At 34.9% G+C, this 282,510-nt stretch overlaps 1 long non-coding RNA gene across 1 annotated transcript; it reads right to left on the minus strand.

The window, feature by feature from the left end:
• Positions 1–49,709: 49,709 nt before the first annotated feature.
• On the minus strand, positions 49,710–240,997 carry LOC123384597. Its single transcript, XR_006595932.1, has 3 exons — positions 239,978–240,997; positions 91,616–91,721; positions 49,710–50,612 (listed from the first exon to the last, which is right to left on the minus strand). It is a non-coding gene; the product is annotated as an uncharacterized LOC123384597 (long non-coding RNA).
• Positions 240,998–282,510: the final 41,513 nt, after the last annotated feature.

Consider the following 282,510-nt stretch of genomic DNA (forward strand, 5'->3'; position numbering starts at 1 on the left):
CCCATTCAGTAGGTTATCTTTTAGTTTTATTTACTGCTTCCTTTGAGGTAAAGATGCTTTTTTATTTTGGGGTGCCTTAGTGTCTTGGTCAGTTGAGTGTCTGATTCTTGATTTTGGCTCACGTCATAATCCCAGGGTTCTGGAATCAAGCCCTGCCTCAGGCTCTGCACTGAGCCTGGAGCCTGCTAGGATTCTCTCTCCTGCTCTGTCCCTTTCCCCAGTTTGCACTCCTTCTCTCTCTAAAATAAAAAAAAATAATAATAATAATTAAAAAAACAAGCTTTTTATTTTGATGTAGTCCTGATAGTTTATATGTGCTTTTGTTTCCCTTGCCTCAGGAAATATCTAGAAAAATGTTGTTAGGACTAATATCAGAGAAAATGCTGCCTGGGCTCTCTTCTAGAATTTGTATGGTTTCAGATCTCACATTTAGGTCTTTCATGAATTGAATTCGTTTTTTGTATAAAAAATACTTTTGTAAGTACTTTTGTAAGAAAGTGGTCCAGTTTTATTCTTTTGTGTGTAGCTATCGAGCTTTCTCAAAAGTACTTCTTGAAGAGACTTTTTCCCATTGCATATTTTTGTCTTCTTTGTTGAAGATTAATTGACCATATAATCATGGGTGTATTTCTAGGCTTTCTATTCTCTTCCATAGATGTGTGTGTGTGTGTGTGTGTGTGTGTGTGTGTGTGTGTACCATACTGTGTTGATTAAAACAGCTTTGTAGCATAGCTTGAAATCTAAAATTGTCATATATCCAGGTTTGTTTTTTTTTAAAGATTACTTTGGTTATTTGGGGTCTTTTGTGGTTGCATACAGTGTTAGGGTGTTTCGTTCTAGTACTGTGAAAAATTCTGTTGGCATTTTGATAGGCATTTCATTAAATCTGTAGATTTCTTTGTATAGTATAGACATTTTAACAATATTTGTTCTTCCTTTTTCTTTTTTTTTTATTTTAGAGAGAGTGTGAATGGGGCAAAGGGCAGAGGGTGGGGGAGGGGAGAGAGAGAGAGAGAGAGAGAGAGAGAGAGAGAGAGAGAGAGAATCTTAAACAGACTTCATGCTCAGCACCTAGCCTCACACAGGGCTCAATCTCACCACTGTGAGATTATGACCTGAGCTGAAATCAAGAGTCAGATGTTCAACCAACTGAGCCACCCAGGCACCCCAATATTTGTTCTTCCAATCAATAAGCATGGAATATCTTTCCATTACTTTGTGTCATCTTCAGTTTGTTTCATCAGTGCTTTATACTTTTCAAAGTACAGGTCTTTCATCTCCTTGATTAAGTTTATTTCTAGGTATTTTATTATTCTGGGGGCAATTGTATATTTTTTTCTTAATTTCTCCTTCTGATGCTTCATTATAAGCGTATAGAAATGCAATTGATTTCCATATATTGCTTTTGTATACCATGAGCTTACTAAATTCATTTATCAATTCTAGTAGCTCTTTTTGGTGGACTCTTTCAGGTTTTCTAGATAGAGTATAACGTCATCTGCAAAGAGTGGAAGTTTTACTTCTTTCTTACCAATTTGGATGCCTTTTATTTATTTTGCTGGTTAGGACTTCCAATACTATGTTCAATAAAAGTGGTGAGAATAGACATCCTTGTCTGGTTCCTGACCTTAGGGGAAAAGCTCTCAGTTTTTCACCACTGAGTATGATGTTAGCTGTAGATTTTTCACATATAGCCTTTATTATGTTGAGATATGTTCCATCTAAACCTACTTTGTTGAGGGTTTTTATCATGAATGGATGTTGTACTTTGTCAAATGCTATCCTGCATCTATTGAAATGATTATGTAGTTTTTAACCTTTCTCTTTTTGATGTTATGTGTCACATTGATTGGTTTACAAATATTGAATCACTCTTGCATCCTATGAATAAATCCCATTTGATCCTAGTAAATTACTTTAACGTATTGTTGGATTTGGTCTGCTAATATTTCGTTGAGGATTTTTACATCTGTGTTCACCAGAGATATTGGCCTGTAGTTCTCTCCTTTCTGTGGTTTCTTTATCTGGTTTTGGTATCATGGTAATGCTAACAACATAGAATGAATTTGAAAGTGTTCCTCTTCTTCTAGGAATAGTTTAAGAAGAATAAGTATTAACTTTTCTTTAAATGTTTGGTCGAGCTTACCTGTGAAGACTTCTAATCCTGGACTTTTGTTTGTTGGGAGATGTTTTGTTTTGTTTTGTTATTATTGGGAGTTTTTGATTACTGATTCAATTTCAATGCTGGTATGTTCAAATTATTTATTTCTTCCTGTTTCAGTTTTGTTAGGTTGTATATTTCTAGGAATTTATCCATTTCTTCTAAATTGTCTAAGTTATTGGCATACAACTTTCGTAATATTCTCTTACAAACCTTTATATTTCTGTGGTGTAGGTTGTTATTTCTCCTCTTTCATTTCTGAATTGGTTTGTCTTCTCTCTCTTATTTTTTTGATGAGTGGCTAAAGGTTTATCAATCTTGTTGATCTTTTTAAGGAATCAGCTCCCTGCTTCATTGATCTGTTTTATTGTTGTTGTTGTTGTTTTTAAATGTTTATTTTTGAGAGAGAGAAAAATAGAGCACCATCAGGGGAGGGGCAGAGAGAGACGAAGACACAGAACCTGAAGCAGACTCCAGGCTCCAAGCTGTCAGCACAGAGCCCGGCGCAGGGCTCAAACCCATGAACTGAGACATCATGACCTGAGCCAAAGTCAGATGTTCAACCGACTGAGTCACCCACGCGCTCCTGTTTTATTGCATTTTAAGTTTCTATATCGTTAATTTCTGCTCTAATTTTATTATTTCCTTCATTCTACTGGTTTGGGGTTTTGTATGCTCTTCTTTTTCTAACTCATTAGATGTAAAGTTAGGTTGTTTGAGATTTTTCTTGCTTCTTGATGTAAGCCTGTATTGCAATAAGCTTCACTACAAAAACAGTTTTCACTGCATCCTCCAAACTGTGGACTGTTGTGGGGCACCTGGGTGGCTCAGTCGGTGGAGTCAGTCGGTTGAGCGTCTGACTTTGGCTCGGTCATGATTTCATGGTCTGTGAGTTCAAAGCCCCACATCAGGCTCTGTGCTGACATCTCAGAGCCTGAAGCCTGCTTCAGATTCTGTGTTTCCCTCTCTCTCTCTTCCCCTCCCCCACTCATGCTCTGTCTCACTCTCTCTGTCAAAAATGAACATTAAAAAATTTAAAAAAAAATGTGGACTGTTGTTTTCATTTTCATTTTTCTCCATGTATTTTTTTATTTTTTTGACTGACCCATTCATTGTTTAATAGCATGTTATTTAACCTCCATGTATTTGTGTTCTTTCCAGGTTTTTGTCTTCTGCTTATTACAGTTTCATAGCATTTTGGTCAAAAAAGATACATGGTATAATTTCAATATTTTTTAATTTTTAAGACTTCTTTTGTGGTCTAATATGTGATTTATTCTGGACAATGTCCCATGTGCACTTGAAAAGAACGTGTATTTTGCTGTTTTTAAATTAAATGTTCTGAATATATGTTAGATCCATCTGGTCCAATGTGTCATTCAAAGCCACTGTTTCCTGTTCATTTTCTGTCTCAATGATCTGCCCATTGATGTAAGTAGGTATTAAAGACCCTTACTATTATTGTATCACTATAGATTACCTCCTTTATGTTTATTAACTGATTTATATATTTAGGTGCTTTCATGTTGGGTGCATAAATATTTGTGATTGTTATATCTTCTTCTTGGATTGTTCCCATTATGATTATATGGTGTCCTTTGTTACAGTCTTTGTTTTAAAGTCTATTTTGTCCAATGTAAGTATTGCTACCATAGCTTTCTTTCACTTCTATTTTGCATGATAAATGCTTTTCCATCCCTTCACTTTCACCTGCATGTGTCTTTAGGTCCAAAGTGAGTCTCTAGCAGGCAGCATACAGATGGTTCTTTTTTTTTTATGCATTCTGTCACCCTTTTGATTTTAGTGTTAGATTATTCACATTCAAAGTAATTATTGATAGGTATGTATTTATTGCCATTTTGTTATTTGTTTTATAGCTGTCTTTGTAGTTCTTCTCTGTTCCTTTCTTCCCTTGCTCTCTTCTCACATGATTAATTGGCTTTCTTGAGTAAGATACTTATTACTCTTTATTTTTTTCATATCTATTACTGTTTTTGATTATCATTTTATTTGTAAATAACTTCTGCATATACTGGAGAGTCTATAGTCGATGGTCATCTAGTTTAATTTCATTCTTTACTCTTCTCCCCCTACATTTTAGGTATATGGTGTCATACTTTAAATCTTTTTTTTATTTTGTGAGTCTCTTGAGTGATTTTTACAGATATACTTATTTTTACTGCTTCCTACTTTTCCTACTCTTACTTATGGGCTTTCCTTTCCACTCAAAGAGTCCCTTTCAATATCTCTTGTAGGGCTAGTTATCATGAATTCCTTTAACTTTTGTTTGGGAAACTCTCCTTCTATTCTGAGGGATAGCCTTTCTGGACAGAGTACTCTTGGCTGCAGATTCCTTTTTTGTTCTTTCAGCACTTTGATGGCATCACACCACTCCCTTCTGGCCCACAAAGTTTCTTCTGGAAAATCACCTGACAGACTTATGGGATTTCCCTTGTTTGTAACTGTTTTCTTTTCTCTCGTTGTTTCAAAAATTCTCTCTTTTATCACTATTTTTTTGACATTTTAGTTATTATTGTCTTGGTGTGAAAATCCTTGGGTTGGGTTTTGGGGTTTGTGTGTGTGTGTGTGTGTGTGTGTGTGTGTGTGTGTTTGCGTGTGTGTGTGTGTGTGTGTGTGTGTGTGTGTTTGAGAAATCACTGTTCCTCTTAGATTTCCTTCTCCAGTTTAGGGAATTTTTCAGCTATTACTTTTTCAAATAAATTTTATGTCCTTTTTTCTCTTTCTTCTCCCCCTGGAATCCCTATACGCAAATGTTATTATATTTGATGGTGTTGTTAAGTTCCCTAAGTCTATTCACATTTTGCATATTTCATTTTCCTTTCACCTGTTTAGCTTGATTACTCTCCAATACTCTGTACTTCAGTTTGCCGATTTGTCCTTATGCATCTTCTAATCTGCTATTTATTACATCTAGCATATTTTTATTTTATTTTTCAGTGTTTTTTTTTTAATTTCATGTATTGAGTTCTTCACCTCTGATTGGTTCTTTTTTATCTTATTGTCAAGGGTCTCACTGATGTCCCCCACTCTCTTCTCAAGTCCAGTGAGTATCTTCTTGATAATTATTTTAAATACTCTATTAGGCATATTACTTGTCTCCATTTCACTCAGGTCTCTTACTGTAATTTCATTCATCCTGTTCATTAATTTGGGACATATTCCTCTGTCTCTTCATTTTGTCTAACCTCTGTGTCTGTTTCTGTGTGTTAGGAAAGTCAACTACATCTCATGTTTCTGAAAGTAGTGGTCTTATGAAGAAGAGGACCTGTAGTAGCCTGCAGTGCAGTGTCCCATGTTCACCAGAACCAGGTACTTCAGGGATGTCTCCGGTGTATGTTGCCTGCACCCTGCTGTTGTGGCTGAGCCACTTTTTCCTTCATTCTAGTCATCTGCAGTGGCTCTCTTTGCCTGTTGTGGGCAAGATTTGGTCCCTGTGATGTTATTGGGCCAGTCTGGGGCCACACTAGCCTTGAGTTGAGTCAGACCAGGAGTTTGCCAGATGCAGTAAGACTAAACTGTTGGGTACTTTCCCTGTGTTGTCCCCTGAGAAGCTTTTATTGGTGAGCAGAGCCCCTATCCCAACCACCTATCTGCCCTGAGCCCTCTGCTGGGGCTACTGTCTGACTAGTGTGTGTGGTCACCTTTCCCTTTCCTTGAAGCAGGAGTCACTGGAGTAGTAGTGGTCCCTGTCATGGCTGCCTGCACAGTGCCAGGCTTACGGCACTGCTTTAGATCGGCTCTAGGCAAGAGGATATCAGAAAGGGCAAATCCACAACATGCATAGGTGCAGGACTCACAGTGTTATCAAGGTTTGCATGCCAGTCCTTTGCAAAAAGGGACCTGTCACTGCAGAGACTGAGGGAGTCAGCTTATTGGGGGCAGATAATCAAAGTGCATGCTGGAAGGCACAGTCTTAGCAGGGTTTGAGCTGTCTACTGGGTGAAGGGAGCTGCAGTGCACAGACTAAGGCAGGCCTGGTTGGAAGGGGAAGATTCACCCATGTGTCAGGCGATGGAGGAAGATAATCACAGTGTTAGCAAATTAGGCAGAGTGTGCAAGTTAGGAGTGTGCAAGTTAGCACTGTGCTGGCTCCCACAGGTGGTGTGCACTTATGCCAGGGGTAAAGAAAGGAAATGGTTCCTCTCAGCTTCTTTGTTCCTACAGAGTCTCCAAATGATCTCTGTCCCTGCAGGACAGCCTCTCAGATTAGTAAACAAATTTCCACTCTGTATGTCCCAGGCATTTTTCAAACTGCTGTGTTTATGCTCTATGTCCATGAGCTGGTTTTCGTGCTGTCTCTTTAAAAGCAGGGACTCAGATGCCTCTCACCCTCCTGGCTCTCCTAGAGCTGAGCCCACTAATTCCAGGTTTTAAGTCCTGCTGTTCATAGGAACTCATGAAATTTACCCCTCTGGCTTTCAAAGCCAAATGTTATGGGCATTTGTCTTCCCTGTGCAGTCTCTATGGTGTGATAGTCTGTTTCTCTCCCCTCTCAGAGCCTGCAAGTCCATTTAACTCCCTACTGCTTCTCTGTCTGTCCCACCCTCTTTGATGTGGCTGCTTCTCTACATTTAGTTGTGAAGTATGTTCTGCCAGTCTTTAGGCCATTTTCTGGGTTATTTACACTGATGTGATGAGTGTTACCTAGCTGTATCTGTAAAATGAGGTGAGCTTAGGGTCCTTGTACTCCATCATCTTCCCAGATCTGTTGTTTTAAATCATTTTTAAGTAAAACTAGGCTCCAGGCCCCCAAAGCTATAGCTGACCTGAGAGCACATTCATTGTGTTCTCCCATTGGATCTCTCTCATTGGCTGTTTTCCCATCTCTTACCCTTCCTCACTCTTACATCGGTATTTTCTGTACCTCTCAAATAAAATACTTTAACTGGCATTCTTGTTTTAAGGTTTATTTCTAGAGGATCTATTTCTTCTTGATTTCTTTTGCTGAATGCTATTAGAATATTTGCCTTTGATTTTACAAGGATAAATGGATATGGTAAATTCACTTAACACATCAGAAATACAGCCTGAGGGGTTTGGATAGAAAAAAATGGATGACTGGATATACTATGCAATTTGTCTTGGAGCTCTATGTGGGGTGTGTATGTATGAAGTCACTTGTTGCCAGTCAGCTTAGCCGATGTCCTCATTAACCAGGTTGGCCCATCCAGATGTAATAGTAGTGCAGTTGAACTCTTCCTGATGTTACTTCTCATCAAGCTACAGACAAGATCTTGCAGACTTTCTCTCATTGTTCTAAATTGGTAATGATGACAGCAGTGAAAGGGCATGCTCCCAACATATCTCAAATCTCACATCTATCACCTGCCTTTGTTGCCTCTGCATTCGGTGATGATAATGAAGCTTATTTGAGATCCTTTGTAAACATTATGTCTTTCTTCTAAAAGAATGTTATGATTAAGGCCAGAGAGCCTTCCTGTAATCTTCTCCTGTGTGTGTTTTGCATAGTATAAATTCTTCACAATTTCTGAAATGTGAGCATTGACCTTACTTAGTTTTGTGTAACTATATGTAAGGCTTTAAATTTCTTTCACTTATTCTTACTTGGTAAGAATTTCACTGGGAATCTTCAATGGGAATAAGGAAAGTTATATAATTTGAAAAGCAAAAATGAGAGAGTCCAGAAAAAATAAAAGAAGAAATAAATACATAAAGTGAAAATTCGGAAAATCCTATTACATATGAAAAACACGTTGATTGAACCAAATTAATTGTATATCAACATAAAGGGCTGAGGGTAAATCACAGAAATCATTGAATGGAATGGCTAGTAATTTGGGCTTTGCCTATTGGAGATGAGGAGCTTCAGAAATTTTGGAGGAGAATACTCACATGAAAAGAGCAGTGCTTCCACATAACTCGCTAGCAGATAAGGCTATTTGGAAATTTGAATTCATATAGGAAATAAATACTGAGATTTAAAAAATAGCCTACTGAAAGAAAAAAAAAACTGTTTCCCCTGGGGCACCTGGGTGGCTGGGTCGGTTGAGCATCCAACTTCGGCTTAGGTCAGGATCTCACAGTTTGGGAGTTGAGCCCCAAGTCGGACTCTGTGCTGACAGCTCAGAGCCTGGAACCTGTTTCAGATTCTGTGTCTCCCTCTCTGCCCCTTCCCCACGCATGCTCTGTCTCTGTCTCTCAAAATGAATAAATGTTAAAATTTTTTTATAAAAAAAACTGTTTCCCTTAATCGAATTCATGACAATAGAAGTGAACATCAAGGAAATTTAAAAAAAAAACAAACAAAACCCACACTTAAGGGATAAAATTTAGGTGAATGGAATGTCCTCTTTAACAGATTATCAACCAGAATGATTGGGGATACGGTGGAAATTGGCAGCAAGCTTCCTTTGGTGGCATGTCAGAGAGAGTGATACAGGAATTTCTACGGCCCTATGAGAAATAAAACAGGAAGAAATAAATTGGCCAACTGATGGCTGGAAAGGTATCTGGAACTCATTGAGATAAATGCAAACATCTTTGCAAACGTATTCAGCCATCATTTCAAATCTGAGCCAGCACTTGTGGTGTTTAAGAACACCTAATCCTCTAGTTGCAGCTTACTAGCTGGTCACATAAAAATTATTTAACTTTTATGAGCCTCACTTTCCTTATCTTTTAATAGGAGTGACAGAACCTATAGTGTAGGTTTATCATGAAGATTAAAATACAAAAATGCACTTAAAGCACTTGGAAAAGTACATTACAGCCAGCAAGATCTCAATTCATGATAATACTGATTAAGTTGACATTGAGGATGAACACAATGAAGATGATGGTGATACTGATAATGATGATAAGATTATTTTTTATTTCCTCTTTAGTTAGATAAAATGTTCTATGCAAAATAGGTAAAAAGCCAAATAGTGCTATTTGAGTCAGAGATAGTACTTTCACTGACCCTTCATGATAATTTCCTTATGAAATTATCTAAGCACATAATAGAATGAAAAAGCCTTTCAATATCAATTTGACAGCTACATTTCTTATTCTCAAATGATGAAGGAGTTTTTCCAACTAATACAACACATAACATATACAATCACATAATCATGCTCCAGTAGAGCAAGGTTACAAGCACTACATATGCCACAAACTTGTTTAGTAGTGTTGATTATAATTCTTGTAGATATATATATATATATATATATATATATATATACACACACTCAATTATGATTAATTTTTTAAAACTGCTTTATTGCATTTAGAATAGCCTTACATGTATTTAAAATATATTTTTTTAAATAACTTCTCTGTATTGGTAATAGCTATTCCTGCATCTTACCTTGAATGAGATCATTGACTTTGCTGTCACATTAGAATTTACATCAAAGATTTTCATAGTAGCAATGGTTTTCAGTTCTTTTTAATTAGCAAGTTTATGAGGATGTAATGGCCCATTATTCTCTACTGATTTGTTTCAAATTCATTCTGACTTTAAAAAGCAGAACTTTTTAAAGTTTATGAACATTATAGATAGGAACTCCAAGCAGAATATTAATGAGAACTGATAATTAACAAACCAAATAGTTCTCCTTTAAGCTTAAAAATATATTTGGTTAGTGTTATTGTCTTCAAAGTACATACCAGAATAATGTACTTCATTCATCTCAACTTGCAGAACAGAGTTTTATTTCAGAAAATCATTTTCCTTATCAGATACTCTTTCCAAAAGTTTCTATCCATTGCTTTCTGGAATCAAAATAATAGCTATTTAGAATTTGTGCATATTCGTGGAAAGGGCATTCTTTTTTAATGCAGTTGTCGATATTTTGCTTTATTGTGCTTTGGTTTGTTGTGCATTGTGGATATTGAAGGTTTGTGACAATCCCACATTGAACAAGTCTGTTGGTGCCATTTTTCCAACAGTATCTATTCACATCATCTCTGTGTGTCACATTTTGGTAATTCTTGCAATACTTCAAGATTTCCTTATTATTATAGTTGTTATGGTGATCCTTGATCAATGATCTTTGATGTTACTCTTATAATTATTTGGGGGTTCCATAAACCATGCCCATGTAAAAGGGCAAACCCAATTGATAAAATCCTATGTGTTCTGACTGCTCCACCAGCCTGCTGTAATATAGCTGGTGGCTTGAAGTTAAAGCCAGTGCTCATTAACCATTCTGAAAATTCTAGGGCTCTCAAGAATTATGCTAAATGTATTCTGCCTGTGCTCTATAAATGGAACAATGAAGCCTGGATGACAGCACACATGTTTACAACATGGTTTACTAAATATTGTAAGCCCACTGTTGTGACTTGCTGCTCGAGGAGAGAAAAAAAAAGACTGCTTTCAAAATATTGCTGCTCATTGACAATTCACCTGGTCACACAAGAGTCCTAATGAAAACATATAATGAGATTAATTTTGTTTTCATGCCTGCGAACCCAAAACCCATTCTGCAGTCCATGGACCAAGCAGTAACTTTGACTTTCAAGTCTAATTATTGAAGAAATATATCTCGTAAGGCTAGAGCTGCCATAGATAGTGACTCCTCAGATAAATCTGCACAAAGTAAATTGAAAACTTTCTGGAAAGTATTTATCATTCTGGATGTCATTATGAGCATTTGTAATTTAATTTGGGAAGAGGTCAAATATCAACATTTACAGAAGTTTGAAAGAAGTTGAGTCAAACCCTCACGGATGACTTTGAGTGCTTCAAGACTTCTGTGGAGGAAGTAACTACAGATGTACTAGAAAAAGTAAGAGAACTAGAATTAGAAGTGGAGCCTGAAGATGTGACTGAATTGCTGCAATCTCATGATAAAATTTAACAGGTGAAGAGTTGCTTCTTATGGATGAGCAAAGAAAGTGGTTTCTTGAGATGGAATCTATTTCTGGGGAAGATGCTGTGAGATTGTTGAAATGAAAACAAAGAATTTAGAATTTACATAAACTTAGTTGACAGAATGGCAGCAGGGCTTGAGAAGATTCACTCCGATTCTGAAAGAAATTCTACTGTGAATGAAATGCTATTAAACAGCATTGCATGCTACAGAGAAATTATTTGTGAAAGAAGAGTCCAGTGATGAAACTTCATTTTTGTCTTATATTCAAAAATTGCCACAGCCACTCAAAGTTCAGCAACCACCACCCTGATCAGTCATCAGCCATTAACATGAGGACAAGACCCTCTACCAGCAAAAATATTAGAACTTGCTGAAAGCTCAGATGATGCTTAGCATTTTCTAGCAACAAAGTATTTTTAATTAAGGTATGTACATTGTTTTTGAGACAGAATGCTACTGCACACTTTATAGACTACAGTACAATGCAAACATAACTTTATATACACTGGGAAACCACAAAATTCATTGACTCGCTTTATTGTGGTGCTCTGCAACTGAACCCACAATCTCTCCAAGGAACACCTGTATAACTGTAAATATCCTGTGATATTTGTGAATATTTTCCAAAATGAGGTCAAGTGATCTTCTTCTCTAATGCATTTTCTTTAATGAATATTTCACTTTATAGCAACATCTCATTTTATTCCCAATAACATAAATTTATTACATATACTGTATTCTTTAATGGTAATGACTAAATCTAAGTTATATAATAAGATTACCATCACCATATGTCTAGGAAGATTAGCAACGTAATGTATTGAGTAACTGCTATTACCATGCACCTCATTTCTCTAAATGCATCATATAATGTATTTAGTATATTACTTGAATTGGTTTGGATGTAGCATAATGCTTTTCATTTATTTTCCGTTGCTTCTGCTCTTTTGAGCCATATACTATTTTAAATGAGTAACTTGAAGTTATTTCATTGAATAATCTTCCATATAAAGAATATGTAGCAAACCATGGTTATGGCCTCAAAGTCATATTGAACGCAGCAATTGAAACTTTAACCTAAAGAAAATCATCTTCTAGTAATTGCATCTAATTTTAAAGTACCATTTCAACAGCTTTTATCTATAAATTTCTGTACAACTACTTCTCATTAAAATACCCAAAGGATGAAATTTTGAATAAAGGCAACAAACTAATTGAGCTATACTTCAGGTTAATCTTTTTTTTTTTTTCTGAGAAATTCTTAATAAGACTTACATTTATACCTATTCATACTGTCCACAATAATAACTGCTATCATTGTTAAGGATGTGTAAACAGAAAAGTATTACGCCTGGCTTCTAGTTTATATTCTATAAATTAGAAAGCGTTCTCTAAATATAAATTGTCTCCAAATTAACTTTCTGCTTACAAAACTATTCTAGGGATGTCAAACTCCATTACTAACGTTAGGAATGCTGCTCTAAATTAGCCTGAAAAGAACAAGTGGAAAATAAACATATAAAATTACAGATCCAGGGGCGCCTGGGTGGCGTAGTCGGTTAAGCGTCCGACTTCAGCCAGGTCACGATCTCGCGGTCCCTTAGTTCGAGCCCCGCGTCGGGCTCTGGGCTGATGGCTCAGAGCCTGGAGCCTGTTTCCGATTCTGTGTCTCCCTCTCTCTCTGCCCCTCCCCCTTTCATGCTCTGTCTCTCTCTGTCCCAAAAATAAATAAATGTTGAAAAAAAATTTTTAAATTACAGAGCCAGAGAATTACAACAAAAATACACAATTTAAAAATTCATAAAAGTTTTTAAAATCTCAATAATTTTGTACCAATTTGTTGTTAATATAAAACATGTTACTACCAACAGAGAAAAGGTTTTTTTTTCCAAAAGGAAAGAAATATAATCAAAATGATGTATTTGTCTACTTTAATATGACCATTAAAGTACTGTTATTCAAATTAGTGTTAAATTAATTTAAAATAATTATTGATAACCTACTACGTGTAAACCCAATATCGTTTTAAAGTGGAAAAAATATAATAAAACATTTTGACATGGAGTACCTAACATATAATTCAGGAAAATAAACACATTGAAAATATTTATCGCACAGGAATGTCAAACAAGCCAAATAAATATTCAACTCTACTGTATAAGTGAACCTAGAATTTATCAATCAGAGACTTAGTAAAATTTTGAAAAAAAAAATACGGGCAAAAGCAGCAGGCAGAAGACGGGGAAGTTGGGGAGTAGCTTAGAAATATTTCAATGTGCAAAAATAATAGGTTCTGAGAGTAACAAGACTGAAGCAGGTTAAAAATAGCAAAAAATCATATTTCTTATTCTACTTGACAACTTTTCAGAATTGCCTCCACTTGATTCAAATCTATCCTCATTTCTGGTAGATGTGTGAAAGGCATTTTATTCCTATCAATGATTAAAAATAGATGAGCTAAACAAAACAAAACAAGAATATGAACCAAACACACTGTTGTAAGATCACACATATAGATATATGTTGTGTACCTATCAAAGATTCGTGCATATTAGAATAGTAGAAGCATAATTCCTACTATTGAGGAAGGTTTTCTTTCTTAATTAACTTGCTTCATTCAAATGGAGTTTTATGTTTATTAAATGTAGATACAAGTTCCTTAAATGTTCCCCTCATTTTTACCATGGTAAACTTATTCAAAATTAATGATAGAATAAATTATTCATGATCATACCGTTTCTATAAATGAACCTGACAAATGCCAAAAGAGATGTATCAAAAAAAGCATCTAAGCAAAGAATGTTATCAAATCGCATGATTCCAGAAGCTATGTTTTCCAGATCTGCCTTTAATAAAGGTGACAAGTAAAGCTACTGTCCATCCTGCTTCAGAAAATAAAACCCTCAGAATAATTTTTTAGGACAGTTTTGGTTGTTGGTATCAAGTTAAAATTGAGCCTATATTTTAGCAGTAGTAGATTATTTTATCCATAAGGGAATAACAATTTCAAGCCCATATATCATGCCTTAAAAAATACTGACTTGTGTTTCTCTTTAGATTACTATGATGTGAAACAGTTCAATGAGCTCTTTATTTCCCATAAGATCCTGTTCTCAACAGACACAAACTGTTCTTTTATAGGGCTTTGTTCAGGGGAAGGGAAAAACTCATTCAGCAGATAGTTTTAACTTTTAAAAAATTAAGCACTAAAACTCAAGGTGACTATGCACAGAAAACTGTCCCATGATTCATATCTTCCTAGACTGAAAATATTATTTTGCATTTATATTAGCATGCTTATTGCTTGCACCAAAATACTGAAATCTAATGGAATGTAAACTAGTACTAATTTTTCCTAGCGAGGAGAGTCAAGTTTATGTACAGAAAAATGGCACATCTCCAGATAAATGCAAAGGTAATTTCCTGCTCTTCTGTATCATCCCTGCTTTTTCATTTTGGCACTAGATGATTTAACTGCTGGATTTAATATGGAACATTCCCTATTATTTTCAGAAAAATAACTGTCACACAAGGTAAACCATTAAGGTGACCTAACCTGTATAAAAAGTTACAACAGACCTTCTCAAATCATATCAGCTTATGAGCTTATGTCCCTCCCTTTAGCTCTCCAAAGAAAGATAGAAACTGAGAGGTATTTTTAGGGCTTCTTTGTTGTCATGAGTTAACAGCAATAACAACAACAAAGAACTGTACAAGAAGTATAAATATAATGCTAGTGAAGTAGGAAATGTGTTACTTCTATCACCATAATAGTAGTAAATGTTCTGTCATGCCTGGCTTAAGTATTTAAATTAATTCAATCTTTATTCTTTAATTTTTTTATTAAGTTTATTTATTTTCTTGACAGAGATAGTGAGTGAGGGAAGGGCAGAGAGAAAGAGGGAGACAGAGAATCCCAAGCAGGCTCCATGCTGTCAGTACAGAGTCTGATGCAGGGCTCGAACTCACAAACTGTGAGATCAAGACTGAGCTGGATGCTTAACCAGCTCAGTCACCCAGGTGCCCCACTATTTTAATCTTAATTACTCTATGAGAAAGTACTGTAGTTGTCTATTTATTCAAGACTACTCATATTATGATTTGTGCTAGTAATTAAATCATTAATTTTAAAAATGGATCAGTAAGGGTGCCTGTGTGGCTCAGTCAGTTAGGCATCCAGCTTCAGCTCAGGTCATGATCTCACGGTTCATGAGTTCAAGCCCCACGTCAGGCTCTGTGCTGACAGCTCAGAGCCTGGAGCCTGCTTCAGATTCTGTGTCTCTCTCTCTGCCCCTCTCCCACTCATGCTCTGTATCTCTCTCTCTTAAAAATAAACATTAAAAATGGATCAATAAAAGTATTAGAAAAGCAATATACTTATATCTTAATATTTTGAACTTTGTGAGAAGTTACTATTATTTTCCTCAATATATATATATGAGCTCACCAGAGGATACCTAATACTGGCTAGATGGAAATTGTTTTTAACAGTTTATATGGGTATCTTTTTCCCAAAAAATAAGAACCATTTTGTGACATTAGTAAGAAATGTTTGGTCCTTATCTCCTGTAGATATAGTGTTCCTAAAACTCTTGTAGTTTTCTGGGTCATAGAGATGATGGGGGCATCAGTTGTTCTGAGGTTGTGGCTCTTGGGTGGAGAACCTCAGAATGGGGGCTGGTCATCAGAAAAACCAACCCTGATTGAAATCCTAGAAATTTCAGCCCCACCCTATTCCCAACCCCTAAGGAGGGGAGAGGAGTTGGAGAATGAGTTAACTGATCATGCCCATGTGGTGAAACTCCATAAAACAGGATTCTAAGAGCTGGGTTGATGAATGCATCAACATGCCAGATGCCTGGCAAACCCCAACTCTATGGAGACAGAAGCTCCAGTGTGCAGGACCTATGCACCTATTCATCTGACTGTTCATTTGTATCCTTTATAATATCCTTTATAATAAACATCAAACATAATTAAAATGTGTGACTGAGTTCTATGAGCCCTTCTAACAAATTACTGAGCTTGAGGAGGGGATTATGGAAACCCCCAATTCATAGAAGTTCAGTTAGAAGTACAAAAGGCCCAGGAATTATGACTGAAGGGGGTGGGTGATGTAGAACTGTGCCCTTTACTGTGGATTTTGAGTTGACTCCATACTAGAATCAGAACTTAATTTAATTGTTGAACACTCAGTTGGTGTCCAGAGAATCAAAGAACTAGTTGGTAATGTTAGAAAATACCATAGACCCTACAAAAAGAGAGACTAAATAGTGAATGGAGAACAAGACTATGCTAGACTTAGTGGTGTTCTGGTGACGATGGTGGGGCAGGTATTGTTGGAACTGTTAATAGATGAAAAAGTTATTACAAAGAGGATCTTTTGTCAGAAATGGGGGGGGTACTTTGAACCATAGTTAGATTATCTCACTGGCATAATCTAGTTGTGGCAAGCCTCCAGGCAGGGAAATGCAATACTATCAGAACAGTGTTGAGGAACCAGAATTGAGGTGGCCTTAACTCCCTAAAACTAAACTTCTAACAACCGATGTCCAGGAGAGGGGGAGAATTTGTCCTCAGCTCCAAATAGGAGACTCCTCAGAGGTACCTGTGCTTTGGTAGTGGCCCGCCACCAAAAATGCTTGTTGGATGTCAAGACGTGTCCCAGGTTTGCTGTGACCATTCAGAAACAACCCAGTGGTGCTAGATAGTAAACAGGTTTTTGGGAATTATTCAATAAAGTCCACTGATTCCCAGAAGTTTGTTTTGCTTTATTTACAGGATATGTTTGCTTCAGTTGTGAGACACAGTGATTGTACATTTATGAATCAGGATAGATAAGTTTTGTCAAAATAACAACACTAATTACCACAAACACAAAGAAAATAATCTCAGTGGCTATAAACAAAAGAAGCAAAAGTTTGTCTCTTGCACATGGTATCTATCTTTATAGGCTATTTGGCCACCCTGTTCCAGCTTGTCATCCTCACTCTGAGACATGGGGAGAAGGAAAAGATTACTCTGGTAGTTTTTCTTATCAGCAATTAAATGCACCAACCCCAAAGTGAAACATGTTACTTTCACTCACAGCCAATTGGCCAGAATTAGTCACATGCACCAATCATCAGAAAGAAACAAGACATGAAATTTGCCATGTGTCCAGGAGGGAAGATAAGTGAATATCAAATAACACAAATGACATTGAGATGACATTTCCTACCTTCTGCCTTTTCCTGTTCTAATCATTCCATTGAGCAATCATATCCCCCTCCCAAATATAAGTATAAACCCCTCATGACCTTGTTAAAATACAATGATTTATCAGTATCTGCTAGATAAAACGTGAGACTAAATGTCCTTCAAATACTGGTCCTATAGCTCCCATCTAAAATCTGGTTCATTTGTAAAACATTATCCTTATAGCTGTACTAGATTAGTTATAATTCTTGCAATACTCAATACAACTTTATATACAATTCTCACCTAGAATTCTGTCTTTCATCATCTGCTTGTCAACGGCCTATATTCCTGTAAGATCCAGGGTAGGCAACCTCATTTGACACATTTCCTGAATTACTGAGTCTGCAATATTCCACGTAATTCCATCAAGGCACTAAACACCTTGTACTGTAATAATTGTCCATAAACCTATCTTCCTTACCAGACTATATTGTATATGACATTTGTTATGTTTTTGTATCTAACACACAATTACCTGATACAGAAAACACTCCATAGATGCTTACTGTATTAGTGATGGAATGATCAATTAATATAGCATTTAAATCTTTTGACACCCACCTCTTTCTTTATAAGCTACTTAAAAGTAAGCACTATGTTTTACTTCTTTTTATGTTTAGCATCTGAAATAAGTTTATAAAATTAGATTCTCCAAAGTTGTTTTCAAATGGGTGAATAAATAAAATTACTGAAGAAGAAATTCTTAGTTACTAAAATTATTTTTAAGTTAGTACAAAAATAATTATTCAAATGTAACCAATATACTGTGTGGAGATTTCTTAAGCCATCTCTGGCCAGAGACATTATTGAAAAAGAAACAGCAGGGGTACCAGGCTATCTCAGTCAGTACAGCATCCAACTCTTGATCTCTGGGTTGTGACTTCGAGCCCCATGTTGGGTGTAGAAATCACTTAGATAAACTTTAAAAAAACTTAAAAAAAATAAAAATAAGAAATAAAAAGATAAAGCAGATCGACTAACAGGAATCCTCTTAAAAAGTTAAATCCTGATGTGAGAATGATCTTAACAATTGACCTCCTGCTAAGCACTGTCAGTAACTTGATCAGTCTTTCCTAAATATGCCCCATTTTCTGTTGATTATCTTTAAAAAAAGATGACTGGCAAAGGAATAATCCATTAAAGTACTGAATGCCAGAGGCAAGTCTCGATCATGTTACGGTTTGGGTTATGTGGGAAAGGTTGGAAATCTCTATATATAGAAAAAATGGATTCCTGATGAGGAGATATGGAGCCAAGGAATACATACATTCTTCTTAGTTGTTTGTTTCCCAGAACTTTGCAGATCATCACATAATTTCAACTGGCTCATAAACACTGCTCAGACATCACTTATTTATTCAGTCCAGATCATGAGAGTGCATAAATGGATAAAGAAATAGGTCTCATAATAAAATATTTAGGCCCCTTAAGACTTCAAATCTCAGATAATACTCTCAGAATTTAATATGATTTAAACATATTACAAATAAATCTGTGGCATATTTTGGTCACTGCAGTGCATTTTAGGATTCTAATAAATGAGCAAACCTCCAAAGATTAAGAAAAACATGCATGAAAATGGAAAGATGAATGATGACAGAATTCTGCATTATATCTAAATTTCACAAGTCACTGTAATTCTTGACATTTCATGGTTTCCAACATTTGTATCAAATAATGTTTTAGACTTTCGTGCTCTCTATTTAAAATCCCATTTCTTTACAGTGTATTTTCTATTGTTGTTGCCACTGAAAAATGACACAGACTTCTTGCTTTTTTGTTTAAGGAAATAACAACTGTTTGAGACTGAAGACATTTGTTCCAAATTTCAGCTAGTAAGATCTAAAGCCTTCAAAAACTGTGTTTGTAATGGAAATTCCTATGAAACTTTTACATGACACAAGGACGTTGAAGGTTTAAAATAATATTTTATAAGTCTCTTTTTCCTTCATTGATAACCAGACTTTAGAAGCAAAAACTGTTTGAAAACTAAGGATTTATTTTTCTTTGAGTCTGCAGACAATCAAGATTCATCGACAGAGATTCTGGCTCAAACACTAAACCCACTTCAAATGTAAGTTATGGCAAAGAATCCTCCATCTAATACACAGGGCTTTAAAGTAGTTCTGGCGATCGTAAAGGGGTATGGTCTAATGATACTTTCACTGTCGTTTTCTTCTTCCATAAAGATTTCATATATTCCCAGAATATTCCTATTTCTAAGATACCTTACCTAACCTAATTTTAGGCTAAATGCTGTCCTGTACTAATATGAAGCTTTAATAACAAGTGACAACCCAAGCAGGTACTGAATTACAAATTGAAATAGAATAAATCCAGTATAAAGTACATACTTAATGAGGTGCCATAACCGAATGAAACATCAACCAAATGCACTTATAATTGATTATTCATAAAAAGTTTACTGAAATAAATTTCAAACTAAAATCATAGTAATAATATAAATTTACTCATAAGCAAAATAAAATCTTCTGAGTCAAAGACTCAGATTAACAGGACACCTGGGTGGCTGGCTCAGTCAGTTAAGCGTCTGACTTTGGCTCAGGTCACCATCCCTCGGTTTGTGAGGTCGAGCCCCATGTCGGGCTCTGTGCTGACAACTCAGAGCTTTGAGCCTGCTTCGGATTCAGTGTCTCCCTCTCCCTCTGCCTCTCCCCCACTTGTGCGCCCTCTGTTTCTCTCTCTCTCTCTCAAAAATAAATTAAAAATGTAAAAAAATGTTTTAAAAAGAGACTTAGATTAACTGTGGCAAAATCAATGCACTTTGTGATTTAATGTGTATATATATTGCTTCAGATGTTGAGAAATGATAGAAAGAAAAGAAAAAATGTAATAAATAAGGGATTCTGCAAGAAAATATAAACTGGAGTGCAGAGCCAAAATATAAATGAGAGGATCTTTAACTTTAGATATAAAAATGATTATATATATATATATATACACATATATAATATATATACTTCATATGTATTTATATGTCATATACATTACATAATATATAGAAATTATACATATATAATAGAAATTATATGATGTATAAATGCTACAGTCACGAAGTTTTATAACAGTAAACTAGTTTCTTTTTTCCATATCTAGTAGTTAAGTGAGAAAATTAGTGAGATTATGAAACCAGATGCAAAGCAATTTAAGTTCAAAAGCAGGGAATACTATTACATGTTTTGTTGATGTTATGTTATCACTAATAATATAAAGTTCTAACTATTGAAATCCAGTGAGGTAAATTATATAGTAAACCAGTTCTTCTAGAGCACATAGTGAAAAAAAAGTACCTCTGAAAATGAGACATTGCCAATACGCTCCCATAGAGTTGCACACAGATACTCATTCATTCATGTGTGCATTCATTAACCCACACGTTTATTTTTAACTAAACGATTCTTTGTTCAGAAAACACAAATTAAAGTATTTCTTAGTGCAAGAATTATTCCTTGGTAAAATTTTAAATGATTTTAATAATGGTCTAAACTTTTTAGGTCAGGGAAAGGAAAATTTAATACACTACAGCAGTTGACAAACCAAACTGTTATGCTTAGTTTTCTAAACAAAAAAAAAAAATGTCTCCCCTGTACTCTAGATACCTTAGTCAGGAATGCAAATGAAATCTTAGGAATGCAAATGGATACACACAGGTGTCACTGGAGGTTAAGTCTTTCCAAAGCTACATTTACTTCCATGGCATCATAGACTATAATTTTATTTTAACAGTTCCAAACAACTGAATTAGGCATGGGGAAAAATTTAATAAAATTACATCTGATAATAACAATGGAATGGATTTCTTTTCACAACACGCTTTTTACTAAATAGCAAAAAACTCAGAAAGGTTATAATGAAATTAATTTTACTATAATGAAATTAATTTTAATCAATAACTTCTCTTTTACATTCATTTTCTCTATGCATACTAAAATTCTAAAATTCCCTACATTTTAAAATATTCATGGGTCATCTGGGTGTCTCAGTTAGTGAAGCGCCTGACTCTTGATTTGGGCTCAGTCATGAACCCAGGACCCTGGGTTTGAACTCTGCGTTGGGCTCCTTGCTGAGCTTAAGATTTTTCTCTCTCTCCCCTGCCTCTCTCTCTTTCTTTAAAATAAAAACAAAACAAATAAAATAAAATATCCATTAAAATATGATTAAATGCATTGATGTGTCATCCAAATTTTATGCACATTTCTTAAATTTTTTCTTTATCATTATGTGTGCATGTATTCTCCTAGTGCCTGTTAAAATCGCTTGTTAAGAGTTGGTTCTCCATAACTTAGTTGAAGACAGTATTTTACCTTTAATTCCTCAAAAATTATTCACAAAATTACCACATCTTATTATTTAATATTGGCAACTATGGGAGATAGTTTTTTCTGAAGAAGCTCTTGTGTGATAAGGTTTTGCAACAACCTCTTCTAAATAATGCACAAGTACAAGTAAATAATTCAGAAATAAATCACAGATAAAAGTAAATAATAGATAATTTGGGTACGTATTGGAGCACCTGGGTAGCCCCGTTGGTTGAGTGTCTGATTCTTGATTTCAGCTCAGGTCACGATCGCAGGGTCATGGGATTGAGCCCTGAGTCGGGCTCCACACTGAGCATGGAGCCTGCTTGGGATTCTCTCTCTCTCTCTCTCTCTCTCTCTCTCTCTCAAAAATAAATAAACTTAAAAAAAAATAATTTGGGTGTTTGAAATATTGTCACAATTTTAACTATAATCACAAAAATTTAGATTTCAAAGGGGCAAAGGAAACTAGGACATGATAGATATGTTAATTATTTGGTTATGGTTTGGTACTTATATACATATACTGAAGTATATTAAATTTTGCATTTTATGCACAGTTTGTCAAATGTACTTTAATAAAGTTATAAAAGTTATATATATTCATTATATATATATAATGAAGTTATAAAAGTCAATGACCTTAAGTCAATACACTTAAAATGTGTGACTATTACTTCATTTAAATTATGACCCAATAAATTTAAAAAGGTTGAAAAAAATCAGAGCTCTAGGCTTTTGTTCTTATTTATTTTTAGCCATCATCTTTTCAGGCTTACATCATAGTAATAATATATATTCAAATATATGTCTTCAAATTTGAAGAGTGATACTTACATGCAGATATTATGTGTAATTATGGATTCATATTTAATTATAGAACATGCGAGATCTCTATGGTTACAGAAAAAGTTGTAATAACGTCAGTGACACCATGGTCTTTGTGGCATGTCATGACTAAAGCCAACCTAAAGATTACTGTTGTCATTACTCGTTTGTAAACACCTATATTTTCACTCTTTCTAGATAAAATTTTATACCTTAAGCAGCAATTTAATTTTTCTAAAGACTTTCCTTTAAAATGAAATGTTTAAGGGCGCCTGGGTGGCTCAGTCGGTTGAGTGTCCGGCTTCGGCTCAGGTCATGATCTCATGGTTTGTGAGTTGGAGCCCTGCATCGGGCTGTGTGCTGATGGCTTGGAGCCTGGAGCCTGTTTTGGATTCTGTGTCTCCCTCTCTCTCTGCTCCTCCCCACTCGTGCTCTGTCTCTCTCTCTGTCTCTCTGTCTCTCTCAAAAATAAACATTAAAAAAAAATTTTTAAAAATTTGGGGCGCCTTGGTGGCGCAGTTGGTTAAGCGTCCGACTTCAGCCAGGTCACGATCTCGCGGTCCGTGAGTTCGAGCCCCGCGTCAGGCTCTGGGCTGATGGCTTGGAGCCTGGAGCCTGTTTCCGATTCTGTGTCTCCCTCTCTCTCTGCCCCTCCCCTGTTCATGCTCTGTCTCTCTCTGTCCCAAAAATAAATAAACGTTGAAAAAAAAATTTTTTTTAAATTGAATGTTTACACGCAATGTATTCCTTAATTTGGTAACAACAACTACTTTCTTTTTTTTTTCTTTAAAAGTTTTTTTCTTCTTTAAATATATACATATGAGTATATATTATATATGTATATATATAATATATATACATATATAATATATATACATATATGTATATATATAATATACATATATTATATATATACATATATGTATATTCTCCTTTAAAATACACACACACACATATATATATATGTATATATATATATAATATAGCATTTACTACAGAACACACACACACACACACATATATACAGAGAGTAAATTCTTTTAATCTGGAAGTACTGTCTTAAATGTAGGTAAAAAAGTGTTTATTTTCCTTTCCACTTTTATATTTTCTAATTTTGGAAACAATACTTTGTATAAGGCCATGGAATTTCAATACTCAAAATTAAATACATGTATACATTTTATATTCAACAAATGTATTGTTGAACATGTGCACAATGCAGTGGCAAATCCTAATAAATGTTAGCTTTAACTAGTAGCTTTCACACTAATACATTAGCTCTTAGAAAAGAAAACAATAGTAACATGAGGAAAAAATGGAGATTATTCATTTTGCATTAAATGCTTAGGCATATGGTGATAGCCTACGGACCCTATGTCTTTAGCAATGGAATGTCTTCAATTTCTAAGGGTTGAAATATTAGGGAGATGACCTGAATCATGCTGAGAATTGTTTGCCTCATTATGATAGTGAAATTATCCATTGGTCTTTATTGCATAGAGTAAGGTGTGGCATGACTATTCAATAAATTGGTTTAGAAAACATAATGAACACTGCAGGAGCACTGCTTTCCCAAGGAAACTGATGGTCATGGAGGAACTGCATTTAATCTTATGCACAATTTAGCACAGCAGCCAACCACTAAGTACCCTGGGGTAGGGCCTTCATGTTTCACAATTTATTTAGAGTCTGAAAAATTAGCCATGGTAGTCAATTGCCTTAAAATATATAGGCATGCATTTCTACATATTGCTGTTTTTGTCATGGATAATAAAAGCCATCTTTAACTATAAGGAATTGTGCTTTTATGTAATCTCTGTCTCATTCAGAGAAAATATATATAAAGTCAAAGTAAGCAGTTAAAATTATGAGTGTTTTATCATCTAAATTCTGTTATACCCTAGAAAAGGAATGTTGTTAAAGTTGATGATGTGTTCATTTTAACATATTTTAGTCATCCAGATTTTCATTCACTGTTATGTTGATTTTCATAATCCTAAAACTGGCATCAAATAAATTAAGTAAAATTCATATGTGAAAACTGTATTCATTTGCTTTTGAGAAAACATCTGAAGGGCAGATTCCTTTAAACTCTCTTTATCAAATGATGTGTTTAATTAGTTGGGGGTGAAATTCAGACAGGAAACATAAGATCAAAGGCTTTTCCATAAAAATAGTAGATGTAATTTTACTATTAAATTGCCTTCAGAAATAATATGCTGGATAACAAAATTGGAAAATGGAGGACAAACAAAAAACCTCTCTGAAGGAAATTTTACAATCACATTTCAAAAAGAAATATAATGTTGTGAAGAAAATTTTAACATAATTAAATCATCATCATCATCATCATCATCATCATCATCATCATCACAATTTCATGTTCCTGTTGTCTCTTACATCTGTTTTCATCTTGAAAACCAATGTAAAAAATACATCACTGAAATAAATGCCTCATTTCTTAGACTTTGCAGTATAAAACTTTAAGTTTTATAAAGGTATGCTAGAAAGTGAGTGTTTCTTCACTATGACCCTCCAAACCTTTCTCAGAAGTATATTATTGACATTAAACTTCTCTGAATCTCTCAAATTTGAAAGTGTAATAGTCATGCTTGAATAATCCCTTACTAAGCACTTCAGCTGAACATTAAACTTATCTTCTATTCTACAGACTCTCCCCCAGGTGATCTCATCCACTCATATGGCTTAAAAACATGTATATACTGATGGCTCCAAGATGTAGAATACCAGCCCCAACTGACTTTATTCCATAATTCTAGGCTAAAATAACCGACTGACAACATAATGTACCCACCAAGATACCTTGTTTAAATATTAGATATGTGCAATGTTAAAGATTTACAAAAGCATGTAAAATAAAAATAGCTAGAAAGTTAAAAATAAGTATTTTAAAACTTTAAAACATATCTTCTATAAACATTAAAATATATCAAGTAATTAAAAAATCAAGTTGCAATACAAAACATACTCAGTGATCCCATTATTGCAAATAGGGTAACACACACTCCCATATAGAAATATGAAATACCATTTAAAGGCCTCCCAGATGCATAACAAATGGATAAGGATACTAACCTATGGGATGGAGAATGACATTAGGGATTCTGGCATCTCAGCTTTTAAGAAAATTTTTCAAAATTTATAAAGTACATATGCAATTAAATTATTTTTAGAAGGATTATTTGGTGTCTGGGTGGCTCAGTTGGTTGAGCATCTGACTCTTGACATTGGTTCAGATCATGATCTCAGGGATCAAGCCCCCTGCATTGGGCTCTGCATTGAGCAATGAACCTGCTTAAGATTCTTTCTCCCTCTGTCCCCTCCCTTTTTCACACTCTCCCTGTAAAATAATTTTTGTTTAATTAAAAAAATATTTTAGAGGGAAACAGTACAGATTATCAGATATCCTATCATTGAAGTGCCAAGTATATGACCAATAATGTATGATAGTAACAACGTTCAGATACTGATAACTCACTTGTTCCTTTTCCTGGGAACACCACTAGATTACATTTCAATTATATGTGGTCAATTGGCTAAGCAATAAAAAAGTTCAGTGATTCTTTTCAAGGAGATAATAAACTCAGAATTAAGTTAAAAAATTCATACTGAAAAAGAAAGTACGGGAAGATGGCGGTGGAGTAGGAGGACCCTAGGCTCACTCCTCCCATGAATACAACTACATAACTATCAAATCATCCTAAATATCCCAGAAATTGATATGAATACTGGCAGAACTAACTCTACAATTAAAAGTTAGAAAAGAGGGTCCATCAAAAAAGTAGGGAGGGCAGACCTGCAGTTTGGAAAAGAAACTGATCATGGCTGCTGCCATGGGGAGAGAGTCACAGAGAAGGGCAAGAGTCAGATTATCAAATGGGGGAGCACCTGGGGAAAACAAACTCCCCATTGCAATTGGTTTGAAAAAGGAGACAGGGTCCAAATTTTAATAACTTCTGTCAACAGCAGGTCTTAAAGCCTGGAGCTTTAAAGGTCAACGGGGTTGGCTGCAATACAGCCTACAGGGCATTGAGCTGCTCTTAGAGAGAAGGTAGAATAACAACCTGCAGACACAAGCTTGGAAACAGGAATCTGAAGAGTACCCAGGGCACACAGTGGGAGGTTATTTCCTGTTCTCAAGTGCATCCCAGAGAGACAGTGTTCAAAGAGAGACCCCTGGGGAACATTAGAACTGGCAGGTGCCATTTCCCTCCCCAACCCCACAGGGCCACCTGTGGGAACCAGCACTGTACCCACACTCACAACCTAACTTGCTTAAACCAAGCCCTGCCACCCAGGTGCTTCCAGGGGAACCAACCCTCCCAGTCACATTAGCCTCAATCCCAGCATAGTGGTCTCCCTGCCCCAGAAAACCACTCCAAATCCCCAATGACACATCTCTCATCCTGGGAGTCTTACAGAACCAAGGTTCCAGTGGCAGTGGTGACAAGTCTCATTTCACAAACAGACCAGAACACACCTAGTTAAAACATGCTACATTCAGGCCAAGGACCAAAAACTTCAAACAACAGGTAAAGACAGCCTCTGTAGACAACTGGCCTAAGGGATAAAGCAGACAGGACAAAACAGCAGAGCACATGCAGCACACATTGGAGACACTCCTGGAAGTGCCAGGCCCTGGGGAATAGGGGACACCATACAGCAGGGCACTACAAGACCTCTTCCTCATAAGGCCATTACCCTCAAGAACAGAAGACATAGCTGACATTCCTAATACACAGAAAACAGGTACAGAGACTTAGACAACATGAGAAGACTGACTAATTTATCCCAACTGAAATAATAGGACAAGGTCAAAGCCAGAGCTCTAAGTGGAACAGAAATAAGTAATATGCCTGATGGAGAATTTAAATTATGATCATAAAAATATTCACTGGACTCGAGAAAAGAGTGGAAGATGTGAATGAGATTCTTAACACAGAGATAAGGAATAACTAGCAGAGATAAAGGTACAGTAATCAAAATGAGAAACATACTTGATGAAATGAACAGCAAGAAGAAAGAAACAAAGGAAAAAATTAGTGACTTAGAAGACAGAGAAATGGAAAGTAACCAAGCTGAACAAAAGAGACACAAAAAGAATTCTGCAAAATGAGAATAGACTTAGGGAATTCAGTGACTCCATCAAATGTAATAACATTCATATTACAGGAAAAGAAAGGAAAGAGGACAGAAAATTTATTTAAAGAAATAATAGCTGACAACTTCCCTAATCTTGGGAAAAGGGACAGACATCCAGATCTAGAAGGCACAGAGAAGTCCCCTCAAAATCAACAGAAGCAGGCCCACACCAATTCATACTGTAATTAAATTGGAAAAATATAGTAATAAAGAATACATTTTAAAAACAGGAAGACAAAAGAAGACACTAACGTAAAAAATAAAACCCATAAGTCTGTCAGGACATTTTCAGAAGAAACTTTCCAATCCAGAAAGGAGTGGCATGGTTTATTCAAAGTGGCAAATGGGAAAAATCTGTAGTTAAGATTATTCTATCCAGCAAGGCTATCATATAGAAAAGAAAAAGAGATAAAGAGTTTCCCAGAAAACAAAAACTAAAGGAGTTCATAACCACTAAACCAGCCCTGTAAAAATATTAAAGGGGACACTTTGAGTGGAAAAAAGACACCAAAAGTGACAGTATAAAGGTAGGAAGCATAATATCAATAAAAATGAATATTTCTGCAAAAAAAATCATTCAAGGAACTCACAAAATAAAAGAATGTAAAATATGACACCATATACCTAAAATGTGAGGAGGAAAGGAGGAAAGAATGTGTTCAAACTTAAAAGACCATAAACTTAATATAGATTGCTAATGTAGAAGTTATATACAAGCCTAATCGTAACTATATATATCAAAAACCAAGAAGTATGCAAAGAATAAAGAGAAAGAAATCCAAATATATCACAAAAGAAAATCATAAGCCATGAAAGATGAGATAGAATAAGAGAAAATCTCGGGGAAAAAAACCCCACAAAACAAATAATAAAGTGATAATAAATACATATCTATCAATAATTACGTTGAACGTAAATAAGCTAAACGCTCCAATCAAAAGACACAGGTGACAGAATGGGAAAGGAAAGGAAAGGAAAGGAAAGGAAAGGAAAGGAAAGGAAAGGAAAGGAAAGGAAAGGAAACAACAAGACCCATCTGTATGCTGCCTATAAAAGACTCATTTTAGACGTAAAGATACCTGTGATTTAAAAGTAAAGGGATACAGAAACATCTGTCATGCGATGGTTGTCAAAAGAAAGAGTAGTAATACTTACATCTGACAAAATAGACTTTCAAATAAAGACTGTAACAAGACACAGAGGACACTATATAATAATAAAAGGGACAATCCTACAAGAAAATATGACAACTATAAATATTTATGTACCCAATATGAAAGCACCCAAATACATACATTAGCTAATAATAAACATAAAGAAATAATAATAGGGAACTTACATCAATGTATAGATAATATAAACAGAAAATAAACAAGAAAACAATGGCTTTCAATGACACACTGGACCAGATGTATTTAACAGACATATTCAGAACATTCCATCCTAAAACAGCAGAATACACATTCTTTTCAAGTTCACATGGGACATTCTCCAGAGGAGAGAGCACATATTATCCCACAAAAGAAGCTTCAACAAACTGAAGAACACTGAAGTTATACCATGAATCTTTTCTGATCATAACACTATGAAATGAAAAGTCAACTAGAAGAAAAAAAATCTACAAAGAGCACAACACATGGATATTAAAAAATGCTACTAAACAATGAATGGTTCAACCAGAAAATAAAAGAAGAAATAAAAAAATCATGGAAACAAATGGAAATGAAAACACAACAGTCCAAATCCTTTGGGATGCAGCAAAAGCAGTTCTAAGAGGGAAGGTCATAGCAATACATGCTTACCTTAAGAAGCAAGAAGAATCTCAAACAAACAACCTAACCTTACATCTAAATGAGCTAGGAAAAGAAGAACAAAACCTAAAACTAGCATAAGAAAGGAAATAATAAAGATTAGAGCAGGACAAAATGATCTAGAAACTTAAAAAAAATGGAAGAGATCAATAAAACCAGGAGCTGGTTCTATGAAAAAAATCAATAAAGTTCATACACCTCCATCGAGCCAGACATAAAAAGAAAAAAAGAGAAAGGTCTCAAATAAATAAAATCACAACAGAGACAGGAGAAATAACAACCAATACCACAGAAATACAAATAATCATGAAAGAATATGAAAAACTAGATGCCAACAAATAAGACAGCCTAGAAGAAATGCATAAATTCCAGGAAGCATATAAACTACCAAAACTGAAACAGGAATAGAAAGTATGAACAGTCTGATAAGTAGCGAAGAAATTGAATCAGTAATTTAAAAACTCTCAACAAACAAAAACCCATGACCAGATGGCTTCCCAGGTAAATTCTACCAAACATTTATTAAAGATGAGTTAATTTCTATTCACAAACTATTCTAAAAAAATAGAAAAAGAGGGAAAACTTCCAAATTCATGCTATCAGGCCAGCATTACCTTGGTAGGAAAATCAGATGATGTCACCACAATAAAAGAGAATTACAGGCTAATTTCCCTAGTGAACACAGATGCAAAAATCCTTAACAAAATACTAACAAACTGAATCCAACAATACATTAAAAAAATCAATCACCAGGATCAAGTGGGATTTAATCTTGAGTTGGAGGTGTGGTTTAATATTTGTAAATCAATGTGATATCTCACATCAAGAAGAGAAAGGATAAGAAGCATATGATCATTTCAACAGATGCAGAAAAAGCATTTGACCAAGTACACATTTTTATAAGATGCTGTATGTAAAACCCACAGTTAGCATCATCCTAAACTAAGAGTTTTTCCCCTAAGATCAGGAAGACAAAGATATTCACTCTCACCACTTTTATTCAACATAGTACTGGAAGTCCTAGTCACAGCACTTAGACAACAAAATTAAAAGACATCCAAATTGGTAAGGAAGAAGTAAAACTTTCACTATATAAAGACGATGTGATATTCTATATAGAAAACCTGAAAGACTCCATCAAAAAACTGCTAGAACTGATACACTAATTTAGTAAAATCAGACAACACAAAATCCATGTACAGAAATCTGTTGCATTTCTATACACCAATAATGAAACAGAAGAGAAATAAAGAAAACAATCCCATTTACAATTGCACCAAAAATAATAAGATACCTAGGAATAAACTAAACCAAAGAGGTGAAAGACCTGTATTCTGAAAACTATAAATCATTGATGAAAGAAACGGTAGATGACACAAAGAAATGGAAAGACATTCCATGCCTGTTGACTAAAAGAACAAATATTGTTAAAATGTATATACCACCCAAGAAATCTACACATTTAATGTAATCCCTATAAAAATACCAATACTAAACCACTACCAATATCATTTTTCACAAAACTAGAACAAACAATTCTAAAATTTTTATGAACCACAAAAGACCCAGAATAGCCAAAACAATCTCGAAAAAGAATAGCAAATCCTCTAGGCAGAACAATTCTGGACTTCAAGTTATATCACAAAGCTATAGTAATCAAAATAGTATTGTACTGGCACAAAAACAGACACATAGATCAATGGAACAGAACATACAACCCATAAATAAACCCACAACTATATAGAAAGAATGTCCAATGGAAAAAAGATAGTCTCTTCAATAATTGGTTTTGGAAAACTGAACAACATGCTAAAGAAAGAAACTGGACCACTTTCTTACAGCATACACAAAAATAAATTCAAAATTTATTAAGGACCTAAATGTGACACCTCAATCCATAAAAATTCTAGAGGAGAACAGTAACTTCTTTGACATCGGCCATATCAACTTTTTTCTAGAAAGTCTCCTGAGGCAAGGTAAACAAAAGCAAATATAAACTATTGGGTCTTCATCAAGATAAAAATCTTCTGCACAGTGAAAGAAAAAAAAAAAAAACTAAAAGACATCCTACAGAATGGGAGAAGATATTTGCAAATGACTTATCTGAAAAAGAGTTAGTATCCAAAACATATAAAGAACTTATACAACTTGACACCCAAAAACCCAAACAATGCAATTAAAAAATGTGCAGAAAATAGGACAAACATTTTCCAAAGATGACATCCAGATGGCCAATAGACACATGAAAAGATCTTCATCATCACTTACTATCAGGGAAATGAAAATAAAAACTACAACAAGGGGGCCTGGTTGGCTCAGCTGATTAAGCTTCCAACTCTTTATTTCTGCTCAGGTCACGATCTTCAAGGTCCATGAGATTGAGCCTGGTGTTGGGCTCTGTGCTCACAGTATTGAGCCCACTTGGGATTCTCTCACTCCCTCTCTCTCTGCCTCTCCCCTGCGCGCGCGCACACACACACTCTCTCTCTCTCTCTCTCTCTCTCTCTCTCTCTCTCTCTCTCTCAAAATAAATAAATAAACTTAAAAAGAAACCTACAATAAGATATAACCTCACCCCTGTCAGTATGGCTTATACTGACAACACAGGAAACAAAACAGGTGTTGGTGGGGATGTGGAGAAAAGGGAATACTTCTGCACTGTTGTTAGAAATACAAACTAGTGCAGCCACTCTGGAAAACAGTATGGAGGTTCCTGAAAAAGTTAAAAGTAGAACTACCCTATGATCCAGCAATCACACTACTGGGTATTTACCTAAAGAATACAACAATACTAATTCAAAGGGATACATGTACTCCTATTATTTATTGTAGCATTATTTACAATAGCCAAATTATGGAAGCAGCCCAAGTGTCCATAGATAGATGAATGGATAAAGAAGATGTGGTATGTGTGCGTGTGTGTATTATATATATTATATATAATAATATATTATATATATTATATTATATATTATATATTATATATTATATATTATATATAATATATATATATAATATATATAATGTATATATGTGTGTATATAATGTGTGTATGTATATGTATATAATATTTCATTGTATACATATACAATGAAATATTATTATAATATTTCATTGTATACATATACAATGAAATATTATTTAGCCATAAAAAAGAATGAAATCTTTCTATCTGCAACAACATGGAGAGAGCTAGAAATGTTTCATAAAATCCATACTTAGGAAAATAACAGCATAAATAAAATTTTAGACCTGTTGATATTTTTAGGAGGCAATTCAATAGTGGCATATGAACCTTGGAGATAATATCCAGGCAGGAAAAGTACATTTGAGTTTTATGAATGTATGATAATTAAAGTACCTGTTTATGGATTTCATGAATTAAGGAAAGAATACAGATTGAAAAATCCAAAGACCTAGAGTCATTCATGTGGATTTCCTCACTTTCAAGTTTGGAAGGAAATGATTAGTGAGCAGCAGATACTGAGAACAAAGATGTAGGTGGTAACTTGAATAGTTTATGTCAAGAAAAAAGAAAAATGGAGAACTGGCAATAAGGGTCAAGAAAGGATAAGCAACTTTCTCAAGCTGACAAAGTTAATGAACTGAGATTTAATGGAGCTAGGATTGAAAGCCAGGAGAGCTGTCTTTAGGGACCTTACTTTGAAAAACATGCCCACTTAAGTGAGTTATTTTCTTACCCACCACTTCCCCGAACTGCCCAAACTGTCAGTGAAATGATCAGTAATGAACTGTGTTGTCTGGTACTGATGGTTTCTTTGGGAAAATTCTAAAATATTTCCAATGATCTTTTGCCATTAACGATTAAAAATCCAAATAGGTAAATTTGATATTTATACCAACTAAAATGGCTTTTCTTTCCTGAATGAAATTTGCTAGACAATAAAACTTTGAAATGAAAACATAAATGTAAAATTAACTTTTTCATTGAATCAACAAGTAGAGAGTACATATTCTATGCCTACCAAGTATTGGATCATTAATTCATTTCACAGCTTATATAATTCATTTTTGCCCATAATTTGATGCATATTTTCCTCACAAACACAATGACCCTCATAATATTGGTAGTAATACTTTTTGGGTAATTCCTAATTTCCAGGTATTTTATAAGTACTTTACATTCATTTTATCACTTTACCTTTGGGTCTATGATGTTCATAGAGGGTTGTGAGCATTGAATAGGATAATACATGTACAGATCTTAGTTCAGATATTGAATACCAATGTAACTATGTAAAATAAGTATCAACATTAATCCCATTGTAATAAGAGTTAGCTGAAGCCTAAATACATTGACTAGCATGCTCAAAACCAAATGAAACTAGGATAAAACCTGGGGCTGTTTGGGCACCACGTGGCATACACATATACTGTCTGATAGATGCTGTTCATACCAGTATTTTTCACAGCCTCCTTTCAGATATCTATGCACTTTTTTTTTCAGGAGTTGCACCATATTCTGAAAGAAGAAAAGTACATTTTAAAATGTTGATTTCAGGGGTGCCTGGGTGACTCAGTAGGTTAAGCAACCAACTCTTGATTTCAGCTCAGGTTATGATCTTACTGTTCATGGGATCGAGTCCCATGTCAGGCTCCTTGATGACAGAATGGAAACCTGCTTGGGATTCTCCCTCTCTCTCAGCCCTCTCTCCCTCACTCATGCTGTCTCAAAAATGAATTAAAAACATTTTAAAAAATATATCACTTATCATTCTCAGAATTCCTGTTGATGATAGGAATTACCTGTGTCTTCAGGCACTGCAAGGTGTTATATCTTTAGGGAAATATTATTATTGTGCAACTCATTAAAAAATACCTTAAGTCTACACTTAATAAATTAGAAGACGCGTTCTCTTATACCAAAGCTTCTAAGTGAATATTTGAGGTGAGAACCACAGAAGGGACATATCTGCCTCACCTAGTCCAGGAGGGCAAATCTTTTGCCAAAGCTCCTTCTCAGTATGCCTATGAATTCAGTGATGCTTCTTTGGAACTTACTCTTACCCATTCCCTTCTCCCTGCAGGGAGACCTAGAAATATGCTGGCCACATACAGGCCATTACTTAATGGAAAGAGGTTTTCTTCTGGAATTAATGAGATGTTGGGCCCAGCAAAGAAAATTTATATCGCAGTTTCACTCCCCTTTAAAGAGGAGGGAGAATTGAGTAGATTAAGGTGAAAAATGGATCCCTGAGACTAAAAATTTGGAGAGAGAAAACACATAAAGAACAAATTATTTCTTACAAGAAACTCTTGAATGGAAAATTGTCCTAACAAATGGGTATTCAGTCTCCACTTTATCATTGCCTAAGATCAACACACAGGACACAGGCTATTTAAAAACATGGGTTTGTTCAAAGTACAATCGTGTGTTGTCAAGTATTTTTTAATGCAAGATAAAAGGTGCAACAGTGAGCAGCATGCTAATTTCAGTAGGAAAAAAAATCTTTGTCTTATCAAGGTCAAATAAAATTTAAAATACATTATGGCAAGTGATAATTTACAAATGACAGCATCAGCTATAATACATGTCATAAGAGTTGATGGCAAGGGATTGTTGGTGATGTTATTTGATTAAATAGCTGGGGCTTAATTTCTTTCTAAAAAAATGCAGAACAATATGGTTCTCATCAGCCACGGAGCATGATGTTCTGGGACATTTTGTGTGATTTATGCAATTTATACTAGGCAGAGCTCTTACAGCATCAAGCCCCAAGCCACCAGAGTGTAAAACTAAATTATTATTTCAATGGGGATAAAAGAGAACACTTTAAAACATTCACTAATGCCATAGTCCAAATGCTTTTCATGGCTTGCCATAGTCTACTTATTCCAATTCAGAATGTTATTAAATTAACATTTAATTATTATGACATTGTGACTACTTGTACCAGATAACTAAACACTGTGAGCTAATTCATAATGTGCAAAGCACACAGGCCATTTTCTCAAAATAGACATTGTTATGCTTTCATTGTCAAGAGAAGGAACTGCAAGTCACAAATAACAACATTGCTCTCGACGGTATAATACAATCTTTAATTTTCATCATTTTTATTTGGAAAATAGCATAACTGAATTATTACACACTGTCATGCTACGCTAAGATAGAAAAAAGAATAGGAGCAAACATTTTTAAATTGATTTTGGTGGCTAGATTTAGAGAAACAATCCACTGTAGGGCTATTCTCAACTGTGTATTTGTTCATCACAGAAAATCCAGTAAAGAAAAATAATATATGGCTATACATATTTGGATAACAAATCACTGAGCCATATGTGGTGATTCCTCAAGTATTTTTTCACTGGCAATACCGTGGTTACTGAAATAATGTATGTATAATAATAATTTCACAGTCAGGTGCTAATAACGAAAACAGTCTTCTGCTATATGAAAATAATGTGACACAAGAAGCTAGTAAGAGTAACCAAAATCTGTATTAGTTTCCTATTGCTATAGTAACAAGTAACCATAAGTTCTGTTGCTTAAAACCAGGCAAATTTATTAGTGTACAGTTCTGGAGGTCTGAGGTCCAAAAGAGGCCATACGGGGCTAAAATCAAGGTATCTGAAGAGAAATGTTCCTTTCCTACTAGGAATTTGTTCCTTGCCTTTCCTAGATTCTAGAGGCTGTACACATTCCTTGGGTTGTGGTACTCTTTCAGCAATGGAATTACTCTGATTCTAAAAATATTACATATTATGTGATATACAATTAATAAAAGATTGACTTTCCATAAGGTAACTGTTATAGAAATATTTTTTTCTACTTGCATTTTAATTCTAAATGTTAAGCAATATATAGTGTTATCTAAACAAAAGATGTCAGAGATATACAAAATTTTTCTCCTCCGAGAACTAGGCAATGTACCCTTATGAGACTATGGCCTATATTGATTATCTTAGCGGGTTTAGGAAAATAATTTCCAATATGAAAAACATCTGTTAAGTGATAGTGCCAATATCATGTGATCTAAGATACTTACCTCTCTAATACTATCGTAAGATTTTAAATTAATAATATTGACATTTAAATACAATTGGGCCAATTATTCCAAGGCTCTTTTGTAAATGGTTCAATGTATTTTTGTATTCATTTACCTACTGGCTTCAAAAAAACCAAATTGGATATACTGGTAGCAAACAGCAATTAATCTATAAGTTATTTATGACATTCAGTATAATTACTGCTATACTCAAATGTACTGGAATTAAATAATAGGAAAAATAGACCACAATGTTTAAAACATTCACAAATGAACTTTAGCTAAGTAATTGTTTTTCTGTTTGTATTGCAGAAACTTTCCCACCCACCTTTCAATTTTAACTCAGCTATCATTTCCTCCCATACTTCTTCCTACATCCTCTCTCCACTTCTTAAGCGATGAAATTGCTGCTACTTCCTATATCCACTGATGCACCTTTATGAATTTCTATTAAATACCTTTTTTTAAAAAGATACTATACACACATATGCACACACACACATATTTTAGATCAGCATATCACGAGCTCCTTGAACGTAGGAATTTTAACTTGCTCATTTTTGTTTCACCAGTACATCCTCTGAGGGTTGGGACATACATGGTCTTGTTTGCTGAGAGATTGTTAGAATCAATAATAAGTAATGAAAGTAAAATTAGTCATTCAATGACATTTTGAATTATCCCATAAACTCTAGTGGTCTAAATGGTGGCCACCAAAAAGATATGTCCGTGTCTAAATCCCTAGCATCTGTGATCCTGCAAACCTTTATTTGGAAAAGGAGTATTTGCAGATATAATTAAGGATCTTTAAATGAGATATCCTGTATACTTAATAGGCCTAAATATAATGACAAATGTTCCTATGAGAGACAGAAGAGGAATGAAACACCCAGAGAAAAAGGTGATGTGATGAGGAGGCAGAGATTGGAGTGATGTGGCTATAAGCCATGGAACCCAAGAAATGAAAATAGCCACCTAAAGCTGGAAAACTAAAGGAAGGATTCTCCACTGGAGGTTGCATGGTGAATCTGACCTTGGTGACACTGATTTTGGAATTCTGGCCTCAAGAAGAATGGGAAAATAAATTTCTGTTGATTTAGGACACTAAATTAGTGGTAATGTGTTATGGCAACTCTGGGAAACTTATGCAAGTACTATAAGAAAATGTGTAAGAAATAGAAACTAACTTCCCTACCTTCAATAGCCCTATTTATTTAATACAGACACACACACACTCTTCAGAAGAAACTTACCTTATCAATGGTTGAAAATGAATATATATAGTTTATGTTGAATAAGTTGAGGCAATTTCAAAATTTGAAATTTCAAAATTCAAAATACTGAATTATTTAACTTAGAATGTACATGGGACTGTCACAGTAATAAGTACAGCTTATTTCATGTATTTTATCAATATATCTATTTATTTAAAGTGATTTTATTTGATTGTCAGTATGACTATTTCACAAACTGGTTAAAGTATACAGAAAATATTTTGGAAAAGTCTGGCTAAGTTGTGATTGATCAAGAATGACTACTTAAATGTGGAACTGGATCATTTCCATGCGTTCTGGCTGTTGGCAGAATTTTGAGTACACATTATTAAAGAGAGGTAGTTGCCACATTGGTCCAATGTCCCACAACAGAAGTCAGAAACTCATTTGTCAGGTAATCATTTGCATCAATCATTAAGGCATGGAGACAGCTAGGAGTCTGGATATCTGGCAATGGCAGCTCTGGTTTTTAAGAGCAGTGGTGGAAAAATTTGGAGACTACAAACTGCAGTACCTATGTCAGATGGTTTAGGCAAATGGGACCTCCCAGGGCTTTTCGTTGTGTATTGTGAGCATAGCTCTTTGAAGTGATGTCCAAGTCTTTGGCTTTCCTTTTAATAATTTCTTTTTCTCCTTAAATCTGATAAACTGAGTTTTCTTTTCTACGCATTCAAATTACAAATTAGAAGAGAATGAGAAGTTTAGGAATTGAGGAAAGCTGTGTGTGTGTGTGTGTGTGTGTGTGTGTGTGTGTGTGTGTGTGTGTGGAGGAGGGGAGTCTAGATTGGACAGAGTATATTACAAATAAGTGATGATTTGGCATTTTTATATAAATATATTTGAAAATATAAACAAAATGTCTCCTTGTTTTCTCATATACCCTATATCCAATTGGATTACTTAATCACATTATTTCTTTTTAATATGCCCGTATCCCTCCTTCCTTCTTCTCTTCGCTGTTGCAATAGTCTCTCCATTGATTTCTTTGCATTCAATCTCATCTGAACTCTTTATGTGAAAAATAAATAAACCTTCTAAATAACCACTTATGTATGTTCTTTACATTATTGAATAAATTTCTCTAGCCCAAATGAATTAATTAATGAAAAGATGAATGCATATGTCATATTGCCATTGCAGTGGATCTTATAGGGCTCAATACATTCTGGTAGCAAAATACAGGAATAATTTGGATAGACATAAAAAATAAGATTTTGCTTTCTATCAATCATGAGGTTCATTAAAAGATGTGATATACCATCTCACTTTATTAAATTGGATGAATATCATGTTTTACTTTTATGTTCTATACAGTGGAAAATAAATTTTTTCTACTAACCAAAACTGTCTTTGTTGTGTTTTAGTGTAAACCATTTATCCTTAAAAATTTTGTAATACTTAATTATCTTTGCATTTATAGCTATTTTGTAGTAAAATGTACATACAAAACATTCGTATTTTTATCTACTAAAGGAATTATTATTTTTGTTTTAATGCATTAGAATGCCAAAGCAATAAAATGTACTCTTGACATTACTAATGCAAATAGTATGCCTTTAAAATGAATCTAAATGATAAACAGAATTACAGAATGCTTGAAAACATAACTATTCTTAGATGATAAAAAAGCTTTTCTGTTTCAACCATAATGAGATTCCTGTTTTAGTGTAATATGTAAAGCAGGCATATACAAAAGCTTTGCAAGAACTTGCCAAAATAAAAACTTCAATTCCTGAACAGCATTTCAAAAACCTCTACATTGTAGCATTATCTTACTACATTTATATTCACCTCTGTGAACAAATTAAAGAACAAATCCTTTTTAATAGAAGTATATCACTGGGATACATAAGATATTTCATCTTTGGGAACTTAGTCAACGACTATAGTCACTGATGTTTAAATGACGATATTTACCGATAAAACGTTTTGATACATATTAAGAGCAGAAAAGCATCTAATGCAATGAGGATACCTAGTTTGCAGAAGCAACGATGCCACCACCAGACAGGAGGCATGGAGCACTTCCCTTTACACATACGACCGTCCATGAAGAAGGTGTGGCAGAAACACGTCTAACTTTCCTTCTGCTTATAAACTTGATTATGCAATGGGACTTAAAAATTGTGTGGGACTGAGCCCTGGGTGGCTCAGTCAGTTAAATGTCTGACTTCAGCTGACAGCTCAGAGCCTGGAGCCTGCTTCTCTCTCTCTCTGCCCCTCCCCTGCTCATGCTCTGTCTCTGTCTCTCTCTCTCTCCCGCAAAAATAAATAAACATTAAAAGAAAAAAAAAGAGAGCACAAAACTTTATCTCACGGTAACTTCGCTGTAGTACTAATTCTTTCCATATCTATACATTTAACCCCTTAACAAAAGATGCAATTATATTAAACCTATGTCTCCAGAGAAGATGAGTTCAGAGAAAATGAGATTAAGAATATATAAAACAACAGGGCGCCTCCGTGGCTCAGTCAGTTAAGTGTCTGACTTAGGCTCAGGTCATGATCTCACAGTTTGTGAGTTCGAGCCCCATGTCAGGCTCTGTGCTGACAGCTCAGATCCTGGAACCTGCTTCAGACTCTGTGTCTCCCTCTCTCTCTCTGCCCCTCACCTGTTTGCTCTCTTGCTCTTTCTCTCTCTCGCTCTCTCTCAAAAATAAATAAAATGTTAAAAAAAATTTAAAGAATATACAAAGCAGGGTACTTAGTTCAGGAGTAAATAAAATGAGCTAGGAGAAAGTGTTTGGTTACTCTTCATTAATTTCTTCAACATAGTTTAGAGCTGCTTCTGTGTGCCAGGAATACTACTGAAAACAGTTATAATGGCTGAGATATTTCCTCATCTTCAGTCACTCTCTGATTGCCAGTGTATACTCTACTGGACTACCATTATAAATATTTCCTAAGTATTTTGAAATCTAACGTGTGTTTAACTCAGCATTACATTAAATTTTAAAAGTCATGAGCTCGTGAGTTTGATGTACTCGACCTAATTTATAATACTTGTGAAGACAAAAGTGTTACTATTGGAGTAAAACAAAAATTCCAACCAAAAAAATCAGCTGATTGGAATGATAAATGAATAACAGATAGTACGTTGGGTACATTACAGTTTTAAAAGTCTGTTCATTTTTCTAGAAAATCCACATTAAAATAAATGCCAAATTTGAATGCCACTATAGCAAAATTAAAAAGAAAAACATATACATTATTGAAATAGTCCTGTACACAAAAACGAATGCAATTTTTCTTGGAAACGTTCCTTATTTCTGCTCCTATAACTGTGACAAATGTCTTAATTTTGTTGGTTAGTTATCAGATTAATAAATTATAACTATGGGCACCTGGGTGGCTCAGTCGTTTAAATGTCCAAGTGACTCCTGGTTTCAGCTCAGGTCATGATCCCCTGGTTCATGAGTTAGAGCCCCGTCAGCTGTGCACTGACAGTGTGGGGCCTGCTTGGGATTCTGTCTCTCTACATCTCTCTCTCTCTGCCCCTCCCCTGCTTGCACTGTCTCTCAAAATACCTTAAAAAAAAACTTCAAACATAAAATAAAATAAATTATAACTATAAATACAAAATCAATATACATTTACCACAATGTCAAAATAATTCATTTCTTAAACTTGTTTCTACTTTCTATTTTTTCTGATTTATGTTATTATGTGTCATTAGCCCTTCTGTAAATACCCCAGTTTGAAACAGTAACTGGTGGTGCATAATATATACCTAATACTTAAAGTGAAATGATGTTTCACAAAATATATGTTCTAAAAGGAAAAAATAAAGCATTTTGTATATGTACTTCAACTGAATGAAAATTCTACCTGCACATATGAAAATTAAAGAAAATCAGAAAAAATGTGTTTATTTTATTATTTTGAAGTCATTGACTTCTGATCACAAGTTCACACAACTGCCATGTGTCTATAAAGTTTCAGTTAAATCAATTAGTTAAATGAATGCATATGCTAAGAGTGAGGGGGAAGTCATACATAACCCCAAATTATTCACTGAAAAAGTATCTTTGCTCTACTCTCACAAATATAGATGAACTTGAGAAGTTCTTTAAATCTTTGTTTATAACTGATATGACCCTGTAGAATATGTGAACTTTTGATTTTTGCAAGACATCACTTGTTTATCAAGTTAAAACTTATTAGAAATGTTTCATCATCCTTGCAGGACAAGTTACTCACAGTCCAAGTTACTCAAGTCCAATTTTTCTCCTAAATTCCTAAATTTTCATTACAATAAAAGTGATATATGTAGGTCTCTGTGTACATATATGTATACACACATATATATATATTCATATGCAAACATTGAGACCATATATGAAGTGATAGCCACATCAAAAATTTAATTGTAGGGGCGCCTGAGTGGCTCAGTCGGTTAAGCGTCCAACTTCAGCTCAGGTCACGATCTCGCGGTCCGTGAGTTTGAGCCCCGCGTCAGGCTCTGGGCTGATGGCTCAGAGCCTGGAGCCTGTTTCAGATTCTGTGTCTCCCCCTCTCTCTGCCCCTCCCCCACTCATGCTCTGTCTGTCCCTGTCTCAAAAATAAATAAAAACATTTAAAAAAAATTTAGTTGTAACTTTATAAAATGTTTTGCTTATATATGACCAGTTTAAGAAGAGTCCAGACTAATCAGAAGTTTATAGCTTGCAGAGGATTGCACTGTCTTGAATGTAAGTCAAAGGAATCCCCAAGAAAATAATAATAATAATAATAATAATAATAATAATAATAATATTTCCTCAGTTTGAAATGAAAGGATATGCCTGTAAGATGTGACTCTGACTCAATATGGGGCCAAATATCAATCTTCATAGCCATCTTCCCCCACAAGAAATGTATGTTTGCCAGAGTATGTAATATCTGTTTTCTACTTGCCCCAAAAGTCATACAAAAAGGCTGGTTTCTCACAGAGGCATGTGTGCCATATAAGGAGGGGAGATTCTTCAGTAAGTCATTTTGGGCAGCTGTAATACTCTTTCTGCCAGGACTGTCCCTGGCTGTGCCTCCCATTCTATTTCCCATGGACTAGAAAATCTCAAAAACTGACAGCTCAAAATTAAAATACCCCTCAATTTTACCCTTAATTCTTTATGTAGGCCTAATTATATTGATGAGAGTCCATGAAATCTATTTCAGAACTGATTTCATCTCCTAAATTTAGGGGACATATATCACAGAAAAAATATATATACATTCAAAAGAAGAAGAGGACACTCAAGTCTTTACTTACTGGGAAAGAAAAAAAAAAACAAGACACAGAAAAATTATATAATCAATTATTCAATATTCCCAAGAAAGACACATATGGAAACCATATTTATAAAAGAAATGTAGAAATCAGTAACTGGAAAAAATCTGAGATCAATTTTTTTGAGTTTTAAACATAATCACTGAATTTCAGAAATATCGAGTCATGGAACAAATAATCTGAATATCAAAAAATATGAAACAATTAGGGGAAAATGTCAAGAATATCACTGAATTGAGAAAAAAATACAAAACTCTATAACCCTGAAAGTATTAGAGACATTTAGGATTAATCTAGGATGCAAAATATACATATATGCTGCAAAAATTAGAGAAGTAAAAAAATTGTGAAATAAAAATATCAACTAAAGATGTAACAACAGCTTCCTGAAATGAGATACAAATGAAACAAAACAAAACAAAAAAACACTATACAGAGAGTAACATAATGTTACTTAATGTCAAGAATCATGAAAACTTTGTTTTTGCATTAGGATAAAAAACATTTATATGTTTTTAAATGTTAAAATCTGATTATTTGTCTTTAATTACTTGAGTCAAAATAGATTATTATAAACTGTCTTATAAAGAAAACATAGGTGCAATGTCATTGCCATATCACTCAAAATATCAGAATTAGATATATAAATAAAAATTATAAATTTCGGCAATCAAGTGAACAATGGTCTTCCTTGACAGTTACTGACAGTTACTCTAATGAGAACAGATTCAAGTTCAGAATGTAAATTATGATATTCTGTCACACTGAGAAGATTTCAGAAACATACAAGGAAGCATTAGAAAAAGTCTACAAAACTCCTACTGTGCCTAACTGGTTTTAAAGCATGGTCAACCTTTTCAAATTAATGAAAGTTATGTTTTATTCTAACATCATTCTTTCCTTGTTGTTTCTAGTTATGTATTATAGCTTGTTTCTTTTTATAATGCTAGGTACCTAAAGAGAAACACATTTCCTAAATCAAGAAGAGAAATTCTAATTTTTCTTTTGAGAAATGTTATCAACTGCAGTAAACAATTGTGCTAACAATGTGTGCTAACAATGTACACAAATATAAGACAACAGTGATGCTACAAAATAAAAAAAAATATGTATATTGCTTCTGTGTAGGTAAATTAAACAAGATTTCAACAATGTGGACATTCCCAGCAATATACAATCTGGTAGCTCACAATGTCACTTTGTTCCCTTCGTGCAGAATGACTTAGGGAGTTTCATTTGTCTTTCTGCAACTATAAATCGTAAGGTGAGCTGTGAAAACATTTACTACTAAAGAAGTATATAACAATTAGCCCTTACACTTCAAAGTCAAAGAGAAATGAAACATACTGTTTTTAACACTTGAATGAAAGGAATGTTTTTCTGCCATACATCCATTTCTAAATCACCATTCTATTCCCTTTGCTGGCGGGGGGGGGGGGGGGGGGGAGATAAAGCGATTGAAAACAGGATGATGTAAACAAGCCATCAGAATTTTCTCATATATCATCTCCTGAATTGGCAAGTTCTGTGTGGAATTAGTTTATATGTATATATAATAAAGTGACTTTCTGAATTGTTGACATATTGATACATATGATCTTCTTTTATATATGTGTGTGTGTGTGTGTGTATTTTTGCTTTTCTTAGTTGGTAGTCAGGTCATTAAAAACACTTTAAATTTATGTTAAATTTTTCTGATATCTGAATATATTGTTTTATTATAAAATGGATTCAATTAAGATCTTTCATGTATGCCCTTGACGCTATCCCTCTGCATATGAAGATGAAGATCATTCTCTATTTGTTCCATTAATATGTAAGATTTCTATAATGTGGCTTCATAAGGGCCTAGGAACTACTGTAACTCTTCATAGAGCCCCTAATTCCACACATGTAGAATAAACCCTGTTTTGTAGCCCTATCTCATATCTCTTCCATGGGACTCTCACCATACATAAAGACAGTCTCTAAGAGGTCTAGACCAAATGTGGTCAGCCTCTAATTGAGGAAAACCAGTTATCTCATGATCCTCAAGTTCACTGAATTGTCCATATACCTATGTCCCAAAAGACATCAAGTGTTATATTGTCCTGTGGTCCCTCCCAAAACTCCCTTCCCCTTCGCCCACCCATACTCATCAGTTCTTATGCTCACCATATGAGCCTTTATACTGCTCTATGTCAGCCAATGCCCTATAGAAACTCATGAATACCAAGGCACTCATAAATCTCAATCTATATAAATATCCTCTTCACTTCAAAAACTAAGAATCAAAATTTCCCTCAAGTGTCACTTCCATTCTATCACAGTCTTTACACTTCTAATCCCCACATCTTAGTCGGAATTACATATTAAAAACCATGAAAGACCAAATATATCAACATATCAACAATTCATAAATATCACTTCCTTCTCTGATTTTACGGACCTGGTTCTTAACAGTTTGGGGTAGTACATGACATACCTGGAAACAGTTCCTTACAAATACTACCATGTCAGTTATTGATTATGAAACCTAACCAGATTATTATAGTGTGAGATGCAGATAAACTTACTATGGTCAGTTATTAAGAGTAATAAATGAACATTTATTAAGAGGAACTCACCTTTAAATGTTAAAAAAAAAATTAAAAAAAAAGGGGGGCGCCTGGGTGGCTCAGTCGGTTAAGCATCTGACTTCGGCTCAGGTCATGATCTCGCAGTCCATGAGTTCGAGCCCTGCGTCGGGCTCTGTGCTGACAGCTCAGAGCCTGAAGCCTGTTTCAGATTCTGTGTCTCCCTCTCTCTCTGACCCTCCCCCATTCATGCTGTCTCTCCCTTTCTCAAAAATAAACAAACGTTAAAAAAATTTAAAAAAAAAGAGGACCTCACCTTTGTTTAGATCACTAATTTATCACACAGTGTAAGCAAAGATTTTTACTTGTCTCTCAAATGCCTATATATTTGAAAATACCAGACAGGTACAAATAAATAGCATTTCCAATCATGTTTATATTAATTCATTGTTAAGATTAATGTGCTTAAGGGGCGCCTGGGTGGCTCAGTCAGTTGAGTGTCCACCTCCAGCTCAGGTCATGATCTCGGGGTTTGTGAGTTCTAGCCCTGCGTCGGGCTCTGTGCTGACAGCTCAGAGTCTGGAGCCTGCTTTGGATTCTGTGTCTCCCTGTCTCTCTCCCCCTCCTATGCTCATGCTCTGTCTCTCAATAATAAATAAACATTAAAAAAAATTTTTTTAAAGATTAATGTGCTTAATTTTAAATCTTCTAATTTGTTTTTTTTTCCCATTACCTTATACTGCATTTTTTCTTTTTTCTTTTTTTTTTGGGGGGGGGGGTTGGTGGCCAGCATAAGATATTATGTTTAGAGGAAGATGACAAAATGTACAAGTAAGGGACGATATTTTATAATACAATCATTTCTTTTCTAAACTGTGAGGTTAAATTGAGATGTCTTATTATCCATGATCATGCAACAAATAGCATTTACTAAAGATTTATAGAGCACTACAATTTTCTCCCTTACATTTTGTTTACAAAAATAAGCCTGTCCTATTATACAGGACCCTATAAGATTTTTTAAATATTCAAGGTAGAACAAATTAATGTGACATTTCCATGAATCAATTCTGGCCACCTGAAGGTCCCAAATGAAATTGCCCATGACAACAATAAAGTATGAGGTGGTGGGGCAGACAGAAGACACCAACAATAGCAGCCCCACCATTTTCTATTATCTTGTGTCATTATATCCATGAGGGTCTATCCCTTGGGGAAGACTAAATACTGTGCAGGGTGTTTCATGGGTCAGTTTATAATCTCTAGTGGGTTCTCTGTGTTTAACAAACCGTTTCCTCATGTTTATTTACCTCAACACTAAGCTCCTTACTCTTTATGGTATCTTTCTAACCATAATGTTTGGACCCATTCACTTCTATTTTGGTTAACCCAACTTTTTAATTACGTAACATTTGGCTTGTTACTGATTGATACTGACCTGTTTATTCTGACATTTCTCTAAATTTCCAGTCAGTAGCAGACAATGGAGCACACACAACTGATGAAAGCATATTTGGATGTTGAATGCTTTCATATGTCACTCTTACATTCTTATAGTGCATCTGAATAGGGAGGAGGCAATGTATTTCTTCTGGAAGAGGGAAGATCATTTGTAAATATATGTATTCCAGAAGAAAGCGTTATCTGTGTTTGAATATATGTTTGGGTATAAACTGAAAGTGATTTGAGGCTGTCAAAAATACTTAACCTGCCAATATATTTCTTACTTAGACACTTAGTTGTTCTTTAGCATTATAGAAATAATACAATATGTTTCAGAATCCTGAAACATTTATGCATCTTATGTTGCATAATTATGCATCCTATGTTGTATAATTGAAATGCAGTATATAAGGTAGACCATGGGAGATGGTCCATCCAGGTCAGGTAAACAGAGGCCACATTAGAAGATAAAACATCCAGAATTTATTTCCCAGTGTGTGAGAACTTGAATTTAATTCTGTACCAGAAATTCTAAATTAGGATCACTGTAGTTAAATCACTCTAGAAACAAGATTGAGCATAAATTAGAGCATTAATATAATGATTTAGTTTATAGTATAGCTTTAGTATCTGTGCTGCCGGAGCAAGCACTAGTTTATAGTATAGCTTTGCATATAGAAATCAAACTGATGTAAACAACAGCCTTTTAATATAGACAGGGTATGCAAATATTTATATGTTATTGACCACCAACACTAATACTTGCCTACTTTTTTTGATGATATAGATTTTAAGAACAGATCTTTTGGCTTCCAGTCTGGAATTGTGTTCATGTTCAATTCTGACTTTTTAGTAACAATTTAGATAACATTTGTAAAGTATGCAAGATGTGGCACTGTCCCAAGAAATTGAAATTTATTAAAAAAAATAATCCTAAATCTATAAAATAGCAATATTACTTCAAATATACAGATAAGTGAATAGGATATAGAAACATTAAGTAACATGGTCATACCTACCTCTAATAAATGGTGGACTAGAACACTAACCCAAGATTTATATCTACATGGCCCAAATTTTTAACAGTTATTTAACATTGCCTCTCCCTTGATTATACTTATATTCTCTTTTATGTTTATTATTGACAGAAAATTACCTGACTAAGAAAAAAATCTCAAGTCTCTTCTACTAGTACTTTTGTAAATACACAATACAATTGAGGAATTTAATGTGTTTTGTCCATTAGATTCATAAAACTCAAACTATTCATAGGATGCTGAAACATATTATATTATTTCTATAATGATAAAGAACACCTAAGCTTCTGAGCAAGAAATATATTGTCAGGTTAATTATTTTTGACAGCCTGAAATCACTTTCAGTCTATGCACAATACTTCTAGGAATGTGACCCTAGATTGACTCTCTGGTCTACTTCATTACCAATACGAAAATCCTATGAATCACAGTCCCTCATAAATGACATTTCTATAAAGAGTGACACACAACTGAATATTTCTCAATTCCCCAATTAAACCTTATATTTCAATATAAAGAGTATGCCTGTCTACATCACTAAAAGATGACATAACTGCTTCATACATGAATCAGGCACTTGTAAAGGTTTTAAAATAACAGAATGATATTTATCTTTAATAACAGTATTAACATACATAGTAACTCCTACACATTTCAAAATTATTCATAAAAATAAAATAGGTTCTATGTCTCTATTTACTTGGCAAATTTAACCATCTCTAAAGACTGAGCCTAGGGAAACATCACCCTTTAAAGAATTAATGAAGAAGCTTGAGAGTGGCCAGGAAGTAGAAAACAAACAGCACCATGCTTTCCTGGAAGTAGAAAAGCTGAGCATTTCTAGGACGAGGCTGACCTACAGCATCAACCGCTGATGAGAAGTCAAGTAGAGCAATAAACCACAAATCGCGTTGGATTTGTTTATTTGGAACACAAGTCATTTATTAGAACCTTTTAAGTTACTCAGTGAGTGTCTGTGAAGAAATGTTAATGCTGGAAAACTTTTTAAAATTGGCATAGCATATAATCACTTTGTGATCTAAAATTGTAGGGATAAGAATTAGGATAATGGAATGAGCCTGAACTTTCATGTCTGAAATAGATCTAGATTTAATTCCTTCCTATATCCACTATATATTTTGGAGGAAACACTCAACCTCTCAAACCACAGTTTGCTTATCTATTAAAAAGGTAAAATACTAACAGTGCAGAGTTGAACTATTAAATAAAATATTCAGTGGAAAACAATGCCTGGACAGTATGAACTCAATCTTCCTGTACTTAACTGAAAATAGAATACCTAAATGGCATATCTTCCTATCTGACTTTAGAAATAGGCAGAAAAAAATAATAAAGGATTCTTGATTTGTCATCTAGTGCTCTTTTTATACATAGCTTGTGATCTTTGTTGAACTTTTAGTAAAGTACTTTAAGTTTTACTTACTTTTCCAACATTTGGGGAAATAAAACAGTATTGATCTCAAAATTTTGTTGTAAGGTTTTAGTTAATGCAGTCTGCATGCTTAGGAGAGTTTGAAACAGTTAATACCATGCAATGAAACACTGCTGCTGATGACAATAATGATAATAAATAAAAATTATAATAATGTTATTATAGGGACGCCTGGTGGCTCAGTCGGTTAAACATCCAACTCTTGGTTTCAGCTCAGGTCATGATCTCATGGTTCATGGGTCCAAGCCTGAATAGGGCTCTGTGCTGGCAGTGCAGCCTGGTTGCTCCCTCTCTCTTCCCCTCCCCTGCTCTCTCTCTCAAAATAAATAAATAAACTTAAAAAGTTATGTTATTGTAATGTTGGCATGAGAATAAAGTATATTTTTTTATTTAAAAAAGGTGTTTTTTTTTCCTTTTTCTGTGTCAAGCTAACCTCCTCATCAGTTTAGTGAATACTCTTAAATAAATGTTACAAAATGCAGTAAGAAATTCTGAGACTACCACAGGTTTTTCATTATAGTGAAATATCAGTATTTACATTACTAAAAAGTCTTGCCTTAATTTCCCCATTGACCTTTAGTTGGAGCTTTCAGTAAACACCCATAATTTTGTACTCTCAATTTAATCAATTCTGACATTAACAGCTAAATAGAGAAAGAATCAAATTATTTTAGGAACTGGATTTATAATATTGATCACATAATATATCCTCATACAAAGGAAGGAGTTTACAAGATGGAGACAGATTCTATTTCTAATCCGAGCCTGAAACAACAGTTTATATTTGACCTATTATTCTGACATTGAGATTATATTGAATGACTGTTAATCATGTATAATATAACAGATAAGAAGTGGTTTGGGTTTAGAATTTCCAGTCTAACTTTAGTAATGAAAACTAACAGAAAGAAATGCTTGAATTAAGTTGTATACTCAATATTTTTATTTTAAATTACTGTTTAATTTCCCTTTTTAACACATACACATATAGATGTACTTAACATTATCAGTTACCATTTCTTAACGTATGTCAAAGATGTTCTACTTCACAATACCAGTATTGTCATAAACATGGTGTAAATGGCGTCCCTGCAGTCATATAACAGAAATAGGCTTCAGTTTCCAATGGAGAAATTCCCTGCGCCTGAAGTGTTCCTTTCTCCTTTTAGATTTCCGCTTCTATAGCTTTACCAGACTCCAAGTGAACTACAAGAACAATATTTCAAATCATTACAGCTTCCTTTCAAATTGAAACGTTGCTCTTCTTCCCTTCTGATCAGATCACTACGACTTTATGTATCCACTTAAAGCAGAACACCAAGTTTGTGAAATATACTGCATACTCTCTCCATGTCTTCACCCTTGCAGAAGAGCTATAATTTGCACAACAAGTTATACTATAAATCCTAACATCTAATCTCATTGAGTAGCTGAATGTATCAAATGAAAATTGATTGCAACTACTTTCCAAGGGAATTCAATCTCAATATTGAGAAGCATTTCTGGTAAGCCAGACAACTGCCTTTTTTTTTTTCTTTTTTAAGTCTCTCAAATTAATGGAACACAAAGAAGTTTTTCTTATGTAAGATTTTTATCCTTTTAATTTTTTTCTATTAAAGTATCATGCATTAACTGAAAAGCACATACCAATTATTGAAAATACAGAGCACTGGATTTAAGTACTCATTAATGTTCACTCTAAGGTATTTGATATTTAATGTTGGTATATTTTTTCTCAATGTTCTTACAAATATAAGTGATTCCTTTTCAATCCTAATATCAGGATTTCTCATTTCTTGAATTAAATGGTTTCATTTTACTTTTAGCTTTTCAGGGTAAATAATGTGATGTTTAGGTAAATATTGCCTTACAAAATAAATATGGAATGAGTAATGTCATCACGACAAAGAGTATATAATAGGTATAAGGATTTTGAAAATATTCTTAATTTCTTTGCAATGCATATTAAAGAAAAAACATAAAATTCCTAAATCCAAAAGCAGTTTGGAATACTATAAAATATATTCCTTGAAAATGTTTTCAATCAGAAATTAGAAACAGTTTTGGGGATCTGGGTGGCTCAGTCGATTGGGTGCCTGACTACAGCTCAGGTCATAATCTCGCGGTGAGTTCAAGCCCCACGTTGGGCTCTGTCCTGAGAGCTCAGAGCCTGGAGCCTGCTTTCAATTCTGTGTCTCCCTCTCTCTCTACCCCTTCCCTGCTTGCTCTCTCTCTCTCTCTCTCTCTCTCAAAAATAATAAACAACTTAAAAAAATTTTTAAAGACATTAGAAGCAGTTTTGAACTAGACCTCCTGTATTAAGAAAATTAAAAATTTGATTCTCTGCTTATATCTTATTTATTTATTTATTTTATAAGGTAAATCCCCAAGAAGTATGAATTCTATCTTCTTAGAACTAATTATCTCTTTTTTACTAAAATCTTCACAAAAAGTAAGAGTAACATTTACAAAGTGCTCAGTATGTGACAAAAACTGTTCTACGAAGAGTAAGCAAAAAGTCTTCTTAAAAATTTTTCTTAATGTTCATTTAATTTTGAGAGAGAGACAGAGCGCAAGCAGGGGAGGGTCAGAGAGAGAGGGAAACACAGAATCGGAAGCAGGTTCCAGGCTCTGAGCTGTCAGCACAGAGCCCAACGCGGGGCTTGAACTCATGAACCATGAGACCATAACCTGAGCTGAAGTTGGACACTTAACTGACTGAGCCACCCAGGCACCCCAGAAAATCTTTCAAAAGAAAACATAGAATATCTTCACAACTGAGGACAGGCCTAAAAGACAGACAATATCAAAGTTAGTGAGTATACGCAGTTAGAGTTCTCAATTATTGGTGGTGGGAGTTAAATCTGGTGTAAACCACTGTGAACACTTTTGCTGCATCTGCTGGAGCCAAATACATGATTAGCCATTAGCCCACTAATGACCTTTCAAGTATATTGTTATCAGATGGGCAAATATAATATTCCCTTAAAATGCACAAGTGGGGGGCACCTGGGTGACTCAGTCAGTTGAGCGTCCGATTTCAGCTCAGGTCATGAACCCATGGTTCATGAGTTTGAGCCCCATGCTGGGCTCTGTGCTGACAGCTCAGAGCCTGGAGCCTGCTTGGGATTCTGCATCTCCCTCTCTAACCCTTCCCCACTCGCACTCTGTCTCTCTCTCAAAATAAATAAACATTAAATTTTTTATTTTAATGCACAAGTTTGTGTATATACCAATATTACTCATAATAGTCAAAAACTAAAAATTAATGTTTTCAGTAGAAAAGGTTGTATTTAAACATAGAAATACTAGTCAGCAATGAGAAAGAACAAACTATCATTACAAGCAAAATTGTGGAAGATCTCCCAAGTATAATAAGTAAAAGAAGTTGGGTATAAAGGAGCATATATTGAAGAAAAAAAAAGAGCATAAACTGTATTATACAGCTTAAATACAAAACAAAATAACACATATGATATTAGAAGTCACAACAGAAGTTATCTTTGGGCAAAGTGACTGGAAAAAGATATATGAGCAAATTCTGAGATACTGTTAATTCTCTCAACTTTTCCACTTCTACTTTTTAATTACAGTATGCTTAAATTAATATATAATATTATTCATGCCTTAAATCAGAGGTGACGAAAGCTGTTTTAGCAATTTCACAAAGATATTACTTGGTAAAATTTAGTAAACAATTTTAATCACAAAAATGACACTTCATAGAATATAAAATGATATAAAATCATATTTTTCCTTAATAACACTATTTGTTTTTAAGGTGTTCAGATTTTTAGAGAAATCACTTTAGACTTGGAAACTAGAATACCATCTTAATTTACACTTCCAATTTTTATACACCAATTTTAATCATTATTTTTGAGAAAAAAGAGTGTTAGTAAGAAAACATAAGATCCTTAATTTTATCTATTTCTTATTACAGCTGCATAAATAAAGTGTTTTTCTGTTTTAGATTGAAGATCACTTTTTTCTATAAACTGTCAGATTTAATGCAATTCCATATTTAAATGAATATTCTGTCTAGGGACAATGATATTTGCTTTGCGTTTTTGCTCTAACTCATAAATTAAAAGGCCATCTTTAATATATTGGCAGTTTCTCATGCCGGTGACAGAGATACGGCCATGAAATTCTTTCTTGACAGATACCATTTGATATGAACAGAGATTATTCTTTTTTTTTATTTTTTTTAACGTTTATTTATTTTTGAGACAGAGAGAGACAAGCATGAATGGGGGAGGGCCAAAGAGACAGGGAGACACAGAATCGGAAGCAGGCTCCAGGCTCCGAGCCATCAGCCCAGAGCCCGACGCGGGGCTCGAACTCAGGAGCCATGAGATCGTGACCTGAGCTGAAGTCGGCCGCTCAACCGACTGAGCCACCCAGGCGCCCCTAGAGTATTCTAATAAGACTGTGTGAAGTTTCTTTAGTGACATTCTTTGGTACTTGAAATATGTTCATTTTTAAAAAATTAGTTTGCCAGTAGAACTGGTTCTCTGCATAGGATTAAATACTAAAATACATTCTATGACACTTTCTGAAGCTCAGTTTATTAACGCATTTCCAGAATTGCTATAGGTTGACCTACAGCAGGTACGCTGTACTTCACTAGAAAAAAAATATTAAAAAAATAAGAATATACCTAAAATAATCATTTTATGTTATTTTTATAACAGCTAAAAACTATCACTTCAGAAGTTTTTTTGAAGGTTGCTATAAATATATAGCAAAAAACACTGTTGAATTTATGTAGGAAAGGAAACTACAGACAATTTGGTGACAAACCTTTAAAAGCTCTCCTCAGAGCAATAAAAATGAACATCTTGTGCTGTGTGGATAGAAAACTTAGTGTCCCAAGTACTGGTGAATTTTTCCCAGAAAGAGAGAAATGGGCTTTCTGAAAAGAATCCCACAAAGTAGCAGTGTTATTATGTGAGAGAAACATTGCATCTCTGTTGGGAGAACTCAAGGTAGACTACAAATTGAGGAATGGAAAACTAAATTCAACCAGCACAAAATGAATAAGAAATTCTTTATTAATAAGAAGTCACAGTCCAAAGAGTTTAAAATATGAATCAATGTTGGAGGACAGAAACATATATGTATGAGTCTATAACTCCACATTTACACCACACATATTTAGTTCTACAGATTAATGTAAATAGCTTAAATAACTGACCTGTAGTAAGCTCAATGCTAGTTTGATGGGTTTATTGGTAAAATATGCACTTTTATATATTTTAAGTGGAATGCAAAAGGGAAATATGGGCTTATTCATATAGCAAACAAATATTTATTGTTCCCCTGGCAGAGTCAGGCACTGCACTAGTTGATACAGATTTATTAAGATCTACTCCTATAAAAGACTTTTTGCCTAGGTTGCTTCATGTTTTAATGGATGCACCAGAGATTAACCCTTCCCCCAGCAACACCGTATTTCAATTAAGAGTCTTTAACTCAGGGTATTGTGGTATTCCATGTCTTCTTAACACAGTACTTTCTCTTTGGTCAAGTTTTCACTGTCCATATTGAATTCTGGGAATTGATATCTTCAAACCTATCTATTCAATACTCACATGTAGAAACTCCAATCTTATTTTCAATATTTTTAATTATTCTACCAACAGAACTCCTCATGAAATTACTATTATTAGCCATTGCTGCATTAGTTTTAAACCAATATATTCATTAAATCTATATGAAAAATAAAGTTATTGTTTATTATTAACTGCATGACAATTTACACCACACATGCAAGTCCACAAAATCAAGTCCAATTCATTTTGGAGATCCCAGAATAACTTATCAGTATGGATTTTCAGTGTGCTTATTCTGGAAATTATATAAATTAACCACAATGCGAATTCCACTCACACCTTAGTGTCTTAAGATAAACTGGAAGATGAAAGGAACCTTAAAATAAACTAGTAGAATTCTATACACAATACAAAACGATTATGTCTCTCTGACTGATGTCCATATAAATTGTACACTGAATACCTGTAGTTCTGTATGAATCTTTAGAAATTCCAATATGTCTGGAGACACACATCTGGTTTTCAATAACCTTTGTACATGAATCATAGCATTATTTTCCCTTGTGTAGCATAACCTTTTTAAATGCTAGCCTTGCAATATTAAAACAAAAAAACAGTACTGTTTGACAACAATTGAACTTGAAATCCAATAAGAAAAGTATTTCTTTTCACATATAAGCTAGTTTTTTTCTGTATTTATGCAATTAAATCATGTATAAATTAAATGAACAGATTTATAATATCTCTGTTGATTTTCATCCTTTTGACTTAGATATTACTTACTGGAAATTCTTTTGAGCTTTACTTATAATAGACACAACTTCACTGATAAAACCAGATTATAATAAATGCGTTAACATCCATATTTATCTTTAAAAATCTATAAGCTAAATGTATAATTCAAGTTATGTGATTTTGTTTACATCATAATAACCACTGATGCAGAAGATGTCTGCTGCTTAATAATTGGTGTCTAGGTGAAAATAGTTACTTTGCAGTGAAAATAATTTTTATTCACTGGCAAAATTCCTTAAAAATCAAGTACTTTAACAGTTGTATGCAATTTAGACAAATATAAATGTTCTTGGGAGTATAGCTAATGTTTAAAAAGCAGGAAACTATAAACATATTTGACTTTTTAATTTAAATTTGTATTTAAATGACACATGTGATTTATTTAGAAAGAGCCAAATGGAACACTGGAATGAAACAGCAGCTAGCTGAATGTAAGCAGGAAACAGAAGTGGATAAAATATCCTGTGATTATTTTGCATATTTCAGTAAATAGAAGCTGAACTATAAGGATCTCACTTGGACTGATGAAGACTATGCCTGTGGCAAGGAACAAAAAACCATGGTCCAGGAAAGAAGAAAAATGTGTTGGCTTCTGGATCTGAGGAAATAGGAATAGACATAAAATCAGGAACACCTGAATATCAGAGAATAAAACTGATCACAAGGATCTGGATTTTCTTCACCACCTTCTATGGCATTGGTTATATTCTAATCAGTAAGAATAATTCAACAAAATAATGGGCGTGAATTGGAACTGTCGAGGTCAAATGAACTGTATGGCCACCTGATGTATACCTACATTGCAATTTTCTCTTGCAGTTGATGCAGTTACTAGTGATCTTCATGCTTCTTAGTCAGAGGTATTGTATGTTGCACCCTTGGAGACTAGTAGCCCAATATTTAATCCAAAGAGGAAATCTACATGCAAGAGGAAACCTATATAAGGCAGATAGACTTAAAAGGGGAAAGGGAAGGATCTCCAGATGAAAATTAGGAATTGGTGCCAAAAGAAGGGTGCATAAAAGAGTAGCAGTCATTTGAAGAGGGTACAACTTACTGCACAGATCAATGGTTTAGAGGCAGGATTAAAACACAACAGTTAAAAAAAAAACACCATGTAAAGTGGTGGAGATTGCTGGAAGTAACAACAGACGTTGATTTGGAAAACAGGAAACTAGAAAATACAGACACAGGAACATGGACTCATCACTGGTGCCTTCTGTGTCACTGACTTCTACTCTCATTGGGATAACATTTGTCATTATCATCCAAAGTGACATCGGAGATGTACATTGAGTAGAATGTCAATTCCGGAAACAGTAGATCTTTACTAAGCTCACTTTGTGTCTTCAGGGATTGTTTTTTGTGCTCGAGCATTATCTTAATGCTTTCACAGGCTTTGTGTCTCAATGATAACAAAACTCCCTTAACTTCTTACTAGGTTTTTAATAAATTTCCTCTCCGTAAACTCTAGAGGCACATAAACAAAGATGTCCCAAATCATCATCTTTGGGAAGATTTGTTCATTTTTATTTGGTAGCCATAAACTTTAGTGATCTACCCTACCACTTAATTATCAATTTGATGTTCTCTCTCTTGGCTTCTAACCTTTGGCCAATCTACAACATAATATTAAGTTAAGTAGTCTAATCTACATCAATCTACTCAGAAGGAATTTTGGACCCCTCACGCACCTCACATGGTGTTAATCTCTGTCCTGCTATATCTCTTATTTACCTTCTTCCTTCCATAGCATCTCCCTTATCAACAGGGGAAAAGAAGTCAGCTCAGTCACCACTGCAAGCCTCCAGGTTGCTGGAATTGCCTCCTGGGCAGCCATTTTGTTCCAAGGCTTCCTACTCCACTTTCCAGGGATGGGGATTTGCACTTAGAGAGCTATAGCAGCATTTATTTGGGAGTGTATCCTTAAGCTCCTTGTCCAAAGTACCAGTCTCTCTGCATGTTCATATGTGGGACACTTACTAAGGACCAAGCACACTGACTCGGTGGTCCTGCATTATTTAAACAACTGGGTAACTCTGGCAGGAGGGTGCAGGGGTGGATCTTTGTCCCATGCCCTCTTTGGATTAAATATTGGGCTACTAGTCTCCAAGGGTGCAACATACAATACCTCTGACTAAGAAGCATGAAGATCACTAGTAACTGCATCAAAGGATGTGATGGCAAACAAGACAGCCACGCCACTATAGCACCTGAGCAACATGGGCAAGGAGACCAGAAGGCAATAACTTTCACTGGGAGGAGCCCCACCAACACCTTCCTCTACAAGGGCTGCCTAAAACACACAGACCAACTAGAGTTCTGCCCAAAATAATAATAAACACTGCCAAACAAGTGACAGCTCCTGAAACAGGCCTGCTGCAAACAAAATGTGAAAGTACACAGGAAAGCCCCTCCCAAATAAGTGACATAGTGGCCTATCACTCCCATGCACTGAGATGTGCCCCCAGTCTCGGCTAAAATCTATCCCCCGAAGTACAGCCAATTAGTACGGTTTGTTTTGAATGTATCCACACCTAGGAAAACGCAGTAAAGAGAACCTGGTGACCACTGGCAGAAACAGAAACAAAAAAGTCCCAAGTCACTTTTGCAGTAGTTAGCAGGAACCAATTAATAAGCAAAGAGCAGTTTCCTCACAAAGCTATGCAAGAGTCAACCATATTACTCACATTGTTAATTATTTCATAAGATTAAAAATTCTGCTGGTGGTGAAACACAACATTCTGACACTTAGATAGATGAAAGGCAGAACTCTGTTATTTTCAGCTCTGAATGTGAGAAGGCATCCAGACAGGGCCACATAGAGGACTGCAACCTGGACAGAGTACGAACAAGCTGGAGTTGCAGGGGGCAGCATATTTATGGACAGTAGGGTGGAGTTAGCTAGGTTTGCTGGGCTCCCTGAGGGTTGGCTGATTTGAATGATTTCAGGCTCCAAGGCACATGGGCTATCTCTACTGTCTGGTACCTGACCTTAAGAAACCCAGAGCCTGAAAGTGGTAGGGGGTGCAGTCTTAATTAGCTGCTCAAGACAGAGAACATAATAGCTTCTAAGCAGGGCCTCAAACCTGGGTCAAGATAGCATTAAAAAACAACAACAACAACAAAACCCCACAACCTTCTACTACAGGTTAAGCTTTGTTATAATTCCTGAATAGATGTTAAAGAGAAGTTACTGATAAACATCCTAGATTTAGCATAAACTAAAAATATATTAGTGGGCATCAATTATGGGATTGTGAGTTACCAATGACATTGCCTTGATGCACATTCTATGTTAAGGAAAGGAGAAGCACAGGAAGCAATGTTTTTATAAAGTTTGAACAAAAAGGCTTTTGGAAGACTAGTTGACTTTGTAGATTGTATTCCTTTTGTCACGGTTAAAAATGTTCCCTTTTCAGCATGACTAATTTGATTTCTTTACTAAAAAAGAGACGTCTTTCCTCCGTTTTTGTCTTCATTGTACTGTATCTTCTTTAGCAATCAAGGTTTTTCACTGTTTTGTCTCTATCCTTAGTGTTTACAATAGTCTCTAACATGTTTGTTGAATAAAGGAGTGAATGAAACTCTCTTTTTTTTTAATTCTTAATGTTTGAAAGAGAGAGAGAGTGCGCAAGTGGGAGAGGAGCAGAGAGAAAGAGGGAAAGAGAATTCTAAGCAGGATTCGCACTGTCAGTGCAGAGCCTAACGTGGGGCTCAAACTCTCAAACTCTGAGATCATGACCTAAGCCAAAATCAAGTCAGAATCTCAACTCAACCCAGGTGCCCCTATTTGTCTTTTTTTTTTAACTGACTATATGGCATTTTACTTTTAGAACACTTCAGCATATATGTATAATATATATGTATATGTCAATTATCTTTAATTTACCCACTAGGAGAGAGTCGATAACATTTGAAATACTCTAATCAGAAATCAATACTCCACAGGAAATTACATTTCCCAATTTCTGTGACCGAAATTTACCACAGAGCATTTTGAATAGTATAAACATGCTTTAAATATATAATAATATGTTTGTATATATAATTTCTACACCCCTCCACCCCCAAATATATACACACACTGGCACAACGAGTATTACTCAAGATACGTAGGAGGTTAGAACGACTGTGTAGCAACTAGGTCAGGCTAATATAATTTCAGTATAGCTTTGATATCTCCTGTTCTGCCGATCTTCTGTTTTAAGGGGGAAATCTATTGCCTGTCTACCAGCCAAGAAATATGGCTGGTCCTGCTGACAAAGTATCTTTGCATCTGCCTCCCAGTTAAACTCTCCTGCAGCTTGCTAGCTCCATGCCTAAGGGCAGAGTGAGACTTAACCCTGAGCTGTAGAAAGAATCTGTTTAGCTGTTTTTTAGTGTCTGGTTGCTAATAAATATTTGTGCCCACAGCATAATTCTGTCTAAGGTTTGCCTTCATTGTGGGAAGTGATGTGAAAGATGTATAGCTCCCAGGGGTTTGCCCAATATTAATAAAAAAGAAAAAAAAACACTTTAATTGTTGAAAAAGTACATTGCCTAAGAACACTGAAAATTCTTGCAGTAACTGTCATGGTCATGTTTCTCTGAATTACAATAAATCTAAATCTGAGAACATATCTTTATTCTGAAATTTGATGAGTTAGTTAGAAGCATGTAAATATGTCCCTACGTAAATTGTTTTGTTTTGTAAAAGATGAGGAGGGTTGGGTGGGGGAGAACCTAAGGACTTCTTTTGAAAAGATCCAAGATACTCTTTGGCAGCAAAGTTAAAACAACATTAGAGAACTAAAAGCTGGTCTAACAAGGGGGAGAGGCAGGAATGCTGATTTGCTGACATTTTGTTAGTTTGCATAAAGTGTAAGAAATTATAATTGAAAGCATGACCATATGAAATATGGTTAATCCCATACTCTTTTCAAATACGTACTGCAATTTTAAAAACAAAAAAATGATTATTTTACACAGTCTATGTAATAAGATGCTCAAAGGGTGATGGTTCTTTAAGTCTGAGTGCTGATCCACAGGCCAAGGATCTGCCAATGTCAATTCTACTAGATGGAGCTAGTACCTGAGAAAACTGAAAAACTCTAAAAAGCAAAAATTCAAAATGGAAAACAAAACATAAAAGTGGGGGCGCTTGGGTGCCTCAGTCAGTTGAGTGTCTAACTCTTGACTTTGGCTCAGGTCATGATCCCTGGGTTGGGGGATCAAGCCCTGCATTAGACTCCACACTAAAGTATGGAGCCTGTTTGGGATTTTATCTCTTTCTCCCTCTGCCCTTTTCTCTAATTCGCACAGTCTTTCTAAGAAATAAGAAAGAAAGAAAGAAAGAAAGAAAGAAAGAAAGAAAGAAAGAAAGAAAGAAAGAAAGACAGACAGACAGACAAAGGGTTTCCCAGGCTAGAATTAAAGACTAAAAGAAATAACCTGGGTGGGGTGCCTGGGTGACTCAGTCAGTTAAGTGTCCGACTTCGGCTCAGGTCATGATCTTGCGGTCCAGGGGTTGGAGCCCCACATCGGGCTCTGTGCTGACAGCTCAGAAGAGCCTGGAGGCTGCTTCGGATTCTGTGTCTCCCTCTCTCTCTGCCCCTCCCCTACTCATGTTCTGTCTCTCTCACTCTCAAAAATGAATAAATGTTAAAAAAAAAAATAAAAAACAAGAAATAACCTGGGCCAAAAAAAAAAAAAAAAAAAAGGAAACAGGATGTGCCTCCTATTCTTAGAATATTTACTAAGGGAGTACAATTATTCATGTTAAAAAAAATAAAACATTAAATAGTTGTTTTCTAAAATTGAAATAGACTAGGGATGCCTGGGTGCCTCAGTCGGTTAAGTGTCTGACTTTGGCTCAGGTCATCATGTCACTGATGGGTTTGAGCCCTGTGTCAGGCTCTGTGTTGACAGCTCAGAGCTTGGAGCCTGCTTCAGATTCTCTGTCTCCCTCTCTTTTTTATTCTTCCCACTTGCGCTCTTTCTCTCTCTGTCTCTCAAAAATGAATAAACATTAAAAAAAATTTTAACATTTATTTATTATTGAGAGACAGAGAGACACAGAGTGTGAGCAGGAGAGGGGTAGAGATAGAGGGAGACACAGAATCCAAAGCAAGCTCCAGGCTCCAAGCTGTCAGCACAGAGCCCGACACGGGGCTCGAGCTCACAAACTGCGAGATCGTGACCCGAGCCAAAGTCAAGCGACTGAGCCACCCAGGCACCCCTGAAAAATGAATAAACATTTAAAAAATTAAAATTGAATAAGACTAAAATGAGTCACTGACTTCATTATAGAAAGATAAATTTGCCTCCTCTCCATCCTCCTTGAGGTGGATCCTATAACCCAGGCAAAGTGTTTACCTCCACCTATTACCAGAGAATAAGAATAAAAAATTATATAAAAAAAAAAGAACGAAAAAATTATAAATGACAAAGACATTTTTAAGAAATGAGCTAAAATTAAATGGGGGATCTTGAAAGCATAGAACCCCCTCTGAACACTGATGAAACATAATTCATATAGTTGTGAAAAGCGTCTCTCACCAAGGCCTTATATAGTATAGTACAGAATTGCACAGTAACTATAGTATAGGAAACATAGATACAATGTTGATAGGTACCTTAAACTATCAGAAATATGGTGAGGAAATATGGAAAACTTTGAGAAAAAAGAATAAAATTGATTGTCAATAAGGTAAAGTACTATAAACATTAATAAGACACCATTGTTAGACTAAATAAATTCAAAGGACAGCAAGTGTCCAAGATAGGTTGTTAGAACATAAATTTAAGAAATTTGAGGATAGCTCTAGATATCTAGTTTCACGTGTGGCAACCCCTGAAGCTGATTTATAATTACAAGTAGGAATTCAGTATTCTGACAGGTTATTCTACAAGGGAGGTTAATAATAGCACGTACACAACCCTAAGATTTATTGAAATCTCAATAATCTGCAGAAAGTTTTAAATGGCTCTAATACAAATAAATACATTTCCCTAGAAATCCAAAACTATTTAAAGGAGCTATAAGATTGAAATCAGAGTTTTTGATAGTGTAATCATTCTGGCAATAAGAATGAAGAGTCAATCAGAAATAAAGCTATGAGGAGGCGCGTGGATGGCTCAGTCAGTTGAGCGTCCGACATCAGCTCAGGTCATGATCTCACAGCTTGTGAGTTTAAGCCCTGCGTCAGGACACAGGTCCCGACAGCAGGCTGACAGCTCAGAGCCTGGAGCCTGCTTCGGATTCTGTGTCTCCCTCTCTCCCTGCCCCTAACCCACTCGCATTCTGTCTCTCTCTCAAAAATAAATAAACATTTAAAAAATTTTTTTAAAGAAATAAACCTATGACTAATTAGGTGGCTGGAAATATGGCATCCTGAATACATCAATGGAATAGTTACTTGGGGAACAGGGAGACAGCTCTCTACAAAAGAAAGAACTACAAGTTGGGGGGTTACTGCTTCCAGTTTTAGCAGATTACCTTGAATCAGATCACCTGTAGCAACAAAAACATCTTTAAAAAGTGAATAAAGTATACAAATTCAAAAAACAATAAAAAATAAATATAAAATATCAATTTAAGAGCAATGAAGCAGGGGCATGATTCTATACAAATGAGGTGATGCTTGGGTGCAAGATTGACCAAAGTTTTAAAAATCAATCAATAAAATACATCATTTAAACAAATTAAAAATAAAATCATACAATAATCATAGAAAAATCATTTGATAAAATCCACTATTCATTCATAATAAAAACACTATTTAAAAAACCCTAGGAATAAAAGAAAGCTTCTACATCTCGATAAAAATTATCTATGAAGATCTTAGAGCTTGCATCATACTTAATAGTCAAAGATTAAATGATTTCCCTCTAAGATCACAAATAAGTCTAAGATGTCCATTCTTAACTACTGTTTTGCAACATTGTTTTAGTGGTCACAGCTATTGCTAGGTGGTAGGACAAACAAATTACATAGAGAATGAAAAGAATAAGCGAAAGAATGTTTTTCTTAGATAACATGACATCTATGTAAGTTATCCAAGGACTCCACAAAAACACTACTGGAGCAAATAATAAATTTAGGATAGTTGGCAGAGATATCATATCTCTGTATATTAACAAAAACAATTTAAACTTGAATTTGGAATACCATTCACAACAGCATAAAACATGGGAAACACTTTGGAATAAACTTAAAACACATACAAGACCTCCACACTGAAAATTAAAAACAAAACAAACAAACAGGCAAAAAAAAAAACAATTACTGAAAGAAACTGAAGAACACCTAAATTGAAAGCTCTATCATATTCATGGATGAGAAGATTAAATATTGGTAAGGGATTAATTTTCCTCAAAGTGACATGCAAAACTAAAGCAATGCTAATCAAATTTTCAGCAGGTACTTTTTAAGAAATCGACTTATTCATCAATTTATATGGAATTACAAAGGGCCTAAAACCGACAAAATAATTTTAAGGAAGAAGATAAAACTTAAGGACCTTTTGTTAACTGACTTAAAGACTTACTATAGGACTGCTGTAATCACGACACTAGAATATTGTCATAAAGAGAGATGTGTTAATCAATGGAGTCCAAAAATAGACCACACTCTATAGTTAACTGATTTTCAATTAAAAGGTCCAAGGTAACTCACTGGAACAAAAGGGTTTTTATTTTTATTTTACAGAAAATGGTAGTGTATTAAAAAAAGCCTTAAGCTTCTTTTATACTATTAACCTTATTTTGTTGTCTTTTCTGGTGTCTCCCTGCCTAGTGCCAAGACTCCTTCACTGCTATAACTTCTAGAAGATAGATGATCCTTTCCATTCAAGGAGATTCATATATGTCGTCTACCTTGGATTGGCTGCCTCTGCCTTTGGTAATTCCTATATATAAATATCCCAACTGACCAATGTTGAACTATAGGTAGGGACATCTCTATGCCCCTATTCAGCAGGAAGATGTTACAGAAGAAAGCACCTCCCACTCTCAGAAACCTTAAAGATTTAATGGTCAAAATAGTTAAGGGGGGAATGATGTGGGAAACAAAGGCAGAAGGAAATGGCAGATAAAATTAAAGTCCCTTAGAACCTGCAGCCCATTGACAAATACTTGAGGGTTTCTCCAGGAACTCCCTACTGTCTTAATGCTAATGATTTGCTAGAGGGAAAAACAACCTTAGCTTGACAATAGCTAGGCCTCCAGTATCCTGTGAGTCTTCTTTAGCAGATGAAAATCTCATTAGAAACTTACCCTGGACTTTACCTATCCCAACTCCATAGTATATAACCAGTCTCTCCTCATGGTCCCAGGGGAGCTCTTCTGCCCATGGGTCCTATCCCCATGTTTTAATAAAATCACACTTTGCACCAAAAAAAAAAGGTAGTATACTATTTCTTATCCTAAGGATACAATTAATCAAACAAAAATTTGCCTACATGACACCATATTCAAAATTAGAGAAAAAACTTGAACAGACTTATATAACCAGCAAAGAAATCGGATCACTAATCAAAAATGTCCCAGCAAACAAAAGTCCAAGGTCAGATGGCTTTACAAGGGAATTCTACCAAACACTGAAAGAAGAGTTAATACCTATTCTTCTGAAACTATTCCAAAAAATAGAAACTCATTCTACGAGGCCAGCATTACCCTGATTCCATAACCAAAATGTCTACTAAAAAAGAGAATTACAGGGGCGCCTGGGTGGCACAGTCGATTGAGCGTCCGACTTCAGCCAGGTCACGATCTCCCGGTCCGTGAGTTTGAGCCCCGCGTCAGGCTCTGGGCTGATGGCTCAGAGCCTGGAGTCTGTTTCTGATTCTGTGTCTCCTTCTCTGTCTGCCCCTCCCCCATTCATGCTCTGTCTCTCTCTGTCCCAAAAAAAATAAATAAACGTTGAAAAAAAAAAAAAAAGAGAGAATTACAGGCCAATATTCCTGATGAACATGGATGCAAAACCTCATGACAAACTACTGCCAAACTGAGTACAACAGTACATTAAAATAATTATTTAACATGATTAAGTGAGATTTATTCCTGGGCTCCAGGGTGGTTCAATATTTGCAAATCAATTGACATGATATACCACATTAATAAAAGAAAGTATAAGAACCATATGATCTTCTCAATACATACAGAAAAATCAATTGACAAAGTACAACATCCATTCATGATAAAAACCCTAAACAAAGTAGGTTTAGAGGGAACATGCCTTACATAATAAAGGCCATATTTGAAAAACCCACAGCTAATATCATCCTCAATGGAGGAAACCGAGAACTTTTCCTCTATGGTCAGGAACAAGACAGGGATGTCCACACTCACCACTTTTATTTAAAATAGCACTGGAAGTCCAACCTTAATAACCAGAAAAAAATAAATAAATAAAAGGCATCCAAATCAGCAAGGATCACTATTTGCAGATGACATGATACTCTATATAAAACAAAGAAACAAACAAAAGATTCCACCAAAAAATTGCTAGAACTGATACAGGAATTCAGTAAAGTTACAGGACACAAAATCAACATACAGAAATCTGTTGCATTTTTATACTAAGAATGAAGCAGCAGAAAGAGAATCAAGAAATAGATCCCATTTATAATATCACCTAAAACATAATATACCTAGGAATAAACATAATCAAAGAGGTAAAAAAAATCTGTACTCTGAAAACTATAGAACACTTATGAAAAAATTGAAGATGACATAAAGAAATGGAAAAACATTCCATGCTCATGGATTAGAACAACAAATACTGCTAAAATGTCTATTCTACCAAAATCAGTCTAAACATTTAATGCAATCCCTATCAAAATACCACCAGCAGTTTTCACAGAGCTAGGACAAACAATCCAAAAATTTATATGGAACCACAAAAGACCCTGAATAGCTCAAGCAATATCACAAAAGAAAAAGCTGGAGGAATCACAATTCCAGACGTCAAGCTATATTACAAAGCTGTAGTGATCAAGATAGTACGGTATTGGGACAAAAACAGACACATAGACCAAGGAACAGAATAGAAAACCCAGAAGTGAATCCACAACTACATGGTCAACTAATCTTCAACAAAACAGGAAAGAATATCCAGTAGGAAAAAGAGAGTTTCCTCAACAAGTGTGTTAGGAACACTGGACAGTGACATGCAGAAGAATGAACCTGGACCACTTTCTTACACCATACACAAAAGTAGATTCAAAATGGATGAAAGACCTAAATGTAAGGGAACCCAACACAATTGTAGAAAAGAACACAGATAGTAACCTCTTTGACACAAGCCATAGCAACTTTTTACTGGACATGTCTCAAGAGGCAAGGGAAACAAACGCAAACATGAACTATTGGAACTTTATCAAGATAAAAATCTTCTGCACAGTGAGGGAAACAATCAACAAAACTAATAGGCAACCTTTGGAATGCGAGAGGATATTTGCAAATGATATATCTGAAAAAGAGTCTGTATCCAAAATAAATAAGGAACTTTTAAAATTCAACACACAAAAAATAATTTGGTTAGGAAATGTGTAGAAGACATAAATAGACATATTTCCAAAGAAGATATCCAGATGGCTTATCAACACATTAAAAGATGCTAAACATCACTCATCATCAGGTAAATAAAAATAAAATGATATAACACCTCACACCAGTCAGAGAGGCTAAAATTCCTAACACAGGAAACAATACCCATTGGAGAGGATGCAGAGGAAGAAGAACCCTCTTACGCTGTTGGTGGGAATGCAAACTGCTGGTGGGAAGCCACTCTGGAAAACAGTATGAAGGTTCCTCAGAAAGCTAAAAATAGAAGTTCCCTATGATCCAGCAACTGCACTACTAAGTATTTACCCAAAGGATACAAAAACACTGATTTGAAGGTATGGATGCACCTCAATGTTTATGGCAGCATTATCAACAATAGACAAATTATGAAAAGAGCCCAAATGTCCATCGACTGATGAATGGATAAAAAAGAGGTGGAGTGTGTGTGTGTGTGTGTGTGTGTGTGTGTGTGTGTGTGTGTTAGAATATTAGTCATGAAATACAGTGAAATCTTGCCATTTGCAATGACATGGATGAAGCTAGAGAGTATTAGTGCTATGTGAAATAAGTCAGCCAGAGACACAAATACCATATAATTTCACTCATATGTGGAATTTAAGTAACAAAACAGATGAACACTGAGGGGGAGAAGGAGAGGCAAACCAGAATAACAGACTCTTAAGTATAGAGAACAAACTGAGGGTTACTGGAGAGGAAGTGGGCAGAGGAATGCATTAATTTGCTTTGATAATCTTAACTGTAATTTTTTGTCTGATTTAATTTTAAAATTAAAATTCTGAAGCACCAATAAAAGAATGTATTTCCACCTACGAGCACTATGTGTTTTCTTTTGCCTGGTGCCTGGGCATATTTTAGATCTTTTTCAGGGAAGTCAAGGATATTTTTGAGTTTTAACTCAAACCAACACCTTGGATCCAAGGCATACTTTTTCAATTCCACTACTAAAATGATAAAAATCAGAAATATCTTATGCAGATACCCCCATACCCACAAACAAGAGAAGGATAATTGAAACTCAACAAAGCAAAATTTGGAAAAGCTGAATGGATGATCTTAAACATACATTTAAGCTCTATTATTCCACAATTCTATTTTATTACTGCACAAATTTTCAAGGCAAATTCTAAGAATTGCCATTTTCTCTTCTAGTACACATAGCAAGCAGAGAATTGAAGAAATATGTTTAACCAGTTTTTAAATTTTTTTTTCAACGTTTATTTATTTTTGGGACAGAGAGAGAGACAGAGCATGAACGGGGGAGGGGCAGAGAGAGAGGGAGACACAGAATCGGAAACAGGCTCCAGGCTCCGAGCCATCAGCCCAGAGCCCGACGCGGGGCTCGAACTCACGGACCGCGAGATCGCGACCTGGCCGAAGTCGGACGCCCAACCAACTGCGCCACACAGGCGCCCCTGTTTAACCAGTTTTTAAAGCATGCTTTAGAAGAAATGAATTTATAGTTGTATTATCTATTTAAATTAAATTACTATAATGTGCTATACTACAATAATTTCAGCAATAAACAAAGGAGTAAAATCATTCATACATGTATTTGAATAGTGAATATGATCTTTTTTTCTGAGGACATTCATTATTTAACAGTCTATGCTATTCATGCATGTGAAGTGACATGGCTAATTTTGGATGAACTCTTCATTCATGAAACAGTCTGTTATGACAAATTTGACATTATACCGCTCACATTTCATTGCCTTTTGTACACAAAGGAAGTGATATCCATTATGGACAAAAATATTCAAATAATATTCTTCACAAATGGTAGCAAGTAAAAATATCTGGCTATGCTTTGGTTGTGTGAGTATTAGTATTTAGTGCTATTTTTATGCTATTATAAGAGAACATTCAGTAAGTTGAATAATGTCAAAGTATAGGAAATACCTAAAAAACAGAAATCTATATCTAAAAGATTATACAGTAATATCCTGAATGGAACATTTAGGACAAAAATCTAAAAGATGTCATCTGTAAGACTTATACAAAAGTATTTTTTTAATTAATATCAAACAGCTCAGTTAAATGCAGGATTCCAAATACTTTAATATAAAACATTAAGTAGGACTTCTGAAACTTCCCATACATACCTGTTAAAAAATTCAATTTGCACATGATTCAGTTGAAGGGGTGTCTTTATATGAACATTATAGTAAACCTGCAATTTAGATTTGAGTATACCATGATGCTTTAAAGTAGAATACTTAAGATGGCCCCATGAGAGATGGACCCATGTTTCAATTCAAGAAATGTCACTTATTATATACATTATTTAGTCAACTTATTTTCCAACTATTATGCTTACTGTATTAATCTCCCGGGATGATAAATATTGTATTTTCCCATCTGGGTTATTGAGGGCTGTTTGTAAACAACACTGTCCGAGTAAGAGTAAGAATTATTATATATTAATTGATATTATGTATATTGTTACATTTTAAAATTATTTTTGTTAGTCCCCATAACTCTTGTATTTGTAACAACAAAATTATTCATTTTTTATCCAATCTCTTGTATGTGCAGACTCTTACTTCTAATTCAAAACTGTTACGTAGATACATATAAGCCAGAATACAAAACAAAGAAAAATTATATTTCCCTAGAAATAGAGGCTACGTTATTTGTCACAATTGGGTTTCTTGGTTCTTCAGTTTTTAGATTCTTCTCAATTTTAGGCATTCTGTATTCATTTCACTATTAAAGGAGTATCCTCAAGGATAAAAACCTCATAGGGTACGCAGTGAGAGAATGTATGTAAAAATTTATATGACACCTTAAAGGGAATCTGTAAGCATATACTAAATCTATTTTATTCTTGGTTTTGTTACAGTGAAACACACAATAATTCACAATATTTATCTGTGTACTAAACAATTAAATTTTGAATTTTACATATTTACCAACTTTATTCTTATTTTTTATAAGAAGTACACAAACATTGGACGTGGGCTAAATGAAATCATTGGAAAACTTACTCTAAAACTATTCTATTTTTTTTTCTTTCACATAAGTAACAAAATTTGGAGTTTAATCTTAGCCCTGAACTATGTCTTTTGCCTTTGTGTTTTTTGTTGTTGAAATGCATCACATTTAAATTATACCTTAACATTATATGTAACATTACACTTAACATTATAATTAAGTAATTATACTCACTCTTGCCTCTTTTCTTTAGTGACCATAATTGGTAATTGGTTTGATCAGAACCAAATGTTATTATTATCATTTTAAAGTTTATTTTGATAGTGATAGACACACACACACACACACACACACGCACACACACACACAGAGAGAGAGAGAGAGAGACAGAGAGAGAGAGAGAGAGAGAGATTATGAGTGGAGGAGGGGTAGACAGAGACGGAGACAGAGAATTCCAAGCAGATTCCATGCTGTCAGTGTGGAGGCTGATGCAGGGCTCAAACTCACATGCCTTGAGATTATGATGAGCTGAAATCAAGAGTCGATGCTTAACTGACTGAGCCACCTAGGTGCCTCTCAAGTGTTATTAGACCTAGTAATATGATGACTACATGAATTTAACATAAGTGAAATTCCTTTTCCATTTCTCAAATCTTTACATAAATGTTTGTGTGTATGTATGTTGTAATACTACATGTATGTATATATAAATCAACTGGATCTAACAGACATCTAGAGAACACTCTACCCAAAAAGAGAACACAAATTCTTCTTGTGTGTACATGGAACTTTTCCCATGATATATCATATGCTAACCCATAAAAGAAGTCTCAATATATTTTAAAAAACTGACATCATAAGAGTGTCCTGCAATCAAAATGGAATAAAATTAGCAACATTTTCTGTAACAGCCAAAAGGTGAAAACACCAAAAACATCCATTAATTGAGGAATGGATGAACACAATGTGGAGTGTCCATACAATGCAATACTATTCAGTATTAAAAGGAAATGATGTATTGGTGCAAGTTACAATATAAATGAACTTTGAAAACATTAGGCTAAGGGAAACAATCCAGATATAAAAGGCTTCATATTATATGATTATATTCTTATGAAATGTCAGAATAGACAAGCCCAGAGATAGAGAGAGAGAGAGATTAGAGGACTGCAGAGGCAGTTGGGGAGGAGGAAATGGGGACTGACTTCTAATGGATACCGAAAATTCTGTGTGGTGTGTGTGTGTGTGTGTGTGTGTGTGTGTGTGTGTGTCTTGTTTTTTTGTTTGTTTGTTTGTTTGTTTTACTAATACAAATGTTCTGGAAATATATTATGATGATATATGCAAAACTTTATGAATACACTAAAACCACTGAATTATAAAGTATAAAAGGATGAATTTTATGGAATATGAATTACAAGGGATGAGGAAGAAGAAAAAACAGGAGGAGGAAAAGAGTCTAGAGAGCTTGTTAAATATATGGATGTTCAAGCCCAATCCCAATCTTTCCAAATCAGAATTCCTAAAGGTGGGTCCTGGATATCTGTGAGCTTTAAGGAAGCATAATGATAACAGAAATACATAATATTTTTCTTTCATAGATAATACAAAAGCTAAAAATAAACACTCTTTGCCTTCATTAGTACCAAGCAAGTCATATTTTTGGTCCTCCTTTTGATACTTCAGTTTTCCAAGTTGTATTTTTCTCAAAGTCACACCTTCTTTAAACCTAGAATGGACTTACACATGATAGTTGTTGGTAAAATCTTAAGGCATTTCACTGCTAAGGCAATAAAATTTGCAACCTATTTTTTTTTAAGTTTATTTATTTTGAGTGACAGAGAGGGTGGAAGAGGGGCAGAGGAACAGAGAGAGAGAGAATCCCAGGCAGGCTCTGTGTTTCAGTGTGGAGCCCAATGTGGGGCTTGAACTCACAAACCATGAGATCATGGCCTGAACCAAAACCAAGAGTCATATGCTTAACTGACTGAGCCACCCAGGCACCCATGATTTGCAATATCTTAATGAACTCAGTCTTTAAAATATCTAGGAAGGCCTTAACCTTGCCATCTTTCTATTCACTCATTTTCAACCATATGACTGCTTTTTTTGACTTAGAAACTCAGGTTTTTTTCTCACATATTTTACAGTCTTCTATAAATATTCACTTCATCTCCATTCTTTGTTTATTTTTAAAGATCTTTATTTTGTTTTGAAAATCCCTAGTTAAGTCCTGATTCACTTTAAATAAGTATGAGTCTTTATAGAGTAAGTAAAGCCATTTTAGAATTTGCAGTTTCCATTTTCCTACTCAACTCATAATTATATATTTAATTGTGATACGTATTCAACATATTTCCCAACCATTTGGGGTGAGCATCTCTTAGGGACCTTTCCTGCTCAAATCAACTGCCTTTTATAGTAGACAACTCTTTACCCCAAACACCACAACATAACCACTGCCACCCCACAAACAAATCAATGGATTAGGAATAAAGAGGGTAGTAATCAGCCTCATGATCAGAAGATATCTCCAAGTGTGCCTGATAATTTGTGTTAGTTGCATTAATTTTCTGCCCTCCCAAATCCCAAAGTTGCCTAACTAGCATATTTATTACTTCTTAAGGTTCCTTGTGCAACATAATCACTTAGGAAACATTAACAAATATTTATATCTAATGTCCAATGGACAACACTATCAAAAACCTAATTGAAATTTACAGAACACTTCACCAAATATTAGGAAATGAACATTCAAGTGCACAGAGAACATCCACCTAGGTATATTAGCCCCATGGACTGGAATCATTTACCCATTTGATTCTTTAGCTCTGCATGGATTCTGAAGCAAGCAATCTCTCAGATAACTATCTTTCTGCCTAACCAGAATTACATACTCTCAAATGTTATAAAGTGTGTTGTCATCCTAAGAGGTTGGGTACTATTAATTTTAAATCTATTATATATATAATTATATATACCTAGAAATATAAACAGAATGCTATTGATACATAAAAGAATGATTAATTCTAAATGAGGGAGAAATGGAAAGCAGAGTATTAGTTTTCAAGATGATAGTTTTCATAGGCAGAAAAGGGAGGAAAAAACAATGTGAGAAATGTAAATAAATAACTGATGTACGAGAAAGTGCATATTCAAAGTGTATTCAAAGAATTACAGAAGATAAGGCAAGACAATGTTGGACTAGCCTGTAAAAACTAGTGAAAGCTAAATGTTGTCAGTTCACTCTTTTAAAGCAAGAATGTCACATGTTTAAACATAATCTCAAACTTTCAGAATGTATGTTGACGGGTTGAAATAGATCATCTAAAGAGAGTTTAGATGTTATTGGCAAGCAAATTCTTATGAGACTCTTAACTAAGAACAGAAAAAGGAGATATGAATAAATTAGTAAGAACTTCCAATCTTGAAACTACATATGTAGAACCTTCTTTGTTAATATGTCATATGAGTCTAGTCTAATAAAATTAGTTGTCAGGTGTTACATAAATGATAACAAAATACTGAATTGTGATTAAACTAGATAAAATACAAGTCAAAATACTTAACATAATTTACTCCTTACAACAATACTACATGATGTATATTATTACCCTCATATTGCAGATGAAGAATATTAGGCTCAGAAAGCTAAGTAAATTGCCCTCAAATTAATTCATGGTAAATAAGTGATGGAGTAGGTGTTTACTTTTGACAAATTATTAATTATTGCCACGTATTAATAAGTAACAATAAGCAACTAAGTAAACAGTAAAATGAAGAGAATTAAAGATCAGCAGTTATTTTAATATTCAAGAAGGTAACAAATACTGGTACTCCCAAAAAATTATCAATTCATATTTATACATTTTTTTTTCAACGTTTGTTTATTTTTGGGACAGAGAGAGACAGAGCATGAACGGGGGAGGGGCAGCGAGAGAGGGAGACACAGAATCGGAAACAGGCTCCAGGCTCTGAGCCATCAGCCCAGAGCCCGACGCGGGGCTCGAACTCCCGGACCGCGAGATCGTGACCTGGCTGAAGTCAGACGCTTAACCGACTGCGCCACCCAGGCGCCCCTCATATTTATACATTTTATGAGACATTGGTGAAATGGAGGAAAATAATATAAAAGCCATTTTAAATAGGCCAACTAAAATTTATCCAAGGGCCATATCCACCCTCAGATTGCCAATTCCCAAAAATCATTACTGATTTTGCAATACCATAGCCTAAATGAATAGATAAGAAATTTATGAGACAAGAAATTTTGATCAAATGTAAGATTTCATATTTTCATACGGAACAGGCATCCAAGAAACACTGAGTGTGATGAACATGACTTTTAATCAGAATAAGTGGTGTATTCATGCTCCCCACTAAGCCAAGTGAGCAGCTGAATCTGTTTGACATAACATTTATTCCCTGCTCTTCTCTTAAACCTTCAGATTTCCATATCTATCATTATATATCAAACAGAGTGATATTCTTAAATCCCTTTCAATTTACACTATTTTGTCTTTGCCTTCTTTTTTCTTTCGTTACTAGTTTTCAAAATTGGCTGTGAAACAAAATCACTCAGGGAGCTTTTTAAGATTTGATTCCCCTGAACTATACTATCAATTGACTTAACTGAAATTTATAGGACACTTCGCCAAGTATCAGCACAATAAACATTATTTTTGACTGTACATAGAACATTCACTTAGACTATATTCCTGTTGTAAACAGGTTTCAGTACATGTATTTTTTAATTTAAAAAATAAATTATATTCTTTGACCTCAGCAAAATTAAACAATAGCACTATATCTAGGAAACACTTTATATTTGGAAATTAAGCAATATACCTCTAAAAGAGAAATAAAAAGGATTTTAATTAAATTATAACAAAAATTAAGATCTCAAAAAATTTAATATATAAAGTAGTAGATAGAAGGGGGTAATATTACAGCTTTGTATGTTTATATTAAAAAAATCAAAGATAATATTATACATCCTACAGACATTTAAAGATGTTTTGAGAATTCAAATTGAAGAATATTTTCAAACACATTCTGAGATATTCTGTGGCTCTCAGAACAAAGAGATACCAGCAATCACACATGGAATATTTCATTTCCAGTACAAATAGTGGAAATTTGGTCTACAAGGACTGTGGTAAAAGTGACACTAAGCTTCTAGACTCTTCTATAGCAATGCAAAGCACTGGAAGAACCATCACCTCTTGAGACAAATGTGTATGTATAAAGGATAATTGGTAGTGTGGCTATGAAACCTAGGCCAACATAAACCATCAGTAATAACTGGGAAATTATTTAAATATTGTGTATTTAATATTTGAGTTAGGTCTTATTTAAAGTTTACTTATTTTTGGGGGGGAGAGAGAGAGAGAGAGAGAGAGACAGAGAGAGAGAGAGAGAAAGCATGTGCCCAAGCAAGCAGGGGAGAGAGAGAGAGAGAGAGAGGGGCAGAAGGAGGGAGAGAGCATGTGCCCGAGTGAGCAGGGGAGGAGGCAGAGGGAGGGAGGGAGGGAGAGAGAGAATCCCGAGCAGGCTCCATGCTGTCAGCATGAAGCCCCACACCAGGCTCAATTTCACAAATCGTAAGGTCATGACCTGAGCCGAAACCAAGAGTTGGATGCTTAACCAACTAAGCCACCCAGGCACCCCAGTTAAGTCTTATACTTAAGACAGTAAGGAAAACTTTTGTGTCTATAACTTTATGTGTTAGTGCATTAGAAAAGTGGCTGATAATCTCTACTTTCACCAGAGTATGGAGTAGAAAAGACTACCCTTTTTGAGAAATTATAAAGATAATAGGATGAAAAACAAGCAATATTTAGAAATTATAACAAAATAGATGGATAAAATTATGGGATGAATTAAATAAGCTACTTCAAATGAAGATACATTTGAAAGTAAGTACATCACAATGTTTATGAAAGACACATATTCCTTAATATCTTTTAAAATGTACATTTCAGTGATTATGATTCCTAGAAATAAGTTGGCACTGATAGGTGGAAACTCTAATTGTATTATATAGAAGTTGCCCAATTGAGTGGGAGCAAGGATATGAGCCTAGGAGTCCCATGAATGTGTTTTATGCCCATGTGTTGTGCTCTGTGCTAAGTTTTTTATTAAGATTGTGTTGCTTTAAGGTTGTGATATTCATGGAAACCACAGAATATGTCTACATAAGTTAGCAGTACTGGGATACTTTTGATCATAAGAGAAATATATTTATTGGAAGCATTAATTATAAGATAAAGTTTTAGTACATATTAAGTCAGTTAACTAATGGAAAATTGTATAGGTCATAAAGATACTATAAAACATAAAAATATAGATGAGACACAAGAGTAAGACCAGTTCGGAACACAGCTGAAGAAGGGAAAGGTTAATAAAAATTAGAATGCATAGGTGTTATTTCCCTTTATCTTGGTTATAAGAGTCCCTCAAAATATTAGTATTATTACAATGGGAATTTTTTTTATTTTTTTTTTAAAGTTTACTCATTTTTGAGAGACAGAGAGAGAAAGAGTATGAGCAGGGAAGGGGCAGAGAGAGGGAGACACAGAATCTGAAGCAGGCTCCAGGCTCTGAGCTGTCAGCACAGAGCCCGACGCAGGGCTCGAACTCACAAACTGTGAGATCATGACCTGAGCTGATGTCGGACGCTCAACTGACTGAGCCACCCAGGCGCCCCATACAATGGGAATATTAACATTCATTCAAATAGAGTAAATAGCTATCAGAGAGACAGCAAACATGGACTAGTTATCTCTATTTTGACAGAAAACAGGATAGAGGTTTGGAAGTTTGTCCAGTTGTCAGAAGGTGAAATGTATAAGGAAACATTGTAGGTTGTAAATAGTAGGGATTACACTGTTCAAGGATTTCTGGGGAAGAGTTGTGTCTTAGGGCATCTTTGGTATTTTAGTTTTTAGGGCGATATGTAGTCAGTCCATGAGTAAACTGTCCAGATTTCCACACCTATTTTACCTACTAGATTTTGCTCCATAGAAGATGACTCTAATTCTGGGATATGATAGAAGTCACTCTTCTTCTCTGGTGGCATTGATGATTTGGCTTAAATGTCAGAAATTGTATGAGTCAGCTGTCTTATATTTCCTGGCCCTCTGACTTTTAGGGTATAGAGCTTGTCCAACAGTGTTGGGAGATTTATAGGAAAATCTGATTTCCAAATTTTTAGTTGATTCACCTTATGACTATAGGAAGCAAAATACAAGATACCAAGGAATTCTTAGCATAACTTTACTGCGCACCCCAAACTTCATGGCACCCAGACTGTGCCCAATTACCCTTTGGAAACTTGTCAAGGGAAATGGATTTTAAGAATAAATTTAAGGGTCATCTGGGTGGCTCACCCAGATGCCTAGGTTAGGCATCTGACTCTTGATTCCAGCTCAGGTCATGAACTCATGGTTTGTGAGTTCAAGCCTGCATCAGGCTCCATGCTGATGGACAGCCTGCTAGGGATTCCCTGTCTCCCTGTCTCTCTGTCCCTCCCACGTGCTCTCTCTCTCTTTCTCAAAGTAAATAAATTAAAAAAAAAAAAGTTCAAGAATCTCATAATATTTTAAAAGTAATCTTATTAGTTTTTACTTAGGTATGTCTCACTATCAATAATCAACTTATCTATTAACATTTTAAAATTGTGTTATATTTTCATGTTTTAAAACATCACCTTTTATTTGATAAGTAAAATGCAGGTTTCTAAAATAAGATTTAGTAACATCTTCTGGATATGATTTTAGTCTGTTAAGAGAAATAAAGTAAATTGGAATGGTATACTTAGGCTAATTTCAAAGATTATTTTCTTTTCTCTTTGTCATGTTTAACCTGACAGCAAAAAAAATCAGCTAAGTTGTCTTGACCTTCCAAGTATTAATTGGAAATTTACTTCAAGGTTTCTCTACAAAAGTTTGGCTAAGAACATGTTTTAAACTTTAGTTTTTACTAATATTAAGGAATTTATGAATATGACTTCCCATGACATTGAGAAATTCAAATTTTCAAAATTCCAAAAAAGCATGAAACATATATCACATGAAATGGTAAGAAAACATGCTGGCTGAAAATAAAACTAACGCAAATTTTAGAGTTTACTTATTATTTTAGTTATTCAGAAGGAAAAAATATGCACTCCTCATTCTTAGAAAATAAGTCTTATATTTGTTGGATAATACTCAATATTAAATTTTGAAGTGGATTTTAGATTAATACAATTAGATGTTTTTTTTAAATTTTTTTTTTCAACATTTATTTATTTTTGGGACAGAGAGAGACAGAGCGTGAACAGGGGAGGGGCAGAGCGAGAGGGAGACACAGAATCGGAAACAGGCTCCAGGCTCTGAGCCATCAGCCCAGAGCCCGACGCGGGGCTCGAACTAAGGGACCGCGAGATCGTGACCTGGCTGAAGTCGGACGCTTAACCGACTGTGCCACCCAGGCGCCCCCAATTAGATGTTTTTATAAGGAAACAAGAACTGGGGGGCAGATTGCTCGACTGAGGGATGGTTAACAACAGAGCCTCTGGAGTAGACAGCCAAAGATGGAATCCCAGTTGCACCACCATGCTGGTGTTCAAGTCTACAAATGGATAATTATTTCATAAAGCTTTTGTAAGGATTAAAGGAATTAAAAAAAAACTAAGTGATAACAGTGGCTAACATACAGGAGAAAAGTAGTCTGCAAAATTGTTATAAGAATCATTCCCACCCACCACCACTTAAATACCTTCTCCTATTATGACCCTTGAAAGATAACAGCTTAGTTCAAATTGATAATATATATGAAAAACTAATGAGGCTACTTGTCTGTCTCTTGAAACAAATTAAATCCAAAGGGAATATTCCATTTTAAATAAATCTTAATGATGTATTTCAAAGAAGAAAAGATTCTGCTCTGTTAATATCTCCAAGAAATTTGACTGAATAGCTATTTTACAACTTAGCCTGTGTAGGAATGTTAATTTTAATTTTTAGAACTGTAGAAAATTATGAGACTATTCAAGCTTTATAAAATATTCATTATAAGACTTCTACATTGGCTGTTGAGGCTTTCTTAAGTTTTCATCGAACTGTTTCCCATTAAGCTATAGAAATGCCTGCATAAGCCTTAGATACATATGCATGTGAATGACAGAAATATAGCATGAATGTCAATTATTAAAACACTATGGTGATTGTAATCCATTTAAGTGTTTACTTCTAGTTATTAAGCATGCTTAATCATTCTTTGTTCTTTTATTTAGGGTCACTGTAACTATTGTCTCTACTTAATCTTCTCATAAATATTTCCAGCAGTGGGATGCCTGGGTGGCTCAGTCAGGTAAGCATCTGGCTCTTTATTTCAGCTCAGGTCATTATCTCATGGTCATGGGATTGCGCCCTGTGTTGGGCTCTGTGCTGAGTGTGGAGCCTGCTTGGGATTGTCTGTCTGTCTGTCTGTCTCTCTCTCTCTCTCTCTTTCTGCCCCTCTCCTGCTCACATGCATGCTTATGCTCTCTCTCTCTCTAAATACATACATACATACATACATATATACATAAACACATAAAAAAAGTTTCCAGCAGCAATATATTAAGTATAGTTTGCTAGTCACTCATTGAACCTGATGTTATTACTGATGATCAATACTCAGCCTGCACTAAACGTGGAGATTCATTTGTGAACATGTATTAAAACCAAATATCATGTTTATTTATTTTTCAATGTTTATTTATTTTGAGAGAGAGAGAGACAGAGAGAGCAAGCACATGAGCCGGGTAGGGACAGAGAGAGAGGAGAGAAAGAGAATCCCAAGCATAAGAGCCTGATGCCAGGCTGGATCTCACGAACTGTGAGATCATGATCTGAGCTGAAATCAAGAGTCAGATGTTTAACCAACTGAGCCACCCCAGTGCCCCTAAATCCAAATATCATTTAATAAAGGAATCTTTAAGGGATTATGGTTTAAAATTATTTTTAACGTTTATTTATTTTTGAGACAGAGACAGACAGAACATGAACGGGGGAGGGTCAGAGAGAGAGGGAGACACAGAATCCGAAACAGGCTCCAGGCTCTGAGCTGTCAGCACAGAGCCCGAAGCGGGGCTCGAACTCACGGACCGCGAGATCATGACCTGAGCCGAAGTCGGACGCCCAACCGACTGAGCCACCCAGGCGCCCCTAAGGGATTATGGTTTAAAATTGGATGAATATACTTTCTTTTACTAAGGACCATAATGAAAGTAAAAGGAAGAAAGAGATTCTACTTGTGTTCAAGTGCTCAACATTTTAGCAAACCTTTAATTTTATAAATTCAAACTGCCAAGAAATCTAGGCTGAGATATGATCTCTAGTTTAGTGGTTGAAGAGTTATTTCTTGACTGTGAGCAGTGACTTTGGTATTTGTTGTCCCTTTATAGCATAAGAAATATACAAAAATTCTCTAGCCTAGAGTCTATCATAATTTTTTCTCACATATTTCTACTTCAGAACTGGGGAAATAACCACAGAATAAGTTTGGGGGGTCTACTGTACGACTCCCAAAGTCGTACAGTACAGTCGTTTTCTTGTTGTGAGAAAAACCTGAGCTGTAAGTCCATTGGTCACCTCCACAAGCCCCTAGTCTCATGGGTGGACCACGAAGGCATTTTGGGTTTCCTGGAATAAAGTGTTGGTTCAGAGCCCGTGTACAAAAATCCCCTAAAGTCTGATGATTTCCTTTTTCCCAATGCACAGTCACCCTGGTAAAGGCCTGTAGAACTGTAGTATAGATTTATGTATCTTTCTTGGTGCTCTCTGAACTTCCTAGATATGTAGTTTGGTGTCTGGTATTAATTTTGCAAAGTTTTCTGATACTACTTCTTAGAATATTTCTTTTTCTTACCCTTTTTCTTACCCTTTTTCTTACCCTTTTTCTTACCCTTTTTGTATTCTAATTATGCATATGCTACATCCTTTGATATTGCCCCATAGTTATTTTCTGTTCTTTTTATTTTTATTATTCATTCTCTTTCTGTTGTAGTTTTTGACTTTGTATTGACCTGTATTCAACTTAACTGATATTTTTCTTGGCATGTTAAGTCAACTACTGAGTCTATCAAAGGTATTCTCCATTTCTGTTACTTTTTAAAAATATGTAACATTTTCTTTGTTTATTTCTTAGAGTTTCTAACTCTCTGCTTACACAATCAGTTCTTGAATGCTGTCTATGTTTTCCATTAGAACCTATAGTAATGCATCAATCACACTTATTTTAAATTCCCCAAATGATAATTCCATCAGCATCATATTTGAGTATTGTTCTGATGATTGCTTTTTCTTCATACTCTGCTTTTTCTTGCCTTTTGTAATGTCTTTTAAGTTGTTGTGCTTCTCTATAAGTTGATGTTTGGTAGGAGTTTGTGACTTACAGTTCTTTCAGCTGACATACACTGTTACCCTGGAGTTGCCTTGACAAGGTGGTGTAGTGTGTTCAGGAGGGTTGAGAACAGTGGGGAATGATCTCTAGTTTTGCAATTAGAATCCTCCAATCCTCCAAAGTTGCCCAGACTTCAGTGGTTCTATACTTTGAAACTGGCCTTAAGGAGTGTCTCTGATCCTCTCCCCTCTGCTCCCCTCTTATAGAGCTTTTATTTCCTCTTGCCTCATACTCCCTACCTATCCTGTCTACAGCTTTCCCAGTCCCTTTCCTTTGATCCACAGTCCCTATTGACAAGGTTTCTCTATCCTTGTAGGTTAGATAGGAAGCTTGGAGGGGACTTGAGTGGGAAGGAATTCCTATACACCTGCTGATATAAGTTTTCAGAACTGTGCTCTGATAAAATCCTTTATTCCTATAGAGTAGACGTGCTACAGAGAAGTTTCTAGGCATGTTTTACAATGGCTACTCTTCCCCTCCGATTGCCATAAGGGGATCTTTCTTGGATCCTCACTATGAGAACCTGGTGGGTTCTTTGAGCGAAAGCCCAAAAACATATGTGGTGGCCCCCTAGGAATTTCTCACTGTACTCTAATTCACACCCAGTCTCCAGCAATTCCTCAAATAAGCAGTTGCTGCTTCTCTCTGGATGTACTTCTCTCTCATATTTTGAGATGGGGGTTACCCTGCAACCTAAATTTGTTGATGAGCCCAAGAAAGTGCTATTTTCTTAGTTTTTCCAAACTTTCTTGCTGTAAAGACAAAGTCATAGTATCTAAGCTCTTTATCTATTCAATCTGATGCTGGAAGTACTTCCTCAATCTCTAAACTGTGGTTTAATACAGGGTTAATTCTTTGTTCTTTTCATCATTACCAACACATACTTCCTGGGGGAGCCCATTTATGCCATCATTACAAATGCTATCTAGATTCTAGAAATTCCTAAACATATAGTTTCATCACAAAATAACTCATGTGATGAAAACTCATAGATCCAAATACAAAATTAATTTTATATGGGTGTGTCATGTAGTCACCTCAAATTCAACACGTGTAAACCAGAGTATCTGAGTTACAAAATTTCCTTTTTTTAATTTTTTAAATGTTTATTCATTTTTTGATAGAGACAGAGCATGAGTGGGGAAGGGGCAGAGAGAGAGGGAGGCACAGAATCTGAAGCAGGCTCCAGGCTCTGAACTGACAGCACAGAGCTGGACCCGGGGCTGGAACTCACCAACTATGAGATCATGACCTGAGCTGAAGTCGGATGCTTAACCGACTGAGCTTAATCAGTATATGCCTGGCATCCTTTTCACACTGTTCAAACAGGGTAGATTCTTTCCCAGCTCAGCACAATTGCCCTTAAGCTAGTGATTCTTGAAACCGTCTGTCTTCCTTGTTAACATTGCTATCTCCATCCCCTCCTTCAAATCTCACCTCAGATATAACTTTCTCTGAGAGGCTATCCAAAATCTTCATATCTAAAGTAATTCAATTTCTCCAATCCCTCCTCAGTAATAAATGTCACATCACCCCATTTACCCACTTCATAAAACTTACCACAATTTGCATTTATGTTCTTTCCATATTTGCCTACCCGCATATTGCTTTGTTTTGCTCTATTATGATTTAAAATTCAAGAAAAAGTTACTGAATTAATAAGTATGTGAAAGAATTAATTTATGTAAAATCAAGATGAGAAATAACCTCACTTAAACCCTTTAATTTATAGGGTAAAAAACTGATGCTTAAAGTATTTAATGGATTTTATCAGAGGAAAAGAACAAATCGTTTTAGAGACACAACTACAAAGAAAGTCTACTACTAAACTGTTTTATGTCTGCACTCCTCCAGTATTTTTCTAACTTCGCATCATTGTAACTGACAATTTGTACTCAAGTGTCACTTTCCTGTCACTATAAGTCATACTTCCAAAATCTGTAATTTTACCTTTTACATATACGTTAGCAATGTTTTAGATTTTTCAGTATAACTCCATAGTACCTTGTTCATATTATAAAAAGTATTTTTGTGTATCATTTTATTTTATTAAACTAAAATTGTATGTTTTGTCTACTTACGTGTTGTTGACTGCCTTATATCACTGGCACAAACTTATCTCTTATGTTTTTCTTGCCCTTTGTTTTCCTCAAAACTGTCATCAATTTGCCCTTCGGTCTAATAATGGTTTGGGGGAAGGAGGCACTCGCTTAATATATAAGATGAAATCTAGATAATGGTCTGCACTACAGAAACTGAGATTGTGTGTACATACAATCCAGGAGGTGATTTGAATACACACTGCCATATTGGATAATTTTCTACTCCTTATACACAAAGGAGATCCATGATTGTAAAGCTACAATGGGTCAACTAAAGGAGTCACGTTCCTATTCCACTGAAGTTTTTTTGCATTATCTAAGAGCAGTTTTTCAGATGAGGGATGAAAAAGGCTCTTACTGGTATTTGGCATCTTGTAGAAAAAAAAAATCAATCAACCATATTCTGAGCTTGCTAATTAATAACAAACTTATTCTCTTAATAACAAACATACTGCATTTTGCTTCTTTAGTTTTCTTGCTTCTTTAGCTAGTCATGATTTATTGGATCCCTAAAGGAAGGCATTGTGCTAAATTCTTCTCTCTGCAATGTCTTTATGTATAAAACAGAGTTTGTTTTATTACTATAACTTGTAAATCACAAAACTGATAGTAGGAAGAAGTTCGATATTTTTTTTTACCATGTTTGAATGACTGTGTCAACCATTCGCCATGAGGTAATCTCTTTTCATGAACTTCATAACTCAAGTAATATCTCAGAAAAAAAAAGATCTGTCTAACTAGTTTGCTACTTCACATATATTATTAGAATAAATAACTTTAGGTTGCCTGATTAAGAGTATGGTTTTACTTTTTCATTGCTAGTGGATGCTTTTCATTCTTTCACCATTTGAATATCCTTTATGTGTTCACAGTGTTTTCCACTTTGCAAATTTCACCTCAAGAAAGAACCTATGCATTTGCTTTCCCAGAATACCATGCACTTATGACACAGGCATGCGATCTGTGTTCAGCCTACATGAGAGATTTCAGTTTCAAAGGGAGTGACATGAAGAAAGAGGTATCATTTGTGGTATCAGCTGAGGAAGAGTGGGGGTCAGAGACACATCAATTTACAGAAGGAGAGATACCCCATACCCAGTCTTGACAAAGCTGGTTCTATATGATCCTAAAAGAAGGCGGCTGGACTTATGAACTATTTGTACCACAGTTTCTGGCTATGCATTCTACAAACCTGATCCCCTGTACTTCCAAAGTTTCTCCACCCTACAGAATATCCTTTAATACATCTTTTTTTTTTTTTTTGCTGCTTTAAGTAGCCTAGAATAGTTGATTTTAAGTATGAACTTTGTTCATACTTGGTAAAAATTTTAGTCCTTTTTTTCCATACATACTAAGTAAAAAACATGGCTACAACTAAAGGGAGTTATCATTTGAGGAAAACAATAACATTTGCTACAGTATATATTAAACACATAAATTTCCTACACTACTTATAGGTTAATAAAATCTTTTGAAGTATATCAATTTCAAAATGCTAATTCCATTATTAATGTAACTATATCAAATTTAGGAATAGTACACAAAAGTAAAAAGTTACATGGATAATTTTCTATATATTAAAATGAAAAAATAGCAAATCCACAAGGTGACATAGTCAAGTAAAATGTTTTATTAGAAATATATGAAATTCATACCTTTTCTCAAAGGACTGAACAAAACTATTTTCTTATATAAATTCTTAACCTTTCATAATCAACAGAAAAGGGATTGACCTCAGTTTTATGTCAAGTCTCTGTTTCCACTTGGTGTTCAATTAATAGAACAAAATTGACCAGTCAGCCTCCCCCAAATTACATGCACATTTCATCCTTTTGTTATTTTCTAGAAAAACAAAAGGTAGTGTTTTAATTATTCTGTGCACATACTCAGTATGCACAAACTTAATGAAATTCGTAGAATTTGAACTCTAGCTTGAACTCTTTGGGATCATTTAATACAGTTGTTGAAATCTTTTTAAGTTAGAACTAATTTGCAGAACTTTCCTTTCACTTTCAATTTCAGTGACAGATCATCAAAATGCTTTGCTTCTTCTCTTAAAAAATATAGAACTAAACACGGGAAATTAGAGGACAATTTTCATTAGTAACATTTTTCTAAATATTAGCCTAAATTTTAAGCCAATGTTAAATCTTATTAGAAAATCTGGGGCACCTGGGTGGCTCAGTCAGTTAAGAGTCCAACTTCGGCACAGGTTGTGATCTCGGGGGTTCAAGCCCCTTGTCAGACTCTGTGCTGACAGACCAGAGCCTGAAGCCTGCTTCAGATTCTGTGTCTCCCGCTCTCTCTGCCCCTCCTCTGCTCATGCTCTGTCTGTCTCTCTCTCAAAAATAAACATTAAAAACATTACATTTATAAAAAAGAAAACATTAAATGAGTACCATTAAAAAGTTAATAAAAACAAATCTTTTTGTAAGTATATGAATGGGAGACCTCAGTAAAATCAATCACACTTAAAATGTATTTTCTATTTAAAATGATTACATGTTTATATTTTGAAAAAATATATAAAATTTTTTCCTGATGTACCTACATGGAATTTTATATAGCTTTCCAACTCAAACAGTGATACACATAAGTAAAATTTATTATTATGCTATATTTAAAATGGTGACTAGAGAACATATTTTTAAACAAATATAAAAATCTACTATAATTACATCAACATAATACTATTTATAGATTATTTAATATTTGAATAGAATTATGTTCAGAATTGTGTATAAAAGCAGATATTTTTCAAATTATCTGAAATTCAGGTCACTGTTATCAATTTTAAAGCTGAAAAAACAAATAGCGTTAAGTATGAAATACTTTTCTCAGGGAGGATATGAGGTAAGAGAAATGTAATTTGCATAACTGTGTAATAAAGGTTCTATTAGGAACTTTCCATCTAAAATTTTGTTTTCATAATTACCAACAATAATTGAGTTTCTCATAGTTACCTATGCACTCTTGTTCTTCAGCCTGCCATTTTAAATAAAATCTGACATAAAACTTACCCTAATATCCCCAAACAGAAATGAATGGTTTATCCTGTAACATGGCTTTGTCCATGAAGCTTGTCACATACGCTCTTTGAACTGAGTTATTTTGATATATGTTTTTCCAAGAGAATTATGTGTTTTCCACTAGCAATGTTTATATTTTCATGATAATAAGTAGCAGTATACCATCTAATTCTGTATATGAATAGCTAAGACCTGTGGGTTTCTATGAAGTTAATCCAGGAATAGCATTTTTCCCATCTTGTCTTCAGACTATACCTTGTTGCAATATTATTTCAGTGCTCATTTATTTGTACTTTCCAAAAGTCATTTTTATAAGCCACAAATAATTATGAAATTAAACACTAAAATGGTTAAAGGGACTACTTACTCACCCCAAAAAAATTTTTTTTTGACTATACAGTTTTCCATAACAGAAGATAACAAAAATCAATAAGCAAATAATTTAGTTAACAAATTGAATGCCAGTGGCAGATAAATGACTATTTCTAAGCTATACCAGAAGCACTGAAATACTCACCAAAAAAAAAAAAAAATACATAAAAGGAAAAACAAGAAAATATATAGAAAATTCATTAAACATCAAATTCAAATTACTGACTCATGAAAATATATTCAAAGTCACAAAGAGTCACAGAAATAAAATGAGGGTGATATTAGTCATAACCATCACACTGGGAATAAAATTGAAAAAGATAACTTAGTGAGTGTGGGAATGAAGGAATGTAGACACTCCTACCTATTGCTGGTGGACACTTAAATTGTAATACGTTTGCAAAAACAATCTGGCGCCATTTTTTAAAATACAATAAGCCCCACACATACACCTACACACCATGAATCCATTATCAGGGTATATTCATAGAAGTCAAGGACGCAACTATATGCTTACAATGATGCTTAATATGTGTTTTGGAATAATGGTTTAAAAAACAAAATGAAAATAAATGCCCATTAGGGGTGACTGTATCATAGCACAAACACATTATACACTGTAGATCTTATATTAAAACTCAAACAGTTGACTTACAGGATGAAGAATGGTTGAGTGAGAAAAGTAAGATCAAGAGACCTATAATCTAATCAATGCTGGGAATATTTTTGTGAAACTAACAACGATGAACTTCCTATGTGTGTTTGTGTGTATGTTGAAAATATAAGACACTCTAGATTCTATTTATGAAGTGCTAACAATAAATGCAATAAGCGGCTTATGTAATCAGAGAAGCTGCTACTAATTTTATGAGCCTGAATTCCCAAGTTGGTGCTTCACAAAAGCTCAGGTGTGAGCAGCTGTACCTTTTACAACTTTCTATATGATCTTCTATACCTGCAGCCAACAAAAAACCAGCCATTTTTAAAATATCACGCGAGAACCTCTTATGGTTAGTTTCCCATCTAGAACCCATTTGATAAATGTAGATTTCAGCTTTTCCTCTGGATCAAGAGTTATATGTGCATAGAAATGTCACCGAAGGAGTAAACAACATCCCTATGGGCGGCTCATCCATATGGGTGAGATGAACAGGAACTATAAATTGAGAATCAACAAAGAAGAAAGAAATGGAAAATAGAATAATATAGAAAAATATTTGCTCTAAGAAATCCAGTATAGGGGTGCCTGGGTGGCTCAGTCAATTAAGCATCCAACTTGGGCTCAAGTCATGATCTCATGGTTCGTGAGTTCGAGCCCTACATCAGGCTCTGTGCAGACAGCTCAGAGCCTGGAGCCTGCTTTGGATTCTGTGCCTCCCTCTCTCTCTGCCCTCCCCCACTTGCTCTCTTTCTCCCTGAAAATAAACATTAAGAAATCTAGTATACAGTTATGTAACATAATCTCATTTACCTAAAATCATTTATACACATATATGCATATACTCACAAATATACATATTATACACAAGATGTGTGTATTTAGACATACATGTGCTTGATAAATTTAATATATTTATTTTTTAATCAATAGAATTAGAATGAGTTTCAAGTATATCAAGTATATACTTTCAGGTGAAGCAAATGAATTTCAGAATAATGTCTAGAGTAAATTCTGTTTTTCAGAAAGAAATGTTTTGAAAAATAAAATTTGTATGTGTTATATGTTGCAGCTGTGTGTGTATATGTATGTATATATATATGTATATATATATAAATATTATATGTATATACATATAACTATTATATGTATATACATATATATATGTTATATGTATATACATAAATGTCATCTGTAATATGAAGCAGCCAGTATTAGTATTAGATGTCAAAGGAAATTCCATAAGTCTTATAACTTACAAACATATATAATACAAAGGCTCTGCCAGCATCAGTTGCTTCCCTTAATTAAATTTCTATTAAGTTCTAGTCCCCACTACTTTAGAAAAAATAAACTCCTTTGCGCTGAGGTAAACACACAGGATTTTTGTGTATATATATACATATATATATATATATATATATACACACACACACACACATATATATATACATGTATACACATACACACACACACACACACACACACACACACACACACACATATATATATAGTTAAAATTTCATGGAAAATGAGTAATTCTGACAGCCAAAATGGAAAGAAATAGACGATTTTACCAACAGCTAGGCTGGATTTATTTTGATTAGAAAACTGACAACAGAAGGCCTATTTAAACAGATGAAGGTTGAGCAGCTGAGTCAGGTTTCTTTAAGAGTTAATAATGCAGCAGCAACAACAAAATATAGATGAATCTCAGGAATGAAGCATCAAGGCAGCCATTACCATTTGCTCCAGTTTCAGAGAAAAAACGATATAATACAAATTTCTGCAAGGAAGCCAGTTCTGGTACCACATCCATGAATATGTTTGATCCAATGAAAAGTCACAAAAGAACTAGCACTGTATAAAGTTAGATATGACACAGAATGGAGTTGTTGTTAAAAATTATGACCTATATTTATATGTCTACATACATGTATTCGTATACACACACACACACACACACACACACACACACACACACACACACACGTATATATACTGAGAGATGGATTATGTTTTAAAGGAAATCTCTTGTATTGTTATAATTGTTATGGTCATTTTAGGTCAGCCATTACATTCATAGAGATGTCTGTGTGTGTCTGTATGTTTGTATACGTATGTGATTCCAGTTATCTTTTATTTTAAGGTAATTTCAAAAACAACCACTGAATAACACTTCTACAGTAGTATTATTTTACATAACCTGGTGTTGTATAAAGTTGAAATAAAAATCTTCCTAACTTCAGTTTCTATCTCAATTACCTAGTAATGCATCAGAAACCTTAACTTCACAAATTTTATTTTATTTAGAAATTCAAAAATATAAAATGATATTAAGAATAAAAATCTGAAGAATTTAAGAAAATGCAATCCTTTTCCATATCTATAGGAAAGAGAAAAGAAAAAAAAAAACACTACAAACTGGTCACAACCGAAAATCCAAGTGAGAGAAGCACTCTTATGGCTTTGTTGTTGCTTAAAATTATGTTAACTGCTATTAAGGTGCCAGTATTTTATATATGAAATGAAGATTAAAATATCTAGATAAGGCACTTCATGCACAGGAGTTATAAAATAGAGCTCATCTCAATATTTTTATGCTAATTTGAGTTCAGATAGAGTTCAAAAGAAAGTGATTTATGATCATGAAAGGATATTTGCCTCAGAAAGATTTTAAATAAGTTTTCCAGCCCAGGGAACTGCTGTTTATTAGATTAATGGTGAGTTTTGTGGCACTGAGTAAGCAAGCAGGTGGACGTTTACTTTTCTTGTTGACATTTAAAAAAAATGATAGTTCCTTGTGAAACTATTGAAAAATGACTGTTGAAACCAAGATATAAAACCATTTATATTCTTTTGTGGACTTTCTCTTATTATAGTCACTGGTTCTTTTTTTTAATCTGCCTTTCTGCATCTCAAAATACTATCAGCATTCATGATTTATTAATAATTCCCCAGTTATTATAAAGTTTTAAAATGAATTTAGCCATTAACGCACATATTAATGTATTATACATTAATTAATATTTCAAATTTGTCTTGTCTTTCTGATTTGATGTGCAAGTTGCAGTCTATAGATTGGATATAATCTCAAGAACACCTTAGGAATAGAAAATTCATGTAAGCATTGTTGATTCGCCTCAGAAAAGGAAGGGGGGAGGAGATAAAGTCAAAGGAAAAAAATAAATAATTATCCTTCCTAAGACTTTGGAAGAAATTAGGCATCAGCAAGGAAATAGATCTGGAGAGATGGCTAAGCATAAGAAATTATTAATATTATTAATAGTTTAAATAAATTAATAAAGATAAGGATGCTTTCTAGGCAACATCCATCCCTAAGGCACAAGAAGGCATTGTTCCATACTGAAATCATGCACAAATACATCTTAATAAAAAATGATATGTTGAATTTGATGAAGTACACTCCTTTTACTATATATTTTTATATATTATGGAGAAGACCTAAGGAAATTTGTGTTTCCATCACAAAGAGTTGAATACATTTCAGTATGAAATGTATAAAGCCGCCAAGTTTTTCCAATAAATATTCTACCATTTTCCCCTATATTCCTGTCAGAATATCACAGTGTTTTTCCATGATAACCAGCTCCTTTAACTGGACGTTTTTACATTTGATTCTACCCCAATATCTCCGGCGATTTGGGTTTCCTTTTATCTCAAATATATTCTAAGTTAAAACAAGGTAAGTCATGTAAAATAAGGCCACTGGGGAAGTTGTTTTCAGGGATCTTACTTGCAATCCAGGTTATAGAGCTGAGTGGGTTCTCTCACATCCTCCAATAGCATTTCTCACACTTTTGGTTCAAATTCAAATCTACTAACCAGTCTTCAGTGAATGACTAGGGAGGGAAGAGAGGAAGGTAAAGATTTAGGAAATAAGGAAATCAATTACTTGACATTTTTGTTATAAATTTGAAACCCATATAGAACTCCAAATAAAATTTTTTGTATAGGAATATATAAATACTTTCACTTCATATTTGAACAGTTTAGAACAGACACAACACAGCAATAAATTCTGCTGGTAAAGGTATTACAATATGCCTTCTCCCATTCTAGCTGCAAAACTCCAAGGCTAATTTTATAGGGTTAAAAAATGTAAGTATAGTATTTTACAGTTTATCCCTTTTTCTTTGCATCTTAAAATGAATTCTTACAAAATCACATTTTAACTTTTTTAACTCCAATTTTATTTAAAATCACCATTCTTATTTCTAATATAATAGACAAATATTAATAGATGTAGTTCAAGAGTTCAGAATCCAGGAACAAAAAAACTAAATATAAAGAATTAAAGGAAACTATTTAAAGAAAGTATCTAGAAAACCAGAAAAATTAAAATCCCTACTTTATTCTTTCTTTTAAAAAAACAACCAAATGGATCAAAGCATTAACAGAAGTAACCAAACAATTACAAGAAAAAATATGGCTAAAAAAAAATAATCCTGTTTTTTTTTAATTTTATTCAGTTTGGAGAAACAAAGAGACAGAGCACAAGCAGGGGAGGAACAGAGAGAGACAGAGACACAGAATCTGAAGAAGGCTCCAGGCTACGAGCTGTCAGCACAGAGCCAGATGCAGGGCTTGAACCCATGAACCATGAGATCATGACCTGAGCCAAAGTCAGACATTTAACCGACTGACCACCCTAGCACCCCAGTAGAGCCTTTCTAACCTAGTCATAAGGAGTTCCTGGGTGGCTCAGCTGATTAAGTGTCTGACTCTTGATTTCAGCTCAGGTCATGATCTGCGGGTTCCTGGGATGGAGCCCCGTGTGGGACTTTGCACTGATAGTGCGGAGTCTGCTTGGGATTCTCTCTCTTCCTGTCTGCCCCTCCCCCACTCTTTCTCTCTTTCTCTCTCTCCCTCTCAAAATAAACACTTCAAAAATAAGAAACATAGAGTAGTCATAAAAACAAAGCCATAAACCATTAAAAATTCATATACAAAGTAAAAATGCAAGAGACAAATAAATGTATTCAAAACACATGTGACTAGTGAAAAGCCATTTCCTTCATATACAAAGAAGTTTTACAAGCCACCAAGCAAAGAGCAATGTAAGAGAATGATGGATAATTGGCTATGGGCTTAAAGGCAAATCATGGAAAAAGCCCCAATTTATTCACAAAAAATGAATAAAAATTCTTTTTTATGATATATCTTTACCTAAATCCAATTACAGAAGATATATCCAGTTTTATATATTCATAAGTTAATTCTTTTTTCATATCGTACTATGTCTTTACTACTAATTCATTTATACATTCAACAATATCCGTGGGGCTCCCAAGAGCACCAGATGCTGTTCTGGCAATTAGAACACTGCAGTAAACAAAACACAGTTCCTGCTCTCAGAGCTTACATTCTAATAGGAAAGATAAAAACAAAATCAACAGACTAAAATAAATAAATATCAGAGAATTATGAGTGCTTCACAGCATTTACACTGATAAAACAGGAACATTAAATAAACTGGAAATCATAGCAGGAAGCTTGTTTTGGATAGACCAAATGGAGAGGACATCTTCAAGTGGTGAACTTATGGCTGAGAGACGTGAATAATGTGAAAAGCTAGATCATAAAGTATCAGAGAGAAGAACACCACAGATTTAGGAAACCACAAGTAGAAAGTCTCTAAACTATATGTTTGTTGGTAAGTTGAAAGGGCAATGAAGACGATGTGATTGAAAGAAGAGTAAAAAAAAAAAATAGGGTAGGAAATGGTAAGTGATAGGTAGCTAGAGGCAAATCCTTTTAGGGCTTCCGGGATTATTTTTTAGTTTGTGAACAAATGATGAAGTGTGTGTGTGTGTGTGTGTGTGTGTGTGTGTGAGAGAGAGAGAGAGAGAGAGAGAGAGAGAGAGAGAGGGAGAGAGAGAGAGAGAGAAGAGAGACAGAGACAGAATATGAGAGGGCAGCAGGCAGGAAGAGAGACTTGTACTTGAATGATTTTTTAAAATATGTATCCAGTTTACCTACTTCCAAAAACTCTTCTGAGAATAATTCAAAACTTCATATATTTAACTGATATTGCTGGATATCTTCAGGTCTGATTCATGTAGAAGGACAAAAAATTGAACACAAAGAATTTGCATATTTTATGTTTTATCTGTTCTCAATTTGATAATTTTGCTTTTGAAACTGTACTTTCATCACTGGTTTCATTGTAATACTGAATTAGAATCATAATCCATTACTGTTAACAGCATGGCTATTTTATTATTACTCCAAAAATAGGGCGATGAATATATGTAATTGATAATAAAAAATACAAACAGAATCAATGCACATCTGGGACAATGACCTTTGAGTTTCACAAGGGCTTATACTTTGAGGTATAATTACTCTTGTACTTGCAAAGTTGTATGAAATCTTTCATCCTAGAGAGTCCTGATATAATATAGAAATTAACCTTCTGAGAATGCATTAAGTCCATTACAGAACAATATTTTTCTCATGATGTCACATTAGTCTCACTTTCTTAATCAACCTATGGCACTAAAGTGCTTTTATATCATCCAATGTGAATTACTATTGAAAGTAAGTTTTTTTTTTCTTTCAAAGTAGACAATAAATTTGACATATATAATACATAAAATAACTATTTCCCTTTTAATATTATGGGAATTATATATTAATATATAACATATATATTACATTATTATACATTACATTACAATATTACATTATATATTATATATAATTAATATTAACATAATATATAATGAATATATCTGATTAAGATATATCAGATTAAGTTAGCTTAAATTGTCTCCAAACACATCCAGAACTTAAACACTGACAGTTTTTTGCAATAATTTGGCCTAATAAGTATGAAAGCAAACTGCAAAACTATGGGTCCTGAAATCAGGGGCAAATATTATCACTTCTCACTTTTTTTCTCTCAAAGTAAACTGATTTTATCATTTCTTGACAGATGAGGAACCAAGTATTTATCTCCTCTAATCCTCTATTGCCCCTTTCAAGAATTTAAAATTGCTGGTTACCTAGTGTGCTGTTATGTAGTGAATAAGTACAAACACTACATCCTAGCTGTTTCTTGCTGTTGCTTCCTACTACTGCTGGTAAGGAGTGGTCTCACGAGGTCCATTGACACATGCTAGGATGTGCTTCCCTGACTACAATGCACACTATCAGGGGTCTTGGTCTTTACAAGAAGCTGAGGGGCCGTACTCAATACTCAGCATGGCAATGAGAGCTCTGCTTGAATTCCAAGAATAGCTTTATTCCTCTTCTACTGTGCATATCATTCAAGAAGGCATTAGCAAACTCAGAACTGACCAACCTGGCCTTATGTACCACTCAGCCTGACCAAACTTTAGAGATTTCTTCTCTTTTTTTAAAGATATGTTTATTTTATTTTTCCAACTTTTTATTTAAATTCCAGTTGGCTAACAAGCAGCATAATATTGGTTTCGGGTGTAGAATTCAGCGATTCATCACTTACATACAACACCCAGTGTTCATCACAAGTGCTGTCCTTATTACCTGTCACCTATTTAACGCACCGCCCCCCCCACCCCGCTCCATCCATCTCCCCTCCAGTAACCATCAGACAGATTTCTTCTTGATTCCAGGTGCTTAACCTGTCTTTTCCGACAGCATTTACTTTAGAAAACTTACAATTGTATTTCACTGTCCCTTTGAAATGCAAGTTTTCTCCCAGCCTCTTGCTAGTTTTTCAACCCAGAGCTGTCTTTCTCAAGCACAAAGGAGCCATCCCTTTGAAATGTGATAATTATCAAGAAAGGTAGTGCCCCTCTCAGTCTCTGTGGAAGGTGGAAGCCTAACTTCAAAAACAATAGTTAGCAAACACAGACAGCTTCATCTTACCTACTAACCTTCAGGCTAATTTTCCATTGGTCCACCCTGGTGCTTAAAAAATTTTCCTGCCTTTTGTTTCAATAGCATTTGAAATCAGTCAATCTCATTCTACTGCAATAGTCTTGAATAAACTTGTTGTTGCCTGTTTAACTGCATCCAATACAATTTCTCTTCGATAGTACACAAATTATTCTAATAAGCTTTTCATTCTCCTTTTCTCCTCCTGGTATCAATTCAAATAGTTTTTCTCTTTGACTTCTAGTATACACAATGCCTCTAAGCTTCTTTCCAGGAATATGAAACCTCTGTTCCCACTATGCCTATACACACCCCTTTCAAGCAGGGCTTCCATGATTATATCCAGAGAGTCAGGAAATCTAGAGACCTCCTACACCAGTAGTTAGAGCGATTTGTAGTGATTTAATGTGGTATCTCTGCCCTGGAACAACCAATTTTAAAATACAGCCATTCCAGAAAGCTAACACAAAATAACAAAAAAAAAAAAGCTTCATATACTCAGTGACTTAAAATAGTATGCATGTGGTCATTCCTTTAATAAAACTGCAAAAGTATGATTCTTAGGAGTTAAGTATATTACTATATGATTAATTGCTCAGGATACAGTTTCTGAAAAGTTAATTTTGGAAAAATTCATGAAACATTTGAAGATTCTTTAAATGTTTTTCCAGAAAAAAATATTAAAATATTCCTTTAGCTGAAAAAGAAAGTGTCTGTCATCTCATAACCTCAGGAGCATTAAGCATTGTCACATAAAAATATCTGGACTTCTTTTTCTGGATCTGGATCTATAAATAATGAAGTAGATATCTGCAAAAACCTCCTGCAACAAAACAGCTAGAAAAATTGACTAAACTATGTAGCTGAACTTATGAAAATATTGTCAGAAGTTAAACTGAAGAGAAGCTGAAAATCAGAATGTCAAGAGGGTAATGCCCGCCTTAACCTGTCCTGAGAGAATCTGTCTTCAGAACCAAGGAGGTTTTATTTTACTGGACCAGCAGGATGGGAAACAAGAACTTCCACAGGTCTCCATGTGGAGAATTGAGACCCAGACACTCCTCCCACCCCCATTTCACAAATCAAACTAGAACATAAAGAGCTATAACTCCAGGACTGAGTGGACCTGAAACAAGTCGCCCCACTGACAGAGAAAGAAGTAAGGATATTACTCTGACTTGGCTCAAGCTCTAGATGTGTAAGATTCTACATGAGCAATTTATAAGCACAGACCCATTTTCAAAGGAACTTGAGTTTTGGGATTCCTGGGTGGCTCAGTGGGTTAAGCATCAGGCTTCGGCTCAGGTCACAACCTCACAGTTAGTGAGTTCGAGTCCTGAATTGGGCTCTGTGAACAGTGCCGAGCCTGAAGCCTGCTTTGGATTCTGTGTCTCCCTCTCTCTCTGCCCCTCCCCAGTTCATATTCTCTCTCTCTCTCTCTCTCTCTCTCTCTCTCTCTCTCTCTCTTTCTCTCTCAAAAATAAATAAACATTAAAAAAAGATTCTTCAAAAGAACTTCAGTTTTAACTTCCTGAGTGGCTCAGGAAAACACAAGCCATGGAAATTAATATTATTTTCTGTTTAATAAAAAACAAGAAACAAAAATTACTTGGAGGAAATCACCCTATATCCAAGGCAAATTGCATTTCCCATATATAACACAATACTGATCGTGACCTCACCAAATTTTGTATTTTATAAAGATAAGTAAACCTGAGTGAGAATCAGCAGAAAGAATAATGTATTGTTTTAGGACCCATGAAACCTAGATAAGATGTGCTAATATATAACTATACATAATCAAATAATATTTTAAGGGTGAACATTAAAAAGGAATAAGACTCCATTAAAAATGCTAGGATGATTTATATAAAAACAATTTCTGAAAATAATAAATATATATAAAGATTGGAATAAAAATTTAAAAGTATAGGTAAAAATGGGGATTTAAATTCTACTAAAGAAAATACTAGCTAACTGGAAGATATATAAATTAATTTTAAAAATAGCACATGGAGAAAAAATAATGAAAGTATCAAAGGAGATGCCTGAGGATAAAATTTGTAAATCCAATATATATCTGAAAGAGTTATTAGCAGAAGATAGCAAATGCTGGAATAAAAGGTAACGTGTAAGATTGTTTAAAAGATAGCTAAAATTATTTTCCCTTTGATTCAGGAAACAAAACTAATAGCGAGTAGAAATAGGAAAAAAAAGTGGAAAGAAGAAGGGAAGGAAGGAAAAAAGAACTGGAAAACAAAAAAAAAATACAATTAACGTTAAATCATGACAGGTTAATAGTTCACACCAGAAAAATACGGAGAACAGAAGACAATAAAATAATATTCTCCATTTTTTGAAGGAAGTAACTAACAACCTACACGGGGCACTATGATAATTTAGCCAGATCTCACGTTAATAATAAATGTCTTAAGTTCCCCCCTCCCCGCCTGCCCCACCAAGGAACCTCCATACTGTTTTCCACAGTAGTTACACTGTGGAAATATACATTCCAACCAATAGTGCACAAGGGGTCCATTTTCTCCACATCCTTACCAACACATATTATTTCTTGCCTTTTGATTCTAGCCATTCTGACTGGTATAGAGTGACATCTGATTGTAGTTTTGATTTGTATTTCCCTGATGATTAGTGAAATTGAACATCTTTTCATGTGTCTGTTGGCCATCTGCATGTATTCTTTGGAAAAATGTCTATTCAGGTCCTCTGCCCATTTTTTTAATCAGCTTATATGTGAAAAACAGTAGAGAAGTTTCTCAAAAAATTGAAGATAGAAATACCATATGATCCAGTAATTCCCCTAGTAGGCATTTAACTAAAGAAAATGAAAACACTAACTCAAAAAGATATATGTGCTTCTATGTTTATTACAGCATTGTTTATAAAATCCAAGAAACGGGAAACAACCCAGTGTCCATCTTTAGATGACTGGATAAAGAAGATGTGGTATATTTTCTTACATCATCATAGATGGACCCAGAAGGTATTATGCTAAGTGAAATAACTCAGACAGAGGAAGATAAATATCATATGATTTCACTTATACATAAAATCTAAAAAACAAAACAAACAAAACAAATAGAGTCTTAAATACAGAGAACAAACTTGTGGTTGCCAGAAGGGAGACAGGTAGGAGGAGGATGGGTAAAATAGAAAAAGAGGATTAAGGGATACAATCTTCCACTTATAAGTAAGTCATGGAGATAAAAATATAGTATTGGAAATACAGTCAATAATATTTTAATAACTTTTTGTGGTGACAGATAGTGACTACATTTATCATGGTGGGCACTGAGTAATGCATAGAACTGTTGAATAATTATGTTGTACACCTAAAACTAAAACATTTTAAATTAATTATACTTCACTAATATTTTTTAACATTTATTCATTTTTGAGAGACAGAGAGAGAGACAGAGTATGAGCAGGGAAGGGGCAGAGAGAGAGGGAGACACAGAATCCAAAGCAGGCTCCAGGCTCTGAGCTGTCAGCACAGAGCCCAACGCAGGGCTCAAACTTATGAACTGAGAGATCATGACCCCAGCCGAAGTCGGACGCTCAACCGACTGAGCCACCCAGGCGCCCTGATACTTCAATAATAATTTTTAAAAAACAATGAATAATTTTTTACACAACCTACTGTAAGTGCTGCCAGCAAACAGCTTGCAGCTATCAGCCTTCCTCAGGAATCACCCTCTACTGAGGAGAGCTGCTTCAACCGAAACCACCGTCAAAGGGACATCCAAAGACTGATGCTTAAGAACAGCTCAGCTTCCTTGCCTCAATTCCAAAGGGCCATCCTAGCTTCAGAGCTCCAAGGGTTTGATGGAGAAATTTTTTTAAAACTGTAGCTGACCCTAACATATTACTTTCTCTTCCTCTTTGTTTCCTAACAGTCTCTTGCACTAAAATCTTGGTCTCAATATAGTATACTCCAGGGAACTCAATTAGTCATATAGCCACAAAGAAAATAAGCAAATGAATGACATTTCACAATTAAAGGTAAAAAGTTATAGACCAATAAACAAATAATAATAAACACACAAAACTTTCCACTGGCAAATGGTAAATTCTCAGCAAACAAGTGTCTAAAAAATTCTTTAGAAACAAGGAAAATAAACTGAAGATCAAAGTTTCAAGAAATAAATTTGAACAAACAGGTAATCAAAAGGATAATTGTCATCAACTGCTGGCATAAACAAGGATAAAAATAATGAGCAATGTTGGTGAATAACAAAACAAGTGAAATTAAAATACTGGACAATAGGGGCGCCTGGGTGGCGCAGTCGGTTAAGCGTCCGACTTCAGCCAGGTCACGATCTCGCGGTCCGAGAGTTCGAGCCCCGCGTCAGGCTCTGGGATGATGGCTCGGAGTCTGGAGCCTGTTTCCGATTCTGTGTCTCCCTCTCTCTCTGCCCCTCCCCCGTTCATGCTCTGTTTCTCTCTGTCCCAAAAATAAATAAACGTTGAAAAAAAAAATTTAAAATACTGGACAATAATAAAATGTGTAATATGAGAGAGTATAAGGAAAACCACTTCTTTCCTAAGACCTCTGTACTATAAGAATAAGAATGGGAGCAGTACTAGCAAGATTTAATAATAATGATTACAATAGACTATTAAAAACAATGTATATAAACATATTTGTAAATGTAAATACATTAGACAATATTCTAATTTTAAAAACCTCTATCTAAATAAACTGTTCCAAAAACAAATAGAAAAGCAAATCAACTTATTACCATTCAGATAATAGTATAACCTTGCTTAAAAATAATTATATATTAGGGGCGCCTGGGTGGCTCAGTTGGTTAAACGTCCAACTTCGGCTCAGGTCATGATCTCACGGTTGGTGAGTTCGAGACCCACATCGGGCTCTGTGCTGACAGCTCGGAACCTGGAGCCTGCTTTGGATTCTGTCTCCTTCTCTCTCTGCCCCTCCCCACTTGTGCTCTCTCTGTCTCTCAAAAATAAATAAATGTAAAAAAAAATTTTTTAAATTATACATTGGGGTGCATAAGTGGCTCAGTCAGTTAAGCTTCCATCTTCTGCTCAGTTCATGATCTCATGGTTCATGAGTTCTAGCCCTACGTTGGGCTCTCTGCCATCAGCACAGAGCCCACTTGGGATCCTCTGTCTCCCTTTCTCTGCTCCATACCTGATCTTGTGTCCTGTCTCTCTCTCTCTCAAAAATAAACATTAAAAACATGCTTAAAATAATTACACATTATATTAGGCCAATATTATAAATAATGGTAATGGAAAATTAGTAAATAAAATATTTATCAACAAAAACCTACAATGCTCAGACATTTTAACATCATTCTTTAGCCTAGAAATGTAAGACATGTTAATATTAGGAAATATATTTCAGGATATTCACAGATCATTAGGGAAAAACTACTAATATTACACTGGATGTAGAGAGAAGCATTCCAAAGCAAATTCATGAATAACAAAACAATGACACCAATACCACTTCTAAATAAAAATCTTCAGTAAGATGCTACTACACAACCACTACAATGTCTATAATCAAAAAGAGATAATAAAAAGTGTTTATGAGGATCTGGAGAAACTGAAGTCATATAACGCTTTTAGAAATGCAAAATGACAAAGCAATTTTGAAAAACAGTTTGACAGTTTCTGAAAATGTTAAACATAAACTTAAAATACAATGTACCAATTTCACTCCTAGGAATCTATTAAAAAGAAATGGAAGCATATGTCTACAAAAAGGCACAAATATGCAGTTCACAGCAGCACTATTCATCTAAAAAAACTGAACAATCGTCCAACTAGTGAATGGATAAATAAAAAGTGGCATATCCATGCAATAGAATACTGTTCAACAATTTAAAGTAACAAACTACTGATGCATTCTATAAAACAGATGATTTGCAAAAACATTATGGTAAGTAAAAAAAAAAGTCAAAAACAAAAGATTTCTTGCATGATTCTATTTATATGAAATTTCCAGAAAAGGCAAATTTCTGTAAACAGATTAGTATTTGCCTAGGGAATAATAGAAGTGGAATCTTTTCCAGGTGATGGAAATATTGTAAAACCACATTTGTGGCCATTGTTGCATGACTTATACATTTAAAAAAATGTATCAATAACAAATTTAAAGCTTAGTGGCTTTTCACAAAGAATTACCATCCATGTACAGATAACCAACACACAGATTGATAAATAGAACTTGCATCCCAGATACTCTCCTCATGGCCTTCTCTGTCACATATTACCCCAAAGGTAAATCCTTCTAATTTTTAGATCTACATATATTGGGTAAACTTTGAGTAACTAAATTAAATACTATTATGTCTGCCTACATTTGTTTAACATTGAGAGATTTATCTGTTACTTCATATGGCAGTTTATCATTTTCATTGCTGCAAAGTAATACATTATATATCTCAATTCAATTATTCATTCTTTGTGTTCAAATTTTTATTTAAACTCCAGTTAGTTAACATACAGTGTAATATTAATTTCAGGTGTGCAGTATAGTAATTCAACTTCCATACATCACCCAGTGCTCATCACAAGTGCATTTCTTATTGCCCATTGCCTACTTAACCCACCCCTCCTCACCCTCATTTATTTTTGATGGACATTTGAGTTACTTGCTGGTTTTGTCTACTTTTAAAAAATCTACTTTTTTGTATGTATCTTTTGTTTGCACGTTTGTAGGCCTTTCTGTTGAATATATAACAGGATGAAATTTCTGAGTCAAAAGGGATGTGTTTATTTAGCTTTAATAATTATGTGTAGTTTCCCAACATGGTGCTAATTTATACTTCCATGAACAGAATGTCAGATTTCCAATCACTTACCCTCTTTTAAGTGTGTGTATAATTAAATCCTAGTGATGTTTTGTTTCTCCATTATCATGGGTGAAATTGGACATCTTTTAACATAGTTATTAGTCATTTACTCTATTTTATAGTGCCTATTCCACACATTTGTTCATTTTTTAAAATTGTTGCCTTTTCTTCCCATTGATCTTAGGCAACTATACATACTCTGATAACATTTGTGAATTGAAAATATGGTCCTTCACTCCATGACTTGAGTTTTATCTATTTTAAATGGTATTGTTTGACAAGAATTTTATATTTGAATGAAAACCAATTAATCAATCATGATTTAATTGATTTTAATTATTTTTGATTTTTTTTTCTTTTCTATATGGACAATCCAATCATACCACTTGCAAAAAAAAAAAGTTTTATTTCATTTCCTATTATTACCACTTTTATTTACTTTTCTTAACATTCTACATTCATTAGGACTCCTAGCAAACATAAAAATGAAGTTGTGAGAACAGAAATATTTATATCATTCCTTCTTTCAGGGAGAGCATTCAAAATTTTACCAATAAGAATGAATATTATAGAAGTTCAGTACCTAGTTTTTTATAAGATTAAGGACATCCTCTTAATTTTCCTTTACTGACAACATTTTTTTCTTTTCTAAATGAGAGGTAAAATGAATAAATGTATTTTCTGCAAATATTCTTCTGTTAATTGGGTGAATTGCATTTTTTACTTTTTTAATATTAAATCCATTCATGTAATAAGCTTGCCCTTTTGCAATATGTCCTCCTTTTATATATCACTGGATTTGACTTGCTAACACACTGATTAGGAATTTTGCATCTTTATATATAAGGCAGATTAACATACAATTTTACTTTCTTGTTACATACTTTTGGTAAAATAATATAGTGGTCTTCTTAAATAATGCAAGAAACATGTCTTCTCTGTTTTCTCAAAAAGTTATGTAGCAATGATGTTACTTCTTTTGTATATGTTTGCAAGAACTAATTGGAAAAACCATTTGAATGTGTAGTTCAACTGGTGTGACAGTTTTAGGTATAAAATCTATCCCTTCATAAAATTTTGAAATATTAGGATTTTATATTTTTGTGTCAATTTTGTTAGGTTTTCTAGCAATGTGTCCACGTTACCTAAATTTTATAATATACTGTTTTTAGCCAGGGTTGTTCATAATAGTTTCTTTTTGGTTTAAAGACAATAAAATCACTGAAGTGATTTCTCCTTTTAATTCTTAATATTAGTAATTGCACTATCTCTTTTTTGGCTCTCTGTTGCCAGGTGGTTTCAATCTTACTGGTTTTTAAAAAAAGGGGTGCCTTGGTGGCTCAGTCAGTTAGTTCGACTTCGGCTCAGGTCACGATCTCATGGCTTGTGAGTGACTTGAGTTTGAGCCCCACAGCCAGTACTCTGTGCTGACAGCTCAGAGTCCAGAGCCTCCAATTCTGTGTCTTGGTTTCTGCCCCTCCTCCACTCGTGCTTTGTCTCTCTCATTCTCTTGCTCAAAAAATAAGTAAACATTAAAAAGATTGAAAAGAAAAAATATCTTCAGATATGTTAATTCTATGGTACATTTTCCATTTATTAAGGGTAGCATGATGTTTATATTATTTCTTATCTTTCCAAGAAAGCAGCGTATTCTCAGATCACTGATTTTCAAGTCTTATTTTTAACGTATGTATTTACAATTTAAAATTAACACTAGATTGATTTTAGTTTTATTCTGTAAGTTTTGATATATTTTTATTAATACTCAGTTTAAAATATTTTTGAAATTTAATTATGAATTCATTTTCTACCCTTTAGAGTATTGCTTAAAATATAAAGGAACACTTTATTATCTATTATTTTTATAGCCCAGTTCTACTATAATGAGATAATATACCTTTTATGATTTTATTATTGTTTTTTTAACATTTATTTATTTTTGAGACAGAGAGAGACAGAGCATGAACGGGGGAGGGTCAGAGAGAGGGAGACACAGAATCCGAAACAGGCTCCAGGCTCTGAGCTGTCAGCACAAGCCCAACGCGGGGCTCGAACTCATGGACCGCGAGATCATGACCTGAGCCAAAGTCGGCCGCTTAACCAACTGAGCCACCCAGGCGCCCCATTATTATTGTTTTTAAAAGACACTTGTTTAAAGTGCTACTACTACTACTACTACTACACACACACACACACACACACACACACACACATTATGCACACACTAGGTGTCATGTTATATATAAGTCCACTGGGAAATTTTGTAAATAGAATTGCTTAAATATTTTATACTTTTCTTGTTACTGCCTTTGCTTATTTTCTATCTTATTTGAGACTTACGTTGAATTTACTTATTGTTTGAGGATTTCTATTCTTTTTAGTTATTTCAATTGAACCTACTTAACATATGCATCCTAATCTTAAATCATTACATTTTTTAAGATAGATCAGCCCTTTTATCAACAGGAAATGTTCTTTTGCTACAGTCATTTCTCTTATATTAAAACCTACCATATGTGTTATTGATATAGTTACATTAACTTTCTTTTAGGTAGTATGTGTACTGTGTATATTTTTCAATTATTTTACTTCCTATAGATTTATATTTAAGGTATGTTTCCTATAAGCTGAATACAACTTTATTAAAAAGTTTTTAATGTTTATTTTTAGAAAGAGAGAGAGAGAGAGAGAGAGAGAGAGAGAGAGAGCGTGAGTGGGGGAGGTTCAGAGAGAGGGAGACACAGAATCCAAGGCAGGCTCCAGGCTCAACTGCCAGCACAGAGCCTGACAGGGGCCTCGAACTCACGAACTGCAAGATCATGACCTGAGCCAAAGTCAGATGCTTAACCGACTGAGCTATCCAGGCGTCCCTGAATACAATTTTCAACTCAGGTTGAATATAGCTATTTTAATTGTATTTTATATTTATGTTCAGTGAAATTACTCATGTGTTGTGATTTCAATCTATAATTTTATTATATGTTTTCTCTGTGTTCTACCAATGTTTTTTTTCATTCTTACATTATTTTGAATGAATTGTTTTTATCTTCTCTGTACAATTTTCATTTAGAGTGCCAAGAATACACAATTGGGAAAAGATGTTGTGGTCTCTTCAACAAATGGTTATTGAAAAAAGTGGATATTCACATGCAAAAAGATGAAAACTGGACCCCTACCTTATACATAAAAATAAACTCAAAATGGAATACATTAAAGGCTTCACTGTAAGACCCAAAATAGTAAAACTCCTACAACAAAACATAGAAGAAATGTTTCTTGACATTGGTCTTGGCAATTATTTCTTGGATATGACACCAAAAGCACAAGCAACAATAGCAAAAATTGGATAAGCGGGACAAATAAGACAGATGGAACATCCCAAAAATAAAAAGGCAACCTGTGGAATGGGAGAAAATATCTGGAAAACCATAGGTCTGATTAGGGGTTAATATCCAAAATATACAACTCCTACAACTCAAGAGCAACATATATAAATAAATAAAATAAAATACTCTGATTTTAAAATTGGCTACAGATTTGAGTATTTTTTTCAAAAAAGACATACAAATGGCAAATAGGTATATGAAATGTGGCTCAGCATCATTAGTTATGAGGGAAATGTAAATAAAAATTAGAAGATCGTACCTCACATCTTTGACGATGTGGTTACTGTGAAGAAGGAAAAAAAAAGCGTTGGCAAGGTTGTAGAGAAATTAAAACCTTTGTACTTGTTGGTAGGAATGTAAAATGATGCAGAAACTATAGAAAACAGTATGGGGGTTCCACCAACAATTAAAAATAAAAATACTACATGATTCAGCAATCTACCTTTTGTGTCTATAACCCAAAGAATTGAAATGAGGATCTTGAAGAGACCTTTGCACTTCCATGTTCACTGCAGCTTTATTCACCACAGCCATGACATGGAACCAACATGAATGTCCATCAATAGATCAAAGAATTAAAAATAAGACTACTATAGATCCAGAAATCCCATTTCTGGGTCAATTTTGAAAATAACCTAAAGCAGGAACTCAAAGACATATCTGATTCCCATCTTTACTGCATATTGTTCACAACTGCCAGGATATGTACACTAAATATGTCCATGGACAGATGAATGGATAAAGAAAATGTGGTATATTCATACAATGTAATAGTATTCAGTTTTGTAAAGAACAAATAAATCATAACATTTGAAACATTAAGAAACCTGGAGTACATGATGTTAAATGAAATGTTAGTAATAGCAGCTAAAATACTACACGATTGCACTTACATGAGGCAACTTAATCAAGCTTATAGAAGCAGAGAATAGAATAGTGATCGCCAAGGTCTGGGGAAAGGGTAAAGTGGGGAGATGTTGTGCAATGGGTATAAAGTTTCAGTTATGTAAAATGAGTAAGTTCTGAAGATATTCTGTACAAAACTTGCCTACAATTAATAATACTGTATTGTGCATTTAAAAAATTTGTCAACAGTTTAAGTCTCATATTAAGTGTTCTTACCAACAAAAAGCGGGGTAGGACGAAACTTTTAGAGGGGATAGATATGCTTATTACCTTGACTGTGGTGATGGTGAATTGTTCAATGGGTATAAAGTTAAAAGTTTCAATTATGGAAAATGAGTAAGTTCTAGAGATCTGCTGTAAAACATAGTGTCTATAGTTAACAACAAAACGTTATACACTTCAAAATTTAAGATGGTAAATCTCATGTTGAGTTTTCTTACCATAAAAGGGGAGGGGTGCTACCAAGCATCTTTGGGAAGTGTTGGATATGTCCATTACTTCCATTGAGGTGATGGATCACAGGCATATGTCCAAACTCACCAAACTGTATATTTTAAACATGCAAAATTTTTTGTATGACAATTATACCTCAATAAAGCTGTTAAAAGTTGCTTATAAGTTGAAAGAGTTCTATTTTTTCTTAATCATTAAAAAGGAGGTGAAAAAATAGCAGTATGGTTATTATAAAAAATCATATGCAAACTGAAGTTCCATTGATTCCAAATTAGAAGACAATTTTCTTCTCCTTTTTTTTTCCTTTTCCCTGTTATAGAAGGATTTTTTCCCTGTGTAAACTAATAGTTAGATACCATTGTGACACTAACCCATGAAGTCGTTTTAAGTCAAACATATTTTACTGCAGACCTAGAAATATCCAAATTTAGGGAATTACTCAATGCTAGTCTTTCAAAAGATACTGTAAACAAAATCTTTACCCTACTTAGGAGGAAGATTAAGCAGGAATAACTCCAGAATCTCCTTGTTTTCCTTTCTGCATTTGTCTTTTTTATTCAGACCCTCTATCTCATTACGCCAGGCTTAATAATTGCTCTTCGTCCAGCAGTTTCTTCTCCAGTTCTACCCAACCTCTTTACTTTTTGAGAAGAAAAATCAAATCTATTCTTGTTAATCCACTGCGTAGAGAATCTGAACGTTAATTACTCTCCATAGTAAATATCTCAATTAACAGACCAGCCAGTACTTTTCACAAACTGGTTCCAATCTAAATTAGCAAGTAGTATGTGCCCTAATATTTTAAATTCCTTGTTTTTATGCAGAAATGTTATTTTGTGCTCTATTTTATATGATGTATACTCTTCTTTTCATGTTAGTTACTATGAAAAAAGAAAGATAAATCATAATACCTTATCTGGTATTTTTTAAATGTTTTTTGTTTGTTTGTTTTTGAGAGAGAGAGTGCGTGCATATGAGCAGGGGAGGGGCAGAGAGAAAGGGAGAGAGGGAATCCAACAGGCTCCACACTCAGTGCTTACTATGCAGGGCTCAATCTCCCAAACCACGATATCATGACCTGGGCCAAAATCAAAGTAGGATGCTTAACTGACTGAGCCACCTAGGTGCCTTGTTACCTGATATTTTAATAACTGTGTCGCATAATACCATTTATTTTAGTATTTCTTACTTCCTTTATAGACAGGATAAATTACACCTTATCTGAAAGTCCAACATAAAGATATTAAGGCAAAAGTACATTGAAAAAGGAGCAAATGAGGTTTCTTCTGTGAGTGGGATTCTTGCTCAGAGCTATTATATTTGCATATATTAATACCTAACCCAACTCTTCCCCTGCTTTGACAGAGAAAACAAGGAATTTCTGTTAATTATCCTCTATTAATTATTAAACTTCTTTCCTTTTTTTTTGAAAATGTGTTATTAATGCTTAGTACTGGGAACTTATTCTACTCTAAAATGTTAAAAATTGGGCCACCTGGATGGCTCAGTTGGTTAAGCGTCTGGCTCTTGATTTCAGCTCAAGTCATGATCTCATGGTTCATGCAGTCAAGTCCCACATGGGGCTCTGGGCTGACAATGTAGAACCTTCTTGAGATTCTCTCTTTCTCACCCTCCCCAGCTCACACACACATGCTCTCTCCCTCTCTTGCACTCTTCAAAACAAACTTTAAAAAATTTTAAATGCTAAAAATGACTTATTTTAATTTGAATTATTATAATCATTTGAACCTCATATTGAACCTATCATAGTGACAGTACTTCAGCATCTCATAATATATACAGTAAATTATAAACATAAAAAGTCTACGGTTAATAGCAGGTTAAAGACTGATAAGACAACATAAGACATTAGTGAATGAAATGAGAAAGATCCTCAAATCAAGCTTATATTTTTGAATGATTTTTATTATTTTAATTTCTTCAACACTACTATAGTCAATAATAACGTTGCAATTAACACTTCTTAAGCACATGATATTTAAATTTTATTTAGGTGCCTTAAAATCAATTTTAAACAACACATTTAATTCTTGTTATACTTCAAAGTGTTTCATATAACTTAACCTCTCTTGATAAATTTACATTATTAACTTTCAAATACATTAATTAAAAAAATACTTCTCAAATAGAATGAGAAAATTAAATTTAGAAGCCCTTTAATGTGTAAGTAAAATAACATACATATACATGTCCATAATCTTTTCATTCCTGGGTCACCTTATTGATTTAGTCATCTCTGTGCACAGTAGGACTATCTTTCATTAGCAGTCATTTAGACTTTACCTTATAGAAGTAATCTTTTAACAAAGTTATGATGATAAACTCCAATTGAATTCTTATGGATAAAAAATCATACAGCAGTTACCTTGAATCATTTTGTTTCTCACGAGTACCTAAAATCAATTAAATGGCATATTTCGCATGAAAGCTAGCTTCATAGTTTTAGAGTAAACATGATATATCTTGACATGAGAGTTACCTTTCATCTTTTTTCCTAAGGACATGAACAGACACTAATGGCCTTGTCCCAAGTTTCCTCTTACCACATTCATATATTTTTAATGATTCTCTTTTATTGTAAATTCTGTTTGAAACGATGTAAAAGGGTTTTGGCATGACCTAGAATAGAGTTACCTTTTATTTATTTCTTTCCAGAGTTATTTTTTTAATGTTTATTATTTGAGAGACAGAGAGACAGAGAGGCAGAGTGAAAGCAGGGGAGAGGCAGAGACAGAGAGAGACACAGAATCTGAAGCAGGCTCCAGGCTTTGAGCTGTCAGCACAGGGCCCGACAAGGGGCTAGAACTCACGAACCCTGAGATGGTGACCTGAGCCAAGGTCGGACTCTTAACCGACTGAGTCACCCAGGCGCCCCAGAGCTATCTTTTAAAATCAGTAAGAAGGGGTGTCAGGGTGGCCCAGTCGGTTGGGTGTCTGACTTCAGCTCAGGTCATGATCTCACAGTTTGTGGGCCCCACGTCGGATTCTGTGCTGACAGCTCAGAGCTTGGAGCCTGCTTCAGATTCTGTGTCTTCCTCTCTCTCTGTCCCTCCCTTGCTTGCACTCTGTCTCTCTCTCTCTTCCAAAATAAATAAACGTTAAAAATTAATTAATTAATAATTAAATAAAAAATAAAATCAGTAAGAAAACCATCAATTTTGTAATTCTACCATAAATAACTAACATGGTTGTGTTTTCTAAATATAAATGTATATTCTTTTGTTTTTAATAATTCTTCACTCATGGAAAGAAATAACTTTTCTTCTTTGCCACCAAAGGTAGACAGAGAAATACCAGAAAGAAATGAGAAAAAATAGGAGTTAAGGAATAAGACCCAGAAATAAGGACAAAAAGTCTTATAAATCAGTACTGAAGGAAGGAAGAAGGAAGGAAGGAAGGAAGGAAGGAAGGAAGGAAGGAAGGAAGGAAGGAAAGAAAGGAAAGGAAGGAAAAAAATATAGCTACATTTTCAGAGTGATTTTGAAAGCAGAATGCTAAATTTCCCAGGTGTTTGGGAAATTCAAGATGAGACTATCAAGCGGAAGGGGTTGATGAAATGTAGCTGAAAGGATCTATTCTCATAGGATAAGTCATCACAGAACCAAACTTTTGCAAAAAGGAATTCAGATATAAAGGGAAGGCAGTAAATAGAATAGAATCAGCTGCTTCTTTATAACCTGCAATATTTCACACTTTGGAGCCCCTGACACACAGAGGTACTGACAGAGATCAGAAGGACACTATACAAAAACAATACCAAAACAAACCTCACCAGGTAACTTCTTGACAGTAGGGTCCAGAGCAGAGTCCCTCCAACTTCTTCAAGCTCCTCAGGCTCCTGAGAAATGTAGCTTTGAGCACGGTCTTACAGTTCAGGCATATATAAACAAGCAAAAAAAAAAAAAAAAAACACGACGGCTCTATCTCTACGAATGCGTGCTTAGAAAACAGACATATCAGGGGTGCCTGGGTGGGTGGCTCAATCCATTATGCGTCCGACTTCGACTCAGGCTTTGATCTCACAATTCATGGGTTCAAGCCCCACGTTAGGCTGTATGCAGACAGCTTTGAGCCCGCAGGCTGCTTCAGATTCCACATCTCCCTCTCTCTCCACCCTGCTCATGCTTGCTTGCTCTCTCTCTCTCTCTCTCAAAAACAAATATTTTTTTTAAAAAATTTTAGAGAAAATAGACATGTTCACATCACATCCTGTCATTATTTGAAAACTTAAAGCTGAAGATTTTTAAAGTTCAGACCAAACAGTGAATAATGGTGATAAATAAAACAAAAATTTATATTCTCAGAAGATATTGCATTAAGTGATAAAACTCAATTATGTCATGGAAGTGATTGAGCTTTCAAATATTATTCTTTATCACCAAAAATCAAAGAATAAGAAAACAAATGAAAAATGACTATAGTCCTCACAATAATAACCACTAAACACCTTGGACAATAACACTCCAAATAAGCAAACCTCATACTCATAGGAAAAGTAAATAAAACTTAGTAGCAATAAACACACCAGTGTTCTTAAGCATCCTTCATATGTGAGGACTATAATTTAACAGACGCAGTTATACTCATGAACTGAATCCTTCATCTACAGACTATTTACATGTTACATTATTATATTATTAAACCTTATAAAATATAATTTTGATAAGTGATATATATTTCTTTCCTAATGTGAATATATTGCCAAACCATTAAATTATTTAGAGCAATTAGAAAACATTTCTCAATCCAACAAGAGAATATAACATTTGTAAATATTTATGCACCCAGCATATCAGCATGTACATATATAAAGCAGGTATTAACAAACCTAAAGGAAAAAAAAATAGATGGCAATACAATAATGGTGAGGATTTTAATACCTCACTTTTACCAATAAATAGATCATCTAGAAAGAAAATCAATAATAAAATACTGGCCTTAAAACACTGGACTTAACAGATATAAAACCAATGCATCCCAAACCATAGAATGTACATTCTTCTCAAGTACACACGGAACACTGTCCAAGATAGATCATTACTTAGGCCACAAAACAAGCCTCAACAAATTTAAGAAGACTGAAATCATATCAGACATCTTTTTTTGACTTCCAAATCCTTAAAAATTATGTCAATGAATAATACTGTGGGATATCTAATCTGAAAAAGTGAGGGACAGAGAATGTGTATTTAGTGATAACATCCAAAAACATTTGTAAACATTAAAAAATTCAAAAGAATTATATTCTTACAAATTAATACACGCAAGTGAGCTAAGACAGAGTTATAAAAATTTCAGAGTGCCTGGGTGGCTCAGTCTGTTAAGCATCCTACTCTTGATTTCGGCTCGGGTCATCATCTCATGGTTTCTGAGTTTGAGCCCCAAGTCAGGCTCTGCTCGCTCGCTCTCTCTCTCTCTCTCTCTCTCTCTGCCCCTCTCCTGCTCCCTCTCTCCCCCTCAAAATAAATAATAAACTTTAAAAGAAGTTATAAAAATTTCATATTGCAAATTTATTCATTGTTTACAACATATATATGTATACATATATATATATACGTGTGTATATATATACGTATATATATATATACGTATATATATAAAGCAGTATTAGAAATAAAATGTACTTATGTTTTAGTGTGATTTATGATGCTGTTTTGGAGTGATGGTGGGGGTCCAGAGCCCATGGCCAAGAAAGAACTCTTGAGATGTCTTTGGTGCAGAAAGGTGGTTTTATTAAAGCACAGGGACAGGACCAGTGGTCAGAAAGAGCTGTCTTGGGACTGTGAGGAGTAACTGATTAATTATATACTTGGGAGTTGGGAAACGTAAAGGCAACATGAAGTTTCCAAAAAAATTTACATATATTAAAAGACTCACAGGATACTGGAGGCCTAGCTATTGTCAAGCTAAGGTTGTTTTTCCCTCTGGCAAAGCATTAACATTAAGACAGTAGGGAGTTCCTGGAGAAACGTTATACTCTGCCTGCCTCAAGTACTTATCAATGGGCTGCAGGTTATAAGTGATGAGGGACCACAAGGCAAGCTAAGAGTCAAGCACAAGGTAGCACAACCACCACGCCCCAAAATGTATGCTATTTCTCAGGCACTCCTGGCTGTCCAAGAACAAAGGAAAGGAAACAAAAGGTTAACTGCTAGAGATCACAGTCACACAGGACAGGAGTCTCCATCAGTTTACAAATATCTTAGTAAATTATAAGAAAAAGGCAATCTTAATAGTCTAATCTCCACCAAACCTGTAGACTCAGTTTCCTGGAGCCCCAACATCACCATCCCCTCCATAGCGATGTGGGAACAAAAACAAGAAGGAAATAGGGGGTAAAATTAAATTTCCTTATAACCTGCAGCATATTAACAAATACCTGAGGGAAATTCAGAGTACAACATTTCTTTAGGAATACCCTACCCCTACTGTTAATGTCTTACTACAGGAAAAACAACCTTAGCTTGACAATAGAAAGACCTCAGGTATTTTAGGTGTCCTCTTTAGCATAGCAAAGTCCCTTTGGAGGCCTCCCCCAATTTCTTTTTTTTTTTAATTTTTTTAACATTTATTTGTTACTGAGAGACAGAGAGACACGGAGTGAGCAGGGGAGGGGCAAAAGACAGAGAGACACAAAATCTGAAGCAGGCTCCAGGCTCTGAGCTGTCAGCAGAGAGCCTGGTGCAGGGCTCGAACCCACAAACCATGAGATCATGACCTGAGCCAGAGTCGGACACTCAGCTGACTGAGTCACCCAGGCGCCCCTCCCCCAATTCTTTGGTATATAACCAATCACTCTTCACAACCCCTTCATACCTTTCTGCCCAGGGGTCCTGTCCCCATGCTTTAATAAAATCACCTTTTTGCACCAAAGACATCTTAAAGAATTCTTCTTTGCCTTCAGCTCTGAACCCCATGAACTCCACCATCACCCCAAAACCTCATCATGAGGAAATTTTATTTTATCTACCATGTCCTTCTGCCTTTGTTTCCCACATCAATTATGTAGAATCACTTCCTACCAGGAAGCAAGTGCTCAGTTAATGTACATAAATAACTGAGTGTCAGATTGAATAATAAAACTTCAAAATTTGTGAGTTAAGTATTACACAAAAGTAACTAGAATTTTTTCATTATTATTTGTAGATTTGAATCCAAATAATATTATGTGAAAGGCAGCCATGTATTTTTACTATTGTTCACCTCCTTATTTTTGTACTATTTCTCATTCAATACCCCATTGTTCTTCTATTTCAGCTACTCTAACAGTGAATAAATCACAGTGGAATTCAGTCCTTGGGAGTTTGGCAACCTTAAAAAATTAAATAATCAACAAAAATTAGGAAGTGGTTATTTTGAGCTTTATACAGCAACATTTTGATTACAGATGTGAACACAAAACCACAGCCAACTGAAATATTCCCTTCATTACTTTTCAACCATATGTATGTGAAGGAGCATTTTCTTTTGATATCTTGCAATCACATCAACACATTCTGAATTATAATTTTTTAAAATTCAAAAGCCCTGTTTTTCTTGTCCTTTTTTTTTTTTTGGTAACAGTATAGATATATGTGACTGCTTCAGATATGTACCTTCTTAAAACAGAATAGGACATATTCTAAAAGGAGTTGTTATAAGGTACAAAGAATGCAAAGGTAAGGGAAAAAGAAACATGTAGGAGATAAAATGGGCACGTAGAACTTACTCCATCATAAGACAATTGCATGTAAGCCTGATTAGGACAGTATCATTCGTTTTTAAGTCATCACAAAGTAAAATTCAACATTAAATATAGTTTAACTAGGGGCGCCTGGGTGGCGCAGTCGGTTAAGCGTCCGACTTCAGCCAGGTCACGATCTCGCGGTCCGTGAGTTCGAGCCCCGCGTCAGGCTCTGGGCTGATGGCTCTGGGCTGATGGCTCGGAGCCTGGAGCCTGTTTCCAATTCTGTGTCTCCCTCTCTCTGCCCCTCCCCCGTTCATGCTCTGTCTCTCTCTGTCCCAAAAATAAATAAAAAACGTTGAAAAAAAATTAAAAAAAAAAGAAAATTAGATAGATAGATGTATATGTACACATATACATATACAAACACACACATACATGTATATATATAGCCTGTATTTGAAATATGAAAATAGCCTGTATTTATAGCTGGAGGACTAGGATCCATATGTAATTTTCAAAGGTTCTGTAAAATCTTTGAAATTATACCTTTTAACCATGTATATGCCCAAGTATTTTTTGAGAACAAAAGATCTGCACTTAATATTATCTGTAATATAAAGTAGAAGCTTGATTATGGAACCACTGCATAGGAATACAAGTAAATAAGGAAATATTCAGATTAAAGAAAATGAAGAGTTACAATAGATTTTCCTTTATGTACCATCAGTACAAGTATCCATAGCCATAAAAAATTATCACTGGTATATTTTGTGCATCTCACAATAGCTCTTAATGATAGTTTATATTTCTCTATGTCAACAAAAACATAAAATTGTTGAGATATCATATGGCTTGCTGATTATTTGGAAGTTATGTATTAAATAAATAAAAGGAGTTCATTTCAAACAGATCGAATAACAATAGTCTTTCCTACTATCCTATTAGAAAGGTGTCAATAAAATAAATGCCTTTAGTCACCACGGAATTATAAATCTTAGCATTTTTTTCTTCTGCTTGAATCAGCAAACAAGCCAGCAACTGGAGATTCCTTGTGACCTTTAAAATATCACTCGAATATACAGTAGGAAGCAGGAAAAAAGGCAACGGGGTGGCTTAAGAACACACGTGTACACACGTACACACACACACACACACACACACAAATTTTTCTTCTAAACTAAAAATACAGGTTTTTTTTTTTCAATAAAAGTACAGTGCTATTTTTTTCTCCTCTCTAGGACTGATTACAAGAACAGAACTTAGCATTAAACAGTGGACCAAGTGAAAACAAATATGCACTCATTCCTTTTTTTGCTCTTATATACAAACTTTTCTCTTACTTATTTCATATTGCCAACTCTTTCTCCCATTCTTTAAGCTACAGAGATAGGCTATTTATCTTAAAACTGGCCAATGTTAAAGTTTGGTAACACTGTCAAACAAGCTTGGCAAAGAAATATGTTTAGTGCCTAGATATTTTCATCATCTTGTCACTCTACCTCCATTTGGCAAGGAAAAGGGAAGCAAGAGAGATGTTACCTATGCAAATAACTAGAAACTATTAAGGAATCACCAATAAAGAGGAATAATCTAAATAATTTATCCTCAACCTTCAAAGGAATTTTTTGCCCTGGTCTGAATTTTAAGACAGAAAAGAATGGAATTATTTATAGTAAATCATTTTATATCAATATTTTTATCCCAATATTAAATATATTTAAAATAATACGTACTTTCTATTTCCATAGTACTTTTTATTCTTCCCTAATGAGTCAAATTGGTTTTTCTTCTTTGAATAAAGACTGAAAGATAGATGGATTTTTTTTTCAATATCTAAGGATAATTTGTCCTAGAAGCCTGAAACTTGATTATAAGAAAATAGGGTCTGTGTATATTACATACGGTTTATTGGACATTAATGAATTAAAAACCCAGCTTTTCCCAATACATTACATGTATAAAGAAAAAATACATTAATATACCAACAGTTGTAGTGATTCAAAGTGACTGCTGGCAATATTAGTTCTTTTCTCTGCAGTAATTATGTTACATTAAAATAAACCAACTGGTGCAATGATGTTATTAGGCAGAAAATACATTCATAAAATTCAAAGTAGATATACAAATACAATTATAATATCCAGAGGCACTGAATGGCAATGCAAATTACACTTTTTAGTTTTAGACATAAACATTTAACACATAGATGATTAATTTTACCAAGTTAAGCAAAATTGTTTTATTTTTCATTTGGAAAATTGCTGATTTATAGCACTAAACCATTTGTTCTAAAATTTTGCATCAGGCTTTTAAGTAATAGCTTTTTCCCTTTAATTTTTCTATGCAATAGTAAATATGTATCCTATAAATTTTGGAAAGCATGGAACAATTTTGTTTTTTTTTTTACTTTAAAGGGACTATCTTCAAACTATTACATCCTTAATTTCAACAATTAAGAAAGCATCAAATTCAAAAGGGCTCTTTCACTTAGGAATACATGTACTAAACTGGAATTAAATCTGTTAAGTGTTTTAGAATAGAAATCTTAAGCACTTGTGGTAGATTATTGTTTGCTGGATGAAATTTAAGAACTCCATCTGTTGAGCTTTATGTGCAAATTTTGTAACTCAGACTGGATGTAATACTGTGAAACAAAATAGATGTAGCAGCAAATCATATTGCAAGTGAAGGCAGATTATATGATGCATTTAAAATGTAAGATATTTTTATTTCATACCAGTATAGTTAAAATAGGATGTTAAAGTTTCTTCCTGGAAGGTACTATGACTAATGCATCTCGGTAGACCCTAACACAGTGCAGGGCACATGGAAAGACACAAATCGTTTTAAAGGTATAAAAGGAAAAAAAGTGCATTTTTAAATTAATAAAATTATTATTTCCTTTGCTCAACACCAATTGCTTTTTCCAGAAAAAAACTAATGGAATAAAACAGGTAATTGATGATAATGGTAGTTTGGCAACTTTATCTGTTCATATCTCTCTATATCAACTTGAAAGAGAGAAAATGATTTTGTTTTTAATTTCAATCGTGTAGCTCTTTGTGTCCATGGTTCTTAGACAAGTAAAATGATTCATTTAACTAGTAATCCAGAAGATGCAAACATGCATTATAATAATGATTCAAATAAATGTACTGAACGCTCACACATTACAATAATATAAAGGAACAAATCACAACATTATGCCACTTTTTTTAAAAGTTTATTTTGAGAGAAAGAGAGAGAGAGAGAGAGAGCGCACCAGCAGGGATGGGGCAGAGACAGAGGGGAGAGAGAACCCCAAGTAGGCTCCCCGCTGTCAGCACAGAGCCTGTTGGGAGGTTCAGTCCCACCAACCATGAGATCGTGATCTGAGCCAAAACAAAGTGTTGGACGCTTAACTGACTGAGCTACCCAGGCTCCCCTATGCCTGATTTTAAAAGGAGACTTTTAAACCTGATTAGTACTATGATGCCCTCTTAATTTTTTTTTAATGTTTATTTACTTTTGATAGAGAGAGAGAGAGTACAAGAGGGGGAAGGCAGAGTGATTGAGACACAGAATCTGAAACAGACTCCAGGCTCTGAGCTGTCAGCACAGAGCCCAATGAGGGGCTCAAACTCATGAACCATGAGATCATGAGCTGAGTTGAAGTCAGACACTTAACTGACTGAGCCACCCAGGTGTCCCAGTACTATGATGCCCTCTTAAATAACCTGATAATTCCTTTTCATCTCCTTCCTAATCCTTCAAACTACTTCATCATTATCAGTCCTCCCACTAGTCTCCAGATCTCATCACAATGGGGATGTCCTTTATACAACTCATCAGTTTCTCCTCTGATAATTACAATTATTTCCTGATAATTATACTTCAGTGTCATGTAAATATACACCAAAAGTTAGCACAGAATATTCAGGAAACAGATAAGAGGCCAAGATGTAAGGAATTAGAGTCAGCTGAATATAATTATAAAATAGTTCAGTAACTATTCAAAAAGATTTTATTTTTGCTTTATGCCAGGGCTTTACATTATTTGTAGCTGCTACATAAGTATTACCTAATAGAAATGAAGATATATGGTCTGTTGGTGGGAGAATTTGTGCTAAGTTAGATAGGAGTTGAGCTATTTTAATGTTTGCTATAGATATGGGTACCAAAGGCTTCCAATTCCTCTAGTGGACTTGTCTTTCTCTTGTCTTTGGGATTCTCTCTCCACTGCTTCTTAAAGTCATTGTGCCTTCTGTCACCTGTAACCCACTGTTATTATACTGCAGTTTTGTTGGTGTGGTAACAAGATGTAGAGGAAAACATTCCATAACATTCTGAATGAATTTCAGACTCTGGCTATAATTTTCTCTCTTTATTTTTTTGAATCACAGTGCCCTGCTGGCTGTGTTTTAACCCCATGGGGTAAGACAGAAAGGCTGGAGGGGGATCGAGTGGGAAGGGATCTCTCTTGCTCTTGTGGGGTGAGTTTTCTGAAGAAGTTCTTTGGTCTAGGAAGTAGGCATTTGTTAACAGAAGAGTCACTGGCTGTGTTTCACAACGGTTACTCTTCCACTCTTGTCAGAGCCAGAAGGAGATCCTTCTTGAATTCTAACTGTGGAGTATTCCTAGATGGAAAGTCTAGTGGGAGAAGAGCTGTGAATTCTGTCCACCCCTAGCATTTCTTACTCTCACACTTGTCCACACTCCACTTCCAACAACTGAAGTGTTTCTACCAATGTACAACTCCAGAAATTTCTCTCCACGTAAGCAGCTATCAGCAGTGACTCTCTAGACTTGCATGGCTTTTCAGATTTGGCAGTGATGATTTGCCCTGAAACATCCATTCTCTAACAGGCCCAAGAAAAGTCACTGATTTTCATTTTTCCAGTCATTTCTTACTGTAAGGACAGGAGTGATAATTTAAAAGATCTTTATAGGCAGAAGCTGAAACCAGGTTCTCTACCAGTATATTTTAAATTACTTGTTCTGTTTTGCTTAAAAACAAACATCTTTGTAAAGTGACTGAACATACACTGTGAAGTACATCCTTAGTTGTGAGGGAGGGAGGGAACTCTACTATTCTTTTTTATTTCTATATTCTCTTATTCACCTGATACAGTTGGAGCACAGGAACACCTTGTGGATAGCTGTTCCAATTGCTATAAAGGGATTCTGTTATTGTGACTTCTCCCACATCTCAGGAGCAATATAATAACAAGACTATCAACAGCAGCAAAGGGATAAAAAAAAAATCTCTATCCATATCCCAATTATCTGTTACCCTGCTGAGCATAATTACATTTTGTATGTCATATGACTATGCTTTGACCTAGGGGAACTGACTTTGTGCTGTGAAGCTTGTCTGGACTACAGTGTACTTAGTAAGAAGGTAAGGCAAGAATTTTAAAAGGTGCATGCCCTCCAAGCAATCATAATCAACATGACTCTTCAGATTACCTGTGCACTCGCCTTCACACAGGTACAGAGTGGGCCAGTAACAGCAAAGAAAGAGTCCAATGCTTCTGAAAAGTGACTTGAATTAAGGTTCACTAATACATTATACAATGTTTCCAATTACTCATTGCTCTTAGGAGTAAAATCCATATATTTCCATAGAAGAGGAAAAACTGATGAAAGTAAAAAAAAGCAAGATTTCTTTAAAAATTTAAGATCTGAAATTACACTATAAAGAAATAAATAACTGTAGGACAAGATCAATCTGTGTTCTATACCCAACACAAATTGTGAATGTGTTAGTGCATTTGTTTTTTTTTCTTTTTGAGAGAAAGAGAGAGAGAGAGAGAAAGAGAGAGAGAGAGAGAGAGAGAGAGAGAGAGAGAGAGAGAGAGAGAAGGACAGGGATGGGGAGGGAGAAGGAGGGAGATGGGAAAGGGAGATGGGAGAGGGAGATGGGAGAGGCAGAGGGGGAGAGAGAGGGAGAGAGAGAGAGGGCGAGGGAAAGAGAGAAGGATAGGGAGGGGAAAGGAGAAGGAGGGAGATGGGAGAGGGAAAGAGAGAAGTGGGGTTCACCCGAAGTGGGGCTCATGATCATTTGAAGTAGGGCATGAACTCACCCAATGTGAAACTCAAACTCATGAACCGTGAGACCATGACCTGAACCAAAGTTAGATGCTTGATAACCGAGACACCCAGGCGTCCTGTGTTAGTGCATTTTGAAGTAATAAGTGATAAAGATGGTTTTGAAATGGAATCTTAAAAAGGCCTGCAAAAAACATTTACAGGATTTATACCTATATTCTCATATGAACATACGTGCGCATGTGTGTACATGTGCAACTATACATGTTTATGTTGTGTCACAAAACTGAGACACTGATATTTTTATTTAAATTCCAGTTAGTTAACAAGCAGTGCAATATTAGTTTCAAGTGCAGAACATAGTGATTCATCACTAACATTCAACACCCAGGGCTCATCACAACAAGCACGAATATTTAAGTATGCAATTGAATCAAAGAATTCCATGGTGATATAAGATCATCATAAATAGAGGCAAGATTTGTAATCATTTAAGCTTGCATATTTGAAGCAGTGTTGGCCAGCATATTTGTATTTAGACCGAAGATGCCTATTAGCAGCACAAGGGATGAACGTATCTAAAAGTGATAAGATTTTTGCACACAGTATTTCAAAATTTAATTAGTTGTATAAATGTAAATATCAAAATGTTTTATATGAATATTTTAAAATACACACTTTCCTGTGAAGTAGAAGACCTATAAAAACTGCATGCAAAGAATGGACTGAACCTGATTTGTAGACATCTCCTTCAAAATGGGACACATGTTCTCCAGGACATCACCGTACAATTCAAACCAAACATATTTCACACATTCGGTGAATTTTCCAGTTGCTTGTAATAACCAAATTTGTGTCTTCCAATGTGGAGTATACCCATGCAATGAAACTTCAGTAAATTTAAGCATATTCAAAGAGTTGCCATATTTTCCCATTACAGGGCACTTTGTTTACACCATTAGGGTTCAGAGAGTTGAACAAAGAAAGTGGTATGCAATGCACTTTTGAGGTGTTCCGTATACTGTCTTACACATTTATTGTTGTAATACTCTTACAGTGTATTATATAATTGTATACTAGTGTTGTTATAAGCCACATTATTTTTCTCTATTCCAGTACAATATGACACCCCTGCCTTCCATACCCCAGCATATCAAAGTTGCCCTGTATTTCTGACAACATGGATGATGTGCTTCTTCTGTAAATATACTGTTCTCCTCAAATGGGCTGCCCAAATATCGTCTCTTCCATACTTATAAAAATACTACCCATTTCTCAAATACTACATTTTTTATGAAGCTTTTACAGAAATACCTAACTCAAAATTATATGATCTTAACTGAACCTACTCCTTTTATTTCCTTTTATTTGTTGACACGTTAAATTTGACTTGTACTTAGTAATGTGAACTTTTAAATTCCCCAAACTAGAAACTTCAAGCTTCTAGAGAGGGTCAATTTCAAGACTCTGTTTTTAGAGTTTTAGAATCAGAGCAAAATTGACAGGAAGGTACAGGGATTTCTCATACACACTCTGCTCCCACACTAGCAAGCCTCCCACATTATCAATATTCTCTCTCCAACAGAATGGTACTTCTGCTACAACAGATGAACCTACACTAAGGTCATAATCACCCAAAGTCCACAGTTTACGTCGCAATTCACTCTTGGTGCTGTACAGTCTATGCATTTAGACAAATGTATAACAAGGTGTTTTCACCACTACATATGACATTTTCGCTGCTCTAAAGAAAGCCTGTGTTTCACCTATTCATCTCCCCCTCAATCCCCAACTCCTTGGAACCACTCAACTTTTTATTATCTCCATAGTTTTGGCTTTTCCAGAATGTTATATATTTGGAATCATACAGTAGGTAAACTTTGCAGATTGACTTCTTCCACTTAGTAATATGCATGTAAGTCCCTCCATGTCTTTTTGTAGCTTAATAGTTCATTTCTTCTTGATAGATAGTTCATTTCTTTATAGTGTGTCTTGAAGTCAGGTCCTGCTAGTCCTCCAATGCTGTCATTCTTCAAACTCATGCTGTCTATTATGGGTCTTTTATCTGTCCACTTAAGCTTTAGAATCATGTTGTCAACATTTACAAAATAATTTGTAGGGACTCTGGGATTGCATTGAATCTATAGATCAAGTTGGGAGGAAATGACATCTGGACAATATTGAGTCTTCCTATGTATGAACATGAAATATTTCTCCATTTATTTAGTTCTTTGATTTCATTCACCAAATTGTTGTAGTTATGTCATACAGATCTTTCACATATTTTGCTAGATTTATACCTAAGTATTGTTAAAAGAGTAGACCTCATAGGTCCTTTACCACAGTAATAATAATGACAAAACTAGTACTGATTTCTGAGAAACAAGACAAGGCCACAGAGTTACCTTGTAGGTTTTTCTTCTTTGCAGTCAGTGGAAAGATAAATTCTAGAAAATAACACGACTCTATAATTTCTTTTTAAGAAAGTAAGACATTTATGTATAGATATGAGACCAAAAAATAACTTTGATTTTCTCCTCTAGTCAAATAATTTACTACTAGCTAATAGTTATTGAATGTTTACTATTTGACAGACCCTCAGTGCTTAACCCGCATTAGTTTACAACCCAACTTATGAGTTTGAAGTATTGTCTGTATGTGGATACTAATGTCCTCTCTATGTTTAAAAGCTTGCTCAAGGTCAAAGAGATAACAATTGGCTGAAGGCTGATCTGAAACTGATATTTTTAATGAACTCACCATCCTGCCTTTAGTTCTCAACATTTCATATTTTAAGCCATTTATATTGGATTTTAAAAGTCACATCACAGTTTATTCAACCAAAATATATGATGGGAGAGTACTATTACACATCACAAGAGTTAATGAGAACTAAATGATATATAGGTTTCTACAAATGCACCCTAAAAATACTATACTTCTAGAAACCAATCTGCAATACAATGCAAAAAGACATAAGGACTAAAAGTGTGCCATGTGGTGTTAAAATGTTTAAATCCTTTATATTCACACTATCTCTTTATATTCTTTGTTTAAATACCTTAATGAGGAGTGCCTGGGTGGCTCAGCTGGATAAGTGTCCAACTCTGATTTCGACTCAGGTCAGGATCTCAGGGTTTGTGAGACTGAGCCCTGCTTCAGGCTCTGTAATGGGCATGGAGCCTGCTGAAGATTCATTCTCTCTCTCCCTCTCCCTCTCTCTCTCTCTCCACCCCCGCCCCCCGCTCCTCTTCCACTCATTCTAAATAAATAAATACTCTAATGAGATATAATTCACACACCACCCAATTCACTCATTTAAAGTACACAATTTAATGTTTTTTACTATGCTCACAGATATGTGCAACCATCACCACAGTAAAATTTAGAATATTTTCATCACCTCAAAAACATACCCTGTACAAATAAGCCATCAGCCTCTTATCTGTCTTCCTCATCTCCAGCTCCAAGAAATCATTATTCTACTTTCAGTCTCTATAGATTCCTTTTTCTGGACTTTTATTGGAATAGAATTATATAATATATAGACTTTACTTGAATGGCCTCTTTCATAATGATTTTGAGATTTATATAACTTATAGCCTTTATCGATACTTCATTCCTTTTTAGGGTTGGATAATATTCCATTTTATGAATATACACACTTGTTTATCCATCTGTCCATTGATGGATATTTGCATTGTTTCCACCATTTGGAAATTATCAGTAATGCTGCTATAAACATTCTTGTGCAAGTTTGTGTGTGTGTGTGTGTCATGCATATGTTTTCATTTCTCTTGGACATAACTAGGATAGGAATTTTGGGGAGTATATAACAACTCTGTTTAATCATTTGAGCACTGTACACACTCCTCCAAAGTGGTTGCACCATTTTCCATTCCTGTCAAGGGTGTACAACAGTTCCAGATTTTCCCACATCCTTGTTAACACTTGTTATCTGACTTTTCATTTCAATTTCAATTTCATTCTAGCCATCATAGGGTATAGAGTTATATTTCATCGTATTTTTATATGCATTTTCCTGATGATTAATAATGTTGAGCACCTTTTCATGTACTTATCAGCCATCTGTATCCTTTCCTTGGAGAATTCTGTTCAGATCCTCTGCTCATTTTTTTTGAAATGGGTTGTCTTTGTTGTTGAGTTGTAGAAGTTCTTTATATATTCAAGATACAAGTCTCTTGTTGAATACAGGACTTGAATTTTTTTTTTCTATTCTATGGGTTGTCCTTATACTTTCTTTACTGTGTCCTTTGAGTAACACAAGTTTTAAATTTGATGAAGTCCATTTTATCTACTTTTCCCATAGTTGTTCATGCTTTGGGGGTCATGGCTAAGAATCCTTACCAAATCAAGGTCATAAAGATGTACTCATATGTCTTCTTCTAAGAGTGTAATTTTTAACTCTTACATTTAGGTCTTTGATGAATCTGAGCGAAATTTTGTATATGGTGTTAGGTAAGGTTCCACCTTCACTCTTTGCATGTGGCTATCTACTTGATCCATCACCATTTGTTGAAAAGCATATTCTATCCACATTAAGCAGTTCTGACACTCTTGTAGAAAATCGCTTGATAATATACATCTGGGTTTCTTTTTGGACTCTCAATTCTATTCTATTGATCTATGTGTTCATTCTTGTGCCTACACTACACTACACTTATTATTTTAACAAAAACATTATAATACCTTGTATTCATGGGACTCTATTGTATACACTATGAACATAACTGTATATATATACAAAATTTTATTTAATCCTTACACTAGTCTATATCAATAATATCATATATGCAAGGACTACCTGGCCTATGCCATTGCATTGCCCAATGCCTCAAGGCTTTTCGCTTAATATCTAATCTCTAAATAAAGTTGACAATGAGTTTTATCCCTAATAAATATTTTAAAAAGAGTACTACTAAACTGTGGAAACCATAATATTGGAATTATGATTGTTTCCATGCCCTTTCTTTATGAAATTCCACTCATAATTTGTTATATTAATATTTCAATAGCCTCACGCAGAAAATGGCAAGCAACAACTATATCATGTATTTATCTCAACTGGTAAACATGTTAAATTTGATCAATTTAAATTTTTATTGCAGACGCCTTATTTCAAGTGATAAATCTTAGTCTTCTGCGAATATCAAGGCCTCGGAAGCACACATAAACTAATTTAATAATGGTTATGTAACTGATAATTTTTATTTCTTGCTTTTTTTTATGCTATACTAAATTATGTAACAAATGTTTACAATGCCCTTGAATTATAATACCAATTTTTTGCACTGAGATTTTTTTTTTGGTTTCATTGACAAAACTTCTCAATGCATAGTGATAATTAAGAATTTACATTTGAAATACAAAATACTTTAACACGATGTAAAAATGCATCTAAAGCATAATCATTGATACATAATGGATAAGAGTTATATCTTAATTCATGTTTATTTTTATAATTCATATTGTTTTATACATACATATATGACTATACACACCCACTTCTCTGCATAAAATATATACTTTCCCATACAAACATTCTTACCTTTAAGAAATGTCCATAATCTTACCCAGGTGAATCAAAAATATACTTTGAGATTTGAGGAAGAATACCTCAAACAAAACCAGGAACACTGCCGGTAAAATAGTAATAACATTTCTCAAATCAATCATCATGTATTAAGATTTTTAAATACAATTTAGAATGCCCTTTTAATTATGGGTAGCTATTTATGAGATTTTTTTTGAGAATTCCTTATACAGAAAAAGTCATTCTTGAAGTTCTATTGTTGGAAAGATATCTAGTATCTTAGTAGATGAAATTCACAACAAACACTGACCAATGATTAGTTCTCTTTTTTTTATAAATTCCAGATGGTCAGAGTAGAGAAGTATTTTTCTTAAGTTGATGAGCCACATATGCAAATTATACATTCCTGGTAGTTGGGTGGTGGTGGTTTTAAATGGATTATTCTTCTATTTATTCACTTTGTTGTATTTCCCTTTCAATAAATTTTCTAAGGCATATCAAGATTTTTAATGATCATCTATCCAGTTAGTATTGAGCTTTAAACTAAAGTTTTCAGAGGAAAACTATGAAGAAATAGTATGCATCCAGATTAAGTAGAAATAATAACTAAATAATATAAGGATTAATTTTCCTTGTGACAAATGCATCTTGCTTCATATTTAAATTCACATCCATATGATCTTTCTCTACTTTATGCCTTATTGCTTGATGGTCATAAATATAATGGACATTTAAATTTATTATTTTTAAATCAATTCATCATAATTTAGAAAGATTTTCAAAACATTTCATACATTATGTTTCACTTGAAACACAAAAAAATGAGGTTACTTTCCTGTCTTTATTTTGTATTTAATTACCACAGAAAAAACTTTCAATGTGAAATATACTTAATATCCAATTTTGAAAATATATTTGCTGAATTAAATCAGTCATATGGGGAAATAAAAAGTATATAAAACTATACAGATTACACTTATGTGTTGTGGGATCCAAACACGACATACTTACTGATTTCTGTTGTAAGTCTACCCTTTCAAAGTTCAAGTTTAAGAAGACCAATACTCCTCAGATCTCTTATAAAATATTAATTACTAATTTCAGTTGAAGTGGGCAAATACTTTCTAATATTAGGGATTTGTATTTCTGGCCCCCTGTTAATAATCAAAATGCTGAACTTGGTTTAACACTACTACTTTCCTTTAGCCCAGCTACAGTGAGTGTGGTAAGGAGAGTATTAGGTGAAAATATCACAATGGGTTCCTCTTTTATGAGCTCCACTACAGTTTCTGCTCTTCTTCCTTCTGGCCTGGGTTTTCTCAGCAGATATGGGTTGTTGGAGAGTTAAAGGACTCACACAATTACTTGCCTGATGTTGTTAAGACCTATGTCTGCTTTCAGGATCTGGTTGTGTTTAAAGCTGATTTCTTCCTTTGTTTGGACTTTAGGAGCCTTGCAGACCTTTTCTCACACATACACATCACTTGAGAGTTCATTTATAGTTACCTTAAAACGGTTGGGTGTAGCTAATAGTGTGCTGATGCCAGCTAACATTTGCCAGCCTATTAGAGACAGTTATTAGATCTTCAGGAATTTTTTGAGGAGTTTGCGAAACACTGTCATCACTAAAAATTTTAAATGCTATATTTACATAATTTAGAAACAAAGATAAACATACCAAATACTTATATTTTACTATTTCGTATGTGCTAGAGGTTATTCAAGTTGCTTGTTCCTGTTTGATGGAAAAGTTATGTAGTGGGTGCTACAGCACATCTCTTCACAAGGCAGCATTCAGTGATGTCAATTTGGTAGCTTACAGTCTAACAAAATGGGAGTACTGACACCACAGAAACCAGAAAATGATATAAATCAGGGTTTTATTTTTTTCAGTTGTCCAGATTCAATATAGTAATGGATGAAATATTAACATAGATAAAACTGAAAAGTATGTCATGTCTATAGCTATTATTTGGCAAATAACACAAAAATTAAAGACATTTTTTTTAGTGTGTAAAAAGTATTGTAAGATGCAGCAAATAGACCATTTATGTGATTGTGGAGCAAGTGTAGTTCTGACATACATTTTCACTGTTTCTTCATCTTATTAATATAAATGAAAATATCAACAAACACATTGGAGCTATGCTATTTCATCAATTATCACCATGGTTTGGCTAATAATACTAAAGTCAAGCAAGATCAATAAAAGCATTTTATGGGAATTGACAGCTACTTGGAATTCATAATAAACAATTTGCTTATTTGTAACAATACTTATAAAATTGGTAGTGTATATATTTTAGATCAGTAAATTCAGAATAGATTTATGTGCATATGTACAACACTATTTGTTCCCAGAGAACCAGTGGTTAAACATCACCAGCACACCACTGGATATATTCCTATGCATATTCTGGCTGATGGTTTATTTGTTCCAAATCCTCTAAGAATCCATTTTCTCATGACTAAGCAAGCCCTAAGGACTTAAGACAAGAACATAATTAGTGCCAGGTCTCTGTGGCTCTGATCAATTACCCAATACACTCGATATGTACATGGGTCCTCTGCACCAAAAAAAAAAAAATCTGAAAATGCAGATGGATGCTAATATTCCAGCAACTTCACCTTTACTGTTGTCATTAGAGACGTGAAAATGCATGTCTCTTAAGCTTTAGGTTTTTTTAAAAGTAGAAATCAGAAACTATCCCCAACAGAAAATGAATCTCATATTAAATATACCAAGTAATCCCCAGAAAGTTCCTCTCATTAAACTTGAGACCAATATAAAACATATTACATATATTACAAGTAATTCAACCTGAAAGTAATGAGGTATGTAGTATTTTATCTTCCTAGAAACCTCCCAGTGTCATTACTAGTGACACATTGTTTTATCACTAAGGAAAAAAATAATCTACATGAACCAGGTATTGTAAATAAAGACAAGACAAGCATAGCATTAAGTTTCTACAGAAATTGGAATACTAAAAGTCATTTATAGATGGCATATCATCAAACTACATGATTTTTTTTTATTTAGGGAGACAGCACCTAAGCATGAGCAGGGGAGGAGCAGAGAGGCAGAGAGCGAGAGAGAGAGTGAGAGAGCGAGAGAGAGAGCGAGAGAGAGACGGAAAGAGAGAATCCCAAGCAGGCTCTGCGCTGACAGAACCCAACATGGGGATCACACTCACAAACCTTGAGATCATGACCTGAGCTGAAATCAAGAGTCAGACACTCAACCAACTGAGCCACCCGGGCACCCCTAAACTTCGTGATTTTTAATGTAACTTCAATCAACTGGACATTTACTATGTTCCACATACTATACTAGTGCATCAATTCTATAAAGAATCATCATTATTTTGATATGTAGATTGTGGGAATATATAAACAAATACACACAAGTGAGCACACATATGCACATGGACAGAAAATGTTTAAAGATCTCATAATACGTAAGAGTAGGAACGACGACTTGACCCCAATTTTGTCAAGTTTTACCTGAATAAGGATTAGAGTTTAAAAATGCGAATACATGGCAATGAGAAAGAATGAAATATGGCCCTTTGTAGCAACATGGATGGAACTGGAGAGTGTGATGCTAAGTAAAATAAGCCATACAGAGAAAGACAGATACCATATGTTTTCACTCTTATGTGGATCCTGAGAAACTTAACAGAAACCCATGGGGGAGGGGAAGGAAAAAAAAAAAGGTTACAGTGGAAGAAAGCAAAAGCATAAGAGATTCTTAAAAACTGAGAACAAACTGAGGGTTGATGAGGGGTGGGAGGGTGGGGAGGGTGGGTGATGGGTATTGAGGAGGGCACCTTTTGGGATGAGCACTGGGTGTTGTATGGAAACCAATTTAACAATAAACTTCATATATTGAAAAAATAAATAAATAAATAAATAAATAAAAAATAAAAATGTGAATACATGTAAACATCTAAAAATGAAACAGCAATGTAAATCTGAAGTAGAGTATTTCATGAAAGTGACTCCAAATTTCATCTCCATTGAATTTTCTATCCAGAGAAGATATGTAGAAACGTGCATACACACACACACACACACACACACACACACACACACACACACACACACAAACTGAATACAGAATCTGAAGAGCTAAAAATAATCTTAAAGTGTTTTCAATTCAGTTCTCTCATTTTACTGATTAGTAAGTGAAGCACAAAAAATCAGAATTTGGCCTTAAATCTAAATTTCAGAATCATAAATTCTGGCTCTTAGAATATTTTTTCCCTTTTTTATTTGAGAAAGAGTACGCATGTACACAAGAGGAGAGGAGAGGGGCAGAGAGGGAGGGAGAGAGAGAAAGAGAAAGACAGAGAGAGAATCCCAAGCAGACTCTATACTAAGCACAGAGACCAACAAGGGGCTCGATCCCACAACCCTGGGATCATGACCCATGCCGAATTCAAGAGTAAGATGTTCAACCAACTGAGCCACCCAGGCCTCCCCCAATATTATTTAAAGCTTAACCTAGAGCATGGCACTAATATCATGATTTTTATATCAAGTCAATATACTTTTCATTTACGTCTCAGGGAAAAAGAAACATGATATAATGACTTCTTTTTTAACTTCTTGGTAAAGCATATTTATATTTATTTCATTTTTAATATGGTATCTGGTATTATTCAAAAGTTACATAATGAAATTCAAAATCTATTCTCAAAAATGCATTTTTCTTTAAATGTATGAAACTATTACAAGTATAAGTTAGGATATTTTGTTTAAATTCTTGTTTACAAAGGGTGTTGGAGGACAAATTTACAGATTATAGTAATTCCTCTGTATCCCAACCCAAGCTAATGACTACAATTGGATAGTAAAAAAGTTGAATTACACGACTGAGTTAGAAATAGCCACTTAGGCTTTTTAGCCTGTCTCCCTGAAAGCAGTAGAACCAATTTAATCAAACAGTGTGAAGAGAGTGACAGATGAAAAGCACATCAATCCTAGTAGGTCTGGCATGACTTGAAAGACAAAATCTATCACAATGAATTAAAAGCACAATGTAAAAGGGAAACAGACAGAAAGACTTGATTTACATGCCTGCTCTATCAGAGCAAGGATAAAGATTGCAAAAGTCATCCACTGGAAGCACAAGCTAGCTATAGAGAACGATGTCAGGCCAGCACAGCCCACAAATGACAAATCAGTAGAAACCCCACATCTAACTTTCAGCCATTAGTTGAATCATTAGACCTCAGAATGACTTGCAAAATGTTTAACATAAAGGAAAGTCTAAATATAGCACTTTAAAGTCATTACGATGTTTGGATTTTCAGAGCACTTTTAAAATTCCATTAGAAAATTGATAAATATATCATTGTAGTGTACAAAGTAGAGAAAGAGCTAAGTATTTATGTGTTCAATTTATAACTTCTTAGCTATACTCTGAATCTGTGTCATGTTTGTAAAGGATCTCTCATTACTAGATAGAGTGTCTTAGTTTTAAATAATAATCATACACTAAAAGTCCTGGATATAGTATAAATGGATTCTTTATCTTACCCATTAAGTCTTTGTTTTAAACTTTGAGGTATACTTAACATACAAGAAGTTACAATTATTTAACATATACATTTTGTTAAGTTTGGGCATTGCACAAATACATCATACCATGACCACAACAAGATAACAAAGATATCCATCACCTTCAAAATATTTGTGTTCTCTTTGTGTGTGCGCAAAATATTTGCGCACGTGTGTGTGTGTGACACCTTAAGAATACTTTGAATGAAATCTACATTCTTAACAATCATCAATCAACATCATTAACAAGTTTTTAACTGTACGATATTAGAGTGTTAAGTATAGACTCTATGTTGTATAGCAAATCTCCAGAGCTTATTCATCTTTATAACTGCAGCTTTATACTCATTGAAAACCAACTTCCTATGACTCCTTCCTCTCAGCCCTTGGCAACCACCATTCTGTTCTCTACTTCTATGAGTTTATTTTACATATTCCAAAAAAGTAAAATCATGCAGAATATGTCTTTCCATGGCTTATTTCACTTCTATGACTTATTTCACTTAGCATAATGTCTTCCAGATCCAACCATGATATCCTAAATGATAGGATAGTTCTTTTTATTTATTTTTTTTTAATTTTTTTTCAACGTTTATTTATTTTTGGGACAGAGAGAGACAGAGCATGAACAGGCGAGGGGCAGAGAGAGAGGGAGACACAGAAACGGAAACAGGCTCCAGGTTCTGAGCCATCAGCCCAGAGCCCGACGCGGGGCTGGAACTCACAGACCGCGAGATCGTGACCTGGCTGAAGTCGGACGCTTAACTGACTGCGCCACCCAGGCACCCCTAGGATAGTTCTTTTTAAAAGCTGAGTAATAAAAAATAAAAATAAAAAAAATAAAAGCTGAGTAATATTTTGTTGCATGTATATACCATGTCTTCTTTATCCATACATCTGTGGATGGACATTTGGGTTGTTTTCGTATCTTGGCTACTGTAAATAATGCTGCAATAAACAGAATCTCTTCAAAATTCAGATTTAAATTGTTTGGGATATATACCCAACAGTGAGATTGCCAGATCATATGGTAGTTCAATGTTTTATTTTTTATTTTTTGGAAACTCTATAGTATTTTCCATCCTGGCTGCATATTTTACATTCCCACTAACACTGTACAAGGGTTCAAATTTCTTCACATCCTCACCAGCACTTGTTATCAATTTTTTGGTAGCCATTCCAATTGGTGTGAGATGGTATATCACTCTGGTTTTCACTTGCATTTATCTGATGATTAGCACTATTTCTTATATCTGCCTTGATTAAATGCCTATTTGAGTCTTTTGCATTCTTAAAATTGAATTTTTTGTTTTGTTTTACTGTTGTTGCTATTTTTCTCAAACTCTTCAAAAAACTGAGAAAAGAACACTCCCAGACTCATTTTACAAAGTCAGCCATCATTACCCTAATACCAAAGCCAGATAAGGACACCACAAGAAATTATAGGCTAATATCCTTGATGAGTATGGATGCAAAAATCCGCAACAGAATTCTAGAACACCACGTTCAATAGCACATTAAAAGGAACCTACACTGTGATCAAGTGAGACTTACCCCTAGGATACAAGGATAGTTCAACATATGCATAATAAAACTGCTCAACAAATTAGGTACAGAAGGGATGTATCTCATATAAAGGCCATCTGCGACAAGCCCACAGCTGAGATCCTACTCAATAGTGAAAGCTGAAAGCTTTTCCTTTAGTATCAGGAACATGACAAGGATACCCACTATCACCAATTCTATTCAACAAAATAGTGGAAATCCTAGCTACAGCAATCAGGCAAGAAATAAAAGGATCCAAATCAGAAATAAAGAAGTAAAACTGTCAGTATTTGCAGATGACATAATCTTATTTATAGAAGATCCTAAAGATTCTTAAAAAAAAAAAAACTTTTATAACTAATAAATTCAGTAAAGTTGCAGGATTCAAAAATCAACATACTGAAATCAGTTGCATTTCTATGCCTTAACAACAAATGATCTCAAAAAATAAATTTAAAAAAATCCTATTTACAATAGCATCAAAAAGAATAAAATACTTCGTAGTAAACCTAACCAGGGAGGTGAAAGTTTGTACATTGAAAACACTGATGGAAGAAATTAAAGACAAATAAATGGAAAGACATTTCATGTTCATGGATTGAAAGACTTAATATTGTTAAAATGTCCATGCTGCCCGAATCAATCTACATATTCTAGGCTATTTGCATCAAAATTCTAATAATTATTGTTTTTAACAGATATAGAAGAAAATAAATCTTAAAAGTCACATATAACAACAAAAGCTTCAAAAGAGCCAAAGTATCTTGAGAAAGAAGAACAAAGATGAAGGCATTATACTTTCTGATTTCAAAATATATCACAAAGCTATAGTAATAAAAACAGTACTGTACTAATATAAAGAGAGATATATAGACCAATAAACAGAAGGCCCAGAAATAAACCTATACATACAGAGAAAACTGATCTTTGATAAAGATGCCAAGAATACACAACGGGGAAAGAACGGTCACTTGGAGAAATGGTATTAGAACACTGGATTTTGAAATGCAAAAAGGATGAAATTGTACCCACAACTTACAACACATACAAAAATAAACTTGAAATGGATTAAAGACTTAAACTTAAGACCTTGAAAAAAAATCCTGAAGAAAACATAGGGGGGAAGCTTCACAGCATTGGTCTTGGCAATGATTTCATGGATGAGATACCAAAAACACTGGGAACAAAAGCAAAAATACACATGTGGGAAGGCATTGAATAAAAAGCTTCTGCACAGCCAAGAAAATAATCCCATAGTCTTTATCAACTGCACTCCATTTGTGGAGAATTTCTATTTCTAGTCTTCTCTTCCAGGCAACTATTTCTTGTGTCAGTGTCTTTCTCCTACTCTTCTAGACTTCATATCCCCACTTTTTCTTTATCTAAATTACATAGATTCATAATTTTTACTGTGGAGAATGATTCTAGTTCTTCATGTCCTGTCCTCAAAGGATAGAAATAAAGGAAGAGAAAATATCCCAACTCTGTTTCAGACTACAACATCTGAAATGAAAACTTATTATCCTCTTGACAGTACTGGAGCTGATTAATCTGTAATTAATTTTCTTATCGCTGAAAAACACCTGTCTATTTTTTCCCTAATTCTTAAGGCTTTTTTTTCAAGTATCCTAATTAGTTGGGCAAATAACTTGCCATGGAGGTTCTTTATTCCAGACCTGTTGATGAAATGGGTGAGATAAGGTGCTGTTCTGCCAATAATGTGATATTACTTAAGTGTGGGAGATCTTTCCATGTATGTGCTTTTTATATTTCCTGAATTTCCAAGTTAAATATTTGAGTATATACACACAGATATACTGGGCAAGAAGAGACAGTTGTCTTTTGTAAGATATGCATGATGGATCTAATTTCTTAACGTTATGTTTGTCACTCTATTGTTACCATAAGTGAATAAATAAAATATATGAAAGAATAGGCTTTTGCAAATAAATTTTGGTATTATATAAATTATAATGAACAATAAACTAACAATAGTTTCTAGGTTTTCTAAGGACCTTCAGAATTGTTAGTTATTTCATAGGAAGTTAATTATGCAGAGTTGATTTTCTTAAAGACAGAATGAAGAGTCAGAATGCAATACTTTACTACTGAAGAAGGATCAAGCTGAGAGATTTAGTTTAAAAACAAAACCTTACTTTTGAAAAGAAACTCTCATAAAGCTGTAAAATGTAGGCTAAAATTTCTTTGACTTCAAGTGAAGAGGACTTTAGAGATAAATCGTTACGAAATAATACTTTCAAATCAATGTGAGGGGGAGAAACTCTCAAGGTTTAAGACATTCGGGTATGACTAAAGAATGAAAACTTGAAAGAAATACCTTTAGCATAGTTTTCTCACTGTATAATTTTAAATCTTTGCAACATTTATATTTGAAATTTTACTTCAATAAAAAAGCGTATTTCTCAACTTTAAAAGTTCAAAGATTTTAGAGAAATATGATAGTTGATATTATTTTTAGTCTCTTCAAATATTGAATAAGTCGAATTTATGATAAAGGGATTCAAATGAAATATTTTATATCTACTGAAAGCATACTCAGTATCCTCCATATTGTGTACTCAAAACTAATATATCAGTTTCTAATAAAAAGTTTACCTTTTTTTATTTTCTTGATAACTGGTATAGTTTGCAAAATGACTAGTAAACATTTAGCCCAAATAATCTAATCAATTGGTTCAGTCTTTTTTCTGCTTGGTAAGTGGTGTCATCTCTGTTTTGTGAGTCATTATGGATCTAAAAAGTCAGAATTTATGACTATTTGTCATATTCTCTCATATTCAAATGTTATTTAAAATTATCAAACCTCTCCCCCCACCCCACACAACACAACTCCTTTTAAGACAGCAACTTTTTGGAGAGGATTATACTTAAAAAGACCCTGTGAGCAGACACATAGAGGCTTCAAGAGCAAATGTTTTCTGGATATCAGAAACCTGCGCTGGAAAACCTATTAGTACCAAATTCAAACTTTAGGATTATTGTAAACGTAGATTAGGAAATACTCTTTCATATAAATATAAACATATCTTCTAATGAAAATTCAAGACCACAGTACCAAAAATACTTAGTACTATCTCTACTGTGGTCTTTAAGCTTCATATACGAAAATGTCTTCATAAAATTGAAGTTAAGTTTCCATGGCTAGATATAAACAACCTCATTAAACACTTAAAAGTTGGAGAAATTCTCATAAGTTTCCAGAACCACAGTCTTAAAATCAATCTCAACTATTTAAAAAGTCAGTGCAGATTTTGAAACTTTTTTTTAAACCATAAAGATAGTTGACATTATAGAAAAGTCTCCAAGGCATCAACTGTTTATAATTTGATTTAATTATTATATGCTATCCTTGGTTTGATGTTTAGTAAAATAATTACTACAACTCTTGTCCATAAAGCAATTTTGGATGTGCTCCGCTTTTACCCAGTCCTTACTCTCTATTTCCAAAATCCTTGTTAAAATCCACATCCTAGGGACACCTGGGTGGCTTAGTCAATTAAGTGTTGGTCTCTTGATTTTGGCTTAGGTCATGATCTTAGGGTTCTTGAGATCACTGTACTGACAGTGCAGAGCCTACTTGGGTTTCTCTCTCTGCCCCTCCCCCACTCACATGCATCTCTCTCTCTCTCTCTCTCAAAAATACATTAATAAACATTTAAAAAACAACAACAAAAAATATCCACATCCTATGTTCAAATCTATTTCCATGCACCTATATTACTCCATGGATTATCTTCTGGATAGTAAAACTGATTAGAATTATTTTAGCTTAGAATATATAGTGTTTATTTTATTTATTTTTTAACTTAAATTCAAATTAGTTAACATATAGTGTATTTTTGGTTTCAGGAGAATTTAGTGATTCATCACTTCAGTATACTGCTCATCCCAACAAGTGCCCTTTTTTTTTTTAACGTTTATTTATTTTTGAGACAGAGAGAGAGACAGAGCATGAACGGGGGAGGGTCGGAGAGAGAGGGAGACACAGAATCTGAAACAGGCTCCAGGCTCTGACCCATCAGCACAGAGCCCGACGCGGGGCTTGAACTCACGGACCGCGAGATCATGACCTGAGCCGAAGTCGGACGCTCAACCGACTGAGCCACCCAGGCGCCCCAACACGTGCCCTTCTTTATGCCCATCACCCATTTAGCCCATGCCCCCACCTACCTCCCCTCCATTAACCCTCAGCTTGTTCTCTGTATTTAAGACTCTCTTATGGTTTGCCTCTCTCTCTGTTTTTATCTTATTTTTGCTTCCCTTCCCCTATGTTAATCTGTTTTGTTTCTTAAATTCCACATATGGTGAAATCAGATATTTGGCTTTCTCTGCCTTATTTCGCTTAGCATAATGCACTCAACTTTTTTTTTTAATTTTTTAATGTTTATTATTTGAGTGAGAGACAGAGAGCAAGCAGGGGAGGAGTAGAGAGAGAAGGAGACACAGAATCAGAAGCAGGCTCCAGGCTCTGAGCTGCTCGCACAGAGCCTGACTTGGGGCTCACATTCACAGACTGTGAGATCATGACCTGAGCTAAAGTCGACTGCTTAACCCACTGAGCCATCCAGGCGCCCCATAATGCACTTTACTTCTATCCACGTTATTGCAAATGGTAAGATTTCATTCTTTTTGGTTGCCAAATAATATCCCATTGTATATATACACCACATCTTCCTTATCCATTCATCAGTCAATAGACATTTGGGCTTTTTCCACAATTTGGATATTGTTTATAGTGCTTCTATAAACATTGGGATGCATATGCCCCTTCAAATCAGCATTTTTTAATCCTTTGGATAAATACCTAGTAGAGCAATTGCTAGGTAGTAGGGTAGTTCTATTTTTAATTTTTTGAGAAAACTCCATACTGTTTTCAAGTTTGCATTCCCACCAACAGTGCACAAGTGTTCCCCCTTCTCCTTTCTCCGTAGCCTTGCCTATCCCATCCTATCCTCCATATCCTATTGTTTCCTGAGTTAATTTTAGCCATTCTGACAGATGTGAGGTGGTATCTCATTGTGGTTTTGATTTGCATTTCCCTGACAATGAGTGATTTGAGCATCTTTTCATGTGTCTGTTAGCCATCTGGATATCTTTGGAAAAGTGTCTATCATGTCTTCTTCCCATTTCTTCACTGGATTATTTGGTTTGGGGGGGTGTTGAGTTTGATAAGTTCTTTAAAGATTTTGGATACTAACCCTTTATCTGGTATGTCATTTGCAAATATCTTCCCCCATTCTGTCAGTTACCTTTTAGTTTTGTTGATTGTTTCCTTTGCTGTGCAGAAACTTTTTATCTTGATGAGGTCCCAATAGTTCATTTTTGCTTTTATTTCCTTCACCTCTGGAGATATGTCTAGTAAGAAGTTGCTGTGGCTGAGGTCAAAGAGGTTGCTGCCTATCTTCTCCTCTAGGATTTTGATGGTCTCTTGTCTTACATTCAGATCTTTCATCCATTTTGAGTTTATGTTTGTGTATGGTGTAAGAAAGTGGTCCAGTTTCATTCTTCTGCATGTTGTTGTCCAGTTTTCCCAACACTATTTGCTGCAGAAATCGTCTTTTTCTCACTGGATATTCTTTCCTGCTTTGTGGAAGATTAGGTGACCATATAATTGTGGGTCCATTTCTGGGCTCTCTATTCTGTTCCATTGATCTATGTGTCTTCTTTTGTGTCAGTATCATACTGTCTTGATGATTACTGCTTTATAATACAGCCTGAAGTCCAGAATTGTCATGCCTCCAGCTTTGGTTTTCTTTTTCAACATTACTTTGGCTACTAGGGGTTATTTCTGATTCCATACAAATTATGTAATTGTTTGTTCAAGCTCTATGAAGAAGGTGGTGTTATTCTGGCAGAGATTGCATTAAATGTATAGATTGCTTTGGGTAGAATCAACATTTTAACAATATTTGATCTTCCAATCCATGAGCATGGAACGTTTTTCCATTTCTTTCTGTCTTCTTCAATTTCTTTCATAAGCTTTCTATAGTTTTCAGTGTACAGATCTTTTACATCTTTGGTTAGGTTTATTCCTAGGTATCTTGTGGTGCAATTGTAAATGGGATCTATTCCTTGATTTCTCTTTTTGCTGCTTCAATCCTGATGTATAGAGATGCAACCGATTTCTGTATATTGATTTTATATTCTGAGACCTTCTTGACTTCCCCATCAGTTCTAGCATCTTTTTGGTAGAGTCTTTCAGGTTTTCTCTGTAGAGTATCATGTCATCTGCAAAGAGTGAAAGTTTGACTTCTTCCTTGCCAAATTGTGTGCCTTTTATTTCTTTTTGTTGTCTGGTTGCTGAGGGTAGGACTTCCAGTACTATGTTGAACACCATTGGTGAGAGTAGACATCCCTGTTGTGTTCCTCACCTTAGTGGGAAAGCTCTCAGTTTTTCCCCACTGAGAATGATATTAGCTGTGGGTCTGATGTATAAGTTCTTTATGATTTTGAGGTATGTTCTATTTATAGCATTTTAAAATGAATTTATTTAGAATTTATACTACAGTTTTATCTGAGTAGACAATAGAAGAAAGATTTCAAGCTTCAGAGAGGAAACAAGTAAAGAGAACCATTTAGCTCTCTTTATCTACAAAGATACTAGGAATTTGAAAGCATCATGTACAGAGTAAGATGTGAGTAAAATTGTTTTAAAATCTATCTATAGGAGCAAGTGATAACCTTTATCTATCTCCAAGCAGAAAATGCTAGAAACCAGGACATCTGCGAAGAGATCTGAGATTTATTTTCTGGAAAAATATTTTTTCAGGACATAAAAGTGTGGGCAGAGAACAAACTGATGGTTGTCAGAGGCGATTGAGGAGGGGTGGTCAAAATAGGTGAAGGGGAGTAGGAGATACAGGCTTCCAGTTATGGAATAAGTCAATCACAGAGATAAAGGGTGGTGTATAGGGAATATAGTCAATGGTGTTGTAATAGTTTTCAATGTGACAGATGGTAGCTATGCTTGTGGTTAGCACAGCATACATAGTATATAGGTTTGTCAAATCACTATGCTGTATACCTGAAACTAATATAACAACATTGTGTGTCAAATATACTTCAATTAAAAAAAATGTGGGGAGAGTTGTACGAAGGAAATCTTAGTGGCACAGGACATTCCTTGGGAAACTAAATCTGACATGCAGATCGACATGAGGTTTACTGGGGAATGCTCTCATGAACAAAACCTGAGGAGTAAGAAGGAAGCAGAATTGAACAGGGGGAAAAGCTGAAATGCAGTTTTTTTTTTTTAATTTTTTTTCAACGTTTTTTTATTTATTTTTGGGACAGAGAGAGACAGAGCATGAACAGGCGAGGGGCAGAGAGAGAGGGAGACACAGAATCGGAAACAGGCTCCAGGCTCCGAGCCATCAGCCCAGAGCCCGACGCGGGGCTCGAACTCACGGCCGCAAGATCGTGACCTGGCTGAAGTCGGACGCTTAACCGACTGCGCCACCCAGGCGCCCCATAAATGCAGTTTAATTACAAGGAAGGCCTGAGCTAATTCTCTAGGGATTCTGGATCTCAAATCTTCATACCCAATCGTTAGCTAATGTTTCACAGGAAGAGGGAGGTGACTTTTCTTGAGGTATGATTTTCTTTAGCTGAGACAAGGGGGAGAGGGGTTTAGCCAAGACTGCTGGCTTCTAACAGCCCCATTACCTGGGAAACTAAAGCTTAAACTCTGCAGGCTGAATCTGGACAACACATGACATAGTCCACTAGAATCCACCCTTTATTTCAGACAACTTTTGAAGTCCCAGCGGCATTAACCGAAACCTTTATTATGACTGTATCAAGACCTAATTCTCCCTCAGCTGAATCCTATTTCCTTAAGTTTTCCACAGTCACTGATGCCAAGAGCATGTCCCATTAAATTTCATGCATGCAAATTTCGGAGTCAATTTCTGTGAAACTCAGCCTGTGATTTGTACTGACAACATTGCTCAGTGATCCACTTAGCAAATTTATCTTTTCAAAAACCTACAACTCTGGGATCTATTTGTTTGGAGATTCTGGTTCCTAAGGGAGAAATTTTTCTACTCGGTACCATAGCAAGAATCCCATTAATCCTCAAATTAAGACTATTCTCTGCCCATTCATTTCAATCTTCTTATGCCAAGATACTAGCAGTCAGAAGAAAAGTCATCTACCTTTCAGGAAGAATTAATTCTGATCACTGGGATAAGGTGGGCTCGCTGTGACACAATGGGATTAGAGAAAATGCACAGCACCCAGGAGTTCCACTTAGTGTGTCTTTAACTCTGCATTCTAATTTTGATGGTGAACTGACAAGTATAACCTCTGGGCCTGAATCAAGTATGGTTCACAGGACTCTTAGGGATAAGGATTTGGGTCACCATACCAAGTAAGTCACCTATTTCAGCACAGGCTGTAGCTGAGGGTGAGGGATCTAGAATGGATAATAAAGAAATTCATGAGGACCCTTGTGACTTTGAAACCAGATGGGAGAGATTATCATTTGTTTTAGTAATCATTATCTTCTAAATTTCCTGGACTAATACAGGATTAGAAGAAATATTCTAAAGAGTTCCAGTTAAGAAACTGTGAAAAGAGGGCACCTGGGTGGCTAGTTGGTTAAGCATCAACTTCAGCTCAGGTCATGATCTCACAGTTGGTGGGTTCGAGCCCTGCTTCGGGCTCTGGGCTGACAGCTCAGAGCCTGGAGCCTGCTTCAGATTCTGTGTCTCCCCCTCTCTCTGCCCCTCCCATGCTCATGCTCTGTCTCTCTCTGTCTCTCAATATAAATAAATGTTAAAAAAAATTTTTTTTAAGAAACTGTGAAAGGAAACGCTGAAACCATTGTATAAGGGCAAGATTAATAAAATGATAACACTAGATCTTTGGAGTTAAATAATAAATATAATCTAATAGATATTATTTAAGGAAAAGTTAAGAAAAGTCTTCATGAAAATAAAGCAAAGCAACAAAAAATGGCATAAATTAACAAATAGAAGACATAAATATTTACCCAAAGGACACAAAAATATTGATGTGAAGGGATACATGCACCCTGATGTTCATAACAGCATTATCAACAATAGCCAAATTAAGGAAAGAGCCCAAATGTCCACTGACTGATGAATTAAGATGTGTTTTAACACACACACACACAAATGGAATATTACTCATTACACAATATTATCCATTACACAATGAATGTAATGTAATGTATTACATAATGTAATATTACTCATTACACAATGGAATATTACATCAAAAAGAATGAAATCTTGCCATTTGCAACAACACGGATGGAACTAGAGTGTATTATGCTAAGCAAAATACGTCAGACAAAGAAAGGCAAATACCATATGATTTCATTCTTATGTGGAATTTAAGAAAAAAATCAACTTGAGGACAGAAAAAATACATTTATAGATTTTTAATAATTTAGATAACACCTCTCTCATTCACAACTTCTCAGGAAATGTCTGAAAGAAATGCTCCAAAACATAAGGACTTAGATATTAATATAAAATATGATAGGGGCGCCTGGGTGGCTCAGTCGGTTGGGCGTCCGACTTCGGCTCAGGTCATGATCTCGCCGTCCGTGAGTTCGAGCCCCGCGTCGGGCTCTGTGCTGACTGCTCAGAGCCTAGAGCCTGTTTCAGATTCTGTGTCTCCCTCTCTCTCTGACCCTCCCCCATTCATGCTCTGTCTCTCTCTGTCTCAAAAATAAATAAACGTTAAAAAAAAATTTAAAAAATAATAATAAATAAATAAATAAATAAATAAATAAAATATGATGGAACCTAGAAAATATTTCCAACTCAGTAAGGGGGAAAAAATCTCATGATGACGCTTGTAAGACTTGAAGAGTGGCAAATTGTCATGCATTACCAATTCCCTCTCCAAATCCTAATCCACATGATGTCAGAAAATCAAGAAGTTAACAGATCCAACTTGCAAATATAAACACTCCAAACAAGACACCTAGACCAGAAAATTGTTAGCCAACTTACATAAGAAGGAATATGATTTGAAGAGATGGCAATTATGGGTGGAGAAGAAATTGTTAGGTGTGCCCTTCTCTTTGACAATGGCCCTCTAAGTAATTATTTCAAAACAGGAAAAAAAAATGGTAGCAAATTTGGCTAAATTGCATTAAGACAGTTCTAACATGTAAGGAAAGGGAAAGTTTGACTATGCAAGAAATATCGATTAGTTCATTTCCTCTTTCCCATAACCAAATTATTTAACTAGAAGACTAGATTTTTTTTTATTTTTTTTCAATGTTTATTTATTTTGGGGACAGAGAGAGACAGAGCATGAACGGGGGAGGGGCAGAGAGAGAGGGAGACACAGAATCGGAAACAGGCTCCAGGCTCTGAGCCATCAGCCCAGAGCCCGACACGGGGCTCGAACTCACGGACCGCGAGATCGTGACCTGGCTGAAGTCGGACGCTTAACCGACTGCGCCACCCAGGCACCCCAAGACTAGATTATTAAAATTGAAATAAATAGTTCTTGAACAGAATGTTATGAATCAAATATGTCTCATCAAGAGCAAAACTTTAATATCACATTCGCTGTTCTCAGGGGGTCCTCTTCATCACCATCTAAACACATTAGATGTCACTCATGGTGGAGTCTAAATATCTCTCCTGAATAGAATTCACTACCCTAGATGGTTAAGAACCCCAGGGGAATACTGCACCCACATGGAAATACAATTAGACATTAAAAATTCAACCATACCTAAAAACAATAATAGATATGTGGTATCCAGTATGGCATGTAATAGAGCATGGAAATCATCACTTCCGTCCTCACGACCATAAGGTGAACAAACTAAAAATCAACAGCTCTCCTTAGATCTATCAGATAACTGTCAAGTCAAACCTCCACACCAAAAACTGGAAACACTCACAGGTACCTGGGAACAGAAGACGCTGCCCCAGAAGCCAGCAACTGAGAGGAATCATTAATGAGTGAGTGACTGACTGACTAATGAGGGCAGAGATTAACAGATAAAAACTCCTCAGGGCCTAGTCTTGGGGAGGTCCCCCTAACCTTGTGGATTTTCCTCCAACAGCCCCACAAAGTTCTCAAGGTAAATGATGGAGAAAAATCTCCTCCTGCTTTTGGCAGGGGGAAGGGAAAAGTAAAAATTTTAAAATAAACCCATAGCAATCTGTTCTCCTTAACAAAGGCTTGCTCTACAGGGAAACTATTTTCCTGGAGGCTAACCAACTTGGATTTTACCAGAGCTTAACTCACCTGATGGTAGAGAAATATCTAACTCCAGCCCTTACTAGTTTCCCTTTCTCACATAAAGGCAGGGAGTAGCTGAGAAGTACTCATGGAGGTCACAGCCCAGGGGCACAGATTTATTCAAATAGTGAAACCTAGTCAGAGAATTCTACATTTCCTGCCTCCTCTGCCAAACTTACCACATCAATCAGGGCTTACAGCTGAAAGAATTGATGCGTTCTTTCTTAAACAAAGAGTCTAAAACACAAGACAGCAGAGGAGACAAAAACAAGAACTATAGAGGAGATTTCATACATTTAGAAATAATAGTAAACATGAATTTACAATAGTAAAGCCTACCTCATTCTATAAAGTCAGCATTGTCCTAATACCAAAAAAAGACACATTACAAGAAAGGAAAATTATAGATTGATGACTCTTATGAACATAGACGCAAAAAATTGTCATCAGAATTTCAGAAACTTTATACACCATGACGATGTGGAATTTATTCCAAGTATACAAGACTAGTTCAACATTGTTACTGCACTTTTGGAGTTCTAGCATTCTGTTTGGGTTATTAGAGCTTCCATCACTGCTTACATTACCAATCTGTTCCTGCATCTTGTTCACTTGTTCCATTATAGCCCTTAGCAATTGCAGGTTTTTAAATTTCCAAATGTGTGCCATATCTGAGTCTGGCTCTGTGGTGCTTTATGTATTCAAACTATGTTTTTTGTCTTTTCGGATGACCTCTGGTTTTTGTTGAAAGCTGTACATGACATAAACCTAGTCAACAGAATGGATAAACAGGCCTTTAGTGTGAGGTTTTAGGATTATCTGGCTAGGAGTTAGGCTGTGTTTACAGTTTGCTCTAATTGTAGGTGTCAGAGACTAAATTGTCATCTGATGTCCTGGATTTAGCTGTCTTCTTGTCTCTGAATTTTCCCTAGGTATTTCTTTTTAAATAAGGTTTGAGACGTGCAGTTCTTTCTATTGCATTCCCTTGTAATTATACAAAAGCCCTACTGATGTGGTAGTGAGGACTGGAGGAAAAGAATATTTTCTATGGTCCTATAATTAGTTCGCAGACTTTAGGTGAGCCTACACCCTGGACTGTGACCTTCATGAATGTTTCTTAATTTGTTTGGTTTTTCCTTCCTTCAGTGTAGTAAGAAAAGCAAGAGGGGCATAAAGATAGATATTTTCTCTTCCCACATGTAGAAAGCTAAAGGCAGCTAGTATTAGATATGTCCCACCCCCAGATTAGTTATGCTACTAAAACCCCAGTGGGTTAGGATCTGATAAAATAGTTTTCCATGGGGATGGTCCATTTAAAAAGAACAGAATGCTCTGTATATATTTTTTAAGTTTTATTTACTTAAGTAATCTCTATACCCAATGTGGGGCTTGAACTCACATTCCCAAGATCAAGAGTCCCATGCTTTCCAGCTGAGCCAGCCAGGAAACCTACTCTGGATATATTTTAAAAGGCTACTTTCTCCCTCCCCCTGCCAGAAGTGAAGGGATTTTTCTTCAGTGTTTACTCTTATAACCTCGTAGTTTTCCTAGAGGTAAAATTCATGAACATGCAGAGGGCCCTGTAAGACTAGCCACTTCCCTCCTCCAGGGAATTTTTATTTCTCAAGCTTGTCCACACTGAGCCTCTAGCAATATGTCAATTAAAATTTAAGTTTTCCTACTTGCCTTCCTTTACTATTTTTAGGCAGTTTTCTTGTGACCTTCATTCTGTGATGTATCAAAACTGTTTATTTTCACTTTGTTCAGCTTTTTCATTGTATGGATGGAGTGAGGACTTTAAGCTCGTAACATTTCAGACCAGAAACTGGACATTAAAGTATCTCTCTTTTAATTTAGAGGCTCATAAAAAGAGAAAAATGTAAATATACTGGTTATACTTACACTAACGATTGAGAATTTTTCTATTGAAAATGAAATACTGGGGTACCTGTGTGGCTCAGTTGGTTAAGTGTCCAACTCTTGATTTTGGCTCCAGTCACGATCTCACAGTTCATGAGATTGAGCCCTGTATCAAGCTGTGCTATGACCGCACAGAGCCTGCTTGGGATTCTCTCTCTCTCTGCCTCTAATTCTTTCGAAGGAGAAAGAAAGAAAGAAAGAAAGAAAGAGAGAGAGAGAGAGAGAGAGAGAGAGAGAGAGAGAGAGAAAGAAAGAGAAGAGAGAAGAGAGAAGAGAGAAGAGAGAAGAGAAGAGAAGAGAAGAGAAGAGAAGAGAAGAGAAGAGAAGAGAAGAAAGGAAAGGAAAGGAAAGGAAAGGAAAGGAAAGGAAAGGAAAGGAAAGGAAAGGAAAGGAAAAGAAAAGAAAAGAAAAGAAAAGAAAAGAAAAGAAAAGAAAAGAAAAGAAAAGAAAAGAAAAGAAAATAGTTGGGGCACTTGGATGGTTCAGTTGGTTAAGCATCTAACTCTTGGTTTCAGCTCAGGTCATGATATCACAGTTCATGGGTTCATGATATCAAGCCCCGCATCAGGCTCTGTGCTGTCAGCATGGAGCCTGCTTGGGATTCTGTCTCCCTCTCTCTCTCTCTCTCTCTGCCCCTTCCCCACTCACTATCTCTCTCAAAAATATAGACTTAAAAAAAATAAAATACTTTATTTTAAAATGTTTCATGGAGTGACAAACACAGCATACACAAACCACCCACATATAAAATCCCCTATGCCAATTAAATGTAATTTTAAGAACATCAAACCAAATGCAGACTTTCAAATATAAACTCAAAGAAAATACATTCTTTCAAAAATTGGGGGAAAAAAACACTCCAATCACTTGTAAAGAAATGAGAACTACATAGACACTGCATTTTTCTGGAGCAAACCAATATATACTAAGATAATGGAGTAAGAGTGTGAAATGTTGAAGGAACACATAATTTTAATGCCAGCTAAAATATCATGTAAACTCCAAGGAAAAAAACACACACACCCTCAGGCAACCACAAGCAGTATATCAGAGAAGACGCTCTCTAGAAATACTTTCAGAGAAGTGCACATTAATATGAAGAATGATTTCACAAAAATTTAGTAAGATGTAAGACATGTTTAAGTAAATAACAGTAAATCTTACTGCTCCCCAGATAAACAAGTATCAAAAACAAAAAAGCAATGTAAAACTGTAAAATACAGTTAACACCAAAATGGCAAGGATTGATGGAAAACAGAGGCTGATGTGATCAAGAAAATCCCTTCTCTTTTAGACACTGTTAAACTTAAAACTCCCCGGGGGGGGGGGGGGGGGATAGGCATAACATAAGGCTATTCCTTTTACGTGTCTCATAACAAGAGCCTGCAGCCAGAATGTCTGAGGAATATTACTTCAGCTGATCACAAATTCAGAGATCCAGAAAAGCTTCTCTAAGGTTGTCTTGATGTTTTCATGTTAGCAAAGAGTTACAGCAGATCCAAGTATCTTGTCCTCAAAGGATACTATCCAAAGCCAAAAAAGGGGTGAGCTGCTGTTTCACAGCTACTTAGGGAACTTTCTCCTAACACCATCTTCACTTCTCCATATTAGACAAAAGTGCTTAACACAGACGGATTGAAAACAATCACCGGTAATGAGAATGCAGTTATCATGATCGGTAATCAATATTCAATCAGCACTCAATCCTCAGAATGGAACCCATGAAAAAAGTAGGGAACTTATTCATTCAAAACATCTTCAATGAAAAAAAAATATTTATTGGCTCTGCATTACAGTGTATACATAATCATAATGATGTAAGCTTCTATTTATGAAATTAAATATAATGATATGACAGTATTGGAGGAAATACAGATCATACAGGGTGTTAAATACTTATAATACTATTTTTATTATTATTACTATAGGAATACACTATAGCATTGTATTATCTAAACCAAATAAATCAAGAAATAAGAATATAAATGTACTATTTAAAAATTTAAAGTTAATTAGCAAGAAGAAAAACAACTTAAAGAAGTTAAAAAATTATAGTGGAAAACTGTATATATCTGTCAAATCTACTTTCCTCTTTTCGCATAGTAACAACACCACTTCCCTGCTTGAATCTCTTCAAGGCCCTTTTTGAAGTCATGTGAGATCAAGTGCTTGTCAATGAATGCAATGTAAATATTAGGTGTTCCACTTTTTGACTTGTGTCTTCAGTCACTGAGTGTCCCTCCTCCAAAGATTCTTTCCCCTAGAGTTTTGGTGGATTATTCCCTGCAGGATATCTGGGTCATTTTCCTGGGTGCATGGCTTTCTGGATCTGTCTTGAATAAGTGTTAAGTCTGCCTTAACTGTTGTGAATTTTAATGTTTTCAACTAAGAAAACTGATCCATTAAATACACCTTTCATTTATTTTTTCCTAAACTACATACATAAGTTACTTTTCTGGACATAAAAAAGAAAATGTATACTGATGTTAATTTCGGAAACCAGCCACTCTCCAGGAAGGAACAGTTTTTTATGACAGGATGGCTTAGCTACTCGCTTGTCCCCTACCAACTTCCCCATAAATATATAAAAGGCACAGTAGGGGAGGGTCTCCCTCCAGAGTACCACCTACATCCTCATCTAATTGCACAGCACTGTGACATGATCAAAATACAAGAAAACTGCATGCATTCCTCTGACCCCGTGCTTCTAGATTTCCCCAATAAATTATACTCACACTGTCATCAAATGTCATTAGCCTTATCATCCTGGCCTTCTGATGCACAGATTACACAGATTTCTTACCACATTTCTTACCAACATGATGATTACCAAAATCATAAAAATCAAAATAAATCTTGTTTTCCGTTATGGCTTCAAACCATAGGAACTGATAAAGACATTAAAATGATCAACAAATATGAAAATCCAAAATGTCATTTGCTTATTTAAATATTATAAAATAATCTATTAACCCTCAAATTTATCTTTTAGTCATACATACACAATATTTAATCAAAAGTGAAGAGGACACATTATATTCTAAATATGCTGAGGTTAACATTTATTTATAAAAATGAGAATATCTAAATATATAAATTGTAAATAATTTTTCAGAAGATTGGGTTTTTGGGGACCAGGTTAATGGACAGGATAGATGCTAAATAAAACACTATTTCTATATGTATTTCCCAGGTGGCAGCAAGAAAGGAAAATGCCAGTCAACATTTTATTTTAGTGTTCTAAAATGTTAATGTAATGCTTAAGAATCCCAAGTATGTCATGAATTTTATGACAAAAAAAGACCTGACAAAAAGTCAACAACACGGAAAAATATATTTTACTGCAAAAGGAAAAACGGTTTGATAATCGTACTTCCGAGCCTTTATTCCAGTAAGGAGACAGTTAAGCAGTGAAACTACAATTATGTGTGCTAGAGTAAAACATACTTACACTGAAACTAGTTTATACCACTTTACTACCTGTGTGACTCGGGGGCATGTTACTTAAAAATCGGAGTCTCAAGAATTAGGTAATAAAAATATCTAATATTTACTGAGTGTATACTACATCCCAAGAAAGACCTACTCAAGTAGGTATAATTATCACCATCCCCATGTTATAGAGAAGGAAGCTGAAACACCAAAGAATTAAAAACTTTTCTAAGATCACACAAGTTTTAGCAAAGCTACAACTCAACCTCAGATAGTATGACTCCAAAGTCCATGTCTAAACCACAGTTCCCCTGCCTTTTAATAGGATGGGGTTTGATTATTGGGAGAGTTAAATAACATAATGCATCCAAACAGCATATGGTAATTGCTCAATAAATATTAGCTTGCATATTCCTTTGTTATTAGCAATTAAAATTCTGAATTACTAATATATTACTGATTTAATGAGGTACACATTGAAATGGTATTGGCTTCAGACTCCTATAATATCTCTAAGATAAAATACTCAACATTAACATTGTCAAAGTTGCTTGACAAGATTGTGCATATTGTTAGGACTTGATTCTGACCCTTAGCCTGTGTGTTATTGTGGATTCTCTTAAGGAAAAGTGCCAGACAGGCTTTTGCCCAAGTTGAACCCAGTGAGAAAAGGAATGAGGACCGATAGAGGAGGGCAATATTGTGAGCTATTCAAGAGACAAATGGACAAGGGTAGTGATGGACTGAATCTGAAAATAAGGGAGACTCAAGGGTTGGGGGTCTATAGGACTTCCAGGATGAGCATCAGGTTTCTGGCTTGGGCAACTGAGTTACTGGTACAAATACCTGGGAATGAGGAGTTCCGTTTTAGACATCTTCAATGTTTTGTTGCTACTAAATATATAATGGAAATAGCTGGGCAGCTGCAAGATGATCGTTTGTAAATTCTAGAAGGAAAATGTAATTTTAAGGGCAACCAACAAGTGAGTTACAGGACATTTTAAGGGCAACCAACAAGTGAGTTACAGGACATTTTAAGGGCAACCAACAAGTGAGTTACAGGACCAAAACTGATACCACTCTGGGTCCCCAATCCAGACAAAGGATCTTTATCGCAAAATATTTAAAGACAAGCAATTTTCCTAATTTACGTGCTCAGGAGTTAAAAAAATGATGTGAGTTCAATTTTAATCATCTCCAAAAGTGAAGCACAGATAAATCTACATAGTAGGATTCTGGCAGAGTGACATAATTCAGGTGATAAAGAAAAAGAAAAAAAAATCAGCATTAGAGGAAAAGAATAAAATGGTTTTGGCCAGGAGTTAGGAAGACTAGGATACCAATCTTCAAAAGAGCACATAGACTAAACTATAATTCAGTGACAAGGAACAAAAAAGTATTTTTAAGATTTTAGAAATTTTAATACTTTTTCACATGTATTTTTTTTTCCCTTGGGCTGTCAGTTTCCTTTCATAATTAGTAGTGAAACTCTTAAAAATAATTGCAGGAAAACTTGCTGCCTCATTAGAAAGGTAAGGCAAGCATATTTAAAGAGTTTTCCTTCTCCAAAGACAATTTTGAACTGAGAAGGACCTTAAAGAATAAAATAAATATTTTAAAAATGGTATCTTAAAGGGTACTTTCTCTGTTCTTACGCCTTTAGATTCTAGGATGAAAGAAGGATCAGAAAGTATGGAATGAATATCTATATTCTTTTTTCCACAGTCTGCTTTCACACCCATTTTTCTTTGGTGTAAGATTATTTTATATTTCTCTAATACAGAATTGGTTAAGTGTGAATTCCAGCCTGATAGCTATGTATTCACCTTTCATAAGGGTCTCCATGTGGCAACAGAAAGTATTTGTTTGGCCTAAGGGTTTTCTAAGTGTTATGAAGACTTAAGAAAACAGGTTTTCCTGCAAATCTGTGGGGTTTTTTATTGGTTCCCTCATCCAACTGGTATCCTAACAAGCTTTAAAAAACCACCAGAATTATTTTGTAAGGTTTCTCTGTTCCTGTGGTGTGAAAAGGAGGAAAGAAGGGAGGGAGGGAGGGAGGGAGGGAGGAAGGAAGGAAGGAAGGAAGAATAAAAAGAAAACTAGACAATAGCAACATTTTTCCCCTTTCCAAATACATGCATATAGATTGTACTTAAAAATATACATACATGCATAAATGAATTGAAAAGCTTAGACATTTTTATATTGCTACATAATTACCACCTAAGCACAGGTGTGTTAAAGTAACACTCATGTATTGTCTCCCATTGTCCACGGGTCAGGTCTGGGCACAGTGCTACCTGGTTCCTCTGCTCGTGTCTGGACTGTACTCTCATCTGCAGCCTGGAAGAAGCCTCATTCAAGCTTATTTACGTGTTTGGCAGACTTTACTTCTTATAGCTATGACTAGGCGCCCTGGATTTTTGCTAGATGTCGACCAGAGGCTACACTCAGATCCTGAAAGCCGCTAGCAGCTTCTGGAGTTGAAGTATCACACTTCCTATTCAGGTGGGCTTTTCCAGTATGACGGCTTCAGGCATTGAAACTACAAGCAGATCCTCTGCCTTCAGCTCAGGCCCTCTTTTAAGGGCTTTCACTTATTAAGCCAGAATCTTCTTTTTTGATTAACTCAAGTCAGCTGAGTTGGGAGCTTAATTATATCTGAACTATCCCTTTACTTTTGCTTTCATTCTTCATTTACCTGGCTCCAGATTAATATTTTAAGCTGCCTGCTGACCCATGGCTTATTTAGCCATGTTTAATTTGAACCATAATTTGTTAATGTAGTGATGTTGTAAAATTCTATATTTGGAGATAGATATGCATATACACACACATACCAGGTGATAGGTTGGACATCAACCAAACTGGCTCTTGTAAACCCCCATCTGGGATCCTCTTATGAAACCTGAAATCAAGGAGACACATTGACTTTTTTTCCCTTACTTTGAAATCTGATCCCCTTATTTGCAATTTCTATGTTGGTTAGTGGTACTAATAATATCCTCCAGAAATTGAGAGTCATTCTATATTAAACAGACCACTGTACAGTTACATCCTTAGCTCCCTTCTAAATAAGTTGTTCTGAACTATCAGCCTGTGAGGGCTCGTTAAACAGAGGTTGCTGGACCTTACTCTCAGAGTTTCTGGTTCAGGAAGTCTGAAGAAAGACCTAAGGATTTCCATTTCCATCAAGTTTCCAAGTGACGATGATGCTACTGGCCCTGGAACACGTACTGCACATCCCTCTGTATTGCCCTGACCCAAAACAATGCCTCAACTTAAATTGTTGATGGGAGACACCTGGTTAAAATGAGGCCAGTTAATGACTTTTCAATGGTCAGGGGCAGGATGTTTTCCCAGCAGGATATAGGGATTAAAAAAAAAAAATGAGAATCTCCCTCTTGAAGAATTTAAATGTTAGAGGTAAAGGTCTCAATTAACTATGGAAACACAGGCTGAAACAGGAAAACAGCAGGCTAAAGAATCCATGTGGCTGCAGTAATTCTCAATAGGAGAATCTCTGAAAAATCACAAGCCAAAGAATACCCAGGTATAGGAAATCTAGTTAGTTCTTGGTGGCAGCAGTAGGAGAATCCGAGAGAGAAGATCTATCAGATACTAATTAGTGTTTATGGAAATCTTTTCTAGGTGTGGGATGGAATGATGGAGCATGGTGGATAAAATGAGCTCCTAAAGATGTGTAAGTTTCTGACGCGCACACTAGTGTTCACGAGGCCCAGCTCTGTTGTGATCTCGGGTTTTCCATAAAGACTTACCTCAGGCCTTATTTCCACTTACCAAGATTCCTGCCTTATTGCAGTTGTGATCTAAATTTTACTTCACAACCTCAATATCAGAATACCGGGATATCTCAATATTTTTTTCTACTACAGTACCTTCTAATTGCCACATGAACATGATGCCAGGAACATAATTTCTGTTCTTGTAATTTAAAGACCCTAACGAATGCTCAGCCTTGCTCACTTGGACGTAACCAAATTTGGCTCAGGCACACTCATTCTGTTTCTAATAAACCAATGAGCAGGATAGCCAAGGATGGTGGGAGGCACACTTAATCTAATATCCATTCTAAATGCCCTCTTAGTAATTAGAGCAGTGCTAGGGCCAGATACTACAAAAGCACAAAGGGGTGAAATATTACAGCAAAACCTAAAGTCAGGCCAGGATTAAAGTAAAAGTGGAGGAGTTTCTTGGGTGAAGGGAACAGCCTGGGAAATTGTCCTAAAACAGGAATGTTAGAGGCTACTGTAGCTCGAACAGCACAAGGTAAGGAAGGGGCCAGGAAGAATGTGCAATGGAAGAGAGATGGTGTGGGAGCTTGTGGGCCACAGTAAGAACTTTAGCTTTTACTCTAGATGTCCAGGAGGAGTGATGGTGGTGTTTTAGCAAAGCAGGTTCGCTACCTGCCTTCTTTTTAAACAGATCATTCTGCATGCAGAGCTGACTGGGAATGATTAAGGAATGAGCACATTCGCTTTCTTGACAAGTAAAGAGAATGTTTAATAAGATGGTTGTTAGTAAGCATGTAATCTAGACATGGAAAGTTATTATAATGATTTCGTTAGCTAGGATCATTAGCTAACTGCAGCTGGATACTTTCTTTCCTGTTACTGGGATTTAGCTGCCTGACAGAGTTGAATTTATGCATCAGATAAACCTCAATGCTGAAGGAACTGCAGCACGACACCAAAATTATAGGCGCCATTTAAATGGTGTTTCTCTCTCTAGTTTTTCTCTTCTCAATACTGTCCACTGTCTACATGTTCAAGACCCCTTTAGGCCCCTCTTATTCTTCAGGTTGTCACAGCTACAACTTGAATTTCATGCAATTTTCGCTTGTTCTTCAGTTTATTACCATGCTCAGCTCCTACCCCAATTGCAGAACACAGGTTAAAATTCTCTTCTCTGAAGTTTTTTTTTTTTTTTAAATGCCCTAATCAGGTTCAGAAACTCCTTCCTTTACTCATATTAAATGCCTTCCATCTTAGTAGTGTAACTTTATCACATCTAATCTTATTTGGTTAACATAACAATTAGTTCCTTGAAGGCAGGGATAAGGTCTTACTCAAACTTCATAGGGGCACCTGGAGGGTTTAGTTGGTAGAGCAAGCAACTCTTGATCTTGGGATTATGAGTTCAAGCCCCAGGTTGGTTACAGAGATTATTTAAAAATAAAATCTTTAAAAAAAAAAATCATAAAACCCCCAGGGTTACAAGCCATATTGTGGCATTTAAATAATATTGGAAGTAAATAAATATTTGGAACAGCGAGGAATGAATATCCCTTTGTTCTTTTATGCTGATTTGTTCAATTCAGCACATCTTTCTTGTCCAGCCTAGTACCTTCCTCTAGTGAAATCTTACAGGTCTCTGGGAACTACTAAATGCAGAAAAAGTTCTTTCTTGGGAGTTTTCTGTGTCTCTTCCCAATACCTGCTCTTTGCACTCTAAATGCACCTTGAGTTATTTACATCAAAAAGACTAATGATTTTAGCATTTCTACTTCTCTCTGGAAATACTGAGTTTAATGTTTCCTAAAGTACTCTACAAAACGTAAAACATTATACAAATGTATTGTTGATTTTATTATTCAAAAATGGTAACTGCTAATTAAAAACAGTGAGGCCTTTGATAGAAATCAACACATTAAACGTTGACAAAAAAATTACAAAGTAGATGATTCATCAATTCTGACAGTACAGTGTTTTGAGTATAAGTACAAAGAAATGTTTGTGTAATTTCTCTGGGTGATCAAAACTTTTCAAGAAAATGTTAAATTGCATCAAAATACTCTGACTTATTTAATAAAGGGGAAAATTGTAGTAAACCAGAGACTGCCAGCAAAATATAACTTAACTCTTTCTGCTAGAAAAGTGACATGTCTGAAAAAAAAAAAGCATTACATAGATATTTTATTCTGGCTTTGATACTGTATCCTAAGGAATCTACACAAACTTGCTGTAAGATTGACAATAACTGCTATGCCATGCTAAAATCGAGTAATAATGACAAAAAAAAGTGTCTAAATATTAATTGTCAATTATCATAAAAAAACAGAAAATCTTTCACTCAGGGAAAATAAATATCTAGCACCTATTGCTGACATAACTGGTGCTTATAGATGTTGTTTGTGCATTTGGCATGAAGCATATCTAACATTTAAAGAACATCTCTTCTTTAAATATGTGGAAATGCATTCATTTCTTTTTTTTCTTTTAAAAAAATTTTGTAACATTTACTTATTTTTGAGAGACAGAGCATGAGTAGGAGATGGGTAGGGAGAGAGAGGGAGACACAGAATCTAAAGCAGGCTCCAGGCTCTGAACTGTCAGCACAGAGCCCGATGCGGGACTTGAACTCCCAAGCTATGAGATCATGACCTGAGCTGAAGTTGGATGCTTAACCAACTGAGTCACCCAGGTGACTGTTTTTATTTCCTTTTTAAATTATTTTTAATCCCACAAGTGACTTTGGCAAATTTTTTTCCCCTCGAGAGGAAAATGTGCCTATCACTTTAAATAAGGAAGAACCCTCCCCCCCCATTTCATCATTAAACATAGAATGGAGCTCAGAAAAATGAAAATCTAGTGAAGGAGCCAGCTTTCATGAGTATTTGTAAATATATCTGTTTTCTGCATTTGTAACTAAATGAAGTGGTAGATTGGGGATATTAATCTGCTTTTTGCTCTGCTGCAGTTGAGACAGAAACATTTTGGCAACATGTGAAGGCTAAGATAGATAATTTTACAAAACTGCTTCATGAACTTACATATTTTATATTTTGATTAATGTACTTTTGCCTTTGGCACATTTTCCTTTGTTACTCTATTTTTCTTTTTTATAGACTTGTCATGCATCTGTTCCCTTTTGAAAAAAATAAGCTACCAGAACAGCATTTTTCCCATTGTCTGCTAACTAGTTTCATGTAATGAATTCAACCTGGTACTCACACTACCATTTTCTTTTTACCTCTTTATCCAGTGTGTCATAACAGTGTAGACTCAAGAAAATATCTAAACTCAGTTTGAATACAAAATACTAAAAACTGGGAGGATGACGGGTTATACAAAAAAATTGTTTGGAAAAGAGATTAATTGGGCTTTCAAAGCAAAATGTTACATAACATAAAGATAATATATCTGAAGGTGGACTATCACTCTAAACTTTAGTTTTACAATTGCTATAAATAGATTAATCACATCCAAAGGAAAGGGCCTGAAGTTTTTAAATTTACTGAAAAATATTTAATACCCAAAATAGTTTTGAGAAAGACACATTTTATAGTCTTACAGAACAGCATTAAAGGAAACAATTCCATACTGAGATAAAAATGAGTGAAAGTATGCAGCAAATACAATATATATTGATGTAGTATCATGTGGACATCACTCCCTTTGCCTATTGCTTCATAATGGATTACTTCAAAATATAGTGGTTTAAAACAACAATCATGCTACTCTTTTCACATGGTGAGGAATTTGGGCAGGGTTTGACTGGACAGTTCTGCTCCATACAACATTGCCAAGGGGGATATCGCCCCTGTTTTCAGTTTTCACTGAACTGCTGTGGACTGCTCAAGAAAGCTTCCCTTGTCTACCTGCTTTTTTGGCAGGAGTATCTGCAAGGCTTAGACCAGCTGAGTCTCCTTTCCTCTTCAAGATGTCTCAAAGCTTTTCCAAGTGCTCTCTCCAAGAAGGTAGTTACCCTCTTTACATAAAGGCTCAGAGTTCAAAAGGAAGGAAGTGGAAGATGCCAATTCCCTTAAAGACTAGACCGATAATGGTCATTGTGTCATTTTCGTTGTACTCTAATAATGAGAGTCGCCTTCAAGGGGAAGGGACAGAGATTCCACCCCTCAGTGGGAAAAGCATTAATGAATTTGCAGCCAGTTTTAATCTGCCACAAATGTAATAGTTCACATCACATCTTGTGTTTTTTCCCCTGTCCTCCCTTTCATATTCTTTATTTAAAGCGGAAAGACTGTGTGCATCTGTATAGTATATGGTCTGTGAGTACTTCATAATTCTATTAGTTTTTGTGAGGTGCTCAATTTTGACTATTTTGATGTAAGTCAGCACCCTGAAACACAAATTCCAAAACAAAATTACCTAGAATTTTCGTCTTTCATTACTTTTCCATTTATAAGTCAGTTACCAGAAGTAAAAGAGACAAATAAATTAAAAAAAAAAAGACAAAATAGAATAAAACTGAATGCCTAGAAACAAACCCATGTGTACACAGTCAACTAATACGGAAAAAGGGAACAAAGAATACACTCAATGGAAAAAATACAGACTGCTCAGTAAATGGGTGCTGGGAAAACTGGATATTCATGTGTAAAAGAATGAAACCAGACCCCTATGTTATACCACTCACACAAAATTACATCAAAATGGATTAGAGAGTTAAAGACCAGCAAATATAAAATTCCCAGAATAAAACAGGAAAAGAAACCCCTTGACATGGGTCTTGGCAATGATCTTTTTGTATATGGCAACTAAAGTACAAACAACAAAATAAAAAATAAACAAGTAGGATTACATCAAACTATAAAGGTTTCATGCAGCAAAAAAAAAAATCAAGAACAAAATGAAAAGACAGGCTCAGCCGGTTGAGCATTCAACTCTTGATTTTGGCTCTGCTCATGATCCCAGGATTGTGGAAGAGATACCACGTTGGGCTCCAAACTGAGCAGAACCTGCTTGAAATTCATTCTCTCTCTCTCTCTCTCTCTCTCTCTCTCTCTCTCTCTCTCTCTCTCTGCTGCTGCTCTCTCATTCTGTCTGCAAAATAATTTTTTTTAATGAAAAGACAACCTACAGAATGAGAAAAATATTTGCAAACCATATATTTGATAAGGGGTTAATGTCCAAAATATCATACAACTCCACAGAAAGAAAATGATTCAATTAAAATGGGCAAAGAACCTGAACAGACATTTTCCAAATAGGATATGCAAATGACCAAGAAGTATATGAAAAGATGTTCGACATCACTAATCATTAGGGAAATGCAAATCAAAATCACAATGAGTATCACCTTACAGCTTTTAGAATGTCCATCAACAAAAAGATGAGAGATAGCAAATAGGCAGGGATGTGGAGAAAAGGGAACCCTTATCCACTGTTGGTGGTATTATAAATTGGTACGGCCACTAGGGAAAACATATGGAGGATCGTCAAAAAAATTAAACATAGAACTACCACATGATCCAGTAATTCCACTTCTGATAATACAACCAAAGAAAATGAAAACACTATTTTGAAGAGACATCCGCACCTCATGCTCATAGCAGCATTATTTATAACAGCCAAGATATGGAAACAACTTAAATGCCCATTGAGGGATGAATGGATACAGAAGCAAAGATTATATACCCATATACATATATGCATATTTATATAATGGTATATTATTCAGCCATAGAGAAGAATGAAATCTTGCCATTTGTGACAACATGATTAGACCTTGAGGGCATTATGCTAAGTGAAATAAGGTAGATAGGCGAATTCTGCATGGCTCTAGTTATACGTGGAATCTTACAACAAAACAAAAACAAAAACAACTCATAAAGAGGAAGAAATAAGATCTGTGGTTACCAGAGGGAAGGAATGAGGGGGTTAGGGGTGGAAATTAGATGAAGGTGGTCAAACAGAACAAACTTCTGGTTATAAGACAAGTAAGTACGTACTGGGATGTAATGTACAACATTATGACTATAGTTAGCATTACTGAAAACAAACACAAGTCTCTGAAAATTAGAAAGGAAAATAAACTTTTAAGAAAGAAATTCTGATAAAAATTCAGAAGTGAAGCGTGAGCACATGCATGTGGGTATATTTGTATGCCGACTTATAGCTGAATGGCACATAAATAGGCAGCTCTGAAGAGAAAGAGTTGGGCAAAAACAACAAGATGCAGAGAAATGCAATGCAAGTAGAAAAATGAACAGAAGCTAGAAGTTTAACACTAATGTTTAAGGTATTCTTTTTTCTCCATGCGGTTTGTTGAGCAATTTTCTAGTGGACAAAGTGCCAGAAATATCCCCAAAGACATAATTGGTGTTCTGATGGCTCCTCAAAGAGAAAAAGCTACACTGAAGCTGAAAGAGAAACTCCGAGATGCCCTGTGTGCTAGATAGCACAGGCAGCTCATAGGATGCTCATCTCTGTGTTAGGAGCCACAGTGAGGTAGAAGAGACACCGGTTCCATGGAGTTCTAGGCTGTGAACAAATTCTTCAATAAGAGAAAAGTTTACATAAAAGAAAAAATAAATTAAACTTTCCTCTAATTTGGCAGATAAACTATACCTTAAAGAACCAAAAGAGCAGATCTTAAGAATTGGCAGCTTGTCTGTTTCTGGATTGCTGAGGAAGAAATAGCCACCGTTACTAATTGATAGCAATACTTTCAAGTATCAGAAGGCAGCATAGGCTAATTGCTAAATGAGCTGGTATCTGCAAACCTTCCTCTGAGTTCAGAAGAGAAAGTAACAGTGACTACTGCATCATGTATGGGCTTCCTGAAGTATCGTTACTTGAAGTAGATATTACAGAGCAGAACATTCAAATGGAGCAATCTGGAAACATATCCAGCTAGGAAGGTTAGAATTTTAGAATTTTCCTGCCTTCACATTTACTGTTCAGATAGTTTTCTATTATCTATTTAGAAATCTAAATAATATCAAATAGAAGCTGATTTGCATAACAGTAAGGCAACTGGAAATTACTAATTGCTATTCAGTTACCACATAAATATTGGCAAATGCCTAATCTATATTAGCCATTGTGATAAGAACAGTGTCAACTTAAAAATAATAATAATAGGGGCGCCTGGGTGGCGCAGTTGGTTAAGCGTCCGACTTCAGCCAGGTCACGATCTGGCGGTCCGTGAGTTCGAGCCCCGCGTCAGGCTCTGGGCTGATGGCTCAGAGCCTGGAGCCTGTTTCCGATTCTGTGTCTCCCTCTCTCTCTGCCCCTCCCCCGTTCATGCTCTGTCTCTCTCTGTCCCAAAAATAAATTTAAAAAAACGTTGAAAAAAAATTTAAAAAAAAAATAATAATAATAAGGAAACTCTCAGGGCACCTGGGTAGCTCAGTTGGTTAAGCCTTGGACTTTGGTTCAGGTCATGATCTCATGGTTTGTGAGTTCAAGCCCCACGTTGGGCTCTGTGCTGACAGCTCAGAGCCTGGAGCTCACTTCGGATTCTGCGTCTCTCTCTCTCTCTCTCTCTCTAACCTTACCCTGTTCACACTCTGTGTCTCCCTCTCTCTCTGCCCACCCCCCACTTGCACTCTGTCTCTGTCTCTCAAAAATAACTAAATGTTAAAAAAATGTTTTAAACAATTATGATATTTAAAAACAATAAGAAAACTCTCTGCGATCAGTATAATGGGGACCATGAAAAATCAAGGATTGCTTGCAAGTGAAAAGAGCTATAACATATAACAGGAGGGGAGGGGAGTGAGATAAATGTTACTGAAGCAAAAAGGATGTTTGTTTCATTACAGATTTGGAGAAAGGCTAAGAGCAGGGGTGATATCCAGGGGTGATATTTCTGGTTTACTGCTAAACTGCAGGATCCTACATACTTCCAGGTACCTAGTAGGGGCTCAAATTCAGCACCGTGAATAAATGAATACAAGGACAACTACTAAATAAAAGAAGTGAGGATGAAAAAAAAACCTCTTAAAGAATTTGTACTGGAAGAAAAGAGGCAGGGGGTAGGGGTATGTGGAGGAAGCTTTCTGCCAAATGAACAAAACACGTAAAAGGGCATAACAGAGAGAGAAAGTTAATGTATGTGGGGAATAGCATTCAAGCACTGCAGTGCAGTTAGAGTACACATTTTTTTAATTGAAGAGTAGAGAAAACATGGCTGAGATTGTATTGAATGCAGACACAAGATCACAAAGGGCCTTGTTAACCATGACTCAGATCTGAATTTTTTTCTTTGCTTTCTCTGAAAGCAAAAGAGAGCCAGTTAAAATAATCTGAGTACTAAAGTGACATGATGAGATTTTCAAATTAGAAAGATCCCTGCGATAGTAATGAAAGCTAGTAGATTTGGAAGTTTTCAAACCTAAGGCAGAGAAGAGCTGTGAACAGTTATAGGAGTAAAGATTAATAATGAAAGCTGAATTATCAGAGCAAAGCAGACCACAGGGATGAATGAGGCTTCATTCTGTCATGGGAACTAAGGAAGGACTAAGATGGCTTAGGTATTTCTGACTCTGGAGCCTGACTGTATGGGTTGCCTTTATTCAAGATACACAGGGAGACATCAGAATTGAAATATGGGCTTGGGGGTAGTTTGATATTCAACACAATGATTTTTAGATGCTTTTATGGACATTCAAGTGAAGGTGCACAGGAATGCCAAAAAAAAAAAAAAAAAAAAAGAAAGAAAGAAAATGGATTCGGGATTCTAGAGACATATCTTGGTGGAGTTACATAAACTTGGGACTCATCAGTGTATAGCAGAAGTCTCGAGCTGGGATGAAATCTCAAAGAGTACATAAAATGGTAAGAGTTATAAAAATATTTTGCAGCAGATTGTAGTAGAAAATTTTTAACATTTTAGGTGGTTAGAAGACAAATCTATGAAAAATTGAGAATAAGTTGAGTGTGGTTATGGAATTCAGGAGAAGAGAATATAAAACTATTAGAAAAGAGGAACTGTTGAATCACACAGAAGTGTTAAAAAGGTTATGAAAGCTATTAATTGTATTTGTGTGGAATTCAAATTACAAGTGTGTAGAAGAACTTTAAAAAATGAAAGTGCTAAACAAATTAAGATAATTAGTCTGAGAAGCTTGGCAAAAAGAAAAGAAAAAGGAGCAAAAGAATTAGATAAACAGGATTTTGTTTTAATACTGGGGGGAAACAAGTTATAATAATGCTTTTATATATTTTTACAACTATACTATAGCACCCCCCACACAAATTCAAAAAAATGTAAATTATATCTGATATGTCTTTATATTGTGAATTTAGGTTTATGTTTATTCTTATTATTTAAAAATGTAATTAATATACAAATTAGCTTTAATAAACAGAATCATCATCCTTGAATCAAAAAGCCACATTTTCAATGTTTTAATAATAGAGTTCATTATATTTAATTCTAAGGTATTAATTATATACAAACACACACACACACACACACACACACATACCCCTTACACAGTAGATACATTATAATTAAGTATCTGTATGAAGAAAATATATATTGATCTTTTTTTTTTAATTTAAACATTTATTTCTTTTTGAGAGAGCAGGAGCAGAGAGAGAGGGAGACACAGAATCCGAAACAGGCTCCAGGCTCTGAGCTGTCAGCACAGAGCCCAACGCGGGGCTCGAACTCACAAACCGTGAGATCATGACCTGAGCCGAAGTCGGACGCTCAACCAACTGAGCCACCCAGGCACCCCTGATCTTAGAATTAAAGACTGCAAGGAAATACTGCTGCCAAGACTGACAAAGATAAATTTTAATAAATTCATCTTCTGAAGACTTTCCATGATTAGAAAATAAATGGAAATAGAATAGTTTTCAAAAAACGATAATCTTATTAATGCTGTATAACATTTTTTATTTAATAAATATGTATTAGATGAGTCATTTGCATCTCAAAGATATATATTAGGATATAATTATATATACACACATATATAAAGTACTATACAAAGTGTTTCTAAAGGTTAGCAAACATGGTATTTTTACCATTTTTCTCATATTTTATTAAAGCCTTATATCAAGCTATTAGGATTCAAGAAAGCTGAGCTGCAGCTGACATACTATCTTATAAACATAGCAAATTAAAGTGCCGTGTAATTTTTAAAGGGGAAAAATTAAGATTCAAAGGAAATTCCTGCTTTGAATTTCTACATTTTTGGCAGATACCAGAAAGGATAAACGCAAGTTAAGAGAACTGCAAGAGAGAAAAAAGAAACAAAACCTAGGAGCTCCAGAAGACAATCATTCTACTTTTTAAAAAGTTAAAAGAAAAAGAAAAAAGATACAATAAACTCACATTTAGAATTAAGTATATTTTTAGGTTGCACATTCTAATCGCAGAAATGCTCCAAAGATGAAATCATCACAACTTAATCTTGTTTTATATTGACAGATGTATTCAACTCTTGGGACTGTTTCCCTCTCCCATGATTTAAATTAAATCAATTAAAAAGTCATCCTTACCTAACATAATTAATGTGATAGCACAAGCAAACAGTAAACCACTGCTTTGGATTTTAGTTTTTAAAAATCTCTTTGTAACTAATTACTTGCATTTTGAATGGCAGGATACATTTAAAACAAAGGTCTAATTCTACAGATTAAATATGGAATGTGATCTTCCAGTCATTATAATTCTGATGGAGTAAACCACTTGCCTTTTTCCACTTACAATATCATCCCTCTATTCTAAGTAGTCCCTCAGTAAAGCCTTGGTAATGTATGGAGTGAACATTTCCTTTGAAAGAAAAGAACCCATTCTGAAATATACGCGTCCAGTCCACATGTGTGCAGAGATAGAAATGTCCCAGACAGATGCTTGTCAGTGAGTCCATGATTACCATCACATCCTGCACGTATCACTGAAATTCATGGTTTTGCTTGTGTAAAGGAGTTGAATCCCTGTATAATTTTTATTGGTAGATTGACCTGTTTTACTCAGTGAGTGGGCTCTAGTACTCACTGGAATACTCCCTCCATAATCCTTAATTGGTTTGTACTCTAAGAATATGAAAACAAAAGTTTATTGGATATATGTGCTAATGTCTGGGAGAAAAAAGATTAAAAATATATAGTGGTACATGCAGGACGTGGTGGTAATCACGGACTCACTGCAAGTGTCTATCTGGGACATTTCTATCTTTTCTTTTCTTTCAAAGGAAATGTTCACTTGGTACATTGCCAAGGATTTACCGCAAGGATGTGGAGAAAGGGGAACCCTGTTACACTGTTGGTGGGAATGCAAACTGGTGCAGCCACTATGGAAAACAGTATGGAGCTCTGTTTCTCAAAGACTTAAAAATGTAACTACCCTACAATTCAGCAATCACATTACTAGGTATTTACCCAAAGAAGACAAAAATATGAGTTCAAAGGGATACATTCACCCCAATGTTTATGGCAGCATTATCTGCAATAGCCAAATTATGGAATAGCCTAAGTGTCCATCAACTGAGGAATGGGTAAAGATGACGTGTGTGTGTGTGTGTGTGTGTGTGTGTGTGTGTGTGTGTGTGTAAAATGCAATATTACTCAGCCATCAAAAGAGTAAATTCTTGCCATTTGCAATTACATGGATGAAGCTAGAGAGTATTATGCTAAGTGAAATAAGTTAGTCAGAGAAAGACAAATACCGTAGTGGAATTTAAGGAACAAAAACAAAGGGAAAAAGAGAGGGAAGCAAACCAAGAAACAGACTGTTAACTAATAGAGAACAAACTTATGGTTGCCAGTGAAGGGGGGGGGGGCGCGTGTTAAACGACTGAGATTAAGGAGTGCACTTGCTGTGACGAGTACCAGGTGTTGTATGGAAACACTGAATCACTCACTATATTGTACACTTGAAACTGATATTACACCATATGTTAACAATCTGGAATTTAAATAAAAACTTTAAAAAAGTGGGATCAGCCATTTTTAAACTGGCCAAACTGGGAAAAGAAAGGCAAGAAAATAGATGAAAGGACGGGAAGCACAACCAGACACCGAGGCTGAGATCAGGGAAGCTTTCTGAAGATAACATCTGAATTAAGACTGCAGTATCACCTGGAGTACACCAAGGGGGGAATGAGGAAAGGGCATATTGGGGTTGATAGAAACATGTGCAAAAGCAAAGACATCTGAAGAAGAACGGTGTTGGGAATTCCAAATACAAATCAAAGATCTCTTACCCTATTAATCCTTACCTCAATCCTAGTAAACCCAAAACAGAACCTTTTATTGTTCTACCTACACTGTTGTTCCCCACTCTTCCCTTTATTAGGAAATTAACCTATTATCTGCCCTAAAGCAAAAATTCAGAAGTCATTTTTAATTCCTCCCTTTCTCTCATTTCTCATAAGTAATGCATCACTAAGTCTATTTGCTGCTTCCTCCAAAATCTATCTAGTACCCACCCACTTCTATCTTCCCAACCATCCATTGAAGCCAGGCCACATTCATTCTTTAATTCAGTAACTGCAATAACCTTCTGCCTGGCCCCCCTGAATCAATTTTTACTCATCAAGTACTCATTACACAGCAGCAAGAGTAATACTTTCAAATTTAGTTAAGGTTATTCCGTTGTTTATATCTCTTAAATGAGTATAGCTGATATACAATGGTAGATTATTTTCAGGGATACAATAATTTGACAAGTTTATACATTACATTATGGTCACCACAAGTATAGCTACCATCTATCTGTCAACACAACGCTATTATAATTCATTGACTATATTCCCTAAAATAATAAATGCTGTAGGGGCGCCTAGGTGGCTCAGTTGGTTAAGCATCCAACTTCAGCTCAGGTCATGATCTCATGGTTCATGAGCTTGAGCCCCATGTTGGGCTCTGTGCTGACAGCTCAGAGCCTAGAGCCTGCTTCAGATTCTGTGTCTCCCTCCCTCTCTGTCCTTCCCCACTGTATGCTCTTTCCCTCTCTGTCTCTCTCTCTTTCTCAAAAACAAACATTTAAAAAAAACTGCTGTAAAATACATTGAAATAAAACAAAAAATTCTCAAATTTGCATTACACTAAAGGTAAAAGTTAAATTCTTTACCTTAACATACAACCTCCTTGGCCTCATATCACTCCCTGTCTCATTTAACTATACTTGCCCCATATTACTTCCATTGGTCCACAAGTACCTGTCTTAGAACTTTGCATTTACCACACCACCCTGCCTCAAAGTCCTTGCATTGGTGATGATGTCATCCTTTTAGATCTTCAATTAAAAGTTACCTCTTTGGGGGCACCTGGGTGGCTCAGTTGGTTAAGCATCCAACTTCGGCTCAGGTCATGATCTCATGGCTCGTGACTTTGAGCCCAGTGTCGGGCTCTCTGTTGTCAACTCAGAGCCTGCTTCAGATCCTCTGTCCCCCTCCCCTGCTTGCGCACTCTCTCTCGCTCTCTCAAAAATAAATAAACATTAAAAAAAAGTGGTCTCTTTAGTTCTACAGCAGCTCAATTTAAAATTGAAAATTAACCCTTTCATTTTTGCTCCTATTCCTGAATTTTTACTGGCTATCACATTACTGCTTTTGGTTCCTTCATAGCATTTATCATTATTTGCATATGCTTTTATATATAACTACATATATAACATAAAACTCATATATAGTTATAAAATTACAGACATAACTAGCGGTAACTACATAAAATATTTAGGACTAAAACCCTAACAAGTAAGAAAGCATACATTCAACTAGCATGTCCACTGTCTATATATTTTACCCCCAAGCCCTCTATAAATCTTCATGGCTATAGTAAGTATTTTTTTTTCCACACTGTTTCCCTTCAAACCCTTGTGTGATATTTTTTACTGGCAGAATGGACAGTGAAAATAAGAAAATGTTTGCTGTCCAGCAAAATACATAAATTAGAAAAGTATCATGCAGACAAAACTTTGTTGAGATGATGACTTGAAAAAGAAATACTTTTAACATATTCTGTCACAAAGAAATTGACCTTTAAAATAAAGGATAGCACACTCACTCTACATAAGAACACATCCTTCACATAAATGTGCCTGATATATCACAGTTGAGTCAATGCTGAAGTGTTATTGAATATTTTATCATGAAAAGACGATATTATAGGTTAATCTGAAAATATTTCTCAAGGAGTTTTTGTTTTTGGAGGAGGATGTAAATGACTAGTGAAGGAAGGCTGAAAATGAAAATATAAAGAAAAGTAAGATATTGGAAGGCAGAGTAAAAGAATAAAATGACAGAAAATCTTGGAGGGCAGCAAGGAGATCATGAACTGTAAGAAAAAAACAAATTAGCTGTGAAGAGCACTACATTCATGCATTCAGAATGAATACACTGCAGTTAGGCAATTATGTCAAAGACTGCATTTGATGATCTCTCAAATTTGTGCTTTTAGTTACAGGGAATTTTACCATGTAGACTTAGCCTCAGCCTTAGTAGGATACATTGATTTATAGTCATTACGATTTGTATTCAAAGCAGGTTTTCAACTGCAGCTCTCATAACAGCAATAAAGCTTGCTAGGTCAGAATGTTTCATCTTAATGAATAATTTATGTAACAGTAAGTCACATGTTGAGCTGTGGAAAGTACTACCATAGGTGAACATTTCGGAACTATGAACCCAGTTTTAAATTTTTACTTACTGCAATTGAAGGAAAAAATACGAGTTTAGTTTCCTTTCAAAGGAACCAGGAAGCCCTTGAAAAAGATAAAACGACTCCCATGACAAGTGCAGAGGATTTCTTTTTATAGGTTTACTTGTAAAAGGAACAAAAATCCTAGCTGAAAAACAAAAATTTAAAACATGCATTTAGTCTAGGAATTACTCAAAATGTCTGCTGAAAGCAGAAGTCTTTTAAACTAGGTCAGCCTAATATAATTTTAGGATAAATTAGATCTGTTTGGATTCTAATTTCAAATCAGAATATCACAATCTACTGTAACAAAACTGTTGAACAAACAAGTGTATTTCTACTACCAGGATATTTGCAGGGGGCAGGGTGGGGAAGCTCTCTATTTATCACTTCCCTATCAGAGCAAAGCACTATATTTTCTCCATCTGTCCCTTGCTCAGATATTTTACTCATCTCAAGGTTGCAGAGAAATAAAATGCAATCACATCTGTCAGTTACATTGGGAATATCTGCTTTAAACAGTTTACTTCCACTGCTGGCATAGTTAAGTACAAAATAAATATGTACTGACACGCATTTATATATTTACACATATGTACAATAAATATAGCATTTGCCCTAATGCAGAGGTGATTGCGAAAAATAACAGCTAACATCTGTGAAGTGCCTACTAAGTAGGGTAATGTGTTAAATTATTTTATTTCCATAACCTAATATGAGCTGCACAACAACAAACAAGAGAGGTATATGAGCATATGAGAGATTACTAAACTATAGTTAACTCCTAAGAGAGGGAACTTGCCCCAAGCCATATTGTTTGTAAACAGCAGAGCAGAAATTTCTACTATATGCCTGATCAAGAGCCCATGGCCTTAACCACTTCTCTGTTTTGTCAATCCTAAAAAGAAATAGGAGAAGCAAAGACAAATGACTTCAAAATCCTACTGCTCTCAGCAGCTGACAGATTAGAAGGACCCACGCCTGCTATCAAATTTTCATTAGAATTTTTTTTTAAAGTTTTTATAGATCCTTGAACTTCTTATGGCCCCTTGCTTATTTTCACTGACAATTAGATGACTTTTTAATATCCTATCATGTCTTATGGTATGTGAAACCATTTTTATTAAGATTATAATTAGAAAAACAAAACAAATTAAAATAATATATTTTACTAGCATTAAATGTTTTATTATTTACAACTATCAGCTGGAATGCTGCATTTTTAGGAGTCCTGCATTTTTAAATTTTTTCAAATTATTTTTCTCTTATTTTTATTTTATTATTATTACTGTATTATTCACTTCATTTTTTAGAGCAGTTTTTTTTTTATTTTTTAGAGCCAAATTGAGCAAAATTGAGGTTTCCCATGTATTCCCTGCCCCTACACACGCATAGCATTTCCCATTATCAACATCCCCCACCAGAGTGACTGGTAGGTTTGTTACAATCGGTGAAACCACATTCACACATCATAAACACCCAAAATCTACGGTTTATATTATGGTTCACTTTTGGTGTTGCACATTCTGTGGGTTTGGACAAATGTATAATGACACATATCCATCAAACAGAGTATTTTCACTGCCCTAAAAATCCTCGGTCCACCTATTCATCCACTCCCCTCACCTCAGCCCCTGGTGGCCACTGATCTCTTTACTGACTCCATAGTTTTGCCTTTTCCAGAATGTCATATACTTGGAATTAAACAGTATGCAGCCTCTCAGATTGGCTTTCATACAATGACATGCATTCAAAGTTTCCCCATGTCTTTTCATGGTTTGCTATCTCACTTCTTTTCAGTGCTGAATAATATTCCATAGTCTGACTAGACCACAGTTTTGAATTTATCCATTCACCTACTGAAGGGCACCTCGGTTGCTTTTAAGTTTGGGCTGTTTTGAATAAAGCTGCTATAAGTAACTGTGGGCAGGGTTTTGTGTTGACATAAGTTTTCTATGGTAAATACCAAGAAGCATGGATGCTGGATTATAGGATAAATTTATGTTTAGTTTGTAAAAAAGACGTCAAACTGTCTTCCGGCGGGGGAGGGGGGGGAGGGAGAGGCTGTACTATTTTGCATTCCCACCAGCAATGATGAGAGTCTCTGTTGCTTCATGTCCTTGTCAACATTTGATGTAGTTAGTGTTCCAGATTTTGGCCATTCTAATAAGTGTGTAGTAATATCTCACTGTTGTTTAAGTTTGCATTTCTCTGAGGATATGATATGGAACATCTTTTCATATGCTTATTTGCCACATGCATATCTTCTTTGGTGAGGTCTTTCAAAGTCTTTGATCAAACTTTAATAAAGTTGTTTTTGTACTGTTGAGTTTTAAAAGTTCTTTGTATGTTTTTGCTAAAAGTTTTTTTTTTCTTTTTTTTTTTCAACGTTTATTTATTTTTGGGACAGAGAGAGACAGAGCATGAACGGGGGAGGGGCAGAGAGAGAGGGAGACACAGAATCGGAAATAGGCTCCAGGCTCAGAGCCATCAGCCCAGAGCCTGACGCGGGGCTCGAACTCACGGACCGCGAGATCGTGACCTGGCTGAAGTCGGACGCTTAACCGACTGCGCCACCCAGGCGCCCCCTCTTTTTTTAAATCAGATGTGTCATCAGCAAATAAATATCCAGTCTGTGGCTTCTAATTCTCTTGACACTCCTTTAGCAGAGGAAAAAAATTTAATATAATGAAGTCCAGATCATCCATGATTTCTTTGTATCTTTGGTATTGTACCTAAAAAGTCACAGATATAACCAATATCATTTTTTATTATTTTTTAGGAGTTTTATAATTTTGCATTTTATATTTAGGTCTGTGACACATTTTGAGTTAATTTTCGTGTAGCGTATAAGATCTGTGTCTTGATTTTTTTTTTTTTTTCACATGTGCATGTCTGGTTGTTCCAGCACCATTTGTTGAAAAGGCTATCTTTGCTCCACTGTATTGCCTTTGTTTCTTTGTCAAATATTAGTTGGCTATATCTATGTGACTCTATTTCTGGGCTCTCTATTCTGTTCTAGTTGTTTATTCTTTCACCAGTACTACACTGTCTTGATGATGGTAGCTTTACAGTAAGGCTTCAAGTTGAGTAGCATCAGTCTTCCAGCTTTGTTCTCATTCATCTTGTGTTGGCTTTTCTGAGTTGTTTGTCTCTCCGTATAAACTTTAGTAAGTTCATTGTCCACAGAGTAAGGTGCAGGAATTTTGACTGGGATCCATACTGAATCTATAGTTCAAGTTGGGAATAACTGGCATCTAGACAATATTGAGTGTTATTACCTATGAACATACTATATTTCTCCATTTATTTACTTCTTTGATTTCATTCATCAGAGTTTTGTGGTTTTCCTCAAATAGACCTTGTACATACTTTGTTAGATTTGTACCTACATATTTCATTTTGGGGGGGATGCTAATACAAATGGTATTTAGTTTTAGGGGCGCCTGGGTGGCTCAGTCGGTTAAGCTTCCGACTTCGGCTCAGGTCACGATCTCGCGGTCTGTGAGTTCGAGCCCCGCGTCGGGCTCTGTGCTGACTGCTCAGAGCCTGGAGCCTGTTTCAGATTCTGTGTCTACCTCTCTCTCTGACCCTCCCCCGTTCATGCTCTGTCTCTCTCTGTCTCAAAAATAAATAAATGTTAAAAAAAATTAAAAAAAAACAAAAAACAAATGGTATTTAGTTTTAACTTCAAGTATATATATGTATATAACATACTATATAACATACTATATATAATATATAACATATTAAATATATATTATATATAACAACTATTACATTAAATATATAATTATATATAATGTTTTTATTTATTATATATTTGTTTTATTTATTTTTGAGAGAGAGAGAGAGAGAGAGAGAGAGAGAGCGAGAGACAGAGCACAAGCAGGGGAGAAAGAAAGGGAGACACAGAATCCAAAGCAGGCTCCAAGCTCTGAGCTGTCAGCACAGAACTTGATGTGGTGCTCCAACCCAGGAACCGAGAGACCTGGGTTCAATGACCACTAGAAAATGGTACGTATTTTCTTACTCTGTTTTATATTTTATCACACATTATGTTTTTTTCCTCTTCTTCTAGACTCTTTAGGTACCGATGCAGAGCATTTTTATAAGCTGGGAAGGCATTTTTTATCTAAATTTGTTTTTGGTCTGGCTCATATACCACCAAACACACAAATGAACACTTAAAGAATGTTTGCAAACGATGAAGAGCAGAACTATAAAACTTTAAAATTTATGTTATATAATCCAGAACTATATTAAAAGAGGTATGGAGTAAATTTATTTTACTTATCATACATAATTTGATTGGAATCAATGACCTCCAAGATGGTCCCATTAATACTATTTTTTTATGGCATTTTAGTTAAAGCATAGGTCACTTTGCTATTGGCTTCCATAATACTACAGCCTAAAATACATGTGGATGCCTTGCATAGAGTCTAGGTTTTCCATAATCATTTCTTTTAAGGTTTATTTATTTATTTAGTAATCTCTACACCCAACGTTGGGCTCAAAACTAACAACCCTGAGATCAAGAGTCACATGCTCTTCTGACTGAGCCAGCTGGGTGCCCCTTCCATATTCATTTTGAAATAGTAGATAAGCTACTGTCCCAGGATATAGCAGCAGTGTGTGGTCAATTATACAGCAAGCCAAAATTCTTAAGTTCATACATTATCATGTGGGGCAGTTTAGGAAGGGGGAGTTTGATTATCAACAGAATGTTAAAATGTGGTTGTAGGAAGCTCCTTTTATCACGTATGAATTGCCAGAATCAAATCTGTTGGGCAAAACAGTGCTGTGGCTTGAAGTAGAGCCCCCGTGTCAGAGTGAATAACACCCAAACAGATGATGAAGTTCCAGATGGCTAGGGATATGAAGAAATGTAACTGCAGGAAACAGATGAAGTTTGTCTGTTTGTTTGTTTGATCTGTCAGTTTCACAGCAACAGGCTACATAAATGGGAATGGCCTCCACTTGTTTTCACGGGATCACAGGCTCTTCCTCTGGGAAATATTAGGAGAAACAAAACACAGGTTCATGATTTCACTGACATTGCCCCATCTGACTGACTGATTCTACATAGAAAAAAAGAAAACAAATGATGAAGGGGAATTTTTTCAGACTCCAAATCTCCCTGCTTACAGAAAGAAGGATGGATTTAAAAAACAACAAAAAAAACCTTTTTAAATAGGCTTGTTAGGATTCTTATTCTTCATTTGCATAAACCTGACAACCTGCTGATGACAGCAATTAATTCCTGCTTAGTTTTAGCCTCATTTAATAAATGCAAAAATTATCAAGAGAAACTTGGTTGGAAGAAACACAAAGTCCTTACCAACCTATTATATTAAGAATAATATTAATTGTTATGTTTTACATTTTAGTTTGACACCAAAATTGATTTTTAAATCAATTCAAAATCTAGATCAAAGTAATCCCACAATACACATGCACGTGCGTGTGTACGCACGCACACACACACACAGAGATAAACTAATTAGAATGTTTCAGTAAAATGGAAATTCATTTATAGGCAGAATACTCTCTCATATGAAAAACAGGATTTGACTGTATTGTTTTATGATAAATGTTTAGGGGAATTGAGGACAGAATTCTGAAATGTTATATTGCTTAAATGAGACTTTAGCATAATGTCCCTAATCCCTGGATCCCAATAAACTTGAAATGGCGCTATTTCATATGAAAGGAAAAGAGAAAATATACAAGCAAATGTTTTGCTTTGTGGTTAGCAGGTTTAAAGTGATAAAATTGCTAAGATGAAATGCACAAAAATAGTGCACAGGGAGCCACAGAATTATATCTTTTACCTGGATTGTAGCTTGAGTGACTAGCCTGTAAAATATGTAAGGTTGCAGTATCTGGTATAGTGCCCTATAAATACCTTACCTTTCTAAAGATCCATAAATTTCTTGGCAAGGGACACTTCCTATCCTTGCTTTATATTCTACTCAGTGTGAAAGTAGGCCCTCTACATAATCATCAATGGCAAACAACCACTAGTAAGGTAAACAAGTGTCTACACTGACAGAGTTTTTAAATTAAATATGCAAAATATTCCCATGTATATTGAAAATTTCTTATTTGTAGATTTTTATGTACATTATACAATAAAACTAATAATTCTAAATAAATGGATTTCCCATATTATTAGGATGCAGCAAATAACCAATTACATTTTTCTCTTTGCATTTGGATGCATTTATAAGAGTATATTTTGGGCCACTTTTTTTTTTCCCTAAAATGGCCTACATCATGTCCAAAGTAATTGAATGAAATTGTTAAGTATTTCTCTAAATGACTGCTTTCAAAGGCAGCAACAAATTGCAAACTTTGATGTACTGGAACTTCTTTAAAATATGTTATATGTGTTTGAAATACTTTTTTTCTGTCATCTGGAGATTCTATGGCTTCAAGGTGATTCAGTAAATTCAGGAATACTCTGCAGGGACAAAAAAAAGTCCCCAAAGTAGCACTGAAAATCCCAATAGAGTCACTTAAATAAAATGAGTCACTATTTTAGTCACTGACAAGTTATAGAAACATCCTGTTTCAGAGTACACAAAATCTACTTTTTCTAATCAGATAATTGTTTTTTTAATGCTTATTTATTTACTTTGAGGGAAAGCAAGCAGGAGGGTGGCAGAGAGAGAGGGAGACAGAATCCCAAGCAGGCTCCCTGCTGTCAGCACAGAGCCCAACTCAGGGTTTGATCTCAGGAACCGACTTGAACTTTAATAAAGAGTTGGACGCTTAACTGACTGAGCCACCCAGGCACCCCAGAGAATTAACTTGAAACTAAATGTGTGTTGACACTGTTATCAACTGTTAATATTAACTCATTTTTCCTGAAAATTTTAAATTAACAATTTCATCCCTACTCTCCCCCCACCCCAAAAGACTATTGATCATTTTGTTACTCAAAATTCAATTTATTTTTTTAATGTTTATTTATTTTTGAGGGGGTGGGCAGAGAGACAGGGAGACAGAGGATCCAAAGCAGGCTCTGTGCTGACAGCAGAGAGCCCAATGCAGGGCTCAAGCTCACAAATTGCAAGATCATGACCGAGCCGAAGTCAGACGCTCAATCTACTGAGCCACCAGGTGTCCCATACGCAATGTTCAATTTAGTGTACTGATAAGAATGCACCTCAAACTATGCTAAATACACAGAAAAGAGAAGGCACATTTCATATGCGCCACTTTTTGAAGATTTAGAACATCCTACTAGTTTTGCTTCCTCTTTGCTTCCAATCACTGACATCTGATATATATGATATGACACCTACACTTTTTGTTTCATTCAATTTTTCAGTTATTTGGCCTTCTTCTGTTTCCTGCCTGGCCATTAGTCACTCTCATTTTCTTCATACTTCCCTAATTCAATAACACCCTCAGACAATTATTAATACGTAACACTATCACTTGGTTTCCAGCAGTTGAAACAGGTATCAACTCTGTCTTACGATGAGGTTGTAAAAAACTCCTGTAGTGCTAAACTAGCAGAGCAACTGTGCACTGTACAGTTGTTGGATAATGACATTTTTGATATTAGTCCAATGAAGTAGCTCTGACTTTGGGGCCCTCAGCCACATCCAAGCAATAGAAATTCCTCACAGAAATTCCCTCAATCCATCTTAAGTCATAGAGGAAAAAAAAAAGATTCTTCAGAGACTTGTTCTGAAGGGATGAAACACTCCTAGGAATGGAAAACACAATGGTGACTCAGTCTTTTGGACCACAATTTCTTCCTTTTAGTAGTCTTCAGTACAAACTCAAAAAAGGACAAAACTCCTCTGTCAAACTGTACTTTATCATTTACTTATTTACTCTGTTCACTCAATCATTAACTCATCATGCATTCAATACCTACTGAGCACCTCTTTTATACCACATATTATTTTGTATGCTTTGGAAATACAACAACAGGTGAAACAAAGTTGGTTACCATTTCAGGGGAGCGGTGCATATAAGTGTGTAGTATAAGAAATGGTAAGTGGGATAAAGCAAAATAAGAGGAAGGTGATACAGAGCAGATACTATTTGTATAGGTGGGATGACTTCCTCAGTAGGATGATATTGAAGGTGAAAACTGAATCAACTGAAGGAGTAAGCCAAGTACCTGTATGAGATGAGCATCCAGACTGAGGACAGAGTACTGATTAAGACCAGCAAAAGCATACTTGATGTATTTCAGTTAGAAGGTTATAGTGGCCATAGTCAAGTAGCTAATCATAAAATCTTTTCTACAAAAAGCAATTACAAAGCTGTAGAAAACTGACAAAAATATCCCAGTGCTCTGGAAATGGCTTATAGGCATGTTAATAATCATAGAAGCATTTTTTTTAATTGAAAAGCATTGAAAAATGCCAAACTTGGGTAAGAACACAGGGAATCTGTGGCTTTGTTTTCCCTAGGCTTGCTCTCATCAATCCCTCCCCCTCCATGCCCCATTAGTAGGCATGAACCTTAATTAAGAGACTCTGTACTGGGGGTGGGGGTGCGAGGAACACTCAGCCCTTGAGGATTACCTTCCCTCTGCCAGGGTCTAAGGAAGCTCATGCATTTTCCAGCACTGGTTGATGCAGCAGTACTATCCCTGGAGGTGATCTCAGAGGTGGGTGACTGGGGAAGGCCATCATAACTACTTGAGGTTTCTGTCCTATAGGGCAAATATATACCTGGCTGAGGTTTTAGCACCTACATAGGGGAGACCAGAGGGAGCTCAAATTAACCCAATACTCCTGGCCAACTCTTAAGTTGTGCATTTTGCTCACTGAGGAGGCCAAAAGAGCTCCATGAAAAGTGCAAGGCAGGGCAGCCACGGAAACCATGAACGCACTTTCCTGCCAGCCCAAGACTCATCAGATAATGGGTGCCTTACTAGATCAAAGTGTTTGAGAACAACACTGTCCAATCACCGGCTGACCACAAAGTTACACAAACACAGGGATAAACCCAGAGAGGACAGGCTTAAAAAGAATATCCACAAAACACACAAATAAAAAACCAAAGAGAAATACTAGCTTCCCAACACTGCAGGAGAAACCTATTTCACAGATCTAGCCTGGGCAAACTACTAAACAAAGAAACATTAAACAAAAGCTAGGCAGCACAGCAACCTTCACAGGGAAAAAAAAAAAAAAAATTCTATGTTAAAAACTTTGCACTTCAAAAGATACCATGACAATCTAGTTACTTTTAGTTCCTCTGGCTAAACCAAGCAGTTGTTCCCCATAAAGTTTACAAGAGTCTTTGGCATTCCTTAATATTGCTGCTTGCTCTGTACAGAGTGACCTGTGCAGAGCTATGCAGTGCGTGTCTTACCTGTAAAATAAAATTACACTTGAGTTTGGCCTAGATGTGTAGAAATCTGTTCTATTCTTTGGCCAGGATATATTTGGGATTGCTAATAAAGCTTCTTCCTTTTTCATCTGTGCATTTTCTAGGGCTTTTATTCAAATGTTCTCTGAAAGTCAGACACTGGAACACCCAAGTGGGCAGGGCGGGGGGCAGGGGGGTCTTCCAATAAGGGTGCAGGCACTAAATAGGATTTTCTATTGAGAATTTAAAAGCAATAATAAAACTGACCCAAAGTTTGCTTTTGAGTACCATCATCCTCCAACAATTCTAAGCAATGTTAGTGAAAAAATGCTTATTTAAAAAATATATTGGTTTAAATTCTGAAAAACTGCTATTGCTACTATTGTTTTTATAATATAATACATAAAATTCAAATTAACACATTTTATTACTTTTCTTTAAATATCATGGTATTCTGCACATTTTTTAGAAAATTTCTGTTACATAATCATCCTCCAAAGAGGCAGAGTCAGTCATACGCAATTCTTTTGAGAATAAGCTTGTGCCTCTTTAAATCATTTGAGTCTACTTCAAGGATAAAACAGCCTGTTTTCTATGTATATACATTATAGCATTTATTTTTCTTTTCCTTCATTTTTAATAAAAAATTTATATATTAAAGTGTACAACATGATGTTTAGATAGATGTCCATATAGTGAAATGATTGTTACTATCAAGCTAATTAATGTATTACATTGTTAACTGGTTACTACCATACATAATTAACATGTCTCTTCACATATTATTGCATTTAAATGGTAGCTTTAAAATTAAGAATTCCAGGGGCACCTGGGTGGCTCAGTCAGTTGAGTGTCCAACTTCGGCTCAGGTAATGGTCTGGCGGTGAGTTCAAGTCCTGCGTCAGGCTCTGTGTTGACAGCTGAGAGCCTGAAGCCTGCTTTAGATTCTGTGTCTCTCCATCTCTCAGCCCCTCCCCTGCTCATGCTCTGTGTCTGTCTCTTTCTCAATAATACATAAACGTTAAAAAATTTTTTTTTAATTAAGAATTCCACACTGACTTAAAAGACCAAGAAACAGAGCTCGAGTTACTTCAATTCTGCCATTCAATGTAGCTACTTGTTATTACCACTTTTTAAATTGTTGTGGTGGACAGAGTGATGGCTCCTAAAGTTGTCCACACCGTTTTCTGAAGTCTGTGAAAATGGTACCTTACGTGGCAAAATGACTTCACAGATACGATTAAGGACCTTAAAATGGGTTAAGATGGGAAGATTATCCCAGACTATTTGAGTGGATTGAATCTAATCACATGTATCTGTGAAAGGAGAGCATCTCAAAGGAAGAGATCACAGGAAGGAGTGATTGGCCGCTGGGATGCATCAATATTGACTTTGAAGGTAAAGGAATGGACAGTTAGGAGGGGAATGTGGGTAGCCTTTAGAAGCCAAGAAAGCGAGTCTCTCCCAGTCTCCAGACAGAGACAACCTTGCCAACACCTTGGTATCAGCTCAGTTGTGACCCATTTGGGGCTATAATCTCCAGGTCTGCAACATAATACATCTGTGTTATTATAAGACACTAAAATAATATAATTTGTGGTAATATGTTACAGAAAATTAATATAATCATGAACATATATGGAAGCCACTCAAAATGATATCAAAGGGAAAAAAACACCTTTGTTTTCCACTTTTGAAATGTATTGAGAAATGACATTTTTATGAATCTTTACTAAATTTATTCTTTCATTATTGACTCTTCCTGTTAGCTCTTGCTTTGATTTTATTAATTTTAATTCCCAAAGGCTTTTGTGTTTAAAATGAACAAAAATGACTCTTCAATCAATTATGAATAAACACAGACTGACAAATCTGGTCACTTGAACATGAATTTGTTAAGACTAATTCTAAAAAAAATCATCGGCATCTTTGGAAATGTTAATACTCAAAAACAGAAATCTTACTATTCATTACAATTACAGGTCTAAGATTTGTCCCTTTCTTTTCAAAAAATACATTGGGGTAATTAACAGGTATTAGTATAACCATTTTCCCTTTTACCTTTTTTTAATGAACTACTAATTTTACTTATTTGTTTTTAGATTTTACTGTCTTCATTATACATATACAAGTATCAATATGAGAAAACTTTATCTGCCTGAATGTTTTCTGGTTATACACATTATTTGTTTCATTACATAATTACTACTGAAAATAATTTTTTCATGCACAGAAGGAAATGTTAAAAAATAATCTACTCTGTGTCAAAAACACCGTATGTGCCACTGAGATTTGATCAATCACATGCATATATACACACACCTTTCTTTCCAAGCACTGCACATTTTCCAAGAGACCTTTTGTCTAATTTACAATTCTTCCTGTTTAACACTCACCATAGTCACATTATTACTTGTCATACTGTAAAATAAAAAATCAAGGAATAAGAATAACTATGACCTTGGAAGATATATTATACTAATAAAAATTAGGTCACAGGAGTGTATTTGAGTCTATAAAAGTCATTCAGGATTTCTACTTCTTTTCTATAAATGCTTTATAATTAACACAAAGAGACATAAATGATATTCCTTAGAAAATGTATTAAAGATGATAGAATAACAGTTTGTTTACTTTTTTTCTCTAAAGGCTGATAATTTACTCTATACCCATGCTTAAAATTTTATTCCATGGGGCGCATGGGTGGCTCAGTCAGTTGAGCATCAGCCTTCAGCTGAGGTCATGATGTCAAGCCCCTTGTTGGGCTCTGTGCTGACAGCTCAGAGCCTGGAGCCTGCTTCAGATCCTGTGTCTCCCTCTCTCTGCCCCTCCCCCACTCATGCTCTGTCTCTCTCCATCTCTCAAAAATGAATAAACATTAAAAATTTTGGGGGGGACGCCTGGGTGGCTCAGTCGGTTAAGCGTCCGACTTCGGCTCAGGTCATGATCTCGCGGTTTTTGTGAGTTCGAGCCCCACTTCAGACTGTGCTGACAGCTCAGAGCCTGAAGCCTGCTTGGGATTCAGTGTCTCCTTCTCTCTCTGCCCCTCCCCCACTTGTGCTCTGTCTCTGTCTACCAAAAATAAATAAAATGTAAAAAAAATTAATATTATTCCAATATTATTTTAGAAAGTCTGCCATCTAAATTAAATAATTGTGAATAATTTTGAAATGAACATAGGAGTGCAGATATCTCTTACAGACCTTGATTTCAATTCTTTGGGCTACGTGCCCACAAGTCAGATTGCTGGTTCATAAGGTAGTTTTACTTTCAATTCTTTGAGGAATCTCCATACTGCTTCCCACAGTGGCTGCATAATTTACATACAATGCATTATTATTAATGTAAAAAAAAAAAAGGAAATCCTGACATCTGTAACAAGACAACATGGATGAATCTGGGGGACATGATGCTAAGTGAAATAAGCCAGACACAGAAGAACAAGTGCTACATAATCTCACTTAATTGGAAACCTAAAATAGTCAGACTCAAAGAAGCAGAGGTAGAATAGTTGTCACCAAAGTGTGGGGGTAGGGGAAAACAGGGGAGTGTTGCTTGAAGGGTACAAAGTTTCAGTTATGCAAGATGAATAAATTCCAGAGATCTCCTGTACCACAGAGACTATAATTAACAACATTGTATAGTGTAAGTTTTTCTAACAGAGTAGATATTCTGTTAAGTGTTTTTATCACTATATATTAGATAGATAGATAGATGGGAGAGAGAGAGATAATAGAAAGAGAGAGAGACAGGAGAAACTTTTAGAGGTGATGGATATATTTATGGCAGTGACTGTGGTGATGATTTAACAGATGCATACCTATCTCCAATCTCATCAAGTTGTGTACATTATGTACAGTTTTTGTATGTCAGTAATTCCTCCAATAAAGTGTTTTATTTTTTTTAAGTCACACATGTGGTTTCATTAAACAACAATGACTACAACTAAATGATGATCTCTAGTCTGTATTAGTATATCGAGTCCCGGTTAATAAAGAACTGAAGGGCTTTCTTGCATGCCAAGCATCATGTTGACAGGATGCAGTGACTTCTCTTGCCTTTTAACTACATTCTGTCATCTAGCTTCGGTCTTCTAGACAAGAACTGGATAGTGTTTTTAAGAGTACAAAATGTTTTAATCCTTCACTTCTAGCTAATGTTGATTCTTAAAGTTTTGTTGGATCTTGAAATGTTATAAGGATTTGGAAAATTTCTCCTAGTGGACAAATTTACAATTTATACAAAAAAAAAAAAAAGACACAACACATCTTTTAACTGGAAAGCACGCACGTAGCAGTTTAACAAAAATAAAATTAAAATTCATTTGGTCAAAACTGGCTATATGAATAGATGGACAGATAAATGAATGAATGAAGTCTGCCTCACCTGACTTAACTATCTTCTGGGAAAAAATCTTACAATTTGTTTTAGGGGAAGCTTAGAGTTTTTAATTTATAGGACTCTTTCATTATGATACGAAATAAATGTTACATGACTCCTTCATTATGATATGAAATAAATGTCGTTGATAGAGTTTTACTAGGGATTTTAAAAACACCTTTACCATTCAAGTATTCCATCTAGTACACAATCTGACAGGCATTGAGAATAATTTTTTCTGATTATTAATCCAGGACTGTAGCAAATTCCTCCTGTTATTTTATTGTTAATTTATTAAAAGTTTTTTCTGGGGGCGTCTGGGTGGTTCAGTCAGTTAAGCGTCCTATTCTTGATTTCGGCTCAGGTCACGGTTTCATGGTTCATAGGATCGAGTCCTGCATCAGGCTCCATGCTAACAACACAGAGTCTTCTTGGGATTCTCTCTCTCCCTCTCTCTCTCTGCCCCCCTGCCATGGTGCACATGCACACACTCTTTCTCTCAAAACATAAATAAACTTAAAAAAAAGGGGGTTTTTCCTGAACTTCAACATTCACCTGTTTACAGTCTCCTAAAATACATTTTAATAATGATGGCTTATGATAAATGTTTCAATATACTCTAATAATAACAACCATTATTTATTGAATGTTTACTATGATCCCGGTGATATTGTAGGTACTTTAATAACATTACTTCAAATAACTCTTAAGTTAGATCTATGAGGTAGAATATTATAATTTTCATTTTACAAATAACAAAGCACAAGTACAGAGAGGTTTGTTGTTATGAGTCATTCAGGAACAATTGGAAGAACACAATTGTTTCTTGGACACTGAAGTTTATATTTTTGGGGGTTTTTTGTTTGTTTTTACCATCATGCTGCACTGTGATATTTGTAGTTCAATAATTTGAATAACTAATTCAATTAGTATTCCTAATTTTGAAAATGTGGTTATTTGTGAAAACAGACTAAGTTGGAGCTACAGATCTGGGCCTCTCTCAGGACTCCTGGATTTGTGTATGTACATTTGTATGTCTGATTGACATTTTATGATCGCATACCTATAATCTAGCACTTACTACTTGCTATAACCATCAAATCTTTAATGAATGCATGCTATATATGTTAAAATTTGGCATAGTATCTTGGATGCACTGAGCAACAACCAAGCACATGAGGCTGATGTGTGAAGCCAGAAAGACACTATATTAATACGCAAGACACGACAGAACTGACGATTGAGGCAGAATACATGTATGGGCATGATTAGCATATTATTTCTCTGTAAAGTTACTTGCAACATCAAATTAAGTCAGATGTTCAATTTATTTATTTTCAGTACAAAATATTTTAATCAGGCCTCCCTTAATTAAGTACACCTGGACAGCTGATTCTATCCTGATAAACAAAACTTAAGCTTGGGAAAATAAACAATGTGAGTATTGTTTAGTGACATGGTTTAAAGCAAAAGCAGTCAAGTAGCTCAAATAGGTAATGGCATCATGCTAGGATATCTTTTACTACTCCACAGTGAGAATAATTCTAGAAATGTAATTAGGATAATGCAAGTTAGTGAGCCACAACTTGGTATACCATTTCCATAATGATACCTAAATACTTGAAATCTATATTCTAAACTAGCATTGTCCAACAGAATTCTCTGTGACAAGAGAAAATGCTGTCTATACTGTCCCGTATTGTAACCACCAGTTGCTTTTGGTGACAGAGTTGTTGGAATGTAAATAGTGTAACTGAATTTTTTTTTTTACAATGTAACTGAATTTTTTAAGTTTAATTTTATTTTTTTTTTCATTTTTTTTTCAACGTTTTTATTTATTTTTGGGACAGAGAGAGACAGAGCATGAACGGGGGAGGGGCAGAGAGAGAGGGAGACACAGAATCAGAAACAGGTTCCAGGCTCTGAGCCATCAGCCCAGAGCCTGACGCGGGGTTCGAACTCATGGACCGCGAGATCGTAACCTGGCTGAAGTCGGACGCTCAACCGACTGCGCCACCCAGGCGCCCCTTAAGTTTAATTTTAAATAACTTAAAACCCTACATGTAATTGCCATGTAGGGTTAGTTGCTACTGCTTTGGACAGCAAAGTTCTGAGACTTTCTTTCCTCGACAGGGATTCTATACAACACAAAAGAATTTAGATCTCTCATGCTTCAGTGGTAACAGTACTGTTATTTATCCATTAGCTATAGTCCATACACATTTACTAAAGATACAGTCAAATATCGCCAGCCTAGAAGTCTGAGTAAGATCATTTTGTGTCTTTGTTATGATCAGTTAGATGTTGCGTTTGCAGTTTAATTCTCAGAAGCAACCTTTTCCTTTATGGGCAGAACATTATTGAATTCTCAAATATTGACAACTCTGACATTTGTTTTGCCACAATGTAACACTGCTATCAGATGTTTGATTTTCTGCATTACTTTTCTTCATTTGTCACAATTTCTCTTTCCTCGTTAGAAAAAAAGTCAGAGAAAAAGTTGTTGAAATAAACTCACAGATTTGAGATAAAGAAGGTAAATGAACAAACATAAGTCCCGCATTTTAATTTTTTGCACTGTTGAACAGCAGTATTTATACAACTACATCTGATATCCTATACAGACCTCTAGTAATCACTACTAACTCTGCATTCTCTGACCACCTACTAGAAGAGTTGATTGGACAAGTATGGAATAGTAAGTAGCATCTATACATCATTTCCTGTCTTACAACTTTAGAAGCAATTGAACATTTTAAAATAAAGTTGATAATGCATAACCTATGAATTATACTCACAGAATATGACCTAGAAACACTGGCATGTGTGTACAAAGAAGCATTAGAACACAAAATGTGTTACAACAGCAAAAATTTTGAAACCACCTAAATCTTTGACCTCACTAGAATACATGTGTTTATTTTGGCTTTATAGAGATTAAAGCCCCACACAGCTTAAAGCCCTACGGAGATATCATCTTATATCCTGTATAATGCCAAAGACAATTTGCAGGATACTGTATAAATTCAAAATACTGAATTCAGTTCTGTGGTTGTCTTAAGGATCTGATGATAACTGGAGCTCACTAGAAGCTCTCATGTTACAAAAACATCTGGTATTAGAAACTTTCTGGTCACAGAATCAACAGGAGCTTTCTCAATCATATAATAAAGCAAAAATGGTTGATGTTTGTATACAAGAGAAAATAAAGTTAATAAATAAAATATTTTCTGTCCAAATTTTGGTAAAGTCTTGAGGAAAAAAATCATAAAGTACATATTAAAATTCACACTATTTTGATTAAGATGAGACCATCAGTTTGGAACAAGCAAAAATAAACTGTAATCCTTTTATTAGTTTCTATGTTGATGACTCCAATCTAATCCTCTACACAGTTATCTTCTGATCTTTATAAACCACCATTCAAACACTCTGTGGAGACTATTAATTCAATACTGAGCCCATACAGACATACTCCTTTACAAATGACAATGGTGTGTGCATGTGTGTGCATGCGCACGCCATCTATAAAACTGCACACGGGTAACTGTCCATATATTCTTGTATATGTTTTTCTCTCTCTGACATTCCAGGTAACACCACAGCATCATTTATATGCTGGCAGGCACTGAGCCCTGAAACTTCAGAACTGTATCTTACTCTACTCTCTCTAGCTCCCAAGTTCAATCACATAGATTTTATCTCTAAGTCTACATTAACCTCTGTTTCCTATTGTCAATTTGCCATGCCACAACCCTAGATCCTCATTATTCCTCACCAGAATACTATAATCACTCTTTACTTATAAAATCTCCTTGCTTATATATATACTCTGGCTGTCACTGAATGGAAGATTCCTATTCTTAAGAGTCACTGGAACTGTTCCTGGTTTAAACCATCCTCAATTAGTATGTTTCTCACCTGCAGAATTATTGACTATTGTTGCTGTTGTTATCATTAACAACTTGGCGATCAAGGACCCCGCTGCCTCTCCATTCATGCAGACTATATTTTAAAAAGTCGAATCAGAACTATTATTATTTTTACCCACTTTCTTACACATATTTCTTCAGACTGTATTCTCTGTATAAGGATGCAGGAAATGCATGAGATGGCCACCATCTCCACTGACCACAGTTATACTATTTTTAAACCCAGTTTATTACTTTATCTAAATTTTCAAATCTCAATGAAGTCACTTCTATGAGGCATAGCCACTGCTCAAAATAAGTTACCATATTTTCTAAATTACTGTATTTTTCTAATATATTTTCTCTATAATGATTTTGTGTGGTTGTGTGTATGTGTGTGTGTATGCATGTGTGTATATGCAGGCATGGGTGTATACTGTTTGTATATACCAATCTTTTGAGTTCAGGGGCAGAATTTTATACATTAGTTCTCTGTGTACCTAATAGAGTTCTTTACACATGTTAAATGAGTTAAATTAATTCAAAAAATAATGATCCCACTGTTCTGTCTTTGTAGGTGACTAGAGTCTGAATGTGTAATCAGATAAGCGTGAATAAGCATGAGTCTATGTAGTATAGATCCAGCGGATAATACTCCAAACCAGTTGTGAAAGTTCATTTTTATTATAAAAATAGATGTCTACATTATTCTTTAGTTTCAGTTTCAAAATGTACACGTTTAGGGTCAAGTATGTTAAAAGAAAAGTCAAAGTGAAAACTTAAATCACATTCACATATAAAGCACATTAAGAAAGTAACTTCATGGACACAGAGAATGCCAAAACCTTGCACTTTATTCCCAGGGCTCAGACATCAGCACTGCCAAACAATTGCTGTGATTTGGAAAACATTCTGGATATTGATATTCAATATTTTTAACCTTTTGTCAGTAGGTGATGAATTAACTCAGCTCCAAGGCTGTTCCGGTTGACAGTGAGAGCTGATTTAACTCATTTCTCACTGCAGGGAGAAGAATCAGATCCAGGGAGAACAGCCAATAGAAAAAAGAAAATGAATTAAAAATAAAATTAGTGTACTAGTACTTTAGCACAGTTAGGCATTCCAGAATCTCAGGGATAATTAACATTCTTAATATAAAATATTGATGTTATGCAGTATTAATGCAGTATCACAGTAAGAATTGACAGTGTTTAATGTTTCATAGCAGCCTCCTAGCTGAGCATAGAACTTTTCACGAGCAAAAGGAATTTAATTTTAGATTCAAAAATATTAAAGCCATCTGGGATGGAATACAATTAACTCTCTCTTGCTTTCTTTACTACCTTACTTTACTCTTATGTAATGAGACTCCTCATTGTAAACTACTGCTTGTCACTACTTTGTAAACTTGAATAAGTTACTTGACCTTAGTGCCTCCTCATTTACAACAATAAGTAATATAAATCACACATCACCTAAATCAGTTATCTTATTAGGAAATGTAAAACTGTGACCTTCTATTTATTTCTATCATTCTGCATTTGTTGTTTGAAATTATGCTATATTTTAAAATTTACTCCAATCTAGTAGGGGTCTAATAACCTTGAAATATAGTCTATACAGGAAGTACAGAAAAAAGAAATCTTAATTTTTCTCACTTAACTGAGTTTTCACCCTAATGAGCTGTGTCCTCACAAATTCCAGTGTTCTCTGATGAGCATTGTTGTATTTCTCTCTAATTATAGATCTCTATTTCTATCTATCAACTCTGGGATTTTTATATACTTGATGTTTTCAATATATTTTAGTAATCATTCTTTTCAAACCACAAATGATTCCAACTTAATGTAGTTGACTTCAAGCTGACTCCAGAGCGTTTTGAATGGACTCCATAATCTTTTTGTAGCTTCTATTCTTTATATTCAATAATATGTCCCAAACTTATTCATGCATTTCCTCCCCAGCATCTTAAAGGGCTTTTTCTCTGAGGATCCTCACTGCTTCTATTGTTGAAAGGCATTTAATGAGCAAAATCTAGGGTTAATAGAGTTGCCTATTGCCTATTACCTCTGTCTGTAAATCTTTTCAGTGGATGGTGTTAGAACATGCACTCAAAAATAAAAATAATATAAAAATAACTTACATTGCTTTATTCAGTTCAAATATAAGATTCATACTATTTTACCCTTTATGTTGAAAAGGAATTTCCCACAAAATATTAACATAATTATTTCCTTTACCCTACGCTAACTAAAATTATATATAAAGTATGCACAAGATAAAAATAATACAAAAGAGGGACACCTGGGTGCCTCAGTCAGTTAAGGATCAGACTCTTGACTTCAGCTAAAGTCATGATCTCACGGTTCAACAGTTCGAGCCCTGTGCTAACAGCACAGAGCCTGCCTGGGATTCCCTCGCTCCCTCTCTCCACCCCTCCCCCTGTTCTCTCTCTCTCTCTCTCTCTCTCTCTCTCTCTCTCTCTCTCTCAAAACAAATTTAAAAAGTAATAATACTTAGAATACTTAGAATACTAAGTTTGAGATTTTGCATTTATTTTTGTCCTTAGATATACTTTGAGAATATATAAACAATTGGACTGATTCTTTTCCTTTATGAGGTGTATCATTAAAATTATATATAATTACTTTATTTGTTCCAATTCATTTTTGTCAAAATATTTTTCCTTATGTTTTATTTTGATTTTTGATTAGATAAAATATTTACATGATTCAAGCATCAAAATTGTATTATAGGTACATTCACAGGAATTCTTTTCATCACTGTTCTTTCCATTCTGTCCCCATTCCCTCCATATAAGTAATAATTTTTAGTAGTTTCTGCTTGATATTCATTCGTTTTTTGCAAAAATAACCACAGGGTGGGTTGGCGTGTGCATGTTCACTTTTTATTCTAAAATATATATGTGTATATATGTGTGTGTGTGTGTGTGTGTGTGTGTGTGTGTTGTATGTATATATATCCTGTTTTGTGTTTTGTTTTTCACTCCATATCACAGTGTAGAGATCTTGCACATATGCTTTCCCAATAGCATACTACTCTCTTTTGTGACTGTATAAGTTTTCTTCTCATTTACTTTCACTCAGTCCTTTATGGATAGACATTTTGATGGTTTCCAACATTGCTATTACAACTAACACCAGAGCAAACAACTTTTTTTGTAAGCCATTTTGTAAATTTTAGAATAAGCATTTAGAATTGGAACTGTACTGTACTAAGATATAGATGCGTATGTAATTTTCCTAAGTGTCACCAAGTTCCTCTCCATAGGAGCTATGTATTTTGCATTTTTATCAGTGATGCATTTAGATATATTGTCCATCGAGATATTTTGCCACTCCGACAAATGAGAAATCATACTTTTATTTTTCACTTTCTCTTGTTACATGTAAAATTAAATCTTATATTTAAAAAAAATTTTTTTAACATTTATTCATTTTTCAAAAAGAGAGACAGTGCAAGTGGAGGAGGGACGGGGGGGGAGGGGATGGTGGCAGAATCCAAAACAGGCTACAGGCTCTGAGCTGTCAGCACAGAGCCCGATGTGGGGCTTGAACTCACGAACTGTGAGATCATGACCTGAACCAAAGTCGGACATGTTATTAACTGACTGAGCCACCCAGGTGCCCCAAGTCTTATATTTTAAAGAACGTTTTGTATTTACTTTTCTGTGACTAGTATGTTCATATTTTACCTATTACTATATGCTTTTTGATCTTCATTTTCTAAACTTTAAGAAACTTCTTATAAATTAGGTATATTACCTTTTGTGAAATATACTGGAGATATGTTTTCACCATTTATCATTTGTCTTTGGACTTTGTTATGGGTGTGGTTTTTGCTATTAATTTGTTATTTATATTGTGGTATAATTACCTTATTAATTGCCCCTCATGTATTTACTTGTTGCAGATCATTGTAAAGATCTATACTAGGAGAAAGGAATACAATCATAAATATAAGGATTATTCGTCGGAAGGGTCATTAAAGAGATCATCTAAGTACAGTGAAACTTCTATATTTGGGTATGTATAGGGAATACACAAATACATAAGGGGTTGTAATATGTATAATATCATAATTTGCTATCTTATACTCTAAAAATTAACCCTTACATTGCTTTCATTTTTTATCACAAAAAATAAATGTGTAATTGGTATCTACAGAGGTCAGGTTGCTTATAATGAAACAGTATTTAGGTTAAACTTGTAAAATTATTAATCTAAGACTTTCACATTTAGATATGATGCAGGAATAGGTACTGTATTTAATCTTTTGCCTAAAATAACAGAAAAAAAATAGCTGAAACAATGGTTTTCAGAAATGGGGAGACACAGCAATATGAGTTAGGTATTGTTAAATAAAATTAAGGTAAATTTTAAGATTCGTACCAGTTTTCTGCCTGCAAAGAGTATCCAGGCTTCGGTGCAGAGCGACACAGAGTAGAGAACACAGATTTCAGAGTTTGGGTAGGCAAAGCAACCAGAATTTGCATAGCAAACACTTTAGAGGAGACAGCTACAAGGAGAGAGAGACTTAAAAAAGAACATGAAAGAGATATTCAAAAGGTCCCTTAAGTATTTTACTGAGTACTAACTTAGACATGATTATGGGAGAACTACCTAAGACTGAAAAAGAACATCTACAAACAAGTTAGGAGAAAATCTCTGAGATATATATATGGCCAACAGAAAGTCTTACTTTGAGATTCCCCAGAGTTTTGTCTTCAGGGTAGGAACAAATTATCCCTAGATTTAAAGTTGCTCTGAAACACCCTAAAAATTTTTAAAGCAAGCTTCAAAAAGATCGAAGTTTGAATAACTTATTGGCATCCCAGATAAATATTCAACCGTATTTACAGGAATGAAGTTAAATTTACCAATCAACAACATAAAGGGTCAATGTCTAGTGAACAATAAAAAATTACTAGGCATGCAACAAAGTAATAAATAAAAAGATTCATAATAAAAAAAAAGTATCAACATAAACAAGCCCAGAAATAATAAGAATTATACAATGACTATGCAAGAAAAGTTGACAAAAACATGAACATATGTGAAGATGTAAAAAGAATGAAATCAAATATCTGGAGATGATAATCACACTGAAAGAATGTTATCATATACCACAACCACATCAAAATCCATTAACAACAAAAATACAGATCAGTTCATGAGTTACAATACGTTATATGAAATTTGGTTATGCATTTATTTTAAAAAGAGTTCAAGCTCCCCCTCCCCTCAGATTTACTTTTTACATTGTATTTTCCCTCTATCAATAATCAGATCTTTTCTCTACTTAGGTCATGGCACATTTCCAACAAATTAATTTTTTTCAATATAACCAGCAACCATTTCTTACAATCTTCTGCTATACTGGAACAATCATCCTATTTCATTTTTATCCAAAGTAGTTTTGTTTCTACCCATTTGATTATCTCATCATTCCACTTCATTGTTCCTTTAAATAAGACTAATGTACAGGAATGCTTTGGAAATTTACACATATCATCGAGTTTCCAAGAATTTGTTTCTATTCCATTTTTAAAATATAATAAAAAGTCCACAAAACACATAATCTTCACAAGTGTGTGAACCTTGATCACTGAACAGTTCAATTTATATTGAAAAATCTGTTTCGGGGTTGATAATTTTAATAATTGGCAAAGGGATTTCCTGTTTTGTATTTGATTTTTATTTCTAAAATAGAAAATAAGCCTGAGGAAAAAGCCTGGGAAATCAAGGAAAAAGAACATTAAAAATATAGAAACAAGGAGTTTTAGGCTCCCAAAATGCTGGTGCTTCCTCTCTCTCTCCTTAATATTTATTTTATATGTTATTGTACATTTAATTCCTGCTATTAATTCTCATTTCTTTAATTTTATATTTGTTTCTTAAGTTTTGCAAAGTTTTGAAACTAAGTTTAGGTAAGCAACATAAATGAGAACACACCATAGTAATTCTTTTTCAGATAGCACTGTAACAATAAGCAGAATCCTTCCTACCTTCAAAGGTACTTTGTTTACACAAATGTAGTGCAATTTATCAGCAGAAAAATGCCCTTGTATTCAGAGAGAACATACAAGTTCAAGCCCAATTCTGTGAATTTTCACCCAAGCCACCAAGTCTTATTACTAGGGAGATCTTTATGCATAAGAGTCTAAGGTGCACTTTGTCCTGTGAGAGTGTTGCATCTGGTATGGTGATGACATCAGAAAACATTTCTAAGTTTAAGCAGTTGAAAGGATGTAGAGAGAGAGAAATATCACAAACCCAGATTTCCAGCCTAATCCTTATCCTTTTTCCTCTTAGATTTGGTAGATTTCTGCATTTCTAATTCTGAGCCCTACGACAGATTTATTCATGGTGTCTATCGTTCTGTCAAAGCTTTACTATTCCACCTATCTCAGTATTTATATTTCAATATTTACAATATGTTTAGAAAGCTCTTAGTTAGGGATGGAGCTAGACAGTACAGTGCTAAGTGAAATAAGTCAGTCAGATAAAGACAAATACCATATGATTTCACTCATATGTAGAATTAAAGAAACCAAACAAATGAATATAAGGAGAAAAGAGAGAGAGAAATACCGAGAAACAGACTCTTAACCATAGAGAAAAGACTCATGGTTACCAGAGGGCAGGTGGGGGACACATGGGGGAAATAGGTGATGAGCCCTGGGTGATGTATGGAATTGTCGAATCACTGTGTTGTATACCTGAAACTAATATAACACTGTATGTTAACTATACTAAAATTTAAAAAAACTGTGTTGGGACCATGTCAAGATGACAGATTTGGGGCACCTGCATGTCTCACTTGGTTGAGCGTCTATTAATTTCAGCTCAGGTCATTGGTGGATTGAGCCCCATGTCCGGCTCTGCGCTGGGCATGGAGCCTGTTTGAGATTCTCTCTGTCTGTCTGTCTCCCTCTCTCTCTCTCTCTCTCTCTCTCTCTCTCTCTCTCCCCCTCTCTCTCTGGTCATCACTCCCACTTGCATGCTCTCCCTCTCTAAATTAAACAAAAAACAGGTTGGCAGATTAATCACTGAAACACCTCTAATTCATTGTATCATATTGTATTTGATTCTTTTTTCATAAATATTGTTGCCCTGGGGTGCCTGGATGGCTCAGTCATTTAAGCGTCTGACTCTTTGGTTTTGGCTTAGGTCATGATCTCATGGCTTCATGGGTTCGAGCCCCGAGTTGGGGCTGTGTACTGACAGAGCAGAGCCTGCTTGGGATTCTCTCTATCCATCTCTCTGTCCCTCCCCTGCTTGCCCACCTGCCCTCCCTCTCTTTCTCTCTCTCCCAAAATAAATAAATAAACTTAAAAAAAAATGTCTGTTGCCTTGAAATCTGATCCCTTCTCCACCAAGTAAAATGCTTGCTTCTGACCTTACTATGATGGGGCAGGCTGTTAAGGTCATGTTAGTACTTATCTTACCTCTTTCCCCTTATTCACTATTATCACTGGTATCAGTTTCAAGTGTGTTATATATATTTTTCCAATCATCCTCAAGTGCCCTCTGCCTTAACCTCTGCTATGTCTTGAGGCTGGTTTTCCCATGAAATACATAAGATTTCTTCAGATCATATGGACCTAAAAAGGAATAATTAGTGTATAGAAGCAAAGCTGGCTCTTTATATGTGAAAATAAAAACAAAAAAGGTTGTATGAAAGGAAGCACTTTTTTTTTCAATTACTTTCCCTTTCCTTAAGAGCAACTGCATAAAGACATTTCAAAAAGATATGTTAACTCCAGTTAAAGAAAAATAGGCTCAAGCTAATGAGATTGAATCTGTTCTATAGAAAACCGAACTTGAAGAACTATCCACAAGCACTGAAAAGGAAAGTGGATGAAAAAGCATGAATGAAAAGATGGAAGGAAAGAATCTGTGCAGTTACACTGGTAGAAAAACCTGGCACTTACATTCAACAATCCTTGTGTTAGGAGAGCTCATCTAAACTTGTCATTGTCCTTGACCCATCTTTTTTTTTTTTAAGTTTATTTATTTTGAGAGAGTGAGCGAGCATGTGCACAAGTGGGAGAGGGACAGACAGACAGAAAATCCCAAGCAGGCCCCTCACTGTCAGCCCAAAGCACAAGGTGGGACTCAGATTCACAAACCATGAAATCATGACCTGAGCCGAAGTCAGACGCTTAACTGACTGAGCCACCCATCTCTGTCTTTAGTCCATAATTACTGTCCCCAATTTTGTCACCTCCTTCAATATATTAGTGCCATCATTCTCAGGACTGTAGATAAGAGAATTAATTAAAGACCTGAGCTGCAAACAGGATGGGATCTCTGAAACAAGCCCCAGTAAATCAGTAGGATTAGGAGCATGAATTTTAAGGCAAATTAGCTCAGACATGGTCTATGCTATGAGTAGCCTGTTGGATAAATCTGTCTGAACCATGCAGTATTATATTAGTTTCAGGTGTACAATACCACCACTCTCCAATTTAGTAGCCACTAGCAACACGTGGCTGTTTAAGATTATATTAAAACTAAAAATTAGTTTAAATTCAGTTTCTTACATGTCCTAGTTACATTTTAAGTAATCAACAGCCAGCATATTGGAGACTGCTGATTATAGGACATTTGCATCATTGCAAAAAGTTTTATGAAATAATGCATATCTATAGTCCATGATTTTTAAAATGGAAATAACAAAAGTAGGTTCTAAGAATGTATTGTGTATTGGTTTGTTACGATTTCAAATCTACTTGTTTATGACTTCAGTGAAGTTGTTTTGATCTAAGGTTGAATTTGTTTGCATTGAGGAAACTGTCAGGATGTTGTCTATTGTTGATAAGTGCTCAGTAGCTCAACTGCTGATGAGCACTGCTAGGGACTTACCAATAAAAACACATGGAAGAGCGGCAATGATGTAATGGATGTTTAAACTTTAAATACCAAGAATTGGTGAAGACTTACTCAGGTGTTCACTCTGGCCAAGGCTACTCTTTGTTGATTTAAAAAGCTTTCTAAAACATCGGACTTTATTCCTTTCATCTCCCCCTGCCTGGAACAATAGTGTAATTAATCCATCTTGGTTTGGAGTATGTGATTTCTTTAGGACTTATTAAGAGACATCATTCTGTATACTATTGGCTTGTGAAATATTACTACCATAAATTATAATTCCCAAAATGAACCTGTGTTAAATAAATTATTGATGAAGACAATTTCAGTCTCTGAGAATAATTTTGCCTTGAATAAAACAGAATGGCAAGAGATACTGTCTTTTAGGTTTCTCAAATGACAATAGGCTTCTCCTAAAGCACTTCTACTAAGAGGACGCACAATATAGTTATGTAAAGTGTCACATGGAGCTAGACTACTTAGGAACAGACCAGATTTTCACTATTTACTGACTGAATGAGTTTTTCCAAGTCACTTTATTGTACTGTATCTCAGTTTTCTCACTGAAAAATGGAAATACTAGTAGAAGCTATGCCTAGGGTTATTCAACTTCAGTGCATGTAAAATACTTCCTGTAACATAGTAATTCCTAAAAAGTTGTTAGCTATAATTATTTTATTATTACTGTATAGTTACCATATATGTTCAATAAGAATTATGGCAATAATTCCCATTATTAAGCCAAGGACCTCTCTGGTACAAACTATCACCCCAAGTCCTGAATAGAACTTGTACACAGAAATTTGAACAATATATGTTTGAAAATTATAAACTATAAGTTGCTGTGTACTGCTAATCTTATTTATATATAAACTATGCCAATAAGAAAGGTTAGGTAATTCTTCAGGCCTGTGATCCACCCCATATATTCATCTAGCAAGTCACTGACAGAAGGCAGGACAATGGTAACTCACTTTCATGTATTCACGATCATTTGTTTTTACAATAAATATTTCAATTAAAAATGTTTTCATTTGATTTTCAACTGCAAAGAAAAAAACAGTCAAGACATTTATTTCAAGGACGTTTTCAAAAAATTAATCCTCCTAGTCTTTGAAGTATTTCCGACAGCCATTGAAAGTCTAGATCTGAAGCACCAAGAGTTATTCTCATGTCTCTTAGCTGCTCATTAGTTTGATGTATTTCTTACAGATACCAATACTGTCAGGCTGCTGATCGATTACAGCACATGGCTTGACCTCATTATCAGAGAGCTCTAATTATTTTGGGTAGATATTGAGAATTTTATTTTCAGAAAGCAAATGCTAGGAAGGATTTTAACTCTAAATTGTGTTTTAAACCACAAACATTGTATCCATACTAATATAATTAGCAATTATTTAAATAGCTGAAAATTCATGCTTTATATGTAGTTCTAAAAATTATCCCTAGAGAAAATATTCCTGTCAAAACTGCCATTTAATTTCATTAATAAACACACAATGAAATGTATTTTACTACATTCAAAATAAGAAATACCTAAATCTTGTTAATGAACCAAAAGGACCAAAAGTAGTTAGGAATAAACAACAAATAAGTCAGTAATTTGTATGTAAAATACCTGTTTTTCACATGCTCATGGAGTTCTCTCATATCAACATCAATCAAAAGGTTATCTTTTTATTTCCTCTTGGTTCCAGAGAGATATACACTCCAAGGAAAGTCAGTGCTTAACCACTTTTTCCATACAGAATACTGAATGAACAGGTGCTATATAAAGACATACTATGAACCATGTCAAAACTCTATTTCCTCATTCTAATTCCATGGAGTCACAAAATTTCCTAGAGTTTAGCATGCTAGTAAGTACTATTTAATATATTGTCTTAGACAAAAGTTTCTCAGATGTAACGTATATGACAAAATAAGTGGACAAATTTGGAAAACACTGCCAATGTGATATACATATGAATATTTCTCACAGAAATGAAGAAAGCAATTATTTTTGAACACTGCACTTTTTATACAATACCAAAAATACTCCTGAACAGTAGTGGGATTTTGTTTGTTTGTTTTTTAATATACCAGGGTATTCTCTATGAAGTGTGGAAAAGAAGGTTCATTTCCTCCTTTGGACACACTGTTAGAATCTTATGTGGAAAACATGCTCCATCGCAAAAATAAGGTTATTTGGTTTAATTCCCTAAAATAGTGTAAATAACATATCTACATCCTTGAGTTAGGATAAAGAAATATTAGATTGTGAGACTGTCCATTTGCCAATGTTCTAGAGACTACTAAGGAAACCATGAATTCTTTGAAACAGAATGATGACCAATAAGCTGCCCTATAGTACTTTTGCACTTATTAGGCTCATTTTACAGCTATGGAAATGCAATTACGAAAAATTAGTAACTGGCTCAATTTCTGACTGCTCATAAGTGCTTAGACTGTATTCCCAACCACTACAATATAATGGCTTTTTAAGGAATGTGGACATTTAAGGAAAAATAGAAAGAACCCAAGACCCAAATTTATGTAAGTAAATAATGCTAAAGATAAAAGAAGAAAAGGTGGAACCAGATTTAAGAAAGCAGCTAGCCAAAAATTACATATTCCAGAAAGCTATTTAAAAATGCACTAAATGAGACTTTTGGCTTTAACAACTAAAGACAGTGTAAAACCTCTACATAGACAAACAGAGCAGAAAATATCCTTCTAGGGAAAAGTCAGACTCTGAGAGTGAGAAGAGAAGAAGGGGGTGAAATGATCACGCCCAGTTGATCTTTAACTCACCCAAGAGAGAGAGCAGTGGGAGTATAAAAAGGGAACAGGAATTCAGGGCTAATGAACATCTCTCCCACATTGAAGAAATCATCAGTGCTGGGGAGTGAGTCTTTTCCCTTCGGTATATGTTACCATAAGCTTCAATGTTCTCGCCAAGCAAATGACTAAACTAGATATTCTTCTTCTTGTACAGTTGAATGTCTGTGTCATAGAGATCTTCCTCTGCTACCTATACAGTGCCTAACAGAGTTAGTATAGAGTTTTCTTCGTGGAATACTTTAATTCTGAAGCCAAGATTGATTTCCCAGTGCCATTTATACACACAAGCACATGGGATGTGGTGTGTTAAAAGACTACGAATTTATTTGGGCATTTGTGGAAATACATCACACATTTTCTGTGTCCTACAAAAACCTATCTCCTAAAGTGATCTTGATATTTATCATGATCAGGGTCTAAGCTGTCAGAGGACACAGAAATAAGTAAGGAAGACTGGAATATAGATAAAATTGGGGTTTTATATGGGGTTAGAGATACAAGCTAAGCTTGTATCTGGAGATTGGCAAGCAGAGATATGATTACAAAAATAAAAAGAATTCAAAACATTTAGATCTATATTAGTTGAAACTAAAATGGGGCAGAATATAGGAATATATGTTTAGACTGTTTTGAGGCAAACTCTGATTCTGAGTGTTCAATGGGGAGAGATGTGGTAAGGCTATCAGTAGGATTCTAATTTGGTGAAAATTAGAATAATAAAGCATCTAAGACCAGTAAAAGATTTTAGGAACCCTAACTCCAAGCCTGATGTTCAAAGACTTCAAAATCTATCCATTGTAGCTTTAGAGCAATTCAAAAACAGAAAGAGCATTAAAAATGACTTATTGCTGAGCCCAGTAGCTACTGAAGTAGAGATAACGACATAGGACTTAATTAAAATAATAACTGGACTACAATAAGGTAAAACTAGATGTGGTACAGATTGTTAAGAATCATTTTCATTATAACCCATCCCTAAGTATAGCACACACTGAATAATATTCATATTTGTAAATGTTGAAATTTTAGAACTGAGAATTACTTTCAAGAAGTACTATTGATTCCCTTCCCTTTATAGGTGCACTCAATGATTCATTCATTTAGCAAATGTCTGAGAGATCTTAGTAAATTCCAGGAATTATGTTAGATGTAAGAAATTCACAGAGAATGAAACAGATCACCTTACTGTTTGAAGGCCATTATAAACCCTACTCCCTGAAAGTCCCAGTGTTAAGCTTCAAGCTATCATATCATGATGTTATCCACTACTACTCCTAATTCCCCTCTTTAACATTTAAATATTAACAGCACTACTCTTGTCATGGTTCTTGGTATTTTAATAACCAAGTATATAATCTTTCAATATCGATTGTTCTCAGAACCTTGAACTACCCCTCTACTATGAATCTGCTTTCAACCTTACCTCAGCCCTTGATAAACATGATAGTGTTCTAGAATTTGACATTACTAATAGCTAATGCCTTTTCATCACCCAAAAATCAAATGTCTACTTCAAATATCCTAACTTCTATCACATTCTCTTTTTCCATATCAGCACCACAACTGACTCGCAATAATTTCTCAGCTCCTCTAGTACATGCCATCCACTGATCTTCCCAATATTTTTCAGTCCTCTTTGTGTTTTCATTCCTCCTTTATACAACCTAGATTCCACTGTCCATCATTACACTCACTTTCCTGGATAAACCTCAATTAATTTCTCTGAAAATAAAAACAAAAAATACAAAATTCCATATACACTCAGCCTCTGCTTACGTGGCTTAATGTGGCTAGAGGAAAACATCCAACTATGCTAATTCAGCTCACTTTAGATTACTGCTTTTTTGTCTCAAATAGGCCACCAAAACTGGAATCATGCAGTGTTTTCCTAGTTAATTTTGCTATTGTCCTTGAAGTTTATTTCATACCTTTTCATCACTCTTCAAAACTCCAACACACTTTCTGTCCTCTCCACTCTCACTTAATGACTTTCTTTTTGATTTTGTTGAGAACATAAAAGCAATGGGAAAGGGGGTTCCTAGGTCTCTCACTGCCACATACCAACGTATCACTCACCATCTTCTAAGACTGTACAGTCATTGCACCTGTAATTAAAGATATTATCATTGTGTCTACAGCTAATGCCAACACTTTGAATTCACTAGCATCAATAGTGTCTTAGTTTCTCCAACATATTGATCCAGATACTGGCTCCTCCTCTGTACATCAATTTACCAGCTCTGCTGCATTATTACTGTTAACATACAAATAATAAGATCTCATTACTTACAAAACAAACTAAATTCTCCATTTAATGTGCATTTTCCCTTTTCCTTTCTAAGAAAACACTCAAAGAATTATTGGCTATGTTTTCCTCAACTTATTTTCTACAGCACTTGACAGAAAATATTATTTCTTCTTTCTTGAAAAACATTTTCACGTGATATATAGAACAGTACTCTGTTCTTTTGCTACCTCCCTGACCAATCTTTCTCCATTTCTCTATTGGCTATTTACTATTTCTCCAAATTCTGTAATTTAAAAGGCCCCAAGGACCATTCTTCAGAGTTTTCGATTCTTTATCTGATCTCATGCTTTATTGTTTTTAAGTTTATTTCTTTTGAGAGAGAGAGAGCAGAGGAGGGGCAGAGAGAGGGAAAGAGAGAATCCCAAGCTCCATGCCACCAGTGCACAGGAGCTTGATCCCACAAACCATGAGATCAAGACTTGAGCCAAAATCGAGTCAGACACTTAAACCAACTGAGCCACCCAGGTGCCCCTGATCTCATATTTTAGATAATCAGATATAACCTTTTACATTTAAGCCAGTGTTTCTAAAACTTTTTTTCATTAATATCTTGCAAAGGAGAAAAAATTAAATTTACATTCTCCTTAATGAGAGAAATATTAAAAATAGGAATTTGTCAGATAGGTTTGAGCTACGGAGGCCAATAGACCATTGCAAAATCAAAGATTGTCCACCAACTAGGAACCAATTTTCACTTCCTTGAGGGAGATAACATCCCTACTGAGAATGTGTGCTTTAAATTTTATTTATATTCTGATGAATCCAAAGTTTACACTTTCAGGAAGAACCTCTTATCTGAACTCTGTACCAAATGCCGAAATGACATCTTCAGTTAGTGTCTAATAAGTATTACAAATTGAAATTGTACCAAATCAAAATCTCAATGAATATCTTCACTCATCTAAAGCCTCTCTTTTTTTTTTTCCTTGAAATCTTACCCTTCTCAAGAAATGGTAAGGTAACTGTTGCATTAATTCAGAGCCACGCTTTGACAGCATCTTTGATTCTTCTCTAACATCAGTATATCTTACTGGATCTAACTTCACAATTTATCCAGAATCTGACCACTTCTCATCATTTCTATTACTAATTCACTTGTACAATCCACTTATTCCTCAGCTGGGTTATTGTAATACCTCCTAGTTCTCTCTCTGATTTCTCCCTTGCCGTCCACTCACTCATCTATTTCCCAAGTAGTAATTAAAAAATAAGTCACAAAATAACTCTAAACCTTCTAATAGCATCCCATCTCAATCACAAAGTCCACAAACCAGCCAACAAGAACTCATGTGCTTTTCACTTAAGTTATCTCTCTGATCTCACTGTGAGCACTCATCCTATTGCTCTAACCACACTATCCTCTTTGATGGCCTTTAAACTCACAAAGCAGTTCTCCATTCAAGAGCAACTGAAAGTATTCTTCCTCTTTTTGGAACTTCCTTATGCATTTCTATGCAACACTCCCTCAATCATTCTGTTCTCTCCCCCAAACATCATTTTATAAATGCTTCAATGAATTTATGAATTAGCATTTTTAAATGTTTAAATTAGCATTCCTGTTTAAATTAGCATTCCACCCACGGCAACATTCCCTATCCATTTACCTTTTTATTTTTTTTCTATAATCCTTATCACCATCTGGTGCACTCTATTTACCTGATTCTTCGATAAATATTTATGTCCTCTTTCATGAATTTAACTCTTACACAGTCCAAGATACTATTTTGTTCACTGTTACAGCCACGGCAGGATGCGGACAGCCTTACAACTAAGATCCTCAAAAAAACATGTTGGATTGGGGCACCTGGGTGGCTCAGTTGGTTAAGTATCTGACTTCGGTTCAGGTCCTGGTCTCTTGGTTGATGGGTTCAAGCCTCACGTCAGGCTCTGCACTGACAGCTTAGAGCCTAGAGACTGCTTCTGATTCTGTGTCTCCCTCTCTCTCTCTCTCTGCCCCTCCCCTGCTCATGTGCTCACTCTTGCTCTTTCTCTCTCTCAAAATAAATAAACATTTTTTTAAAACTATGTTGGATTAATTACAGAAATTGAGAAGCAAATTATGGGCATATATACCATTAAAATATATAGAAAAAAATGAAACAATAACAGATGAAGAAAGAAAGAGGGATAGAGGAATACAAGGGGTAAGGGGTAGAAAGAAAGGCAGATTGAGAGAAAGAGAAATAGTATAGCAAGAAATTTCTTTCTCGAATAAGAAATACCATGATATATAGATATACACCAATTTTATACTATGATGGCCTTTTCAGAAATTTAAAAGTTTGTCAAAATAATTGTAACTCCAGTCTAATCATGAGAAAAACGTCAAACAACCCTGACCCGAAGGACAAAACACTTGACTAAGTAATCCTCAAAACTGTTAAGTTCATGAAAAATAAGTAAAAAGGAAGATCATTTCCCAGACCATAGAAAACAAAGGACCCCTGACAACTCCATACAACGTGGTACCCTAGACTGGCTCCCGAAGGACGAAAAGGACAGTAATGTAGCAACATGAGTTTCTTAGCTTTGACACATGTACTGCTGTAATACAAGGTAACAACATTTAGGGGACCCAAAACCAGGTGAGGATCATACAGGGACTCACCGCACTATGTCTGCAACTTTTCTGTAGGCCTAAAATTAATTCAAAATAAGATTTATTTAAAAAAAAAAGATAAATCAGGAGGATGACAACAGATTGTAATATGTTAGAGAATATCATTTTAGAAAGAGTATCAAGAAACTTGTCTGGTGTGACTTGACCAGAGCCCAAGTGAGTGAAGTGAGGGATAGAGTCATTCAGTTGTCTGGAGAAAGACTATTCCAGGAAGATCAGTAAGTACAAAGATTCTGAGGTGAGCTCACAAATCATCAACAATTCTCCGTGAAAAACATGTTAAGGGCTACTAGAAACACAGAACTGAGGAAAGTTTTCTCTGCTTTTGCTACTCAATACATATCACTCAGTAGTAGCTACACTAGTGGTGAGCTTAACATAACATATAAAGTTGTCAAATCACTACCTTGTACATCTGAAACTAATGTAACATTGTATGTCAACTATACATATATATAGATTAAGCCAGAAATTGATGACTGAGATCTATATATATGTATGTATACATATACATACATATATATAGATCTCAGTCATCAATTTCTGGCTTAATCTAAGAACTGAATTATTATACATTTAACTACAAAACAGACTTACTTACAATAGACTTTTCTATGCCCAGCTAATTATTAGATTCCGTTGTATTCTCACATCTTTTGCGTCATGTATCAGATGAGAACACAGTTCTTACTTTTTTTCTTGGTAATATAAAATGCTAAAATAAAAATGCATCCTTTCCAAAATGTACATGTTATACACATTTATGTGACCTTGGCCTCTATACTATCATTTCCTTAGAATTATGGGGCGCCTGGGTGGCGCAATCGGTTAAGCGTCCGACTTCAGCCAGGTCACGATCTCGCGGTCCGTGAGTTCGAGCCCCGCGTCGGGCTCTGGGCTGATGGCTCAGAGCCTGGAGCCTGTTTCCAATTCTGTGTCTCCCTCTCTCTCTGCCCCTCCCCCGTTCATGCTCTGTCTCTCTCTGTCCCAAAAATAAATAAACGTTGAAAAAAAATTTTTTTAAAGAATTAAAAACCATACTTACATATTTAGCATATATATACTTACATATTGCTTACTGTTTTACATAAGTCCCCTTAATATATATAAAGGGTTTGAGTACATCAACAGAATCATAAGTATCCTTTGTAAATGACGAATGAAATTTCCTGAGCAGCCTGAGTAGTCACAAGACAGAATTAAATTCTTTTTGGAATCCATGGACATGGGTTAATGCCATGAATCCTAAAAAACATAATCTCCAATGCTGGCTTCAGTTAAAACCTGGGGCATTTGAGCCACTCAGAAAAGTCTACCATTTAGCGCAAACTTGCAACATGTACACATAATACTGTTGTTTATCAGTGAGGATCAAATCTGTGAATACAGAACAAAAGTAGTATTCATACAGTCCAATAAAATCCCATGGATTTTGAATAAGCAAGTATAAAAAACTTACAGAGAAGAAACAGTATTTGCTTAGAGTGTTTGCTTAAACATATTTCAAAATCTTGCTAAAATATCATAAAATATAATTTTGAGAGCAAATTCATTTAATGTAATATTAATAAGTTATTATCACATATTTACATATTTTCTTGAGCAAGAGCAAGGTGGGCCAAAATAGAATGAATTATATCATTTTGTTATATTTTTTGCATCTTCAAAGATTAATTTTTAAAATTATAGAAGAAAAATAATATAAACTATGAAACTGTAATGCTCCTGGTAGATTAATTTATAAAAGGATTTGAATTTTCTCCGGTTATTTAGCAGCTTTTAACTATCACAGATCAAACTAATTACAGATTTTTTTTTATATCTGGCTATTGCTTTTCTTTCTCATAAAATAAGGCTATACAAATAAGACATTTAAAAATGAGACCAAATAAAAGCTACTAAAACAATCAGAGCACAAAGATATTAGGAGAATTAATAAGCAAGTGAATGCTTCTAATCCCCTGGGGGACTGATTAGCTTTTGTGAAGTCAAGTTCCATAAAATCTGCTGTAGTAAAAAAAAAAAAAAAGAGAGAGAGAGAGAGAGAAGAAAGACCTTTCCTTTTTTCATAATTTTATAATTATTATACTGTTTCTCTCAGTAAAAGTTATTGCACATGAAAGAATGCCATGAAATGTATGCCATTATTAACACAGGGCATCACATATCACCATTCAGTAAATGGAGAGATAATACTGAAAATTTTTTTGGAGCAGAATTAACATTAACTGATTCCATCTATAAAATGATCACTTCACAATATGGTCCCTGGAAAAGAAACAATTTTTAAATTGCTATCTTATTTTGTTTCAGGATAAAACAAATCTATAAATATGTGTTCTTGCCATAAGTACTTCTGACTGTGGGCAGATTTTAACACTCTAATAGACTTTGAAATGACCTATGCTAAACTTTTTATTTTGCAGAGAAAGGAATTAAAATTGTGAAATTTAAATGACTTGCTCAAGGTCACATACTTCCTAGGGGAATGAGGGGACAGACCTATTTCTCCTAACATAATATGGTACCTCCCTACACTATACTCTAGGACTTAACACATGCTGTACCTTTCCTCATATCCTTACCTTGTTATGTGTTGGAGGAGTGATGAATATTTGTAAAACTCTTTTTACTTTAAGTTCACATCATAGACTGGCACTTCTATGCACATAAACATTTTGTTCTTAAGAAATGTATACAATATCTAAAATTATCAGACACTTTTCCTTCAAGACAAGGTTATTTTCAAATTGGTGTAATGAAAATGAAGTCCTGTCGGATGTTAACAGATGGCTTTTAGTGATAACTGCTTACTTTTTCCAAATATGGGAACTTTTGACATATAACTTGCGGACAATAAAAACCCCTTCATAAAAGGGTAGGTATATGATACTTGATCTGACATTAACAGATGATAGCAGGAAAACTGGTTATGACTTTTCAACAAAGTACTTCTTTGACATATTTTCCAATTTTATCATGTGGGTTCTAATGATGAAACCAGCAAATCTGTTGTGTGATTTTTAAATAAGTTTGTTATCAAACCATGCAAGGTGGAGAGTAGAAATCCATGAGAGTGAACAGGGATAGTTGGATTAGTGACCCATCAGGTCAAACCTTGTGATTTTTCCACTGCTGATAATACATCCATGGAGGAGATTTTTGTTTGTGTTTAGGTCTTTCTTCAATTGTCCTTCCTTTCACATGGAATCCTCTACTAGAAACCACTCCTCTAATTCAAACATAACCAGTCACTGCAATTATAGGTCCCCAAGTGATCCATTAAAACTTTATATTGTCTTATTATATACTCTTGTTATTTTGTTCAAGAAGACAGTTCATGATCACTTTCCTTCTTCTCATGTCTATTGGAAGGTTGAGATTACCCTGACACAGTGACAATCGATTCCTCTCCTCTTTCCAGTTTTTCTTCTTTCCTAATTCCACTTTGTCTGATTTGGGGAAATGCACCTGTGGGTGTGGATTTGTATGATTTGCACACCAACTTTACCATGATGCCCTAACTCCAACACACATTGGTCTCTCTTAAGAGTAAATTCAAAATTATATATAAATATATACAGCTACAGCTGGTTTTGTTCTAGCTAGCCATTGGGTTTCCTTCTTATAAAATAAGGCTATACAAATAACACTTTAAAAATGAACTCTTGGGGTGCCTGGATGGCTCAGTCGGTTAAGCTTCGGACTTTGGTTCAGATCATGACCTCATAGCTTGTAAATTCGAGCCCCGCATCAGGCTCTGGGCTGTCAGCTCAGAGCCTGGAGCCTGCTTTGGATTCTGTGTCTCCCTCTCTCTGCTCCTACCCCCCACCCTTGCGCCGTGTCTCTCTCTCAAAAATAAATAAATGTTATTTTTTTAATGAGACGAGGGACACCCGGGTGGCTCAGTCTGTTGGGCTCCCAACTTCAGTTCAGATCATGATCTCATGGTTCATGAGTTCAAGTCCACATCAGCACAGAGCCCACTTCAGATCCTCTGTTCCCCTCTCTGCAACTCCCCTGCTCGCTCTCTCTCTCTCTCTCTCTCTCTCTCTCTCAAAAATAAACATTTAGAAAGAAAGAAAGAAAGAAAGAAAGAAAGAAAGAAAGAAAGAAAGAAAGAGAAAGAAAGAAAAAGAAAAAATAAAAATGAGACCAAATAAAAGCTACTAAAATAATCAGAGCACAAAGTCACTGGGAGACTTTAACAGGCAAATGAATTGCCCAAAAGTAAAAAGAAAAGTCACAGACTATAAAAGCGCAACAATAATGCTTCAGCCTCTGAATTTAACTAGCATGTAGCCTAAGTTCCAAGAGAGACTTTTTCTTTTATATTTTTCCATATTGTAAAAAAAAAAGATATATCAACGTTTATGATTTTAACTAATATGATTTTTAAGCTACTCAACATCAAGACTTCCAATGAAGTTCCAGTAGCAAGTACAGTATTATATTAGAGAAAGAACAAATACATCAATGGAACAGAACAAAGAACTCAGAAATAGACCTGTACAAATATAGTCACATGTTCTTTGAAAAAGGAAAAAAGTAAAAGAGAAAAGACAGTCTTTTCAACAAATGTCTCTGGTACACTGGACATTCACATGCAAAAAGATGAATCTAGACAGAGACATTATACTTTCCACAAAACTCAAAATGAATATAGGCCTAAATGAAAAACACAAATCTATGAAATTTCTACACAATAAGAGAGAACCTAACTGACCTTGGGTTTAGCAATGACTGCAAGTATAATACCAAAAGCATGATCCATGAAAGAAAAAATCATAAATTGGACTTAATTAAAAGTGCAAAAGGCATTATTCAGAAAACGAAGAGATAAGAGGATAACTGGAAGAAAATGTTTGCAAAACACTAAGCTAATAAAAGGACTGGTATCTGAAATATATAAAGGAAACTTAAAATTCAACAATAAGAAAACAAACAGCCCAAGTAAATAATGGGCAAAAATATGAATATACACTACATCAAATAATACATTCAAACAGTAAATTAGTATATGAAAAGATGCTCAACATCATATGTCATTTTAGTATTGTAAATTAAAACAAAAATGAGGTATCATTACATACCTATTAATGGCCAACATCCAAAACACTGTCAACACCAAATGCTGGTGAGGATGTGGAACAACAGGAACTCTCATACAATGTTGATGGCAATGTGAAATGTTAACCACTTAGAAGAGAAATCAGCAGGTTTCTTAACAAGCTAAACACAGGCTTACCGTGTATTCCAGCAATATCGTTTCCAGGTTTACCCATTTCTTCCTAGAAAGAAACTGTGTCCACACAAAAGCCTGCACGTGAATGTCTGTTAGCAGCTTTACTCATAATTGCCAAAACTTGGAAGAAGCCTAAATGTCCTTGAATAGACGAGTGGATAGGCAAACTATGATACTATACAATGGCATATTTTTCAGTGACAAAAAGAAATAAGCGATCAAGCCACAAAACAACATCGGAGGGAATTTAAATGCATATTACCACCTGAAAGAAGCCAGACTGAAAAGGATATATACTGTAGGATTCCAATTATATGACATTCTGGAAAATGTAAAACTACAGAGACAGTAAAAAGATCACCAGAGGTTGTGAGGAAGGCAGTGGTTGGGGAGAGAGATGAATGTGTAGTCAACGGAGGATATTTAGGGTAGTGAAACTATTCTGTCAACTTATAATGGTGCATACATGACATTATGCATTTGCCAAAACCCATAAAACTGTACAACACGAAGAGTGAAATCTAATGTAAACTATGGACTTTAGTTAATAATGCATTCACGTTAATTCATCACTTATAATAAATGTACTGCAGTAATTCAAAACTTTCAAATAGGAGAGATTATGCATTGAGGTAAGAGATATATGAGAATCCACTGTACTTTCTGTACAAGTTTTCTGTACACCAAACACTTCTCTAAAATATAAAGTCTATTAATAAATAAAAATGTTTTGAATGTCCTACAATGTAATCTTTTACGATTAACCTGTGGCATGTAAGAACTGCTTGATTTCATTGGCCATCTTTTAGTAATGAAGAACTCAAGATGGTATGCTGTATAGGCGGATCATTTATTAATAAACCATTTTTGCCTTTTTTAATCCTTTAGAGAATACCTTCTTAGTGTTATGTTATATTATTGACATATGGAAGTATACAGTAAAAGGCTGAGAGAGTAGTTATAACCCAGCTCAACATATACTCCTCACACACTTAAATCATTAAAATGATGGCTGTTACTTATACAGCATAAGTCTTTTTAAAGTCCTAATTTTTATGAAGTAAATGCAGTTATGTTATTGTCTTAATTTATAATTAACCACTTTTTAAATTTCATTCCTTCTCCCCATAATAAATATCTGATTGTTATTGTATACAATGGTAGAAACAGCAATATATTTATATACACTAATACACACATACCCTCACACTGAGTGGTTCTATATAAAAATCCTTCCTTTACTTGTGTGTGTATCCACTTAATTTTCCAAGTGAGAAGAAACCACTGTAAGCTGCTTCTCTTCCTGTAATAAATAGTTGTTACAATACAAAAATGACCCTGGTTTATTTATCGTCAAAACAGTGTTGTGCTTCTTATTTCAATGTTAAGTCTGCATTATAAAAGTGAAGCATAACTTACGTTCGGTCACTAATGGTGTTCCATAATGAGACTGAAGGAAAACCTAACAATTTTAATCTAATTATTATTCAAAATTTGAATATACTGGCCATGATGTGCAGTGACTAACATGTGCACTGCTACCTTCATTTGCTTCTGGTCAGTTAAGTCTTCCAAAACGGGTAGTATAGTCAATCAAATTCTTCCATGAAAATTAGGTTTATGAAGTAACAATGTATGTTTCCAGTGCCTCTTAAAGAGATCTAAAGAGCCACTGGAAATATGTCATCCCAGAAATAGGCTATTTGCTTAAATTGTCCCTCTGACCTTCTCAAACATTTCTACTATTCTTGTCCTGACTTAAGTATCATTTCTAACCTACCTTTCACAGCACAGCATCTAAACAACATGATTTTCTTCCTTTCCCCTTTTTTCTATCTCCCCCTTTTTTTCTCATTCCATTCATCATAGTAATATCAATAAAGCACGACGCTATATGCCACAGAACAAGAAAGAGAAACCAAATATTAATCCTTCTCTGAAGAGTATAGCTTTTGGAGTTAAGACACAAAGTAATAGCATATAAGATAAAATGTGACACCTATAATAAAAGACCTGCATATATTGTAAAGGCAGCTCTAAATAAAGTATTTCCTTGGCCTTCAACCAATTTTTTGAGTCATTCAGGATTCACTTCACAATTAATCTTCCAGTGTTCTGTTTGAAATATTTTTCTGAAAAAAAATTACTGTTGTCTTCCTTTATCAGTTTCTAAAATCTTATTTATTCATGAAATTTTCAAAATATAATATAAAGTAAATGAATTATCTGGAAATAAATTATCGCATCCACAATCACAGTAATAAAGATTGTGGAAAACCAGAACCTAGTCTAACACATTCAATAGTTAAGAATGTTTTTTAAGTAAGCATTTCACTTATATCTGTGTATGCAAATACTTTAAAGCTAATGGTTAGAACTATATTTTAATTTATAAATAGAAAATAACTCTTATTTTCTACTTTCCATTCTAGTTTAGGTATCCCTTCTTTTCTTCCATTCTGCTTCATTTTCTTCATGCAGTGAGCTCACTAATTCTATGGTATATTCCTGAACTGCTTTAGACATTTTCTTGTGTGCTGCTCCAGCATTTAACAAGGTTTTCTTAGCTTTTCAGGTTCAATGAATTTGTGAAAGTTTCAGTTATGTGCATTTCCAATCTTTTCGTTTGAAAAACCAAGGGGAATTGAGGTGGTTAGGGGCTGCAGGGCAGCAGTCAACTATTACAGTTTAAAAAAATAATAATATAGTGCTTGCTCTGCTAAGGAAAGTAACAAGGGACTACAAAACTAGGTTTGCAGTTGAGTAGAGAAATATTGACTCCACAAAAGTAAATAGAAGACACAAAATACAGAACATTTCACAGAGCAATATTTAGAGATTAGGTCAGCCTTCAAGTCATTTACTACCAAGCCAACTAAATTAACCAGAGACCGATGCTACAGGGGAGAACACTAAGATTTTATCCTGTAGATGGGTGGTTTAGTGATAAACTGTTCTCAATCTTCTCAAGGATACCATCACAGTATCAATTCATCTTATTGGAAATATATAGATTTATTGCAAAATATAACATTAATAAAAGTTTATTGGTTATAAGCTTTTAGTAACCTTAAGAGAATAAGCTAGAATCTCCACTTTGTATTTAGCTTTAAATGTGTAGAAAGTGGGAAAACACTACAGATAAACAAAGAAGGATGCCTTTTCTACAGAAAAGGTTTGGGTTTAAAAAAAACAAACCTGTGGAGATTTATAATAAAAGGCTTTGTGAGTTATACTGAATTCAATACACGCCCTACACACTCGAGCTATTAAAACTGTGAATATTACTTATTGAGCATTCATACCAAAATGCAGCTTTCACAAAATAATAAGGTATACTATGCCTGAATGAATTTTTTTTGTTTTAATAAGAACATACTTTTTTGAAAATTCTGACTTTTATGAGGCAAATGCAGCTATGGTACTATTATTGCATTACTCTAAGTTTATTCATATTTAAAATGATTTTTTTTGGTCATTAAAAAATATGAGAGGAAGGGAATAAAGGCAGTTTCAACTTAAAAAATAAGACTGGGAACAGGAGGAAGTACAAAGTGAGTACTGAACCAAAGCTTGTTTCAGTATTTTAAGCAGGCCAGCTGTTTCAACAGAGGGGGAGACATGAGGCTGGCTTTGTTGTGAGCACTTTACTGTGTTGACTATTGCCTGAAATGTAGGTATTCAATAAAAACTTACTACCCATTGAGAAGATAACGACATGCCTTATGTAACTAGACCTGCTACCCCCTAGATCATGGAATTAAGCAATTCCTTCTTTTATTACAGGCCTCAGATTCTTTGCTACTAAAGAAATTGACAAATGTCCTTTCCAACTACTAAAATTTTGTTTATAAAAGAAGTGAAGTTTTATACCTAAATGTATTTTTCAATAGTAGCATGAATTGCTAAGAATTCATTTCTTTTACTATTTTAAATGGAAACAGTCTGTTCTTCTTTGAATACTGAATATTGGATATTCATTAAGCATTCTGAAGACTTAGATCTTAACCACGAATATCAGTTAGGTTACTGCCTTTCCCCTTGCTCTTAGTTCATGTTACCTTGTTTTAAGAATGGCTATTTTAAATGAATGAGGCTTGAGTAAGCTTTTAGGACAAGGGGAATGATGAAAGCACAGCAGTCTCAATATAAAAAGAGGAAGATTAATATTCTGAGCACAGGTGGGAGCAACAGATTTGCAAAAGAGGTTTGTTTTTGTTGTTGTTGGTGGTGGTGGTGGTGGTGGTGGTGGTGGTGATGGTGGTGGTGGTGGTTTTTTAAGGGGTCTCAAATGAATAGGACTTGGGAATTCAGGGAGTTAACTGGTAAGTGGCAAGCAGCATGCTTAAGACAATACGGAGTGATGAGGACTGCAGGAAGGAGAAAGCAGTAGGAATCTCCTAAGTGCTTTCTGATTCAAACCTTTTGGATAATGCTGTGCTGGTGTAAAGTCCTGAATCTGTATAACTTCCTCGGTATTTTCTATCATTACGTAAAATATTGCCAAGAGTATTTTATGTTCTTACACCGTGGATTGCTGTAAATAAATACGGAGTTTATGCATTAACAGCACTATGGCTAGCTGAAAAGTTAAGCTGTATAATTGATGAGACAGGAAATGGAGATAATCAATAACTGAAATGGCTTCCATGATATGAGTCCTGTTTCTCCTGCACTGACCAAGCATCCTGTATGTTAACTCAAAACCAAAACTTGTACTAAAGTCAAAGATAAAAAGACATTTTTTTTCCTTAATCAGAATCTGTAAGTATCAGACTTCTCCAGTAAAAGAATGCATGATGATTCCGTACTTAGTATTATCACTAGGTTTTGGTTTGAGGTAAGTAATAGGATTCCCATGAATCTAATTCAAAAATTAACATGCATGTTTTGACAGGCACCAATCTGGATAGACAAATAAAAGGTAGTTCCTCTCTAGAACAGGGTTGTTTGTGTGTGAGAGAGAGAATACGTGTATATAAAGGGACACAGAGTAAAAGAAAGGAAGGAAATAAATCTGCCACATGAAAAACTGAAGAGATATTTTAAATCAGAGCTGCTAATATCTGGTGATAGAATTGAATCATAACAACATATAAACTTTCTTGACCTTTGAATTCACTCTTGTGCTTTCACCTGACAAGTTAAGAGGAAATTACTATAGAAAAGACAGGAAATGGTTAAATTGTATTGGACCATAGAAACAGGCAAAGGTAATTACCATCAGTCTTTTTAAATTTACTAGACAAAAATAATACAGAAAACTGAAGTCTAGTTATCAGTATATTTAATGAAAACTCCCTTCGCAGTATCTTTATTTTTTAGTAAATACTTATACCTGACTGTAAAATATCTCTACAAAATTCTCCTGTTATTAATATAAAAGCTTTAATGACATCTGGGCAGGCACTTAGTTTTTCATTTATTAATTTATTATGCCTTGTAAGTAATTATTGAAGAAATTTTATTTGTGTAATATGACAAATCCAGAGGTAATACAAAGCTGCATTGAAAAAAAAAAAAGAATGGAAGGAAACATTAGGAGGCCACAATGACAGCTCAGATGAAAGGTTTTAGGTAACACAAAGATGAGAAGGGCAGGACAATATTAGACTATGGCAATACCATTTCAATGTCCACAAAACATGTTCACACAAAGGCTTAAAAGAGGAAAGGTAGAAATTAGGAAGATAAATGTACAGGCTCAGAAATGCTACCCACATAGAAAGCCCAGATTGCTTTATCTAAAACATGATTCATTCGCAGATGACATGATACTCTATATGAAAAACCCAAAAGATTCCACCAAAAAAACTGCTAGAATTGATTCATGAATTCAGCAAAGTTGCAGGATATAAAATCAATGCACAGAAATCAGATGCATTCCTATACACCAACAATAAAGCGACAGAAAGAGAAATCAAGGAATTGATCCCATTTACAGCTACACAAAAAAACCATAAAATACCTAGGAATAAATCTAACCAAAGAGGTGAAAAATCTAAATACTGAAAACTATAGAAAGCTTATGAAAGAAACTGAAAAAGACACAAAAAAATGGAAAAAGATTCCCTGCTCCTGGATAGGAAGAACAAATATTGTTAAAATGTCAATACTACCCAAAGCAATCTACATATCCAATGCAATCCCTATCAAAGTAACACCAGAATTCTTCATAGAGCTAGAACAAATACTCCTAAAATTTGTATGGAACCAGAAAAGACCCCGAATAGCCAAAGCAATCTGGAAAAAGAAAACCAAAGCAGGAGGCATGACAATCCCAGACTTCAAGCTATACTACAAAGCTGTAATCATTAAGACAGTGTGGTACTGACACAAGAACAGACACTCAGATCAATGGAACAGAATAGAGAACCCAGAAATGGACCCACAAACGTATGGCCAACTCATCTTTGACAAAGCAGTTAAAAATATCCAATGGAATAAAGACAGTCTCTTCAGCAAGTGGTACTAGGAAAACTGAACAGCAACATGCAGAAGAATGAACCTGGACCACTTTACACCATACACAAAAATAAACTCAAAGTGGATGAAAGACCTCAATGTAAGACAGGAAGCCATCAAAATCCTCGAGGAGAAAGCAGGCAAAGCCTCTTTGATCTTAGCCACAATAACATCTTAACAGGTCTCCGGAGACAAGGGAAACAAAAACAAAAATGAACTATTGGGACCTCATCAAAATAAAAAGCTTCTGCACAGCGAAGGAAACAATCAGCAAAACTAAAAGGTAACCGACAGAATGGGAGAAGACATTTGCAAATGACATAGCAGATAAAGGGTTAGTATCCAAAATCTACAAAAGACTTAAACTCAGCACAAAAAAAAACAAATAATCCAGTGAAGAAATGAGCAAAAGACATGAATAGACACTTCTCCAAGGAAGACATCCAGATGCCCAACCGAGCATTTGAAAAAATGCTCAACATCACTCATCATCAAGGAAATACAAATCAAAACCACAATGAGATACCACCTTACACATGTCGGAATGGCTAACATTAACAACTCAGGCAACAACAGATGTTGGCGAGGATGCGGAGAAAGAGGATCTTTTTTGATTGTTGGTGGGAATGCAAGCTGGTGCAGTCACTCTGGAAAATAGTATGGAGATTCCTCAAAAAACTAAAAACAGAAGTACCCGATGACCCAGCAATTGCACTACTAGGCATTTATCCAGGGGATACAGGTGTGCTGTTTAGAAGGGACACATGCACCCCCATGTTTATAGCAGCACTATCAACAATAGCCAAAGTATGGAAAGAGCCCAAATGTCCATCGATGGATGAATGGATAAAGAAGTGCTATATATATATAATACACATATATATATACTATATATATATGTATTATATATATAATATATATATTATATTATATAAATATTATATATATTATATTATATATAGTATATATATTATATAATATATATAAATGGAGTATTATTCGGCAATCAAAAAGAATGAAATCATGCCATTTGCAACTATGTGGATGGAACTGGAGGGTATTATGCTAAGTGAAATTAGTCAGAGAAAGACAAAAATCATATGACTTTACTCATATGAGGACTTTAAGAGACAAAACAGATGAACATAAGGGAAGGGAAACAAAAATAATATAAAAACAGGGAGGGGGACAAAACAGAAGAGACTCATAAATATGGAGAACAAACTGAGGGCTGCTGGAGGGGTTGTGGGAGGGGGAATGGGCTAAATGGGTAAAGGGCACTAAGGAATCTACTCCTGAAATCATTGTTTCACTAAATGCTAACTAATTTGGATGTAAATTTTAAAAAATAAAAAACAAAATTAAAAAATCAATAAAATGTGATTCATTCAACACTCAAAATGGTTTTCTAAGTGTTGAAGTTTCCAGTGTTGTTCCTCTTTTCTGTCATTTTTTTTCTATTTTTCAGAGGAGAAAGATGAAAAAATATCATAATTGATACTTTCCAAGTATACTTGACTATAAGCATTGTGTCATCCAAAACCATTTAAAAAGGACACTGTAAAAATATCATTTTAGGGATTTTTACAAAGTTAAGATAGACCTCCAAACTTGTATCACTCCTCAGCCCTGCCAAACAGGGCATCACACAAAATCTTTATTCCCAAATGCTCAATCATATTCGATTTGATTGACAGAATGGTTTTAAATGGTGTCTTTTAATACTTACAAGAATCTCAATGAATTGGAACTCCAGGTAAAACTTATTTTTAACTAGAATTTTCTATAACATTTTTAAAGGAGGGGCTTTTTATTGAGCCTGAAAAAAGAAATGTGTTTACTTTCAGATTTTATCCAAGAGAAATTCATACTTCAACTGCTACATTTTATTTATCACTAGAATATCCATGAGGTAAGGGATGTGGATGGTACTTTCACTGCCATATCCCAGCTGCTACAATAGTATCTGGAAAATGGTAGATTGAATTTTCTTGGAACAGTACTGGGGAGCACTGAAGGCTTAAAATAACCATGATTTGTGAGGGGTAAGGTGAAGGGAAAAGTCTTCCAAGTTTTCAAGTCTAGTAGTTGAGATGATCTTAGTATCATTAACAGAAAGAAAAAAAAACATAGTGAAAAAACAGAAAATAAATGGAAAAAACTAAAGGAAACAAGTTCAAAATTACCTATGCTATGGTAAATGAGGCAATAAGTAGAAAAGTGAAATTTTCTACCAGTCAGTGGGGAAATCTAGAGGAATTTCACAGCTAGTGGTATAAATTATGGGGCAATTTTCTTAGATTAAATATTACATTCCTGAGAGCAGATGAGCTTGAAGGGCAGAGGATATAGAGTGGATTGCTGTTTTGGAAACACACACACACACACACACACACACACACACACACACACACAGTAGGTGGGGGAGGAGGTATAGATTTAAAGGAGTAGGAAGGAGTAAAAGGAATTAAAAAAAAAAAAAACAGTGCCATGCAAGCCATAAAAAGAGAATTTTCACAAAGAGAAAGTCAACTCCATCAATTGCATAGGAATCATTGAAGGTCTGAAAGCGTCCTCTGTAACCTCTCACCCGCAGTATGAATCAGAGGCTGACTAATCTAATTGAATTGACCTCTTGGGTTGAGATTTAATTTGGTAGCTCTGTGAAAACTATTTTACTTTGGGGAAATTTAACTGATTAAGTGTGCATTCTCTATTGTACCTAATCATTTTTACATGCTTACAAATTTTAAATGCTCTGTTATATTACCTTGGAACTCATGGCTTCCTTAGTAGAGTTTAGTAATAAACACATCAAAATCTTCCACATGTAGGTATGCTCCTATTTCCTAAATGTGCATTGTACCTGAATCTATATCAAATTTCTTGTATAAATGCAGCAAACCCTCAAGAAATATGTGGTATCGCTTTGCCCTCTACTGCTAGAAGGAAAATGGGTCTTAAATCCATTTTCTTCTTCTTTACCATCTAGTGTCTCCTATTGATGGTTTTCCCCTTCAACTTTTGTGTGATTTACTGTCTTCCTGTCATTACACAGTTGCTACTCTTGGATTACATTGCAATGAGCTCTCCCCTCTCTGTCCTGTTAGCTTATTGCTTTCTCTCTTTGTTGCATCTCAACTTTTTCACCTCTCATTATCCTTCTGCCATCAGTCTTATCAGCTTCTTCTCAATTCCCACAACAGTAATCCTCATCTATGTTTGGTTTGCTGATTTTTTATCCTTCCTCTCCCTTTGTTTTTGGCTTAACTGTTCTGCTTTATGTATCTACAGTGCATTTTTTTTAAATCATGATACTTTTTAAATATTGCATCAGGTCCAAAGTTTTACACATCAGATCATATTGGTGCTTTCTCTCATGCCATTTCACTACTGAACTTGTTCCCCTTACATCATATCACCTGCTTTTCTGGCATTTTACTGCTTTAAGTCCTCAGTCTTTGCAGAGCCTATGAATCAACATCCTTTATCGTACTAAAGCAATTTACAGTGGTCACTAGTGAATTGCTCTTTTTTGGCTACTCCAGGGAAAGACTATTTTTTTTATTATTTCTTGTTTCCACTAAAGAAAAATCACTCTATGTAGAAAGTAATATAAAAAATAAAGCCCAGATATATTACACATCAGTAATAGTGATTTTTCCTTCTTTTGTTTTTCTTTAGTTGGAAGAAATGAAAATTCAGAAACACAATTATAAGCTCTAATTTTTTTATTAGTTATTATGCAACTGAGGCTGTGTCATCATGATATTACAGCATGAAAAAAAATAAGTTCAATTATCTGTTTGATACCTGGGTAAATGTCAACAAAATCTTCTTACTAAATCCAATTTTTATTATAGAGTTGAGGCAAACCTCTGCATGCCAGTAAGCAAAATTAAAAATGTATGGATTTCATACACATTTTAATACACAAGTATAAGCTTTTTCCAAATATATTAAATTAGAAAGCTAATTAAGACAACTTAAGGTCAGTATTTTTTCCACATCACTATCCATCAGTTTCCTAATCTGTAAAATAAAGGCTTAAAGATGTTTTCTATGGTAATTTTCTTGTAAATTCATATTTCTAATTTTGCATAATAGTTCATTTTGTTTACCAATATAACAAAAAGCTAAATGAAAAGTGTATCTTTTGAATTTCTCTCCTGTCAGAAGAGTTTGTATTCCCAGAAATTTAGTCACTTAAGTCTACAGAAAACACATCAAAGAAAATTTTCTATAAACGGTACTTAATCTGGAAAGTTAAGATCTAAATTTATAGAGGCTTAAATTTTCCTGACTTCAAAACTAGAACTTTTTATGCAAAGGAACAATGAGTTCCCAATTGCCAGATTGAACTAAACCTTTCTGAAGTAACCATACTTGACCCCAATTGTTGTGGTAGCCTCACAGCACATCTTCTGTAACACTTTTCTAGATATCTTACTGCTCTGGTTCTTTCTCTATGATGTCTTCTTCTCACTACTACTATCTCTACGTTAGCTTTTCATCTACACATTGATACACTGCCTATGTATTACTGACTTTTAATGTTATATCTCTACCTTATATTTCTCAGTTTGTTTTCAAGACACTTACCTGCATCTGATGGCAAGTCATACCTACTTTCTTCGTAAGATACTAAGAACCTGACGTTACTGAATATCACTATTTCCCATCACCTTGAATCTGTTCGACATCCTATCCTAACCCTATCTTCACCAATAGTACTGTTATCCATGGTCACTAACCCACATCTAGGACTTCTCCCAGTCCCTCAGGCCCCAAAACTGTTCACTCTAAGTATACTTTAGGGTCACTATTTCAATGGACTCCCAAACCACAATTCTTGTCTCAGTGGTTACCTTTGTCCACTACAGTCACTGATGCTTTCAGCGTGATCCTTCTACATGTCAATATAAGTATGTCCTTCTACTAATCTTTTGAGTTTCTTCCCATGGCCTTGAGAAATAAGAACAAATACCTTTGGGTTGTGGACCTTACATGATCTGAGCTTTACTAACTCTTCAGATATCGACCACAAATATTAATTCAATTTTCTGCCCCAGTCTTTTGAAAAAGGCTAAAAAATTCCTATTCTTTATTGGTGTTCAATCTTTGTTTATACTTTTCACTCCATCGTCAGTGTTGCTAAAAAAATTAATTAAAAAAACATAAATATCTGATTAAATTCTATATATTCTCTTTATCATCCCCTATAAATGCTAAGGTAGTTAGTTAATTTACCTCCTTTTCAACACCTTATACCCATCTCTAGAAAAGAGTATTCAAATAAAATGTATGTATTTTTAAATACCCAGTAGGGGCAAAGATCTGTATTAAATGCACCTTGACTTTTATTTTTCTTTAGGTTCTTTTCTCCTACAAGACGTACATAGATTTTTACAACTCTTCTTCAGTTTTATGGGGAGAGAAATTTTGTTATATTTGTAAACTCTAGAAATGTATAATGGGAATCTTCACCTTTCCCTGGGTTAAATGTAGAAATTGTGTAATTTTGATTTTACATTTTCTGTAGATATCAGCCATTGTTGTCATGTATCCTCATATTAAGTAAAAATTTGCCCATAATTGTTCCATGAAATGATGATTCACAAGTATTTTTCATTCTTGAGTAAGGACTGGAAATGTTTTAAAAATCAATAGATGTTTTTACTGTAGGATATCTTAGAACTATTATTATACTGATGTACACTTCAAATTTTCAGAAGTATACAATAATACAGTGTTTCACAAACTTATTTCACCAAATAATCTTTTAATGACAAGTGTTACCTAATATCAAATGAATGTCTAGCAACTATTAGCATGTATCAAATCAACACCAGTTTTGAAAATGCTGATCTAATTTTCATCTTCCTAAACTGTCAGAAGATATTTCCTATACTAATTCAATTAGTGAGTACTATATAAGAAGCTATACTTCCACTAGTGACACTCTGGAGTCTCCAAAAAAAAAACTTAGAATATAAGAAAAGTCCCTAGGTGACTAGGAAAAAAAACACAATACCTGAAATCCTGAGATGTATGATCCACTGTTCTCAGTAGTAGAAACACAGTGATACTTAAAACATGGTCTCTGGCCTTAGTAACTCTGAGTTTAGAATGTAATTTGTACCAATAAGTTGGAGATCACAAGAGGAATTAGTTATATGGATAAATAGGTAATTTTGAGGAATGTGTTCAATCAAGTGTAATGTGTCCTCTAAAACCTCTCATTGCATTATTTTCATGCTAGACAACTTCAAGTAGAAAATTCTTAAATCAACTAAAGCAAGCATAAAAGAAACTGGCCTTACCTAGAAAAAGGGGCAAGTCATCTGGATAACTTCCTCTTCAAAGAGAACATCTTCTGCTAAAATCTTTCTCTGGGAGATTTAACTACCTGACAGGAAGTATCTTTTTGCACCTATTTCATTGTCATGTTATCCCAAGTAGAAACTAAGGGCTCTCCTGCATTATTCTATGGAATCCCATAGCCTTTGTTACTGAACCCCAAGACCTGGACTACCAGTCATCTTAGCCTTTGTTTCCTTTGCTTGAAAATGGAATTTTCAAGCCAAAACAGAGAAGATAAACATGCAGAAGGAACTACAAATAAATGGTCCTAATATTATGGTGAAAACATATATTTTAGACTTAATTACCTAGATTATATATCTTTGTATAACTAGTCTTAGTAGAAAAGGTAATATTTGCCTCAGAACGCATGTTCTTCCACACCAATACTTTAGATTACTTATCGCTGGGTTTCATTCCCATTCTATTTTCTCTTGAATGATCTCTCTAGATGGAAGTAAAACAACTACAAAAGAGATTAAGTTTTTACAACATACAAAATTCAGTCAATTTTGGTAGGAGGACTTTATTGGGTTTTGTTTTTCCTTTGTTTTTTTTAAAGCCAAAATTAATATTACAGTTATTAACTTTTAAAAAAGTTTTTTATTTATTTTTAAGAGAGACAGAGCATGAGTAGGGGAGGGACAAAAAGGGAGGGAGACACAGAACTCAAAACAGACTCCAGGCTCCACGTTGTCAGCCCAGAGCCCTACTCAGGGCTCAAACTCACCAAATGGGAGATCATAACCTGAGCCAAAGTTGGACACTTAACTGAATCACCCAGGAGCCCCTACAGTTGCTAACTTTTAAAAAGTTATAGTTTGGGATGTCTGGGTAGCACAGTCGGTTAAGCGTCTGACTCTTGATTTTGGCTTAGGTCATGATCTCACAGTTTGTGGGTTCAAGCCCCATGTCAGGTTCTGCTTTGGCTGAATAGAGCCTGCTTACAATTCTCTCTCTCTCCCTCTCTCTCTGCCCCTCCCCCCCCCCACACTCTGTCCCTCCCTCTCAAAAGAATGAAGTTTAAAAAAAGTCACACTTTTCTTTATTAATAAAACGTACATATAAATTAAGATGCTAATGAAAATTCTTAGAGAAACTGTACATGTTAAATTTATTTTGGATAAGCATCAAAAGAGATTCTTGATGCATATTGGTTAAAGCAAAAAGGAAATAAATTTGACAGGAGCAGTCCATATGATAATTTATCTTCTGACATGAACTTCAACTTATAATTATTTGAAATCACAAGAATTATTTTTTCAAGAAACTGTCAGTATACACGTTCATAAACTTTGAAAACAGCAGATGCAGCTAAAGACAGATAACCACACCAAAAATAGAAATCTTGAAAAAAAAACATCCATAGAAGTTGTTATACGTAGGGGCGCCTGGGTGGCCCAGTCTGTTAAGCATCAGACTTCGGCTGAGGTCATGGCCTCTCGGTTTGTGGGATCGAGCCCCACATCGGGCTTGGTGCTGACAGCTCAGAGCCTGGAGCCTGCTTGGGATTCTGTGTCTCCCTCTCTCTTGGCTCCTTTCCCTCTTGCTTGCTCTCTCTCTCTCTCTCTCTCTCAAAAATAAACACTAAAAGAATTTTTTTTTAAAAAAGAGGTTGTTATATATATTTAATATTCAGTGACTGCTTTTAATGGGCAATCATGTATTATCTAAATACACTATATTCTTATTTTTTCCCCATCACTGAAATGCTAAGTTTTTAAAAATTGTTTTCACTATATTCTTACTTTAAGACTCCAGAGACTTCAATAAAAAAGATATGTGTGGCTCTGTGTAGGGAGATAAATGTCCCAAAATATCCAATGTTATGGTTACAGGAAATCTTCTTAATAACTGAAATCTACGACATGAACTCTAAAATAAAATTTTATATTAAGGCTTAAGTGTGGATTCACATGTAATCACCTTCCTTATTAATAATATACTAAAACATAATGCATTTTAATTTACAAAGTACTTTTCTTTTGTACCTACTGGCCTATTACAACTACAGCTCAAAAAGTAATTATTCTTGTAAACAGATCAAAGTATGTCTTAATTCTTCAATACAATTTAATTTAAATGACATACTGTCCTATTTATATAATATAATATTGTCTTTGGCCTATAGCTAGGAGCATGGCTTGAGTTTTAATGAAATTAAGCAAAGCAATACTATAATAGCAAAAGGATTTAAATATACTGTTTTCTTTAATTCCTGTATTTTTCATTCTTTTACGTTTGTATTCTTGGCCCTGAATGATATATTTATAAGCCCGTAGCTATTATGATCATATTCATATTGTGCAGGGAATAATGCAAGAAAAATTTGAAATGGTGTGTTTAAGAGCCTCACAGGGACATTTATATCTATCTTCTTAGAACTTAAAGCTTATTTTATTTTTTTGTTGCCTCTAGTTTGTAGCAATTCAGCACTATGTGAAGACTCAGCTCTAGGTAGGCAAGTAACCTCAATATCTCATACAAAAGTTAGTCAATTATACATTTTTCATAAAGTGCATTTTAACAGGCCTCATTATAAACAGGAATGCAGTAGTTTGATTTAACTGAAATGTGCAACTTCCTTTATAGAATTTATTTTTTCAGTTCTTGTATCTGACATAATGGTGAAGCATCTTATATAAAAGTTTTTTTTTTAATTCTTACAGATTTTTGCTTATATGAAAGTATTACAAAGAAAAAAAGCCTCAAGGTCTCAAGTTCCAAAGAGACTATTAAGAGGAAGATGATGATAGTTCGAGGTATTTCCTTATAATTACTCAGATGTTTTGGATACAGTTTGACATGTCCTGATTTCTTTTTCTTATTTCTTAATCTCAAAATTTGAATCCAGCAGGAAATTTAATCTCTTGCTCTCACCTTTTGATCTTATATTTGCTTCTTCCCACTGTCAGAGCCCTGGTATAGTCCTGATGATATCATCCTTTCTATATTGCTTGACATGTTTAGCTGATTATATAGTCTCTAACATCTTGTCCTTCTAAGCCATAATTAACAGAAAATAATTGATATTAAACTATTTTAATTAAATAAATTTCAATTCATTTTGAGCTGAAAACAATCCTTTAAAAATATTAAGTACAATAGAATCCTCTATCTTTTACAAATAAATGTGACACTCCTGGGCTTCTCGTAGGTCTTCAATAAGTACGGAGAAGCCCAAAAACAGGAGAGAAAAAAACAGATCTGCAACAGGATGATGCAATAACATATTTTAGAAAGAAATATTATTAGCAACAATACATATTTTAGAAAGAAAACAAAAGCAAAAATATGTTAAAAAAACAAAACTATAGAAATACCAAAAACTGTAGAAGAGAGATAATAGGAACAACCTACAACATGGCTTTCCCTACCATCTTGGTACTTATGCTAGATACTACCACTGTTTGCCAATACCTAAGTTCCACTCTCCAATCTATTTCTGAGCACACTGGAACATTACAGTTACCTTGATAAGGTATAACATACTCTGCTGAATAAAACATGAGTGACAGTGATATGTAGTACTTGCAGGCAGGAAACATTTAACAAGAAGTAGATAGACATCTACAGAGTGTGGAAAAGAAATAAACTTTGGTGTTTCTAAAATATTGATATTTAGGAGTTACTGCAGTCTATATTGGTCAATATAGTACTCTAAAGTCTATTTTTCAGCTCCTGATTAAGAAATACGTATTTTTCATTGCTTTAGCTGTTTGTTTTGAATCTGGGATCTGTGTAAGGCAACAGTAAGACAATATAAAGGCAAAGACATTAAATCCATCAAATGATAAACCTTGGAGACAGGAAATTGTATACAACTTTCAGTCTCCTATTCCTAAAGTGATAACATCTGACTTAAAAGCTATATGTTATAAATAATCTCAATCATATCCACAAAACCTGAGTTGACCAAACATTCTGTAACTGACATCATCTATCATCATCTCATTTTCATTTGCTTACCCATTTATTACAAGAAAAGCTTGTTAAATTGTGAAATATCATAAAATAGCATGATGCACTTTAGACATCCTCTGATAACTAGCAGTTAAATCAAATCTTGCTTCCAGTACATGAGTCCATCATTTAGTCAAGTATTTTGGAACCCTTTCCATCAATAAGGGTTGAATCAGAAAATCTAACAATTCATTCCTTATACACTTAGATTGAGATTTTATTATAGATACAATTATAAGCATAAAATAAAGTAAGTATTAAAGTAATTAGTAAGTAATAAAGTTAAGAGTTGATTTGGGGTGCCTGGGTAGCTCAGTTGGTTAAGCATCTGACTCTTGATTTCAGCTCAAGTCACAATCTCACAGTTCATGGGTTCAAGCCCTGCACTGGACTCTTCACTGACAGCGTGGAGCCTGCTTGGGATTCTCTGTCTCCCTCTCTCTCTGCCCTCCCCCCCCCACTCATGTTCTCTCTTTCTCCGTCTCTCCCGAAAATTACAAACATTTAAAAAATAAAATAAATTTTTTAAAAAGTTAAAAGTTGATTTATATATTGTTTCCTTAAGACACAAGCATATATAGGCAACATTTTTTTTTTCTTGAGAGCCTGCATGTGTGCATGTGCAAGCAGGAAGGGGCAGAAGAAGAGGGAGAAAGAGAATACTAAGCAGGGTCCATGCTCAGCACAGAGCCTAATCTCACCACTGTGAGATCATGACCTGAGCTAAAATTAAGAGTCAGATGCTTAACCGAATGAACCACCCAGGAACCCCAGCAATATTTTAAAGTTTTAGGGCTTGAAGGAACTCTGGAGTTGGACTGCCTAGTTAAAATGGCATAGCACTTCTTATCAACTGTGTGACCTTGGGAAGTATAATTCATACCCTACTTTATGATTTCCTCATACTGCAAATGAGAATAAAGACAGTATCTATTCCATATGGACAGTCTGAGGATTAAATGAACTGAGATAATTGTAATCCCTAAGAGCAGAGTGATTCCTCAATATTTATTAACTACTGATACTGGTAATTTTTGAACAGGAAAAAGATTATGGTAAGAGATGATTCAAAAGGAGGTAAGTCTGAATGGATATTTAATTGTTCAAAACTATCCTTTTGTATCATACTATGATACTAGAGAACACAGGTTTTATTATATTCCCATAGAACTGAGGGTCAACTGAAACATCTTATGATCAAAATTTTTCAATATTCAAATTCCATTGGTGCTAATTTTTTTTAATTCTTAAAAAAAATAATAATAAATATGAAGATCTGGGCATTGAAATTAAAACTACCCCAAATCAACAACCTCCCAATGAACAAAAGTCCAGGATCAAACGACTTCACTGGTGAGTTCTACCAAACATTGAAAGAAAAAATAATACTTTATCTTTCTCAAATTCTTCCAAAAAAAATTAAAGAGGAGGGAACACTTCCAAGCTTATTTTATGAAGCTATCATTACCCAGATACCAAAACCAAACAAGGATACCACAAGAAAAAAATTACAGGCCAATGTCCCTAGTGAATATAAATGTAAAAATCCTCAACAAAATATTAGCAAACTAAATCCAACAATACATTAAAAGAATCCTACACCATGATCAAAAGAGATTTATTTTAGGGATGCAAGAATGGTTTGACATCCATAAAATCAGTCAACTTGATATGCCACATTAACAAAATAAAAAATAAAAGTCCCATGCCTATCTTAATAGATGCAAAAAAGCATCTGACAAAATTCAACAGCCATTTATGAGAAAACTTTCAACAAAGTGGGTATAGGAGAAACATACCTCAACATAATAAAGGCCAATATGACAAACCCATAGCAAACAACATGCTCAATAGTGAAAAGCTTTTCTTCTAAGCTGAGAAACAACACAAAAATGTCCACACTTACCACTTTTGTTCAACACAGTATTGAAATCCTAGCCATAGTAATTAGGCAAACAAATAAATAAATAAATAAAATCTAAATAGGAAAGAAGTAAAGCAGTAATTATTTGCAGATGACATGATTCTATATGTATAAAACCCTAAAGACTACATCAAAAAAGTCTTAGAATCAATAAATGAATTCAGTAAAGTTTTAGGACACAAAATCAATATACAGAAATTCATAGTGTTTCTAAACACTAATAACAAACTACCAGAAAGAGAATTAAGAATACCATCCCAGTTATAATTGCATCAAAAAGAATATTTAGGAATAAATTTAACCAAAAATGTGAAAGACCTTTACACTGAAAACTATTAGACAAAGATGAAATAAAATGAAGAAGAAACAAATATATGGAAAGATATTCCATGCTCATGAATTGGAAGAATAGTTAAAATGTCCATATTCCTCAAAGCAATCTACAAATTTAATGCAATCCCTATAAAAACTCCAATGGCATTTTTCAGAATGAGACAATCCAAAAATTCTAAAATTTGTATGGAACCACAGAGACCCAGAATAGCCAAAGTACTCTTGAAAAAGAGAACAAAGCTAGAGGTATATTATGCTCCCTGATTTTACTACATTGCAATGCCACAGTAATCAAAACAGTCTGGACTGGCATAAAAACAACATACAAATCAATAGAAGAGAATGGAGAGCCCAGAAATAAACATACGTGTGTGTGTGTGTGTGTGTGTGTGTGTGTGTATGTATATAGACAATTATATACATATATATATATATATATATATATATATATATATATATATATGGTCAATTAATTTACAACAAAAGACACAAGTCTATACAATGAGGAAAGGACAGTCTCTTCAATAAATGGTGCTGGGAAAACCAGTCAGTCATGTACAAGAGAATGAAACTGAGCCACTATTTTACATCATATACAAAAATGAATTCAAAATGGATTAAAGATTTGAATATAAGATTTATATTCAAATCTTTATAATCCAGATACGAGAAGAAAACATAAACAGCAAGCTCTGTGGCACCACACTTGGCATTATTTCTTTTGGATCTGACTCTGAAGGCAATGACAATGAAAACAAAAATAAACATATTGGTCTCTATCACACTAAAAAGTTTCTGCACAGCTAAGGAAAGCATCAACAAAATTAAAAGACAACCTTCTGAATGGGAGAAGATATAATATCCATATAGCCATTATCCAATATCATATCATATATCCAATAAGGGGCTAATATCCAAACTATATAAAGAACTCATACAATTCAAAAACAAAACAAACAATCCAATTAAAAACCAGGCACAGGATCTGACAATTTTTTCCAAAGAACACATACAGATGGCCAACAGCCACATGAAAAGATGCTCAACATCACTCATCATCAGGGAAATGCAAATCAAAACAATGAGATATAATTTCACATCTGTCAGAATGGCTATTATCAAAAGTCAAGAAATAACATGTGTTGGCAAGGATGTAGAGAAAAGGGAACACTCATATACTGTTGGTGGGAACATAAACTGGCTCAGCCACTATTGAAAACATGATGGAGATTCCTCAAAATAAATTAAAAACAGAACCACCATATGATCCAGCAATTCTACTTCTGGGCATTTATTCAAAGAAAATGAAAACAAACTAAAAAAAGTAATGCACCCCCACGTTCATTGCAGCATTATTTACATTAGCCAAGATATGGAAATAATTTGCACGCATAAATGGAGGAATGTTGACATGGTATAAACATACCAGGGAATAGTACTCAGCCATAAAAAAGAAGAAAATTTTGTCATCTACAATCACATGGATGGACCCTAAAGGTATTATACTAAATAAGCCAGGCAGCGAAAAACAACTGCCATATGATTTCACATACGTGTGAAATCTAAACCAAAGCAAACAAAAATTACAGATACAGAGAAAAGATTGGTGGTTATCAGATGGGAAGAGGGTGGGGGTGGCCTAGGAGAGAAGGTGAGAGGAGTCAATTGTATGGTAACAGATGGTAACAAGACTTATTGTGATCACTTTGTATTCAATGCAAATATCAAATTATGCTATATACCTGAAAATAATGTCATACCAAGTTTACTTCAATTAAAAATTAAATAAAATTACACTTAAGAAGTGTCTATGGAACCAAATGAGTTTTTTTCAACCTCCATTCTTTCCAAGTTCTATTTTAATAGGCTTCAAATACTTTTATTCTTTATCCCCTTCATTATTATGATAACCATTTTCTAAATTAATGCAATCATTTTTTTTTCAGTATAGAGACTGCATAAAGTACTCTCTTTGTTCCTAGAGACACAAAGAAATTGGAAGGAGTATCTGTCCTCAGAGAGCTTAGACATTTAATTAGGCAGAAAGAATGTAAAAACATAATTCTAATACTGCAAGACAATTGTTAGAGCTTAACTCAGGTGGCTGGGTGGCTATCTGACTCTTGATTTCGACTCAGGTCATGATCTCATGGTTCGTGAGATCAAGCCTCAGGTAGGGCTCTGTGCTGACAGCAAGGAACCTGCTTGGGATTCTCTTTCCCTCTCTCTCTGACCCTCGTTCACTTAAAACATTTTTTAAAAATAGAGACAGATTTACAAAGGAAATCTAGTCATATTTAATGGGTAGCCAAGTAAGACTAGCAAAGGAGGAGAGGCCTAAGCTGTATTTTGGTTGATGAACAGGCACTTCACAGGATAAAGGGTAAACATGGAAGGAAGGGAGTTGAGACAAGTCCTGATTCCTAGTATAAGAAGCAGGGCCACCAGCACAAAAGACCCAGAGCATCTAAAAATCAGCCAGTGTTTGTTACAAGGGTTACAACTGGAAGAATGTGGTGGGTGCAGACCTTGAAGGGCCTTGTACCACCATTTAAAAAAACTTAGTGTTTATTCTCTAAATTATGGAGAGCCATTGAATATTTTATTGGATGTAAAGATGTAATCATATTACAGAGATACTGAAATAACAGTATTGGCAGGCTTCAGTATCTAACCGATTAGATACGGAGGGAATGGGAGTCTTCAAAGGCTTGTTGGTTCCTGGCTTGCACTGGGTAGTACTAAATTAGACTCACTATAAAAATAGTGTAGTAAAACAAACAACAGGTTTGCATTTAATGACAAAACACAATAAAAACCGTTAGACTATATAATTTGGATTTGTTATAGGCACTAACTACCCTACATCTTTATTCAGGAAAAATATCTGGTTCTGAAAGTTTACCTGATTAGTTATATATGTACAAAGGTGGTTTATTTAAAACAAAATAAGGCAGTACTCAAAGCACTTTACCAAATGCAAGAACAACAGTTCAACATCAAATTATTCAGTACTCACCTTAATATGTACTATGTAATAATTGTTACTGTAATAGAATCCGCTTTCAACTCTTAATTTTCTAAACAGTTCAAGTCTGACTTTTTGAGGTAATAGGTGAGATGAGACACCATCATAAAATGTAATATAGAATTACCATTCCATTTCCAGGGGCATGCTGAATGAACTTATAATAGGCCATGTCTAGGAGTTACAAAAGGCTAGGTATCAGATTTTACAGCTGAAGAAGCTCTAGCAATGTGCCAAAGTTATTCTTAATGTGAAGTTATGCAGAAACTATCACAGGTTGGAAAATTCCACTTAGCACAATAGAACATACACAGCAACCTAGTAATATAAGAGTAGGGCTTGCTGTAACACACCATTACAGAGAAACTTAGTTCTCAAGAGTCTGCTGTTTGTGTTTCGAGTATAAACCACATGTTCTTTCTTTCTCTTTAATTCTTACAATTTTCTGTAATTCTGAAAGTGTTTCAAAATGTAAATAAATGAACTAGTAGCTTTGAAAGAAATGGAATAAATTTGCTATTTTTGACTTCTTGTCTGTAATTAAAGGAAATGGAAGAAAAAAATGTAGGAGTTAATTTTAAATTCTCTCTACCTTTGCATGTGCTTGAAATTTATATCACATATTTTAAGAATGTATTATTTTCTTAATTTTTTCTACATGGCATAAATGATCAAAGTTTCAAATCTAGGATATAGAAAATATAGCATTCCAGAATGACCATTTTCAAAACTCATTGAAATTCTTTACACTTCTATATCAATTACACTGTTTAAATATATTCATATACACAAACACGCTCAATAAACAGTTGCAAGAATAATACAAGTAACTTCCATATACCCATCAACCAGAGACCTTCCAATTGTCCCAATACTGTTTTTGTTTTGTAGCAGAAGAATCCAAGCCAGAATCACAATGTGCACTCACTTCATATGTCTTTCTAGTTTCCCACAATCTGAAATATCTCCTTGGCTCTTTCTTGGCTTTCATGATCACAAAATTTTTAGCACAAAACAATAATTTGGTAACATATCTATGTGTATTTATGGAGTACCACCATTGATTAGGCTCAGGTTATGCACTGTTGGCCAAATTATCACAAAAATTAGCACATGACACCCATTACTGGTGCTATTAACTTGGTTTACTTATGATAGTGTCTGCCATGTTTCTCCAGTTGTAAAGGGACTTGTTTCCCCAACCCACTGCCACTATAATTAATAAGTGCTTTGTGGCAGGATATGTTGAGACCATGTAAAATCTCATTTTTCATCCTACCCTAACCCAATGCCAGTTTTAGCATCCATTGATATTTCTTGAATGATTTAGTCATTTATATGGTGTTTGGCAAGTGTGATTTTCTTTTTTCTTAAATTGTATTTATTTACCTTAAGAGAGAGATATATCCCAAGCAGACACCATGCTCAAATTCACAAACTGTGAGATTATGATCTGAGATGACATCCAGAGTTGGACACTTAACCAACTGAGCCACCTAGGCACCCCTCAAGTGTGATTTTCTAATTTAATCTGTTATTTTACATTTACTAGTTTGTATTCTATAGCAAGGAAGAGATTTTACTCTTCTCTATTTATTATTTTATTTTATTAAGTATAAATATATATTTACATTCATATATAAGTATACATATTATATATTTATATAATTATAAATAAATTTATAATAAATTTATTATTTTATCTTACTAATATCAGTATTTCTATTCTAGAAATCCCTATATTTCTATTTTATTCAATAGGTAAAAAAAAAAAATTACTAATAGTATTTTTACACTCAAATTGACCTCAGTTTGATAGACTGAAGCTCCCAGAAGCTGACTTCTGTGATCTTTTAAAATGTCTCCAGGGGAGCCTGGGTGGGCCAATCAGTTGAGCATCCGACTTTGGCTCAAGTCATGATCTCAGGGTTTGTGGGGCTGAGCCCATGTCAGGCTCTGTGCTGATAGCTTGGAGCCTGGGGCCTGCTTGGGATTCTGTGTCTTCCTCTCTCTCTGCCTCTCCCGTGCTCACCCTCTGTGTCTCTCTCAAAATAAATACCCATATATATTTTTTAATCTCTCCACTATTTTATGAGCAATTCCTTAATTTTCTCACAAAACAAGTTATTCCAGGTTTAAATTATTCTTTCCTTGCTTTGGTCTAAGAAACTATAACTTCTCAAGGTATTTAGAAACCAAGGTCAAGAGCTCATCTAGGTATGTGAATTGTTATCCCCAGGTACCCTCAGAAGGAGAAGAATGGAAAGGAGGGAGGGAAGAAACTGAAAGAGAGAAGAAGAGAGGCTCTTCTTTTATTTGGATGTATATTAAAGTATATTATTGACATCTTGGGATTACATCCCTGTATATATTACAGGATATATCTCTAAAAGTCATAAAGTTTATACAGACTTCATATAACACCCAGGACATGATAAAATACCATGGATTGACTCAAAAATGTCTTTTTCAAGTTAATATATTCATGGGAGTATAATTGGTATACCCCCATCATAGTCTCTATTAAAATGTCCAAGTTTAGGGGTGCATCCTACTCTTGATTTCAGCTCAGGTCATGACCTCATGGTTTGTGAGATCAACCCCCACATCAGTCTCAGAGCTGACAGTGAGGAGCTTGCTTGGGATTTTCTCTTGCGCTCTCTCTCTGCCCACCCCCCTGCTTGTGCTCTCAAAATGAATAAAGTTTAAAATAAAGTAAAATGTCGGGGCGCCTGGGTGGCGCAGTCGGTTAAGCGTCCGACTTCAGCCAGGTCACGATCTCGTGGTCCGTGAGTTCGAGCCCTGTGTCAGGTTCTGGGCTGATGGCTCAGAGCCTGGAGCCTGTTTCCGATTCTGTGTCTCCCTCTCTCTCTGCCCCCTCCCCCATTCATGCTCTCTCTCTGTCCCAAAAATAAATAAACGTTGAAAAAAAAATAAATAAAGTAAAATGTCAAAGTTAAATTCAATGTCATATTTCTTAAATCTCCTTTAAACTCAGAAGTTCTTTTTTTTTTTTTTTTTTTATGTCACTGACTCCTGAAGAATCAAGAGTTAGTTGTGCTTGACTAAGGTCTTAACCTTCCCCTCAGCTTGACAAAACTTTAAACAGGTTTCTTCCTGAGTATATACCTCTGACCTCCCTTTCCTTAGAGAATTTACTTTAGAAAACCTGCTGTTGCCAATTTTGTCTCTACCTCTTTGAGATATAAATCTCAGTCTCTTGCCAGGTCTACAACCCATTAATACCTTTCTAAAAACCTGAGAGCCATTCCTTTGAAAGGTAATTATCAGGGAAGTTAATGCCCCTATCTCCTAGTCTCAGTGGGAGGGAAGCAGCCAATTAAGCACCAATTAGCAACACTTATGGCCTAATCACACTAACCAACTTCCCTGATTACATTCTCCAGTACTTCTCACTAGCTCAGTTTAAGGCTGGAAACTCTCTTATTTCAGCAGAGCTGAGTTCCATCTCTCTCTCCCCCTATTGCAATAGTCTTGAATAAAGTCTCCCTTCGCATTTAACTTGTACTGTGTAATTCTTCTTTCACATTAAATAATCTTGTTCTTTCACATTAAGTAAGCTTGCACTTTCCTCTGGAATCAGCTGTGTGATTCTTTGCATATAGTTTATATCTAGTCCTTCTTAGTTATGACTGAACATTTATGACCTCAAAATTCATACACTGGAGCCCTAACCCCTAATCTGACGGTATTTTGGAGGTGGGACCTTTGGGAGGTAATTGAGTTCAGATGAGTTTATGAGGGTGGAGCTCATTTGGATTACTGGCCTTGTAAAAACAGAGCATAGTGCTATCTGCCAAGTGAGGACACAGGAAGGTGGCTGTTTGCAAACCAAGATGAAGGTCCTTCCTTACCATAACCAGGTATGCTGGCATCCTCATGCCTGACTAGTAGCCTCCAGAATTGTGAGAAAGCAGTTTGTTTTTCAAGCCATCCAGTCATTGGTATTTTGTTACAACAGCCTGAGCTAACACACCTGTGTTTTCCAAACATCTGAAATTAACTATACATTCTTGATTATATTCAGATTCAGTTTATTAATAAGAATATTTCAGGGGGTGCCTGGGTGGCTCAGTCAGTTAAGCGTCCGACTTCGGCTCAGGTCATGATCTCACGGTCCGTGAGTTCGAGCCCCGCGTCGGGCTCTGTGCTGACAGCTCAGAGCCTGGAGCCTGCTTCGGATTCTGTGTCTCCCTCTCTCTCTGCCCCTCCCCCACTTGTGCTCTGTCTCTTGCGCGCTCTCTCTCTCTCTCTCTCTCTCAAAAATAAACATTAAAAAAATTAAAAAAGAATATTTCATAGGTTATTCTATTTACCAATACAGAAGGAACATATTGTGGACTGAATATTTTCCTGCAAAAAATTCACATGCATGAAGCCCTAATCCCTAATGTGACTGTATTTGGAGAAAGGGTCCTTCAAGAAGTAATTAAATTTAAGGCTGTAATCCAATAGGACTCATGTCTTTATAAGAGGAAGAGATACCAAGTGTATACACACACAGAGAAAAGGCCTCAGGAGAACAAAGCAAGAAGGTAGCTGTCTGCCAAGGAGAGAATCACATTCAAATCAGAATCACCTAGAGAGGTTTCAGGCCACCTGATGCCCAGGTGGTACCCAGAGCCAATTAAATCAGAAGCTCTTGGGCTAGCGTTCAGGCATAAATACTTTTCATCAGCTGAACTGACTTATAAATCACGTGCCATAATATTCACAGATTAAAGTATACTGTTTAATACATACAATAGGAACCTAGTCAAGATACAGAACATTTCCATCACTCAATGGAATTTCTTGCTCCTGTGCAGGATGGATCCTGGCAATTTGGATAGCTACTAAAAACTTTGTGTAGGGGTGCCTGGGTGACTCGGTCGGTTAAGCATCTGACCAGCTCAGGGCATGATCTCATGGTCCATGGATTCCAGCCCGCATTGGGCTCTGTGCTGACAGCTCAGAGACTGGAGCCTGCTTTGGATTCTGAGTCTCCCTCTCTCTCTCTCTCTCTCTCTCTGCCCCTCTCCCACTTGCATTCTTTCTCTGTCTCTCAGAAATGAATAAAGGTTGCTTTTAATTAAAAAAAAAAATTGTTAAATATAGTACCTTGAAGGTCCTAAGATGGTTATGAAGAAACAAAGTGATAGAATATAAAGCTACAAGAGTATAATACTATCCCTAGGTAGTGTGAACAAGTGTACAGAGGGCTTCTAACCTGCACACCAATTTGCAATAAACATGATTATTTTTAGTACTTTGTTTCCTTCCTTTGTCCCTTCTTCCTTCCCTCTCTCATATAGTCCTGATTTATTTCCCCCCATCTCTAGTTTACTAGCTATTTCATTTTATTGCTTATTTAGCCTATGTTTATATTCCTGCTTCTCCCTCCCACCGTCAATTTACTGATTTTAATCTGTCTTTTAGCTAGAAAACAAACTAAAATCACACTGGATACTTTTGAGAGCGAACGAGTCTTTCCTATGAATAAATTCCATGATGTTTAATGTTTGACATTATAACTTTTGAATTCTACATGGGGAATATCCTGTTTTGCTGAGTTTTGTATCATTGCAGAATTATTCTACATCATAATCGTGACTTAGAATCTGCTAATCAACTCCTACATTTCTCTCTGCCATCAGGAACCCCACATCTGTTAGCAGCAAACTGTGCTCTATCGTTAACCTCTTCTCTGAATTTTCTCTCTACTTACTGGCCTTTATTAACAGCTGCTTCTGAGACCACTGGGCTGCAGCACTATCAAAAGGAAGCGGATTTTGCTGTTATCAATTATCAGGGCCAGAAAGAGGAGGTTTGGTGAGGTGGACCAGATGTTTTCTCTGTTCCTCACTAGTGCTTCCAAAACTCCTCTCAGAAACTTCCCTTAGCCACACCTCCTTCAGTAACATCTTGTGCTCCACACTTAAACTCATGATTCACATATATAATTCCTTTAGTCACCCCTTTGTCATCACAGGTAACTTCACTATTTATGACTCACTTGTGCCACCACCTCCTATCCCTCCCACTTACTAAAAAATCATCCAAATTTTCCATTGTACTGACCTCGACATTTTTTTCTTCTTCTCAGATTTGATTCCATGGTTTATTATACTCAGACTATTGCAAAAAACATTCTCAGCAAACTAGTCCCACTCAGTACCACCACTCTTAATTGGTGTACCCCCATCACAGGTGAAGTCAACTACCCTCTTAAAAAAAAAATCACAGTCTCACTGGTTTAATTATTTTTTAATTTTTTTTAGTGTTTATTTCTGAGACAGAGACAGAGCATTAGTGAGGGAGGGGCAGAGAGAGAGGGAGACACAGAATCTGAAGCAGGCTCCAGGCTCTGAGCTGTCAGCACAGAGCCTGACGTGGGGCTCAAAATCACAATCCGTGAGATCATGACCTGAGCCGAAGTTGGTCACTCAACCGACTGAGCCACCCAGGCGCCCCTCACTGGTTTAATTTTTAAATAAATGATAATGTACCTTAAATGACTAACACTGCCTGCTGCTCTTACTCTGTGCCTTTAGGAAGCTCACTTTCTTATTACATATAAACACTATGTTACCCTTTCTCCTTTATTCATCACAACTCTACCCCAACACATAGCCAATGGCTTTGCGGCCTACTTCACTGAGAAAGTAAGAGATCTTAATATTAAGCCTGGGATCATGGGAACAAATCAAGATCATCCCAAGCAAACCCAGACACAACCTGACTTTTCAGTAGGTTTCTTTAAGTCTTTACTAGGTGAGGTTTTTTTCTCCCCCCCCACCCCCCCCCTTACTGGGATTGCATTAAAAATAAAGTTGCTTTGCAATTTTTTTTCTACAGATAGTATTCTCTATTAGTGAGCCTAGATCCTCATCAATGGCCCAAGATAGGTCAGTGTTTTGAAAACGTGGTATACAAAATGGAAGAAGAGTTAAGAGCTGTGTTATATATTTGACTCTAATAGTACTGTGTAAATTTGTGTAACTTTCATAATACCTAAGATTTGGCTTTATAATTGGAAAATTAGTATATTGGTTTCAATGATCATTAAGATTCTGTCAGAGTCTGAGATTTTGTGATTCTCTATATAAAAATCCTATGGAACTCAAAGCAGAAGGGAAGCATGAGTAATGACAACACAATTATGATTTTAGAAAACTTTGTACATTCATGAGTTAAAAATTTTGCAATTCATAACATAAAAAGATCATTATTATGTAGAAACGATAGAACTTTTGTCATTCTGTGCAGTATCATATAAATGTTCTCCAATAAATTTAATTTCAATAAAATTGTTTCACTGTATTCTTAATTGTGGCCGCTCATAATTTACTTTTACAATACCTTGAGGGAGTGTTGTTTACAATCTGAGAGTACTAGAACTTTTCTGAAAAATTTCATGTGTGTTTTATACAAGGAAAAAAGTTCCCTTGGAGTATCATATAAATTTAGAAACATAGCCAAATACCCAGATGCTATAAATCCACACATTTTCTTTGCAGTTCTTGAGCTTTGTAAATCAAATCTAATCCCCAAAGTGTAATATATGCTGTCAGCTATTACTTGCTATTAATAACAGGTGACATTCTTCTTAAAACAAGTATAAGACATTGTATCACATTTGAATGTAACAATTACAAGTCTCTGCAGCTAAATGGAGATGGTAATAGTAATAGTAAATAAAACTTAACAAAATCTTGCAAATTTAAAATGTACTAAAAAGTAGTTTTATTTCTGAGTTGGAACTAAAAGTCATTAACACAATAACTACATTTAGGTGAAAAGTATCCCTGAGTGACTGAAGCAGTGATTTATAACATACATACCTACTGAAATTAGGTTATGAGACCCAATCTTTTACCAAAGGTATTATTTTGGATTACCTAACAAATATAATTTCTAACATTTCTCAAAAACAAAAAAAAAACAAAAAACTAAAATCAAATATTAATCCTTAAGCTTAAAGATGCAATATTAGGTCCTATGGTTTATACTTTGTATATAGGAGGGTTTAAGATTTTTTTTCAAAAACACAAACTTTATTTTGACTATAGTATTTTCTGTCTAAACTTATCCAATAATCACTCGTATCAGTCACACACATACACATTCACATAGACAAATATATTCCTTCCTAATCATAAATCTCTATACCTGTCTATATTGCTTTATAATCCATTTATTTGCTTTTCCCTCTTTAGTAAAATGGCAAAATAGCTCTGTATTAATTTATCATTGCTGTCTTAACCAATTGCCACCCAATGGTGCCTTAAAACTGCACAAATTTATCTTACAGTTCTGGAAGTCAGAATTCTGAAATGGATCTCATTGGACTAAAATCAAGGGGTTTGTTTGTTTGTTTGAAGGACTGCATTCCTTCTCAAGGTTGGGGAGGAAAAAAACCTTCCCTGGTCTTTTGCAGCTTCTAAAGGTTGTACACATTCCTAAGCTTGTGGCCCCATTCCACCTTCAAACACAGCAAGGGCTAAGTGAGTCTTTTTAACGCTGCACCACTCTGACACTGACCCCTCTGTTTCCGTTTTCCCTATTTTAAGGACTTTTGGGATTACATTTGCCCCATCTGGATAATCTATGATAATTTCCCTATCTGAATTTCAGTTGAGTTAGCCACTGTAATTCCATCTGCAGTCTTCATTCTCCCTTACCATGTGATATGTTCACAGGTTCCAGGAATTAAGATGTGGAAATCTTCGGGGAGCCATTATTCTACCTACCATATCCTCCCACCTTTAAAATATGTATTTTAGTAAAAATATATACATATATATATATTTTAATGAAGCCTCTTTAGTCACTGTGGCAGACAAACTCCAAGATGGCCCCCAATGACATCCACACCCTGGTGTGCAAACCTTGTGAAATTCCCTCCCTTTGAAGGTGGACTAGAGTAGTGAATTGATTCTAACAAATAGAATATGGCAAAAGTGATGAAATGTCATTATAGGATTAGGCTACATAAATTGTGACTACATCTTACTAGCTGTGATGTAAAACAAACAAAAAAACAAAAAAAAACAAAGGTGAGGGAGGCCCATGTGGCAACAGCCAGAAAAGAACTAGAGTTTTGGTCAAACTGTTCTTACTGGACTAAATGCTATCAACTACTATTTAAGTGAGCTTTAGGGACATCATTTCCCAGTCATTCCACAGACACCCTAATGCTGGCCAACTCCTTGATTATAATCTTATGAGAGGCATGGAAGCAAAAAAAAAAAAAAAAAAAACAACCACCTAACCTGGGCCTGGATTCTTGATCCAAAGTTATTTTGAAATATTAAGTGTGGGTTATTATAAACCAACTAAATTTTGTGGGAATTTGTTACATAGTAATACATAACGAATACAATCTCCCTTTTTATGCTTCTCAAGCAACAACTAGGTCTTAACATGTTGAACAAACCACAGAAATAATGCAATGTCATAAAACATATGAAAAACACAAGTCTCACCTTGACTTTCGAATTGAAAAAGTTCTTGTAACCAAGGAACGCAAAACGATTCATGTCAAAATATTTCGAAGAAAAGGAAGTATTTTGGAGAAAAGAATTATCAAAAGCTTTTCACCCACCAAATAAAGTAGTATTGGATACCATAGCTTGAAGGAAAAGAAAACTTACCAGGGAAAGGATGAGAAAGTAGACTTGGCTGTCTCCCAGAGAGGATCCTTCTTTCTTCTCCACCGAGATCTTGGGAAGACGGCAACAAATAGATTTTCATGGAGAGGAGATTCAGGACTTGAGGTCAGGAAGGACTATTTTTGAAAGAATATGCTAGACGTTTCCAGGTAGAACATCAATAATATTCCAATTATTTCCATATACCACAACTGGTTTATCCTTTCATCCACTGATGGACATTTAGGCTGTTTCTACCTTTTTGCTACTGTGAATAGTGCGGTAAAGGTGCGCTGCATAGGAAAGAGAATAATGTCCTGAGGCTGCTCTTCACGTGAAAGGCTCCACGAACAGGCAGCTATATTCTCACGAGATGAATTTTAGACACCTCGAATCTGCCAGAAGAAACTGCTGCACCCGAGGAAAATGAGTTGGTGCCTTTGGGTTGCTAAGGCAGGAAACTGTTTTGCCGCCAAGGAACTTTGGTGTCCTGAAACGCTAAGGCTTTGCAGCCCAGGAATGCGCAGTTCATGCCCGCAGTCTAACCTCCAGGGGTCCCTCCAGGGGTCCCTTTCCAGCCGTTTTTAGGCTGGAGCCGTCCCCACAGCTGGCTGGAGCCGTCCCCACAGCTGGCCGGAGCCTCTCAGGCATTGCTCCACCACACTATGACTCTGAGGTGGGGCAAGGTACGCAAAAGCATTGGGGTTTGCGTGATGGGTGGTGTCAGCCAGAAAACTTACAGAGAAGTCTGGGAGGCGTCGCACCAGCAGCACCCAGGTGCTGGCCGGTAGAACCCCAGAAGTCCTGGGAACTGGCTTTCTCTGCAAAGCGTGGATGCTCTGTAGCACCTGGGGCCTGATTCCGCCGTTCTCAGAACAATCCCTCAAGGTTTGCTCCTCCCAGAGCAGCCTCTCCTTCCGCTTCATCAGGACCCGAATTTATTCCTCGTACTCACACCGGAAGTTAAGGGGCGCACCCTACCGGCTGGAGAAGTTCATTGTCTGCCTTGCCAGGAAACACCTCGCACCACCCTCTGAAACAGCCGGAGCCCTGGCCTGCTGGAGTCACCCACGTTGTTCTTTTTTTTTTTTCCTTTTTTTTTTCTTTTTTTGTCTTTTGTATTTGAACGCCTGTTTCCAATTATTTGGGTATACACCTCAGAGTGGAATTGCTGAGCCATATGGGAATTTCTTCCTTTCTAATTCTGATGCCTCTGATTTCTTTTTGTTGCCTGATTGCTCTGATTAGAACTTCCAGTATTATGTTAAGTACAGCAGGGAAAGTGGGCATCCTTGTATTCTAACTAATCTTAAGGACAAGATTTTATTTTTTCTCTATTGAGTACATTGTTAGTTGTGAGTTTTTCATAAATGCCCTTTATCATGTTAAGGAAATTCAATTTCTCTGTTGTGAGTGGTTTTGTTTTTTTCTTTATTAATTTTTATCATGAAGGGCGGTGGATTTCGTCAAAGTTTTTCTGTGCCAATTGAGATGATCATGCTTGTTTTTTTACCCTTTATCCTCTTAAGCACTATATTACAATGATTGATTTTCTTGTGTTAAACCACCCTTGCATTACTGAGATAAATCGCATTACATCAAAGTGTATAATCCTTTTAATGTGCTTTTGGACTCAGTTTGCTGGTATTTTGTTAAGAATTTTTGCATCTGTATTTATAAGGGATATTAATCTGTACTTTTCTTTCTTGTAATGTATTGCCTTGGTTTGATGTAGGTAATAATATTGGCTTTACAGAATGAGTTAAGCAGTGTTCCTTCCTCTTCTCTGTTGTTGGAAGACTTTGAGATTTTTATTGATTCTACTTTAACATTGGAAGCCATCTGATCCTGGACTGCTGGTCTTTGTTGTTGTTTTTTCCCCCTTAACGTTTATTATTGATAGACACAAGGCGTGAGCCTGGGAGGGGCAGAGAGAGGAGGAGACATAGAATCCGAATCAGGCTCCAGGCTCTGAGCTTTCAGCACAGAACCAGATGCAGGGCTCAAACCCACAAACCAGGAGATCATGACCTGAGCCAAAGTCGGATGCTCAACCAACTGAGCCACCCAGGTGCCCCTGATCTCAGACTGCTTTTTATTGGGAGTTATTATTACTAATTCAATCTCTTGCAGTAGGTTTATTCATATTTGTATTTCTTTTTCAGTTAATTTTGGTAAGTTGTATGATTCTTGGAATTTTAAATTTTATCTAAGTTATTTAATTTGTTGCCATGTAATTTTTAATAGTGTTCTCTTAGAATCCTTTTAATCCTGTAAGTTTGGAAGTAATGCCCTCATTTCTTTTTACTATTTTAATCATCTACATCTTCTCTTTTTTTAATGCGTCAGTTTACCTGGAAGTTTATCAATTTTTGTTGATCATTTTAAAGAAACAAAGTTTGGTTTTGTTCATTCTCTCAATTGTTTTGTCATTATCTATTTCATTTTTTACCACTATAATCTTTATTATTTCCTTCCTTCTTATAGCTTTAGATTTAGTTTTCTTTTTCTTTTTCTCATTCTGTAATGTACAAGTTTAGGTTATTGATTTTAGATATTGCTATTTTTTAATATAGGCATTTACTGCCATAAAATTTTGTTTAAACAGCTTTTGCTGCCTCTGATTATTTTTGGTTTTTTGTTTTGTTTTATATTGTGTTTTTATTTTCATTTATCTTTAAGTGTTTTGTACTTTCCCTTGTGATTTCTTGACACACTCTTTGACTTGGTTGTTTAACTTCCACATATTTATGAATTTTCCGCGCATTCATTAATTTTCATTTTGTTATGGATTTTTAGCTTCACTCCATTGTGGTCAATAGAAGATTCTTATTTATAATTTCAATGTTGCAAAATGTATTGACACTTATTTTGCTGCCTAAAAATGGTCTTTTCTGGGGAATGTTCCATGAAGGATCCTAGTAATCCATCTGGTGGGACGTTTGTTTGATGGTGTGCCACCGGTCCCCTAGTCTATCTTAACTTTTCTTCATTCCTTTTCCTTTCTACTCTTCAGGCTGGATAATTCTAACTGCCCTATCTTCAAATTTACTGATTCTTTTTTGCATGCTTCAATCTGCTAATGTTTAACTGCTTTAGGGAGTTTTTCACTTCAGTAATTGTACTATTTTGCTCTAGTTTTTGTTTGGTTTCTTTTCACAGTTTTTCTCTTTATTGATATTCTCTATTTCTTCATACACTATCTCCTGTTTACCTTTAGCTCTTTGCCTGTGGTTTCCTTCAGCTCTTTGAGTATATTTAAAAGAGTGGATTAAATGTCTCTGACTAGTAACAATGTCTGTGCCTCCTCAGGGACAGTTTTATAGATTTCTTCTATGAAAGGGCCATATTTTGTTGTGCCTTTGCATATTCCATAATATTTTGCTCATAACTGGGCATGCAAATAGTTTACTGTTGTTCTAAAATTCACATTTTTTCTCCTTCTTCGGTTTTTCTCCCCCTTGCTTGTTTTGGGCTGTAGCTGTTTGTTAAGTGACTTTTCTAAACTATTTTTGGAATGTCTATATTCTTTGTGTGGCCTCTGAAGTCTCTGTTCCTTATTTTACATTTAGCTAACATTTTGACTAAGATTTCCTTGAATGCCAGGAGAGAAAGAGAGAACAAGAGACAATAATGAAACAAAAAGAAAAAAAGAAAGGATCTGACAGTAACTGGGGCACTCCTTTAACACTTTAGCTAGGCCATTTACAACTCTGACTTATACTTCACATTGTGCTTTACTATCCCTAGACATCAGCCTGGGTAAAAGTCTAGGATCTTCTCGGGTCTTCTCTGAGTCTGCATCATGCTCTAGGCAAAGGCATGGCTCTCTAAATTCCCTAGAATACACACATTTTTAATATCTTAATTTCCCAAAGAAACTCTCTCCCCAGTTTTTCCTTCAAGGCTTTAGGCTGTTATATACTTCAAACATAATATTTTACCTTTGGCAACTGAGGGTTGTGTGTCTTACAAGATTTTCCAGCAATGATTCACTGTGTTTCCACCCCAAGTGTGTGCCAAGTTAGTTATAATAGAGATAAATGGCTTGTGTCAGTCTTTAGTAGCTCCCAGACAGATTGGAAGATACAAATACAAATTCTTTGTAGGTGAGATTTGTTCTGCTCTGCTGGGACCAGGCTCCAGCTTCAAGACCACCATCAAGCTGTGAAGGAAGGAAGAGCAGGACAAATAAAAAAATGCCACAGGGCTGGGGTGCCTGGGTGGCTCAGTAGGTTAAGCATCCGACTTCAGCTCAGGTAATGATCACATGGTTCATGAGTTCGAGCCCCACATCAGGGTCTGTGCTGACAGTCAGAGCCTGGAGCCTGCTTCAGATTCTGTGTCCCCCTCTATCTCTGCCCTACCCCTGCTTGTGTTCTCTCTCTCTCTCTTTCTCTCTTTCAAAAATGAATAAACATAAAAACATTAAAATTAAAAAAAAAATGCCACAGAGCTTACTTACCATTTTTTAGTTTCCTTTGCTAGATTAAACAACCCTTGGTTGCTGGAATCTTTGTTTTTCTGAGTTCTGACAAAGTTAACTCTGGTACTTTTAGCTCCATATTTTATTGTTTCTGTGTAGGGACCAGCCACTGGAGCTAATTTCTCTGCATTTTTCCTGATGTCCTCCACAAACACTCAGTTTTGTAAGTTGTTATTCAATAATACGTAACAAATACAGTAACTCTAACATTTAGATACATGTATTAGGCATATTATATGTGTCTCTTTTAGATTCAGCACTGCCACCTTCCCAGCCTGTTTCACTTCCCTTCCCACTCCCAAGTCTGCTGTTTTCAGCTGTAGCAATGAGAATCCAAGTTATGGACATACGGCCACTATTTCAGGACTAATGTAGCAGCTAACAAGTGACCATTTATTTGCATGAGCCTTCTGTGAGCCCCTGTGTACCAAAGTGCAAGATTTGAAGCCAAGCACCAGACTAATAAAGTAGACCCCAGCATTGTTAGCTCTTCCCATCACTTTAGGAATTAGAAAAAAATCCAGACTTTTCATCAAAGAAAATGGCCTAATGACACAACTTGAAAGCCATGGCTTAACTATCATTAAAGTCTAATGGAAGGAAAACATTGCATTGGGAACCAAGAAAGTAAATTTATTTTTCTTCCTCCCATCCAAGAATTATTCTACAAGGCAGAAGTTCATAAAGTCTCTGTGAAGACATCATTGAAGGCCAGTCAATGAGCTGTGTCTGTTATGAAGAACAACGAGTTCTCTAATGCCTCTCTTCTGTTCCGTCTCTCTGCTTTCTGGCCACACTTCTTACCCCCACCCCCCACTTCTACTTCCCTGCAATTGTATTCCTCAAATAATTAATAGCACACAGATATTTGTTTTAGGCTGTTTTCTATGAAACATTGAGCAAGGCATTAAAATATATATTTTAATCATTAAAATATAGATTTTTTTTTAATGTGTGTTGTACCCACCCAAGTGTGTGAGCCAAGATCCATGAGTACTATAAATGGTGTCACCATCTGTCCCAGTTATCCTTATGTGAATCATCATTAGCAATATATCTTTGGGGCTTAAATTAGGTAAGTTATCATAAGAAAACAGGTAGGTAAATGTAAGGTTACTAAATTCATCTATTTAACAAATGTTTATTAAATGGTTGACAGTGTTCTGGGCAGCATGCAAGATATTGCCACATTTAAATTCAATGAAAAGTCAGGGCTAGTGTCCTTGGGAGGCTAATCTGTTGCTAGAACTACAGGCATGTTTTCTGGCTTCTATCACTGTTGCATTTGGAGACATTTTGAATTGCCTCAGGCCCAGTCAGAGGGAGAGTTGCCTAGTTTCTATCATTCCTTTAGTCACAAGTAATGAAAAGTCTTGATACCAATGATTTCAAAGTTAGGCAAATTCACTTTGCCTATACCTGAGTAGAGGCAGAAACGGAGGGATTGTAATGTGATAGACAAAGCACAGAAAGAGAAAGATGTGGGTGGCATGCATGTAAACAGGAGATGAAATCTTCTTATACCATGAATGTTTTAGTAATTTTCAAGAATTTGATTTTACTTTTACTTCCTTAGGTAGAGTCTTATCCGTTTTCTATGTTTGGTTTGCATCTCCTGTATAAATACTTTAGTCTGATTTGAAACCAGTAACTTAACTTCATATGCCATTGTTTCATCCCTATCTATTTATAGAAATCTATTTATTTTTACATAAATCTATTAATATAAATATTATAAAGTTATAAAGAATATATTATATGTATAATATATATATCAGAAATCAAAGAGAGATGATAAAATAGGGTGTTTTGCCTGTTGACTTGAACCATATTTCTGGGATCTTTTGAAAGTTACTCAATCTCTCTATTTCCATTCCTTTCTTGACAAAGGTGGATAATAGTTGTACCATTCTCATAAAGTTGTTGTGAGGACTATGTTATAACAATGCTTAGAACATTGTACACACCCAGTAAACCCTAGCTATTGTCACAGTCATCCAACTTGAATATCAATTCATTAAGAGCAAGATCCCAGGTATGTGAGAATAGAACAGAAAGAAAAAAAAAAAGAGAGAGAAATCTTTTTAAACTGGAAGGGAAAGGGTAAATTCTGCTGTGATATAATATATACTGGCAGCAGAATAAAAAAGGAATATGTAGCCTTAGGCAGTACTGACCCCAAGAAAGACTTTGCTCCTTCATATGAATTGTCCAAACCTCTTGGCTTATAGGCATTTTTACATAATATCAGACAAAGGCAACTTTAAAAATAGTCACCCAGGCACTAATTTGTAAAATATGCTAGAGAGCCATATAGTGGTTATTTTGTAAATCAGCCTACATTTGTTCATTAGATTACCAACTATAATCTACTCACTTATTCGTGTTGATGAAATCTATTTTTTCCATGATAATGACCAATGTCAAGATATTTTTTTTAAATATATTTTCAAGGTTTTAAGAAGACAGAAAAAAATGCAAGTTTTGAATTAGAAATAATTAACTTGCCTCATATCTTAGAAAAAGTTTTGTCTTAGAGGAAAGGCTAAAATTGGTATTATGCACCCTTTTAAAAATTAACTCAAATACTGCCATTTCCAAAATTAGATTGGAAGGATTAAGATACAGAGATATGAAAAATCAGCCTATCTTACAAGGCTGTCAGTGGAAACATTACAGAGTAAACAATAGAAATGTTTGCTTAGCTGTAAATATAATATTGAAGAAATCACCAACTTATGCATATTGTTACTATTAAAATCTCATACTCCGAGGGAAAAATATTTTCATCTGCATTCATCCTTTTCTTGCTCTAAACATAAACTGTTTTTAATTAGTGTAAAAACTAAGTATTGTGCTAATTAATCAGATAAAGGGGATTACATTTGGACCATCCATCAGTTTTAAAATGGGATTTGAATTAAATCAGTTACTCTGGCAGACAATTTGTGAATGTATTCAATAAACCTCTTCTTAGGCATCTTTACCTTAGGAAACAAAATCTTCAAAAATAATTTTAAAGATCCTTCTTGAGCCTGACCTTAAACATGAGTTGTTGCTGATTCAATATGCCTTGAAAGACCTCTCTCTTCCTCTGTCTCTTCACCTAGTAATCTTTCCAGCAGTATAAACGTAATTGGAGGCTTTTATTAAATATTATTTTGCAAATTGGGACAAAGATTTCACAAAATCAGGAAAAGAAGCAAAATAAAACTAATTTCAAATGAAATTAGTACAGAAAAAGATGCTGTGATTTTGCCTTGCTTTACTCTTGCCTCAGTTAAGCCATGAATTTGTCTTTGTTAGGTTTAGCAGTGGATGCAAAGAGGGGCACATGATCAATGACACAATTTACTGTGGTCATAAAATGAAAACAAATGTGTTTTATCAGACTTCCTCTTTGTAACTCAGTGGATTTATACTTAATAATGCCATACGTCCTTTTAACTTGGAAAAAAATTTTTTGAATAAATAGGAATGAAAATGAAAATACTTTGGGATTGACAATTCGTTAACTTAAATATGTTTTCATATTTGAGTTCACATGCAGGAAAATAATGTATCTTTCAATATTTTATACAGGTTCCCAAATATTCCATTTTCTACATAAATTCCACAAGGGAAGGGAGTTTTCAGCCCTAACATATGCTGGTCAGGTTCACTAGTGGTTGTGGTCAGTATGCGTAGTAGTGGTATTCACTAGTAATAGATGGCTCAGTGTGAGTAAAGTATACTGCTTTGAAGCCTGTCTTACTGAGACCTGCCAGTGTGTAATTTCTTCCAAATAGCACACCCTTTGTGAGAATACTCAGCCAGTGAGGGTACACTCTCTCCTTCCTTCATCTTTTTGCTTCTTTATGGATGGGATAGAAGAAATCTTACCCTCTTAGAGTACTGCAGGCATCTTTTTCTCTGCTTTCTCTTCTTCCGTAGAGCCACTGTGCTTAGACCTACTCAGTCCAGGACTACCTTTCTGACTACTATCCAGTTCAGCAATAGGCATCAGAGTTACAGATGGTTTTTTTTGTTGAAACTTATTTCCTCTGACTTTGATGGTTGGTCTTTTTCTGAGTTGCGGTGATAAAATCTATTCAGTAAGTGAAGGGTAAAGAGATAACGACTAGATATGAATTCTTAATTTGCTGGCCTTTTTTCTGAAAGCTGAGAAAATGTCTGCATGGGAGCCCAGCATTTTTGGATTAACTATCAAATGAACAAGTTGAGAACCCTACATTGCAAATGTGGCTGCTGGATTAGTATGAAAGTCTTGGGTCTCAGAAGATCCAAATCTTATTTGCTAATTTTGAGTTATTGGACTGTTTTACTCTGATACCCATCCATTATTCCTATAAAGTTTTGAATCAAATCTAAGGCAAAAATGGGGATGATTCTAACATGTATTAAATACCAAGAATTAACAGGTAGACCTTTTAATATTTGTGCATTTTAGCAACTAGGATGATGGTTTCAACTGAAGCCAAAAGCTTTATCAGTGAATATTTCCCATGGTCATAGAGATACACTCTCATTCACTTTTGCAAAGAATGTGAATTGCTTTATTAAAAAAAGGTGGGAGGCAGGAAAAGAAAGGAAAGAAAGGAAAAGTCTGTTGTTACCTTCTCTTCATCTGCTGGATAGTGAAAAAGATCTGAGTTTGTTAAATCAGTAAGAACCAATAGCTTACACTGATTAGTTAGACACTGGAGACTCGATTTGAATACTCAGAGCTAGTAGTCAAATTTTTATTTATCTTTATTTTTTATTTTATGTATTTATTTATTTTAGCGTTTTTCTTTTCTATGGCTTCTCTCCAAATGGCAACAAAGTATATGGAGGATGGGTGTGAACTTTATCACAAGGAGAAAAGAATGAACCACAAATTTATATAGAGTCCTCTGAATCCTTTTGTGCTATGGAGTAGCTGTTCAGGCCTGTCTCCAGATAAATGAAGTAGAATGGCCAAACCTGGGTTTTGGAGTTCAGAGAAATGCCAAAATCCTTAACAGTAATATACAGACCCTTTAAGATCTGTCCTTCCTCACGTCTTTGTCTTCATCTCCTTGTGCTCTCTCCTTTGCTCCTTGTGCTCCACCCACATCGGCCTCTTTGGTGTGCCTCTAATGCACTGAGCATGCTCCACTTCAGAGTACTTTTATGTGCCTGTCCTTCTGCCTAGAATGTTCTTTCCCCAAATATCCTCATCGTCTTCAGTTCTTTGCTTTTGAATCAGCTCCCAGTTGAATCCATTCCATTCCTCAACCCAATATTCCTCAACTCTCTATGTTAATTCATTGTATTTATCAACATATGATATATGACTATTCATGTATCACTGTCCATTTCTCCCATACTAGAAGATACATTGTTTGTAAAAAGAATTATACGTGTTCATAAAATTCTGTATCACTAATACCTAGAGAAATCTCTGGCATCTTATGGTTTTCACTGAAAAAAATGTTGATTGGATGAATAAATATATGAATAACTAAATAAAATTATTTTTCCATGCTGTTTTAAGTGGTCCCATGTAAATGTTTTCTTATAGGCTAACAGTCTAGCTCTCAAATACCTGCAGTCAAATGCCATTTGCTTCCCCAATAGCCTTGAGCTCTACAAAAGGCTTGGAGTGGCCATGTGTAAACCAGTCTAACAAGTGTGTTACTTATGCTCATATGTAACTATAATATTACATTCTCTCATACCTTTTATAATCTCCTTTTGGAATTTTCAAATCAGTATATGCTCTCCACTTCATATTTATCAAATGCTTCCATCCCAAATCCATATTAGATAGGTAAAGGTGGGAATTTCCATCTTATACATGTATACCTCAAATATCTACTTATTGCAAGGTAGATGTGGTTAGAAGGTATACATGGAGAGCATAATGTCTTGCATTGTTATTGTCTGTAATTTTAACACTAACGGCTAAGACATTTATAACTTACGAAATTGCACAATGTGAGCAACCAGCAAGGGCATTTCATTTTCCAGTTACAAAAAAAAAAATGATACATGATTTTTAGGTATTCATGTTATATTATTACTGTTATTTTTTATTTTTTTTAATGTTTATTTATTTTTGAGAGAGAGAAAGAGTGTGAGCGGGGGAGAGTCAGAGAGAGAGGGAGACACAGAATCTGAAACAGGCTCCAGGGTCTGAGCTGTGAGCATAGAGCCTGATGTGGGGCTCAGACTCACTAACCATGAGATGATGACTCGACCCAAAGTCAGATGCTTAACCGACTGAGCCACCCAGGTACCATTATTATTATTATTATTTTGAACATGTCTCAGTTTCCAGTTCTAAGGACAACAGTTACCTCAACTTTTCTCAAAACACTACTGCAGCCCAGGTAAGATTTTGATAAAGTGATGATATCTTTTAGAATATAAATAGTCAATGCTAGCTATCTGGTCTAGTCCTAGAACCCTCTATAGGGTTCTACTTCTAACTTGTGCTTTGATAAATTTACTCTGTTTAGTATTCTCCATCCAGAATTCTGGATCTACACAGAGCAGCTTATGAAGGTGAATTTCCGATTAATTTAAAAACCTAAATTAGATATGAAAACTATAAAGTTAATAGAAGTATGATGTAGAAGAAACCCTTCATAAAGAAAACTTCACTGTATCATGAAAAATCAACATGTCTAATTAAAATAAAGGAATTCTATTAAAAGAGCAAAACCCGAAGCAAAGATAACAAAGATGACCAACGGGAGAAAATGTTCAAAATGTCTAATAACATCAAAAAACTGAAACAATGAAAACACAAGGAATTTCCTGAAACTAACAGCTCATTAGAAAAGTAAACGAGGGGCGCCTGGGTGGCTCGGTCGGTTAAGCGTCCGACTTCGGCTCTGGTCATGATCTCACGGTCCGTGAGTTTGAGCCCCGCATCGGGCTCTGTGCTGACCGCTCAAAGCCTGGAGCCTGTTTCAGATTCTGTGTCTCCCTCTCTCTCTGCCCCTCCCCTGTTCATGCTCTGTCTCTCTCTGTCTCAAAAATAAATAAACGTTAAAAAAAATAAAAAAAAAAGTAAACGAAAGATACAAGCTAGTGACTTAAAGGGAAGAACCCTAAATCATTGCATCAATAAAAGAGGTACTCAGTAATTAGAAATATGTATTTTAAGACAACCATGAATTTAGCAAAGAATAAAAGTCTGGATAATAATAAGCATTCTAGATACGGACCCAATGCACTACTCATCTGTATATAATACTACTGTCTTTCAGGACAGCAAAGCTTATTCAAATTCACAATGCTCAAAACCTGGGAATGAACGAACCACTCTTGAATATGGACCACAGAAAAATTTTCATTGGCATCCAGTAAGGGAACATGTTTATGAACATTATCAAAGAGGATTTGTGTGTGTTTGTGTGTGTTTTAATTGTTGAGAGCTGAAGATAACTATACCCCAAACTGAAGAACATGTAAATTCAATGTGAAGGATGCTTATGCAGGGGATGGAATGATGAAATAAATATACATATAGTAACATGGATATATTGTGAGAAAAACACTGTGCTTAGAAACATTTAAAATATGTGCACATAAAACAGTATTACATATTTTACAAAGATATGTAAGTGTATAAGGCTACACATCAATCGTGTTTTACATAGTTGCCTAAAACAGGAAGAGAGACTGGAAGTAGGAAATGGGGGTGAAGTAAAAGGTGACAGGAATCCGCGTTGTCAGTGGTATCTGACTCTGAACAGAAGCATATGGCTATTGTACCTAAGGTCCTCCAAATGTATTCTCAACATACACTTTATAAAGTAAAAGAAATAATGATCTATGGAGAAGGGAAGCACTCAGCAAAGATGGCTGGCTCACCAAATGAACAGTTACGGAAATTCTATGCCAAAATTCTATAGCTGCCAGCCATTTGAAATATAAGGGTACACCTTATCCAGAGCGTGTCATCTTGGTAATAATTAGAAAAATCCTTAATTGCAAAAAATATTTTCTTCACTTTTTTTAAAAGAAACTTTTAAAATGAAAGCTGAATATGGAATTCAAAAACACAAAACTTAGTTATTCCTTTAGTTCTCTCCTTACTGTGTTACTGCACTTGCTATAAAAATGTTTTGTTTAAGAAGAAGGAAAAGTGGTTTGGATCCAGAGACATTTTAATGCTAAGCAGAGAAAGCTCTTCTAAAGCAGCACATTAAAAAGCTGCAACAGGGGAAAGCCAGCTTCTAATTAATGAGCTTAAGGTAGGGGGTGGGGGGCTTGGAAATCAGCTACATAAAGACATACTTAAGCTTGCAGTCCTCAGAGAGAAAACAATCCTCATTAGTGACTAAATCATTGGGTTTTGGAGTCAAAGTGCTTAGCGACCCAAGATAATTTAAATGTGAAAACATATTGCTTTGATAACCTAGGTTTCAATAATTAATCTCTAAGAAATATGCTTTGTGTACTTGCATATGTCGGAGAAAAGAAGGAGAAATGTCAATGTTTTAGGACACAAAAATATTTAAGCTTTTATTCCTGACACAATTGTAACAAACACTTGTGAAATTTCAATCTTGGGTTCTGGTCTTGTGCCAGAAGGTGGAGCCCTTCAGCTATCCCTTTGTGGTCCTGGAAAACTAGCAGGGGTGAACTCCTATCGTCATGCATATTATAATAACATGGTTTAATATTTGAAAATGATAATGGTAACTTCTAATATGTAAAGGTAAAATCCAGAGAGGAAAGGATTTTACAAACAACAATACAAATGACATGACTTCTCTTTGGTTTCTTTGTCAAAACTAATATGCATGATACATCTATTATGTATTAATGTGTGATAAATATAATCATGTATTAATATGAGAGTTAATTAAGTTAATATTTTAATAATTATAATTAGAAATTCTTGAAATGGTATATAAAGAACTATATAACTGCTGGTGCTGATTCCAAAGATGATTGCATTTAAAAAATACACAAGTGGGGGTGCCTGACTGGCTCAGTCAGTTGAGCGGCAGGCTCTTGATTTCAGCTCAGGTCATGATCCCCAGGTCGTGGGATTGAGCCCTGTGACGGGCTCTTCACTGAGCATGGAGCCTGCTCAGGATTCTCTCCCTCCCTTTGTCCCTCTCCCCTGCTCTATATCTAAAATAAATAAATAACAAATAAAAAAATAAACAAGTAAAGAAAGTGTATATCAGGAGATAAATGTTTACTGTGTATAAAGGATAGATGTCCTGCAAGGGTTTCCAATATTCCATGGCTTATCCACTGATTTTACATCTTGGAAATCAGAATACAAGTTGTTCTGTCTGTGCAAGGTCTACCAATAAGGGACCTATTAGGAATTGACATGAGTGTCATCAGTCAAGAATATCTCTGCCTGGGGTGCCTATTTGACTCATTCGGTAAAACCTCAGACTCTTCATTTCCACTTGGGTCATGTTCTCACAGTTCATGAATTCGGGTCCCGCGGCAGGCTCTGCACTGGTAGTACAGAGGCTGCTTGGGATTTCTCTCTCTCTCTGCCCTTCGCTCTCTCCACTCCCTCTAAATAAATAAATAAACTTGAAAAACAATAGTATCTCTGCCTCAATTGCTCTTTAAGTTCATATTGAAAACTACCAAGCGTATAAAACATTTACTACACTCATTTAAGAACACCTAAATCTAGGTTTTAATCTTTCAGCCAGAGTAGCAAGTCTTTATATTGTTATTACCAGAGCTCTTTGTTTATGCATTTCATTTGTTTGATAGACTTTATTTTGGGGGACAGTTTTTGGTTCACACAGAAATTGAGTGTAAAGTACAGAATTTTCATGTAGTCTTCCTCTCCTACAGGAATAGCCTCCCATACCATCAGAGGATACGTTTGTTACTGGCAATGAACTAATATTGACACATCATTATCACCCACAGTCCATAGTTTACCTTAGGGTTCAGTCTTGGTGATACACATTCTATGGGTTTTGACACGTGTATAGTGACATGTATCCATCATTTCAGTATCCTACAGAATGGCTTCACTGCGCTAAAATTCACCTGTGTTCCACTTTTTCGTCTATCACTCCCTCCAAATCTCCAGCAACCACTGATCATTTTACTATTTCCATAGTTTTGCCTTTTACAGAATGCTTTATATTTGAATGCCTTATGTCAGCTTTTTCAGAGCTTATTAGGGCACATACATTGACTACATTACCAGAGATACATTACAGTACCAAAATTTTGCTATTTGAACCAGATAATAAATCAGAAAAAAATACAGAAAAAAATTCCAAAGGGAAAGGAATGATTTTTGATAATTTATTTAGGTCTCTAACAGGGCATAGAATCCTTAAGATACTATGAGGTTTTTTTTTAAGTATGATTATTATACATTTAAAAAATCTCGGGGCGCCTGGGTGGCGCAGTCGGTTAAGCGTCCGACTTCAGCCAGGTCACGATCTCGCGGTCCGTGAGTTCGAGCCCCGCGTCGGGCTCTGGGCTGATGGCTCGGAGCCTGGAGCCTGTTTCCCATTCTGTGTCTCCCTCTCTCTCTGCCCCTCCCCCGTTCATGCTCTGTCTCTCTCTGTCCCAAAAATAAATAAAAAACGTTGAAAAAAAATTAAAAAAAAAAATCTCATGAAATGTCAAGAAAGACATTCAGTCCAATATTGAAGAAATCATTGGCATACAATAGTTCTTAAATCACTGGAGGGATCACAAATAATAGTATGTGCAACTGATACCAAGAAAATGTGTTCAAATTACTTGCTTTGCCATGCTGTCACTTCATACTAAGAAATAAATACACTGAAAATCATGGTAAGTTTGCAAAGCGGTAAAATTCCAACAGATAGCTGCTGTTTTGACCTTTTTAATAGGTTGTTTGAGCACAAAAATGATAGTATTAGTTTCATCATTTTAACTCTGCATTGGGGAAAAAATATATGCTCAAATTTTACTCTAGTTTAATGTGTTGTCAACATATATTCATTAAGGAATACATGCTAGGCCTTTAATACGTTATTCTTAAATAAATTCGTATTTTAAATACCCACCTAAATGTGAGCTATGTTCGAAAATTTCATTGGAGAAACGTTACAAATATATATTTCCCTTTTCACTATTTAAACCAATTTCCAGACAAACACTTCTGTGCATTTTTATGAATTGGGAACATTATAGAGAGTTAAAATACACTTTAATCAAGGAAGATCTGTTTGCTTCTCAGAGATGGTCCAATAAGTTGTAGTAGAGTGTGGGTTCCCTTTTCCAGTGTAAATATTTGATTTTATTCAATAGCTAAATTATTAAGCTAAGAGTCAAACACTATGTCTAATTTTTAAAGAAAGCAAACTTACAAATAAAGTGTTGCCACAGTATTGAGCAACTTGATTAATGCAACATCAATAGGAGATAGGGAAAGTGGAATTTAAAATCAGATCTGTCTTTACTATTATGTATATTGCTTTCCAATCAGTATTTATCTGGACTTCAAGATATGGATTCATGCTAATTAGTGTAAATGAGACTGATATAGATATCACAATACAATTGATAGAATTTAAAAAGGAAGATATTTCTTTCCACAGCCTGAATAATGACTTTTATCTATCCAAGTACCACTTCCTTTAAAAGTCTACAATAGGAAGGAATACAGAGAAAATGGTAACTTACTGTGTATCCATGTTATATTATATGCTAAAAATTCAGTACACTAAAAATATTCAACATCATAAGAGAATGAATCTTACATTATCCTTGCGTTCCAAACACCCATGACTTATCAAATACATGGGTTTCAGCTTGCAGTCACACAGTGCTCCCCCCTTTTGATGTATTGCCAAATTCAAGTGAGATCCCACGTAGATATAGGTCATGTAGTAGATAGGCTACAAAGACAGCCTTTATTAGTGTTTTTTCTACCTCTACATACATACCAATCACCTCAGGAGGTGAATCTACTTCCTTTCCCCTTTAAAAATAGTTGCTGCTCTAACAAAATCCTAATCCAAGTGGTATTGGCTCTGGGATTGAACAGTAAGCAAAATCCAGAAAGACAGCAAGAAGATTCTCAGAAAGACAGCAAGAAACAGGAAATTCAGTGAGAAAACTGATATTGGAGACTGAAAAAAAGCAGGCATGTTATGTTTTGGTAGAAACACTGGCAAAGCTGTTGACTGTGTTACATGCATGATAGAAAATATACCCAATAGATTTGAGAGCCTAGTAAACATATTTTAAGGCATAATTTTCAAGGTGCTAGTTGGTTTATACATGCTCCCCATGATATGATATACTGAGAGAGAGAGAGAGAGAGAGGGAGAGGGAGAGAGAGAGAAAGTGATGAACTAATGATGGGCTGTTCAGTTTTCCAGCAGAATTTGGGGGAAATATTTCAAATCCAACATTTTTAAGTTAGAAAATAAAATCTTTTGTCATCCCCTACTCTTCTGACAAGAAAATTTTCTTAAAGTGAGAAATAGCATTAAGATAAATACCAGTCCATAGTATTTCTAGTAAAATGTGGCTTCAGGGTGAAGAGAAAACTACAAGTTTCGGCTGCAAGTCTCTTATTACAATCTTTGAAAGATTGGTGCTCTATGATCCCTTGCAGCTAAACAAAATGAATTCTAAGAATCTTAAGGGGCATTGTCCCAAAGCAGCCTTTCCTGCTTTCAGTAGAAGGATGTCTGTCTCAGATGGAATTAAGAATGAGTCTTTAGGGGCATGGAGTCAATTACACTGTTACTTATTAAAACCAACAATGTTTTTAAGAGAATTGTATTGGTGAAAGAATCAACAATCTGGAATAAAAGAGGCAAGATTGTAAAAGAAAAGAGAAATGTGGGCTTTTTCTTTTTAAGGGCAGTGTAACTAAGAAGCTAAGAAACCTATTCAGTTGTAAACGCAGGCTATTTTTCATCAAGACAGAAGAAAGAGTAAACTCAAAAGGCAGAGAGAAGCTCTCAGAAGGTAGTGCTAAAAGCTGTGGAAAATACTCCCAGGGAGAGAAACTAGGCCTTAATTGAAGAACATTTCCTGTTCCAGGAGTAGGATTCTCTAACAAAATATACACAATTAGATTTCAAAACTTTCTTGGAACAGTGGCTGTTACGTGCTTTTATGTCCTACCTGTTTGGAGTTTCTGTGATTATTTTTTTCTGTTCTCGTCTCATCATTATATTTCGGGTTGTAGGGTAAGGGGAGAAGATTTTTTTTTGTACACATATATTTAGATTTAGAAAAACCTCAGGTAACTTATCTTTTTAGTTCTGGAATAAGAATCCATTAACTGAGAAACAACTGAGAAGCTGCCTCTGAGGAAGGCCTCTCAGTGGGATCTGATATACATGATGTAATCCTGGCTTTGTGCTAATGCTAATTTTGGATAGATTTTGCAAGAGGTGGGTGTGTATTTTACATATTTCTAGTCCAGTTCATTCCTGTCATCAGTTGATACAGTAGAGAGAAAAACTGCTATCTGCCATCATGTGGAACAGAACTGCCCAGCACAGCACTATGTGAATTTCTGTCCCACGAAATCACGAGAAAGAATATATTCTTGTTCTAAACTACACTATTGGAACTATTATGCAGGAATGGATGCCTGACACAGAGCAAGATATCATTGATCTCTTGTAGCAAAGTTATTATATAGATAACCATGGACAGTTCTAATGGTTAGGTATTGTAGATATATTAAAATCACTGTTACAAATATGAGAATCAATTGAAAATGAGCAATTTTTATTTAAAAAATGGAAGCCTGTGCATTACACAGAAGTTAGTAAAATTTAAATTTTACCTCAGATTTTGGATCAAATTAGAATAATGTATTGGGCCTGAAGAATTTTGCATGACACATTTTTTATTTTGTTTTTGTTTTTGTTTTCATAAAGGTACATAGATCTCTCTCAGATCACCTGGTGTTTTTGTCACAGGCAAGCATCATGGCCATGAAATAATGATATGGTGTTCATATGAGAGAAAAAATAGAATTCAATTGTTAATTTTAGAATTGTATTATTTTAATCATACTTATTTAATCAGATTTTAATATATTTTATTATGAAGTCTCATCATCTTGTTCATCTACTTGTAGTCCTCTTTTATTTGTTGAAATGTATAGGATACATGAAAATTACTTGTCACATGAAAAGGCCCTTTATGGTTGCTATGAGTCTATCATAACTATCTTACCAGTTCATTGAGAAAGCAATACTATTATAAAGCTCTTAATTTAATTCATGAAACTGAGCAAAATGCATTTTTAACATCTTTTCCTTTGTATTACTTATTTTTATTATTCATCTGAGAAATAGTCAAAATAAGCAAAAATGTTTTGTGTAACTCAGATGGAGGGGCAGAATTAGACTTTGTATAGGTAGCAATTCTTGAACTAAGCACACCTTCACTTGCATGGATAATTGCTGAGATTATATATGTGTGTGTGTGTGTGTGTGTGTGTGTGTGTGTGTGTATGCGTATATATATACATGTATATATATTAACCCTGTAATTTTTATTTTATAGGGTTACTTATTGAAAATAACTGCATTAATATTTTAAATGGATACAAAACAGATTTTAAGAAAACAGTGATAAAATAAAATGTGAAAAATGTTAACAGTACTTTAAAGATTCCTTATTTACCACATTTTTAGGTCTATTTCTGCTGAAAGTGACAGAAAACTAACTTGAACCGATTTAGTCCACAAAAGAATTGATTGCAAAGCAATGGAAAAATCTTTGGGAGTAATTCTGAATTCAGATATGGATTTAAATTGTGTCATCAAGACTTGATTTCTCTCTACATTTTGCTCTGTCATCCTCTCTGTTGCCTTCACACTCATGTTCTCCAAGATACTGAGAGTAAATCTGTACCAGAAAGCAGTGAGTGCACCTGGAATGTTCATTAGATTCACTTAAGGAAATCTTAATCCTTAGCTAAATCCATCACCTCATATTCGTTCTTAGTTAGTCTGCAGTGAACTTACACATCCATATTTTCAAAAGCTCTTCAAGTGCTTGTGACAATGAGAGTTCTCCTCTTCTCTCAATAGAGGAGCAGCCTTAGGTGCAGATCTCAATGCACTCGATTGAATCAGAACCCAACCTTAAACCAATCATTTTAGGCCACTCTCAGGACTATCAGGCCAATCAAGAATGGGCCACCAGTTTGCTAGCAATTGGGACAATTCCATCAAAAGTACATGTAGAGAGTCAGTTGTAGAAAGTGGTACATAAAGAAAGTTAGGGTAATATTTTGACAAAAAGATGACAGGATACCGATAGCAAAAGCAGCAAGGTATCTATCCAACATAGATGAAAAATTTAATATACTTGTTGATGACTTTTCTAATATTTGGTGAACCATGATACAAGAAATTAGAATGTGAGAATACTTTAAAAAGTAATATTTCACTGTAAGTTATAGTAAGGTGTTTTCTGTGTGTCATACAAATTTCCCAGATGTAGGCATTATATTTTAAATATAGCAAATAAAATATATAAATATGAACATTTATGTCATATATGCTATGAGTTATTATTATTATTTATTATTATTATTATTACAATAACCAAGAACTTTTTCTTCCCACTAGGTACAAATTATTCTACAACTAAAAACTATGTATCTTTAATAGAAGATAAATATATGAATGAGATAAAAATTATATCAAAATTATACCCTCCTAAATTCAGACAGTGAAGGAAAGATTCTGATATACATATCAGGATCTTATCCTTTATGTATATTCTCCTTCATTAAGAAATATAATATGTCATTTCACAATGTACTTGGATATCTGATGCTCACTTAAATCTCAAAAACTCAGATACCACTGTGAAACACCATTAAGTAAATAGACCACAATTATCAGAGAAATTGAGGTTACATACAGCAAATCACACAGAAAGAGAAAGAAGTTGGCTTACTTTAATTTAACAGACTCTCAAGTATTAATAGTACCTGTCAACAACAGAGAAGATGCTTTCCGGGAAGCAGGAGTTGCAAGTTCCCTGTTAATTCATTTATTGATCTATGACCTAATGAATAGAGGATAATTAAATGAAACTCTTTGTGAACACCTATTGCACTAATGTGAACCACAGCATTCATTTGTTAGTTATTGTTTGGGGGGTTTTTTTTGGTTGTAATTACAATAACCGGTTAACATGAAGAAAAATGAATTTATCGAAAAGACAGTGGGCTATGCCAAGAAATTAGAAGAAATAACTCAAAGGCAGAAAAGAAACTTAGAAACTTCAGGAGCATCAGCACAGAATTTCGCTGACCTTCTCTCTAATGAATATCCTTGCTGTGCTAAATGTAGCTCAGCTACTAGCAACATCTGCACTACCTGAGTGCTTATAAGAGAGACAAAACTGTGTGCTGTATTGTAGACCAGAATCTGTGTTTTAACAGGTTCCTCAGTTAGCCTTATGCACAAAGATTGAGAAGCACTTCGATTAATGTGGCCCAATCCCGTAATAAATCTCTATCTCTCTGTTCCAAATTCGAAGGTATAGGAGGCAAAATCTGATCAACCTGCCTCTAGTTGAATGTCAAAAGCTGTATCAGATATTTAGTAGGGATTGGTCACACAGCACAAACACTGGCTCTTAGATTCTCTTGTCATACCAGTGTGTTGACTCAACGGGTACATTAGTTCATAAGTGCAGAATCACTCCCTTGCCTTTTGACAGGTGTGAATATGATATGAACAGGGAACTTAAAAATAAGGAAAAGCAGGAAAGTATGAATTTGCAAAAAATAATTGCAGAAATAAGTTATGTGAAACAAGGGTTAGAATCCATAACATTTCAAAAGAAAAATATATTAATAAATTTTAATTAAGATTGAAAATCTCCTTACAAATCATCAATGAAGAATTTAAAGACATGCTTATTGAGGGACAAGAGAAAACATTTACTGTGTAGTTATCTGGGGATACTTGGGAATATGATCCATGAGTAGGTAAAGAAAAGCTGGGTTTAAAAATCACAAAGGTTGAGAAGATGTATTATTCAACATTGATCTCTATTTCAGAAAAGAGATAACTTCTTAGGCACTGATTCTTAATAATTTAATAATTGTATTATTTCTGAATGCTGTAGTAAATATATGAAAAACTTAGGGAGAATGACCTTCAAGTTACATTGTTAAGAAAGCATGCCACAGTCCATTTGTGTAGTATATATTTTATGTGTGCAACTAAATGTACAAATGCACATACATACTTATATATGCACACAAGACTATAATTATATACGTAAACATGTATTTATGAAAATATATTAATGTATTTGTATGCCTGTACTCGTATATATGTGTATATGTGTATGCACACTGCGTAAAATATGCATGTATATGTATATTTGTATGTTAGTGTGTATGTCTGTATCTTTGGAATTATTTAAATACTAGTAAGAAAAATTGGGGTGAGAGTGGGGTGATAGTTTGAGAGAGAAACTAATTTTTCTATATGTTCCCTTAACTCAAAAGTGTAAGTTCTCCAGTCCTCACAAAATAGTGTTTAAAGGTTTATATTTTAAGTTTTACCTTAAATGGCATAAAATACTACCTGAAGCTTGTATTATCTTTGTCATTAACTACTAACTTTAAGAATTATTTGGATTAATTTATTAAAAATTTTGTTATACATCCAGTTTTGTGATATAAACTGACATATATATGTAGATACTTGCAACCACACATGCTTACATTACAAATACTGTTCATGATTCATATTTATAAATAATCATATAATTGATACAGATTTGGATCTTCTGGTAAATAATTCATTTATTCATTTACATTTTTTATTAGCTCATATACTGTTTTAGTAACTTCAACAGTTAAATTACCAGTAGATTATGTTTATTCCAGAATAAACAAAAATACTTTTTTATAAATGAGCTGATACATGTATATTTTCTTATATCCTTTCTTGCATGAAAATTGCCATAATATAAATATTATTTTTGTATTTTTCCTTTTTTTCCCACTTAAAATATATTCTGGAAATAAACCCCATATATTTTCAGAGATTTTTCTTATTCCTTTTTTTGCATAATTTATTCAACCTTTCTCTTAAATATAGGTATTTAGACTGGTTTTTTTAAATTTTTTTTAACGTTTATTTATTTTTGAGACAGAGAGAGACAGAGCATGAACTGGGGAGGGTCAGAGAGAGAGGGAGACACAGAATTTGAAACAGGCTCCAGGCTCTGAGCGGGCAGCACAGAGCCCGACGCAGGGCTGGAACGCACAGACCGTTAGATCATGACCTGAGCCGAAGTCGGACGCTTAACCGACTGAGCCACCCAGGTGCCCCTAGACTGTTTTTAATATTTTACAATCACATACAATACATTTAATAACCTTTTGCATGTATATGTTCGTATCATTCAGGTATATCTTCAGTATAGATTTTCTGAATGCATGTCCTGGGTAAAAGCTGAGTGCTAGTTTTTTCCATATCAGGACTGCTAGATAGATAGATAGATAGATAGATAGATAGATAGATAGATAGATAGATAGATACATACATACATACATACATAGACAGGTAGGAACAGGTAATGTATTAATTAATTAATGTAGAAATTAATGTAGATGTATATGTAGATGTGCATTAGTATATATACATATATTTATTATTTCACTCCATTGTATTGATTTTAACAATATTTTAACAAATTTTGGATTTTGGCCATTCCAATAGGTGTGCGTGGTATCTCATTCTTGTTTTAACTGGCAGTTCCTTAATGACATGCGATGTTGAGCACATTTTCACATGTTTATTTGCCATCTGTATATCTTCTTTAGTGAGGTGTCTGTACAGAGATCTTTGCCCATTTTTAAATAGAGTTGTTCATTTTCTTATTGTAGAGTTTTAAGTGTTGCATATTTTGGAATAGCCTTTTACTACATATGTCGTTGCAAATATTTTCTCCCAGTCTGTGTTGTCTTCTCACTCTCTTGACATTGTCTTTGACAGCAGACGTGGTTAATTTTCATCAAATTTAGCCTGTCAAATATTTCTTTCATGGTGTTGTATATAAAAAGGCATCTCCAATCCTGGTCATCTAGGTTTTCTCCTACATTATCTTCTAGTTTTATAGGTTTGCATTTTATAGTTAGGTCTGGGATGTGTTTTGAGTTAGTTTTTGTTAAGGGCAGGTCTGTGTCTACATTCATTCATTTTGCTGGTGAGTGACGAGTTGTCCCAGCACAATTTGTTCAAAAGACTGTCTTTGGTCCACTACCTTTGTTCTTTGTCAAATATCATTTGAATATGTTTTTGTGGGGTGCTTCTTTTTCAAATTAGCATTTATCTATTTTATGAAAATGTGAAAATATCTGAAAAAATATAGTTCTTATAGTCAAGATGAAAATGAATTTTTTTTCTAGGAATTGGCAGTGTGAGAAATGAACAAACAAAAATCCTGTTGTTCACTGAACTTAAATCTAACACATTTAAATTTTCTAAAAAATTTTATTTCAGTATATCTAGATACCCTTCTGGAGATTAAAGATGTAGAAGATTACCAGAATTCTAGCTTCTGGGGAGAAGAAGGGTACCCAATCAATTGCTTTTTCATTTTTAGATTATTGTTATAGTATCGTTATCAATAATAGACAAGCTATTATGTCACCATACTATTAAAGAAGAAAAGCATTTAATCACTTCGCTGAGATTCTTGTACCTGCTTAATCACTATGCTAATCTATCACATTGTAAGCATGTATTAGCATATATTAAGAGCAATACAGCAAAATCAAACATTCACAATATGTCAAACATTTTGCAAAAAACTTGAAAAGCAAGACACTCATTTACTTCTTTAGAAATGCTAATTAATCACGAACAGTGCTACAGAAAAAGTTATCTAAGAGCAAGCCTACTCACAGCAACAGCTTTGTCGGTTAGGAAAATGGCATTGTTCCAAAAAATCCTTTATATGAGCATTAAAGACAAAATGCAGCAAACTTCAATCTTAATTGGAAATATTGAAAAGAAACTTTGAAACCCAGAGGATGGGAATGAAAAAGAAACCAAAAAAATGATAAACAAGAAACACAGACACTTCAAAATAAATTCCTTTAGGAAAAAGGTTAAAATTACATTGTTGCTTCATAGAGAAATCTCAATGGATAGTTTCTAATTTACATCTGAAAATAATGTTTTCTGATCACAAATGTCTAAAAATTTTAACAATAACTTCGGGTGCCTGGGTGGCTCAGTTGGTTGAACGTCCGACTTTGGCTCAGGTCACGATCTCACCGTTCATGAGTTTGAGCCCCTCACTGGTCTCTGTGCTAACAGCTCTGAGCCTGGAGCCTGCTTCAGAATCTGTGTCTACCTCTCTGTCTGCCCCACCCTCACTCGTGCTCTGTCTCTCTCTCTCTCTCTCTCTCTCAAAAATAAATAAATGTCAATAAATAAATAAATAAATAAATAAATAAATAAATAAATAACTTCAGAGTTCAAAATCACAGCAATAAAAGCAAAAAGGCTGTGGCCAGTGAGCTAATACTAAATGGTGCTGATTTGTTTTCAGATTTACAGGACAAAATGTGGCCAAGAAAGTTTTCACTATTTTTGTATGCAAGAACTAAATTACTAATTAAATGAAATTATGGAAGAATGAAATTATGCATATGTTAAATATGTGTTATTTAACAGTACACTCCAAATTTGGAACTCTTTAAAGCTCTATTGCTATTTTTCACATTTTTAATATTTAAGAGATATACAAAGTCTAAACAATCAGTTCTATATATTTCAACCTGTGTTACTTAAAATAATGCTATGTGCTGTCATTGAAGTACAGATAAACAAGCCACTATTATTTATTGAAAAAGCAATAATTATTGATGGATTTGGAAATCATGGAAATCTCTCCTCCCAGTTCAGCTGTCTCAATTTATCTATGAAGAAACTGAACATCAGAAAGATGAATTGACTTGTCTAATTTTGAATTGAAAGCTAGTAAAAGCCACAGCTTTGCCTCATATATATTAAAGGTAATTCCACTTGATGATCTCATTTTTGTTCCAAATATTACTTTGTGATATTCTTGTTGAAAATCTGAACACATGCCTCTCTCCTGGAAGCAATGTTGAATATGACAATATGCTCTGTGACCAGCATTACCAAAGTCTGTATGAGCTATATAATGTATTTGTTCAAGGCTAACTTCTTGGTTCCTATAGTAGAAGTCCCTTCTGTACCCAAAGGAAAAGATATATATATACATTTCCCTTTTTAAAATTTTCTTAGGATTTGTATTATATGTTTGGATTAGTGGGACTTCTTTATTTTGCATATATCCCGTTAAGCACAACTATAAAGGAGTATGCCTTCCTTCCTCCTTTCTGGCCATACTCCCTCTCATATTTTTATTTCCTTCCCTCTAGGCTGTCAGCAACTTCATGCACTTTCTTTAAGCCATCATTTGTTATTTTTCTTTCTATCAATTATATTGTGAATGATTTAAGTCGACTAAGTTCATAGAGAAATGAACTTAATCAATTCTCTGTCCCAATATCCCATTACAGAATATATATATTGAATTAAAATATGACTATAATCCCAGTGGAGTTCCTTCCATATACTATGATAAAATGTATTACAAATGAATGATTCTGGCTTTTAAACTACAGAATTATTTTCAATGGACGGGTTTATCATAAATCATCTATAAAGTACTGGTCATGTCTTTAGTTCCATATTGCTTGGCCCTTAGCATCCAAACCCCAGGTCCTGTTTAAGATGAATACTCCGGTTGGAATTCAAGACTCGTTTGTTGTGCTGGGGTAGTGGTTTCTTTGCAGGGGAGCTGGACTGCCCCAGTAAGACTCTATAAATGTAGTAAAGGAACTGGTCTATTCACTTGAAGCCAAAGACTGTTTCCAGCTGATAAGTTTGATTGCTCTCTTTTAGTCAATGCAAAAGCCCTGAAGGGGAATTGCTTTAGATTCCTTTTTAGACCCTAAGCCAACTCTGCAAAGCTCCAAGAAGACTAAACAAATTAAAAGACTTGGGGAGTGATTTTAAAGTGAAAGCAAAATGGTTTAGGGTAACATGAATAATACATTATGTAAGCAGGAAAAAAAAAAACAAAGATGGACTCAATCAAGCTCTATGAAAAAGACAAAAATAATCTCTCTGAAGCAATCAACTTAAATATATGAAGAATATTACAGCACATTTAAATTGTTTTCTTGCTCTAACTCTAAAATTTTGTAATGACCATCTTATTTTTCACAAACAAAACTGAAAAGATCATGCCTATTTTGCTCAATTGAATGAATAGTCCTTTTAAACTTGTAACGCAGAATTGGATCATTCTGTACTGGAAATGATGTTACTGCAACATGGCACTCCAAGCCATCTGCAATCATGTGAATTATTCCAGTGGCATTTAAGATAGGAACAGCTAATTGTAAGACTGATGAATAATAAGTAAATAGTGGTTTCCTAATTATTTTAAATTATAAGTTTTCAAATATTCAGAGCTATGTTTATTAAAGAATAAAGGAGAGAAATCAATTCTATATCAACATTGAAAACTCACCTAAACAGATTATGAGCTTTTAAATATTAAATTATTTCAGTTTTTCTGGTTATCTCGAAGAATAAATGCCATAAAATACACCTTTTCAGATGTAGCATTTTACTATACTGTTAATTTTTATAAATCTGATACAAGGATGGCAGTAATATTAATCTATTTTCTCTCACAATATATAAAATATTTCCAACTTGAAGATTCCTTTTCCTCTCCAACACATTATTGGATAGAAAAAGAAGTAAGTTTCTCTCCACAAAATTAAACAAGTGGTATACGGATACATTCTAAAAAGAGGTGGAATTTGAAGGGAGATGGAAAGAGGAACTAGTATTGACCTCATTGTAATTGGTGTTAGGAGGCAACTGAAAAAAAATGTAACAGAAAAAGAGTGAAATCAAATTGTTGTTTATCTCTGAATGAAGGAAAAGGTAATGAATGGCAGTAAAGACAAACAACAGCTGAAGAACTGGCTAAGACTTAACCATATCAGAGCTTGAGAATCAAAAAGGCTGAAATACAGGGAGGGGGGCGGGGAAACAAAACCAAATAACTTTTTAAGTAATTGCTTCCATGGGAAGCCACTGACTTTACAAGAATGTTGCAACTTAAAAAAGGAGCTAGAGTAATTCCCAACTTTCAAGTATCACTCATGTTGTTGTTACTTTTTGTCAAATAAACTTATTATTATAAATGTGTCTTATTGGGAACAATATTCTGAAAATAACTAAAATGATTTTATCATTTGCCTTTTTAAGCATAAAGTGCACCCACAAATCTTGCTAAAGATATTTTATGACTATAAGGAAATTAGCATTGGCTACCAAAGGAAATAAAAGGTAAATTGAAGATAATAACACTTTTTTGGTGTATAAAGTGGGGTTATAAAGCTAGACAGTAGCATTTAGAACCAGGTATGTAGGAAGATCATTTTTTCTATTTATTTTTTCTTCCATTTAAGTGAATCAAAGCTCAAAACAGGAAGCCTCAGTTCATAGTGTTCTCTTGAAATACAGAGAAAAATTTATTGTATCTATGACAGTCCTATGAAGCTGTGGCCAAGATATTTAAGGAATAGTGGGCCTGAAAGAATAACTCCCCTATTTAGGGGAGCATAGAGGATTATGGGAAGGAGGCAAAGGCAATCAAATGGGAAGAGTTTTTCCTCTCTCTGGCCTTTGACCCATTGAAGAGGAAGTGGTTTAGCAATAGAGGTTACCAAAAAGGGCCAACTAAGGGCTCTGACACATTAGGGATACTGCAGAGAGGCTGCTGTGCAGAATATTTCACACTGACTTCAGGTTGAGTCATATCAAAGTACATCTGGTAGTACTACATGCTCAGGCAGAGGGAAGTCTCTGAGGTCTTATTTCTGCCTTTACTTCTCACGTGTTGATGGCTGGATTCAGATATTGCTGGGAATCTGCATAGGGAGTTTGCCTTAGAAAAGCTAGTTAGGTCTGTCATGTACCTACAGGGCAGACTACCAAAAATGTTCCTCTAAAGCACATTATAGGGGCGCCTGGGTGGCTTAGTCCCGTATGCATCTGACTTTGGCTCAGGTCATGATCCCACGGTTCATGGGCTCACTGCTGTCAGCCTGTCAATGCAGAGCCTGGAACTTGCTTCAGATTCTGTGTCTTCCTCTCTCTCTTTCCCCCTCCCCTATCCGTGCTCTGTCTCTCTTTCTGTCTCTCAAAAATGAATAAACCCTAAAAATTCTTTTTAAATCACATTATAGAATTGTTTTATATATGTACTGTGATTATGTTGTTTACTATTTAGTTTCTATGATATAAACAAGATAATATTGAATCATTCCTGAAAAAAAAAAACACTTGGTATAGTGCCTAATATGTCTAAAAGCATTTTATCTATATTCCTTAACATTTCACAAGAGTCCCACAAGAAAGTGAAGTGTTACTCTTAGTATTGTCTTAAAGCCTCCATGATGTCTATGCCATCACCAAAAACATCAATAGCAAACTGGGAAATCTACTAGATTGCCACTGGCATATGCATTGTACCACCTATCAATTCTTTGAGCCCAACATCTAAAAATCTTGATTTGCTGACCACCAGTCTCAAAACACTGGGCTTATAGTCGTCTCCAGTCATTAATCTTTTTTTCTTCATTTTATTTTCATAGAAATATTCCTCATTAAATGTCTGATTGAATGCAACATCCAGGAAATATTTTCTATTACTGAGGTTCATCAGATGATTCAAATAGTCCTTCAACAACAGAAATCTGAAAAAAAACTAAGTAAATACATTTTCCTAAGTTGTTCAATGGGAAACTTGGTTTCTTTTGAACAAGAGGGAAGACTGACCAAGACAATTTTTCCTTGCCAAATCTAAGATGAGAAAAGCCTTCTCTTGAAGCTAGCAACTTCATCGTTCTGTTCATGGATCACACAGTGATCTTAATATGAGTAATGCTTTTTATGTTTCAACTGTTTGTTTTCAAGACATATGTTTTTACACATAATATGTATTTTGCAATTGTAAGAAATATAAATTGTTAAGTAATTTCAATTCAGCAACTTCCGGATATATGTGTTGCTGTTTGAAAATCGTTTTTATGCGATACTTAATAAATCGCTTAGATCTTGTGATAGTAAATCTTTCCATAGGAGAGTATTTATCAGTTTTAGAATAGTAAATAAAACAAATAAAACAAATAAAACAAATTATAATTTTTAAATTATTTATAAAAATAGAATATCTTTCCAATATTCATAGTAACAATACTTCTTGTTTTAAGTTACAAAAGAAGGGCGCCTGGGTGGCTCAGTCGGCTGAGCATCTGACTTCGGCTCAGGTCATGATCTCACGGTCTCTGAGTTTGAGCCCCGCGTCGGGCTCTGTGCTGACAACTCAGAGCCTGGAGCCTGCTTGGGATTCTGTGTCTCCCTCTCTCTCTGACCCTCCCCCGCTCATGCTCTGTCTCTCTCTCTGTCAAAAATAAATAAACATTAAAAAAATTAAAAAAAAAAGAAGTGCATCTCATGTCTAGTAACTTCTCTTGGGTAACAAAACATATTTGACATTATATGCCAAGTTCAGATAATAAGAGGAAAGAAAATGCCTTTCAATCCTTTTTTTGATATAAGTATATCAGGGATTGATTCATCACAAAAAATTATTTTATGGGCATATTTTTGGGAGATATACCTAGGCTTACCCCTTTAAAACTATTGAATATCTTTATATTGCTTATTCAGATATGAAGCATTACCTTTATATATAGACCTGAAAAGCCCCAAAATGTCCTCTGGGATAACCTGTAGATACACATAGCTCTCAGATGTTACTCTTTTCCCATGATTTATTGCGCATATGATTATCTTAGTCCCCACTCCCTTCTAAAAATTAAATCTAACCTTACTTCTTTCTTCCCTAAGTTTCATACTGTTAATTGCATGCTTTAAAAAGAAATTGTGTACCTGGATGATCATATGGGTCTGACACAGTTAAAAGCCTTTGGTCCGGAGGAATATTTTAATTCATCTCAGAAGAGTTTTGAAGTGTTATATGAATGTGATTAACTGATGAACTGAGGTAAGAAGAGTGATTATGTCAAAACACCAGAGTCCTATCTCAAGCTTTTTCCTGATCATTTAACACAGCATCTTAGTACCTCCAATACTCTAGCAACACAAGCAACCCTATATAGAACTGTATTTTGCAATTGTAAGAAATATAAATTGTTAAGTAATTTCAATTCAGCAACTTCCGGATATATGTGTTGCTGTTTGAAAATCGTTTTTATGCGATACTTAATAAATCACTTAGATCTTGTGATAGTAAATCTTTCCATAGGAGAGTGACAAAGGATGAAGGTAGCAGGTGTGAGCCACTTTCAATTTGGATTTGATTGCTACTCAAGCTACTTAAGAATCAAGAAACTGAATTTTATATCTGTGTACCTTCTGTATATAATGAAGCTAATTATTCTAAAAATAATTGAGCTGACATTTCTGTGGTAATACCATCAAACCTGATTGTCATAATCTTTGAAAAGAAAAGGTTGAAGTTTAAATGATTATTTCTTATTTATAGTACAATAATTTAGCAGAGCCTGGAAATTACTTTGTAGGATTAGAATAGATGTTAATCAAATCCAAATAAGATGTGAGAAAATAATTGGAGTTTAGGGTGCAGGTTTAATTAAGGGGTGCTTAAGAACCTGCATAACCCATTTATTTATGTAGAAAACACACATAATAACCTTTAAGGAATATTTGATAGCAAATGTATGGCATTCAGAAAATCCTGTGGGTATTACAGACACTCAACAATCATCTAACAAAAACTAAGGAATTATACTTATTTCTTTCCAAAGGTGGAAAATAGGAAATATTATATACTGAATGTTAATTATGCAAGTTAAATATGTACAAAAAGCACAGATTGAAAAGCAGTGTTTCTCAAAATGTGGTCACTAGACACATTTGATTATGAATAATATCTGATTATGAATAATATCTGTGCTTATTTAAGAGGCAGATGGATGAATCTCATCAGAATACTCATGAGTAGAATCTGAGATCTGGATCTTAATTTTCTTTTTTTTTTTTTTAATTTTTTAGATATTTAATTTATATTTGACAGAGAAAGAGAGAGCAAGCGCACATGCACACACATGCACAAGCGGGGAAAGGGCAAAGAAAGAGGGAGACACAGAATCTGAAGCAGACTCCAGGCTCTGAGCTGTCAGCACAGAGTCCAATGCAGGGTTTGAACTCACCAACTTTGAGATCATGATCTGAGCCAAAGTCAGACGCTCAAACGACTGACCCGCCCAGGTGCCCCAAGGATCATAGTTTTCAAGGGCCCCATTGTATGAACACTAACATTCGAGAATCACAGAGGAAAGATGTAGCTAAAATTTGAAATTATCCCATTGTGAGTCCCAGTTAGGTTTGTTACATAGTAGTGCATAAACTTTAGTCAATTTCTTATTCATAAGTAACATGGAGAACTTAACAATATAGATGCTTATCTATCTCACAGGGATTGTTTGAAGAATAAAAACAATTCATTTTCAATTGTTATCTGCATTACATGTTATTTGCTGTTTGAACAATTTTTAAGATTGCAAATGATACAAAAAATAAATATTATATAGTATACATGTAATATTATATATATTTATAAATGTTTATAATATATATGTTAGAAAAATAAACCATTTGGGGTATGCATAACTTCTATAAGAATCTTGTTCTTGGTGTCATTGTTACTATAATCTTGGATGTTGGTAAAACATTTTCTAATATCTCTATACCCTTCATCTGTCACCATTCCCAAAACATTTTAATGATTATGATTCACTACTAAGTGATAAGCTTAGAAATAAGAAGTAATTATTCCATATATATGGTCTTCAATAATAAATTATTGATTGATAGTTTTATTTGCCTTGATTGATAATTTTATTGGCCTTTTCCTTGATATCCAAGTACTAGATCAGAACATTTTAGCTTTTAGGACAAGAAATTATTTATTCTCTATTCTCAGAGCAGGTTTTTTTTTTTTGGAAATTCTATGTATATGACTTGAAAAAGCAAATTCAGGTATTAGAAATAATAACTAAAAACAACAAATAAGTCCATTTGAATGAAGTAACATTTAACACATACAATAAATCATTATGGTAAATGTTAAGGAGCAAAACTGGACTAAAATCATATACAGTAGTCAGAACATAAGTGGACAAACTCACATTTTAGTTGTTACTGGTGCAAAACATTAAAGAGTAATAAATTTAAGGCATTCCAAAAATATGTCTCTACACTTAAGAAAAGCAAATTTTTAACAGATGTTAAACACATCAAGAAATACAGAAAAGCATGAAATGAGTATAATAGAAATTAGCATGTACCTATTGTTACAGAAATGTCTCCTTTATTTTTAAGCCATTGGTTGTGTGTACATATGTAATTATTAATTTATTCATTTTATAGACATCTTCTTAGTTATTCTCCAAGTACTTTAAAAGTATTAACTCATTGAAAAGATGCTCAACATCACTAATTATCAGGGAAATGCAAATCAAAACCACAGTGTGATTAAACCTCATACCAGTCACAATGGCTAGTATAAAAAAGACAAGAAATAACAGGTGTTGGTGAGGATGTGGAGAAAAGGAAACCCTCATGCACAGTTGCTAAGTGAAATAAGTCAGACAGAGAAAGACAAATACCATATGATATCATTTGTATGTGGGATTTCTGAAAGCAAACCGAACAAACAAACAAAAAACAGACTTTTAAATACAGAGGACAAAATGGTGGTTACCAGAGGAAAGGTGGGTGTGCAAAATAAGTGAAGATACTTAAGAGGTACAGACTTCCAGTTATAAAATAAATAAATTACAGAAACGAAAAGTACAGCATGGGGAATGTAGCCGATAATATTGTAATAACATTCTATGGTGACAGATGGTAACTACACTTACCATGGTGAGTAATGTATAGAATTGTTGAGTCAATGTGTTATACACCTAAAAGTAATACAGCTAAAAGTAATATAGCACTATATATTAATTATACTTCAATAAAAATATGTCATTGCCACTACAAGAAGAACATTTTTATTCTCCATAGGCCATTTTTGGTTTATGTAATTGGAATAAACTTTTATCTACAAAAACATAAAGGTATTGTATAGTTGTAGCTAACACCTGCAGATCATATATTTTTGTGGGTTTAGACATTTAAGAAATTAACTCATTTAGTCCTCATTAAAGTATTTAAAGAGAATAATCCCACAAATATATATTTATATATGTTTATTTATATTTATTATATATGGAGAGGAATATATACATTATATTGTTATATATATTATATTATATATATTGTTGATAACTTCAAAGAACCAACTTTTGGATTTGTTATGTTTCCTACGATTTGCCTGTTTATAGGCAAAATCATATTATTGATTTCTCTGCTTATTTTTCCCATATCACTTAAAATAAATGATATTTTTTAATATGGGAAATTATGATATTCCATATCACTTATTTTTTCCATATCACTTAAGTTTGTATACATATACTTAAGTAAGTAGTGAGAGAGAGAGAGAGAGAGAGAGACAGGGAGAGAGAGAGAGGATTATGGCAATAAATTCAACAGTTTATACTAAATGAACAAATATCATAAAAATATAACTTCTCAGAATTGACCCAAGATCACTATAAAACATTTTTCTAGTTCAATATCTATTGGAAGACTGAATTTGTTTTCAAAAGCTTTACTTTAAATAAGAGCCCAGAATACCAATCCCACACAATTTTCAAAAGTTGAGGAGGAAGAAACACTTTCTAACTGGTTTTTATAAAGAAGAAAAATGTATGATCAGTTTAATAGATGCTGGAAAAGCATTTGAGAAAGTCAACTACCAAAATTCAGCAAATTAAAAATGGAGAAGAGACTCCTCCTTAAAGGGCAAGTACAAACACACCTATGTGGAACTTTGTGCCCCTAGTCCTCCACCCTGTAGGTAAGACATTGACTCATGATATGAGTAAGCTCTTCCACAAATCTTCATTGACTATTGTTCTGTGCCCTCTGGATCTGCCACCCTCTGTGAGGATCTTATTCATGATTCTCAATGGCCAGATCTGAGCTGGAGATGCACAGATTAAATACTCTATCCTAGAAGACTTATTTTAAGACCAAACAGGCTTCTCTGTTTTCTGAGTAATTGGGCCTGAGTATGTTTAAATTTGGAAAATGCCACCAAAATTGCCACTGGGCAAGGAAGGAACTGAAGGGGATTCCTGAAGCCTTATTTGTACGAAATATAATAAGAATGGGGAAACGCTGCTTTCACAGGCACTTGTTTCTCTGGAAACCAGTTTCTACATAAAGATCTACCAAGATGATTTATCCATCTGCTGTCAAAAAACATTTCATCTTGATATTTGTAGCAAAGGGCATATGCCTCCCTTTATATTTTAGGTATAAAATAATTACAACTTTCTATGAACTCTTCAACTATATTTCAAAGTTCAGTGTCTCCTTCTACAAAAATTTATCCAATAATGTAGGTTAAATATCTTGAACATATATCTACATATATTGGTAGGATTAAAATACCTAATAAAAGATGGGGTGCCTGGGTGGCTCAGTCGGTTAAGCGTCCAACTTCGACTCAGGTCATGATTTCACGGTCTGTGAGTTTGAGCCCCATATCGGGCTCTGTGCTGACAGCTCGGGGCCTGGAGCCTGCTTCAGATTCTGTGTCTCCCTCTCTCTGCCCTTACCTCACTCACGTTCTGCACACTCCCCCCCACAAAAATAAATAAACATTAAAATAATTTTAAACAAAAACATCTAATGGAAGAAAATTTGAGATTCATTGAATTAGACTTGTTTCTGAGAGACCAACTATACAAATGGTTGATAGCCATTCCATATATGAAAATAGCACTCTGAGCCACACAACTGGCCCATACTCTACAGCCCAGGAAGCTAAACCACAACCTGTGTAGCACTGTGGCAGTTGGCCCGAGTGGTTCAGAACTTCATCCCTAACTGCCAGCTTTCCTAATTTTTGTTCCCCTTCTCACTCCCACTTCCAACCAAGAAGTGCTCACCACAGAAAGACAAACACTCTCCTAACCAATTACATAGTATGCCTCACTTTTAGCTAGGACATCTCCTGGAATAACACAGGGAATAATAATATGGGGAATAATATTAGGAAGCTAATAATACTGGGAAACAATATACCGATAATATTGGCTTCTTCATGCCAATAACCACCAGACACGGCATACCTGAAATCCTTCTTTTTTTTTTTTTTCCCACTATAAAGCAGTCCTACACTTCTGCCTGCCTTTGAGTCTGTGCCAAACACATGTGATGGTGGATGGCTTCTTATCTGTCATGGCAAGTTCTGCATGAATAGCCTTTGTTTTCATTTGGGTGGCATTCATTTATTTCTCTCAGTTGGAGGAAAATATACAACCTCATTCTCACCTGATAAATATATATTTCAATGAGCCATTTAATTTGTTTTCTATTAAAACCAAACATACTAGAAATGATGGCAACAAAAATAACAGTTAAATCAGTCAATTGGACATGTTTATGAGATTAATGTGGGATGGCTGAAATTCTTTATGATGATTTGTAGATTTACTCACATTGGCAGAAAATCCATTTCAATATTAACTAATTATTTATTCAATTACCTCAACCTTAATTTATTCAGATTGGCAGAAACTTTGTTTCAACCTTTCCTTCAGTAATATTGATTAAAATGTATGAAAACTTTAAAATTGGTTTCCAGAAATAAGTTTTCAATGGTGTCATAAGTTTTAAGTATGTATTTTATTAGAAATGACAGAACATGTGACTTCTTTATACTTGCAAAGCACTCTCCACTGGATTCCAAAGTATTTTTAATTCTGGTAGTTGTTTTGATTTCTTTCCTATCTTATTTAGTATTCACATGTTGCTTTTGGAGCCCTAAGACTTAGAAACTGGGTAGAAACATCACTTGGGGGAGTTGATGAACCACAAATCAGAAATTCCATGACAGAGAAATTGTCATCTAACAAGAAAGAATAGGGAATAGACTAAAGGAGGGGTAAATTAGGACCTAACAGTTTTGAGGAAGAAACTCAAATTCAGGACAAGGGTGCTGTTTCATTGGCAGGATAATACACATTACACAACAAATCTGGGCTGAGATATTTTTAGGTTATCTCTGGCTTATGGTAAAACATAAGATGGAAACTGCAAGTTATCTCTTGGACACACTTCTTTTGGGGATCCAGTTTTTGGGCATTGGGTTCTACATAAAATTAGTCCCACATTCAATTTCCAAAATGATTTTGAGAAGTTTCTTCAATTTCATGATTTTTTAGTCTGTATGATATCTTTCTGCCCCTGTTCCAAATGCATAAGTTGATTTGAGATGTTTGATTCTGTAATTACACCTTATTCCAAGTATTCCAAACCACATTTTTGACTTTTAAATTATTCTTGTCCTTTGATTTCTTAAAATATTTATTCTCATATGTTTGAAATGGTCTTTATGTTTAGTATAGACTATATTAGCATCTTTAAATTAACATGAAACAGGATACTCCTAGAAAATAACTTTTGCTTCACCTATTGGAAAGCAAAAATATTTCTTTTCCTAAAGCTATGCCTTTTTCCCTAAAGCTATGCCTTCCTAAAGCTATGTCAATTTAGTTTATTTTAAATAAACAGCTGCTTTTCCAAATTTAACAGACTTTTCTGAAGGATAGTCAAAATAAGGCGATTAAAAACTTTGGGGGATTCAGTCATCATGACTTAGTTCATCAAACAGCCAAAGGTCTTTGCAGAAAACAATCATAGTAAGCAAATAAGTAAGCCTCATAATATAAATTTGGTTTATCCTGAGGAGTGCCGATTTTTCCCAACGGCTCATTTCAAAATTAGAATAAGTTAGCTAAATGAAAGCAAAACTTACAAACAAAAGCAATAGCGACAGTTTTCATAATGGATTATCACTTATTGATTTCCTCTGAATTATAGTCGGTATGATTTGATTGATATCTGTTTCTATGTGAAGACACTTTTGTTGCCATACCACAGTTAACATAATAGAGGGTCATCGTAACTATCATAGGATATTCACGGGGTTCCATCAGTGCCACCACCTCCTGTTCATAGGAAAACCATGCTCTAATCACATTTTTCCTTGTTGCTCTGGGAATGTTCTGGACCTTTTCTGGACCTTTCCAAAGTGTTTTGTAGTTCCCTTAATACTCCATGACAACTTTTTTTTTTTTTTTAACTACTCTGTCTCGAGTAAATTGTTATGTTACTGTCAATGGAAACAGGAGCTTTGCAGACAAATACCATTGCAGGAGCATTGGTTCTACTGATGACTGCTCTGAAAATATATTTATTTGGAGAGCCAAGCCTTTGGTCTACTTTATGTAGAAGCTGCTGGTATCAGTGCTGCTGAGGTTGGTGATACGGTCTCTTTTAGTTTGCAGGTCCTTGAAAAATGACCACCTTCCATGTTTCTAGATCTTTACCTGAAGCCCTTATTAATATTTCATAGTGGGTTTTCTGTCATTTTATCATTATTTGAATGAATTTATGCTATATTCACGATAAAAGCATCTCATCAGTTATATTTGTTGCAAACAGCTTCTCCCCTCTTTGTCTTGCTTTTTAATTTGTTTCTTTTAATGAAATGAAGTTGTTAATTTTAATGTAGCCATTTGTCAATATTTTTCTTAATGTTTCTGTTTTGTTTTTTGTTTTATACACTTTTTTTAGTTTATTTATTTTGAGAGAGAAAGCACATGCATGCACACATGCAAGCAGCGGATGGGCAGAGAGAGATGGAGAGAGAGTGAAACCCAAGCAGGGACTTGATCTCATGCCCGTGAGATCATGACCTGAGCGTAGGTCAAGGCTTAGTCACCCAGGTGTCCCTATATTTTTAATAAACTTTGATTTGGGAATAATTTTAGACTCACAGAAAAGTTACAAAGATAGTACAGAGTTCCTGTATACCCTACATTCAACTTCTCTTTTTTTAAATATAAATTTCCATCTGCTTTATTGATAAAGTAACAAATTACTATAAGTCAACAATACTGAAAATACAATCAATCCAGGCCTATTTTGCTCACTTGAGTTTGCCAGGATTTGTATCTGAAAAATACCAGCAGACCCTTCTAGAAAGTTATACTGTCTCTGTATATGCCAAACTAGACTGACACAGTCCACTCTATTGCATTTTTGACATACTCCAATGGGTGTTCCCTCTGCACATTTTTTTTCAAATTTTTAGTTAAATTCTACTTAGCTAACATACAGTGTAATATTGGTTTCAGGAGTAGAATTTAGTAATTCATCATTTTCATGCTCATCACAACAAGGGCCCTCCTTAATTCCCATCACCCATTTAGCCCATCCCCTGTTCACCTTCCTTCATCAATCCTGTTTGTTCTCTATAGTCCAGAGTCTCTTATGGTTTGCCTTCCTCTCTTTATTTTTCCTTTCCCCTATGTTAATCTGTTTTGTTTCTTAAATTCCATATATGAATGAAATAATATGGTATTTGTCTTTCTCTGACTGACTTATTTCACTTAGCGAAATACACCCTAGTTCTGCCCACACTGTTGCAAATGTCAAGATTTCATTATTTTTGATGGCTGAGTAACATTCTATTGTGTACATATATCACCTCTTTTTTATCCATTCATCAATCAATGGACATTTAGGCTCCTTCCATAATTTGACTATTGTTGATAATGTTACTATAAATATCAGGGTGCATGTGCCCCTTCAAATCAATATTTATGTATGCTTTGGGTAAATATCTAGTAGTACAATTGCTGGGTCATAGGGTAGTTCTATTTTTAACTTTCTGAAGAACCTCCATACTGTTTTCCACAGCAGCTGCACCAGTTTGCGTGCCCACCAACAGGGTAAGAGGGTTCTCCTTTTTCCACATCCTCATTGACATCTGTTGTTTCCTGTATTGATTTTAGCCATTCTTAACAGGTGTGAGATGGGATCTCACTGTGGTTTTGATTTGTATTTCCCTGATGATGAGTGATGTTCAGCACCTTTTCATGTGTCTGTTGGCCAATATGGATGTTTTCTTTGGAAAAATGTCTATTCATATCTTCTGCCCATTTCTTCACTCGATTATTTGTTTTTTGGTGTTGATTTTGATAAGCTCTTTATAGATTTTGGTTACTAACCCTTTATAAGATGTGCCATTTATAATTATCTTCTCCCATTCTGTAAGCTACCTTTTAGTTTTGTTGATTGTTTCCTTCACTGTGTAGAAGCTTTTTATCTTGATGAAGTCCCAATAGTTCATTTTTGCTTTTGTTTCCCTTGCCTTCAGAGATGTGTCTAGTAAGAAGTTGCTATGGATGAGGTCAAAGGGGTACTGGATTGCGTTCTCCTCTAGGACTATTATGGTTTCTTGTCTTACATTTAGGCCATTCATTCATTTTGAATTTATTTTTATGTATGGTGTAAGAAAGTGGTCCAGTTTCATTCTTCTGAATGTTGCTATCCAGTTTTCCTAACACCATTTGTTGAAGAGACTGTTTTTTTTTTTTCCATTGGATAGTCTTTCCTGCTTTATGAAGATTAGTTGACCATATAGTTGTGGGTCTATTTCTGGGTTTTGTATTCTGCTACATTGATCTATGTGTCTGCTTTTGTGACCATACCATACTATCTTGATGACTACAGCTTTGTAATATGATATGAAGTCCAGAACTATGGTGCCTCCAGTTTTTCTTTTTCAAGATTGCTTTAGCTATTCAGGGTCTTTTGTGGTTCCATACAAATTTCAGGATTGTTTTTTCTAGGTCTTGAAAAATGCTTGTGTTATTTTGAGGGGGATTGCATTAAATGTGTAGATTGCTTTTGGGTAGTATAGACATTTTTTGACAATATTTGCTCTTCCAATCTATGAGCATGGAATGTTTTTCCATTTCTTTGTGTCATCTTTAATTTCTTTCATAAATGTTTTATAGTTTTCAGAATACATATCTTTTACCTCTTTGGTTAGATTTATTCCTAGGTATCTTGTTTTGGGTACAATTGTAAATGGGATTGATTCCTGGATTTCTCTTTCTGCTGCTTCATTAATTTTTCTTAATTTTTCTAATTTTCTAAGTTTCAGTTAAGAAGTTTTTCCTAGTAGGGGTGCCTGGGTGGCTCAGTCAGTTAAGCATCTGACTCTTGTTTTCAGCTCAGGTCATGATCTCATGGTTTGTGAGTTAGAGCCCTGCATCTGGCTCCACACTTACAGTGTGGGGTCTGCTTGGGATTCTCTCTCTTTCCCTCTCTCTCTTCCCCTCCCCTGCTCTGTCTCCCTCTCAAAATAAATAAACTTAAAAATTTTTTTTCCTACTCTAAGTTTATGAATATATACTCTGATATGAAAGTTTTATTACCTCTCTTTCACATTTAGATATAACAACAAAAAAGGAAATAATTTAAGTGAATGGAAGGAGGTAGGCTTTAAATTTTAATCATTTTATATACAGCTATCTAGTAGATCCAGCATCATTTAAAGTAATCTTTCCTCAGCACTGCAATACTACCTTTGTGTTAAATGAAATGAGTCTATTTTTTTAATTCACTATCCCGATCCATGAACTTTCTTGCTTATCTTTTAGGGAATAAAAAAAAGCACAGTAAAACCCTGGTTTGCGATCATAATTTGTTCCAGAAATATACTTGTAATCCAAAGCACTCGTACATCAAAGTGAATTTCCCCATAAGAAATAATGGAAACTCAGATGATTCTTTCCACAACCCAAAAATATTCCTATAAACATGATTACAATACTGTAATATAATACAAAATAATAAAGAAAATGCAAAATATAAAGAAAAAGAAACATATTAACCTGCATTGACTTTTGAAAACTTTTGTGGCTGTTGTGAGGGAGACAAGAGAGAGGAGTTAGTGTTAGGAGTTATTGTGTAGGGCAATTTTCACTACCACTAACAGAATCACTGCTATATGTTGGCTCATTAGAATCTTTTCTGCATGGAGGCCATAGCATACACTCACACAGATGATGACTACAGTACAATATTATAAACTCTTGTCATATACTATATTTGACAATAAGGCAGACAGGAAAGGGCTTATATCTATAGGCAACCCTACCTAGAATAAAGCAAATAATTCCTAACCTTACTCTTATATGGAAAAGCAAAGGACTGCCCATAGGTGCTTTGAAGTGACAAAATATGCACTAGTGCCAGATGTGGGCACCTTCCAAAGTTCTGAAAAATCACTGATTTCTGCCAAACACCATGGCCTCAGGCCAAGCATCCCAGCATGGGAAACGATCACCCACCATCCTTCAGTGAGAGAGAGAAGAACCATTGGCTCAGTTGTGATCTTCTGATGTTCGGTGTCACATACTACTCGTATTTCAAGACATTGCTCTTTTATCAAGTTAAAATTTATTAGAAATATTTGCTCATCTTATGGAACACTAACAGAACAAGTTACTCACAATCCAAGGTTTTACTGTACTTTACTAATGTTGTTTTTAACAACTCATCTGGCAGAGTGAGTATCCCTTTTTTGGTCATCTTTACATCTTTTTACTGTTCTTGGTAACTTGAATTTTCATATATATTTTAGAATCAACTTGTTAATTTATCAAAAAAAGTGAGGGGAAACTTCCAAAGGTTTGATTGGATTTACATGAATTTATACATCAATAGATCAATTTAGGAAAATGTATCCTTTAATTATTTGAAGTCCTCCAATTCAAGAAAATATATTATATGCCTTCATTTGCTGGCATCTTCTTCAATATAGAAGAAAAATAAAGATTTTTTACATATATTTTTGATTAATTCTTAGATATTTAATGACTTTTAATTTTATTCTGTTATAGTTTACTCTGTATAATTGATTTCATTTCATATAAATACAACTGATTTTTCATTTTGCAGTTACATATTGATTTTAG

Source organism: Felis catus, chromosome A1 (genome assembly GCF_018350175.1).
Source record: "Felis catus isolate Fca126 chromosome A1, F.catus_Fca126_mat1.0, whole genome shotgun sequence".
In the NCBI taxonomy this organism is placed as follows: domain Eukaryota; kingdom Metazoa; phylum Chordata; class Mammalia; order Carnivora; family Felidae; genus Felis; species Felis catus.